This window comes from Taudactylus pleione, unplaced genomic scaffold, assembly GCF_031769625.1.
Source record: "Taudactylus pleione unplaced genomic scaffold, aTauple2 ptg000199l, whole genome shotgun sequence".
NCBI lineage: Eukaryota > Metazoa > Chordata > Amphibia > Anura > Myobatrachidae > Taudactylus > Taudactylus pleione.
In genome coordinates this window covers 7,063,790-7,352,147 of record NW_028284601.1, presented here as the reverse complement: position 1 = coordinate 7,352,147, position 288,358 = coordinate 7,063,790, and the positions used below count along the sequence as shown (strand labels likewise).

The 288,358-nt window shown below is 45.1% G+C and overlaps 1 protein-coding gene across 5 annotated transcripts; it reads left to right on the top strand.

Annotated features, from left to right (window-relative positions):
* The first annotated feature begins 67,960 nt into the window (after positions 1–67,960).
* Positions 67,961–216,315, top strand: MEIS3 (Meis homeobox 3). 5 transcript variants are annotated; one of them, XM_088477083.1, is made up of 13 exons: positions 67,961–68,063; positions 182,663–182,865; positions 184,849–184,996; positions 186,793–186,843; positions 187,167–187,217; positions 190,248–190,397; positions 197,404–197,515; positions 204,811–204,956; positions 208,734–208,810; positions 209,324–209,382; positions 209,853–209,942; positions 211,016–211,101; positions 215,409–215,496. In XM_088477083.1, exons 1-12 carry the CDS (start codon positions 68,013–68,015, stop codon positions 211,069–211,071), a joined length of 1,194 nt encoding a protein of 397 aa, XP_088333209.1. In that variant the 5' UTR covers positions 67,961–68,012; the 3' UTR covers positions 211,072–211,101; positions 215,409–215,496. The 5 variants fall into 5 exon arrangements, with proteins under 5 accessions (XP_088333209.1, XP_088333208.1, XP_088333206.1 ...); XM_088477082.1 differs by having other exon boundaries at positions 67,962–68,063; positions 211,013–211,101; XM_088477084.1 differs by lacking the exon at positions 67,961–68,063 and adding an exon at positions 177,697–178,089 and having other exon boundaries at positions 211,013–211,101.
* The last annotated feature ends 72,043 nt before the right edge of the window (positions 216,316–288,358 follow it).

Below are 288,358 nucleotides of genomic sequence, written 5' to 3'. Positions count from 1 at the left end.
TGTTGTCATTGAGTGAATTTCCACTCTCAAGAGTTGTTACTTGAATTTGCCTCTTGGATATTTTGGGGTTCACAGAATGTGATATTTGCAAATTCCTCATAAATATATTTTGGGTGGTTTTCAATTAATTGATTTTGCTAAAGTTATTTTCTGTGGTTGGATGTGCGCACTCGTAGTTTATTTTTCAAGCATGTCTCCAGCTGCAGACATATCCACATGCCACATATTTTGCCAGCTCCAATTCCAGCTTTGTTTTAAGTGGTACTGTTTCTTAGAATATAAGATGCCTTCTTTTGGAGTCCCAAAGTCTGTATCATTTGCTCTCCTGGCAGTATCCAATTATGATACATTTCACGGATTTGGGATCCAGATTATGTTTCTTCTCCTTGAGGATGTGTAGATATGCAATGAACCCAATGAACTCTAACAAGCACTTTGCATTACTATCAGTGCCTGATTTCCAACAAGTACTCTGCATTACCATCTGCAACTGTTCTCAGCCAATGTTCAGATTTCTGCATCACATTCCACAAGGATCTGGATCAGTGGCATCCCTACCTTTTGATGCACCCTGTGCGGGTAGCTTAGCAGTGTGCACGGCAACGCCACGCGCCGGGAAATAGGGATATGGCCCTGTGACAAGGGGGCGTGGCCTCGCGGGTGGGGGCAGTACAAAGCACCCGAACCCCAGTTTTAGTCTCTCCAAGGGGGTCCCAGAGGTGCAAGCTGCCCCCCGGGGATCAGTGTACTTGTAGTTCCGGCTCTCTTACTGTGACAGGTGCTGCACGTAATTCTACAGGGCCGCACCCGGCTCTTGTCACTGAGGGGGAGTCTGCACTTTGGTGTCACCCATTGGCGGATGACACCCGGGTGCGGCCCACATCCCCCTTGTGATGCCACTGATCTGGATCTCCTGCTAGCTTGCCATTGGTTGAAGGTGCCTGGTCTCTAGTTCTGGATATCAGGTTGCTGGGGCTTTTGCTTGAGTTCCTGATCCCAGTTTTAGCTTGCACCAGTTCTGAGTCTCCATTGGCCATATGCTCCTGAGTTCCCAGTAGTGGGTTCCACCTCCAAGTTCCTGGGATCAGGTTCTGGGGTTTAGCTCTCCATGATTAGTTCCAGGTTGTGTTCACTTTGGATTCCAGTTCTGTACTCCAGTCCTGTTCCTGGTCTAGGGACCTACCCTGTTGCCATTACTACTCCTGTCCTGGTGTTTCTTAAATTAGCAGAAGTCTTCTTAAAGTGTCCAGTTTCAGCTTCAAGCCAGCTTGAAATAGACCAAAGGGGCCCAATACGGATCTGCATAAACAGACATCCGTGACATTTAGGAAGGTTTCAAGATCTTTGTTTAGATATTCTTCTGCATTGTCAGACCTCAAGACCTTTAGTTTGTGACCAGTACAAGTATCTACTGATCTCTTGTAGTCTGCAATTTTGCTCATCAATTCATTATTTTCTTTAGTGAAATAAATGTTTGTCATTCTTGTGAATTCATTGATAAATGTTATGAAGTATCTATATCTACTTATCGATTTAGCTTCCATCGTACCACACACATCTGCGTGCACCAATTCCAGGGGTGCCTCAGCTTTGTTTGCCTGTTATACAGCTTTCACACACTGGCCTCTCAGTATTGTTCACTGATATACCTGTCACCACCCCATCTACAAATTTCATATCCCAGATGACCTAGCCTTTTGTGCCAGAGTTCTAGAATCTGTGAGTTAGAAGTCATCATCGCATAACACTCCTCTGTGTCAAGGACATATATTTGTCAGCACTGAGTAACTGTTGCTATTACAGGCCCTCTTTTGTTCAGCACAACGCACTTTCCTTCTGTGAACTGGACTTTAAATCCATTCAATCTCTAGGACACTTGGTTATAAGGTTTGTCTGGTACATTTAACACATCTTGGATTTTTGTGACTTTGATTTCTCCTCCTATTCTCAGACGATCCTGATTTTTGTAGCTGTTAGTACTTTATCTCCTCTTCCTCTGACTGTGATAGGGTCACACGTGTTTAATGTAGTGAACCACTTTTAATTGCAACTGAAATGTTGTATGACACCTGAGTCAATATGCTCTGAATCAGGGCGTGTTTATTTTAATTGCGAAGCGGCCTTTTGGACGCTCGCATAGCTGTGGGTTACCACCCACAGCTTATGCGAGCGTCCATGATGATGGTCGCGATGGTCAAGACCATTGCGACCATCAGGCTTGCAACGAGACCCTTGCAGTAGGGTCTCATTGCCGCAAGCCCTGGAGTGATTTTGGCTCTATCAGAGCCAAAATCACTCCCACTGACATCACTAGTGATGTCAGTGGGGCCGGACCCAGACGGTAGGCGTTCCCATGGGAACACCTCCGTCTGGGCAGCCACGCCCCCGGCACGCCCACCAATTGGGCGTGCTGTCACTCACCATCGACAGCACGCCCCCTTTGGTGCGAGACCTGGAGCGACGGCTTCCCCGTCGCTCGCCGGGTCTCGCGCATGCGCAACGACGGATGTCCCTCCGTCATGCGCACTTGGGCACCATCGACCCACTTGCGAGCGTACAGCGCTCGCGAGCGGGTCTGAATGAGACCCTTAATTCAATTGCCACACATTCTTGGAACTGTAGCAGTTTTGTCCTAAGGATCTCTGTAGATAGCCTGGCTGTATAAGTTTCTAGAGCTACCACTAGAAAATCAAATTAAGAGAAGTTCTGTAGCATCACCATGGCGATCTCCTCGTCATTGGTTTGGACATAAGCAGACATTTATTGCTGATGTGGACATCATCTTTTCAACGTAGTCACTCATACTTGTGCATTCAATTAACTTAGTATTATGCAGATTAATTTTTCTCGAGAACTTTATTCTCATATGCTGCCTGCAGTGCTGTCCACATATCACGTGCTGACATTTTCCCATGTACATATGATAGAATAAACATGTTGTTCAAAACTTAAGCCTATTGTTCCCATGGCTTTATCTATATCATCTGGGGGCCTGATTCACTACGGATCGCAATTCTGCTTATACGCACGCCCTGTAGTTGCTAATATCAGCGGGGATATGCAAATGTTTGAATTCACACTTTGATCGCAGCCTAATATAAGGACGGCCGCTTCCCCTTATTCACATCCGTGTACCTTGTCAAAATAGCAAAACAATCGGTAACATCGGACCCAGGAGCACACTTGCAGAAGCCCTGACCTTATTCAGGAATTGCTAACAGCCACACGCGCTATGAGATCTCAGACTGCATATGGTATCGCAGTGGATAATTTATATACGCCCCTGCACCCGGCCCCCCCCAATCACCACCCACAAACGGCACTTCCTGTTAATCACTCTGCCATGGGTCTGCGTACACACTGCGATCTCATTCCCGAATGCAGTGACTAGTACGCGCACTGCGATTCATGCGCAATCGGCCGATAGTGTGCGTCTTAGCACTTGCCATCCGTAATGACTCAGGCACTGGATTTGGACTTTCACCTGAGTTAATTGGAACTTTCCACAGCCTCTCATGCTTAAGTTACATTTCCATTGCAAACTTCCATGGGGCATACTGTAGTTCTCTGAGGGGCCTATTCATTAACACATAAAACTCTCTGTAGGTAATTGGGTTTAGAACTCGCATGGAGTTTTACCTAATTACTGGAGGAAATCATCATTCCTCCTCCCAACAAGTATCTATTCCGAAAAGCTGTCATTTTTGCGATGACAGCTTTTCGAAATATAGATACTTTTCCCTCTCTGCTCTACCTTACCGCAGCTGTAGTCAGTGCTGCACATGCGCTGTTACATCCGTAAAAGCAGCGCATGCGCAGCACTGCCTACAGCTGCGGTAATTCTGTGTGCCCCTCCACTTACCTCCCCCCTGTCCTCCACTTACCTGGCCAATGCAGCCGCCTCAGGCTCCGTCTGCTGTGCTGACACTGGGCCTGATTCAGAGCCGGACGCTCTGACCAGAGCGCTCGCTCTGAATCAGGGCCCTCCTACCTCAATTTGGAGCGGCCTCTTGGACGCTCGCATATCTGTGGGTTACCACCCACAGCTATAGCGAGCGTCCATGATGATGGTCGCGATGGTCAAGACCACCGCGACCATCGGGCTTGCGACGAGACCCTGCGGTAGGGTCTCGCTGCCGCAAGCCCTGGAGTGATTTTGGCTCTATCAGAGCCAAAATCACTCCCACTGACATCACTAGTGATGTCAGTGGGGCCGGACCAAGACGGTAGGCATTCCCACGGGAACACCTCTGTCTGGCAGCCACGCCCCCGGCACGCCCACCAAAGGGGGCGTGCTGTCACTCACCATCGACAGCACGCCCCCTTTGGTGCGAGACCCCGAGCGACGGATTCCCCATCGCTCGCCGGGTCTCGCGCATGCGCACGACGGAGCTCCCTCCATCGTGCGCATTCGTACTTCGGCACCATCGACCCGCTTGCGAGTGTACAGCGCTTGCGAGTGGGTCAGAATCAGGCCCACTGTGTTCTTCCGGCAGAGCACAGTAAAGTTTAGAAAAAAAAAAACAACTTTTTTTTTTCTAAACTTTACTGTGTTCTACCGGGAGAACATAGGGCCTGATTCAGAGCCGGACGCTATTTGCGGACCCTCGTTCAGAAAAAGGGGCTGGCTATTTAAATTGAGCGCTCGCTCTTTGCGGTCTGTTGACGCCTCTGTGTCTGAGCGAGCTTTCGAAACATGCGCTTGCTAATTTGTAAAGACGCCCCTTGGCCGCTCGCATCATACGTCATCTCCGCTATTTATTAGATTAATCGAGTACATCGAAAGGCGTATGAACTGCTCGCTATTCTTGTGGTAGCATTTTCCTACCGCAATCATGCGAGCAGTTCAGGCTAAAAGACAACCAAGTGACGTGGTGAATGACGCTGCTTAGTTAATTATGCACACCCTTAAAACGCCCGTTTTGACCGTTTGGCACGCCTGCGTTCGGATCTCCACTCCTCGTTTTCAAGCTCCTTCCCCTGTTGCCACCCACAAACGCCTCATCCTGTCACTCAAATTAGCAGGCATTCGCTATTTTGCGAGCACACGATTTCCGACCGCACTGACTGGTTGGCGCATGCGCATTACAACCCATACGCATGCGCAGATGTGCGAACATCGTTCGGAGCGAACGAACGTCCTCTTACGAGCGGCTCTGAATCAGGCCCATAGTGTCAGCACAGCAGCTCTGAGATGGTGAAATCTTTTTGCCAGTTTTTTGCCTATGGAGTTTTCGCACGTGCATTAATGCTGGGAATAGGATTGGACATTACGCATTCAGGTGCAAAAAATTTGTACATGTGAAAACATTGTGAAATCGTGGCTTTTATTGAATTCCCCCCATTATGCCTACAGGTGAGGTTTACTGGTACTGTACAGCTGCAGTTTAAAAAAAACAATAAAGACATTATCAGGGGCAAAACATCCACAAACACAGGGTTGTACGCTAAGTAATGCCACCGCAGCTCTGAATCTGCGAGAAAATATGCAAATGTCCGATGCCTAGATTTGTACTGAGAAGCCCACAGGCTCCTTCACAATTCCAAGCGTAGGGTCGCACAGAATGGCAGCGTGTACCCAGACGCCGGAGCTATTGCTATTGCATTCAGGGTTCGCCGAACGCAGGATGCGACACTCCCACGTTATCTCTCCCAAACGCACAATGACAGTGAATCACGCTGCAAGTAAATAGTTGCTGTGTACGACAACGGTATTGTACCTTGACACATGCGCAGTGTGGCGACTTAGACACATGTGCAGTTGCGTACATATCGGTTTTACGTCCATCTCTGAATCAGGCCCAAAGCTCAAATAATGGAAATAAGAGGCATCAGGCAACCATGTTAGTATGCTGTAATGGGGTGTAATAAAACATCAGGTACAGTACAAGCCAATAAAGGACAGGTAAGGGAACTTATTATTATATGGGCCACACGTTAGATTTGCTGTCAGCTGTAACAAACCAGTTGTTGTGTGTTTCCAAAACTTCCTGGGTATATTGAATATACTCCCTGTTGATCCCTTCCCTATGTATTCAGCGCTTGGATGTGATACCGCCCCCTCCTGGTGATCGGCGTGTATTGCAGCGTCTCTCTGCAAGAACTGAGTGACTACAGAAGGACTCTGCACGTGCTGCTCCTCATTACTTTTTCCCCGTGTGTGTGTGATCACTGAGCCCAGGTACAAGGTGAGGGCCACAGTACTATCACTGATACTGCTGCAGAGTATTGTGATTACTGGCCATAAAGGAAAGCAGGAGATGGCAGCATGGGTCATCACTCTGCTCTGTGTGCATGTAGTGGAGGAATGTGCACTGCTGACCATCTCAGCTGTAGGAATTGGAATATAATATTTATCCTTCAGTGCTATATAATAAGCTGTCTTGCCTATAAGCTATACTATAAGCTATACTGGTGCCTGCAGAGTGCCCTTAGAAATTGTAAAGTTAATGACCATCTAAGTGCCAACATTTTTGAGTTTACTGCTTTAAAATGCACCAATCAGAAGTCCTCCCACTGAAACTGCTACGCCACAGGCAGCATAGCCCCAGTTTTTGGACGAGGCTGTTGGGCCGGGGAGGGTAGGCAGGTAATTTATAGTTGGTCACGCAGGTGTCCTTAGTTTTTGAATATTAATCTTTGATACATAGGGCCGTATTCAATTAGAGGCGAAAAGTGGCGTTTGGCGTAAAGTTTCAGCGGATTCGGATTTTCTGTCTGTTTTCAAAGTATCTCCATATTCAATTCCAGGACAATTTGGCCTAAGTGGAAACTCAATGCATTGTAATAGGCGGAAAAGTATCTCCTATGAATAGCAGGAGAAAAAGAGTGCAAAATCGTTATTTTGGAGTGCAAACATGGGGAAACGACTCTGAACCCTTGGGACAGTTCCCCAAAGTACAAATCAACCTAAACATTTTAAAAAAAACTTACCTCAGAACACCCCCAAAAAAAGTATTTTCTTGTTGGGGGCGAAAAAGTAAAAAGTGGGGGGACAACTATAAAAATGAGCGAAATAGACTTCTTGGGGTGCTGTAAGGAGGGGCCAAGTGTTTTTGGGATTGCAGGTGCATGTATGAGGGTGTTTTTTTGCCGTTTTTTTTAAAGTTCACTTTACAGACAAAAAAATATGTTAGCACCCATCTTCAAGTACCCCAAATGTGACAGGACTACTTATTTTCACCAAAAAATACAGCTTTATGCCAATCTTCACCACTTGTGCAAAGACGCTAATAAGTAGCAATTTAAACTACTTAAGTACCCCAAACACTTTTATTAGGGCTATTAGTACATATCTACATTGATTCCCTATGTAAGTGCATCTTTTTTGGGGGAACAGACTGATTTCCCCACTTCTGACACTACTTTCCTCCTGTTCCGCATTTGCCGTTTTCTGTTTTCGCCTGCTTTGGAATTGAATAGGGCGAAAAGCGGGGATACGCACGGAAAGTTTTCGCCTCTGAAACAGGCGAAGGAGGCAGAAAGTCGGGCAGGCGAAACTTTTCCGACTTTTCGCCTCTAATTGAATACGGCCATAGGGCGGTATTCAATTGTTTTAGCGTGCCTTATCTCCTGTCTAAAGTGACAGGAGATCGCAGGGCGCTATTCAATTGATGCTGATTATCGCGCTGATCGCGCCCAGAGAGGTTGGGTTTAGCCAAATAAAACAGCTACACCCGACCAAAGTGTTGGGCACAATTGCGAAAAGTGTCGTTTGGGTGCCCAAACGGGTCACTTTTTGCACATTTGAGCTCGCACCTCCCTGGAGGTGTGATCTGAAATGCCGGCGCCGGCCGCTGATCGCACCTGACAGGAGCAACAATTAAATAGCTTCGTCAGGTGTGAAGGGGGGCTGAAACAATTGAATTCCGCCCATAACAGAGCAGCAGTGTATGGGCGCAGTGCGCAAGACCGCGAATGGGTGGTTGCAGAGTAGCATACAGACCATGCATGCACGGTGACCATTGCTGGGGAGGGTTCCGGAGTATAGCTCGTAGGCTACAGTAGCATAACGCTATCTTCAGCCTGAGCAGACAGCAGTTTCATTGATACCTTATCCTATCCTCTGGCCCAGGAAGGAAGTGAGCACCGGGCCAACAGAAGAGAAGTCAGGGGGCACGGCATGCGCACCGTACGTACTGTGCCACCACTTCCCCCCAGCACAGACAGTGTGGTGGCCACATATTGCTTCTCTATGGGAATAACTAGTATGTCCTTCCCCCGCCCACTCAGCGCAGTTCCAGCGGCCGGTGTTATCATCAGTACTTGCCAGCAGCGTTTGACAGGCGGGCCCCCTGGGACCACCGGGCCCTAGGAGGTCGCCTGTACGCCTTGTGGTAAATCCGCCCCTGGAATAGACAGGAGGGTGCTGGCAATTCTGGTAGCACATGAGTTATGGGGTATATTTACTAAAGTGCGTGGAGTTGTTGCCCATAGCAACCAATCAGATTCTACTTATATTTTATCTAGCATATTCTAGAAGATAATAGCTAGACTGGCTGCTGTGGGCAACATCTCCACTTCTAAAAACCCGCACTTTAGTAAATATACTCCCCAAAGTCTGAGCACTGGACTCTGCTGAAATTTAGGAAAGAACTATAGACACATTTATTGTTTCTACTTCAGGGTCCACAGGGTATCCACAGGATACCTTGGGGTATAGGCGATGGCGGCAGACATCGGGCACTTCAGAGTTATGTTTTCAGCCTCCCAGGACGCATCGGGGTCTCTCTCCTATACTCCGCCCCTGAGCCATGGCATCTCAGTTTCGTAGGTGCCCGACGTGGAGTCAGATCACCATTTCAGAGGGGGCCTACCGGCCCCTGAAGTTATTTCCAAGCAGCTTTGCTGCACAAGATGAGCTGGACAGCACAGACAGTCATCACAGACGTCTACGCTGTCGCTCCTTCACCCCGCCGGACCAGAACGCCGGTACTGATCCGGGGATCCTGGTGGGTGTCTGGGGTCCCAGCTAGCGGTGACCCCGGAATATCCATGACTGTGGCCGGATTCACGGGGGTTCAGGTAAGCGGCGGGGTCCTGCGGAGGGTACTCACCAATTCACAGTCATTATTGTCCTCAGGCAGGGACAGGCTGCACATGGAGCCAGGTACTGATCCTGCGCTTTCCACTAGGCCACCAGGGACAGCGGGCTGCAGTAGTATGGAAATGCTCCAGTATCGCATGGGTTAATAGCATGCCAGGAGAGCGCACCTTCCCTGTCTCTCCCACTGCACAGTGCCTTTCCACTACGGCCTGGCGGGCTGTGTCAGTGCTCCTCCCCGGGCCCTCCTCCTCTCAGCTCCTCGGCGGACATTTTTAAGAAATGGCAAACACTGCTGGAGTTTGATAAGGTCAGCGTATGCAGCTCTGTTTCCTACCAGGCTCTGTGTCTGCGTAGTCGATCATAGTGCTTGTAGTGCAGGTGATTTATTTCTGTATGTGACTTATTGCTAGCGCTGTCTGACTGTACTTTCACTTCTGACTGTCAGCCATTTTATTATCCTGTCTTTCTCTGCTAAAGCCCTTGCGGTGCGGTCTTGCAGGGTGTTCATTACCTCACAGTAAAAGTATTTTTCTGTGTGGGGAGTCACATACACTCAGTTTACACTCATCATGTCTGAGAGTGAACGTGACTTTCCTCTTCAGCTAAAATGTACCACATGCAATGTACAGTTAGCGGAGGGAGATGGGAACGCTGAGGGATTATGTAGGGCATGTTATACTTTATCACCCCCGTTTTTTGTCACTGCGCCGGTGCAGGAACCGTCCATGGCTTGTTTTGCTAAGGCACTTACAACCCTTGTGGGCCAGTTGGCAACGCCCCCTGCATTTCCCCAGATGGGGTTATCGCAGCTGGCGGTAGTCTCATCTCCCATGCAGGAGTTCCTCAGGCAGTTGATGGTACCCCAGTGTCTCCCTCTTTTGCCCTCCCAGGTCTTCCAGGAGCCTGTGTGGGTGAATTCATTGTCCAACACGGTACAGCACCTGACGGACGTTTTACAGGGGGAGTCTCCATTGAGGCCTTCTAAGCGGCCTGTATTGTTTCAGACGGCTCAGTATGGTGATGATGACATGGCGTCTGATGACGTTGAGATTATTGACTTTTCCGACCAAGAGCCCCGTGCAAAGGAGGTGAAGTCTAAAGTCTATAAACCTGGCCTTATACGGGCAGTCCGTGCGGCCTTGGTTATTGAGGGTGAGGATCTCCCCGTGGTTAAATCCAAATACGCCTTCTTTAAGGATATTAAGGGAGATGCCACTGTAGTTCCTCTATCTGGTCAGTTGGTGGATCATTTAGAGGAGACGTGGAAAATCCGGGTAAGCGATTCCAGCCTCAAAGACGCTTGGCCTTTGCATACCCCTTTGAGGATAATTATTTTTCCAAATGGGAAACCCCTCCACAGGTGGATTCTCATGTCACAGGCCTAGTGAGGAGTGCAACATTGCCCATGCCCTCCATGTCCTCTTTGAAGGATGTTACGGATCGCAAAGTGGAAATATGCCTAAAATCCATTTATTCCCTTGCTGGAGGGGCTTCCAGACCGGCTATGGTCGTGTGCTGGGTGGCCAGAGCCATGGAGCGCTGGGCAGATAACTTGGAGGCGTCTCTGGACACTGACTCTTCAACTGAGCAGGTGAAGTTAGTAGGCAATCTCAGAGACTCAGCCACGTACATTAATGAGGCAGCCTTAGATATAGGTCTCCTCACTTTCAGAATCTCCTCGGCAGCAGTAGCGGCTCGCCGCTCCCTGTGGTTGCGCTCTTGGAAAGCGGATGCAGATTCCAAGAAGGGATTGGAATGCTTGCCTTTTAATGGGCAGGTCCTGTTTGGCCCTGATCTGGACAAAATTGTAGCCACGCAGGCAGCAGCTAAATCTGCATGTCTGCCATTGGCTGCAGTCCCATCAGGGTCTGGCACTTCGTCCTTTCGCCCTATAGGCCCCAGGGTAAGTCCAAAATACAGTCCTTTCCAAGACAGTCAGGGGCCAAGAAATCTGCAAACCAAAGAAGCAGACTTGGAGTACAAGATCGTCCTACTCCCAAGTCGGACAATAAGCCTTCAGTTTGATAGGACGAGCCTCCCCTTGGAGGACCCCAGAGTGGGAGGCCGACTTCTTCAGTTCACCCAGTGCTGGTATCTGACTACCATGGACACTTGGGTAAGAGAAGTGGTCTCTCAGGGTTACGCCCTCTCCTTCCGGCGTAAGCCTCCCAGCCGTTTTTTCACCACAGGCCTTCAGTCAGATCAGGACAAGCCCCTGGAACTCCAGAAAGTGTTGCACTCTATGCTCCAGGCTGTAGTTATAGTACCTGTTCCGTTACCCCAGAGGAGAGTGGGATATTACTCCAATCTCTTTCTGGTACAGAAACCCAATGGGTCTTACCGGCCCATCCTCACCCTCAAGTCCCTCAACAAGTCCTTGAGGGTTCCTTGGTTCAGGATGGAGACTCTGCATTCCATTATATTGGCAATGGAGCCTGGGGATTTTATGGTGTCGTTGGACATTCAGGATGCCTACCTGCATGTCCCTATTATCTTAGCACACCAGCAATTCCTCAGGTTTGCAGTGGTCAATCAACATTTCCAGTTCCAGGCACTGCCCTTTGGTCTGGCCACAGAGCCTCGAGTGTTTACCAAAGTCATGGCAGTCATGGCGGCCCACCTGCAGATGCAGGGAGTCCGCTTGTTACCCTATCTGGACGACCTTCTGTTGTTAGCAGGGTCTCCAGAGATCCTTCAGTGCCATCTGCAACTGACAATATCTGTGTGGCAGAATCACGGATGGTTGATAAACTGGAAAAAGTCCTCCCTGGTTCCCTCACAGAGGATGCTCCATCTCGGAGCACTGTTGGACTCCCAACAACAGAGAATCTTTGTGACGGAGGAAAATATATCTGCATTACAGGCAAAGGTACGCAGTTGCCTTCAGAATCGCCGAGTGTCTGTTCACTCAGCGATGAGGTTACTGGGCTCCATGGTATCGATGTTCGACATGGTGGCATATACCCAGTTTCACTCCAGACTCCAGAAATTGATCATCTCCAAATGGAATGGGTTACCCCATCGTATAAAGACACAAACAATGGTGCTTTCTCCGGAGGTACGTCCGTCTCTGGCCTGGTGGCTACAGATGGCTCACCTAAACAAAAACCCCTTTTGGGTTGCAAACTGGTCTTCTGACAACGGACGCCAGTCTCTGAGGCTGGGGAGCAGTGACAGGTCCATACTTGTTCCAGGGAAGGGGGACGCCAGCAGAATCTGCGCTTCCAATAAACATCTTGGAACTTAGGGCAGTATTCAGAGCTCTCCAGCAGGCAAGACATTTTCTCCACGGAAAACCCGTGCAGGTACAGTCAGACAATGCCACCACGGTGGCTTACATAAACCGCCAAGGAGGAACCCGAAGTCAGGCGGCACTGACAGAGGTGTCCCGCATTCTGGCTTGGGCGGAGGGCAATCTCCCTGCCATCTCGGCAGTGTTCATACCAGGAGTCCTCAACTGGGAAGCAGACTTTCCCAGCCATTAAGGCGTGCATCGAGGAGAATGATCTCTTCACCAGGAGGTGTTTCAACTCCTAGTGGACAAGTGGAGCCTTCCAAAGATAGACATCATGGCCTCTCGACACAACAACAAGCTGCCTGTGTATGGGTCAAGAACAAGAGACACGGAGGCTCTTCTGGTAGACGCTCTGTCGGTCTGGTGGACCTTTCAGTTTGCGTACTTCTTCCCTCCGTTCTCCCTTCCTCAAGTGATTCAAAAATTCAAGCAAGAAGGAGGCACGCTCCTTTTGATAGCTCCAGCGTGGCCCAGACGTCACTGGTACTCAGATCTTTGGAGTCTCTCCATAGACACTCCGATGCTGTTGCCTCAACGTCCGGACCTGTTGTCTCAAGGTCCTTGCCATTACCTGGACCTGGGTCGTCTGTCTTTGATGGCGTGGCTGTTGAGACAGCCCTATTAAGGTCCAGGGGTTTTTCCAGCTCTGTAGTTAACACCATGCTCAGAGCTCGGAAGCCTGCTTCTGCAAGAATTTACCACAGAGTGTGGCATACTTTCTTTGAATGGTGTCGCCCTAGGGGCTATGATCCTCAGGTGTTTAGGATATCCAGGGTTTGGGCTTTCCTACAGGCGGGCTTAGATCACGGTCATCGCCTTGCTTCTCTGAAGGTGCAAGTTTCTGCCCTGCCAGTGTGGTTTCAGCGTAGGATTGCTACTCTTTCTGATGTCCGCACCTTTATGCAAGGTGTACTTCGCATACAGCCTCCCTTTGTTCCACCTGTGGCTCCTTGGGATTTGGCTGTGGTCCTGAGGGCTCTCCAAGGACCGCCATTTGAACCACTGTGCTCAGTGGATTTCAAATGGCTTACAGCTAAGACTGTGTTTCTTCTGGCCATTGCTTCGGCCAGAAGGGTGTCAGATTTGGGGGCTCTCTCATGTCGCCCTCCCTTTCTGATTTTTTCATATGGACAGGGCGGTGCTTCGCACTCACCCTGGTTTCCTACCTAAGGTGGTATCTAGTTTCCACATTAATGAGGAAATTGTAGTACTGGCCTTTAATTCCCCAGACCTCTCAGCTGGTGAGGCCTCCTTGGATGTGGTACGTGCTCTAAGGATTTATGTTGACCGTACCAATTCATTTCGGAACTCAGACTCTTTGTTTGTCCTCTATGGTTTCCGTAAGTAGGGTTGGACTGCCACTAAGCAAACTTTGGCAGGGTGGATTTGCATGGTGATTTCTGAGGCTTACATTCATGAGGGCCTTCCTGTACCATTCTCTGTTAAAGCTCATTCTACTCGGTCTGTGGGGCCTTCGTGGGCAGCTCGCCGTGGTGCCTCTGCTGTTCAGCTTTGCAAGGCGGCCATGTGGTCTTCTGTCCATGCCTTTGTGAGGTATTATGCTTTTGAAACCTTCGCCTCTCGGGATGCTTCCTTTGGGCGGTGGATTCGCCTTTCTGCACAGGAGCGTCCCCACCCTTAAAGGATACTGCTTTGGGACATCCCCAAGGTATCCTGTGGATACCCTATGGACCCTGAAGTAGAAAATATGAGATATGGTAAGAACTTACCCTTGTTATCTCTATTTCTATGAAGTCCATAGGGTTCCACAGGACTCCCGCCTTGTCGCACCTGTACTGCAGATGGGCTTTGTTCTGGTTACTGGTTTTCCGTCTCCTGGTGAGAATGCGATTCTTTTCTCTCTTTCTTCTCCTCCTCTGGCCTATGGCTTGTTACGTAACTGATTTGCCTTGGCTCGGGGGCAGGGTATAGGAGAGGGACCCGAGTGCATCCTGTGAGGCTGAAAACTTAACTCTGAGGTGCCCGATGTCTGCCGCCATCGCCTATACCGCAAGGGATCCTGTGGGACCCTATGGACTTCGTAGAAATAGAGATAACAAGGGTAAGTTCTTACCATATCTCATATTTTCTCATACCTAATCTAAAATCTTCCGGATACCACCAAGGTTTCATATGTTGTTGCTAGATAATCTGATATGTATAAAGAATTTTGAGGATGGGGGGGGGAACGCAATGTAATTATTATTATTACTATAAACGCAATATTTCCTTATTAAAAGGACACCACCTTTTTATGCTCCACACAAAGGTTCTTTTTTAACCCCAGTTTAAAGAGATAATGCAGAATCTACAACTAGATTGCTCTTCAAAGTGCACATTGTTTATACTTAGCCCTACTGAGCATTACATGACCTCACCAGCAGATGGCAGTGTGTGATCACTGTATCAGACAACCGTTCTCCTCATTTCTTACTGAGTCGTTTTATATTATTATTATTAATATCATTTATTTATATGGTGCCACAAGTGTTCCGCAGCGCCTTACAAAGTACATAAACAAGTTGTAGACAAGCGACTTACAGAACAATACAATACAGGACCAGGACATGGATAATATACATTGCTACATTAGCGACCATAACACCCAGATAAGCAACAGAGCGTAAGCAACCAAGTGTTAGGTGCCCTAGTGGTGAGTGTGAAATAGATGAAACTAAAGTAGGGAGAAGCACAAGAGGGTAGAGGGCCCTGCTCGTAAGAGCTTACATTCTACAGCTATTATGGATGGGACATACGACTCATGCGCAGCGGGACTTCTGGGTAATAAACCCGGTAGTTCTTCTATCGCAAAGGACAGCTCTAATCGGGGACCTGTCCTTTGCAAGTTGCAAACCTTCATACATACCGCAGTTATTAATGCCGGCATGCTTGCGGTGAGTGGCAGGATGGATCGCATGCACAATTGATGCATCCCATCCTTTATGAGAAAATAGCTCTGGTGTACAGCCTATCCATTCATTATTTGAGGCTTGTACCCACATATGCACTGGGAAAAGAAATGTAAATGAATACATGCTTTAGGTGGGTACATTTTCGCTTCCACGTGTCGCACTCTTATCCGTACACTATTCTACTAGTAGAGCCAGGAGAGGTTGTGCCACATTCTAATAGATTAAATGCAATTCAACTTTTTAGAACACGGGACAAATTCACGGGTACACAGGAAGAAGGGTTAAAGTCACAGCCTTTGCGGATGATCTCCTTTTATATGTGTCTCATCCGGACCCCTGTCTCTCTAGGATTATTGCTAAAATATGGCAATTTGGCCTGATATGGGGTGTTTCCATTAATGTGGAAAAGTCGGTGGCTTTGTTTTTGGCTGTAGGTGAGAGACCGGATTGGTGTGACTCTTTGGGTCTGCAATGGGCTTCTTCATATATTATTGGGTCTATTTACTAAGCTTTGTTAGGAGATAAAGTGAACGGTGATAAGGTACCAGCCAATCAGCTCCTAACTGCCATTTCTCAAACACAGCCTGTGACATGGCAGTTAGGAGCTGATTGGCTGGTACCTTTATCTCTTAACACTGCTTAGTAAAGAGACCCCTAAGTATTTGGAGGTGACAGAATAAAATGTCGGGACATGCCTTTATCGCATGGTTTGTCCCAGCAGGAGTTTTAAAAATGCGAGAACAGTCGATAATCATGAATCGGCTTCTACATATTTTGCTGAATAGAGCCTGATGTACCTAAAGCAAAGGACACTCTCTAAGATTTAGGACCTCATTCAGAGCCGGTCGCACAGAGCGTGCGGTCGGTATGAATGAAGGGAGGACGTCTTGAATTTTCAAGACGTCCTCCTTTGCGGTGGTAAGGCTGTGGGTTAACACCCACAGCCTTACGACCGCCTAAGGTGATGGTCGCGATGGTCAAGACCATCGCGACCATCGGGGCTTACGACGTGACCCTAGGGTAGGGTCTCCCTTGTCGTAAGCCCCGGAGAGCTTTCGGCTCTGTCTGAGCCGGAAGCTCTCCACTGACATCACTAGTGATGTCAGTGGGGCCGCCCCCAAACGGTAGGCGTTCCCATGAGAACGCCCCCGTTTGGGCTGCCACCCCCCCCCCCCCCGGCCCGCCTTCCAAATGGGGCGAGCTGTCAATCAACATCGACAGCTCGCCCCCTTTGGATCGAGACCCGCTACGACCGGCGCTGTCGATCATAGCGGGTCTCACGCATGCGTGCGCCGGCGCCGTCGTGCGCATGCTCTGTGGGGGGCCATCGACCCGGTCCGAGCGCATCGGCGCTAACGACCGGGTCTGAATGACCCCCTTAATGTGCAAGTATTAATTTTAAAGGCAATGGATGAACTACAGCAGTGATGTCGCCTTCCTTCATTTAACTTAATTTAAATGGATCCTGTATCCTTTACATACTCTTCCTATTTCACCACAGCCTATGGGGCTGTCCAGTGATCGAAAAATTCTGGCTCCAGATGAATACATTTGCCTTATGTGACCATGTAAATTGTGTCTCCTCGTCACCGGCATGGGCTGTTTTTGGTGTCACTTCTGATGGTGTAAAAAAAACTAGTGCAGAGGCTCCCAAACGCGGTCCCCAGGGCTCCCCAACAGTTCATGTTTTAGAGATATCCTTGGTTGTGCTTATATCTGCTTTTTTCGTGAGACATTGTTTTTCTTTTTAGGATGAATTGGAGCCTTTGTTCTTTTTAGTGTTTTAGTGCCAAATATTAGTCATGGCTATTTGTTGTCCCCTCTTGATTTTTGTATCCAAAATGTTGATGATTTTGATTTTTCTCAATAAAAAATGTTTAAAAAAAAAAAAACAATACGTTTAGCACACAATCATGGATAGGGATGTAGTCAGCATCCAACGTGCGGGATGCCGGTGGTCGAAATACTGGCTCCAGAATCCTGACCGCCAGCATCCCAAAGGTAAGTATTGGGGATAGGGGAGGTTTCGGGTTAGACACTAGGGGGGAGGGTTAGGTTTAGGGTGCGGGGAGGGGGAGGTTAGGTTTAGGCACTAGGGGGGAGGTTAGGTTTAGGCACCGGGGAGGGAGGATTAGGGTAGGGAGAGGGGAAGGGTACTTACCTTACGGAAGGATTCTCATTGGTGGGATGCTTCTGTCGGCATTCTGACCGGCAGTTTCCTGACCACCGGGATACCATACCCAACCCCATAGATAGCATCCTATGAAAAACCATTAATAATAATATTTTAATGCGTTCTTTAAGGTGGTAGTTAATGGAAGAAACCTCATTAACAGCGGAGAGTTATGAACCAGCCCTTAAAGTGCTCTCATCAAAGTATCAGAAGGTCAGAATACTTTAGAGACCTCCGTATAAAGTTAAGTACATTTTTTTTTAGCTCGCTAGGGGCCATAGTCAGGGCTGCGCGCTAACTGTACGCAATGTCAGTTGAGCGATTATTTGCTTCTGCAGATATGCAAAATATATAAAGAAAAACCACCTTACTGCGCATGTGTTACTCTGAGAGTACGCACAAATACGCTGTTACATACGGAGACGCTGATATCAGGAATGGCGAGGCAAAGCCACGAGCGTTCCTGGGCTGTGACTGGGAGGTGGCCTGAATAGGGCGTTGATAAGGCTGTCTCACTGGAGTATTATGGGAGTGTCGCGGGCGTGTTAATGAAAGTGATATCAGTGAAAGTGGCTGCGTTCTCAGACACGCAGCCACAGAGGCCACGTTCAGACGGCTAATCTGTACCTACCTTAGACTGGTGCAGGTGGCGATGATGCGCTGATGGTGGATTGTCCAGAACCACCTGCGGTGTTGCAGCGTGCACAGGCAGTGACAGTGGGCATCTCAGTACTTGCACATTCGGGCGCACGCTAGTACACAACAAGGGGGTGGCTGACACTAGTATTTGCATATTATCGCTGCCGCCACGACACTGCATACATACGCACCAGCGGCCATCACTGAATCAGGCCCTAAATCAGGAGGTTATCCAGAAGCACAGCTTCTCAAATTCTATAAAACACCCTCAGGCATACTGGGGCGGCCATGATGCTGTCTCAAAATGGGTGTACTGAGTTTTATACACAAAGGCAAATGTGGTGCCAAGAATTTTTTTTATATAATCACACAATATCAATAAATATAATATAACTAAAATGATAATAATAATAATAATATGAATTGGTAAAGTAGAAAAAAAACCTGCATTACTGTTTCATTGTTATGGAGCATACACACAATCAGATTTGTCAGATCTGTCAGATGAACGATTTTACCAAAGATTTGAACGATTTGAAGGACTTGAACAATTTTTGACTGCATTAAAATGAATGGAGTCGTCCAAGTCTGACTGCAAACACATCAGATGTCAGATATCGTTATCTGACCATCAGAAACGCGCATCATTCAAATCGTTCATCTGACAGATATGTCCGATATGTCAGATTTTCATTCAGATATGAACGATTGAACGATTTTTTAAATCGTTATCGTTCAGATATGAAGAAAAATCTGAACGTGTGTATGCTGCATTAGTTTGAGATGTGCAATTGACTTTTTCTCAGAATATGGCAGTATGCGGCAAGCAACTTCTGAATGCTTGCCTCATTAACCAGAGCTGACAGTTGAGGACTGCTATGACAATATAGTTCAACCTTCTTCACAACATATATCGAGAATTTTATTTTTAGTTTTAATAACGCTAATTCTTGTATTTGAAAATAAAAGGGAATGTGATTGTAATGCCGGCTGCTGTTTAGTCGGTTCAAATCCCGACGGGAGGAGATCCCGACAGCATGAGGTAAGTACCCTAACCCTCCCCTCCCCCCCCTATCCATAACCCTCCTTTAGGGGTGCCTACCCCCCCCCCCCCTCAGTGCCTAACCCTAACCTCCCCCCAGGGGTGCCTAAACCTAACCCCCCCTTCCCCTATCCTAAACCTAACCCTCCTGGGGGGGGGGGGCCTAACCCTAACCCCCCTTTACCCTAACCCTCCCAGGGGAGTGCCTAGCCCTAAGTTTCCCCTGGGGGTGCCCTAAACCTAACCTCCCCCCTCCCACGGCTAAGAGGATGGGCACACCGTACTTACCTCGTCCAGGCCCGCGTCATCCTGGATTCCAGCATCTGGATTATGACAGGCATCGGTATCTCGATGCCTGTCATAAATCCCTAGCCGCCATTCTGCCATCAGGATTGTGACCGGCAGCCGCAAACTACATACCAATAAAAGATGTCTGAGTGTTTCCTTTGCAACATGGCCTGTATAAAAGCACCCTCAGCCCCAGTGACGATGGCAGGCATGTAAAAGCAGTTGGGTTTTACTTCCTTTTAAATCTGTACTACCACCTAGTATAATATTTTTTGTGTTATGTCTCTTGCCCGAGCCAGAGCCCCATGGCTCCTCTATTCCTCTTACAACCCCAGCTGAACTTGTGATTGGATCTTCCGCTCAGCCCTATCACAAGCTGCAACTGAGACTCCCGTTTGTGATCAGTCCTCCTACTTACAGCCTCCTCGGCCGCTATTATAAAGTAATGAACAAAAGTGACTTATCCAGTTCTCTGTCACAAAGCTGGCCTAGCCCCAGGAAAATGACTGCATGTACAACCCACAGGGCTCTGACATGGGGGTGTTGGCATAGTGAATGAGATCATTATGGTTCCAAGCAATGCCAGGCCATTTTAAGAAGAGACCCCAGCTCTGCTCTTTTAAAAGCATAACATGAGCCCCAGGAGGCTAGAGTGGCACAGCCTGGTCCCTTCCCAAAATTTCCTATGGGACCTGTTTCGCCGAAGTTTAGGTATTAGTGCAACTTTAAATTAATAGGTTTTATTCGAATACTAAGGGAGGGATGTACTAAGGCCTGAAATGCAGTCAAAACTGAGTTTTGGCCGCATTCCCATATGTACCAAAATTCCGGAACGCGATACATTCCAGAGCTTGGACACGGTCAGCAACGCTATCTACAGATTGCATTGCCCAATATAAGCCTATGGGCTGCTTATCGCAGTGTGCTGTAAGAGGGACCAATCGAATCACTCCAAGCGCCCCTATGACCTTTGCACATGAGGGACTTCTGGGTCATGCACACGAAATTCCCTCTATCGCAAAGGACAGCTCTTATCGGGAGAGCGGTCCTATGTGATGTTAGAATTATAATCTTCCTGAGGGTAGAGAATGTTCAACGTAGTGGATTGTACTGCAGGTCTTCTTATAGGGAATCTTGCAAAAAATGGAGGAAACGAAAAGAAAAAAACAAAATGGTGTAGTAGATCATGACAAGGTCTTTCATAAACAACAATGGGGCGTGACTTCCTCCTCTTAATTCCGAAAGCGAAGGTGATCGTTCTGTACTCACGTTAAGGTGTTTACGGATTCCTCATATCAAGGTATCTTTAAATGGGAAGTTTGTCGCCAATGTGCAATTTATCCAGTAATGGTGCTCAGCCTCGTGAAATGTGAAATATGGTATGGAAAGATGGGCGTACCCCAACTCACACTTCAAGTTGGTTCATATGCTCATAAAGGTATCTTCCAAGTATGGCAGTCCCGTTCCTCTGTATTACCCGTATCTCTTCCTCATGTCCCAATGGGGTCGGGAGAGGGGCAGAATAAAGTGGAATGGAAACTTGTCACAAATCATCCAACAATTTTATTTCTCATTTAAAAACATAATAGAACTGGGTAACCAATGGACAAAAAGACATATATGAAATAATAACAATGACCTGGAGTGGATGATAGGTAACACCTTGAAAAAGTCTGATCGTCGAAACGCGTCGGTGGCAGCAGGGCACAAGGGTACCTTTTGGACTTAGACACCAGTGACCTGCGACGGACTAGTCCGGACCTATCATCCACTCCAGGTCATTCTTATTATTTCATCTGTGTCTTTTTGTCCATTAGTTACCCAGTTCCTTTATGTTTTTAAATGAGAAATAAAATTGTTGGATGATTTGTGACGGCAAGTTTCCATTCCACTTTATACTTCCCCTCTCCCGACCCCATTGGGACATGAGGAAGAGATACGGGTAATACAGAGGAACGGGACTGCCATACTTGGAAGATACCTTTATGAGCATATGAACCAACTTGAAGTGTGAGTTGGGGTACGCCCATCTTTCCATACCATATTTCACATTTCACGAGGCTGAGCACCATTACTGGATAAATTGCACATTGGCGACAAGACTTCCCATTTAAAGATACCTTGATATGAGGAATCCGTAACACCTTAACGTGAGTACAGTACGATCACCTTCACTTTCGGAATTAAGAGGGAATAAGTCACGCCCCATTGTTGTTTATGAAAGACCTTGTCATGATCTACTACACCATTTTGTTTTTTTCTTTTCTTTTTCTACATTTTTTGCAAGATTCCCTATAAGAAGAACTGCAATACAATCAACTACGTTGAACATTCTCTACTATCAGGAAGATTATAATTCTGAGTTTGGTACCATTGTATCATTTTTACTATTGTGTGTTATTTTCCTAGTGTACACCAATTACTTGCCTGGAGTGTGCAGAGGTTCGGTTTGTCTGCTCTTGTGTTTGGTTGGTACTTTATTTGGGGGTTGGTGATCTCCCTATTGACATTTCCCACTTTGCAGCCCCTGTTGCGCAGTTGTCCACTGTATTCATTTTGCATTTCTATGTGATTTTAATTGCATTTCTAGGTACATACCAGCGTTAACACTGGTATTTACCCGATAAGTGGCAGGATGTACTGCATTCAGAATGTAATGCTTAGTACACCCCGCCCTAAGTTACAAAAAGCAAGCACTATTTGTTCTAAATTACATTGTGTAATAGAGTATTCAAGGCAAAACCTGGTCTGGTCTTTGACTTGCTAACCCATACTTGCTGACTCTTTAATTGTCCAGGTGGGAGGTGCAAGGGGCGTGGTGCTGCTCATCACATCATTGTGGCTCCACCCCCTGCTGTACAATGCAATGATTCGAGACACTGTGCAGCTTGGTGGGACCACGATAATGCAAATTCTTTAGTGTAGTGGGCAGGATCCGGGAGGTTGGTCTACTCTTCTGGGAGTGCAGGAGGACTCCCCAATTGTTTTAGTTTCTCAAACATTTCAGACAAGTAGTAAAGTATGAACATATGTCTTTTTGATTAATATCATGGGTTCACTACTAGTAGCAATGTTTTGTTACAAGGAAGTAAAGCCCTGCAGGTCTTTGTTCTGCTTCGGTATGTCATGTTTGCAGCTGGGAGCAATTTGATCTTCTGCGGTTAATAAGTTAATAAAAAGTCATGATCACTTTCTTTGGTTAATCTCATGTTTAACCTCAAGAGGGCGCCCTTATACCTTCAGCCACCTGTGCTATAAGGAAATGTGACCCCAGCCTCTGAGAGCCCTGGTGGGGCCATTCCAGGCTGCCACTGTGTATCAGACGCTGCTGGCCCCTGCTTTACGACTTGTTTATGTTTAATAAATCCTTTGGAATGATAAAATTGCAGATCATAGGAGGATTAAATAAGCAGACTCGGCTCTGTTTTTTTTCTTACCAAAACCTGTTGACACCAAGCATCGGTGACAGAGGAGGAATTTTATCCAGTTGAATTTGCGCACAAGGCTGGTTAGCGCTAAGGAAAGTTTTGATGCTAACTTGGGAAAGTTGTTGCTAAATGTATTCCCACTTATTGGGGCGTATTTATGATTCTATATTTGCGGCATAGCCCCAAAGAAACTCGTTTTCGGGGGATACCTGCAAATAATAAAAATCAATGCAGAATCATGGTAAAAAATATTAGTTATACAAATCAGGACAGCATGGATGGCATAATGGTTAGCAAGTACTGCCTCACTACTCTGAGGTCCAGAGTTCACTTACTGACCAAGACACTATATGTGTGGAGTTTTAATGTTCTCACCATGTTTTCATGGGTTTCCCCCGGATGCTTTGGTTTCCTCTGACACCCCAAAAGCATACTAGTATGTTTTTTTTATTCTGCCAACATTAACATTAGTATGTATGTGTTTGTGGCTGCGCTTGTATATTAGGGACTTTAGGCTATAAGGCACGAGTTCCCAACCACGGTCCTCAAGGCGCACTAAAAGCTGGCCACACACTAGACCAACTTACATCCAACCAGCCAACTAGTTGATTGGTTGGAATGAAAATCTGGTAACGTATGAAAGCAAATGACAATCAGCAATTTGCTCCCAAACGCCGGAAAATGGACAAAAACTGTTGTTTGAACAAATTGTTTAGATCAAACAATTAACAAACTTGTCTGACGGCCATTTTCATCTGTTTTCTGGCATTTAGGAGCAAATTGCTGATCATCAGTTACTCCCATACGTTACCAGATTTTCATTCCAACCAATCAACTAGTTGGATGCAAGTTGGTCTAGTGTGTGGCCAGCTTAACAGTCCAGGTTTTGGGGATAGCCATACTTGAGTACAAGTGACTTAATTAGTACCTCAGTTATATTGATTTAACCATCTGTGCACAATCATGGATATCACTAAAACCAGGACTGTTAGTGTGCCTTGAGGACCGAGGTTGGGAATCACTGCTATAAGGGGTATATTTACTAAAGGTTGAGTTTAATCAATTGACTTCGATATTGTGTTTCTGGGGCTAGACCACACATTTACTAACGGACAATTTATTTTATTTTAAGTATTAGTAAATGTGTGATTTAGCCCCAGAAACACAACATCGATGTTGGTGGGAAATGAATGACATATATGCTTTGTACATCGCTGTATAGCTTAGTGGCACTATATAAATAAACAGTAATACTAATAAAATGTGTGATCTTGGGCGGGATGTACTAAATGGAAAATGCAATAAAAAACCCATATTCAGGGTTTTACAGCAATTTCCATATGCAGTATTGGGTGGCCGCCGGGCCTCCGATGCAGAGGGTAATGCCAGCTTTTGCTGGCATTACCCTATGGAAGCCTATCGCGCTGGCACCTCCCAACAAGCCCCGCGGCCACCGCGTCACTCTGTGTGCGTGCAGATGGACTCCCAGGGCGCAGCGCTGATCACAAAGGACAGCTCTTTTTGGAAGAGCTGTCCTTTTGCGGTACTGATTGCATATGTTAGTGCATATGCAGTCAGTACGAATGCGATGTCTGGCGATATGTACTCCGCAAGGTTAGTACATCCCGCCCAGAATCTTTTACATCCCCTACTGGCCTGTGATACTGTAATTCCACATTATTTATAAAAGTTTTTTTTTAAGAGGCGTGGCTTGTCCAACACAGACCACCGCCCACCAATCCCCCCGCCCAAACACACATATGCTAATATGCAAAATAAATGTAATTGCACAGTATTTGTCACAGATCGTACCTATAACAAATGGTTATAAAGCTCAGGTGACCAGTATCATGTTCCAGCGCCCATGATGTGCTCTGATTGCCAGGGGCATTTCCTATCACCATGGCGACCAGAACTTATTCAATCCACTTTAGGTTAATGTCACATGGAGAATTTTGTGCCTTCGTAATCCAGCATTTTGTTGTAGCTCTCCTAGTTGCCTGCACATATGATCTGCCCTATGAACTTTGCACAAACAGGAGGCAGTGCAGTACTGCAGCTTGGTAATGACATTGAATGGCATTTTTTTTTATTAACTGGTACAATTAAGATTTTTTTTAACGTGTTTTTTTTTTTTTACCTCAGAAATTACTTTTTTTTTGTTGTATTCCTTGAAAAGAGAGATTTTTGTGATAAAAATGTGTCACTTTTTCTGCAGATGCTCTTATATCGCCATCAGTGCTGGGGTAGAATGGATCGTACTGTAAAACTTGAGAAAACTGCCATTTTTGGAGGTTTACTCCTATGCATATGGTTCTATATATGTTTTTATAAGGGCCACAGCATGTATCGGAGATATCTGCTGCAGACCCGCGGTACAGCAAGCTGCATTGAACTCTATGGGTCTGCAATGTGCCAGTATGCAGCGTAACTTTCCGGAGCTTATGCCCAATAGACAACGTCATCTGTCAAGTTACTATCTACAATAAATAAATTCTTATTATGCTTTTGTGGCTTTCTGGCTCACTGCAAAGAGAGGTGATGCGTTTGCTTTTGGCCGGAGAAATCCAGTCTTAAGGTCCCCATACATCAGAGATTGATTGCAGCAATCGTGCAATTTGCAATCGATTGTGTATAAAAATCTTTCCCTTTTTCAATCGATTGCAGAATTGCCACAATCGATTGAAAAAGGGAAAGATTTTTATACACAATCGGCATTGAGGCTTACTCAGCTGGCCGGTGTGGTGCAACATCGCGACCTCGTTCGCAGAGCTGTTATCGCAAATGCAGCAGGAGGTGTCAGACACCACCTGCTGTATTTGCATTTTAGCAAGGATGAAATTGGAAAGCTGGTTGTGTGCGGCTTCGCAATTCCCTCCTCTGCTAAATCAGGACCTTAAAGTGTAAGCCGCCATTTTGTGGACTGAACCCAATTTTCGTTAACTAAGATTTAGAGATATTACTGAGGCTTGAAGCACAACAGGATCCTTTCCAAGAGGGACAAAGGACCTCATTCAGACCCGCTCACAAACGCTGAGCGCTCGCAAGCGGGTCGATGTTTAGGCCCTGTGCACGCGTAGTGGCTGCACTGCGCGTGCCTAAGCCCCGGAGCGAGAGAGAAATTCTCTCGCTCCGGAGCTTACTACAAAAGTGGCGGCTGTCGATGTTGATCGACAGCTTGCCCCGTTTTGTAGGCGTGGCGAGGGGGGGTGGTTTCACAAACGGAGGCGTTCCTTAAGGAACGCCTGCCGTTTTGTGGGCGGCCGCACTGACATCAGCAGTGATGTCAGTGGGGAGCTTCCTGCTCGATCAGAGCAGGAAGCTCCCTGGGGCTTGCGTTTGCCGAGACCCAACCTTAGGGTCTTGTCCCAACCCCCAATGGTCGCGATGGTCTTGACCATCGCGACCATTAACCTGGTCGGTCGCTAAAGCTGTGGGTGATAACCCACAGCTTAGCTAGCGACCAGGAGGCCGCACTTCAAAACCCAAGCGGCCGCCCACATTCAGAGTGACCGCTCGCATTTTGCGAGTGCCTCTGAATGAGGGCCATAATGCTCTGCTCCTGGACTTTCCTTTTAATTTATGATGTATGCCAGTCACCTGTGGTGAAACACCTTTCTTATAAATTAACTAGTTCACTACAGGTGACAGCAATCATAAATTAAGAGGGAAGTCCAGGAAGAGAGAATTTTGTCCCTCCTGGAAAGGATCATATTGGGAGGTATGTCAGTGATATATATATAATGCTTATACTGCTTTTACACCTAATGGGCCCCATACATCAGAGATGGATTGCCGCGATCCCGCGATGCTGCAACCCGGCATCGCAGAAATCTAACATTTTGGATTTCAGCGATTTGACGATCGCGATCAAAAAATAATCGCAATTGTCAAATCGGGGACATTTAACATGTCAAATGTCCGCGATCCGGCGACGGATCGCAGAACATCGATGGTGGGCGATCAGAAATATCTGATGGCGATCGGAAATTTCCGATCGCAGCCCTGCATCGCAACGATCCGTCGCAGATATATGTGCACCTTTAATCCTGGGTCTGATCCGAGATTTGGAACACTGGGCCTGATTCAGAGCCGGACGCTATTTGCGCTCGCTCGTTCAGAAAAAGGGCCCAGCTATTTAAATTGAGCGCTCGCTCTTTGCGGTCTGTTGACGCCTCTATGTCTGAGCGAGCGTACGGAACATGCGCTCGCTATTTTGTAAAGACGCCCCCTGGCCGCTCGCATCATACGTCATCTCCGCTATTTATTAGATTAATCGAGTACATCGAAAGGCGTCTGAACTGCTCGCAGTGCTTGTGGTTGGATTTTCCTACCGCAATCATGCGAACAGTTCAGGCTAAGAAACAACCAAGTGACGTAGTCGATGACGCTGCTTTGTTAATTATGCACACCCTTAAAACGCCCGTTTGGCACGCCTGCGTTCGGATCTCCACTCCCCGTTTTCAAGCACCTTCCCCTGTTATCACCCACAAACGCCTCATCCTGTCACTCAAATTAGCAGGCACTCGTAATTTTGCGAACACACGTTTTCCGACCGCACTGACTGGTTGGCGCATGCGCATTACGACCCATATGCATGCGCAGATGTGCGAACATCGCTCGGAGCGAACGAGCGGCCGCTTACGAGCGGCTCTGAATCAGGCCCACAGTTCCAAACAGGTCAGACACAGGACAGAAATTTTCTACTGTGGCGCCAATCGGGATTATTCCCAGATAAGCGTTGAGAAACCCAGAAGTCCCCATGCTGTAAACGGGACCCGGGTCGTATGACCTGGGGTACCCGTTTACACTGTAGGGTTTAGCGGGTTTTTCCCGTGCAAAACCCTGCAAGTTACCTGGGTTGGATTGCTGGGTCACTCGACCCGGGAATCCAACCCTTTCCCCTTTTACACCAAGGAGCTACTAGGGTTAACCCTGCAATAACATGGGTTTTAGCTCTGGAGTGAAAGGGGTATTAGTGAATAATAAACAACTGCCACCATTTGCTAGGAAATTGATATTCTGTATTGTCCAACACACGAAATGTCGGTACTTGTGTACTTTACTGACTCATTGCAGAGAGAACCCAATGAATGTTTTAAATGGTACTTGTGTACTTTACTTTACATACGCAAGTACCGAAAGTTGTCCCCACCTAAAGACCGTTTAGCTCACCACGCTTTGGGCTCGGTGGCTCGCTATGCTAACCACAAGGTTATATTCCCCTCTATGCCCACTTGGATGGTAGGGAATGACGCTGGACACTGGGAATGACACTGGACACTGGCTGATGACGTCAGGGTCCTGTCCGTGAAGGTGATTTAGACATCACCATGATTGATGATAATAATGAGTGTAGGACACTTGGTTTCTCTCTGCAATGAGTCCGTAAAGTACACAAGTATCAAAATGTCCCCTTTTCTTTGTACAGGCAGACTAAGGACAGCTTTTAAAATCCTGAGTTCCTCTTACAATCTGCAGTAAATAATCACTAATTCTCAAAGGGACGGGACATATAAAAGTTATTGCTTGGTAAAGACTGCAGGCATTCAACCAATTTCTATGATAATGTGGCCACTGGGTGGCACTGTTCCATCTCTGTATACAGACAATATTTATATTATCCTCCGCCCAAGTGAGCATCGTGGGAGCATGTTCTACGTTAATAACTGCAAATATGCCGTTTAATAAGGATATCTGTGTTAAAGCTATTGCCAGTACATTTTACAGTTGGTTTATAGAATATAAAAGTTATACTAAATGTTTTTGTAGAGTTAGTGAATAATAATAATTCATAATAATAATTATATATTTTCTTGTGCCTGATTTTTGTACTATACATTTGGAATAATACATGGATACTCCCATATCTGACAATTCAAAAATAGTTTTACCGAATAGATCTTCAGGGGCTATACTAAAATTTGTCCTTATAAACGTTACAGTACAAATGGATGATACCCTAAAGAAAATCAAATGAGAGAAAAAAATCCAATAGTAATATTGCATGGCTAAAAACTTCCAATTCCCACACTTTTTAAGCTATTTAGGGCTCGTACCAGAAGGGTTGGTCTACTATAGATAAAGTAGACAAAACAGCATAGATTAATAATCCGCTTGAGCTTTTCTCAACACGATTAATCTCCTCCTCAGAGTATGGTATTCATATCCCCCGGTACAATATAAAATGGAAAAAGACAGCTCCAAATAGTATAATTCTGTTTTAATTCAGATATAGATAATCCCATTAAAATGGTATACGGGGAAACAAATGGACTCTCACCAGGTAGTATTGTCTACACCACAGGTTCTCAAACTCGACCCCAAACAGTGCATGTTTTCCAGGTCTCCTCACAGATCACAAGTGAAATAATTAGCTCCACCTGTGGATCTTTTAAAATGTGTCAGTGAGTAATGAATGCACCTGTGCACCTGCTGGGTGACCTGCAAAACATGAACTGTGTGGGTTTCCTGAGGACCGAGTTTGAGAACCACTGGTCTACACAAATAAGTAGACAACCAAACAGGAGTTCAAAAGTACCAGGCGTTCCCGGGAGATGTTCCTAAACTCCCAGTAAGTCTCCAAAGGATCCCCGCAGCTCTCCTCCACCAACACGTTTCGATACAGGATTGTATATTTTTCAAGGTTCTTTTTAGAACAACTCTGATTGATATTTCAATTAAAAGATGTAGTTTGCCAAACCTAGCACGCAATCTTCTGTTCTACAGTATGGCAGCTCCTAATGATGTTATAAGTACAAGTGGGATTTTTTGTGCATTCAACAGTTAGAAAACAAAAATAATGAAAAGAAGGCCTTCCTGTCATTGGATAGCTCACAGGCTACCGCAATTAATTTATGATTGCCATCACTTGTGTTGAACTAGCTAATTGATAAGAAAGGTGTTTCAACACAGGTGACGGCAATCATAAATTAAGAGGGGAGTACAGGAACAGAGCATTTTGTCCCTCCTGGGTCATGTTGGGAGGTATGTGTCCATCAGGGGTCATGCGGCACTCCAGCTGCTGTGGAACTATACTCCCCAGAATTAGGGCATGCTAAAACTGTGGCAAGGCATAAACTCTATCGGCTGATGTCAGCCCGCAATCTACGCACAAACTACTTGTCTGAAATAAATAAATACACAACATGGTTTTTGCCAGGGAAAAGGGGCAGCTTTTATTCATTATAATTATTTATTATGTGGTGGCACATAATAAGAATGTTCAAACCAAAGTAAAGCATAATAAAATAAATAATAACTTATAAAAGTACAACCATCACCCCATGACAGAGGAGGGGCCCTCCTGGACCGATTGTGCCCATAACCCCAGCGGTGTAACTTCACCTACCTCTCCCACAGGCATGGCCAGCACCTCAGGGCCACAAATCAAGCTGTCTAACATACCCCATAAAGTTCTTACCCATCGCACAAGAGTCAACCTGACCTGCAGCAGCCACATCCGAGATGAACAGAGGCATGCCAGCATCATTGAAATGGACACCATCCATCCTAAATAGATGTCTGTCCATAAATGTAATTTCCTGATGCCTAACTACAAAACCTCTGAGAGGATAATGCCCAATCTACGACGACATTCACCATCATACGGGCTAGGTCAATCGCCATCGGATTCAGTGCACCACTCCACAGCAACTGCGGCACAATATCGGACCGACCTGTCCGGCAGAAAGGCCACAGTTCCACCAGCTCTAAAAGCTCCCGTCTGCTATCTGAACTCAAAGCTAACGAGTTAGGGGAGGTCAAATTCCCTTCTAGGTGTGTAATTAGGAACAGGGGAAAACAAAAACCCAGACAGATTCTTACAGCACTTCATGAAAAGAGGACCACCTCACGCCCACTGCACCCTATCCACCGAACAAATCGTAATTCGGCAAAGGTAACAATCAAAAGAGGCAGGGTATCTGGCTGCCCAATAGACATAGGCGTGCCCCAGCACCCATGCAAAGCCAACAACCACACGCATCCCTGTAAGGAAACAAACAAAACAATTCACAAACAACAACCACAGAGCTAGATACTCCAGAACTTTGCCTGGATAAAGCAGCAGGAAACCGCCGGTGTAATCGCCAGCGCTATCTGAGCCCCCGGCGCTCCTGGTTTCTAGGCCAATCTTGCCCTATGCATAGCACAGCCGGGCCTGGCGGTCAGAGTAGGAATCAAGGCAGAAACCAGGTACCCGCATAACGTTGAAACCGTTTGGACATCCTTACCTCCCCCAACAGCAACGCCATGCCCGGACAGCTGTGCTCCCCCACTTGGACCAGTAGCTCGTCCAGCAGGAGAATGCCTCACCACTTCTGCATAAGTTCTATCACCCCTCAAACTGACCGGGCATCCGCTCCTCCCAGCATTAACCGTACTAATAGAAGGGGCTGCACCCTGTAAGACAAAATTGCTGGTTGGGCATTCCCCAGTACTCCTCTGTCCAATGTCCAGAAGAAAGAGGGCTCCCTAAGGTAAATCACAAATCATAAGTCCCTCTGTAATAAGCTAGCCACCCACTGGTGCAAAATCTGACCAAGCCCAAACCATAACTAAATTGACCCCAATTGTGCCATGGCCCATGACTGCAGACTGACACTAGTCTGGAAGTTTATGACACTACTGGCATATAAAAAGCCCTCCATCTTCTTTCTGGGATGTTCTTTTGCATGTTGACAACCCCTGCTATTCATGGTACAGAAAATAATCAGCCCTCGCTTATGGCTCTCATATAGAGTTAGGAGCAGTGACGTATCATTATTCATTATCAGCTACTTATTGAACACATGAACATTTTTCTCAGTAAATATATTTGTAAAGGGGCTATTATAATGACATTTTCACCAAATGTCAGCAACAACCCATGCAATCCACACATGCAAAGAAATCAAACCATAGATGTCCATAAATTAAGTTACGTGTAATAATGTGAAATGACACAGGGAAAAAGTATTAAACACGCTTACTGAAATGTATTTAATACTTCGTACTGTTGGTAATGACAGCTTCAAGATGCCTCCTGTATGGAGAAACTAGTCGCATGCATTGCTCAGGTGTGATTTTGGCCCATTCTTCCACACAAACAGTCTTCAAATCTTGGAGGTTCCGTGGGCCTCTTCTATGAACTGGCCGCTCGCATAGCTGTGTGTGACCACCCACAGCATATGCGAGCTGCCAAAAAGATGGTCGCGATGGTCAAGACCATCGGGCTTGCGAAGAGACCCTGCGGTAGGGTCTCGGTGACCGCAAGCCCTGGAGTGATTTTGGCTCTATCAGAGCCAAAATCACTCCCACTCAGTGGGGCCGGACCCAGACGGTAGGCGTTCCCATGGGAACGCCTCCGTCTGGCAGCCACGCCCCCGGCACGCCCACCAAAGGGGGCGTGCTGTCAATCAACATCGACAGCACGCCCCCAATGGTGCGAGACACGGAGCGACGGCTTCCCCGTCGCTAACCGGGTCTCGAGCATGCGCACGACGGAGCAGCCTCCGTCGTGTGCATGCGCACTAGGGCACCATCGACCCGCTTGCGAGCGCTCAGCGCTCGCGAGCGGGTCTGAATCAGGGCCTCTGATCTGTAGTTCTTTCCATAGATTTTCAATTGGATTCAAGTCAGGTGATTGGCTGGGCCATTCTAACAGCTTTATTTCCTTTCTCTGAAACCAATTGAGAGTGTCCTTGGCTGTGTGTTTGGGATCATTGTCTTGCTGAAATGTCCACTCTCGTTTCATCTTCAGCATCCTGGTAGATGGCAGCAGATTTTTATCAAAATCGCGGTACATTTTTCCATTCATCCTTCCTTCAACCAAATGAAGTATGCCAGTACCGTATGCTGAAAAACAGCCCCACACCATGATGTTCCCACCTCCAAACTTCACTGTTGGTATGGTGTTTTTGGGATGATGTGCAGTGCCATTTCTCCTCCAAACATGGTGTGTATTATGGCATCCAAAGAGTTAAATTTTGGTCTCGTCTGACCAGACTATGGGGGTCATTCAGACCAGGTCGCAAGCATTGATAGCTCGCAACCGGGTCGATGTGCATGTCGGAGCCGGCTACGACGTGCGTATGCACGAGACCCGGCTAGCGACTGGCGCTCCGTCGCTAGGGTCTTGCACCAAAGGGGGCGAGCTGTTGATGGTGAGTGACAGCTCACCCTGTCTGGGAGGCGGGCAGGGGGCGTGGCCGGCCAAATGGAGGCGTTCCCGAAGGAACGCCTGCCGTTTTGGGGCGGCCCCACTGACATCAGCAGTGATGTCAGTGGGGAGCTTCCTGCTCGATCAGAGTAGGAAGCTCCCTGGGGCTTGCGAGTGCCGAGACCCAACCTTAGAGTCTCATCGCAAGCCCCAATGGTTGCGATGGTCTTGACCATCACCCTGGTCGGTCGCTAGAGCTGTGGGTGGTCACCCACAGCTTAGCGATTGACCAAGAGGCGGCACTACAAGATGCAAGCGGCCGCCCTCTTTCAGAGCGACCGCTTGCATCTAACGACCGCCTCTGAGTAAGGTCCTATATTCTCCCGGTATTTCACAGGCTTGTGCAAATATTGTGCAGTAAACTTTAAACGAGCTCAACATGCTATTTCTTCAGCAATAGAGTCTTGCGTGGTGAGCGTGCATACAGGCCATGGCGGTTGAGTTCATTACTTATTTTTTTCTTTGAAACAATTGTACCTGCTTATTCCAGGTTTTTCTGAAGCTCTCCACAAGTGGTCCTTGGCTCTTAAACAACTCTTCTGATAATTCTTTTCACTCTGTCAGAAATCTTGCGAGGAGCACCTGGTTGTGGCTGGTTTATGGTGAAATTATGTTCTTTCCACTTCCAGTTTATGGCCCCAACAGTGCTCACTGGAAAATTCAGAAGTTTAGAAATCCTTCTGTAACCAATGCCATCAATATGTTTTACAACAATAAGGTTGCAAAGGTCTTGAGATAGCTCTTTGCTTTTGCCCATCATGAGATGTCTGTTTGTGTGACACCTTGGTAATGAGACACCTTTTTATAGACCATCAGTTGGGACCGAACCAGTTTATATTAATTTGCACTGACAAGGGGCAGGATTGCTTTCTAATTACTGATAGATTTCAGCTGGTGTCTTGGCTTTCCATGCCTTTTTGCACCTCCCTTTTCTTCATGTGTTAAAAACTTTTTCCCTGTCATTTCACATTATTACATATAACTTAATTTATGGACATCTATGGTTTGACTTCTTCGCATGTGTGGAGTGCATGGGTTGTTGCTGACATTTGGTGAAAATTTCATTACAATAGCCCCTTTACAAATATATATACTGAGAAAAATGTTGATGTGTTTAATACTTATTTTACCAGTGTATATAGCGCCAACATATTCCGTTCCACTTTACAATTGGGAACAACCAGTAATAGAACAAGACTGGGTAATAACAGACAGACCTAGAGGTACGAGAGTCCTGCCCGCAAGCTTACAATCTATAGGGAAATAGGCATCGATACACAAGGGTAGGTGCTACATATTGCATATTGGTCCATCCATATTGCAGAGGTTCTTGGTGAGCTACATGAGCCAATCACACAGGAATGTTGACCTGGGGACAGCAGGATGTGAAAGTGAAGACAGAGAATATAGGTGAAGTTATGTGTGGACTGTGTAGTGGGGATATAATTTGGTAGGATAGCTTATGGAGGTTATGTGGGTGGTTCTGGGATATGATAAGCTGCCTGAAGAGATGAGTTCTCGGGAAACACTTGAAGGTTTGGAGACTAGAGGAAAGTCATTGTGCGTAGGAGGGTATTCCACAGAGTTTGGTGCAGCCCGAAAAAGTCTTGTATACGTGAATAGGAGCAGGTAGTGGGTGTGGATGAGAGGTGCAGATCTTGCACAGAGCGGAGGGGGTCGGGCTGGGAAATATTTTGTAATATACAAAGAGATGTATGTTGGTGTAGTTTGGTTAATACTAGCCTTATGTGTATTGAATTCGGTAGAATGCAGGTAACCAGAGACAGAGACTGACAGAGCGGAGTAGCAGATGATGAATGTTTAGCGAAGAAGATCAGCCTTGCAGCAAAAATGGATTGTAGTGGTGAGAGTCTGTTTTGGGGAAGGACTATTGCAGTAATCAATGTGGCAGATAATGAGAGCAAGAATTAGTAGTATTCACTCTAGGCTGTTTTAGCGGGGCGCCGCGCCCTGCCCGCTTTTTAAAGGGCAAATGCTTCCTGCCTTTTTAGCGGCGCCCTGCTAAAACAGCCTGGACACTGCCATTCTGCCGCCGTGTGAATAGACTCCGTGTGCATGTGCACGGCTTCTATTCACATTAAGGGAGAGCTTGGGGGAAGCCCAGCACTTCCATAGGTGCTGGGCACGCTCCCATCAGATATGCCACCGGCTGGGCACGCCCCCAATATTGACGTTGGCGAGGCTTCAGTGATGTTGGTGGGACTGCGCCCCTTCACAGGTTGGTCACACCCCTTCACAGGTTGGCCACACACCCTTTTCAGGTGCGTGTACCTACCCGTGCACCCTGCCCACCCCAAATCCTGACGGGAACACTAAATTAGAGTTGTAAGAAATAGATGTATTCTGGATATGTTTTTTTAGATGTATGTAACATGATTTGGAAATAGATTGACTGTCAGGAACAAAAGACAGTTCAGTGTCAAGAATGACACCTGTGCATGGAGCTTGTGGGGTGGGGTTGATTGTTGAGCTATCAACAGTGATAGAGATATCAGGTTGGTAAATAATCTTGGCCTGTGGAGATATTATTAATTCTGGTTTGGGAAGATTATTAGTTTGAGGTGGGGAGACGACATCCAAGATGAAATGGCAGAAAGACATTCAGTGACACGATGATGCTGAAATACAGAGGGTGATAAGTTGGCCAAGAGACCTGGTATAGATTGAAAAAAAGCAGAGGACCTCAGACTGAGCCTTGTGGTACTCCAACTGATAGAGCTAGCGAAGAGAAGGTGGAGTCAGAAACAAATACTGAAAGAGCGATTAGATAAGTAGGATGAGAACCAGGATAGGGCTGTGTCCTTAAGACCTAGGGATTATAATGTATGGTATGAGAAGAAAGTGATCTGTATGGTATGAGAAGAAAGTGATCTGTATGGTATGAGAAGAAAGTGATCTGTATGGTATGAGAAGAAAGTGATCAGCATGCAGCAGAGAGATCTAAAAGAATTAGTAGTGAGTAGTGGTCTTTAGCCTTAGCAGTGATCAGATCATTCACTACATTAGTCAGCGCCGTCTCTGTGGAGTGTGGGAATGATCGCCTGACTGAAGTGAGTCCAATAAGTTGTGCAAGTGAATAAAGTGTGTGAATAATGGGTGCAGGGTGTGCAGGCTAACACTGCACACCCTGCACACATGTTCTTTAATACTTACCCACCAAGGTCCCACAGTGGCAGCGCTGCATAAATCACTGGCTGCACAGGGGCCCCCTCCTCACTTAATACGCTCCTGGTTAGGAGTAAATCTAGTTCAATTGCGCTGCAGCAGTGGGGACAAATTTATAATGTTTGAACAGATTTAGGGTTGGGAGGGGATCGGTATGAAATACCATCGGACCTACGTCCAGCGGTTCAAATCCCGACGCCGGAAGACCGGCAGCAGTGAAGATCCCGACAGCTAAAAAGGTAAGTATAACTAACCCTACTCCTGCCCCCACCCCAACCCTCCTTTAGGGCTGCATAACCCTAACCTCCTCCCCCTAGTGCCTAACCCCCCCAAGTGCCTAAACCTAACACCCCGTCCCCGCAGCATAAACCTAAGTCTCCCGGGGGGGGGTGCCTAACCCTAACCTCCCCCCGGGGGTGCCTAAACCTAACCCCCCTTTCCTCTAGCCTAACCCTCTCGGGGGTGCCTAACCCGAAGTCCCCCCCCGGGAGCCCCTAACCTTACCCTCCCCCCGCGGCTGTCCACACCTGCCGCCCGGCTTACCTTCGTTCGGGATGTCGGGCACCTGGCGTAGGTACAATGACAGGCGTCGGGATTTCGACACTTGTCATTAGTACCCTGCCGGGATTTGACAGTCGGGAAGCCGGCGGTCGGCATTTCGACCGTCGGCTTCCTGACTGCATCCTGTTGGGAGATGGCGTTCCTCTTAGTTCAACTCCAAATTGCAGAGTTAAAGCCGTACAGTATTTGTGTGCTACGTGCAAAAGCAGTAACTATTTTGCCTGCTTGATAAAAAGATAGTGTTTGTATCCATTGTATCAGAAAATGGTTTGTCCAGCTGCACACACTTTGCACACAGTTTGCACGCTTTGGCTGACTCATGGGTGTGAGCTGCCCCTATATGAAAGTAGCTGTCATTACTCTCGCCGTGCATGTACACCTGCTCTATCCATGGTACAATCAGAAGGATCCCTACATACACTCACTCTTCATAGACGACAATTCCAACTACGCATCCTCTGAACACTTAGCCTATATAAAGAACACCCCTCGGCCGACCTATTAATCCCACTCAGCTGCAAGTGCAGATGCGGTGAGATGCATAAAGCCCTGAACTGATCGTAGTTACTAGAAGTTTGCACGGATGTGAACAATAGCAGCATCCATCTGCAAAATGCTACTGTTCACACTGCGCATGGCCCTATATCACTGTGAAGCCACACCTTCTGTAATATTCCCAGTGCACATTTAGCTAGGCATGCCAAGCTGGAAGCACCTCATGTCATACTTGTCTACTTTGTAACTCTCTTCTCCAAGAGAAGCCTGAAGGGGAAATACTGCTGACCACTTTTCGTCATTAGGCCCTAAAGCGATTTAAGACCTATTGGCCCCTTCCTATGGACCCCCAAATCCCGGTATTGTTTCGCCATCTTCAGTATGAAGTAAGCGGGATGCAGTATATCCACATGCGCGCAGCATCATCACAGTACGGGGTGAGCCAGGCGGCAGCCCAGCATCTTTACGTGCTGGGCACATCCCTAGGGTGAAGGAAACGGGCGTGCATTGAAGTCACGCCCCATTCCTGTGAGGCCATGCGGCCGTTTCAGCATTGGAAAGGGGTCCCACAATTTAGCTCTCGTATATTGGGAGGTCTGATTTAAAGCCTACCTGTCACCTGCACGCAGCAGTGGCTGCCATTTTGTGGGCTGAAAACATTTTCATGAGAATTCGGACTATAATTTCAGATTGGGCTTCATGCCTCAGTGAGGTCATTTACTGTGAATGGATTGGCTGTACATTCGGTAGAGCAAGAAAATGGTTGCCCGCGCAATGGGTCACATGGCTCACTGCAGTAAATGCTTCCTAGTGAATATATGGAGTGCAATCTCGAAAAATGTCACGTCAGCCCACAAAATGGCTGCCCCCCACTGTCTGCAGGTAACTGGTACACTTTATCGTAGCATAAATACTTCAAAGCAGTATTTCTTTTGTGAAAAACTCTCATTACGTACGTGCAATGTCTGCTTAAATTGAAACTTTTATATATAAAATATCATAATACCAATTTGCTTCTAAGTGTTTGAAAAATAGTACTATCTGGTAACAATATATTAGTGAAATTCTTCACAACCTAACCCCTGCATTCGGGTTTAATTGACATGCAGAAGCCTTATTTCAGGTCGGCCATTTTGCAGGAGGTCACATGGAGGTCGCAATGAGTGGAACCCCAGCATGGGCTCTACTGCAGCCTAATTCCTCTAAAGCAGCTGTTTGTTGTAAGGGCCCACAAATAAGCCCCACATGACTTGTGCTGCAAACTATTGTAATGGCAGCAGCTGGGCTCAAAGGGGGTTCTCAGATCAACCAAGTGGAACAAAGACCCCCCCCTCCCCTCCCTCTTATATCTTCCATCCGCATCCCTCTTTATACCGCCTGGATCTCTTACCTGGGCAGTTTCACTCTTATTCTTTCAATCCTCACGAAGATGTAACTTAAATAATGTGCAAAAGTCTTCGTGCACTACAATAGAATATTCTCAAATGTTAAGGATAAAAAAAAAAGGTGCAAAATAAATCAGAAACAAGAATAATACAATATTACCACAAGATTTTCCTCCACATTTATGATAATTTTAATCAGTGATGGTAAATTTTGGGCCCCAAATTATCCGACCATTCTGTGGCCCCTGGCTTATCTGTCTCTAAAAGTTGTATTGTTTGATATTAATTTTAAGTCAGTTTTGGCTCACAAGCATACACAGTAGAAACCCACGTTATATAAAGAGCGATGCTGTTTTCCGCCAGTTTTCATTTGATTTTTGTGGGATTTTTTGTGTTTTTTTTTTTTCCCTTGTATTTTACACCATTTTTCTCTGTCGTTAAATTCTGCGATTACAAACTAACATAAATGTGTCTCTTTTCATGTTTTTCTAGTGTTTTCCTGTATTTTCTCTAACACTCCCTGCTTTTTGAGGATATTGTGAAGTATATTTTTGTTCTTCAAATTGTGGGTTTAATAATTCTCTCATGTACTATTTTGACTCCTTTAAAAAGTGTATGAAAACCACAGAGAAAATATAGAACATCATTTCCTTCTTATAGTCTTCACCACTGTGTTGAAGACAATATGCAGTCATTATGGACTGTTTTTGTGAACATTAATATTTTCTATTTAACACACACACATATAATATGCGCACACACATACAGTAATTTTCCATAGAGAATTTTTATTTTACTTATGTATTTGACTCTCTCCCCAAAGCTTCAAAATGGGCTCTCAAAACCCACACATTTATTAAAGCCTTCCAGCTATATGAGAGACAGCGAGCATAGAGCGGTGGTTTAGCTGGAAGGCATCACCCCTCCTCTTTAGATTGTAAGCTCTCATGATCGTGGCTTTCTTCCCTCATATGCTTTTCTTTCCTTCACTAGAGATGTTCAGTTTTCCTGAAAAAACTAATATACCCGAACTTTGGTGTTCCGAGTCTTACCGAGTACTGGCTCTGGTCTGTTGTAAGTTCGGAACTTGTATTTAGAAATCAAATTTTGGGTTTTGGATTGCATGTAAACAGGTCCAAATTACATCTTTTAGAATGTAAGCTCTTACGAGCAGGGCCCTCTACCCTCTTGTGCTTCTCCCTACTTTAGTTTCATCTACTTCTTTCTCACCACTAGGGCACCTAACACTTGGTTGCTTACGCTCTGTTGCTTATCTGGGTGTTATGTTCGCTAATGTAGCAATGTATTTTATCCATGTCCTGGTCCTGTATTGTATTGTTCTGTAAGTCGCTTGCCTACAATTTGTTTATGTACTGTGTAAGGCGCTGCGGAACACTTGTGGCGCCATATAAATAAATTATAATAATAATAATCCGAACCACAACCCTTGAGGGTGGTTTTACCAAAACGGGAACCATCAGTGGTACCCGACCTTCAGGCAGCGCTATTTCTGTGTGTATTATGACTGCATGTGCAGCAATGGTTATACGAGGTGTGGCTATTAAATAATAAGGGCTCCATTTACTAATGAGTTTCAGCTGTTAAAACTCGTTAGTGATGGTAAATAACTGATCCTGATATTTATTAATGGCATGTTTAGGGTGTGTTTATGCAGCGCTATTTCTTAGCGTCTCACCATTGTTATCAGATGGTCACCTTTATTTAGGAACGAACGGTAATGATAACTTACCGTTCGTTTTCAGAAAAAAAAATCGCCAGGTTCAGGTGTCTGTTAAACAGCGCTCACATGCGCTGCAGTCCCGGCGGCCAATCAGAGGCTGGCAGATGGTCATGCTGGAAGTTCCTGTAGCGTGTACGGGAGGACACAGCCGCTCATTACCCCCTTGGTGCTCGGGTCACTGACACTGACACCATCAGGGGTTACCCATAACCCCCCTGTACAGCACCCGGCTGCCCCCTTCCCCAGTGCACATCAACCTCAAAACCCCCATTTTACCCCCACAGTATATTCCGCCCTCCGAGTCCCGCAGCAGCCCAGCAGGCCTAGTTCCTTGCTTGGCAGCAGCTGCAGCCTCCCTCCCCAGTCCAGCAAACAACACCGTATGGTGGCTGGGAGGGGAGGTTGCTGCCGCTGCCAAGCAGGGATCCTAGAGGTGAGCAAAACAACATATAATAGAAAAGCCGGCCGGGAACCATACAAGCCCTCCAAGCAACCCACCATAATGACGTTCGCCTGTCTCACCACACGGCACATGCGCATGTTACAGAAGATAATAAACCACAACTTCGTCAGCGCTGTTTGGACAGATAACACAGCGCTGACAGGGTTTTTAACACTGCCGCTCGCCGGGGAACAGGTGGTTGTTAAATACCAGCAGAATAGCGGAAAAAAGGGCAGAGAATGAAAAACTAAAATATCACTCGCCCTCAAACTCGTTTGTAAATGGAGCCCTAAGACTGATGCTATCATTTTTGTTTAATTACATTAAGTAAATTTTAACTTACGTTCCCCCTCTATGTATTCACGTTCTGATCCACACACCCTGTGTAAATATGAAAATGCGGTAAAAACCCCCAAAACTGGGTTTTTACCGCATATTTCCTTTAGTAAAACCCAGCCTTGATATCAAAGAAAACAATTAACACGGCTTTGGATTTACTGTGACGTGCTTTCTTCATTCTTGGTGATGATGGTGTTTTCCAGTGCATGAACTGGCGATTTGTCTCAGGATCGTACTGAAAGAACCACGTTTCATCACAAGTAACTTTATCTAAAAAGTGTGAATCCGCTTGAATTTGTTTCAAAATGTCTGTACAATTTGCTTTCGCTTTTCTTTGTGCTCGGCAGTGAAAAGCTTTGGAACCATTTTAGCACAAACTTTTGTCATGTCAAGATCTTATTGCAAAACTTGCCTAACCGTTTCTTAGTCGATGTTTAGAATTTCTGCTATCATTCAGATGCTGAGTCAAAGGTCAATTCAAAATTTTTTAAAATTTTTTCCACATTTTCATATGCAAGGTCTTCCGGGACGTTTGTCATCTTCGACATCCTCACGACCGTCAATAAATCTTTTGTGCCACTCAAACACACGTGCATGTGACATATAATCTACCGCGCAAGCCTCGGTTAGCATACGGAAAGATTTGATGGGTGTTTTGTTCAATTGAACTAAAAATTTGAAGTTAACACGTTGCTCTACTTTTAAGCTGAGGATTTTTACGACACGTGGGAAAAACACGACTTTTTTGAAATCTGTGAGACAGCAAACTATCTGTACGAGAGGGGTGAAATTTGCAAAACCGTTTTTGGAGAGTCCAAGGTCATTGTTCCCCCACTTTCTTTTAACTCACGCAGTACGGTTATTTTTTTTACAAATAGAGTCTCGTTATTTAATATCCGCACCTCTTATCGCTTGTTTCCCTTGTTCATTTATGTTTTGTACTATAAGTCTTTTAGATAATTTTGTCTTGTTTTGTTTGCATCTCATCTCTTTATGCATTATGTAAGGTGCTGCGGATCCCTTGTTTTGCCGTATAAAGTATAATAATAATATATACAGAGAGGGAGCTAGCCCTAGTCATAGTATAATGGACTGTTTTCCTGTCTACCTCTCATCACAGTGCTGGATGACACCAGCGACCACCTATGCCAGTGGAATTCAGGATAAATCTAGAGTTTCACTACTGCGTGCTCTCATGTTGTGGACAAGTGTTTTGATTTTGTTTTTTTTTCTGTACCCCTGAGGAAAACATATTGTACTTGTATCAGCTGCCCCCCACCACCTCTCATCAATCTTGGCCTGTCTTTACACATCAGTGTGATCCAGTTGCCGGGTCCTCTCTCCTCCCCGTTTGATGGATCTTTTATTCTGGGCCATCTAATTGAAGTCCTCAGGTCCTCATCAGGACAGCTCTGTGTGGCTGGCATGCCGGCTGTCACAGGGAGAGCTCTGGCCTCTGGAGGGCCGGGTGCTGAGAGGTCATCCCCTCCTGACACTGAAACCCAGCAAAGTGATCCATCATTTGCTGCCAGTCACTGGTCCAGAGGGGGACAGGGCTGCGCTTGTCTTTTGCCTTTTTTATTCTTTGTGTTGGTGGGCTTGGAGGAACCCACCATATGGAAGGCAGGGTCACGTCACAGCTGATGTACTGCTACACTAGAACACGCTTCACATATGTGGGGCCCATGGACCGTACATTGATGGTTATTAAACAATATTCTGTCATCACAATAGTGTGAACAGGACAAAGAGTATAAAGATGTGTCCTCATACACTACTGCTGTAGTCACACCAAACAGGCCGTCTTGGCACGCCAGGTACCGCTTGACTGCGCTGAGCATAATGCGTTTTAGTTGCAACGCGATGAAACTAAGCTGCACCAGGAGAGTGAATATGATATGCAACACTAGTATATCTGTGTGTGTGACTGAGTCTGAATAGTTATACGAAGAGCGGCAATGCAGCGGCCACTGCTATATTTCCACTCCGAGTTTTGTTGGGCTTCATTTACAGATGGCTTTTTGGGCAAAAAAAAGACCCTCTGCACAAGCAGAGTATGACGGGACCTGGCTGCTAACTCACGCCAGGCATTTTGCACCGCATGGCGTATGGAGGCTAGGTGTATGACACATCTGTATTTTTATGTAGGGAAAAATAATATAGGGAGATTCCTAAGAATCCCCTTACTTCACATAGCAGACATTTAGGTAGAATAGGGTAGTTATTATAGAGCAGTCGCATACTTTGCACTTTGCATTTGTATAAATAAATAAGCAGCCATGAGCTGGGCTGTCTCCACTGTGTGGCTACCGATAAATATAAGTATGTGGGGTCTATTTACTAAGCAGTGTTAGGAGACAGAGTGAAAAGTGATAAGTCTGTGATAAGGTGCCAGCCAATCAGCTCCCAACTGTCATCTCACAGGCTGTGTTTGAAAAATGACAGTTAGGAGCTGATTGGCTGGCACATTATCACTTTTCACTCTGTCTCCTAACACTGCTTAGTAACTAGACCCCTGTATGTCATAGTTGCCGACTTTCTGTCTGCCCTCTCCGGGAGGGGGCAGCCAGGTTGGTGCAGCAGGAGGCATGGTGGTTGTTATTTCTTAGTATCACTGGCTTGAAGTGGGCAGGCTGGGGAGATAATACTGGAAATTGCGAGTCTGAGGGGAGGGGGTGGGGCCAATATGACACGATTCAATGACAATCTTACCATTTTAGCCCAGCATAGACCCGCAATTTGCTGCATTTTTCTGTGACGTGGCGGGACTTAATGATGCAAAGAGCCTGGCTTCTCCTAGAGAGGACCAATTAAAAGTAGAGATGAGCGGTTCGGATTCCTTGGAATCTGAAACTGCCCAAACATCAGGAATCTGAGTCAATCCAAGCGGCAATTCGGGTCTTAACGCCTGACTCGGATTCCACTTTGAGGCAAAACGTCATCCTTGCGGAGTCGGATTCTCGTGGGTTTTGGATTCTATATAAGACGCAGTGGATGGGACTTGGGCGCCAGTTCCTTGTCAGGCATGCTGCTATATGCTGAGCTTTACTCTGCTGTATAGACTGTGCTGTGTCCAGACTCATAAGTGGCTGTGTTGTTTAGTGAATGTGTATACAGTCGTGCTGTACTCTGCTGTATAGGCCGTGCCCAGGTTCACAAGTGGCTGTGCTGCTTAGTCAGTGTGTATACACTGTATAGGAGTTGCACGCTGCTGTATGCTGTGCTGTACTCTGCTGTATAGGCTGTGTCCAGACTCACAAGTCACAAGTGGCTGTGCTGCACAGTCAATGTGTAAAGGGTGCACACTACCGTATGCTATGCTGTACTCTGCTATATACAGTAAGCTGTGTCCAGACTCACAAGTGGCTGTGCTGCTTAGTCAATTGTAAAGGGGGTGCACGCTTCTGTATGCTGTGCTGTACTCTGTATATAGGCTGTGCTGTGTCCATCAGTAAAGACATTTACGTGCATATATAAGCCCTGTGGCTCCAGTCCACGCAGGAATAGAGCTGTGACATAAAAAAAACATAATTGTACTGTTTGGTGTGCTTTGTTCACGTGCATATAAAAGGCAAGCACTATGGTTGTAGTCCACGCAGGAATAGAGCTGCAACATAAAAAAAATAAAAAATTTACTGTTTGGTGCGCTTTGTTCATGTGCATATACAAGTCCTGTGGCTCCAGTTCATGCAGGTATAGAGCTGTTACATTAAAAAGATATTAGATGTTTTGTTCTGGGTTGTTTGTGGACCCGGGGTGGTAGCAGGATCGATCACAGAAGCGGGTTTGAATATAAAACTAGGTTTTTTAATAGGTGCTTGAGTAGACATAAAATATGGCAGTAAATAAAAGTCCAGGTATATATAAACGTGCACTAGAGTTCTGTGGTGGGAGTAATGGGTTAATGTCCAAGTAGAAACAATTAGAACTGTCCAGGTGTGCAGGTAGTGAGACTGGAATAATCAACCAGGTATGCAGGTAGTGATGCAGGAAAATAATAGCCAGGTATGCAGGTAGTGAACTAAGACAAATGAGCAGGATGTCAGCAGGCTCAGGCACTCAGGTATGGGCAAGGGTGGTGGAGGAAGCGGGGTAGTCCAGTGGAAGCTAGGAGCTGACTGGCAGACTGCGAATTTCACAGGAACAGGATAAGCACAGAGAACTCCCTCTCTGCTAGGCTGAGATACACGTTGCACTGGCAAAGAAGAAAGTCAGTGAACCTTCCTAAATACCCCATGCCGTGCTGTTACTGGCTGGAGGGAACATGTGACTCATCAGGATTGGCCAGCCGCATCACATGGCCAGAAGGCAAAAACGGAACGGAGATACCGCCAGGCCTTACCAGCGCAGAGTGACAACAGGTCCGCACAACAACGCGCACAGCCAAAGCCCCCCGCCAGACACCAGCTCCGCCACCAGACAGCCCGCGCCACAACGACCTCACAGGTAACACCCGCCTAGCGCCATGCTGAAATACCCTGGCCGTGACATTAAATAATTGTACTGTTTGGTGCGCTTAGTTCACGTGCATTTATAAGCCACAGTGATCTGTGAATTGAAAAATCAATAACGTTCAGTTTAAAGAGGAGCAAACAAATACTGTCTCTGCAGCTGCTGCTACCAGTCATGATGACGACACTAGTCCTTCAACGTCATCTACTAAAGCCGATGCTCAAGGGCATAGAGAGTCTAAGTCAGGGCATCTAAAATAAAGAAAAAATTGAGGATGTCACTGAGGAAGTGCAAGAGGATGAGGGGGATATTTCTGTAGATGACGCCGGCGCTATTTAGGATGATGAGGATGTTGTTTGTGTAAGTCAGACACCAGTGGAAGCAGCTCTTGGCCATTATGAGAGTAAGGCCATTGTGATGCCTGGGCATAGGACCAACAAATGCACCTCTTATGCATGGAATTATTTTTACCCAAATCCTGGCAACAATGGTCAAGCCATCTGTAGCACTTGTAAAATCATGGTAAGTAGAGGTAGGGACGTTAACCATCTAGGAACCTCTTCCCTGTTACGTAATTTGCAGCAGACTCATGAAAAATGTTTGAAAAGCTCAGAAATTGGTGCTAAAAAATAGCAGAAAGCAGTCCAGCATCAGCTAGCTATCTTCTCTTAAGTTCAACTAGATCCCAGCACCTGCAAGTATGACAGCTTTCACCCAATCGCACAGCGGTTCACTGATGCCATCACGGCTATGCTAGTATAAAATCTGCGTCCAAATCCGCCATTAATGCAGTGGGTTTCACACAGTTATTTGAGGTCCTGTTTCTCCGATACCAATTTCCATCTTGGTTCCATTTGACCCGAAAAGCCATTCCACGGCTGTACCAGGATGGTAACAAAAATTATTGGCCTAGAAAATGGCAATGTACCCCAATGTCCACCTAACCACAGATATGTGGACAAGCGTTAGTGGGCAAACTAAAGATTACATGACTGTGACAGCCCACTGGGTGGGTGATTCGTGTTAAGTAGCAGCAGTATCTGACAAACAATGCCAGCTCTTTCAGAGGCAGGCTACTCTGTGTATCACCGGTTTCACTAAGAGGCTTAGAAAAACTAAGGTATGTCATAGCAAAATGGCTCACCCCACTTGGACTCTCCTCAGGGTTTGTAACTTCTGACAATGCCAAAAATACTGTGAGAGCATTACAGCTGCATGAATTCCAACATGTTTTGTTCACACAATCAACTTGGTTGTACAGGGTTTTTAGAAAATGACAGGGGCGTGCAGGAGATGCTGTCTGTGGCCCGAAAAATTTCGGGACATTTTCGCCATTCAGCCACAGCATGCAGGAAAGTGCAGCAGCTGCAAGAACAGTTGAATTTGCCCTGCCCCCAACTGAAGCAAGAGGACGTAACCAGGTAGAATTCCACCCTTTATATGCTGGATGAACAGAAAAAAGCCATCCACAGCTATGACATTGGGAGATGAGGGAGAGTGTTCCTTAGTCTAGTGCAGTGGAGAATGCTTTCCGTCTTGTTCAAACTCTTTGAAGTAGCCACCTGTGAAGTGAGTTCAGACACAGCTTGAGTCAGGTGATTCCCCTAATTAGGCTTTTGGAAAATCAGTTTGATAAATTGAAGGAGGAGATTAAACAAAGTGATTCGCTAAGTATGTCGTACTTGTAGATCAAGCCCTTTGTTCGCTTCACCAGGATCCAAGGGTTTCCAATATCTTGAAATCGGATCACTATGTTTTGGCGACTGTGCTTGATCTCAAGTTTAAATCATACGTCGTGTCTTTCTTTCCAACTGACCCAGATCTTAAGAGATGCAAAGAGCTCCTGGTGAGCAAGTTGGCAGCTCAAGTGGTACACAATACAATGACATCTCCTTCAGTTTCTTCGGCAGCTGCCAGGAAAAAAATCAGCTTTCCCAAAATACCCAGTGGTGATGCAGAGGAGTCAATTTGTGACATCTGGTCAGGTCTAAAAGAATTGCCGAAAATTACACAGCTACAGCGACTCCATCTGATGTGGTCACCATGCAAAGAATGGTGGAGGATTATTTTCATGAGACCCTACACATAGGCATGTCACAGAGTCCCGTTGACTACTGGGAAGACAACAAGGCAATTTGGAGGCCCTTGTACAGACTGGCTTTGCATTACCTAAGCTCCCTAACCTCCAGTGTATACAGCACAGCCGGGAACCTTATCAGCAATTGGCATCAAAATGAACTGGAAATTCCATGAGGAGGACCTTTACCGCCAATTACGTAAAAAAAATACAGAGGTACCTGTAATGGTGGATTCCAGCGGGGATAAATTAATATTGTGTGAGGATGATGTACACACTGATGAGGGAGAGGAATCAGATGAGGAGAATTACCTCTTCCAGTTCCAAATGTAGAGAGGATTTACTATGTGTGTGGTGCCACCGCTCAGGGCTCTGTGGGCAGAACCGTCACTGCCCCATTGCCCTTGCTTCTGGCTAGCAGGGTGTCTGGAATGGGTTGGGTACGGGATGCCAGCGCCCAGATTCCCAGCGGTTAGAATCCCAATGCCGGAATCCTGACAGGGTTAGGATACCAACACCTGCAGGTAATTATTTGAACCCTACCCCTAACCCCCCCTGCAGCCTAAACCTAACCCTCCCCCTTCAGCCTAACCCTCCCCCTTGCAGCCTTACCCTCTCCCTAGTGCCTAACCCTCCCCCCTAACCCCAATACTTACCATCGGGACGCCGGCATCCCAACTGCTGGGATATCGACTACATCCCATCTGGAACGGCACCCTGCAGCCCCTATCGGTGCAGCAGTGACGCCCAAAGCATCCTTTGGCACACAGCATGCCAATTGTGCAACTGCTCAGAGCATCCTCAGGAGGCAGACTTTCCTGGCAGTGCTGCACTTCCTGGTTCTGGCGGCCGTGTCCCCACTACGCAACATCATGCGCTCAGGGGGAGCGGGCGGTACAGGGCGCATTGCCGCCTTGTTACGGCACTGCATAACTATAATTATTACTTCAAAATATCCCTTAGCTCAGAGATGGGGAACCTCAGGCACGGAGGCTGTATAAGGCCCGTGGAATCATTTGGTGTGGCCCTCTGAGATTTTTTCTGCTAGCCTCACCTGGCTAGTAGGGTTCCTAGAATGGCACACTGCAGCCAGAATCTATGCAGCAGTGCCGCCTGGAGCGTCTTTAGGACGCTTCAGATGGTCACCCCGCTGCCCCTACAGCTTACTGGAGCATCCTCAGGCCCACAAAAATTTTTTATATATATCAAAATGGCACTCGGCAGAAAAAAGGTTCCCCACCCCTGCCTTAGCTGGTTACTTTGGACAAATTCTTTCATACTCATTCTTGCTACACATGGAAAGCGAATAAGTTTGGGTCTCGTCTGCCTTGGGAACTTCGACAATTAACCTGTTAAAAATATCAGTGAGCTAATTTGCTATTGTTCATGCTACTTTTCCTTAGAGGAAAATAAGAACACTTTTGTGACTTCCATAAAACTATAACCGAATTCACAAAGCGGGCTTTAGTGTACTGGAAGAATCAGCCCATCTGTTGAAGCACTTGGGCATCTTGCAGTATCTTTATTTTCTCTGCACTGTTAGCTCTCCCTTACAGGTCACTGGGGGGTTTCACGTTGGGGGAACCTTCATTTGCTAAATTTGAGAAAGTCAGGACTGAGTAAAAAAAAATATTTTTATCTAGATGGACAGCCCCTTTAATGTGACCGGCTTGTGGCTCTGTGGTCGCAAAGCGAATATCCAGATTTTATTTCTAAACTTACCTGCCCAATTAAAAAGATCTCTTTGCTTATGCACAGTGGAGGCAGCCATTTTGTATACTGTACCAATATTTCACTATTTCACTATCAATTCACTAGGATTTAGTGTCTGACATGTTTGTGCCTTGTTGATGTAATTTGTTCCCATCTAATTAACATGCTGAATATTGGATCAACCCACAAAACAGCTGCCTAAAGTAAGTAACAGGTATAGAACGATGGCAGGTTAACCATATCTCCCCATATTTACATATGCAAAATCAGCCCCAACACGATCGACCCAAGCCCTGCCCAGTTATGTGCAAAGCTCTGACACTTTGAGGTGTGCTAATCAGGACAGTGTGACTAAGGGGCCCATTTATCAAAGTGTATTTGAGGTAAAATCCCTGAAAACACACATTTTCGGGGGTTTACCTCAAATATTAAGTATCCCCCGTATGTATGAAAGCGGGACCGCAGCAGGTATCTCCGATACCTGCTTTGATCCCTGTATTGCCGCTGGCAGCCGCCTCCCTCATAGCTTTCTATGGGGGAAGCGATGCAGCCAAATATACCAAAATCCGGAATGCGATGCATTTCCGATATTGGCCCCCGCAACTAAAGCCATCTGAGGGTGGCGTTAGCCGCTGTAGCCTTTGGGCTACACCATGCACTATTAGCCGGCGGAGGGATCCGCTTTAACCCTCCCTGGCTATGGCGGATGTGCATGTGTAGTCCACGGGATCCTTGATAAATGGGCCCCAAATGAGGAGAGTTGGGTAATATTTAAACTTTTCATGTTATTTTGGTCCTACTGGTAGAGTAGGAAACCTGGGGAACTGTATAAGTTATCTGGGGTTTGGGGTACATTGAAAACAAATATGAAAGATATTGACTTTTGTTACTTGGATGAAGCAGTGGAACTACACATCCCAGCATGCAGTGCCACAGTTTTGCTATTAGGGCATGCTAAAACTGTGGCAGGGCATGCTGGGATATGTAGTCCCACAAATGCTGAAGGGCCCGAGTTTGACACCACTGCTCTAATGAGTTCATTACCATAAGATTTTTGCTGTTCTATCTGCTACGTGCTGCCTCCTTCTGTTAGAGTAGATGGTCTTGGCCTTAGGCTGTAGAACTCTTTAGCCACATGTGGATAGTAAAGGTGACGTGTCCTCGCACTGACCCTATGCTGGCCGCTCTACAAGTGAACTCACTTGGTGCGTGGCTGGGTACAGTCTTTGTCGCTGGCCACGTTTGATCACCGGAGCACGAGTAACTGCAGCTAAACGCTAAGCCGTTCCATGTGATGGCTTATTTTCTCCCCATTTTGTTTTAATTGGGAGACAAAGGGAGAAGGAGAGATCCAGAAGGCAAAATATGTGCAAGCAAGAGGAAGACAATACGATTACTTCCAACCATGACTAGGAGCTGATTAACCTCTGCATCGCTGGAACTTTCATTTGTGTATGGGTTTGGGACCAACATTCGCCTGTAACAGCTATCAGAGCATCAACAGATATTTTGTAACAACAATGAGGGAGATGTACTAAGCTTAAGAGAGAGACATAAAGTACCAACCAATCAGCTCCTGTCATGTTACAGGCTGTGTTTGAAAAGTGACAGGAGCTGATTGGTTGGTACTTTATCTCTCTTCAAGGCTTATTACATCTACCCCAATATACATTTGATTGCTAAGCCCATTTACTTACTGTATTAATTAGGAGCATGCTGCCTAAACTTCCACGGAAGCTGCCAGTGCATGCTGGGACTTGCAGTTCAGCAACCTTTGGAAATACACAGATTGGTTATTTCCTTCCTAGAGAGAGGGTTGAGGTGGGTTTTAAGTGTAGGGCACTTGTTAATACAAAAGTGGCATCACTATCGCCCCCCCTTGTCCTCATCATGCACGGTCTGTCATTCTATTGCCATGTGTTCCTATATTTGTAAACTTGCATTGTATTGTATTTATATATCACATTACACTGTTACTATGTATTTTCCTTGTACAGCACATTGGACTCTTGTAAAGGTTTTGAAGAAGATGGGGAATTCAAAAAAAATATGCTTTGAAGAATATGAAATGTCATTTCCTTCCGCCTGGCTCTGTCTTGTCCTTATATCTTCTTACATGCTGGAACATTGCAGCAGATATTGGATAATTAGACATGAACCTTCCATATATAGTCCCTGACCCTGTAGAGCTTCCATTCTAAATTGTTTGCCACATATACATTTACTCAGCAGAGCCAGATTAGTACCCCATGGGGACTCATTTATATGGTCCTGGTGTGGTGATCCCTGTGATCTCTGGGTTGTGCCTGATGCACACAGCAAAGAGTTAATAATAATATTAATAATAATAATGTTATTTATATAGCGCTTTTCTCCTAAAAGGACTCAAAGTGCTTTACATTTCCCTTTACAGCACAAAATACAAAACAAGCTTAACAATGGACATTAGTGAAATGCTTGGGTGAATAGGTGAGTTTGAGTCTAGTTTTGAAGGACTCTAGAATGGAGGCCTCTCGAACTGTGTGGGAAAGTGAGTTCTGTAGAGTCGAAGCCACAAAGCTGAAAGCTCGACCCCCAGACGAATTCCGGGAGATTCTAGGTACTGTTAATAGTCCTTCATCAACGGATCGCAGTAATCGAGTGGGACAGTAAGGAATCAGAAGCTGCTTCTGGTACCTTGGGCCCTGGTCATGTAGGGCTTTGAAAGTTAGTAATCCAATCTTGAAAACAATTCGCCATCTGACAGGCAGCCAGTGAAGGGAGTATAGAATTGGTGTTATGTGGCTGGAACGGGGCTGGTTGGTTAGTAGCCTGACAGCTGCAGTTTGTACCCTCTGCTCTATACACAGGGCCCGGGTACTGGAGGGCACAGAAAAACCACAAAAAATATTATGCGTGATGCCGCAACGCTGCATTGCCCGCTGCAAGGGGGGACACTTGTCCATTTCGGCAGCTGGTAATTAGCGTCCGTCCGTCCCCTCGGTGCTCCTGTCTATACAACAACTAAAAAGAAAAGGGGAGAGAAGACAGCTTTACCTGACCCCAGAAAGGGAATGGGATAATTCCTAAAGGTTTCAGCAGCAGAGTTCATGTACTACACCAAGGAAGAAGCACCATCCATGGCTGAATTAATCCTAATGTGATACCAGGCAGAAATCATCTGCATGCCGGTCTGTCTTTCGGAAGAAGAGGTTTCCATAGAAGTCTCTGGCTACTATTATGACCTCCTTCCATTTCTCAGATGGTACAGTTCAGACAGACAAGTAGCCACAGTGCAGTTTCCTGAAAGAGTTACACTTTTACCCTTCTACAGGTTCTCCACCTGGAACAGAAGATGATGCCTTCTCATTTCACCCCACCTTCCTTTGATGATCTACAGCTGATATCTCAGCTGCAGCGGTGGCGTTCTTAGGCCTTACTCATGTCTTCCTTTTGCCTGAAAGAAATTGACAAAGCTGCAAGGCGGTAGCGAAATTTATTAGATGTCTATTCTTTGGACACTGGGTTATTGCATTGGAAATTTCCCATCCATTTAGGACACTATCCAGATCGGAAACACCAGCATCTTCAATATCCGGAACAGAGGCCAAGGATTCAAGTATATGCGTAGGACTCCCAAGCAGGCTGGAACCAGTGCTAATTAGGATCCTCATCATCGTCGCCCAAAGCTTGTAATAATAATACTATTTGCTGGATAACCACTTTCCACTTGACTTAACCGTTATATCAGAACTCTATCAACTGATTAATACCCAAGTGTCCTCCTTGCATATTATTGCAATAATCTTAATTACGAACCTATGTATATTTATGTGCATTACTGCTAACTTGCACGAGTCAGCTGTTTTATCAATGTATATGTATTTTTTATGTACATATTTTTAGTGTGTTATTTGAAATGACATTAAACGTCTATTATTGATTTTATTATTAACATTGTTTCTATCGCTGTTTATTCCAGTCTGACTAACTCCTAATTATAGCAGCTTGGAGCACCAGCTTTTAAGCATCGCTCTATTTACTTCTTTATAGTAATCTTTTCATGTCCATGCGTCTGATGCCTGCTTGGATTCTGTAGCAATAGAGAAATTCATAGAGTTGCCTGAGGCGTACCAAGGATTTAGCATGGTCTATGACAAAACATGGGCAGAGACACTACCATCCCAAAGAAAATTGGACTCCTCAATAGACCTAGGCACCAGTCCACCATGCTTTTGGCACAAACATCTCTTCACCTCTGCGTCAATGCTGACCCCATTTGGACCTAGGCACTCTAAGTATACACACCCAAGAGGTTTGTTCTACCATACTAATAACAACAATGTCCTTTACTCCTGCACGCATCCCTCTCTGGGCCTCATTCAGACCCGGTTGCAAGCACTGTGCGCTCGCAAAAGGGTCGATGGTGGGCCAGTGAGCATGTGCACAACGGAGCCGGCTCCATCGTGCGCATGCGTGAGACCCGGATAGCGACGGGCACTCCGTCGCTCCGGGTTTCGCAACAAAGGGGGCAAGCTGTCGATGTTGAGTGACAGCTTGCCCCCTTTGGTGGGCGGGCTGGGGGAATGGCTGCCCAAACGGAGGCGTTCCCATGTGAACGCCTCCGTTTGGGGGCGGCCCCACTGACATCACGAATGATGTCAGTGGGAGAGATTTCGGCTCTGTTAGAGCCGAAATCTCTCTGGGACTTGCCGCAACGAGACCCTACCACAAGTGTCTCGTCGCAAGCCCGATGGTCTCGATGATCTTGACCATTGCGACCATCATCATGGCCGCTCGCGAGCGGCCAGGAGGCCGTTCTAAAAAAAAGAAAGACCAGCCCTGATTCAGAGCGAGCGCTTTGTCAGTACATTCAACGGTGAAGAGGTCGAACCAGGTTTGATTTTATCATAACATACCAACCTAGACCCAGCAACATTGATGAACTATCCTGCTAGTTATCTCCTGAACGAACCTTGATGGACGGAAAAGCCATTATACCGCCAAGATTGATACTGGGTGCGGCCATCTCTTTTGACAGGACATTATCCTTTTCGAGACACCAGCACCAAGGTGTCCAAAACAGTAGGTATGTTCCTCTTGTCTGGCAAACATAAAATGGAAGCTGCTCAAATCTATTTGGCAATACTCTTCAGGTACTTGAAGGGGAGGGGTCATACTAAACAGAAAAACAGAAATGGGAGTATCCCCTAGATATCCCCCAGCACACTAAATTGTACCTGCAACAATACTTGAAAACTATATGGTAATAGAAATTCAGAGATATTTGTTGCATGCATTTATAAGTACATGGTAAGCTGCCAGGCCACTTCACAGCTTCTCTGATACTGGCATGATAACAGTACCCACTCTGGGCCATGTAATTGGCTGTTGTAAGGCCTCATGATAAAGGCACATACAGAAATACATCCAAATTGAGAGCTAGCTTACCTGGGAGTCACCCCTGGGAACTCCAATTAGCACTACAAGAGCCAGCATGCCCTCCAAATGTTGGTTCATTCATGCCTCTCAAAACACCAAACATAAAATGGAAGCTGCTCAATCAACAGCTTAAACAGAAATGGGAGTATCCCTTAGATATCCCCCAGCACACTAAATTGTACCTGCAACAATACTTGAAAACTACCGTATATACTCGAGTATAAGCCGAGTTTTTCAGCACATTTTTTGTGCTGAAAAAGCACCCCCTCGGCTTATACTCGAGTCATGCCCGCATGGTACGCTGCACCGTGTGTGTAGCGCTGACCGGACGGAGTTCGGTCAGCACTACACACTGCTAAACACACAGCCGCCGGAGCCGGCAGCTATGTGTTTGGTGTAATCAGCAGCCGCTGAGAGTCTGTCAGACTCTCAGCGGCTACTGCTGCTCCCACTGCGGGAGCCATCTTCCGGCTACTGCTGCTCCCACTGCGGGAGCCATCTTCCGGCTCCCGCAGTGGGTAATGGGAGAGACGTCGTCATGACGACGTCTCTCCCATTATGCAAAGCGGCGGGGGAGCCTGTAGCAGCGTCGGGACCAGGAGCGGGGTTACAGGTAAGTGTTTTGAGTTTTTTTACATTTCTTTCTACTGGGGGGGCTACTACCGGGGGGTACTACCAGGGGGGGATATCGCTACTGGGGGCACTACCAGAGGGGGGGGATTAATAATGGGGGAACTACCAGGGGGGGATGTTGCTACTGGGGGCACTACCAGGGAGGGGGGGAATACTGGGGGCACTACCAGGGGGGATGTTGCTACTGGGGGCACTACCAGGGGGGGTTAATACTGGGGGCACTACCAGGGGGGGATATTGCTACTGGGGGCACTACCAGGGGGGGGATTAATACTGGGGGCACTACCAGGGGGGGATATTGCTACTGGGGGCACTACCAGGGGGGATATTACTACTGGGGGCACTACCAGGGGGGATATTACTACTGGGGGCACTACCAGGGGGGGATATTACTACTGGGGGCACTACCAGGGGGGGATTGCTACTGGGGGCACTACCAGGGGGGGATTACTACTGGGGACAGTACCAGAGGGGGGATTACTACCAGTAGCTGCTGCATTTCCCACCCTAGGCTTATACTCGAGTCAATAAGTTTTCCCAGTTTTTTGTGGTAAAATTAGGTACCTCGGCTTATATTCGGGTCGACTTATACTCGAGTATATACGGTATATGGTAATAGAAATTCAGAGATATTTGTTGTATGCATATTGTTGCAGGTACAATTTAGTGTGTTCGGGGATATCTAGGGGATACTCCCCTTTCTGTTTTTCATGTTCCTCTTGTCTGCCAGCTGGGGGTCCTGCAATGGGGGCATGACTTATGATTGGCAGGGTTTTCCGCCATTGGGAAAACAATTTATTTAGTCCCCTTGGAACTCTGCTGGAAGACTGTAGAACTGTACTTCTTTTGTCAGATCATGTTCAAGGTGCCATAGATCCTGTCATCTGGAGTTATGATGACCCTGCAAATTGCAAAGAGGCCATAGACCTATAATTCTGTGATTTCATCACCTACCTCCCCAGCTCACAAGATAACGCCACCATCCTAGTTGTAGTGGATTGCTTTTTTAAGTGAGTCCACTGCAAGGCCTTGATAAAACTGTCTTTGTCACTCTAAGGGTGGGTACACACCTAAACGACCGGCAATCGCACCAATGTTCAGGGCGATTTGCCTACAACCTGGACATTTGCATGATTGCCGGTACACACTTAAAAGATTTAATGAAAGACGAAACGATCACTGTTTCGTCCTTCATTAATATGTAGAGCCTCACATGCAATATTGTGTGATGGCGCTGCGGAACACTTGTGGCGCCATATAAATAAATGATAATAATAATAATTGGCCGTTCCTCTGAATACTCAAACTGGGAACTAAGGCCCTGTCAAAGTCAAATAATTGGCTATGATCGTTGTACAATTATTATCTGATGATCTAATCGTCTATGGTCTGATGATGTGTCTCCACAATGCTACTTTGCGTTGTGGAATCCGATGCGCTGAACTGTGTATTCAACCAGGCTCTCGAGATTGCACTTGAAAGTCCTGATCTTTTCCTTGTAAAGTCTTACTCTGTTTTGCCTCATGCTACATATGGAACTTCAACTATATATAGTTTCCCAGGGCTAACACAATTTTTTCTAGGATTTGTTACTTGTCAACTCGCGTTACTTCCTGCCATGCTGAAATGTACAGCATGTCTATCCGATGTGATATTTTAAAGTTACAAGTTGGCCACATCGGGCAGTGTATGCGTTGCCACAGCCGACCGACGGCCATATCCCCGGCTTCTTCACAGTGGAGGAACGGGGGAAATGTCTCCTCCAGAGGGGAGTAAGCCAGATATAATGTGGCCATGCACTGATTGGTTGGTACTTATCTATCTCCAAGCTTTGATACTTCTCCCCCTTTCTCTCTTTTCCTTAGATTGAAAGCACTGACACCTGTTTTTGTGTGTAATTTAAGTTTATTTTTAACCAATTTTGCAGCTTTGTGTAAAATGATGGTATTTTATAAATGTTGTACAAGAAATATGATCAAATCAGATAATGTGTGGGCTGTCACAGAATGTCCCAGGTGTGGTCCCATTATACCACTGGCGGTTGACACTGGCTAATCACACATTGTGGCTCCCCGGAAAGTCTCGATAAATGACTGTTGACAGATAAAAGGTGGATACAGCCAGAGGTCATGGCAAGCAGCTTAGATTCAAAATTAGAATCCAATCCGAGGTTGGGGGCAGTCAACACAGGTGCAGTATGGAATTGCACGGGAGAAGATCAGGGTCACAAGCAAGCATAGTCAAACAGACTTGGTTATCACACTGTGATTTATTAGAAGACTGAGAGGCTCAGAGAAGAAGAGCGGAATTGGAGTACATGCTTAGGTAAGTGTCGGGAACCACATTTTATGGTGGCCACCAGATGTCCCTTATTAGGCAGGTGAGGATAATTTGCACAAAACTTTTTGGTTAGAAGAGAGGTCTGAAGATTGGATGATTATATCGGTCACGTTCTGGGTTACAGCTGCTCTAGATACTGTAGAATAGTTGACTACTGGAATCTTTAGAGTGAAGGATGAAACTTATTTATCCAAGTTTTAAATTGTGGGGCTATGACAAATGTTAAATTGATATTTCTGTCCTACAAAAAAAATATTTGGCTGGTGGAATATCTAATGAAGAAATGGTCACGGAGGCAAGGATCAGAGGGGAGTTATTTACATGGGTTATTTACATGGGTTCAGAGCAGAGTTGTCTTAACAGCAGTGTGGGCCCTGGGCAAAGCAATGCACTGGGGCCCCTACCCACCGATTCATGGGAAAAAAATGTAAATGGTCAATAAAATTAAACCCTCCTGCATGCCCATCAGACCTCCCACACATGCAGAGAGACTATGTCTGACTGGTTTGAAGCCGGCGGATGAAGTGAAACTGGGACTGAGGTGAGTACTAATCACGGGGTGGGGGGTGGGGGGGAGTGATGGGGTGGAGGAGGTTAGATCAGAATAAAGTGCACCGGCGGCTGGCTTATAAAAATATCACAAATTTACCAACTGGCCACAGCTGCAGGGGGGCGGGTTGGAGGGCCCCTACAAGCTTTGGGCCCTTGGGCACCTGCCCAACAAGCCCAATGGAAGAGATGGCCCTGGTTCAGAGTCAAGAATATACTGTAGAATAACCAGTAGGAAGGATATCATAAAGTGAAATTGGGCAAAAGTCAAGTACTCAACGAGGATGACCGGGTCTTCGTTGTTAGACTTCTGATCATATAGTAATAGGTAAGAGTACTCTTTTCAGCAGATGCCTCCTTTCTAAAAGTGCTTCCTCTAGAACAGAAGTAGGCAATGTTCTTCTCTTTGGGTGCCAGACGCTCAACATTACAAGCCAAGAAAGTGCCACCATGATTACAACATGTAAACACTTTTACAAAATTAATAGATGGGTAATAAAATGTTAGTTGCTTCCCTGTCCTTCCTTTTTTGAAGTTAATCTGCACTGCCCAGTCATCTCATGTGTGCTGTAAACTGAGATGCTGGTTTAAAGCCCACATCAGATGACCGGGTCACAGAGCAGGAGCCTGGCGATCAGCTGACCAGAGTCACAGAGGAACTCACCATATCACAGGTCCCTGAGTAGGGTTTTGTTTTCCGTTTTTTTTTTTTACAGTGATCAGCCTTTGGTTTATTTACACACACAAGACTGATCACATACACTGGCTAAAACAAATGGGCTTGTAGGAGAAATTTGTGATTTCCCCAATTGCCCATTGATACTTTTAGGTGATACTAGAATAATGTGAAAAGGGTGTGAAAACACCTGTTTTCATGTTTGTTTAGTAAAAAAAAGAATTGGTAAATAGGCCCCCATGGGAGCAATATCTGAAGAGTATGTTCTGATGAATTGGTAATAATATCATGAGAAGTCAAGGAATCTAGGTTGGTGACCTGGAGGCTGTGGCCTATTCAGGATAGAAACTTTGGGGGTGCTAATTGCGAGTAGTGGGTTTGTTTCATGAAACTCAACGACTTTGCACGAATGCGCGCCCCAGAGAATTCTCCAATCCAATTAAAAACGCCTATTCACGGTACTCACAGCGGAGCTTTGCGAAATGACTGCAAAATGCATTGTGAGAGATGTGCAAGAGATAGTGGGGAGACCCTCCTGGACCCCCAAAATTGATAATTTCGTTAGCAGGACCGTATCGAAGGTTGTTTGTGGGCATTAGGAAGTTACTGAAGGTTTTTAAATGGTGTCAAATGGAAAATTTGTGCTTTTTTTTTTTTTAAATGAAAAAAAAATTATAAATAGCTAACTTTTTATCGTTTAATCTCAAATGAATTAAACGAAAAATGCAAAAAAAAGTAGCAAAAAATGTGATTTGAGGGCACTTTGAAAAATTGGAAACAAAAATGATAAAAACAATTATTTTGACCATCCTCCTGCCCTCCACTTGGAGATGGCGGCAGGGCCTTCTTCCATCATGTGCATATCCTTCCTTCACTTATACCATTATCTCCTCCCTGGGGCCTACAACAGTGCCTATACCTTGGGCTCTGCCGTCTTGCTGTGTATTTGGGTACTATGACTGCTGATGCAGCAATGTTTATACACCTTGTCCATGTTCTGTATTGTTTGTCACTTTTTTCTTTTGTTCATACTGTTTCTGTTTATGCACTTTGTAATGTGCTGCAGACCCCTTGTGGCACCATATACATAATCATTTTGGCAGGTAGGAGGTGGTGACGGCAACCTCAGCTCCTCATACTGGGAGTGTGGAATTTGGGTGTGATATTATATTAAATTGACACATTCCCAGCTCAATAGGGACATGGAGAAGCCGCAGTTGGCATAATTACTGGTGCCGTAGGTAAATGGCACCAGTGTGTGTGCGGCCAGCATTAGACCGTTTAAATTATTAAATAAACCCAACCTATTCATAATGTCTTGTTTATTATAAAATGCATCATTGTGTGTATTTTATACCGTATTATTCCTTGATCATTATTTTATTATTATTTTTAATGTTTTATTTAAAAACCATGAAAGTAACTTTTACAATATATATTACTTTTTTTTTTATTTTGTTTGCAAGTGATTGGACCCTATTTCAGTTTAGTTGTTGTGTGAACGTGTGTATTTGTATGATTAGTTTCTATAATTACATTAAAACACTTGACCTATGCGCTTGCATTCGGCACTGTGTATCGCCAGTGGCGTGTCTCTGCTTATCCCTTGTTTATGTATGTAACACACACTGGGGTCAGAACTGGCTGTATAAGACCATGTGCCACACTGGGGGAAGACGGAAATTGGAGAACGGAGGCCCCCAATTGTCACTTGGCCTGGGCCACTGGCTCTCAGCTAAAGTACCTCTCTGAAGAAGTGAGTGTAATCTGATCTCCATTGAAGAGCTAGTTCTTGGCCTGTGTTTGAAACCAGACTCTTTATGGTTAAACCGTGTGTAACATTAGTAGAATAAACCAATATGCTCTCTACTTTATTATACTGAGATACTGTAGCCTTGTGTATAGATGTAATGTGTCTGCTTATGACTATATATATTTGCTGCTCTGTCAACATGTAGTACAGTTTGTACTGTACTAGTATGCCCGTGGAGAACATTTTGCCAATTTGAACCCAGAACATGCGTACAGAAAATGCTTCGCTAGATAATGGCTAGATCATATGTTAATATGACGGAATCGGGTAATAAAAGATGTGTGTGAAACATAACCGGCTAAGCCACGTCCTTTTATGGGTTTTATTGTAACATTTTGCCAATTTGTACGTGCGCTGATATATTTGGCCATGTACTCTGAAGAAAAATGGACCATTTCCAGGGGGTATTGCAATCTGAGCTCCTATAGATGCAAATGATAATGCACTGTTACTCCGCCTCACCGTCTCCCAGCCTCCCGCCAATCAGCGCCTGCTGGCAGCTCTCATGGAAAGCGGAGAAAAGAGGCATTGCTTTCGAGGCACAGACCCGGTGCTGATTGGCTGGGAGTTGCGAGCCTGGAATCGACGTCTTGGAGAAAGTAGGTTAGGGAAGAGCGCCCCCTATGGCAGCAGCCTCACGTGTTGTGCCGCCCGCGTGCCCTCCCTCATTATGAAATAGCTATGTCACGCAGCCGTGCGGCCAATCAGGAGCTGAACTGGTCAGAACGTAAACAGTGCCCGCACATGGCTAGGGCTCCGGGTCCATGTGAGAGCACAGACCACCAGTAGTGCGTGAGAACAGCAGCCAGCGGCAGTCACCCCTATCCCGCTTCCTCCAGGTCACTGTGCTGGCTCTGTGTTCTGGTAGTTTTCTGGACAATTTCAGGTTAGCTATACCAAAGTATTTATTATGGTTTTTGTTAATTTAATTTTTTTTCCCATAAAATTTTATACATTTTTTTTTTTTAAATTCTTTAATTTATTGCAGATTGAAATCCGAATTTATTGCAGATTGAAATCCGTCACAAAAGAATCACATTAATATCTTAATTAGTCTTTGAGATATTCAAATTCAAAGAGCATTCCGGACACAGGGACTAAGCAAATTATATATATGAAATATTTCTGTCTTTGGATGATGGTGTGTTGCATAGAGCTGTAATTAAATTAAAAGAGGCTTAATAACGTTTTAAAAGTTTCACTTATATTATTCCATTGGAGACTGGGATTGTGACTGTGGCATGTAGTACATTTATATGATGTCATTAGGGGTGTGACTGCGGCATGTGGTACATTTATATGATGTCATTTGGGGCATTACTATGGCATGTGGTACATTTATATGATGTCATTAGGGGTGTGACAGTGGCATGTGGTACATTTATATGATGTAATTTGGGGCATTACTATGGCATGTGGTACATTTATATGATGTCATTAGGGGTGTGACAGTGGCATGTGGTACATTTATATGATGTAATTTGGGGCATTACTGTGGCATGTGGTACATTTATATGATGTAAGTTGAGGTGTTACTGTGGCATGTGGTACATTTATATGATGTAATTTGGGGCATTACTATGGCATGTGGTACATTTATATGATGTAAGTTGAGGTGTTACTGTGGCATGTGGTACATTTATATGATGTCATTGGGGACGTTACTGTGGCATGTGGTGCATTTATATGATGTCATTGGGGACGTGACTGTGGCATGTGGTACATTTATATGATGTCATTGGGGACGTGTCTGTGGCATGTAATACATTTATATGATGTCATTGGGGCGTGATTGTGGCATGTGGTACATTTATATGATGTCATTGGGGCGTGATTGTGGCATGTGGTGCATTTATATGATGTAATTGGGGACGTGACTGTGGCATGTGGTACATTTATATGATGTCATTGGGGACGTGACTGTGGCATGTGGTACATTTATATGATGTCATTAGGGGTGTGACAGTGGCATGTGGTTCATTTATATGATGTCATTAGTGGTGTGACAGTGGCATGTGGTACATTTATATGATGTCATTGGGGATGTGACTGTGGCATGTGGTACATTTATATGATGTATTTGGGGACGTGTCTGTGGCATGTAATACATTTATATGATGTCATTGGGGCGTGATTGTGGCATGTGGTACATTTATATGATGTCATTGGGGCGTGATTGTGGCATGTGGTACATTTATATGATGTCATTGGGGATGTGACTGGCATGTGGTACATTTATATGATGTCATTAGGGACGTGACTGTGGCATGTGGTACATTTATATGATGTATTTGGGGACGTTTCTGTGGCATGTAATACATTTATATGATGTCATTGGGTCGTGATTGTGGCATGTAATACATTTATATGATGTCATTAGGGTTGTGACTGTGGCATGTGGTACATTTATATGATGTCATTAGGGGTGTGACAGTGGCATGTGGTACATTTATATGATGTCATTGGGGACGTGGCTGTGGCATGTGGTACATTTATATGATGTCATTGGGGCGTGATTGTGGCATGTGGTACATTTATATGATGTCATTGGGGATGTGACTGGCATGTGGTACATTTATATGATGTCATTAGGGACGTGACTGTGGCATGTGGTACATTTATATGATGTATTTGGGGACGTTTCTGTGGCATGTAATACATTTATATGATGTCATTGGGTCGTGATTGTGGCATGTAATACATTTATATGATGTCATTAGGGTTGTGACTGTGGCATGTGGTACATTTATATGATGTCATTAGGGGTGTGACAGTGGCATGTGGTACATTTATATGATGTCATTGGGGACGTGGCTGTGGCATGTGGTACATTTATATGATGTCATCGGGGGCGTGTCTGACATGTGGCACTATATTAATATGATGTCCATGATGTAGCATTACATTTATGTGGTCATGATGGGGGAAGTAGTTATGACGGGAGACACTGAGAACACATAGGTGATATTGTGATATGTGGCTGGGGAAGCAATCGGGAAGCCGACTGCCTATATACCGGCAGCCGGCTTCCCGACTGTCTGATCCAGGCAAGGGTGAAATGCCGGGCATCTAGATGTAGACGCCCGCATTTCCCCGACGCCGGGAGACCTGCGCCCGGCATCACGATCGTAGTGATGCCGGGTGCCGCGAGCGGACAGCCGTGGGGGGGTGGGTTAGATTTAGGGCTCCCGGGGGGGACTTAGGGTTAGGCACCCCCCCGGGAGGGTTAGGGTTAGGCTAGGGGGAGGGAGGGTTAGGGTTAGGCACCCCCGGGGGGGACTTAGGGTTAGGCACCCCCACGGGGGACTTAGGTTTAGGTAGCAGGGAAGGGGGTGGTTAGGGTTAGGCACTTAGAGGGGGGATTAGGGTTAGGCACTAGGGGGGGAAGTTAGGGTTAGGCACCCCTAAGGAGGGTTAGGAGGGTTAGGTTAGGTTAGTGGATACTTACCTATCCACGATCGGGATTTCCAGCGCTGTCGGGCTTCCGCTGTGTCGCACTCTGCTCCTGTCGGGCTGCCGCTGACGGGAACCGGCGGTATTTCATACCCATTCCTGTGGCTGTAGCTCTACATTTACTCTTAAAAAGTAATGATGATTATGATCTGCTAATCAGTTGTTACACAATAATCAGGTTTATAAAAAAATCCAAGTTTTAAATGAAATACTACCAGTGCTGCCATTTCACTGTGTCTTGGCAAACTTCTAAGTGCATTTCAATGTAAATAAAAAATGTTTATTATTTTATGTTCACTTGAAAGTGTGTAATAAGCTCTGTGTTTGGTGTTTTGGTTTGTATATACTACATAAGCTAACATTGCATGCATGCGTGTAATATGATACGTGTGCGTGAACATATTGTATTGTGTATGTGGACTAGCACAAGTGTATAAATAACTGATCCTTGCATGCGTGTATGTGTAAGACATACTTGTAGTCTTTGGTGATTCTGAGTATTAGAGGAGGGGGCTGCTAGTTTGAGTGGGTCTCTGAGGTTACCACATTAACCTTTGACCTGCGCAGACCTGGGTTCAAATCCCAGCTGAGCTCCCAAAGTCGAATGAGTTTGGTAATTATCAGCTCCATCCCCAGAGGGCTTTTATCTCCAGCAGAAATCCAGTCCTCAATTAGCCCTGTGGAGGAGAAGGGCCCCGTGTTAGAATAGCAGAGGGTGCTACAGGACACTCGGAGGCAGTGTGTGTCTTTACACATTCCATTAAGTGCTGCTAGAGGGAGGTTGGCAGGGTGAGAAGTTCCAGGTGATGCCACGGCCGCTGTAATTGATATGATCAGGATGTAAACACTACAGTAACATTGGTGGATTTTTGGGAATTAACCTCAAGTGGAGATCATCAAAGTCGCCACCATTTATCACCTCTTCCCGATTTCCCGGGCTTATATCATTTTATGCTGCTGTTAACATGCAGATAATACCAGCAAAATACATTTTCTTTTGATGATGGCTGTATAGTAAAGCTCTTCATACTAGTTGTGGTTAGTCGTAACTAAAAATGTTAGCACACTTGGGGAAAGAAGGAACATTGGTGCCTGCTAGTCCTTAACTGTAACCTAATTAACCTAAAATATTCATAATCCTGCGGCGGATTTCAGCTTTGCGCCCGGCATTAGTTACGTCCTTGATTTAGACATTGTGGTTATGCTGGGGGCAGTTTGCATTTTAGCAGGACAAAATGTAGGCTAATATGTCAATTTTTTAAATTAGTGAAGTACAACTGACTTTACAAGAGTTATGGTGCATACACACGGTCAGATTTGTCAGATGAACTATTGAATGATCTGAAGGATTTGATGAACGATTTGACCAACGATTCGAACGATTTGAACTATGAACGATTTTTGACTGCATTAAAATGACTGAAATCGTCCAAAACTGAACTGCAAACACATCAGATGTCAGATATCATTATCTGACAAACAGGAACGCGCATCGTTCATCGTTCATCATTCAAACATGTCAGAAATATCAGATTTTCCTTCAGATATGAACGATTTTTAAAATCGTTATCGTTCAGATCTGAAGAAACATCTGACCGTGTATATGCACCAATAGGATGGAGGTGTTTGGAGAAGAAGACATGGAGAACTTAGGAAATACTTGATTTTGATAAAAAATACTGACTAAAAAAATTTACAATCGGGTCTCAAAATGACAGTGTATTAGATGTAGCCATGTTTGTTTGGTGATACAAACCCCTCGAGGTGGAACCTTGCAGCCCAGTATCATGGGGAGTCATTTCAGGATAAGATGAAACCCAGCAGCTCCAGATAGATATTATCATGGGAAAAAATAGTGTCAGTTGGTAACAAATGACTTTGGGTAGCACAGTGGCGCAATTGTTTGCGGTCTTACAGAACTGAGGTCTTGAATTTGATTTCCACCATGACCCTATCTGTGTGGAGTTTGTATGTACTTTCCATGTCTGCAATTGTTTTCTGCAGGTTCTCCGGTTTCATCCTACAATTCAATACATACTAGTTGGTTAATTATCTTTTGACAATAAAAAAGTAACCCTAGTGTAAATGTGTTTGTGTATACCGGTGGTAGGGAATGTTGGGGTCTATGTACCAAGCCTTGGAGAGATATAAAGTGGATGGGGATAAAGTACCAACCAATTAGCTCCTAACCGTCATTTTTCAAACACAGACGGTAACATGGCAGTTAGGAGCTGATTGGTTGATACTTTATCTCCATCCTCTTTATCTCTCTCCAATGCTTAGCACATAGACCCTATAGATCAGCGTTTTTCAACCACTGTGCTGTGGCGCACTAGTGGTTCCGCAACCGGTTGTCAGGTGTGCCGGGAGGTCAGTGCAGTCAGAGCTGACTTTACTTGTACTGCTGGTCCAGGCAGTGCTGGACTCTTCAGGGAGGCTCAGACGCTCCCAGACAGTGACCTATGGAGACGCGGCGATAGGTCACGCACGCCGTGTTGCACACCCGTGACTGACAAGCCCCAGCCAATGAGGGACAGGACTAGGACGACAGTGAGCCTTCTGAGCTGGTTATTTTCTTTTTTCTGTGGGGACAATGTGTTTTTCTTTTCTCTGTGGGGAGCAATGTGTGTTCTTGTTTTCTTTCTGAGGGGACCATTTTGATTTCTATTTTTTTTTCTATGGGGCCATTGTGTGTGTTTTTTTGTTCTGTGGGGACCATTGTATTTTATTTATTTGTTTCTGTGGGGGGCAATGTGTGTGTTTGTTTTTCTGTGGGGGAAAATGTCTGTTCTTTTTCCTGTGGAGGGCCAATTTGTGAGTGTTTTTTACCGTGGGGGCCAATGTGTGTGTTTTTTTTTCCCGTCAAGGACTGATGGTGTGCCTTAGCAATTTAAAAATTTTGATCGATGTGTCGCAAGTTGATAAAGGTTGAAAGTCACTGCTATAGATTGTAAGCTCCACTGAGACAGAGGTGAAATACTAAGGGCCCGTATCACCCTCATCATCTATAGATGGCGTAAGCAATACAGTGACAAGCAGCGGTAATCTTAGTTTACTGCTGTTTGTTAAATACTAAAAGGAGGACATAACCCCTTTAGCTTGTGCTAAAGGGTGTATTGTCCCATTGTTGAATGAAGCCCTAAATATTCTTTGTTATGTGGAATCAGGGCAGCCAAGAGCCGCGTTGGGCCCGGGTGACAGGGGGCGTGGCCTAATCAGGGGAGGCGTGGCCACATCCCCTTAGGAAAAAAACACAGAATAAAAAAAACATTTTAGCAGCGCCACTTCACTGGGAGGGGGACACTGTGAGCCCCTCAGCCTGGCGCACAGCAAATGGGGGTCACGATCAGCATGATCGCTCCCCCCATAGGCATAGGAGACTGCTCCAGCTGCTGCAAGCAGTCTCCCACTGCAGCCCAGCACACAGCAGCGCGTGCTGGGCTGCTGTGATGTAGGAGGGAGGGGAGGCGGTGCCTGACCAGGGCCCCTGCCGGGCCCCTCCAGCAAGCCTGGGCCCGGGTAATTTGTACCTGCTCCCCCCCCCCTCTCGGCGCCCCTGTGTGGAATATGTGTGTGCTATATAAGTAACTGTTTATAAACTAATGTTCTGTTGCAGGACATGATGTCGGTTTTTAAATCTCAAGATGATGTTGAGCAAGGCGTGGTTCTGAGACAAAGCATTGCAGAACAAGATGGAGTCCAGCAGTAAAAAATGGAGGTGGACCTTTGCAAAACAAGATGGAGTTCTCGTGAAAGCGCACAGGTGAACATTTATTGATAGGATAAATCTAAGGATACATATTTAGCAGGACATGGTGTATCAGAGCAGGACAATCTGAATGCCAAGAGAACCAAATTGAGATTGACATGGTAAGAAATGAATACGGTTAGGAGAAAATGGCAATGGACTTAATGTAGCCACAGTGGGGTCCACTAAACGAACATTGAGCCCGTGATGATCAGAATATGTAGAATCGGGGAGAATAGAGAGAAGGGTGGATCTGCAGGTATCCCCAGCTAGATGCATTGCTTTACCAGCAGAAAGGGGGGCCTGAAAATTGCTTCTCTAGCAGGACCTGTCAGAGGCCAGCGAAGAGTAATGAGTGCAGCGGTTCTCTTCATTAACATAAAGTCATTTACTTGATCAATGGTCCCCCAGCAGTAAACAACAATCTTTAATCCATAGACGAGCTGATTGGCTTTTGCCATCCCTGGGAGCTGAGAGCACAGCGATCCGCCTGACAATAAGGGAAGAAAAATGTTACTCCTGCCCCACATGCGAGCACAGCCTGGAAAATTAAAAGGGGGGGAGGCTAGAGAGGGAGAGGAGGGGAGATGGATGATAGAGAGAGGAAGACGGGGGAGTGAGGGAAACTGCATTTGGAGGATGAGACGGAGAGCAAAAACAATATATATATATATATATATATATATATAAAAAGTTGTAACGCAGTGAAAGCACTCTTATGCTACTGCTTCAGTGTAACTACTAAGTGCGTTTCCTGGGCCTCATTGCCATCATGTCAGCGTGTAAGACACTCATCAGGACTGATTGCCATTATTTTGACGTGTATCTCATCAGGATTCTCTTATGTACAGTTTTTCTGATAGACGAGCGGATTATCTCGCCCAACCCATGATGCCAGGAAGTAACATTACCGCATTTGTAAAAAAAAAAAAAGAAAAATATAGGGTACTAAGCTGGTTTGATTTAGCTGGGTTTGGCGTTATAAATGTGGCGTTCTCTCAGAATGCCTGCATAAATAATCGTCTTGGAAATGGAAGGTTAACCTAAATACAGCTTCTTACAGGATAGAAATGTGTCCTAATCACGCTGATAAAATGTCAAACGCTGAAACCCTTTACTTGCGCTATTACGTTACTTCATATATTCCTATTATCTAAAGCTAGCTGAACAATTTGGTGGAAAAGCACCAAAATGGCGCCGACTTTACCACATATGAGAGATGCTTCAGGCCCCAAAGGATCATTCTGAGTGATAAAAGTCTAATGGTGTGTGCACTCACCTGCCCGCTGTACGTATGGAGGTCCCCTTGATTTGGCAGTTTTCCCTGACCCACCAGTAACCTGATCTAATTTGGCGATCCACGTGTGGTGCTATATTGACCACAGAACAAGGCATTTCGCTGCATGTGGAATGACTGGATCAATTTGTTTGTGGGCATTATAGCATTCTTGCAAAGAAACACGTCGGGAGTAGAAATTATAATTCTCAAATACTAAGCACCAGTATAAGTCCAACTCATGGAATTTACTTTTGGCCAACAGTGAAAATGGTCTTTTCTGTGGTCGTCCAAGCTTTTTGGTGCCAGCAGCCATTTTATAATCTGTAGTGGTAGAATATTCTTCTTTGTACAGAGAATCTGGGCTATCACTTTTATTTAATGGTTACTGTGCTATGTATGGTAGTACTGCACCACCTTATATGTGAGAGCAGTTTAATGAACGCTATGTTATGCAGGTGGCAGGTGCGACAGTAGGAGATAGAGGAGAGTGGATATAAACAGCCTTTAGAAGCACAAAAAGTGATTAGGAGGGAGGCAGGATGGTGAAAAATGAATGTTGGTAGCAGAGTAATTTGCCAGCTATCCGAGGTGATAGATGGCACAGGCGAGTAATCAATGCTTGGAGTGCGTGCCGAAGGGAAATGGAGCAATATGTGGAGTACAGCTTTCTCCAGAGGCGGAGGGAGAGCAGTCGGGGGAATGGAGGGAAAGAAAAATGTTTTCTCCGTTGACCAGCCTTGTGCCTGCGCTGGCCGACAAGGGATTTCAATTATCGGACTGTTCCCAGCAAACCCTCATAGCTCACAGGAACAGAGTCGGGGAGAAGATGGATGAGTAAGACGGGCACTTCAATCTGCTGTATGAGACGTGTAAATCCTCTGTCTGTAATTCAAAGCAACCACTTCCCTGCTGGAGATCTCTCTACTGTGAATACAGCAGCGTACACCCAAAGTCTCCTGTTGTATAGAATACAGACCTTCCACCATGACCTCTTCCACCGGGTGCTACATGCTCTGATGCGACCCAACTTCTCGCTTCTTTTTACTATTGTAGTTACCTGGGCTGAATTAAATAATTCATGTTTTAGAAAACACCCATCACATCAAATAATGTGAGGGTGTGAGAATATTTTACATTGAGCTGTATAGCACCTATTGATAATTTAATGTAACTTCTCATAATTCCACTTCAGTATGTCTGTATAATGTATTTCTATTGCTCCTCCTGTTACACCCCTACAGTACCTCCTGCTAATTAATTATTCCATATATTATTATTAATATTATTATCCTTTATTTATATGGCGCCACAAGGGTTCCGCAGCACCTTACAAATACATAAACAAATGAGCACACAAAAGACAAGTACATAGACAAATGAGCACACAAGAAAAACAGTTATTAACAGTACAACCAACACAGGACAAATACACGATTTAATATATAATATCCTACTATAAAAGATTGTAAGCTCCACTGGGCAGGGACTGATGTGAATGGCCAAATATTATCTTTAAAGCGCTGCGGAATCATGTGTGCTATATAAATAACTGTTAATAAACAAAAAACTAGTTCAATTTGTTGCTCCATGTAATCCCATCCATATAAAACCTTTTAAATTTATTTAACATATTTGCTCCATGTAACTCCTTTTATTATTCACTATAATCTTCTTTACAATTCTAGCTTCTACTCCATAGAACATCTCTGATCATTGCTCACACTGTTCCATATGATATAACTTATCTCGTGATGTCCGATAACATAGTCCTATAATTCCTCCAGTTACATTGGATAACCTCTCCTGTAACTCCTGCCAATCATTGGATGAGAAGGATGGTTTTAGCCAAAGTAACAGCAATAATAAAATAAGTGGAAAGTTCAGGAGCACAGAGCATTTTGTATTCCTCAGATGGAGTGATGTTGGATGATCTGTAACGCCTTGTGTTGATATATTACCCTTCTTATGTACGTCTTATAATTCCGTTCAGTTCCTACCTATAACTTCCACTCCTCGTCACTACACCTCTTTATTCTAGTCTGTATAACTCCTCATACTCCCTATATCTCTTACTGTTACACTCTACAGTATAACTCCTAGCCTTACGCCATATACAGGCTCATACCAATGCGTGTTTATCATTTGTTTTTAACTAGTGTTTTTAAAACTAGTGAAACGCATGTAAATGTGTATGACAGTAGAAAGCCTTGTCCTTAGTGTCATTGTGCACTTACAGGTTTACAGAATGCATCATGTTATATTTTTCTTGCATCGTAAACGCATTGGTTAGGTCTGCAGTGGGTGCCAAATGGTTGGTACAAACACGTCAAACACAAACATATTTTTTTCTAGTATTAGTAAGTCAAATGCTAAGCCAGTGGGTATGTGACCTACGTCGTCCAATAACTATGCTTTTACTACATCTAATTCTTCCTATAATGCTTCCTATTACCCTCTATAACTTTTTCTGTATTCCCAATATCTCTTCCTGTTACTCTCTGTAACGCTTCCTGTATTCCCTATATCTCTTCCTGTTATTCTGTATAACTTTTCCTGTATTCCCTATATCTCTTCCTGTTACTCTCTGTAACGCTTCCTGTATTCCCTATATCTCTTCCTGTTACTCTCTATAAATCTTCCTGTATTCCCTATTTCTCTTCCTGTTACACTCTGTAACTCTTCCTGTATACCCTACATCTCTTCTTGTCACTCTCTATAACGCTTCCTGTTTTCCCTATATCTCCTCTTCTTACTCTCTATAACTCTTCCTGTATTCCCTATATCTCTTCCTGTTACTCTGTATAACACTTCCTGTATTCCCTACATTTCTTCCTGTTACTCTCTATAATACTTCCTATATCTCTTCCTGTTATTCTCTATAACGCTTCCTATATTCCCTATATCTCTTCCTGATGCGCTCTATAACTCCTCCTATATTCCCTATATCTCTTTCTGTTACTCTCTATAATGCTTCCTTTATTCCCTATATCTCTTCCTGTTACTCTTTATAAAGCTTCCTGTATTCCCTACATCTCTTCCTGTTACTCTCAATAACTCGTCCTGTAGTCCCTATATCTCTTCCTGTTACTGTCTATAATACTTCCTATATCCCCTATATCTCTTCCTGTTACTCTCTATAACGCTTCCTATATTCCCTATATCTCTTCCTGATGCTCTCTATAACTCTTCATGTTTTCCCTATATCTCTTCCTGTTACTCCCTATAACTCTTCCTGTATTCTCTACAGCTCTTCCTCGTATTCTCTCTAAAGCTTCCTGTATTCCCTACTTATCATCCTGATACTCTATATAAAACGCTTCCTGTATTCCCTATATCTCTTCCTGACTCTCTATAACACTTCCTGTATTCTCTACGTCTTTTCCTGTTACTCAATATAATGCTTCCCGTATTCTCTATATCTCTTCCTGTTATTCTCTATAACTCTTCCTGTATTCCCTATATCTCTTCCTGTTACTCTATATAACGCTTCCTGTATTCTCTATATCTCTTCCTGTTACTCTATATAACGCTTCCTGTATTCCCTATCTCTTCCCGTTACTCTCTATAACTCTTCCTGTATTCCCTACATCTCTTCATGTTACTCTCTGTAACGCTTCCTGTATTCCCTATATCTCTTTCTCTTGCTCTCTATAACTCTTTCTGTATTCCCTATATCTCTTCCTGTTACTCTTTATAATACTTCCTGTATTCCCTACATCTCTTCCTGTTACTCTATATAACTCTTCCTGTATTCCCTATATCTCTTCCTGTTACTCTCTGTAACACTTCCTGTATTCTCTATATCTCTTCCTGTTACTCTATATAACGCTTCCTGTATTCCCTATCTCTTCCCGTTACGCTCTATAACTCTTCCTGTATTCCCTACATCTCTTCATGTTACTCTCTGTAACGCTTCCTGTATTCCCTATATCTCTTTCTCTTGCTCTCTATAACTCTTTCTGTATTCCCTATATCTCTTCCTGTTACTCTTTATAATACTTCCTGTATTCCCTACATCTCTTCCTGTTACTCTATATAACTCTTCCTGTATTCCCTATATCTCTTCCTGTTACTCTCTGTAACACTTCCTGTATTCCCTATATCTCTTTCTCTTGCTCGCTATAACTCTTTCTGTATTCCCTATATATCTTCCTGTTACTCTTTATAATACTTCCTGTATTCCCTACATCTCTTCCTGTTACTCTATATAACGCTTCCTGTATTCCCTATATCTCTTCCTGTTACTCTCTATAACTATTCCTGTATTCCCTACATCTCTTCCTGTTACTCTCTGTAACGCTTCCTGTATTCCCTATATCTCTTTCTCTTGCTCTCTATAACTCTTTCTGTATTCCCTATATCTCTTCCTGTTACTCTTTATAATACTTCCTGTATTCCCTATATCTCTTCCTGTTACTCTCTATAACTATTCCTGTATTCCAGGGTTTCCCAACCATGGTCCTCAAGGCACACTGTCAGTCCTGGTTTTAAGTATAGCCATACTTGAGCACATGTGACTTAATTAGTACCTCAGTTGTTTTGATATAACCATCTGTGCATAAGCATGGATATCACTAAAACCAGGACTGTTAGTGTGCCTTGAGGACCGAGGTTGGGAATCACTGCTGTATTCCCTATATCTTTTCCTGTTACTCTCTATAACTCTTCCTGTATTCCCTACATCTCTTTCTGTTACTCTCTATAACGCTTCCTGTATTCCCTATATCTCTTTCTCTTACTCTCTATAACTCTTCCTGTATTCCCCATGGGCCATAATCAATATGGGACCAAAAAGTCAATGCAGGACTTTTCACTCCACACCGGAGGTTAGAGTGGGGATAAAGTATCAGGCGTGTGCCCGCTTATCCCTGTATTCAAATTAAAAGGAGCAAAGACGGGACCCGGCGAAATTGGATCTGCGAAAAAAAATGGGAATTTTCAGGAAGTGTGCCTGGGACCCCCCTCAAGATGTCCAGACATGGGGCATCACAATGGGTACCCCCATTTTTGCCTGCTGAAGGAAGCCGGGGTTTGTAATAGCCGCGGCAGGTGCATATTTGCGGCTATGAAGAAGGGGTGAAGAATAGCACTTGGCAATAGGTTTTTTTTTTTTTTTTTTAAATCTATCAAATTTGGGGTACATGAAAATGGGAGTAAGCATTTTTTTTAAGTCCCTAAAATTATTTTTAAAAATTCTGCAAAAATGCACCTGCCGCTACTCCCGCAATTAAAAAAAACACCTGCCGCATACTTGGGAACCCCTCTGAATTTAATTTGGCTATTTTAGAACTGTGTTCCCTATTCTTTTTTTTTTTTTTTTACCCCCAAAATTAAAGTTAATTTTTTTGGGGTGTCCCGATTTTTTTTTGGAACTTTTTTTGACACAGTTTTTTTTTTTTAAGCCTGCACCACTAAACCCCAATTCTGCACTTTTTTTCGCCACCTATTTCAGTGGTGAAAAGTTATCCCCGTTTATTTTCAAAGACTTTCGAACCTGCGAAAAGTCTTTGTAACTGAATACGGGGATAATTGAAAGAGACGAAAATTACGTCATTGGCGATAAATTATCGCCGATTCCGACATTTCGCTCCAAATTGAATATGACCTTATATCTCTTCCTGTTACTCTTTAGAATACTTCATATATCCCTATATCTCTTCCTGTTACTCTCTATAATGCTTCCTGTATTTAGTATATCTCTTACTTTCTATAACGCTTCCTATATTTCTTATATCACTTCCTGTTACTCTCTATAATGTCTTGGAAATGGCCAGACCTACATTCGTTATAATCAGACATATCGTGAGTACGTTTGAACACAGGCTAGGCTTCTCATGGACATTCCATTTACAAAGTTGTGTGGACATTCAGCATTCCTTGATTTACGGTGTCATGTGTGTACTAGGAATACCTCATGGAAGGACCATGGACAGTGGAGTGGCCACCGTGGACAGTGGAGTGGCCAACCACAGTTGCATAATGATCGTGACCAGAGGCACCTGGCCAGAATTGTTTTTGGTAACAGACAAGCAACACTGGCTAAAATCACATCCACATTCAATGCAGGAGGTACCAGACATATATCCAACAGGTCAGTGCAGCATTCTATAGCTTCCATGGGATATGAGAGCAGAAGACCCACCAGAGTGCACCTGTTAAAACTATGACACCAGACATAGCGTCTCACCTGGGAATTCTCTGTTTCTTCTTCATGGTCCATAGGCTCCACAGGGAGACCTTGGGGGTGTAGGTGATGGAACTGAATCCGGGCACCACGCAGTTAAAGCTCTCAGCTTCCAGGATGCGCTGAGTCCACTCTCCCTATACTTCTCCTCCCCCGAGCCAGAGGCAACTCAGTTTAGTTGGTGCCCGGCCGGAGTCGGTCACCATTAATGCAGGGGGCTGCTTAGGCAGCCCTAGGGCTTTTTATTTTATTTTATTTTTGCTGCTTAGCGCGAGCAGCAGCAGACTGTCCATAAGGACGTCTGCGCTGCCACTCCGGCGCCGTGACGCCAGTACAGATCTGGGAATCTCGGTGGGAATCCCGGTGTCAGTGCTAGCCAAGGCCCCGTAGGAGGACCCAGAATGCAGCCGGACGCTAAGGGGACAGGTAAGGTGGCGGTGACCCGCGCGGGTGGTCATACCTCCGGTCTCAGGGGACAGACTGGAGGTGCCGAGTGTGGATGCAGGCTCCAGCCACCACGATCCACTAGACCACCTGGGTACACATGGTGCGGATACCAGTGTCCCGGTGGGTAAAAAAACGGAAAGGGGAGGTCAGCTTCCCTGTTATAGCAGCCCCTCAGCTCAGGACGCCTTTCCACAGAAGTCTCGCTTCCCTAAGCTGCTCTCCTCCTCGGACGATGCCTTTTTTTTTAATCATCTGAGGAGGCAGTAGATGCTGATCTCTCTAACCCTGACTCCCCTCTGGAGGAGGATGAGAGTCGGTCAAAAATTTATATTCCTGCCTTGGTACGAGCTGTCATATCCATCTTATTAAAAGAAGATGAAGAGCCAGCCCCTAAATCTAAGCACCCTCTGTTTAAACGACAGAAAGTGGCTTCAGCTTAATTCCCTCTATTAGATCAACTAGCTGAACACAGGGCTGCAGAGGGGCTATCGCCTGGTAAGAGGTTTCAACCACAAAAATGTCTGACCTCATGTTACCCTTTTCCTGTGGCTCATTGTGCAAAATGGGAAAGACCCCCTGTGTTTGATTAAAAGTGCTAAGTTGCCTATTCCTACAGTTACTTCCTTGAAGGATCCTACGGATAGGAAAATGGAAGCTTGCCTGAAATCGATATACTCTCTTTCAGGGGATGTTGCCCGTCCAACCATGGCTATTGCATGGGTGACTAAAGCTATAGAGAGCTGGGCTGACGCCCTTGAAGACTCTTTTCCCTCAGATGCTTCTAGGGATCAGATGTCTTTTGTTGCTCACATTCAAGATGCAGCTTCCTATATCGGAGAAGCGACATTGGATGCCAGTCTCCTAGCCTCCAGAGTCTCGGCTGCAGCTGTGTCTGTCCACCGTACCCTGTGGCTACGCTCAAGGAAGGCAGATGCGGATTCCAAGAAAGGCCTAGAAGGGTTACCCTACAATGGGGATATCTTGTTTGGCTCAGACCTTGACAAGTGTGTAACCACGTTGGCAGCATCAGAAACTACATTTCTGCCTTCAGCAACTACTTCTATTAGGCCTCGGACCACATCATTTAAGTCCTTTCATCCTCAGGGAAAGCCTAAAGGTTAGTCCTTTCCTAGGCAGTCGGCTTCCACTAGGGCCGCCAAACCCAGGACCAAGCAGACCTGGAATACCAGGCTCCCTGCTTCAAAACCCGAGGTTAAACCCTCAGCCTGACAGGACGGGGCTCCCTCTGGGATATCCCAGAATGGGAGGCCGACTTCTTCAGTGCCCCCAGTGCTGGTGTCAAACCACCACGGATGCTTGGGTAAGAGAAGTGGTCTCTCACGGGTACGCCTTCTCATTTCTCAGACAGCCTCCCCACCAGTTTTTCTTCACAGGCCCTCCTTCAGACCTGAACTAGGCCTTACAATACAGTCCTTGCTGCAAGCAGGGGGAATTGTGCCAGTCCCACTATCTCAGCGAGGGACTGGTTATTATTCTACTCTCTTTCTAGTTCAGAAGCCGAATTGGTCTCATCTGCCTATCCTCAACCTGAAATCCTTGAACAAATTCCTCAGGGTACTCAGGTTCAGGATAGAAACCCTACGCTTCATCATCCTAGCTATGGAGCCTGGGGACTTCATGGTATCTCTGGATATTGAGGACGCATACCTACAGGTACCTATAGTGCCCTCACATCAGCGATATCTCCTATTTGCTATACAGCAGTAATCCAATTTTAGTCTCTGCCCTTTGGACTATCCACAGCTCCACAGGTTTTTACCAACATTATGGCTATCATGGCGGCCCACCTGCGTGGTCATGGTGTCCAACTGCTCCCGCATCTGGACGGCCTCCTGCTCTTAGCAGGATCACCAAGGTACGTTAAAGCCATTTCCAGTTAACCATTGCTTTCCTGCACAAGCACGGATGGTTAATGGAAAAAGTCCTCCCTGAATCCCCCGCAGACAATGATCCATCTGGGAGCATTGCTGGATTCTCAGAATCTTTCTTACATCAGATAAGATCTCCACACTTCAACGACGAGTGCTCAGATGTCTCCACAGTCGCAGAGTGTCGATCCACTCAGCAATGCAGGTTCTGGTGTCCACCTTCGACATGGTGGAATATGCTCAGTTCCATTCCAGGCCTTTGAAAAGGCCGATCCTCTCCAGGTGGAATGGGTTACCCCATCGGATCAAAACTCAGACGATGGTGCTCTCTCCAGAGGTGCATCTGTCTCTATCTTGGTGTCTACAGACATTTTATCTAACCAAGGGTCACCCCTTTTGGATCCCGGACTAAGTAATTCTAACAACAGATGCCAGTCTCTGGGGCTGGAACGCAGTGACCGGTCCACACTCCTTTTAGGACTGTTGGACATCGGTCGAATCAACCCTGCCAATCAACATATTGGAACTTCAAGCTGTCTACAGGGCCCTCAACCTGGCCCAGCACATACTTCACGGAAAACCTGTACAGCTTCAGTCCGACAATGCCATAACAGTGGCTTACATCAACCATCAAGGAGGTACTCGAAATCAGGCATCAATGACAGAGGTGACCAGCATTCTGACATGGGCCGAGGGTCAAATCACGGCCATTTAGGCAGTGTTCATTCCGGAAGTTCTCAGTTGGGAAGCAGACTTCCTCAGCTGTCACGACTTGCATTGCGGGGAATGGTCGTTTCACCAAGAGGTGTTTCAACTCCTAGTGAACAGATGGGGTCTTCCAGAAGTGGACCTCATGGCCTACCGACACAATCACAAACTGCCTGTGTACGGGTCCAGAACAGGAGATGCCGAGGCAACCTTTGTAGACGCATTGTCAGTGAAGTGGACCTTCCAGTTTACGTACCTCTTCCCTCCAGTCTCCCGTCTTCCTTGAGTTCTTCGGAAGTTCAAACAAGACAGAGGCACTGTCCTGCTGATGGCTCCAGCTTGGCCCAGACATCATTGATACTCAGATCTTCGGAGTCTCTCCATCGACACTCCGTTCCTGCTGCCTCAACGTCCAGACCTGTTGTCTCAGGGTCCTTGCCTTTACCCAGATCTGGATCGTCTGTCTTTGATGGTGTGGCTCTTGAAACATCCCTCCTAAGGTCCAAAGGATTCTCTAGCTCTGTCATCAACATGATGCTTAGAGCACGTAAGCCTGCTTCTGCCAGGATCTACCACAGGTGTGGCATACATATTTCCGGTGGTGTCGTACTAGAGATTACGACCCTCAGGTGTTTCGGATTTCCAGAGTCCTGGCATTCCTTCAAGCTGGATTGGACCTCGGCCTACGCCTGGCCTCGTTGAAAGTGCATATCGCTGCACTGTCAGTGTGGGTCCAATGTAGAATTGCTCTGCTCCCAGATATTCACACCTTCCTCCACGGTGTCCTCTGGATTCAACCTCCCTTTGTCTCCCCCAGTGGCTCCCTGGGATTTAGCAGTAGTTCTTCGGGCCCTCCATGGTCCTCCATTTGAACCACTAGATTTGGTGGAACTTAAGTGGTTAACAGCTAAGACCCTTTTTCTTCTTCCTATTGCAACTGCCAGGAGGGTTTCAGAATTGGGAGCGCTCTTCTGTCATTTTCCCTTTCTGATATTTCGCCAGGAAAGGGCTGTGCTTCACACTTTGCATGAGTTCCTTCTTAAAGTTGTTTCTAGTTTCCATATTAATCAGGAGAGTATAGTACTGGCCTTTCAATCACCAGACCTCTCGGCAGGTGAAGCCTCCTTGAATGTGGTCCGCGCCCTCAGGATTTATGTGGACTGTACCAGTTCCCTTCGGAAATCAGACTCCTTATTTGTGCTCTATGGATTTCACATGAAGGGATGGCCAGCTAACAAACAAACATTGGCTAGATGGCTTCATATGACTATCTCAGAAGCTTACATGCACGCGGACCTGCATGTTCCAACTTCTGTTAATGCTCATTCTACTCGGTCTACGGGCAGCTCACCGTGGCGCCTCGACTGTTCAGCTGTGTAAGGCGGCCACGTGGTCTACTGTCCAGACCTTTCTAAGGTTCTATGCCTTTGATACCTACGCTTCTCAGGATGCTTCCTTTGGGCGCCGGATTCTCCTCTCAGTGCAGGAGCGTCCCCACCCTTAAAAGGACTGCTTTGGGATATCCCCAAGGTCTCCCTGTGGAGCCTATGAACCCTGAAGAAAAAAATGAGAGTTATGGTAAGAACATAACTTTGTTAACTCTCTTTCTTCAAACTCCATAGCGTCAACAGGGCACCCACCCTGACGCACCTGGCTTCATATGGGCTATGTTGCTGGTCACCGGTTTTCCGTCTTCTTCTGTGTGAGAATGCGATTCTTGAGTGCACCAGTATTCCTTCTCTCTTATCCTCCTCCGGCCTTTGGCTTGTTACGAACTGAGGTGCCTCTGGCTCGGGGGCAGGGTATAGGGAGAGTGGACCCAGTGCCTCCTGGGAGCTGAAAGCTCTAACTGCGTGGTGCCCAGGTTCAGTTCCATCACCTACCCCCCAAGGTCACCCCGTAGGACCCTATTGACTTCGAAGAGAAAGAGAGTTAACAAAGGTAAGTTCTTACCATAACTCTAATTTTAGACCCTAGAGGACTGGCAACAAGTGGTGTGGTCAGATGAGTCAAGGGAGGGTTACAGTTAGGCTGCAGGAGCGGATGGTTAGTGTTAGGCACTAGGGGAGGGTTAGGGGATGACAGCCAGAAGTCATCACCTGACCACCGGGCACAGAAGACACAGCTAGAGGGAAAGTGAACGCTGCACCACCGAGACTTTTTAATTGGCATTCTATTCATGTCATCGTTTCATCAGTATTGATAGGCTGCACATTGACATTACGACCATGTTGACATTCTCAGGTTGACATTATGAATGTCAACAAAACCCGTTCATATGGCTAGTAAAGAAAGTCATGAAAATGTTGGTTTATTTTTACTTTAAATACATACTACAGAAGGGGAAATCAATGCTACACACGTAAGTTAACGTGTGTGTGGATGATTTGGAGTAGCAGACTTGTCTATCAGTCAGGCCTTACCGGGTTTCAGCCGCAGAGCAGCGGACAACATTGCCAGCAAAATACTGATATCACAGCTAGTCAAAATCTCCAAGACATTGAAGGGGATGTAGTTCACAATCCTGACTGCAGAATGCCGGCAAAGGATTTATGATAGACGTCGAAATACCGACGACTATCATAATCCCGACTCCGGAATCCAGGACGACGTGTGCCTGAACGAGGTAAGTCCGGCGTGCCCTTCCTGTTAGCCGAGGGGGGGGGAATTAGCGGGGTTATCGTGAGCTTTTTTTGGGGGAGGTTTGGCAACCTAGGGGGGAGGGTTAGGGTCAGGCATCACCCCTGGAGTTTAGGGTTGGGCACCCCTAAGGGAGGGTTAGGTTTAGGGAGCGGTAAGGGGTGGGTTTAGGGTTAGGCACCCTTGGGGGGAGGTTAGGGTTAGGCACCACCCCGGAGTTTAGGGTTAGGCACCCCTAAGGGAGGGTTGGGGGGGGGGGAGGGGAGGGTTAGATCATTTACCTGCCGCTGTCGGGCTCACACTGTCGGGATTTGAACTGGCGGCTAAACAGCCGCCGGCATTTGAATCTCATTCCCATTGAAGCATCTACCCCGATAGCCATTGCCCCTCTTTTAGGCACATTAATTGCAGTGATAAGTACTGGCAGGAGCAGTCTATTTGGCAACCATAATTTTAAAGAATTGCCATTGTTTAAATGTGTGTGTATATGGGCTTGACAAGCAGTACTGTACGCCAGAGTATGTTGGCGCAATGAAAATACATAGCTTCGGGTAACGACGGAATAATGGGCGAGCTTGATATTGCACGATGCAGAATCTGCTTTAGAAAGCCTTCTTTCACCCTGGCGAGAGTTGCATGCAGGTGAGGACTGGCTAGAGGGGCATTGACTAAATTTGGCATTGTGAATGGGGCCACTTTAGACATTTAGTTGGCCAATTCTGCATCACAATGTCGACTGCCAGCAAACTTAACACCCCCCCTCCAACTATTAGACTCCTCCAACGCTTGTTAATCCACAAGCTGAAATGATAGAGGAAAGAAACTGGTAATTATGTATTCAGGATAGACAGAGGACTTGAGAAGTGTTTCATGCTTGGGTTCACCCCAGCTGTTAATTGAGTGATCTTGTTAAGAGAGCCTTTCAGCCCCTGACAGTTTCTCTAGCTAATTCCTTAATGGCCCCAGTATTTAGCCGCCCTAGTTAGGTGAGGAAATGGAGGGGGGGGGAGAGTTTATGAATTTAATGGCTGCTTTCTGAGCTCTGACGCGGCCCCTATTGTGATACAGTTTATATTTAATCCTAATAGATTGGAGGCAGGAGGACTACACGGGATGGGGGGCTGGCAAGACCTATAAATATGCTTTATCCAGTACTAAATATTTTAACCCTTAGGTCTGGAAGGTTATTTTCAATGAAGAAGTTAGCCTTCGTAAACTCTTCTCTGCATGATTGGAGTTCATAGCCAGGTGGGTATTGGATGCAAAGAACTGGGGAACTGTTAGTTGGTGTCTCTCAGACTTTGTTTAATGTCCAGTGGCCTCTGTGATGGAGTCCTGCATCACTGGCAAAATCCCAAGCTGTGCCACTGAAGAAGCAGCTATCTTGTTAGGCTCCAGGTCAATGGCAGGTACACTGCCGGTGTTACATCCTGCCTTACTTGGTTTCACAGATATAGGTGTAATTGAGAAATGCTATGAGCTTATATTAGTTCAGGTGGGGAGGTCAAGAAGTTAAACTATAATACTGATAATTGATTACCTGTTTTGCTGCGTTTTACTCAATTTGCTAGATGCGCCCATATTTTCCATGGTCCAGAGACACTCTCCTTGCTTTTGCCACCTGCCAGTTTCATATAAGCAGCAGAGTTGTCAAAATCCCTCCCACTTGAGCTTCCCATGAATAGAGGAGGGGCACTGACAATATGCTTTTTGAAGGAAGCACTGCAACAGTAGAGCGCTGGAAATTGTAGTTGGACTCTTGGTAAATATCAGAAGAAACAAGGATCCTTAGTAATGTCATGTAATTATAAATATTACTGTTTAATTTATTAAAGTGAATTTTCAGTCTTCACTATTTTTTTTTCTCCTAAAACCTAACAGACATGTATTTTGGACTCCCATGTTTGCTGTTCCAGCTACGTTTTCCTTGTACTAGAAAACAAAAATTTTACTTCCGCTGTACACTATGGGGTTAGGGTAGAGTTGGGAGTAAAGCAAAAAAAAAAGCAAGTAATGGGCCCATAAATCAGCAACCAATGGGGGTAATTCTGTGTTTTTTGATGATGAATGTGTAAAACTTTCCAACCAAAAAGTGATTGGAATGTGTGAATCAGGTTGTCCAACATGTTGGATTTCACCGACCAATCTAAGCTGTAGATTGCTAGTGAATAGTAACAATCTGCCGTTTTGCAGACCATTACTAGTATTTTATTGGTAAAATGGGCACTTTCAGGATTCACAGATCTGATCTTTGGATGGAAAGGATCTGCAAATCACCGAAAAATATCGTCAATGTACTGGCGCATATTGGTGGATTGGAGAATTGATAAATCAGGGGGAAAAAAACAATCTGTGAATCTTGTTTGTGTGAGTGCTAATATATCAGCCTCATAACTTTTTATCTGAAAGAAACCATGTTGCAATAGAAGGAGTGCAAATACATTTCTAATTTCTGCGTGCAGGGTAAACACTGGCTGCTTTTGCATGTAGCCCACAACTACTGGACAGCTTTATTTTTACACTGCAATTTAGATTTGAGTTTGAGGAAAATTGTAGACATGTGGAGCTCTTTCTGCTTCAACCAAGTTTGGAAATATCCCCCTTTATGTTCTTCCTCTGAAGGTCAGTTATGAAAATACATTTTTGTTTGGTACCCGTGTGCCCAGCTGGTCCATCTCTATCAAGGCTCACTTTTACAGTTTACTATTCAAGAGAATGAGAAAAGGTGCATGGTGCTAAAATGTCATTTGCAATTTTAGTACTATAATCTGCTTTCATTAAGTAAAATGTTTTTTCTGCTAAAATAGCCCAGGTAAGGCTTATTTGTGGCTTCAATTAATCATGAGATTGAGCAAGTTCCGGAATCTCTTGTTTGCATTAATCACTTTAGGGGATATGTATCAAGCCTTGAAGCAGTTGCACAAAGAAATTCCAAATCAGCATCTGTCATTTCATATAATGTGCTAGATAAGTGACAGAAGTGTTGGAGAAGAGTGCGCTCCCGAGCTGCCTCCTTTCTCCTTCTGCAATATACACACTGGGCACTAGGACCCAGAGTCCGCAGGGAGGTGCAACCTCCGACCTGAGACTGTACTGAGCATGTGCAGCTGCAGCCATCTTCACTGTGTAGAAGTGCCACAGTACTGCATGCAAGGGCAGTACTTAGCTCCCTGAGGTGAGACCTGGTCCTGTATTACCTGCTGTTAGCCCCTGCTATGACCGCTGTATATATACTGTGCACAGCTGTTACCACTATATTAACTCCTGCATCACCCGCTGTTCCTCTTTTACCTGCTGGTTACCAATAAGACCCAGCCTCCTGGTTAAGGACTCTCTGGCCTAACAGTCACTTTCACTTCCACCTGGCACCCAATTGGGATTACTCCAAGGTACCACCCCAATAAGCTATGTCATTGAAGCTCCACTTTATACCTCTCCAAGGCTTGGTACATCTCCCCCTTTGCATGTTAGGAGCTTCGTTTCACAGTAAGCAGAGGGTACATAGAAATGATTTTATTTTTGGAGGAACAGCTGGAAGGTGCCAAAATCAAGTTATTTGCATAGTGAAAATGGCTGCACACCCCTCCACGGCCCAAGGAACTCCCAAGACATTTCCGATCTGCAACTTTTTATTTTTCTAAAACCTCGCTCTGCAAGATACATTTTTTTGTTTTGTTATTATGCCACAAAGCTATCTGTGCTGGCGTGGCTACTATGCCCTCACTCTACCCAGCACTTGCCATCAGCCAGTGCAAACTTCTGTTCCTCCGCAGACACCTCGCTCGGTAACCCAATACACATTGGCAAAGATCTATGTTGATGGCACTACCATAGGGGATGTTCCTTTGCGCCTCATTCATTTTGTTCCTAATAATTAGTATCTGTTATCCTGCATGTATGGGCATCTACTCAGTGTCACTGCCCTTTTTTCCTTGTGCTGGGACTAGATATTACACAGTGCTGTACAGAGTCATTGCCCCACTGGAACTTATAATCTATATCCTCTAACCAGGGCTTCATGTAAGGCCCTCCTAACACTCTGGGCCTGATTCAGGAGAAGGCGCAGTGACAATGCCGCATGCATTCGGCCTATGTTGTAAGTCTGTGCAGGGCCAGCTCCAGGTATGTTCCTGGCTGTGCAGTCGCACAGAGGCGCCGGGGTCCAGCACTAGGAAAGTCCCACCCTCCGCTCCGTCGGTTGCAGTGAATATGTAAGCACAGGGGGAGGGCGCAGTGAGAGTACCTCCCAACATGACCCTCTCCAGAAGGGACACAATGCTCTGGTCCTGGACTTCTCTGGTAATTTATGATTGGTGGCGGCTCCAGAGGTGGGGCTGCAGCACAGTCCAAAATTCAAATAGGGGAGTCACACCAACTGCCAGTGAGTCCCAGCCAGTTATGTTGGGCAGGGTGTGAAATGACAGTTGGTGTGACTCCCCTATTTGAATTTTGAACTGCGCTGCGGCCCCGCCTCTTACCAGGGAAGTCCAGGACCAGAGCATTGTGTCCCTCCTGGAGAGGGTCATGTTGGGAGGTATAATAAAGCGTAACCGACTTTGGCATGAAAAGTCTTAGGAGGTGTGTGTGGAGGAGGGTCCTGGTGGGCGGGGTGCGGGGGTGGAGCTGTGAAAGATGTCAACAAGGCCCCACGCCGGCTTGAGATTCCCAGTATTACGATGCATATCGTCTCCTCGTGCACCTGGCCCACATCGCTGGAGAAGTAACTGGCTGCAAGAAGATTGCTCCATCTTCCCCAAAATACAGGAGTCTCCCTGAAATTCTGTGGTGGGGGGAGGGGGGGAAAGCAAGTATGCAGTAAAGTACCTGCCTGTGGCAGATACAGTAAGTAAATGCCCAGGCTTGTTCATTCTGCTGAGGGGCAGTTGCTAAATAAATCCTTGAGCACACCCATATCAGGTGAATTAACTTCCACCTCACAGTGTGCCTCTGTTACCCACTGTGTTGTGTAAGCAGCAGCCATTTTTCTGGAGACCAAAAATGCACTGAGACATTTACAAATAACTCAGCCACTATGACTTCAGGATTGGAGACAAACTGATTGTACAATTGATCACCAAGTGGTGAGTGTCAGACAGGATCATCCGCGCTGGGCCAGTAGTGAGGATACTAGAGTAACAGGAGGAAATCCGTGCAAACATGAGGAGAACATACAAACTCCACAAAGATAAGTCCATGATCAAACAAATTAAACCCATGACCTCAGTGCCTTGAGAGACATCAATGCTTACCACTGTGCTACTCTTCAGTATGTATTAGCGCAGTGGTTCTCAAACTCTTGAGGTAGGATATATATTACATTTCATGATATGGGAATCACACTGTACTTGGGTCTATCATATCAACATGGTGATGCTGGCATAATTATTATTGATTTGTACAGAAATTCAGTGTGTGGATTCATTGATTTATGTAAAGTCATTGCAGTCCCAGTAACGGAAGTGTCTGAAGAATCCGCTTTATGACCTGCGCAATCCCTTCAGGGATATCCGGTCGACATTCCGAATATCGACAGGTTCTGAATGTTTGCTTGGGAATCAATATGTACACATGCATTTAGGTCAACATGGTGAAAATGTCGACACGTTCAGAATGTTGATATTTAACATGACAATTTTTTTTTTTTTGTTAAGGTTAGTCTAAAATAACCAAAAACCCATATATTGACATTTTAGTGTCGACATATTAAATGTCGACATTCTGAACGTATCAACAATTTAACCATGTTGACCTAAATAAATGTCTACATATTGGTTGTCAAGCTAATGACCATGTTGACTTTCTTACTGTCGACATTCAGAACCTGTCGGCGTGGAATGTTGACAAGTCCTACCACACCCCCTTCAGGACACTGAGATATGGCAGGAGCTGTTGGCAGTCTGTATTAGAGTGGACAGGCACTGCTTTAATGGAGCAGATGAGAACATTTAGGGTAACACTGAACAGTGGGCCTGATTAATAGACGGGCGCTAATGCGATCACAACTGTGATTTCACAGGCAACGCAGCACCAGAAATATGCTAATGTCTGCAAAGATCACCCGCCCAACGCTACCTTCTTACCTGCATGCGACGACGCATACCTGCATAAATATCGGTAACATCGCCGTCCATCTTCGTCTGATCTGCCGCAGCCTTAGGAGCACTTCAGACACGCAGAGCTGCGTATGCACTCGCAGTGGCTAATTTATGCCATCCCATGTACTTCCAGATGTGTGTGCCTCCCATTCCTCCCGCATCCCACCCACTTCCTAGTGAAATGGACGGGACAGGGGTGATGTCACCATAGTACTGCCTCCTCTGCCTGATGCTGTGATCTTTGTGTCATTGAGGACGGAGGGCAGAGCCAAATTATGCAATTTTCCCCCCCACAGTGCCACTTCCACCTCCTCTCGGGAATAAGCTTGGCAAGCTGGTATAAACATTCTGTTACACGTTACAGCCCATTATGTTGCCTAATTAAAAAATCAGAGCTCACAGCAGAGGGCCTAATTCAGACCCGCTCGCGAGCGTAGGACGCTCGCAAGCGGGTCGATGGTGCCCTAATGCGCATGCGCGAGACCCGCATAGCGACAGCCAAGCTGTCGTTATGGGTCTCGCACCAAAGGGGGCGTGCTGTCGATGGTGGCTGACAGCATGCCCCCTTTGGTGGGCGTGCTGGGGGCGTGGCTGCCAGATGGAGGCGTTCCTATGGGAACACCTACCGTCTGGGTCTGGCCCCACTGACATCACTAGTGATGTCAGTGGGAGTGATTTTGGCTCTGATAGAGCCAAAATCACTCCAGGGCTTGCGGCCACGAGACCCTACTGCAAGGGTCTCGTCGCAAGCCCGATGGTCGCGATGGTCTTGACCATCGCGACCATCATCATGGACGCTCGCTATAGCTGTGGGTGGTAACCCACAGCTATGCGAGCGTCCATGAGGCCGCTCCAAGTTGAGGTAGGAGGGCCCTGATTCAGAGCGAGCGCTCTGGTCAGAGCATCCGGCTCTGAATCAGGCCCAGAGTCCACTCTAATTATTAATAATCTGTATGCCCCGGACAAGGCAGAATAAAATGGACCGCTCTTAAGTCCCCAGTTCCAACCACCCCACATCACTCGGAAAGTGGTCGGCAGCTGGTGACCGCCGGCAGCCTCCAGGAGACTTGTCCACTTTTCGGGGGCATCCTCGACAGCCACCCGAGACATTCCAGGAGAGGTTTAGACTGTGGGAGGGGAGAGTTAGGGTTATTACCTACATGGGGTGGGAGTCTGACTGTCTGGATGCCACTGCCGGTATTCTGACCGCCCGCATCCCGACTGTTGGAGTTGTGTCCTGCTCATTCTTGTGCATGTGATAAGACAGAGATTCTGTTCAATAATAATAGATGGTTTCAGGGCAGTGGGGTAGGTGGCAGTTTAGAACTTCTCAAGCACAGAGCCTGCCCCCCTCTGACATGATGTTTTTTCACACCCCCGTAGGGTTGACTATCGATGATTTTGAAACATCGATTGTGGCCGACCGATGTTAACTAATTTTGGCATGAATGGCAAAGAACCACATGGTTTCTCTCTATCGATAATGGGCGAAAACCAATGGATTAAATTTTCAATGCTTGAACTGCAACGCAGAGCTACTAGGCTGTCAACCAGTAGCCGTGAGCCACAGCCGGCTTCTAATCTGGCAGCTCAAAGTAATTACATTACTGTTATACTAAGAGACAGGCTGAATACAGTAGTGTGTGCCGAAATGGGTGGGGCGGGGCCATGGGCTGCTGGCCCACATCACTGGCTTGACATGACAGACATTGGCTGAACTCAGCTGTCAATCAGCACCCTCAACAGGCCCCCTCTCTCTAGTCCAGGGATGGGGAACCTCAGGCTCGGGGGTCATATAAGGCCCCCGGAATCATTTGGTATGGCCCTTGGAGCTTTTTTCTGCTAGCCTCATCTAGCTAGCAGGGTGCCAGCAGCCAGAATCTATGCAGCAGTGCCACCTGGAGCATCCTTGGGATGCTTTAGATGGTCACACCGCTGCCCTTACAGCTCACTGGAGCATCCTCCGGATGTTCCAGGCATTGCTGTAGTCACCGGCGATTGTGGCCCAGCCCCATGTGATGTCACATGGAGTGTCGTGGCCTGCATCAGGCCCACAAATAATGTTATCTATATCAAAATGGCCCTTGGCAGAAAAAAGGTTCCCCACCCCTGCTCTAGTCTATATGTTTCTTTGGGAGTGTGGGCAGCCTCAGGGAGGAGGAGTCGCTGAGTCAGATTTCCTCCTCCTCCTCCTCCATCAGTCCTGTGTGTCTGCTCTGCCTTAGCTGTCTGTCATTATGTCACGTCAATGAATGGCTGCATTATAGTAATAAAAAAGCTCAGTATATTGTATTAAAGTTGTGCATGCAATTGCAACAAGCAGTGCAGCAGCTCCAGCCCACTTAGCCTAGCCTCAGTGAGAGAGGAGACAGAGGAGGTCAACTGAGCAGACAAGCGCATGTGCATACCATCGATGATTCAAACCATCAATATGTTACCACATATTTCCATGCCATCGATGATAGCCTTGCTTTTCCCCATCGATGGCAACAATTGATGGAGGCTGTACCGATGGCCATCCCTACAGCCCCATGTGAGGTGACAATACTGCTTTTTCAGCTGTGCAGCAACTTGTGCTAAGGGAGAATTCAATTCTCGGCAATAGTTGGAGAGTGCCGCCAGCATGGCATGTGCATAATCGCCTACGTCCCCAATTTTCCCTTGCACCCCATAGACCTGCACAGTAAAATGAGCGATTTTGGGCTATTGTAATTCTCACGGATGTGCGCAGTCAAACACCTTTACTACACATGGCCGAAAATGTAATGTTTCCCGGTTGGATTTCACAGCGAATCCTCTGGCTCATGCATACTCAGACAAGACCTTCAGTTAGTTATTTTGAAAGTAGAGTGGGAGTCACATGGGAAGACATTGTTTGGAAGAGTCCATTACTACCACCGAATACCGTACTGGCCACACCCCCTGCATCGGCAGTAGTTCTACCACCTTTAACAACTCTCTTGTGTGACACAAACCTTAGAGATATTTGTAACAAAGCTGCGATAGACTTTCTGTCATTAAGACTATTTAAATGACCTACAGAGAACATTGTAGTCCCTAAAAGTGCAGATAACAGTAGCTTTGCAGTAAGATTGATAGCAGGATTACATGCGATAGAAAATAGCTTCACACCGGAATCCTCATCCATAAAAACAGCATTGATTTAACTACTCATAAGGCTTGCTAAAGGGAAGGCAGCCATTGTTTAGGCCAGTGGTTCTCAAACTCGGTCCTCAGGACCCCACACAGTTTGTGTTTTCCAGGTCACCCAGCAGGTGCACAAGTGTATTCATTACTCACTGACACATTTTAAAAGATCCACAGATGGAGCAAATTATTTCACTTGCGATTCTGTGAGGAGACCTGGAAAACATGCACTGTTTGGGGTCCTGAGGACCGAGTTTGAGAACCTGTGGTTTAGGCTGAACCATATGTTATGACAATGTAGCCTATTCACTACTAAAAGCTAGTGACATCACTGAGGCATGTTTTCAGTCATGCCTCAGTGATGTCATGAGTTCCTGGTGAATTGATAGGCTGAACATTTACTGAGCCCACAAAATGGCCATCTCACTTATACCGCTTTTACACCTAAATTCCGGGTCTGACAGGATTGGAACAGGGTTCCAATCCAGATCAGACCCGGAATTTAGCCGGTGCCGACCCAGGATTTTCCCGTTCCGGCGCCGTTCACGCCGGAGTTGGGTCTGCATAGACCCGGCTTTTCTGGCGTTGAAGTGGACGCTTGGAGATGACATAATCTCCAAGCGCCACTGAGGCCGGCCTATCAGCAGGCATGTGGCACGATCCAGGTCACCGTGACCCGGATCGTGCAGTTTACACTGCAGGGTTTCACGGGTTATTCCTGTGTTAAACCCTGGCTGCTAGTTAACTGGGTTGGATTGCCGGGTCACTCGACCTGGCAATCCAACCCTCTCCCCTTTTATACCAAGGAGCTACCAGGGTTAACCCTGGAATAACACAGGTTTTAGCTCTGATATAAAAGAGGTATTTATGTAGATGACAGGTACACAACACTTTTTACAGTTTGTTGAAGCTATAAGTAAACAACAGTTTTGCTGTGAGGAATTTCACTTATTGGACAAATGTAATAATTGAAAACATCACTTCAGTCTAAAATGAGCTTATATATATACTGACCCACATGCAAATACTATTCATTTGTTGAGGGAGAATATTTTATGTGAACGGTCTCCCTAATTAATGATTTCCCATGCTACCCCCTCCCCCTTAGAAAATGTCCTAAGCATTTATTTATTTTGTGCATAATTCATGCACTACTGCAAAATTCTGACATCATTACAAAATATAATGTATGATGGTGGCAGTGCCCTCGCCCACTGTAGCCTGGGATGCCGAGCATTAGTCAGCCAGAACATGGTTATCTCACCATTAGTGCTGGTGTATACATAATTATAGCTGCATGGCATTAATTGTCGGAAGCACCAACCTATACAGCGGCGCTGTGCAATGTTCGATGCTCACAGTAAATGAAGATTTATGGCTTTGTCAGGTTCTTGCTATAGCTGCAGTCCTGGGTCCCAGGAGAAATCAGCCAAGTGACTAACACACCCTCCACTCACTAATACCAGCCTGGGGAATCATTTACAGCCTTTGATTAAAGCCCCTCATTAACCACTTCAATGCCGTCTAATATCCATTTACAGTATCTGCAGTATGCCTCCACTGTATAGATCTTGGGGTAACACCATCACTTTGGAGAACATATTTTTGTAACAAGCATATTCGTCTCACTCTGTTACATATACCATTCACACAAGTATAACTGCATATGATATAGTGTGGTATATAATATACGTTGATGTTACACACCGACATTGGTTTATTATAATACTCCTAATGGTTACGCTATTGTGACACAATGCTGCCTTTTTTCCATTCAGATTGCATTTTATTGTACTGTGTCAATAATTCCCATGCGTGCGTTCCCATGCAGACCATAAGAGATTCGCATACAAGGTTGGACTGGCCCACAGGGGTACAGGGGAAATCCCCGGTGGGCCCCAATGCCTGTCGGCCCAACCTCCTCCTATAGGTGTCAGGTTCCAGACCTCAAATTATAGACTGTTACTCATTAGATGGTCAGTTACCAGGAACATTGATCAGCATGGGGGCTTGGTTCCCTTCTATAGAAAGTACACCAAGATTTGCCCATTGGTTAGCCAAGCATCTATGGTGGCTCACCACACCCCCTCTAGTGGATCACCACAACCTTTAAGCATGGTCCCCTACCACTGCATTCCCCCATGGGCCCTTCAAGTCTCAGTCCGCCGCTGTTCGCATATGCGCCTGTCTGGAGGAGGGTCAGTTGGGGGTGCTCATTCTCTGGTGCAACATGTGATATTGGCGATTGGCATTGGCTTTTGATTGGCTGACTGCACTGAATTCTTCTCGCTTCTGCTGATACTATGGAGCTGATTCAGATTCGCTCGCTAGGATGCGAACGCTCGTAGCTGACCGATAGCTACAATCTGCGCATGCGTATGCATCGCAATGCGCGAGTGCTAACCACTGCGAAAGATCAGAATGCGTTCGCTCGTTGCGCATAGTCAGCCCAGCAGAATGAGTGACACAGGAGAAGCCGTTTGTGGGTGGTGACAGGGGCAGTCCACTGGAAACGGGGGAGTGGAGCTGCGAACGCAGTGTTTCAACGCCGTTTCAGAGGCGTGCATAATTAAAAGGCAGCATCATAGTACACGTCACTTGGTGGGATTTCACTCTGAAGTGATCGCAGTGCTTGCGGAAGGGTATAGTCAACTTCAAGCGCTGCGATCGCATCCGATGGTGCTCGATGTATCAATGTTTTCAAGCACTTCCAGGAGATGACGTGCGCAAGTGGGCGTCTTAAGAATGGCTGTTGGGGGGTGTCTGCATACGCTAAGTGATCGTACGCCAAGACATAGTGGGCATGCTAATGCCTTGCCGTTCGATCGCTTGCCTTGCTGGGCGTGCGCAGGAGGATTTGCATACGCAGGCTGCGAGTGAATGCATCTAGTAAGCGGGTCTGAATGAGCTCCTATATCCACTACTGCAGTCTATTGGCATTATTACGGTGATATTTGCAATAATTCAACAGCTATAAACATATTTACATTTGATCTCTTAGAGGGGAAGGCGAATGATATGTGCATTTGATCTTACTTAATTTATAGTCTAATTTTGTCGGTGCATCCTATTCTAATTTCCTTATACATGGAATAATGCAACTCAGTTAGATATTAATAACACTGTCCTATATGTACTTTGGGCCTGATTCAGACCCGCTCGCAAGCGGGTCGATGGCTGCGTGCGCACTGCGCGTGCGCAAGCCCCGGAGCGAGCGAGAAATCACTCGCTCCGGGGCTCGCAACAAAATGGGGTGGCTGTCGATGTTGATCGACAGCTCGCCCCATTTTGTTGGCGGGGAGTGGGGGTGGCTGGCCAAACGGAGGCGTTCCCGAAGGAACGCCTGCCGTTTGAGGGCGGCCCTACTGATATAACTCGTGATATCAGTAGTTGAGCTTCCTGCTGCTCTATTAGAGCAGGAAGCTCACTGGGGCTTACGGGAATGAGACCCTACCACAAGGGTCTCGTTGCAAGCCCGATGGTCGCGACCATCTCGACCATCACATGGCCGCTCGCAATCAGGGCCACTATTTTATATGATTGTGCACTATAATGTTTGCATTTACTACTAGCACTGTGGCCTCACAACTACCAGAGTAAACCAAGTACATGTACTAATCTTCTCTCCAGGAGTAAACCAGGGGATGTAGTCAGTTTACCAGCGGCCGGCATCCCGACACTGAAAGCCCGACATGGGACTAAAGAGAGGCGTCGAAATCCCGATGCCTATCATTAGCCCCATGACTAAACCCCGACGCCCGGCATACCGAACGAAGGTAAGGTGGGTGTCTTAAGTTGTAGCCCCGGGGGGGAAGGGGAGGGTTAGGTTTAGGAACCCCCGGGGGGACATAGGGTGAGGGTAGGGTTAGACACCCCCCGGGAGGGTTAGGTTTAGGGTGTGGGAAGGGGGGGTTAGGGTTAGGCACCAGCGAGGGGAGGTTAGGGTTAGGCACCACTAAGGGAGGGTTAGGGTAGGGAGAGGGAAGGGTTAGGGTGCTTACCAGCCCAAGTCGGGTTTTTTATCCGGCGGTCTTCCACTGTCGGTATTTGATACGGCGGCTATCCAGCCGCCGGGATTACATACCGATTCCTAAAACAGATGCATATACTATTCTTTTGTCCCTGAGTAGACCAAGAGCATATATTACTGTTCTCACCAGGAGTAAACCAGATAAATGCATTTACTACTGTTCTCTCCAGGGAGTATATTTACTAAAGTGCAGGTTTTTAGAAGTGAGGATGTTGCACTAGGCAAACAATCATATTCTAGCTATTATCTTCTAGAAGGTGCTAGATAAATGAGTAGAATCTTATTGGTTGCTATGGGCAACATCTCCACTTCTAAAAACCCGCACTTTAGTAAATATACCCCTAGGAGTAAGCCAGGTTCATCTACTACTGTGATCTCCAGGAATAAGCCAGATATATGCATATACTACTATTCTCTCCATGGTGTTTATTTACTAAAGTGAGAGTTTTTAGAAGTGGAGATGTTGCTCACAGCAACCAATCAGATTCTACTTAACTTTTAACTAGCACCTTCTAGACAATCATAGCTAGAATCTGATTGGTTGCTATGGGCAACATCTTTTTTTTTCTAAAACTCTCACTTTAGTAAATTTACCCCAGGCATATACTACTGTCCTCTCCAGGAGTCAGCCAGGTGCATATACTACTGTCCTCTCCAGGAGTCAGTCAGGTGCATATACTACTGTCCTCTCCAGGAGTCAGTCAGGTGCATATACTACTGTCCTCTCCAGGAGTCAGCCAGGTGCATATACTACTGTCCTCTCCAGGAGTCAGCCAGGTGCATATACTACTGTCCTCTCCAGAAGCCAGCCAGATGCATATACTACTGTCCTGTCCAGGAGCCAGCCAGATGCATATACTACTGTCCTGTCCAGGAGTAAGCCAGGTGCATATACTACTGTCCTCTCCAGGAGTCAGCCAGGTGCATATACTACTGTCCTCTCCAGAAGCCAGCCAGGTGCATATACTACTGTCCTGTCCAGGAGCCAGCCAGGTGCATATACTACTGTCCTGTCCAGGAGCCAGCCAGGTGCATATACTACTGTCCTTACCAGAATCCAGCCAGGTGCATATACTACTGTCCTCTCCAGGAGCCAGCCAGGTGCATATACTACTGTCCTCTCCAGGAGTAAGCCAGGTGCATATACTACTGTCCTCTCCAGGAGTAAGGCAGGGTACACACCTGAATGATTTGTAATCGTTCCGATTTCCTATCCAATTTCTCTTGAAGGCAGAACTTCCTAAATTGAGCGAACACACTGTCCAATTTCGCATAAAATTTGACGATTTGTTGAATCATCAAATCGAATGCGATTTATCGTTGCTACCATACACACTAGAACAACCGTCCATAGGATCCCTGGAAATTAGAATAATGGGCTGTACAGTGTACAATGGGCTGATCGTCCGGTTGTCCGTACACACTGTGCGATTGGCACCTTATCGTATGCAGTACACACAATCATAAGACGTCACATACGACCAGCGGGAGCGCGCAATTGTGCATACACACTATGCGATTTACACAATTCATCGTTCCAATTACCTTAATCGTGCCGATATCGTCCTGGTGTGTATGCACCCTAAGCCAGGTGCATATACTACTGTCCTGTCCAGGAGCAAGCCAGGTGCATATACTACTGTCCTGTCCAGGAGCCAGCCAGGTGCATATACTACTGTCCTTTCCAGGAGCCAGCCAGGTGCATATACTACTGTCCTCTCCAGGAGCCAGCCAGGTGCATATACTACTGTCCTCTCCAGGAGTAAGCCAGGTGCATATACTACTGTCCTCTCCAGGAGTAAGCCAGGTGCATATACTACTGTCCTGTCCAGGAGTCAGCCAGGTGCATATACTACTGTCCTCTCCAGGAGTAAGCCAGATGCATATACTACTGTCCTGTCCAGGAGTCAGCCAAGTGCATATACTACTGTCCTCTCCAGAAGCCAGCCAGATGCATATACTACTGTCCTGTCCAGGAGTAAGCCAGGTGCATATACTACTGTCCTGTCCAGGAGCCAGCCAGATGCATATACTACTGTCCTGTCCAGGAGTCAGCCAGGTGCATATACTACTGTCCTGTCCAGAAGCCAGCCAGATGCATATACTACTGTCCTTTCCAGGAGCCAGCCAGGTGCATATACTACTGTCCTCTCCAGGAGCCAGCCAGGTGCATATACTACTGTCCTCTCCAGGAGTAAGCCAGGTGCATATACTACTGTCCTCTCCAGGAGTAAGCCAGGTGCATATACTACTGTCCTGTCCAGGAGTCAGCCAGGTGCATATACTACTGTCCTCTCCAGGAGTAAGCCAGATGCATATACTACTGTCCTGTCCAGGAGTCAGCCAAGTGCATATACTACTGTCCTCTCCAGAAGCCAGCCAGATGCATATACTACTGTCCTGTCCAGGAGTAAGCCAGGTGCATATACTACTGTCCTGTCCAGGAGCCAGCCAGATGCATATACTACTGTCCTGTCCAGGAGTCAGCCAGGTGCATATACTACTGTCCTGTCCAGAAGCCAGCCAGATGCATATACTACTGTCCTGTCCAGGAGTAAGCCAGGTGCATATACTACTGTCCTCTCCAGGAGTCAGCCAGGTGCATATACTACTGTCCTCTCCAGAAGCCAGCCAGGTGCATATACTACTGTCCTGTCCAGGAGTAAGCCAGGTGCATATACTACTGTCCTGTCCAGGAGCCAGCCAGGTGCATATACTACTGTCCTTACCAGAATCCAGCCAGGTGCATATACTACTGTCCTCTCCAGGAGCCAGCCAGGTGCATATACTACTGTCCTCTCCAGGAGTAAGCCAGGTGCATATACTACTGTCCTCTCCAGGAGTAAGGCAGGGTACACACCTGAATGATTTGTAATCGTTCCGATTTCCTATCCAATTTCTCTTGAAGGCAGAACTTCCTAAATTGAGCGAACACACTGTCCAATTTCGCATAAAATTTGACGATTTGTTGAATCATCAAATCGAATGCGATTTATCGTTGCTACCATACACACTAGAACAACCGTCCATAGGATCCCTGGAAATTAGAATAATGGGCTGTACAGTGTACAATGGGCTGATCGTCCGGTTGTCCGTACACACTGTGCGATTGGCACCTTATCGTATGCAGTACACACAATCATAAGACGTCACATACGACCAGCGGGAGCGCGCAATTGTGCATACACACTATGCGATTTACACAATTCATCGTTCCAATTACCTTAATCGTGCCGATATCGTCCTGGTGTGTATGCACCCTAAGCCAGGTGCATATACTACTGTCCTGTCCAGGAGCAAGCCAGGTGCATATACTACTGTCCTGTCCAGGAGCCAGCCAGGTGCATATACTACTGTCCTTTCCAGGAGCCAGCCAGGTGCATATACTACTGTCCTCTCCAGGAGCCAGCCAGGTGCATATACTACTGTCCTCTCCAGGAGTAAGCCAGGTGCATATACTACTGTCCTCTCCAGGAGTAAGCCAGGTGCATATACTACTGTCCTGTCCAGGAGTCAGCCAGGTGCATATACTACTGTCCTCTCCAGGAGTAAGCCAGATGCATATACTACTGTCCTGTCCAGGAGTCAGCCAAGTGCATATACTACTGTCCTCTCCAGAAGCCAGCCAGATGCATATACTACTGTCCTGTCCAGGAGTAAGCCAGGTGCATATACTACTGTCCTGTCCAGGAGCCAGCCAGGTGCATATACTACTGTCCTGTCCAGGAGTCAGCCAGGTGCATATACTACTGTTCTCTCCAGAAGCCAGCCAGGTGCATATACTACTGTCCTGTCCAGGAGTAAGCCAGGTGCATATACTACTGTCCTGTCCAGGAGCCAGCCAGGTGCATATACTACTGTCCTTACCAGAAGCCAGCCAGGTGCATATACTACTGTCCTCTCCAGGAGCCAGCCAGGTGCATATACTACTGTCCTCTCCAGGAGTAAGCCAGGTGCATATACTACTGTCCTCTCCAGGAGTAAGCCATGTGCATATACTACTGTCCTCTCCAGGAGTAAGGCAGGGTACACACCTGAATGATTTGTAATCGTTCCGATTTCCTATCCAATTTCCCTTGAAGGCAGAACTTCCTAAATTGAGCGAACACACTGTCCAATTTAGCATAAGATTTGACGATTTGTTGAATCATCAAATCGAATGCGATTTATCGTTGCTACCATACACACTAGAACAACCGTCCATAGGTTCCCTGGAAATTAGAATAATGGGCTGTACAGTGTACAATGGGCTGATCGTCCGGTTGTCCGTACACACTGTGCGATTGGCACCTTATCGTATGCGTTATCTTATGATTGTCTGTGCAGCACAGACAATCATAAGACGTCACATACGACCAGCGGGAGCGCGCAATTATGCATACACACTATGCGTTTTACACAATTCATCGTTCCAATTACCTTAATCGTGCCGATATCGTCCTGGTGTGTATGCACCCTAAGCCAGGTGCATATACTACTGTCCTGTCCAGGAGTAAGCCAGGTGCATATACTACTGTCCTGTCCAGGAGTCAGCCAGGTGCATATACTACTGTCCTCTCCAGGAGCCAGCCAGGTGCATATACTACTGTCCTCTCCAGGAGTAAGCCAGGTGCATATACTACTGTCCTCTCCAGGAGTAAGCCAGGTGCATATACTACTGTCCTGTCCAGGAGACAGCCAGGTGCATATACTACTATCCTCTCCAGGAGTAAGCCAGGTGCATATACTACTGTCCTCTCCAGGAGTAAGCCAGGTGCATATACTACTGTCCTGTCCAGGAGTCAGCCAGGTGCATATACTACTGTCCTCTCCAGGAGTCAGCCAGGTGCATATACTACTGTCCTCTCCAGGAGTAAGCCAGGTGCATATACTACTGTCCTCTCCAGGAGTAAGCCAGGTGCATATACTACTGTCCTCTCCAGGAGTAAGCCAGGTGCATATACTACTGTCCTCTCCAGGAATAAGCCAGGTGCATATACTACTGTCCTCTCCAGGAATAAGCCAGGTGCATATACTACTGTCCTCTCCAGGAATAAGCCAGGTGCATATACTACTGTCCTCTCCAGGAGCATTTTTTTTCTTAGACTCCACATGCATCATTGGCATATAAGCTGTAGGGAATTGCACACCCGCTGTGTGCAGCGCCAGTGTAATACTGTACAGATAAATAGTATTGACTAATTTACAATAACAAGGAGCGCTCCTTGTTATTGTAAGTTAGTCAATACTATTTATTTGCTTGGAGTATAACAGAATCACTCAGTAGGAGCAGCTGATTTTTACAATTAGGTTGCATTACTCTCTTTTTACTTTTACTAATCTGCACATTACACACTATCTTGTACTATTCCTACCAGTAACGCTGCACATTACACACTGTCTTATACTATTCCTACCAGTAACGCTGCACATTACACACTATCTTGTACTATTCCTACCAGTAACGCTGCACATTACACACTGTCTTATACTATTCCTACCAGTAACGCTGCACATTACATACTATCTTGTACTATTCCTACCAGTAACGCTGCACATTACACACTATCTTATACTATTCCTACCAGTAACGCTGCACATTACACACTATCTTATACTATTCCTACAAGTAAAGCTGCACATTACACACTATCTTATACTGTTCCTACCAGTAACGCTGCACATTACACACTATCTTATACTATTCCTACCAGTAACGCTGCACCTTACACACTATCTTATACTATTCCTACCAGTAACGCTGCACATTACACACTATCTTGTACTATTCCTACCAGTAACGCTGCACATTACACACTATCTTGTACTATTCCTAGCAGTAACGCTGCACATTACACACTATCTTGTACGATTCCTACCGGTAACGCTGCACATTACACATTATCTTATACTATTCCTACCAGTACTGCTGCATATTACACACTATCTTGTACGATTCCTACCAGTAACGCTGCACATTACACACTATCTTATACTATTCCTACCAGTAACGCTGCACCTTACACACTCTTATACTATTCCTACCAGTAACGCTGCACATTACACACTGACTTATACTATTCCTACCAGTAACGCTGCACATTGCACACTATCTTATACTATTCCTACCAGTAACGCTGCACATTACACACTGACTTATACTATTCCTACCAGTAACGCTGCACATTACACACTATCTTATACTATTCCTACCAGTAACGCTGCACATTACACACTATGTTGTACTGCTCCTAGCAGTAATGCTGCACCTTACACACTATCTTATACTATTCCTACCAGTAACGCTCCACATTACACACTATCTTATACTATTCCTACCAGTAACGCTGCACTTTACACACTATCTTGTACTATTCCTACCAGTAACGCTGCACATTACACACTATCTTATACTATTCCTACCAGTAACGCTGCACATTACACACTATCTTGTACTGCTCCTAGCAGTAATGCTGCACCTTACACACTATCTTATACTATTCCTACCAGTAACGCTCCACATTACACACTATCTTATACTATTCCTACCAGTAACGCTGCACTTTACACACTATCTTGTCCTACCAGTAACGCTGCACATTACACACTATCTTATACTATTCCTACCAGTAACGCTGCACATTACACACTATCTTATACTATTCCTAGCAGTAACGCTGCACCTTACACACTCTTATACTATTCCTACCAGTAACGCTGCACATTACACACTGGGGGTCATTCAGACCCGCTCGCGAGCGGCAGGACGCTCGGAAGTGGGTCGATGTTCCCCACTGCGAATGCGCACGACGGAGGGAGCTCCGTCGTGCGCATGCGCGAGACTCGGCGAGCGACGGGCTCACCATCGCTCCGGGTCTCGCACCAAAGGGGGCGTGCTGTCGATGTTGATTGACAGCACGCCCCCTTTGGTGGACGTGCCTGCCAGATGGAGGCGTTCCCATAGGAGCGTCGCAAGCCCGATGGTCGCGATGGTCAAGACCTTCGCGACCATCATCAGGGACGATCGCTATAGCTGTGGGTGGTAACGTTCCAAAAAAAGGTAGGAGGGCCCTGATTCAGAGCGAACGCTCTGGTCAGAGTGTTCAGCTCTGAATCAGGCCCACTGTCTTATACTATTCCTACCAGTAACGCTGCACATTACACACTATCTTATACTATTCCTACCAGTAACGCTGCACATTACACACTATCTTGTACTATTCCTAGCAGTAACACTGCACATTACACACTATCTTGTGCTATTCCTACCAGTAACACTGCACATTACACACTATCTTGTACTATTCCTAGCAGTAACGCTGCACATTACACACTATCTTGTACTATTCCTACCAGTAACACTGCACATTACACACTATCTTGTACTATTCCTAGCAGTAACGCTGCACATTACACACTATCTTATACTATTCCTACCAGTAACGCTGCACATTACACACTATCTTCTACTATTCCTAGCAGTAACGCTGCACATTACACACTATCTTGTACTACTCCTAGCAGTAACGCTGCACATTACACACTGTCTTGTACTATTCCTAGCAGTAACACTGCACATTACACACTATCTTGTACTATTCCTAGCAGTAACGCTGCACATTACACACTGTCTTGTACTACTCCTAGCAGTAAAACTGCACATTACACACGATCTTGTACTATCCATAGCAGTAACACTGCACATTACACACTATCTTGTACTATTCCTAGCAGTAACGCTGCACATTACACACTATCTTGTACTATTCCTAGCCATAACGTTGCACATTACACACTATCTTGTACTATTCCTAGCAGTAACGCTGCACATTACACACTATCTTGTACTATTCCTAGCTGTAACGCTGCACATTACACACTATCTTGTACTATTCCTAGCAGTAACGCTGCACATTACACACTATCTTGTACTACTCCTAGCAGTAACGCTGCACATTACACACTATCTTGTACTACTCCTAGCAGTAACGCTGCACATTACACACCATCTTGTACTATTCCTAGCAGTAAAGCTGCACATTACACACTATCTTGTACTACTCCTAGCAGTAACGCTGCACATTACACACTATCTTGTACTACACCTAGCAGTAACGCTGCACATTACACACTATCTTGTACTATTCCTAGCAGTAAAGCTGCACGTTACACACTATCTTGTACTACTCCTAGCAGTAACGCTGCACATTACACACTATCTTGTACTACTCCTAGCAGTAGCGCTGAACATTACACACTATCTTGTACTACTCCTAGCAGTAACGCTGCACATTACACACTGTCTTGTACTACTCCTAGCAGAAACGCTGCACATTACACACTGTCTTGTACTACACCTAGCAGTAACACTGCACATTACACACTATCTTGTACTATTCCTAGCCGTAACGTTGCACATTACACACTATCTTGTACTATTCCTAGCAGTAACGCTGCACATTACACACTATCTTGTACTATTCCTAGCTGTAACGCTGCACATTACACACTATCTTGTACTATTCCTAGCAGTAACGCTGCACATTACACACTATCTTGCACTATTCCTAGCAGTAACGCTGCACCTTACACACTATCTTATACTATTCCTACCAGTAACGCTGCACATTACACACCTCCTTGTACTATTCCTAGCAGTAAAGCTGCACATTACACACTATCTTGTACTACTCCTAGCAGTAACGCTGCACATTACACACTATCTTGTACTACTCCTAGCAGTAACGCTGCACATTACACACTATCTTGTACTACTCCTAGCAGTAATGCTGCACATTACACACTGTCTTGTACTACTCCTAGCAGTAGCGCTGAACATTACACACTATCTTGTACTACTCCTAGCAGTAACGCTGCACATTACACACTGTCTTGTACTACTCCTAGCAGTAACGCTGCACATTACACACTATCTTATACTATTCCTAGCAGTAACGCTGCATATTACACACTATCTTATACTATTCCTAGCAGTAACGCTGCACATTACACACTATCTTGTACTATTCCTAGCAGTAACGCTGCACATTACACACTATCTTGTACTATTCCTAGCAGTAACGCTGCACCTTACACACTATCTTGTACTATTCCTAGCAGTAAAGCTGCACATTACACACTATCTTATACTATTCCTACCAGTAACGCTGCATATTACACACTATCTTATGCTATTCCTACCAGTAACGCTGCACATTACACGCTATCTTGTGCTACTCCTAGCAATAACGCTGCACATTACACACTGTCTTGTACTACTCCTAGCAGTAACGCTGCACATTACACACTGTCTTGTACTACTCCTAGCAGTAACGCTGCACATTACACACTATCTTGTACTTACCCTAGCAGTAACGCTGCACATTACACACTGTCTTGTACTACTCCTAGCAGTAACACTGCACATTACACACTATCTTGTACTATCCCTAGCAGTAACACTGCACATTACACACTATCTTGTACTATTCCTACCAGTAACGCTGCACATTACACACTATCTTGTACTATTCCTAGCAGTAACGCTGCACATTACACACTATCTTGTACGATTCCTACCAGTAACGCTGCACATTACACATTATCTTATACTATTCCTACCAGTACTGCTGCATATTACACACTATCTTGTACGATTCCTACCAGTAACGCTGCACATTACACACTATCTTATACTATTCCTACCAGTACCGCTGCATATTACACACTATCTTGTACTATTCCTAGCAGTAACACTGCACATTACACACTATCTTGTACTACTCCTAGCAGTAACGCTGCACATTACACACTGTCTTGTACTACTCCTAGCAGTAACACTGCACATTACACACTATCTTGTACTATTCCTAGCAGTAACGCTGCACATTACACACTGTCTTGTACTACTCCTAGCAGTAAAACTGCACATTACACACGATCTTGTACTATCCATAGCAGTAACACTGCACATTACACACTATCTTGTACTATTCTTAGCAGTAACACTGCACATTACACACTATCTTATACTATTCCTACCAGTAACACTGCACATTACACACTATCTTATACTATTCCTACCAGTAACACTGCACATTACACACTATCTTATACTATTCCTACCAGTAACACTGCACATTACACACTATCTTGTACTATTCCTAGCAGTAACACTGCACATTACACACTATCTGGTACTATTCCTACCAGTAACACTGCACATTACACACTATCTTGTACTATTCCTACCAGTAACACTGCACATTACTCACTATCTTGTACTATTCCTAGGAGTAACGCTGCACATTACACACTATCTTGTACTATTCCTAGCAGTAACGCTGCACATTACACACTATCTTGTACTATTCCTAGCAGTAACGCTGCACATTACACACTATCTTATACTATTCCTACCAGTAACGCTGCACATTACACACTATCTTGTACTATTCCTAGCAGTAACGCTGCACATTACACACTATCTTGTACTATTCCTAGCAGTAACGCTGCACATTACACACTATCTTATACTATTCCTAGCAGTAACGCTGCACATTACACACTATCTTGTACTATTCCTAGCAGTAACGCTGCATATTACACACTATCTTGTACTATTCCTAGCAGTAACGCTGCACATTACACACTATCTTGTACTATTCCTAGCAGTAACGCTGCACATTACACACTATCTTCTACTATTCCTAGCAGTAACGCTGCACATTACACACTATCTTGTACTATTCCTACCGGTAACACTGCACATTACACACTATCTTGTACTACTCCTAGCAGTAACGCTGCACATTACACACTGTCTTGTACTATTCCTAGCAGTAACGCTGCACATTACACACTATCTTGTACTATTCCTACCAGTAACACTGCACATTACACACTATCTTGTATTACTCCTAGCAGTAACGCTGCACATTACACACTATCTTGTACTATTCCTACCAGTAACACTGCACATTACACACTATCTTGTACTACTCCTAGCAGTAACGCTGCACATTACACACTAAACACACACACAGACAAAAAGTAGGCGCTGGACTATATCCACGTCAGTGGACCAGGAGATAAATAAGGAGTGTGTTGAGGACCAGGGGATTAGTTAGTATAAAGCAGTCGTCATAGAGGTGGAGGAATCTGGACCCTCCCAACAATTGCCAAGAAATCGAAAGTACAGACTGACAGGCGCTAAAAATACTAATATTTAATAATGATATAAGAAGACCACAGTAAAATAATTAAAATAAACTAGGGATGTGCAGGCTCGGATAGGTTCGAGTTTGCACGTGGAGTTCGGATTTTTCCCTCCAAAAAAACGGAACTCAGAACGAGGCAAAACGTCATCTTACATAGACGAACATCATCATTCCTGGTCTTTTGTCCAGGAATGATGATGTTCGTCCATGTAAGATGACGTTTTGCCTCGTTCTGAGTTCCGTTTTTTTGGAGGGAAAAATCCGAACTCCACGTGCAAACTCGAACCTATCCGAGCCTGCACATCCCTAAAATAAACACACAGAGAGGATGAAAATAAAATTGGACAGAAGATGCTAAAATGGCATTGTAAATAAATAATAGAGAAGAAAAAGAAATAAATCAAGCTAAGACAATTATAAAAACAATAAGAAAAATATAAGCAATACTTGATATAAATGCATACAGTCTGCACTAAGCAGAGAATACGGACCTGCAAGATAAGTTGTAAAATTGTAGCAACAGTGGCAGTGTATAGTGGCTTGCATATATACAATCACAGATAACATTAAAGATAATGACGTTTACGTAGCTCTTAGATGGTCCGTGTAGACATAGATATATATCAATGTCTCTCACACATCTGAGACTGTAGGAGAGTGTTAATTAGTACACCATAATAAAGGTATTCCAGCCTATATGGCACAATGGATTTTAGGGGGACTATCGATGTCCAGTGATATTCTGAAAAAAGTTAAAATATAGAATGAGCCCTTAGGAGCTGGGCTTATAGATTGTTCATCTTGGAGCGTATGGCTGTTTCTAACATTTGAAGCCACTCCTAATACGTGTAGACCGCAAAGCCACCTGTCTCCTGAAGAAGCCGCCGATGTTCCTAAGGCGGAGAAACGCGTAGAGAGAAGGACGGGACGTGAGACCGCAAGCCGGGCAAGTGAGTCACTGACCACTTTACACGGAGGACGAACAACAACGCTGCACGCTGCTCACCGACGTGTGATTGTACCGGAGCTGATCCCTCTCCTCCGTGGATTGCTGTGAGGCCACTGCATGTGAGAGCTCAGTGAGGATCACGGCGTGATATATGGTCACAACCGGATCGTTAGTGATAAACCCTATAAAGCATGCATGCTTAAATGTGCACTATTCTCAGTTTTTTACATTTTACTCTCTGATACATTAAACAGAGCTGTCTGCGGCTGTGCGGTCTACACGTATTAGGAGTGGCTTCAAATGTTAGAAACAGCCATACGCTCCAAGATGAACAATCTATAAGCCCAGCTCCTAAGGGCTCATTCTATATTTTAACTTTTTTCAGAATATCACTGGACATCGATAGTCCCCCTAAAATCCATTGTGCCATATAGGCTGGAATACCTTTATTATGGTGTACTAATTAACACTCTCCTACAGTCTCAGATGTGTGAGAGACATTGATATATATCTATGTCTACACGGACCATCTAAGAGCTACGTAAACGTCATTATCTTTAATGTTATCTGTGATTGTATATATGCAAGCCACTATACACTGACACTGTTGCTACAATTTTACAACTTATCTTGCAGGTCCGTATTCTCTGCTTAGTGCAGACTGTATGCATTTATATCAAGTATTGCTTATATTTTTCTTATTGTTTTTATAATTGTCTTAGCTTGATTTATTTCTTTTTTTTTTTTTTTTTTTTTTTTTCCTTTATTTATAATTATTTATTTACAATGCCATTTTAGCATCTTCTGTCCAATTTTATTTTCATCCTTTCTGTGTGTTTATTTTAATTATTTTACTGTGGTCTTCTTATATCATTATTAAATATTAGTATTTATAGCGCCTGCAGTCTGTACTTTCGATACCTTACACACTATCTTGTACTATTCCTAGCTGTAACGCTGCACCTTACACACTATCTTGTACTACTCCTAGCAGTAAAGCTGCACATTACACACTGTCTTGTACTATTCCTACCAGTAAAGCTGCACATTACACACTGTCTTGTACTATTCCTAGCTGTAACGCTGCACATTACACACTGTCTTGTACTATTCCTACCAGTAACGCTGCACATTACACACTGTCTTGTACTATTCACTGCAGTAACGCTGCACCTTACACACTATCTTATACTATTCCTAGAAGTAAAGCTGCACATTACACACTGTCTTGTACTATTCCTAGCTGTAACGCTGCACATTATACACTGTCTTGTACTATTCCTAGCTGTAACGCTGCACATTACACACTGTCTTGTACTATTCACTGCAGTAACGCTGCACCTTACACACTATCTTATACTATTCCTAGAAGTAAAGCTGCACATTACACACTATCTTGTACTATTCCTACCAGTAACACTGCACATTACACACTATCTTGTACTATTCCTAGCAGTAACGCTGCACATTACACACTATCTTATACTATTCCTACCAGTAATGCTGCACCTTACACACTGTCTTATACTATTCCTAGCAGTAACGCTGCACATTACACACTATCTTATACTATTCCTAGCAGTAACGCTGCACATTACACACTGTCTTGTACCATTCCTAGCAGTAACGCTGCACCTTACACACTATCTTGTACTATTCCTAGTAGTAACGCTGCACATTACACATTGTCTTATACTATTCCTAGCAGTAATGCTGCACCTTACACACTATCTTATACTATTCCTACCAGTAATGCTGCACCTTACACACTGTCTTATACTATTCCTAGCAGTAACGCTGCACATTACACACTATCTTATACTATTCCTAGCAGTAACGCTGCACATTACACACTGTCTTGTACCATTCCTAGCAGTAACGCTGCACCTTACACACTATCTTGTACTATTCCTAGTAGTAACGCTGCACATTACACATTGTCTTATACTATTCCTAGCAGTAATGCTGCACCTTACACACTATCTTATACTATTCCTAGCTCATACTATTCCTATATAGAGGTAACACTGTGATGTGGTATGCTGTATCATACTAGTCCTATATAGAGGTAACACTATGATGTGGTACGCTGTATCATACTATTCCTATATAGAGGTAACACTGTGATGTGGTACGCTGTATCATACTATTCCTATATAGAGGTAACACTGATGTGGTACGCTGTATCATACTATTCCTATATAGAGGTAACACTGTGATGTGGTACGCTGTATCATACTATTCATAGAGTAACAATATTATGCACAGTATATTATACTATTCCTATACGTATCGCCGCACCTGACACACTATATTATACTATTCCTATAGGTATCGCCGCACCTGACACACTATATCGTCCTACTCCTATAGGTATCACCGCACCTGACACACTATATCATACTATTCCTATAGGTATCACCGCACCTGACACACTATATCATACTATTCCTATAGGTATCACCGCACCTGACACACTATATCATACTACTCCTATAAGTATCGCGCACCTGACACACTATATCATACTACTCCTATAGGTATCACCGCACCTGACACACTATATCATACTACTCCTATGGGTATCACCGCACCTGACACTATATCATACTATTCCTATAGGTATCACCGCACCTGACACAGTATATCATACTACTCCTATAGGTATCACCGCACCTGACACACTATATCATACTACTCCTATAGGTATCACCACACCTGACACACTATATCATACTATTTCTATAGGTATCTGCACCTGACACACTATATCATACTATTCCTATAGGTATCACCGCACCTGACACACTATATCATACTATTCCTATAGGTATCACCGCACCTGACACACTATATCATACTACTCCTATAGGTGTCACTGCACCTATTACACTATATCATACTACTCCTATAGGTATCTGCACCTGACACACTATATCATACTATTCCTATAGGTATCACCGCACCTGACACACTATATCATACTATTCCTATAGGTATCACCGCACCTGACACACTATATCATACTACTCCTATAGGTGTCACCGCACCTATTACACTATCATACTACTCCTATAGGTATCTGCACCTGACACACTATATCATACTATTCCTATAGGTATCACCGCACCTGACACACTATATCATACTATTTCTATAGGTATCACCGCCCCTGATACACTATATCATACTATTCTTATAGGTATCACCGCACCTAACACACTATATCATACTATTCCTATAGGTATCACCGCACCAGAGTGTCTTTCGTGCAACTTTTTACCTTCAAATGCATCTTATTCAGATAGTGATGCGAACAGTGTAGCACAAGCAGCTTCTGCTGATTAAAATGATATGCAGCATGCCTATAGTATGTGTGCTAATGCAGGTGTATGTGCATGTGATATGCTACGTTACAGTGTCAGCGGCTGTAACACTGTAGCACAGCGTTTCGCATGCAGCTACACCTGCAGACGCACAGAGAACTTAGGCATGCTGCATATCATTTTAATCAGCAGAAGCTGCTTGTGCTAGCTATTCGCATCGCTGTGTGAATAAGATGCATTTGAAGGTAAAAAGTCACACAATAAAATGCAGGGCGCTACTGAGCCACACCACAGCATGGTGCAATTAGAAGGGCTGTTTAACACGCAAGGGGGCTAGATGTATATGGACTCATCTGTAGGCGCGAGAATGGCAAAAATCCCGCACCTGCGGGGTTTTTCCTGCAGATGCTGGATTTTTGCTATTTAATTAGGTGCAGGATTTTTCCCTCACACCTCCAGAGCAAGTCTGACTTTTCCTAATATTGTTAATTTTAGGAAATATCAGCAGGACTTGCTCTGGGACCCTGATGGCATCCCCCCTCCCCCCCCCCCCCCACCCCCCCCAATGACTAACTAAGCATTTGGAAGGTTCCATTTAGCTTAAGTAGTCCTTAATTACTCACCTTCCACAGCGCTGTCTTCTTCCTCCAGCGTCGGGAGCTGGGTCTTCTGCAGCGGTGAGTATGTAGTATTTGCGTGTGTGTGTATGAGTGTGTGTGACTGATCCCCGGTATGTGTGACCCCCCCCCTTGTGTATGTCCCCCTCCCTGTAACTGGCGCTGGGAGAACTATGGGGGTCATTCAGACCCGGTTGTTAGCGCTCGGACCGGGTCGATGGCCCCCCATAGAGCATGCGCATGACGGCGCCGTCGTGCGCATGCGTGAGACCCATTACGACCGACAGCGCCGGTCGTAGCGGGTCTCGATCCAAAGGGGGCGAGCTGTCGATGTTGATTGACAGCTCGCCCCGTTTGGAAGGCGGGCCGGGGTGTGGCAGCCCAAACGGAGGCGTTCCCATGGGAACGCCTGCTGTTTGGGGGAGGCCCCACTGACATCACAAGTGATGTCAGTAGAGAGCTTCCGGCTCAGACAGAGCCAGAAGCTCTCCGGGGCTTACGACAAGGGAGACCCTACCCTAGGGTCTCGTCGTAAGCCCCGATGGTCGCGCGATGGTCTCTGACCATCGCGACCATCACCGGAGCAGTCGTTAGAGCTGTGGGTGTTAACCCACAGCCTACCGACCGCAACAGAGGCGGGAGGTCAGGATGCAAGTGGCCGCCCAGTTTCTGAGCGACCGCTTGCATCCTCCGACCGCGTCTGAATGAGGCCCTATATCTCCAAGCACCCCTGGAGCCTACCAACAGCCCCCCAGACTCCCAGCAGCCCCCTCCCCAGTGACAAGATGGAGGGGAGGCTACCGGGAGCCTAATTGACATCTGGACATGTGAGTGTAATATTTTTTCTTTTTGTTTAGGCACCGCAGGTTGTTACAGCTCTGAAAACCCCACAACCTCTTTTTTTCATTGGATACCGCGGGTACCGGGAGCGCGTATACCCGCAGTAATCCAAAATTGGGCGCAAGGTTTTTTACCTCGCTAAACCTCGCACTCAATTGGATATGCCCCCATGCTGCACTGTAGGTGGGACATATGTAAAATGTGCAGAGAGCCTTAGATGTTAGGGAGCATGTCCTAAGTCTGAATTGCAGTGTAAAAATAAAGCTGTCTTGAGGTAAAATTCCAGTAAAGTTTTGGTGATTTTGGTTTATCTTTGGCAGTCAGTGGAGTAATAATACACATTGGGTTTACCTCAAATATTAAGTATCCCCCGTATGTATGAAGGAGGGACCGCAGCAGATATCTCCGATACCTGCTGTGATCCCTCCATTACCGCTGCCAGCCGCCTCCCCCATAGGTTTCTATGGGGGAAGCGATGCTGCCAAATGTACCAATAACTGGAATGCGAAGCATTCCAGATATCGGCCTCCACAGCTAACGGCATCTGAAGATGACGTTAGCCGCTGTAGCCTATGGGCTACACCTCGCACTATTTGCCGGCGGAGGGATTCGCTGGAACCCTCTCCGACTATGGCGGATATGCATGTGCAGTCCACGGAACTGCGCATTTGCACCACCCCCAGTAGTGACCGGCAGCTCTCCAGAGACATCGCAGGGATGGGCTCCTTTCGGAACCTGTGTCCCTGCATGTCCCGGATGGTACATCCGGCCAAAGAGATCGCTTTTTGCAGTGCGATCAGGGGTGGTACTAGCATGCCCTGATCGCATTGCAAAAGCGATCAATGATAAATGGGCCCCATCGAGAGAGTAGTCCTTTGTGATTTTGTTCATGCATACCGGTGTAATTAACGCCGGCCTGCATGCGAAGAGCGGCCTGATGGATCACATCCCAAATGTGATGCGAATTGGGCCAATAGTTCTCTGAATGCAATTGTATATTTTGTTAATTCACTGATACTGTGTCAGTGTTACTTCATCGACATTGAGATAATGGTACCACCTCTGCATTGTGGATGGAGATACCACACCTCGGACCAGACAACAGCCACCCACCATAGAGATACAGGCCTCTGATACAGAAAAAAAAACCCAGTATGGATGTTACATTTTTGGCAGCGACTTTTGCTCTTAACCCTCCGTGTGCTGCCGGTTCTCAGGTGGCTGAAAACACAGGTCCTGCTGTGTCACAATAAGGTGCCGGTTGCCTGCGTCCCTTTAATGTGTTTGATCCTATTGGTCCCTCTGGCTGCTGTGCACTTTGATCCCATTTAGTTTATTTTTTTGTCATCCCTCTTTATATTGTCTTGTTGCACCCCCCTCTCTCCACCTCTTGCACAGTTGGATTCTGGAGGCACAGATTAGATGCAGGGAAAACAATAGGGGCTGCAGATTCCTCCTGCTTTTTGCCAGATCTCCATGTGCTGGACTTCCAGAAGAGAGTGGGCTGTGGGGGATATTCAGTACACACAAAAGTGTTTCACCCCCTGTTTGTGTTGGTGTTTTTTCCCTGCCTTGATATGTGCATTCTGCCCCCAGCCCTGTGGAGAGGGATGAAAAGTCCCTTTGCTATTCCCACACATTGACCCCCACATGAGTGGAGGCAAGGAGAGGTCAGCGCCCAGGCAGGGGTGCAGTGCCACACTGGGGGGTGCTACACCATACAGCACTACAACCATTCGTTTTTTTTAGGATGAGCTCCAATAATCCTTTAATGGGCAGTGATTTTAGTTTGTACATAGTAATATTTAAACTCTTTATAAGTAGGCTTTGTAATTACTTGTATGTTTTGTAAATGTCTATTAAGGCACAAGTCATATTCTTATGCAGAGAGTGTCCCTGTGTGTGTATTTATAATTATGATTGGATATGGTCAAACTATCTGTCCAGTGTCCAAACTTTTTGAATAATATTAGAATTTTTTTTTTTAATTCATATTCATTATGCAGAGGTGGGAGTACCACTGTTTAACTCAACAGGAAACCTTGCAAAACACAACGAAGACAAAATAAGCCAATATTTTATTTATGTTGCCTATTTCCACAGTTACCAAAATTGCAATATGATTTCCAGGACCACTGTGTTGCTAGTCAGATTTAGGTATGGCGTTTGCATGTTCTTTCTGTGCTTGCGTGGATTTCCCCTTGGTGATCTGGCTTCCTCCCACAATCCATAAAAATATGCTGGTAGGTTAAGTAGCTCTCAACAAAAACTAACCCTAGAGTGTGTGTACGTGTGATAGGGAATATTGGCCCTGATTCAGAGCCGGACGCTCTGACCAGAGCGCTCGCTCTGAATCAGGGCCCACCTCCATTAATATGGAGCGTCCTCCTGGATGCTCGTATAGCTGTGGGTCACCACCCACAGCATATATGAGCGTGCAGGATGATGGTCGCGATGGTCTTGACCATCGCGACCATCGAAACTGCGAGCAAAAGCCTGCGGTTGGGTTTTCAACCGCAAGGCCAGGAGTGATTTTGGCTCTATCAGAGCCAAAATCACTCCCACTGACATCACTAGTGATGTCAGTGGGGCCAGCTTCAGACGGTAGGCGTTCCCTTGGGAACGCCTACGTCTGGCAGGCACGCCCCCGGCACGCCCACCAAAGGGGGCGTGCTGTCAGTCACCATCGACAGCACGCCCCCTTTGATGAGACACTCTGAGCGAAGGAAAGTCCTTCGCTCGTCGGGTCTCGCGCATGCGCACGACGGAGCTCCCTCCGTCGTGCACATGCGCAGTGGGGACCATCGACCCACTTGCGAGCGGACAGCCGCTCGCAAGTGGGTCTGAATGAGAGGGCCATAGATTGTAAGCTCCACTTGGATAGGGGCTGATGTGAATGGCCAAATATTCTTTATAAGCGCTGCGGTATATGTATGAGCTATATAAATAACTGATAATAAATAAAAGCAACCACATCATGACATGCTATCAGAAAAGAGTTTTATATCTTGTTACTGTATTTATAAGTACATCTCTAAGTTTAAAGAGACATCAGAATAGGTATTGGGCTTTGATATTCCAAATACAGAATAAGAGAATTTGTACCGTGCAGTTGGTGAAAACTGAAAAATAGGGACATTTTCCAGGACAAAAATACCCAAGGAAATATCTACTAGAAAGGCAGCCAGTGCTTTGTCAGCTGTAGTGAAATTGAAGTTCCCTATATACAGTCAGGTGCATAAATATTGGGACATTGACAGAATTTTCATATTTTGGCCTCTATTCACCACCACAATGGATTTGAAATGAACAAACAAGATGTGGTTTAACCGCAGACTTTCAGATTTAATTTGAAGGTAATTACATCCAAATCAGGTGAACTGTTTAGGAATTACAACGGTTTCTATATGTGCCTCCCACTTTTTAAGGGGCCAAAAGTAATGGGACAAACTAAACAATCCTAAATCTAACTTTCACTTTTTAATACTTTGTTGCAAATCCTTTGCAGGCAATTACAGCCTGTAGTTTGGAACGCATAGACATCACCAGACGCTGGGTTTCATACCTGGTGATGCTCTGCCAGGCCTCTACTGCAAATGTTTTCAGTTCCTGCATTTTCCCTTCAGTTTTGTCTTCATCAAGTGAAATGCATGCTCAAATCGGATTCAGGTCAGGGGATTGACTTGGCCATTGCATAACATTCCACTTCTTAACCTTAAAAAACTATTTGGTTGCTTTTGCAGTATGCTTCGGGTCATTGTCCATCTGCACTGTGAAGCGCCATCCAATGAGTTTTGAAGCATTTGACTGAATATGAGCATATAATATTGCCCGAAACACTTCAGAATGAATTCTGCTGCTTTTGTCAGCAGTCACATCATCAATAAATACAAGGGAACCAGTTCCATTGGCAGCCATACATGCCCACGCCATGACACTACCACCACCATGCTTCACTGATGAGGTGGTATGTTTTGGATCATGAGCAGTTCCTTTCCTTCTCCATACTCTTCTCTTCCCATCACTCTGGTACAAGTTGATCTTTGTCTCATCTGTCCATAGAATGTTGTTCCAGAACTGTAATGGCTTTTTTAGATTTTGTTTGGCAAACTGTAATCTGGTCTTCCTCACCAATGGTTTACATCTTGTGGTGAACCCTCTATATTCACTCTTGTGAAGTCTTCTCTTGATTGTTGACTTTGACACATATACACCTACCTCCTGGAGAGTGTTCTTGATTTGGCCAACTGTTGTGAAGGGGTTTTTCTTCACCAGGGAAATAATTCTTCTGTCATCCACCACAGTTGTTTTCTGTGGTCTTCCGGGTCTTTTGGTGTTGCTGAGCTCTCCAGTGCATTCTTTCATTTTAAGAATATTCCAAACAGTTGATTTGGCCACACCTAATGTTTTTGCTATATCTCTGATGGGTTTATTTTGATTTTTCAGCCTAATGATGGCTTGCTTCACTGATAGTGACAGCTCTTTGGATCTCATATTGAGAGTCGACAGCAACTGATTCCAAATGCAAATGTCACACCTAGAATCAACTCCAGACCTTTTACCTGCTTAATTGATAATGAAATAACAAGGGAATAGCCCACATCTGTCCATGAAATAGCTTTTGAGTTGATAGTCCCATTACTTTTGGCCCCTTAAAAAGTGGGAGGCACATATAGAATTCCTACACCATTCACCTAATTTGGATGTAATTACCCTCAAATTAAATCTGAAAGTCTGCAGTTAAAGCACATCTTGTTTGTTTCATTTCAAAGCCATTGTGGTGGTGAATAGAGGCCAATATATGAAAATCCTGTCAATGTCCCAATATTTATGCACCTGACTGTATATAAAGTGAAGCGTGGTCTCTAATGCTGGGTACACACTGTTAGATATATTGGCCGATCAATTGATCGGCCAATATGTCTTGTGTGCATTGGCCAGTGTGTACCAGCGATATGTCTCTGAGCGACGCCGTTCACAGACATATCGCCCAATATATGTGCAGATATTTTGGGGCATCGTGCTGTGTGTACGGTACACTAGCAGCAGAGGCAGTGGGGAGGGGGGCACATCACGCCTCCCGGCCAGTGGGACCCGTAGACAGATGATGGTTTTTCAGTGTGTATGAACAACCATCATCTGCAGATATATCTGTTAGGTGTGTACCTAGCTAAGTCTAAGCTGCTTCACATTCAGTGGCGTAACTAGGGCAGGGTGAGTGGGGCACGTGCCCTGGGCACCGGCGGCCACGGTACCGATCCTGTCCTAGTTACCCAGTGTAGTGCCGGCCGCAGTGAGTGCGGTCAGCACTACACATTTACACAGGACAGGCGCTAGGCTTCCCTGCGCCCAGCGCCGGTCCTGTGCTGCACAGCCAAGCCCCCTCCCTCCCCCAGAGCTGTTACCCAATAGCGCCAGGCGGCGGGTGGGAGGCGGGCTCAGGCTCTGCATTTTTACACACACATCGCCGCCAGCCCGGGAGGGCTGACGTGCGATGGCGGCGGGAGCTGTAACTGAAGCCGGAGCGTGGATTCAGGTAAGTTTATTTTTCTTCTCTTATTTACTGTTTTATTTTCGCTGTGTATTTGTATTTGTCAGGGGTGGACTACTACTGGGGGCACCATTGGGGGAGGCTACTACTAGGGGCACTGCATAGGGGGGTGGACTACTATGGGGGGGGCCTCTACTGGGGGCACTAATCGGGGGGACTACTACTGGGAGGACTACTGCGGGGTACCGATACTGGGGCACTCCATCAGGTAACACTACTGGGGGCACTATATAAAGGGCACTGCATAGGGGGGGACTACTACTGGGGGCACTATATAAAGGGCACTGCATAGGGGGGACTACTACTGGGGGCAATATATAAAGGGCACTGCATAGGGGGGACTACTACTGGGGGCAATATATAAAGGGCACTGTATAGGGGGGACTACTACTGGGGGCACTATATAAAGGGCACTGCATAGGGGGACCACTCCTGGGGGCACTGTATAAGTGGTACTGCATAGGGGGGGTCTACTACTGCGGGCACTATATAAGGGGCTTACTACTGGAGGCACAAGGGACACTGCACTGGGGGCACTGAATAGGGAGGACCACTACAATGGGCACTGGATAGTGAGGACCACTACTGGGGGGCTGCATAAGGGGGATTACTACTGGGGGCACTGTAAAAGAGGCACTACTGGGGGCCTGCATAAGGGGGACCACTACTGGGGGTACTGCACAAGGGGCACTACTGGGGCCTGCATAAGAGCCACCACTACTGGGGACATTGCATACTGGGGGTACTCTACAAGGGGCAACACTGGGGGCCTGCATAAGAGGGACCACTACTGGGGACATTGCATACTGGGGGTACTGTATAAGGGGCACTACTGGGGGCCTGCATAAGAGGGACCACTACTGGGGGCACTGCATAGGGGGGACTGTATAAGGGGCACTATTGGGGTTAAGGTGCATATGGAATGGAAAGGAATGTTCAGAGTGAAGAGAAAGGGGTATATGTGTAATGTTGACATGCCCCATTTTTCAGTGACCCCGCCCATTGTGTCCATGCCCATTTTTCAGTGCGCGCACATAGGGGGGGCTCCATTTTCAAATTTGCCCTGGATTCCAAATACCCTAGTTACGCCACTGTTCACATTACTACAAAATAGAGGAGCACCATCTGAGAAAGTGTCTCTTCTAAAGGATTATGCAACATACCCATGAATGATGCAATGGAAACCTATCTGCATGTGTTGTCCACACTAAGCGGCCATAGTGTAAGGCAGACTGCTCAGCCTTTGCACCTAATTACCAATTTGGCCAATTTGGAAGTAAACTGTGATAGCCGGGTTGAGTGGTAAGCAGTGGGGCAAATGAGTACTGTATGTACGGGCCGGTACGGCATATCATTTTGAAATTAGTAGCCGGTGCGCCGGACCTTTTCTTACCTTACCGCCGGCGCCATTAGCTGCACCGCCGAGCAAGTCACATCGCTCAGACGCGAGATGGACTTGGGCCTTGAGGCCTGAGTGACTGGGGGCAGCCCAGCAGTTCCTGGTGCACTAACCAAGCCTCAGAATGACGAGAAATGACTCGTGGCCATGATCTTGTTACTTGCGGCCACAGGCGTTATTCGTGAGCGTGCTCACAGTACCAGCATAAAATAATACCCAATTGCGCCACTGGCAGTAGGGTCTGTAGGTGTTTGGCCAGCAGCAAATGAAGGGTATACGTGAAGGATTATTTTTGCGGCTCTCTATATGTGGCAGAGCTATCCATATACAGCCTAACTTATTAGTATATCTGTACAAACGGGTGATTATGTACTTTGCTGTGTCTGCATGTTGTGCCCTGAAATTAATTTTTGAATGAGTGATGCTATCATTTACAGCGCCATGGAGAAACATTATATTAATCATATGAAATGTGTTTTTGTTTTTTTAATAACACTACCTAGAATTACAGTAATTTATCTCTGGTTTTAGTCCTCTGAGGCTCAAATGTTCAGTGTGGCAATGGTGTGGGTCGCACAGTGTGGCAATATTTTTAGTGAAATATAAAATCTAAATATAAAAGAGATTTGTTTTTATGTAACAGGTAAAACTTAACGAGAGATTTATCAAACCTTCTAAAGAGGACTAGTGGAGGTGTTGCCCGTAGCAACCAATGAAATAATAGCTATCATCTATCTAGTACATTCTAAAATGATAGCTATAATCTCATTGGTTCACACTGATTCAGAGGTGGACGCAGTGCAAGTAGAGTAATTATTTGCTACCGCACATGCACAAAAAGTTCTGGAAACCCCTATGGCGTATATATGTACCACTGAGTGTACGCAGAGACTGCTCTTGCATAAGGGATCGCTCCCATTTGAGCTAGCGGCGAATAGCCAAGGGCATTCCTGGGATGCGGCTTGAAGTGAACGCAAAAAAGGGACATCTCATGGGCTTGTTGCGGGAGTGTCAGTGAAACAATCACAGCGTTGCAGGCACAGAGGCCATGTTTAGAGAAAGTCCAGAAGAAGACGCTTCGCCAACCATCGGGCGTCGTAAGTGTTGATGGTGACCGTGAGCGTGCGCTGATGGAATCCACCAGCAGATTTGCACTGTCCACGAACATTGAAAGTGGGCGTCCCAAGGCTTTCACTGTCTGTGGCACGCTACTGCACAAGGGAAAGGCCAAAACCAGCATTCGTATATTATCGCAGATGCGAATCCAGAAAAAATGGCAGCCGCGCATGCATTAGCGTCAGCCTCTAAATCAAGGCCCACAATGATTTTGTGCAAGTTAAATCAATATGCATGTGAATACAGCACTAAATGGCTGCCTATAGGTTCTTAGGGCCTGATTCAGAGCCACTCACAAAAAGCGTGCGCTTGCTCTGAATCAGGGCGGCCGCTTTGTTTTAAAAAACCCGGCCTCCTGGCCGCTCGCTAAGCTGTGGGTGACCACCCACAGCTTTAGCGAGCGGCCAGGTGATGGTTGCGACCATCGCAACCATTGGGCTTGTGACGAGACCCTTGTGGTAGGGTCTCGTCTGCCGCAAGCCCCATCACTTTTTGATGTCAGTAGAGCCGCCCACAAACGGCAGGTGCCTCTGTTTGTCCACCCCCCCCCACCCCGCCTACAAATCGGGACGAGTTGTCGATCAACATCGACAGCCGCCCCGTTTGTAGCAACCCCCGGAGCGAGAGAATTTCTCTCTTGCTCCGGGGCTTGCACAATGCCCCACCATCGACGCGCTTGTGAGCAGGTCTGAATCAGGCCCTTAGTACATATCTACATTCTCAGCTAGTAGCCTTATCCTTACGTGATGGGTACACTTAATGAATACTTAACTTCAATTAACCAATAAGACATTTACTTTAATTCGTCAAGCTTACACTATTAGATCAAAGAGGAAGATTTCTTAATTTAAAATTAAGTCCTTACAATGTATTTATTGACAGCACATTTGTGCTATTGTGCTCATTGTATTAAATCACATTTTGTGTCTGGCCTTGTATATGTTTAAAATGAACTGACAGATAAAACAATGAAGGGTTATTTTTAGGCACAACGGCCAGGCCGGTATTTGCTGAGAAATGACAGGTTTTCCGTGATAGCTGCTTCGGACATTAAAGTCACATGACTGTTCCTGGGCTTTGGTTCTTTACACTAAAATTATTTATTATGCAAATTAAATCTTTTCTAATATGGAACAATGCATGTCTAGAGAACAACGTACTATAAATGTACTAATGTAGTAAATGAATGAAAAGTCTGCTCCATCTTAGATGTATATTTACTAAAATGCGGGTTCTTAGAAGTGGAGCTTCTAGAAACCAATCAGATTCTAGCTATTATCTTCTAGAAGGTTATAGATAAATAAAAAGTGGAATCCGATTGCTTGTTATGGGCAACAGCTCCACTTCTAAAATCCTGTACTTTAGTAAATATACGCCTTGCAGTACAATTATAGTTTATTCTATTCAGGTCTGTGACTTGAGGTTTGGGATGGGCTTTCCCAAAGATCTGGCATCATTCAGGGTGAGAGTTTGAACTACTAGTAATTAATAAGCAAACACGATTCTTCATATATAAGTATACACATTTGTTTGGGTCTAGTTCTACTGCTCATTACTGCTGTATTTGCTCATCTATTATTGATTGGCTACGTATTTGTTGCACCAAAATCCACACCGATAGGGAAAGGTTTTATGCGGGTTACAGTTGGGTGAGATCGTGGTCTTCTACCCGAATCCTGGAACAGTTTCTAAAAAGACGGCCACAGCTGGCAGCGTAGGAGGTCATAACCCAATTTGATTCATTCAGGTGTTCCAGTTAAAACAAAAATATGTTTGCTGTAAGGTCACTGGGGCTTCTAATCCGTAGCTTACATATGGAAACAGCTGTCATTCCCAGCTACCATTTTGCAGCCATTTGCCCGTAGCACACTTGTGACTTTTTTAGTGTTAGTTTATTCAGTACCTACAGGAGGTTATTTTGGAAATTAGAACTTTCTGGAATGGCCCCTTAGTTATTTTCATTTTCAATCAAGTTACATTTTGTTTTTCTTTCATTTTTTGGAAAAATTCATGCATTATAGGATTTGGAGGGGATTGGGCATTTAGTACATATCTATGGCTATGCTCGTGAAATGTCTGGGGCCTCTCTAGTTAATAGGAGACCTAGGGGGTATATTTACTAAAGTGCTGGTTTATAGAAGTGGAGATGTTGCCCATAGCAACCAATCAGATTCTACTTATTTATCTAGAATGGTGACCTAGCACCTTCTACAGGATAATACCTAGAATCTAATTGGGTGCTATGGGCAACACCTCCAATTCTATAAACCCGCACTTTAGTAAATATACCCATTAGGGACAGATGTACTACGCTCTGGAAAAGTGATAAACTATCAACCAATCAGCTCCTGTCATTTTTCAAATACAGCCTGTAACATGACAGTTAGGAGCTGAGTGGCTGGTAGTTTATCACTTTCCAATGTATCACTTGCCAGAGCATAGTACATCCTAAGACTCCATAAGAGCAGAGGGTTCTCCAACAAAGATGATTGGATGCCTTCATGATGGGCGGGGTTGTGCAGCTATGACAAGAAAATGTGACCACTATCAGGCTGATGCTGAGTGACTACAGCGCCATTTTACATAGCGTGCCTTGCTCTGTGTGTGCCTAGAAAACAAATGCATGTAATTGTGACTATGCATTTTTCATGTATTAAGCCTTATGACTGGAGAGGAGGAATAGGGGTTCTCACATAGGCAAAGTTCAGGGCAAGCGCAAATGCTGCTCAATTTAATAAAAAAAAGAAAGTGTAAAACTAACTAGTCATTTGGGCCCAGGAGTCCGCAATTAGACGTCCTGGCAATAAATCCTGGATAAATACTTTTAGATGAATGGGCCCAAAAAGAATTCAAATACTGTCTAACATCTTTTGGCGAACCATCAGATATTGGTCAAGGCGGACAGCAAACTTGGCTGGACCACAGTTGTGGCGTCGTGGCCTCACCAGTGTCTGTATTTGAAGGCTTAATTTTACTAAGGCCAGCCTCTTAGTACTTACCAACTTTCTGCGGCTTTCTAGCAGCCCCCTCCGGGAGGGTCAGACAGGTCCCCCTCCGGGAGGGGGCAGGTAGGTCAGTGCAGCAGGAGGCGTGAGGGCAGCTTAAAAGGGCATTGCGGGGGCGTCCCGGGCACGATTGCGGCCCGCCCCCACTTTACAATGCCGATATTACTTGACACATTTTTACTCCTCAATCTTCAACCTATGTAGTTTTTCTTGTGCTAATAGTTGATCTAGAGTCTTCATGTTTCCATTAACTGTATAGAATTTTGCTACTGAGCCATTTTTTCTCTGCCAAGCCATTTTTTATCATTTATGTGTGCTGCTCACTTTGTTTTGTAGATGTTGGTATTGCTTATTTTGTCTGCTTTTTATACTCTGCCACAAAAATTAAATAAAAAAAAACAATGTAAAAATTTAACTGTGCAAATATTTTTAAAATGTGTTTTGTTTTTCTTGCTTCTACGGCTTAAAAGAAAGTGTATACACTCTACATTTGGGATATAACTGTAAAACAGGCCTTGTGTTTTTTAGAGGGATAAGGGGAACCCATTAATAATGTGATATTTGACCTGGGCCTGCTAAAGTTTTAAAGCAAATGATTGCTATGGAGGACGTGTGCACCTCAGTATGTATTGGTAGAAACTACGTCAGTGATTTCTGACCACCAGTAGGGTCCACACTAGGTCCGTTTTAGGTCCTGATATTCCCATGACTGTACACAGACAGGCACGGGTCATAAATCTCTCCAACCTGTCGCCACATCAATCAGGGCCACCTTTTAGGCAAGCAGTCCAGAACCCTTTGGGGTATCCAGAATTATATGACTTGCTGTTAAGCTCTAATTATCGCCTCTCAGGGCTCATTCCTAGCTGGGATAGTTTTATGGACCCGGTGATTGGCTGACTCAATGGCAAAATGCTTTTGTTTTTTTTCGCCCCACACAATGGGACAAGGCAGAGTCGTTAAAAAGCTGTAGATCAAGCAGTGAGACAACGTAAGGTGCCAATGACCTGTCTGTCACGCCTGCCTGGGTGCCCTTATTTAACAGGCCATGTCAGATATTAATTGATGATTTCTGTGGGTATGGCAGGGCCCTCTAAACATTATCACACATGTCAGCCAATAATCTTCATTTACTGTTAAATGTGTGAAGAGCCCTGTGTACATCTAGCAATTAAAAAATATAAATATATAAAAAATAACAACGTAAACGAGAATGAGTTTATGTAGCCAGGAGAGAATTTAGAGATTTTTTGTATAGGAGAACAAAATCAGTGGTAAGCTCTGTAGGGTGTTTGTACTAAATCCTTAATAATCATGGTCCATGAAACAGGTTCTGACATTATTATTATTATAATTTATATGGCGCCACAAATGTTCCGCAGCGCCTTACAAAGTACATAAACAAATAAGTAACCAGCAACTTACAATACAATACAATACAAAGCAGGACACGGAAATGGATAATAAACATAGCTATATTAGCGACCTTTGCATCCACATAAGCAGCCAGGTGTTAGTTGCCCTAGTGGGGAGTGAGAGATAAATTAAAATACAGTAGGGAGAAGGACAAGAGGGTAGAGGGCCCTGCTCGAAAAAGCTTACATTCTAAAAGGGAGGGGCAGACAAACAGGAGTGACACAGATGGGGTAGGCAGGGAGGAAGGAAGACGTAGCAGCAAGTTAGGATAAGAGCTGGAAGGCTTTAATGGTTTAAGAGCTTTAAGGGTTAGAGTCCATAGCTTCTTACATGCACAACACACTTCAGTAGTCTATCTATGTGTACATATCTCCGGTAGTATGTTTGTCAAGGAGAAGCTTGGAAAGAACTTACTCCGCAGATCCTGCCATTTTTTGTTTTGCCATCTCTTCACTTGATGCAATCCTAGTCATTTGTGCCGGACTTTGCCTAATTATATAACTAAAGGTGGGTGCACACTGGACGATGTACTGACATGTCGTACCGCAGGTACACATCAGAACGAGTTAATGAACAATGGAATGATCCCTTGTTCCGTCCTTCATTAACATGAATGGGGCCGCATGCGATATCGTCAGGTTTGATGTGCAACACATCCATCCTGACGTCTTTGTATGCAACCGCAGGAGCGCGCATATCGTGCATACACACTGCACAATATGCAGGATTTGTTATTCCGATTTTTGCTGAATCAGAATGACAAAGTCCCAGTGTGTACCCGGCATAGGATGCAAGCTCCTAGGACGTGGGTTCACTCTCCTATTGTGCTTTTAGAGTGAAAAAACTCTTTTGGGTTAGTTCCATTTTTATGGCACTAAATTGTAAGTACTCGGAGCAAGGTCTCCTGCGGTTTCAGTAGCTCGAGGAACAACTTCTCAGAATGTATCACTAGATTGTCTGGCTTATGGGCCTGGTTCGCATGCAGATCCGAATGCAGCCGGATACGGAGAGTTATAGCAAACGGTGCATGCGCTGTACCAAACATACACGCCTTTGCTTATCTCCAAGGATCTTGGACGTTTTTCTCCGCCCATGAAATGGCCAGTTTGGCTGTTCAGGCAACCGTTTGCTGGGAGTGTCGTGGACGTGCAGCCAGTGATAGACCTGTGTATGCCAAGGGCATGCCTTTTCCAGACGAATCTCTTGCACCTATCATGATGTAGGCGTAAGTACGGCTACTAGTGATGGTGGCTGCGTTGGCTGTCAAAAAAATGGGGAGGTTCAATGTGTGTGCATTAAGACAAATGTTCAGTAATAATCTCCTTAGCATCCCATTGGCAGGCCATCCACATCCCGAAAGCAGTCGCATCATGAGGACCTGTCTGCCCCTCCGGATCAAGCCCTTATATGCTCTTGGGGCAAGATGGCGCATTATTCTCAGACTATACGTTTTTCGTGAAGGGTCTTCTGTCGCATGATTGGATGAGCTGTCACCTGTGCACTAGAGGCAGGTAATCCAATATTTATGAGCATGCTGCATAATTCATGAGGAACAAGTGACATCACTTCAGGTGACATCACTAGTTGCTGGTGAATTGGTAGGCTCAGGCGGGAGATTTAGCAAGCCTTCTGAAGCGAAAAAAAGGGTAGGTGTTACCCATAACAACCAGTCAGGTCCTAGCTATGATTTTATAGTACGTGTCACTTAGATTATAGCTATAATCTGATTGATGCAATCTCTGTTGTGTGCAGATGACTATGGCTCCACTTTACGGGTCTCAAAACAAGGTCTTCTTGTCAAGTGACTTTATAAACTCTTGAGGCGGTTGTGTGATTATTCTGTACAGTACGACATGGCGTGCTAATGATCTGTGGACATCACATGGATTTAATGAGGCTTATTGTTTGTTTGGTGTGTTAAACCCTGGGAAGGTGTTAGAAAGCTGCAGCCTGCTGATGGTAATCGCTGCTAAACATAAACCGTACAAGGACGGGTGACGTTCCTGAGCATCCCCAGAACTGTACAGAGGGAGATATATATCTTCTGGAAGATGTGATATAGCAAGGACCCCTCCCCACTTTTCAGCTATTCTCCCCCATGAAAGACATTGAGTACATGACTGTGTCAGTGAGAAATGAAGAAGAGGAGGGGGGGTGGGGAGGACTGAGGGGGGGTCAAAAAAAGTTCACTCTTTACAGAAAAATGCAGCTTCTTCTGTGTAAGAGGATCCTGCATGGGGAGGGGGATTAGAGAGGGTCTGACCACCACATGTCTGGATAGCATCTCTCTGCATGGACTGAGGAGGGAGGCGAAGGGTTAAATCATGAAATCTGACAAGGAAGGCTGAGGGCGGGCAGGGGGCATGGGGTACATGGTGCTCCCCCTATGGTTAGAGTGACATTACATGTGATTAAATGCTTACTTCAGCCCTGAGTGAGTAATGACAGTATTCAGGAGACAGATGTGACTTGCAGCGCAGCCTGTGTATATAAACGCACTATATAAGTGTGTGTATATCTATAGGACCTGATTCAGAGAATTGCAGAGGCGCACACAAGCGTCTGTGCGATTCCGTCCATCTCAAATGCAGCAGGAGGAGGTGTCTATAGGAAACAGACACCTCCTTGCTGCATCTGTGATCCCAGCGCTGCAACTGAGGTCGAAGGTTGGGATCACCATCACGACCGATGGTTGTTCCATCGGCCAAGCTGCGGTAGCTGAAGCTTACCGCAGCCTGGCCGTGTCTTGGCAGCTGCGAGGCCAAGAAATCTACGCTCACTGAGGCAGACCCTGGTCATGCCTCCATTTCCAGAAATGGTGGCCAGCCACGCCACTGCTCCACCCCCAAACTCCGCAGTATATCAGTCAGCCGCAGCTTGGTGGTGTCTATGAGCGAGGTCGCAGGACTCGTTCTGCACATGCGCAGACCCCCTATACCATTGGAGGTGTACGATAACCATCGGGTTAGCGTACAGATAGATATGGACTGATGCTTAGTTGAACATGTGTGTGTTTGCGGAGTGTATCTTGCTTGTTTTTGCACTGCGAATTCTCCGGATCTGAGAGTACTGCGCATTCTCCGGATCTGAGAGTACTGCGCATTCTCCGGATCTGAGAGTACTGCGCATTCTCCGGATCTGAGAGTACTGCGCATTCTCCGGATCTGAGAGTACTGCGCCTTCTCCGGATCTGAGGGTACTGCGCCTTCTCCGGATCTGAGAGTACTGCGCATTCTCCGGATCTGAGAGTACTGCGCATTCTCCGGATCTGAGAGTACTGCGCATTCTCCGGATCTGAGAGTACTGCGCATTCTCCGGATCTGAGAGTACTGCGCATTCTCCGGATCTGAGAGTACCGCGCATTCTCCGGATCTGAGAGTACTGCGCATTCTTCGGATCTGAGAGTACTGCGCATTCTCCGGATCTGAGAGTACTGCGCATTCTCCGGATCTGAGAGTACTGCGCATTCTCCGGATCTGAGAGTACTGCGCATTCTCCGGATCTGAGAGTTCTGCGCATTCTCCGGATCTGAGAGTACTGCGCATTCTCTGGATCTGAAAGTACTGCGCATTCTCCGGATCTGAGAGTACTGCGCATTCTCCGGATCTGAGAGTACTGCGCATTCTCCGGATCTGAGAGTACTGCGCATTCTCCGGATCTGAGAGTACTGCGCATTCTCCGGATCTGAGAGTACTGCGCATTCTCCGGATCTGAGAGTACTGCGCATTCTCCGGATCTGAAAGTACGCAAGCGCTGGCATTTTAATCATAGCTCCACCTTTGACCTAAAAGGTGTAGCAGGGCTGTAAGGGGGCATCCACACGTAGGATGAGTAAGTTCAGTGAGGGATATACAGACAATACACCTGTTTGGGGGTATATCTTTTACATCTAGTATAGGTTAGGTGCACCATGTGCCCTGATAATGATGGTGATAATTAACACACCGGGTGTATACACAGAGGACAGTCGCTTCAAGAGTCACACATCTCTGTATACAGGTACATATATACTTGTTTGGACATACACCTGACAGTCAATTCTGCAACAGGCCCATAATGTGTGTGTGTGTGTGTGTGTGTGTATATGTATATATATATAATTATATATATATATATATATATATATAAATATATACACACACATTATGAGCTGACATCTGCATTTCTTTCGTATCTTAAATTCAACCTAACCTACAATGTCAATATAGGTACAGTGTGTGTGTATGTGCAGAAGGTGCGGTGACGTTGTAATGCATTCATATATTCAGGGCCTATTTTAGTGCACGGCAGTTAGATTTTATTTTAATAGGCGATAGGTTTTTCTTTTTAACTGACAGCTAAATTGAGCTGTTTGGGGGTCCCAAATGTGTTTTCCACTGAGCTCTTTTATTATGAATCGTTCTACTTTAGCTATGGCGTCGAGCGACATAGGCCTGCACCCTTGTAGGACAGTTATTGCATACAGTGTTGTCCAGGCCTGAGGACACGGCAGGGTTAACGCTGCAACATGCAGACTGTGTACAAGATGCTCTCACTGTCTCCCGCTGCCATATAAATCATCTTTATGGCTTAAACTGAATTAATGATTCCAATTTCCAACCGGCAAAAAAAAAAAAAATGTTCTCTTCTGCTCAGACCTGGACAACAAACTGAGAATAACCGCTCTGTGTGATCTGGATTAATTACATTAAGCAACAAGTTTGTGAAAAACAGCGGAGATGTTACTGGTTTATTGTGCAGAGACCCTGGGCCCCTGGAACTGCAATCTGGGCTGTCCAAGGCAATGGTCGTGTGGAGACCTGTGATTTGTAATACAATCTTCACCTTTCTCGTTTGGTTGTGTGTGTAGTTGTGTACACAAACAGGCCCTCCTCCTCTTCCCCATTTCCTCAGCTTCTATACAGAGATAGGTTTCCTTTAAAAAAAAAAAAAAAAAGTTCACCTTGTGACTGACCCCAAGATAAAAGAGGTTAAAATCTTCACAGTAAACTCTTATCTGGCAAATCTCTGAGCATCTCTCTAACCACAATTCTCCAATGCATACTAATAGTGTGATACAGTGACCTATTCTCTCTTTAGTTTTTATATCAGATATTTATTTAATAATTAATAGGAGCAATAATAAAAAAAAATATTATTTTATGGTGGAAACTTTGTTTGTATTTGCTCCCATAGGAAACTTTTACCTTGGCATAGTGGACCATTCTTGTACACGTGGCATCATGCACTTACCACAAAACCGCCATAAGATGCAAACAAGTGGCACTGCATTAAGGGGCGATGATGTCCCAAGTGGCTCTTTTTAAACGTTCTGATCTCTTGGGACTATTAATGTTACCTATGGAGCTCCCATAGTGAGAGAGAAAAAAATAAAAACTGTTTTTCTAAAGGCTTACATGTAAAACGCAGATTACACTCCTATAAATGTCATGGAATAAAAGTGATTGGTGCCACATTTTATCCAGGCAGCCATGTAAATAAATAGAATCTCTGAAGTTTTGTGACCCATAAACGGTTTAGTGTTGTTGTGTCTTCTCAGTTTTAGAAGTACAAAGCCTTCCTATAGCAGGAACTAACTGCAGGCTGGATTAATTCTGCATTACGAACGATTACCGACAACCAGCCCTTAATAGAGAGGATATCGCACCTTAACCACTTAATTACCGGAATTTAGACAGAGCCTACGCTCTTCTGGTTAGGAAAATGAAAGCACAAGGTGGTGGATTAAAAGATTATTCGGGTGTATTAATGTGTAGGATTTGCACAAATCCCATGTTTGGGATGTAGATTTTCCTCCCTAGTCTCCCCTCTATCCATCTTCATAAGAGTTTATTTTTCCAAAGCAGCCTGACACTAATTGCCTTTGCAAATAAACTAATCAGTTAAATGTTTAACAGTTTGTTCTGAAAGAAGATCAGCTGAAAGGAGAGACAGAGAGAGGAAAATAAACTAAATCTTCGACACCCCCTCCCCAGCACATGGTGTGGAGATCACGTCCATATAAATAAGAGCTCTAGCCCATTAACCCGTTCACTGGGTAACCAGCCCACAGAATATTTATTGTCCTTTGCTACACAACACGCTGAGCATCTGCAAGCGAGATCTTATCTGTCCCTGGGAGCACAGCCTCTACCGCAGAAGGCAAAATATTATTGGGTTGTAATTTCAGCAATTTGTAAAAAAAAAAAACGATTTCATACCCTGCTTATAATTTTAAATTGCTTGTAATTTTTTTATTTCTTTTTTTACTTTTACAAGCACAAAAAAAATCCCTCCCCCACACAAAAAAACAAACTAACAAAATTTAAAGGAAAATTAAACATTGATTATAAAATAAGATATTTTTTGTTCCAAACTTTTTTTTTTTTGTAAATAAGTAAAAATATATTGACTAAAATATACATTTCACTTTCATTATGTTAATAAACAACGTGGTAGAAAAAAATAATGAATTTAAACTAAAAAAAAAACATGTACGGTAGACTTGAGCACAGAGAAAAATAGAACGCAATAAGGAATTGCAGACTCGTTTGCTTTCACCAACATGCTGTCAAATTCCACTTTTATGATCAATAAATCTCAACCCTCCATTATATTGTGCGTTTGTTTTCACAGAGGCTGGTTTTTAAGCACCCTGTGTTTTTACTACTAAATATATATCACACAGTTTGTGAGCATCTCTAATTATTATTTTTTATCAGGTATTACAAATATATATATATATATATATATATATATATAGTGTTTATTTCAAATGCCTCCAACATCACATAACTTTTTAGATTTTCAAAATATTTTGAATATTTACAAAAATTATCGCCTCTTTCTCGGTTGTGTTTTTGGAGGGGAAAAATATAAATTCAGAAACAAACCAAAAAAAAAGATAAACATTCTATTATATGACTCCCGGAGATCTGCCTTTTTTTATTTTGCATACATTATATCTGGGCTTCGCTTTAATTAAACACTTTTTTTACTTTTCCATTGTCTCCCTTAAAATAGTTTTGACACCTATTGGCACAAATGTTTTGCTTACGAAACCCTTTCGTCATCGAAAAACATCCTGCTGACTAGTGCGTTTAAAATTAGCAAGTGAATGTCTATTTATAGTGTGAAACGACAAAATTATATTTCAGAAGTGGCTTTATTCGGACTGAAAGTGTTTGTAAAAATAAATCAATTGTCTGTTAGATAGGATGGCAAAATAAATAAAAACAAGCCATCTGCAATTATTTTTTCCCCGGATCTCTGATGCATCTGGCTGTTTGTGTGGCTGGGAGGAGGGAATGCAACCAGCTTTATATTGTACGGTGCAATGAATGAGGAATAACAAAGGAGGTTCTAAGTGAAATATAGGCACAATGTATTATAAATTATAATTGTACTACCAACTTTTTGGAGGGTGCGGCTTAACATTTTCCAATTTTGTTTGCTGCTGTTACAAAAGTAAAGAAATATAATTAATTGGATAAAACTATGGAAAGCTGTATATGCTTCTAAATAGCTTGTTAACATGGTGTACATGTAGAAAGCATTGGAAATGTACATGTATGTATGTGTGTGTATATATATATATATATATATATATATTTTTTTTTTTTTATGCATTTGTCTTTAAAAGTAAAGCTGAATTAAAAATAGATATTATTTGGTGACATGTGTGAGGATAGGCATGCATATTCTACACTAGTGTGTTCTGGATTAAATTTCAGTGAACATGTACAATAAATGGTATTTCTGAGATGCAGTTGGTAAATCTATGCCTGGCAGGCACTGCATATACCCTTTTCGTGCAGGTGAGGTTGATTTGTTACCTTGATAATACCTTAGATTCTAGAGAACTACAGAGAACCGTACAATCATTATTTATCTGCAGCTTCTATGATGCAGTACAATATTGGGGGAGGGAGGTCACACAAACCAGAAGATGCAATAAAAAGGACTGGTGGCTTCTCTTGTGCCTTCAAATTTGTATTTGTACCATGCAAGTAATTCATGTTGTGTTTCTGTAGATACCATAGGGGAGTAAGTACTCTCTGCAAATAATACTAGTTACTTTTGTCTTAAATTACTTTTGTCTTATATTGTGTAAATCTGTTTGTCTATGAGCCGTAATAACTAGAAAACCCTGGATTTTTTTTTTTTTTTAACGGTGTCCTAATACAATAAAATTCCGCAACAAAGGTGGCTACGCAGGTCGCACCTCGCACCTCGCAGAAAGATATTTCCAAAGTGTACGTTCTCTTTTTACTCTGCAGCAGGCGAAGCGTTATTCAGTCCATGTCACTAACATGTAAGGAATTAATTGAGTGTTAATGTATTTTTATCTTTCAAGAACCAGGCCAAAACCTTGTGATGAATGGAGCGAGATCTAAGCTAATTGCTTTGTACTGGCAATTATGTGTGAGTTATCTGAGATTGTACAGAGCCGTGATAGGAGGAGCAAGGAAGGGCAGATAGAGAGGGTAAGCAGTGTGGGGGAGAGGTGGTGACAAATTCGGCAAAGAAAGGGGAAAAGTGGAATAAACTAGGGGGAGATAGGGGGAGATTAGGAAAGGAGTGGGGGAGGGGAGTCATTGGAAATTAATAAATAGAAAAAGCCACAATGGTTAGCGAGATTTATGTACACTGGGCTCTGTGGTTGGTTTGCATGTAGTCCGAAGGAAAACTTTTACATTTATAGAATAACCAACGGAAGCACTTTTCAACTTCACTAAGTCCAGTTCAGGTGCAAGAGATGGGAAATCTATTTTCAGCACCTTGTTAAACTGTTTCCCTATGTTGCTGCCACCAAAGATTGTAAGCTGTTCAGGCAAGACCATTGAGCCAATCATGCTCTCTGTACTCCGTCAATATAGTAACTATGTACAAAGTAGTCAATTAATAACCCTTCAGTAAGCAAGAGGTTAAATCAAATTAAATTTTAAAGCTGTTTCTGGCCACGGTATAGTTTTAACAGAACAGGGTTCTGCAGATCTCATCGTTAGTGCTATAATCTGCCAGTTATTAGTAAGAATAGTACAGGTGGTGCTCTGCAAAAGAAGATGGGATTGTGGATAGTACAAGTTTTGGATATAGTTTATTTTACCTGGAAGCTCAGATAAAATAATTCACAGAGATGGCAATTTGGTTGAAATGACCAAACTAGCCTGATATGTGTGGTTCCGACCGAACCCAAGCAATGGATCTGGACATTTAAAATTCTTCTCTGAGTCCTACTGCCCAGGCTGGGAAATGTGCTGACTGTTGAATTTATATGCATCATGTATCTGTCATCTGCTACCTGGATCCTGAGTATACTGTAATTGTTCTTATTATTTCAGCCTAATGGTTTCAGTGCGTCTACTCTAGCCTCAGCGTTTGTTGTTTGTATGCATGCACCAAGTGTGACTTACGGAAGTACTAAACGAAGACTGGCTATATTAGCCAAATTGTATAATAACCAAACATCAGCACATATGGACTGATCTTTAAAGTACCACTAAATCTAAATTACAAGTGGTCTTTTGTAAATGAGCTAGTAATAATCTGTAAATGTTTCCATACCTTGACAAAACGAGATGTTTTACATTTTATTGCCATTTTCACTGTAGCCTAGTGGAAGTTAGTTTTTGCAAAAGTGTCTGGCAATCGTGTTCTTCAATAGAATTGTAGACACAAAGCCTTGTACTTTTAGGTTTAATTGGCCCAGCATGGTAGTGCTGGGAGGGCACCGCATATTGGCACTCAGAGGGCACTACCTATAGGCACTCAGAGGGCACTAGTGTACTGAGAATATGAGAATAAAACATATGGGAAATAAATCCAATGATGGCAAATCTCCTTGTGCTTCTATGAATGATTTTCAGTTGTGGTCACAGTTGTACCTCTTTCAGACATAAGCATAAATCTAGGAACTTCCCGGAGCACAGCGAGTCGACCCGGGTCCTGCTTATGTCTGAAAGGGTCTCGCCCGGGTTGACAGTCCCAGGTCTGCGACCCTGCAATCGACCAGGGTTATTCCCGGGACCTGCAATCTGTGTCAGTGCCCCTGCTTATGTCTGAAAGGCATGAACCGGGTCTTGCCTAATTGGCAGGCACAGTAGCCACATCATCTCCAAGTGTCCACTGTTAGATGGAAGACCTGGGTCACTGGAAGACCCGGGTGCGGAGTGTAGGGTGACAACCCGGGAATAACCCAGGTGTGAAAGGTGGTAAGTACTGAAACCCCATGTTCAGTGTCCAGGGTCCGAGTTGGGTTAAAGCCAGGGTTTATGTCTGAAAGGGGTATAACAAGCATCTCTACCAGGTTGTGTGTTACCAGATATGTGTGGACATCCAGTATAGGGTGTGACTCTATGGTTCTTTTATGTCTGTTGTGTATGTTTGGGCATTATGCCGAAGCAGGGAACGTTCATTCTTTTTGGGTAGTATGGGCCTTGTTTTGGATGTGGATCCAGGCGGATGTATATTGTGATAACTATCCTATGCATTCCATGATTAGTTTGTTTGCTTTAAATGACTGATATAGATGGAACAAAAACACCCTAGTCCAGGCCTGGACAACCAGCTGTTGGGAAACTATAAGTCCCAGCATGCTTCACCAGCTGATCAGTGGGATGGTATGCTGGGACATCAGTAGTGCCACATGTTGGCCAGGCCTGCCCTAGTCATTTGATTGTTTGGAAGGCCCTCCAAATGTGGTCAGAGGCTGTCAAACAATCGGTTACACAACTTGGAGTCAGAAATGATCACTAATACCTTTTGCATGTTTGATGTCTGTATGTTAATGTGAACTCTCAAAGAGGGATCGGTAAAACATTTGTTTGAATTAATCTATTTGTGCCATTTGCCTGTATCAGTAACTGAAGATTTGGTGTACATTTTGTCCTGTGTGATAACACTTTTTCTACATACTCAGCATTTTCTAAGATAATGAGTAATAGTTTCTTATGTGTGATGAAGTTGCTGTCTGGTGTGATCAATAAATTGTGTGTGTGGCTAGCTTCAATTTTACCGGTCTGAAGACCCACTTTTCCATGCAGCTCTTCTGCCTGTATAGTACAATGAGGTAGATGTATTATAGCGGCACTTACCGTGCCGCTATAACGCTTCCCGCTTCGCCTCTTTACCGAGGCGAAGCAGGAAGCACTACCGATGAGATGTATAAACATCTCATCGGCCGGAGAGGGGGAGCGTTAACTCCCCCCTCCGGCACCACCCGCTAGAGACAGCAGTGCATCAGCCTAGTGCTGATGCGCTGTGTCTCTGTCGCGGCCGGCTCCACTGAGCATGCGCAGGAGGATCTCGCAAGTATCGTGAGATCCCCGCGTGGAGCCGGCAGCCGCCGCAGCAGGGACGGGGCTGTCCCTGCTGTGGGGATAGGCTAGCGCTAGGCTGTAGCTGTCGATAACGACAGCTACAGCCGGACGAACGGTCATGCGGTATGAGCGTTCGTACATGGCCCTGCCGTTCGGCGCTGCTATCTTGTAGATAGCAGTGCCGATAATGACAGGGGTGCACAGCGCCCCTGTCATTTACTGCCCAGACCCCCGATCATACATCGGGGAGAAGCGGTACCAGCGCACATAAAATGTGCGCTGATACTGCTTCTGGCCTTCGTACATCTCCCCCAATGTCATTTAGTATATTTATAACACATAATAGTGAAGTCTAGCTTTCAAATGTGCTACATGGTATAACACATTGGAGTCCTGAGGACCAAATTTGAGAACCTAATCAGTTCTTGTTTTCCAGGTCTCCTCACAGAATCAGAAGTGAAATAACTAGCTCCACCTGTGGATCTTTTAAAATGTGTCATTGAGTAATGACTGCAACTGTGCACCTGCTAGGTGACTTACTGGCCACACATCTAAAGATTATATGTCCAACCAGCCAACTAGTTGATTGGTTGGAATGAAAATCTGGTAACGTATGGGAGTAACTGATGATCAGCAATTTGCTCCCAAACGCCGGAAAATGGACAAAAACTGTTGTTTGAACAAATTGTATAGATCAAACATTTAACAAACTTGTCTGTTTTCTGGCATTTAGGAGCAAATTGCTGATCAACATTTACTCCCATACGTTACCAGATTCTTCATTTTCAATCAACTAGTTGGCTTGTTGGACAGATAATCTTTAGATGTGTGGCCAGATAGAAAACATTGACTGTTTGGGGTACAGACGACAGAGTTTGAGAACCACTGTTATTACACATTGCAGCATCTTAGGGAGGCAGCTTCATGGAAAAATAGTTCTACAGAGCCGTCCCTATTACCATGAAGGTTGTGACAGGAAACTTCAATCAGCTATGAAATTGAGGGGTAGGGTATCAGAAACCAGACGCTGGCATCCCAACAGAGTTAAGATATCGACAACCGTCAGTAAGTATCTCACCCCTTCCCCTAAACCTACCCCCCTCTCCCCCTAACCCCACTGCTTACCGTCGGGATGCCAGTTGGTGAACGGATTCCGGAGCCGGGATATAAACTATATACTGAAATTGAGGCAGAGTACAAATACAGAAAATCACGTTCACAGACAGGTCAGAATGGGTGATTACGTTTAATCATTTAACTCCAGATGTTCAGAGCTACAACTTAACGTTTTGAAAGCAATGTGTTGCACATCTTGTCATGTAGGCGTATAAATTCCCTTCTGTGTTTTAACAGTTAAGAACAAGGAAAATTTCTGACACTTTCCATGATATTTTGTCCACTAGGGGCACTGTGCACCTTTCAAGTTTATTGACGATATATAGGTTTCTCCTGATTCTTGTACATACAGCTACACAGCAACAGCAAAGACTGATCGCAGAGTTTCCACATTAAAAGCACGAGCACAATTTCTTTATATTATTGTCATTATTATTCACAGAGGGCAACAGTTACCATTGTGCAGTTATAGCATGCAGTCCAACTCTTTCGTGTCTAGCAGCCTAGTGACAAAATTGGAACGCCATGACAAGCTATTAGCGCTTTGCCTACATACCCCAAACCAAAAAACACACTTTGGTTAATTGCAATATTCTGGTCTCGATCTTGCAATGCTCTAGGGATCATTCATGAGGGCCTTATAGGTTAGTGGTCAACAAAAATTGCACTTAAAGGAATTTAGAGTGTCACAGAGTCAAAAGAACTCACAATCTGACTGTAGAAGCAGCCCACAATCAATAAATAAATAAAAAAACATGATTTATACTTTTATTCAATAGAACTTAAATATCTGCATATAAACGCTCAGTGGCCACTTTACTAGGTACACCTGTACATCTGCTCATTCATGCAAATATCTAGTCGGCCTTTCATGTAGTAGCAACTCAATGCATATAATGGCATGTAACCATGGTCAAGAGGTTCAGTTATTGTTCAGACTTTGGGGTAAATGTAATAGCCTGTGGACTGCAGGTATTTAAAAGGTAAAACTAGGTTGATCTTGGCTTTTAAATGGCTGCTACTTTAAACATTGGGCAGACTCCCCAATGCTTGCAGTCCGCAGGCTATAACATTTAACGCTTTGACTGTGGCATGAATGTTGGCACCAGATGCGGTGGTTTGGGTATGTCAGAAATTGTTGGTCTGTGATTTTCATATGTGTGGCGTCTGCATGCGACTCTGCATCAGGCTCTAGGCCCCTTAATACCAACTGAATATAGTTTAAATGAGATACAGTCAATATCTCGGCGGCTGCGATGCCGGCACTGTTATTACCGGCGCCGGAATCCTGACGCCTATCACAATCCCGGTGCCGACAACCCGACAGCCGGAATACCAAAAGTGAGTAGTGGGGTGCGGGGTTAGGGTTAAGCACTAGTGGGAGGGTTAAGGTTAGGCACTAAGGGGGGAGGGTTAGGTTTAGGGTAAGGGGAGGTTAGGTTCAGGCACTACGGGGGAGCTTGGGGTTAGGCACCAAAGAGGGAGAGTTAGGAGAGGGGGAGGGTTAGCATACCGAACAACAAGTGTCGGAATGCCGGTGTCGGGATTTCTGACAGCCGGGATCCCGACTGCCAGCATCACATAGCGATTCCGTTTACATGCCTACCAGAGTATCTGACCACGTGCATCCCTTTATGGCTACAGCCAACCCATCTCCTATTGGCTACTTCCAGCAGGATAACGCACCATGTCACACAGCACACGTCATCTCAAGCCGGTTCCCTGAGCGTGGCCGCAACCGCCGCCAGATGCCAATACGATAAAACACTAATCCAATAGAGCACTATTGGGATGTGGTGGAACCAGGGGCGTGTTAACAGAGAAAGGGGCCCTTGTTCACTCACCAGCCGGGGCCCCCTCCTCTCTCTGTGGCGGTCGCGGCGCACTGACAGGTTCAGTAGACTCTGGGCATTAGTTTGTGCCCGGAGTCTACTGCGCAGGTACGCGTGGCAGCCATTTTCCCGGCAATTTCCCTACTGCGCATGCACCCATTATCCAGGCATTTTGTATGGCGCATCTTCAGCCGACGTGGGACTCCTGAGACGCAAGTATTAGAAAGTATGGGAGCAGGGTGTGCTGTGTGGGCCCCCCTGGACCCAGGGGCCCGTGTGCGGTGTGGGCCCCCTTGGACTCAGGGACCCTGCCCCCATTATAGATCTGTCCCTGGGTGGAACTGGAGATTCACAGCATAAATGTGCAGCCTACAAATAATCTGCAGCAACGTTGTCATGCCATCGTGTCACCATGGGCCAAAATCTCTGATGAATATTTCCATCACCTTGTTGAATCCATGCCATAAAAATTCAGGGTGCTCCGGGAGGGGGATCCTCCCCATTACTATAAAGATGTATCTAATGAAGTGGCCATTGCGTTAAAGAGGGAGCACTGTCCCTGCCAAAAGAAGGTTGCAATCTAGGATAGGACCTGTTTCCCCAGGGAGGTTACACTAAAATACCAAAATCGTTATTTCAAAAGCATCAAAGTATATTACGCCATCCTGCACATTGTGGGGATCATCACGATACAAACAAATGACATAATGACATGAAACAGAGAGTAAAGATGTCTCTATCAAATGTGCTTACAATCTACAAGGTTTAGGCAGGGCCATGACTAGGGGTGTGCGGCCGGGACGCCGTGCAGGGCGCTGTGGGCGGCACCCTCTCTGCCCCACAGCCATTGCTTCTGACTTTCAGGGTACCTAGAACGGCAACCTGCAGCCTGGATCACTGCTGCGGTGTCCTTTAGATGCTCCAGTCAGGCACCCTGCAGTGTGTGCAGCTGATTTGGAGTGTCCTCAGGATGCTCCCAGTCACTTACCGGTGCTGAAAGCCCCACCCCCTCTGCATGACGTCAGACGCTAAGGGGGCAGAGGTGGCACAGGGCGCATTTAAGCCCTGTAGCGGCCCTAGGTTTAAGGATTGTTTAATATATAAGGCAGCGGAATCACTATTGCAGGTAAGTGTAAGTGGCTGCTGTAAAGCATAATAAGATTTAGAACATTGGTTATTGAGTAGATCAGGGGTCTTCAACCTTGGCCCTCCAGCTGCTGTGGAACTACACATCCCAGCATGCACTGCCACCTTTTTGGTATAACAGCATGCTAAAACTATGGCAGTGCATGCTGGGATGTGTAGTTCCACAGCAGCTGGAGGGCCAAGGTTGTAGACCCCTGGACTAGATGGATAAGGAATGGATTCTTTAAGGAAATGCGTCTTGAAGGATCAAAAATATTGAAAGCTGAGGAGAGTCTGATAAATCATAATGGCATAGCAGTATTAATGGGGGTGAGTGCTGCACCCCCCTATACTTTCTGAAGACTGCCATGTTGACAAGTGATATACTCTGAAAGATGGGGCATGTGCAGCAGATGGCAAAGTCTCTGCCACAGAGTCCTTCAAACTCCTGCACCAACGCTATTTTTCTGAATTACACTTGAAAGATAGCTGCCAGGTGAAGGTATAGGGGGTGGGCTTATTGCTCAGCACACAGTGGGGTCCATTCTGGGCGCAGGGCCTGTCTTGACACAGGGGCCCACGTGCACCGCTCACCCTGCGCCCATTATAGATGTGACACTGCATAAAGGGAGAAGCCTTGCGTGAGATGAAGTTATGAGAGAGGAAGAGGCAGAATGTCACTGAAGGAGCAGTAAGTGTAACTAGGAGAGTATTTATGGGTCGGGTTAGAAATCTAGGAGAGACAGAACTTATATGTAACATACCTCGGGACAACTCACTATCGCTTCACAAAACTTGACACCCCTGGACTATCCACCATGGGAGGGGATCTGAACTCCAGTACTAAGCTAAGCAAGCTCTCTCTCCACCTATGTGTGTATTTGTTTGATTTAATACGCCCAGGTCACGCTGCCAACTGTTTTTTTTTTGTATGTTTTTTTGCATCCATGCTTCGGCTGTTATCATCAGCATCTGGACTTGCACAAGCCGAATGCTGGGTACAAAGATCCACCTGCAACAGATGTCCGATCACCTAAATGAAGCACGAAAGTCGGGCTGTATGCCCATGCACACAGGGTCGGATTAAGGGCCACATGGGCATGGGGCTGTGAATGTTCAAGGACTTATACTGAGAAGGGGAGGAGCCTGTGACCATTGCTGTGTGGGTGTGGCCTGTGCTATGTGGGTGTGGCCTGTGCTGTGTGGGTGTGACCAGTGCCATGTGAGCGTGTCCATCAGGCCAACTGACTCCCTAAATACATTAAAATAGAAACACTTGTGTCATTTTGTGGGAAAACTAGAAATACAATTATAATACGTACGATTTATGGGCAAGTGTATGGCCAGCTGGGTGGCTGCTTATCGTCATGCTTCCATGATGATGGACCTATATTTATGTGGAGGCCTGGGGCTGTAGCTCCATTCACCCCATTGTTAATCTGGCCCTGCCATGACACTCCCATCAGAAACAGCCATACCTTAATACATCTTAATACTCACCGCTCAGAAAGCCGCAGCATTGCTCGCAGATCATTCCATGTTCGCAGTCCTGAGTAACTGTCTGGACGCGCAGAATGGCTGCGGGAACTAAGACGCCAGAGCCATGTTTATTGCGTATGGGATTGCAGGTGCAGGATGTGACACGCCTCTGAAATGTTCGTGACACGCCTGCGTTCTTACCCAACACTCCCCGTTACCTCCCCCAAACGCTCCCAGCTGTCAATCACACTGCGAGTAAATACTCTCTGTGAGTGACTATGGCAATGTACCTTGATGCATTCGTAGTGCGAGACGCATGCGCTGACGCCCGATAATCGCTCAACTACGAAAACATCGGTAGAGCATACAACTCTCAAATCATTGGCCCTCATTCAGAGCCGCTCGTTAGCGGCAGTACGCTCGTTCCGAGCGATGTTTGGACATCTGCGCATGCGTACGGTTTTTAGTACGCATGCGCGAACCAGTCAGTGCGGCTGAAAATCGTTGGTACGCAATATAGCGAGTGCCTGCTATTTTGAGTGACAGAATGAGGCGTATGTGGGTGGTAACAGGGGAAGGTGCTTGAAAATGGGGAGTGGAGATCCGAACGCAGGCGTGCTTAAAGGTCAAAACGGGCGTTTTATGGGTGTGCATATTTAAAACAGCAGCGTCATTGACCACGTCACTGGGTTATTTTATAGCCAGAACTGCTCGCAAATTTGTGGTAGCAAACACCAACCACAAGAATAGCGAGCAGTTCATACGCTGGTCGATGTACTCGATTAATCTAATAAATAGCGGACATGACGTAGGATGCGAGCGGCCAGGGGGCGTTTTTAACAAATAAACGAGCGTATGTTTTGCTCGCTCGTTCAGACTTAGAGGTGTGAACAGACTGCAATGTGCGTACGGATCATTTGAATAGCCACCCCTTGTTTTTAAACGAGCGACCACAAATAGCGAACGGCTCTGAATGAGGGCCATTATGTATATTATTTTTACCTGTGTTTTTGTCTTTCTTATTAAGTATCTCCTCAGAGTTTTTCATATTGCCCAATCAATGTTGACATTACATTTTGTATTGCTTGAACCTTTTAATAAAATTTGTCTGTAAAGAAAAATAGTTGGGGCAGGAGTTACTAGGGACTTGTAGGATTAGTACATTTGAATTCTTATTTTGTCATACTTGCCTACTTTTGAAAAAGCATTTCATGGACATTGTGAAAGCGGAACCTATGAGTGCGGCGCTAAAGTGGGCGTGTACTGCTACATCTGAGAGGCGTGTCATAAAATTTACTTGCATAGAAATTTAAATGGGCCTCAAAGCAGATAATAAGCTCTACTTAGGGGTATATTTACTAATGTGCGGCTTTATAGAAGTGGAGGTTTTGCCCATAGCAACCAATGAGATTTTAGCTATTATATTCTGTGCCCAACTCTTTGAGAAGACCCCCCGCCATGCCACAGATTGGATCTTTGTTGCTGATTCGATCCATAGCGATGCAGCCTGCACCGGCAGTCACTGACCGCTGTCATACTGACGGTGCCGCTGAGCGGTACTAGGCTGCCGCCGGGTGTACAATGACACACAGTGACTTCCGGGAGCAGTCTGCATATATATAATATATATATATATATGTGTGTGTGTGTGTGTGTGTATATATATATATATATATATATATATATATATATATATATAGTTATTATAAGGGCCCTTATATTAAGGCTGAATAAAAAAAACGTAATTCTCCCATAGAGAACTCCCGAGAGGGGGACAAGATGTTTGAGGGGCTACACCTCAAAATCTATTGGAGGAACTGAGCTGAAATTTGGCATGGCCGGGTAAATTTGTCGCTCTAGGCTGCATGCCAAATTTCAGGGCAAAAACCTAAAAAATTAGGATTTGGGAACAATCTAAAGTTCCAACTGTAATTTTTTTATGACATTCTATTACAGGGGTTCCCAACCATTGTCCTCAAGGCACACTAACAGTCCAGGTTTTGAGGATAGCCATACTGGAGCACAGGTGACTTAATTAGTACCTCAGTTATTTTGATTTAACCATCTGTGCTCAAGCATGGATCACTAAAACCAGGACTGTTAGTGTGCCTTGAGGACCGAGGTTGGGAATCACTGCTCTATTAGGACCACTTTTCTGCTGTTCTCTATGGGGGATATTTGGGAAGGAATTACTCAGGGTAGGGGGCGAATTTAGGTTTGGGGTTTTGTATTATTAGGTAGCTATTGTTCCAGGGTTAGGTGCTTTTGGGTTTCAGGTAATTGAGAAAGTTACAGTTTTTAAACTATTACCTCACAAATCCGCCATTATACCGATAGGAAGTTTCAACTTGTTGTGCAGCCTCAGTAGGTGCCTCCAGTAGGTGTACTCACTGTGGCTTCACTTGGGTGCACCAAGATGGCTGTCGTTTGCAGGCGTTAGCGGCACTGGGACCCGGCAATGGCAGCAGTGGCGGGGACCCGGCGGCACAGCAGCCAATTAAGCAGGTAAAAGGTCTGGAGTTGATTCTAGGTGTGACATTTGCATTTGGAATCAGTTGCTGTCGACTCTCAATATGAGATCCAAAGAGCTGTCACTATCAGTGAAGCAAGCCATCATTAGGCTGAATAATCAAAACAAACCCATCAGAGAGATAGCAAAAACATTAGGTGTGGCCAAATCAACTGTTTGGAACATTCTTAAAAAGAAAGAATGCACCGGAGAGCTCAGCAACACCAAAAGACCCGGAAGACCATGGAAATCAACTGTGGTGGATGACAGAAGAATTATTTCCCTGGTGAAGAAAAACCCCTTCACAACAGTTGGCCAAATTAAGAACACTCTCCAGGAGGTAGGTGTATATGTGCCTAAGTTAACAATCAAGAGAAGACTTCACAAGAGTGAATATAGGGCCTGATTCAGAGCCGGACGCTCTGACCAGAGCTCTCACCAAAAACATCTGGTGGTCAATTTATTGAACCAAAACCGTGCAACTGGGTAGATGCTTATGTGTAGCAGTTGGATTCAGAAGCATAAGCATCTACCCAGTTGCACGGTTTTGGTTCAATAAATTGACCACCAGATGGTCTGACATAAACTACGGGTACCGTTTTTTAGACATCAAGTATGAGGTCTTACAGTTTCTGATCCAAAGAATTGCCTAATTTTGGGTATACATTAAGTACATGTGTATACATCAATATTGAGTATATATAATATATATCATATATTTTAGATCTACCCCTGAAGAAGTCTCATAAAGAGACGAAACGCGTAGGGTTTTAATGAAAGGTGGACACTACATTTAAACATCTGCTGATCGAAAGGTGTATGATATCCCTTTCCTAAGATTGGAAGGCTGTGCATTACCAAATTGTGTAAGATTGTCCATCTAGCATACTGTTAAATTTTAATAAAGAATTATTTTACTTTCTATTTTTCTAATTCTTACTAACGTTGGCCTTGGGCCTGTGTTTGGGTGTCTTGGTACGAGGGTATCTTTTTTAGAACCTCGAGGAGGACTTAATGCGAACTCATAGTTTGGACTAATTGATCAAAATTGAGAACGAGTAGGAATAACGGTGAAGTTGTCTCTTCAAAAGAAAATGAAGACGTATAAGCCTTTGGAGAGATTGCATTGTGTTTTACAAATTTTAAAATAAATTGTGTTGCGATTTAGCGCCCGATCAGTAATCCATTTGTATATCTTTGAATTAGTCCTTCTAACAGGGGACTTACTGAAGGGTGCTGCTGTATGTGAATTGATCAGCGCAGTTTGGGATTTTTTGTGATATATATATATATATATAATATAATTGTTAGATCATAGGGCCCCAATGTCTTAAGTACCCTGGGCACCCTGATGGCTTAATCCGGCTCTGTGCACGATGTGTGCAGGTCGGCACCAGTAGCATATATGCCCGGGTCATGGCATTTATGCGTCAGGCACTTATACTACACTGCACTACGCCTACGGTTATAGCCATTTGTTTTGTTTGCAAAATAAAAATGCTGATACATTAGAAATAAAATAATAATTACAAAAATCTATTGCTTAAACATGCCTAGAAAAGCATAGTATTTCACTTACCAGGCTCTGGAGGTTAAACATGCTTAGAAGCATAGTATTTCACTTACCAGGGTCTGGGGGTAGTGGGATCCTTGTCATCCCTGAACGTTAGCAATGGCAGAATAGAGGAGTCGAGTCTAACAGACACTATGGTTTGGGCTTCTATGCAAAGACTATGCAGGTTGCAACCCTCAGATCTGTGCCATGGTTTGATGAGCTGGTGCTAGCAGGGTGGCTGGCAAAAGGGTCCTATCCACTACAAAATCAGTAATGGCCTGACAAGCTGAGGACTGAAACACAGGTGAGCACAGGAGGACTTTGGATGGAGCCTAATACTGTGCCACTGAGAGGTGCTCAGACTGATAAATACATGCACCTAATTGGAATTTGGTGCAGCAATTATGTCAGCGATCACTTTACTCAGAAAAGAGTGACAGAACCACACCCAGCCCCTATACTTCTTACTCTACTGTAATGTCCAGGAGACTCACAAATCTTAGGAAGTGCCAGTCGCCATCAGTGGTGCATTAGCAAGCTGCCAATCACAAGAGATTCGCTAGTGCCGGTGACCCTTCCCATTAGCTATTTGCTCTGGGCTTGATCACTACACAAATAATATGGCTTCCTCAGACATACAGTATATGCATCTGTGTCCTGGGGCCAAATGTCATAGGGTGAGAGTTTAGAAAATGTGAGAGTTTAGCAGTAAAACTCTCACACTATTACAGTGCTCGAGTTGTAACTTCAAAATGGAAAACATCTGGATGAGAGTCTAAATCGTGAGAGTCTGAAACACATGTGACTTTGCATTTTCTCGGACTCTATTACATTGGCCGAGTTTACTCTCACATTTTCTAAACTCTCACCCTCTCCCATTTGGTCCCTGGTCTGCATGTGTGCACAATTGCGCCAACACACCCTTAATGTACTTGGCCTATGGTATCCCGTCTCTCTGGGCAGAGGCTGGTGTAAGCGCCAGAATCACGCAATTCTGCATGGGTGTGCACATATACATGCGGCTACATTTGTGCATGTGCTGAGAATAATTCCACACAGATATTCTACACAAACTGTACATCAAGCCCTTATTGTCCAGTAACTTGAACAGGATTCCTTGGCCTGCGTATGTCTAAACACCACTAGAGTCTTTCATTGCTAATATGCACATCTATGGATCCTTGAAAGCTTGAGCAAATGTTTATTTATTATTTTATTTATTTATTAGGTTATTTATATAGTGTACAAATATTCCGCAGCACTTTATAGAGGATATATTGGTCGTTCACATCAATTCCTGCTCTGTGGATATTTCAATCTATATTCCCTATCACATGGACACACACACTAGGGTTATTTTATTTGTTAGCTAGTTACCCTACCAGTATGGGTTTTTTTTATAGTGTGGGAGGAAACCGGGGTACCCAGAGGAAATATGCACAGTAAAAAACACTTAACAAGTGAGCTCCAGGTATTTAAACCAGGTTTTTACCAAACACTCGCTTCTGAGGAAGCTGCAGGTGATACCTCAGCGAAACGCGTTAAGCGTACCACCAATTGCCAAGATGACAGTTTTGGACTACACACCGTCTCTCAATCAGGATCGGTATTCACTATTCACCTTCTGTTCCGGAGGAGGATCTCCAACAGCTCCGAATTTACTGAAAGGATATTTTGATGACATACACTATGGGATCGGTATGAATCACCGCCAGCCGACAGCGGCAGCCCAACAAGGGTGAAAATCCCGAACGGCGTCTTAGGTAAGTATCCCTCATCTATTCCCCCCCTAACCCTCCCTTAGGGGTGCCTAACTCTAACCTCCCCCCCCAGTGCCTAACCCTAATTCCCCCTCTAAGTGCCTAAACCTAACCCCCCATTTCCCACACCCTAAACCGAAGACTCCCGGGGAGGTGCCTAAGCCTAACCTCTCCACGGGGGTGCATAACCCCCCCTTCCCCTAGCCTAATCCCTAACCCTCCCGGGGGGGGTGCCTAACCCTAAATCGCCCCCCTGGGAGCCCCTAGCCTAACCCCCCCCCCCTGCGTGGCTGTCTGCGCCCGGCTTACCTTCGATCGGGAAGCCGGGCTTCCGGCATAGGTAAAATGACAGGCGTCGGGATTTCGACCCTGTCATTTAACCCTTGCCGGGATTAGACAGTCGGGAAGCCAGCGGTCGGGATTCCGTCCGTCGGCTTCCCGACTGCTTCCCTACTCTATGGACTTCCTATTCCTATGATGATAATAAGTAATCTTTTGCCTATTGGATATATCCGCATTGGTTGACTATTTATTTGTATTTTTATTAATAGTCCTACTACGGCCACTACTATTCCTAATCAGGTCATGTTTTCTATTACTCTGCAAACACAAAATTCCTATACTAAATAATACCTGAGCTATGGGCCTGATTCAGAGCCGCTCGTAAGCGGCCGCTCGTTCGTTCCGAGCAATGTTTGCCCAACTGCGCATGCGTACGGATCATAATACGCATGCGCGAACCAGTCAGTGCGGCCGAAAATCGTTTGTTCGCTAAATAGCGAATGCCTGCTATTTTGAGTGACAGGAGGAGGCGTATGTGGGTGGTAACGGGGGAAGGTGCTTGAAAACGGGGAGTGGAGATCCGAACGCAGGCGTGCTTAAAGGTCAAAACGGGCGTTTTAAGGGTGTGCATAATTAATACAGCAGCGTCATTGACCACGTCACTGGGTTATTTTATAGTCAGAACTGCTCGCAAGATTGCGGTAGGAAAAACCAACCACAAGAATAGCGAGCAGTTCATACGCTGGTCGATGTACTCGATTAATCTAATAAATTGCGGACATGACGTAGGATGCGAGCGGCCAGGGGGCGTAGTTTTCCATAAAACGACCGCATGTTTTGTTTGCTCGTTCAGACCTAGAGGCGTGAACAGACCGCAAAGAGCGAACGGTTCATTTGAATAGCCACCTCTTTTTCCTGAACGAGCGAGCGCAAATAGCGTCCGGCTCTGAATGAGGTCCTATGTCCTTTTTAAAAAAAAATAAAAAAATGTTTTAACATGTTGTGTTTTTAATATGCTTAATTAAATATATATTTTAATTTACTATGAAGTCATATCTTCCCGGATACGACAATCTGAGGGTCGCCGCCGTGACCTTACACCAATACCTCAGCGCGTGTGGTTATTAACTCCGGTATCTGCCACCAGCAGAAGACCAATTTAACGCTAAGGCGTAAGGCAAGCTTCTGCTCTCACCTGTACATACAACTTATCAATATTTAAACATAGGTAACATGCCAAACATGAGGCGTTTGGGTCATAAAAACACAGATTCCAAGAACTTAAATTAGTTTAGTTTAATTCAAGAATTTTCTTCAAAGCTTATGTACAAAAATTACAAGGGATATAAGGATGTTACCAAAAGTCAAAAACACTGTTAATCACAATTTCAAGTAAACCAAAGAAAATAATAAAATGGGAGAAAACCGACCATTCAGATCGCGACGGATAGAACAGCTTTGGGATGAGGCCTTCCCAATGACAAATTCAGGTGCCCTGTGTCTTGTCGATAGCCTCAAGCAGAGAATCACCCCTTCATGATCATATAGCTAAATACCATATTTAGTGGTGTTTTCTTATTAACCTGGAGGAAACTCATGCAAACACGGGAGGACGTGCAGACTCCACACAGAGGCGCTGTTTCAGAGCCGGACGCTCTGACAGAGCGCTCGCTCTGAATCAGGGCCGTCCCTCTTAGTGGTGCAGGAGCAAGTGTCCATGGTGCAGGAGCAAGTGTCAGTGGTGAGGGGCAATAGCGCAGGAGCAAGTGTCAGTGGTGCAGGAGCAAGTGTCGATGGTGCGCCGATGGTGGATTGTTACAGCGTACACGGGCACCGAAAGTGGGCATCTCAGGGCTTGCACATTCAGGTACATGCTAGTACATAAAAGATGGGCTAAAACCAGCATTTGCATATTATCGCACCCACAACTCCTGCAACAGATGCTAGAGCAGATGCAGCAGTGTCTATCTCTGAATCAGGCCCAAAATGTCTGTTAGACTGAAAAATATTGTATTTGACAAGGTAAAATCATCAGAGATCATGGCCATACACTGAGGGCCTGATTCAGTGCCGGAAGCTCTGACAGAGTGCTCGCTCTTCATCAGGGCCGTCCTTCTTGTTTTTCAGAGCGGCCTCCTGGCCGCTCGCATAGCTGTAAGTGACCACCCACAGCTATAGCGAGCGGCCAGGAAGATGGTCGCGATGGTCAAGACCATCGCGACCATCGGGCTTGCGACGAGACCCTTGTGGTAGGGTCTCGTTGCCGAGGGTCTCGTTGCCGCAAGCCCTGGAGTGCTTTCGGCTCTATCAGAGCCGAAAAGCACTCCCACTGACATCACTTGTGATGTCAGTGGGGCCGGCCCCAGACGGTAGGCGTTCCCATGGGAACGCCTCCGTCTGTGCAGCCACGCCCCCGGCACGTACCACAGCGTACATCTGGTATACCTCAAGTGTCGCCCCCGAATCAATGAAGCGCTTCCATATCTCAAAAAATCGCTGAGGGAATATCTCCTGCTGTAGAGAGGCCTCAAGCCAATCCATCCTGAAGACCTGGAAGAGCTTCTCCAAGAAGAGAGAGAACAATGGCTGAGTGGTTTGTGGGCCTGAGTCATTACGGATCGCAACTGTGATTGCGCACGCAGTCTCACTGCGATAGTATGCTAATCTCTGCGATCGCTATGCAGTCTTAGCAAAACATATGGGTGCCCACCTTACCTTACATACATCCGTAATGTTTAGCAAGACTGCCATACCATCGGTAACATCGAGCACCATCGCAGCCTCACGCACACATGCACAAGCCCTGACTTTACTCAGAAATTGCTAACTTCATCGCACGCTGTGAGTACACAAGCTGCATCGCACTGGCTAATTTATGCACGCCCCTGCAACTGCGTTTAAATGCACTGGCATGCCTGCGTTCCGCCAACCCCCCCTCCCCCCGTCACCACCCACAAATGGCACCTCCTGTCCCTCACTCTGCGATGGGTCTGTGTAGCCTCTGCAATCGCAGCTCCCCGATAGCAGTGGCTAGCACGCACACTGTGATGCATGCGCAGAACGCAAAAACAATCAGCCGATCGCGTGCGCAATCGCAGTTGCGATCGGTAGTGATCAGGCTCCGTGTCCACATATATAGCACACATTTCCTTGCAACAGAGGACACATTCACCATAGCCTAAAAATGGTTTATTCGGGGAGTAAATACAGATTTAATATCTGTAAGGCATTATCTGTTTTGTTATTCTTGGGGGGGGTTCACCACTTTTACTGTGTGCAGGAAATATCTGCGCAATCGCTGATCTCATTATCGATGAGAATGTTTTTGTCTGTAGGTAACAGGGATAATTTGATCCCTATGAATAGTGGAAGCACCTATAAATGCAGGCGATACGTAGGCCTATAAACAGGTTACAGATAAAAGAAAGATGGAGATAAAGAGTCATTGGAGAAGGGAAGAAAACATTTCTATCCAATGTGCCAGTAAGTGTCACCTATATGTGACTGAATTCATCTCATGCTGGGGAGTGTGAGACAAATGGAGAGTAATGTGACCATGTGTGGCCTTATCTGCTATCAGTGTTTGAGGCCAGTTTGTGCCTCCTGGGGAGACCTGTTATCCCAGCAGAGAGGTGAGTGGCTTTGTCCTAGCGCTTGCTCCTCAGGACAGATAAGATCTGGTTGCTCATTGAGAAAGGGATATGAGAGAAGGTCCAGGATCTTACTTGACCCTGTGCTGACCTCGGCTAATGCTTTGTACAAACAGGACCAATCGGGGAAACTGAAAAAATAAGCTAAAACAAAAACATTGATATTCCCCAGGAATTAACACTGAGGAAACAAGTGTGAGCCATCGGGCGCCCGGAGATAAGAGAAGTGTCACAGTCATTGGAATTCGCTGTGCAATGTCTACCCAGGGTCTCCAACCCCCTCATTCATCTATACAGCGCAGATATATAACGCAGCACTCTACAAGGCCAGCAGCGCATATCGAGGGCGATATTGGAGGCGGGGCCTCGGAAAACATTCCTCACACCATTACATTGACACATGGCAAGATGGATCCATGGCTTCATGTTGCTTATGGCAAATTCTGCCCCAACGTACTGCATGTTGCAGCGCAATCGGGATTCGTCAGGCCAAGTGACGTTTTCCAGAGTGCCCACTGTACCCTCAAGGTTATAGATTTTGTATCATCGTGTTACCCTGAAAGCTACCGGACAACCCACTTTTCTGGGAAGTCCAGGAGAGCTCCCCAAAATTCAGGAGTCTGCCGTGCTTCCCGAAGAGTAAGCAAGGTTCATTTACATTTGTTATTCTAGCATTAAGGATCCAAGTGAATTAATGTGGTTTATTGCTCGTAGGTATAAGCCTGGATATTTTAACATATCGAATGAAAATATCTGGCCAAAAAGTGTGAATATTTAATTTTGTACTAACATTGAACATTTTTATATTGAAATCATCTCAAATATATTCATACTGTATAATTGAAGTTGTCAGATTTTGCAGCTACGAACACCTACTGTACACCACAATTCAGGGACACGTTAAGGGCCAAGGCCTGTGCTAGGGATAGCCATCGGAAACCAAAGGTTAGCAACAATCGATGTTCACGTCCCAATGGAGATTCTTTTTCCATTCGATGCTGGGAATGTGTTGGCTGCCACCATTGAATTATTCTGTTTAATCCGTGTTCTCCCGATGTGTGGCGATGTATTACACCACAGGGAGAAATACACTGTCATGGCAGCAGTGCTCCTCTGCCCATGCGTAGGGCAGCTCCGCCTTCTGCGCATGCCCACAGCTACACCATTGATCATGGTTTAATCCATTAAATGGTTTAGCAGTGATCGTCGCCTGCCATCACAAGGTGGCAATGCAGTAACAATTACGATGGTCATCCCTTGCCTGTGCTGATAATGACCATAAACACGAGCGGCTCTGAATCAGGCCCTTAGTTAGTTAGTTCTGTCGCCCATTCTAAATAGCCATAGGGATTCTCAGTAGACCTATAATCTGCGGTCGATGCAGCGTCTTTATACGCAGATGCTGTGAAAATTGGACGCAGGCGCTTGGATCTGCAAAGTCGCAGGTGGGCGCCTCGATACATCTCTCAGCGGCTGCAACGTTTCCATATTTTCGCACGGTATACACAGACGCAGCACTGGCGGCATTAGCGTACAACTCCGATCCAGAGGTGGCGATGTTTGCGCAGTTATGCGTGTACGAAAAAGCTTTAAAACCCCTACAGTGCATGCGTACCGATGTATGCACCATTTAGTGTCTGACTGCGTCTGGGAGGTGGCCAGAAGTGTTCCCAAAAAAAGGGCGACTCAAGGGTATGTTATGGGAGTGTCAGTGCACGTGGCTGTACGCAGATCCGCAGCCACAGAGGCCATGTTTAGAGGAGTTTGAGAAGAAAAGACTTGAGCAGGACATAAGCTGTTGCAAGTGCCAATGGTGGACGCGATGGTGGAGTGTTCAGAGCCCCCGACGTAGTAGCACTGTCCACAGTCAGTGAAAGTGGGCGTCTCAGCGCGTGTACTCCCTGTCGCACACTGGTGAACAAGGGGAAGGCAGACATTAGCATTTGCATATTAATATAGCTGCAAATTAAAATGCAATGCCAAATGTCACCATATTCCACAGTGCTGGACAATGATTGAGGCAAATGGAACTTAACAAGGAAATGTGATAAATGAAATCATGACATACTCCCTGCTATAGACAGAATGGATATTCAAAGTCATTTGAGGTCTGATGAGTTTTAATATCCCTATAATTACAGTAGGGGGTCAGTTATCTCGGAGGCATTACACATTCATGAATCTCCCAGCAGCCATAGAGCAGATAAGAATCCAATTGTTTGTTGTTCCTCTTAGTATAGTCACTATGTTCTGTCTGGTGACCCTGTGTACAGATCCTTACACTGCAGTATGAATGGGTAGGGAGATAGCCATATCTATGTTATTATTGGACAGAGATTGGAGAAGTTACTCAGAGGAAGTGACTTTATCTTCTTACATTTACAAGGAGAATTGCTTTGTAATGGGAAGACCCAGCCTGGCATAAAAAGCTGGATGTTACCAGTCTGTCCAAGTCTGACACTTGGATTTAGAAGTAGCGAATCCCTGGAAGCATTGTATGGGATGTAGTTAATAGACCGGCGGACGAGGTGCTGCCGGTCTATTTCCCGACAACGAAAGCCCGATGGGGGTTTAAGATAGGTGTCGAAATACCAGGAGTTAGGTTTAGGAACTCCCGGGGGGACTTAGGGTTAGGCACCCCCCCCCAGGGTGGGTTAGGCTAGGGGATGGCCAGGTCTAGGCATCCCCCCGGGAGGGTTAGGTTTAGGGTGCGGGAAGGGAGGTTGAAGCACCCCCTGGAGGGGACTTAGGGTTAGTCACCACCCCGGGAGTCTTAGGGTTAGGCACCACTAAAAGAGGGTTAGGGGGGAGGGTCCTTACCAGCCTAGTCGGGATCTTGTCCTGTCCGGGCTTCTGAAGTCGGGATTTGAACTAGTGGCTAAACCGGTATTTAATAACCATTCCCATTGTACTACAGTTAGGGCCTGATTCAGAGGTGGACGCTATTGAAACCACAGTTGCTATTTTTTGTGGAGCCGCAGCAGCGATAATGTACGTGAATGCTAGTTTCAGCCTACAACTTGTATACTAGAGTGTATTGGATTGTGTAAGCCCTGAGATGCCCACTTTCAATGCCCCTGGACAATGCAAATCCACTGGTGGTTATGAACGCTCCATCGGCGCATCATGGCGTTTAACATCGACACACCAGCCTATAGCTGGCGCAGAGTCGCCTTCTGAACTCCAGCTAAACATGGCTGTGTATTTAGGAACGCCCGTGACACTCCGTGACAGGCCATTCCGAGTCATATGCATTTTAGTTGCAACCATGGGCGCCAGATGGGGAGCGGGTACTAATTACCCACTCCCCCCATCCCTCTTTCATTACTGCAGCCCAGCACACGCTGCTGTGTGCTGGGCTGCACTGGGAGACTGCTTGCTGCTGCTAAGCAGCAGCCACAACAGTCTCCTATGCCTGTGGGAGGAGTGATCACACTGATCGCGCCCCCCACTGGCTATGCACCGGGCTGAGGAGCTCACAGTGCCCCCTTCCCCAGCGTGCAGTGCCGAATTGTGACGCTGCAAGAAAAAAAAATCCTCCTAAGGGGGCGTGGTTACACCGACCACAATTAGGCCACACCCCCTTTACCCGGGTCCCGCCCGGCTATCTGCGTGCCTGGTTTCAAGTCCACTCGCGGCTCAATGAGTAAAACTGGGCGGCAATGGGGCATTTGCACGTAAGCTGAGTGAGGGCTATGCGGAGTTGTGCACTCAGACGGATCTCTTACACTAGCGATAGGGCTGATGCATATGTGCCCAGAGGCCATTACAATTTGATATTGATGAACTCCGGAGGCATCAACAAATGGATGCTGAGACCATCACCAAGACCGTAAACTCTTGAAAGAGGTGGTACAGCACATGGCAGAACTGTCTGAAAATTCTTCCACAGATGTCACAACTAGCTCCATCTCCTTATGGGCTAGAAATGTTTTGCAAAAGATGACGAAGAGGTATGTTGAAGCCTATCTACTTTCGAAAGAACAGTGGAGAGAGAAAGTTGGCCTAATAATCTTTGGGCAGGCCTTTTTGCACCCTTCCTGTCAAGGGAACCGCAATAGGCATATTTTGACTTACTGATGTCAAGGACTATGGTAAACTAAAAACTGAGATTTTGACTCGTTTGGGAGTCATGATGTCTGTTCGAGCACAACAAGTTCATCGCTGGGGATACCAAATGAATAAATCCCCACTTTCAAATGCATGACCTCATTCCACCTCACCTTGTAGTGACTACAACCAGAGATTCTAACAGCCACAGTTCGTGGAAAGAGTAGTTATGGACCAATACCTACAGTCACTGCTTGATGCTCTGAGCAAGTATGTGAGCCACGGGGACCCTTAAACAGCAGACCAGCTTGTGGAAATGGTGGAGAGGTATGTGGTGGCCGAGGAACTGTTTTATATCCCAATGGCCTCTAGTTCCACCACAGTGATCTCCAGTGAATTCTGGTAAGACTGTTCCAAGGGAAAAGGTGGTGGGTGTTGAAATGAACTTAAACATCCAGAGACTGTAGGCTTGCAATCTGGAGATTGGCCAGCTGTGCCAGGAAGGTTCCCGTCTCATATAAAATTTTATAAAAATATGATCAGATGTCTTCGATGTGGTGGCTTGGGCCATGTTGCAGCTAATTGTCCACATACTCTGAACCTATGCAATGTGATACTGCTTATGCGAGTCGTAGAGTATCTTTCTTTGCTCATCTAGCCTGCACTGCAGAGACAGACTGAGACAGATAAACAAATGTGTATAATTACTGTAGAAGGCAAACGGGTATAGGCTCTGTTAGATCCTGGTATCCTGGTTTCTCCTGTAAAAGTTGAGCTGGTGAACCCCTTAAAATATCAGGGAAAAATGGTTGGTATAACCTGTATAAATGGGGATACTCTGTATTATGTTACTGCTGAAGTGAACATAGAAAAAACAGTGTGGTCCAAGTGTATTAACTCTGGGATTAGTTCCTTCTCTGGTGTATGATGCTATATTGGGGAAATATTTTTCTCACTTCCTGAAGCTGTGGGAAACCCAATTAATTCCAGAACCATTTGATCATGTTACGGATACAGTGGCAGTGGGAATATTCTCACAGTCAGTGTTCCTTTTTCTCCAAGCATGATTGAGGATTTAGGGAATGACGAGAGAAGCAGTGGGGCACAGAATTATGTACCCCCTATTGAAGTAGAAAATGTTGTTGAACCAGTTGGCGGGAATGCCTGATCTTGAAGTGAGAAAATATATTTTTGCCCCAGAACAATTAAAAGACTCTACTGTGGTAAAGACTAGAGAAAATGCTAAAGTGGTTGATAGAAACCTAGTAGAGCCTGATAGTAGGTTGTCATACCCTCACATGGCAGTATGTCAGGATTTGTTATTTGAAATGTCCAAAATGGGAAAAGATATTGTGGAACAATTGATAGTTCCTAAGGCATATAGAAGAACAGTGTTAGACCTGTCTCATGGTCACATAACTGCAGGACATCTAGGGGTAGAGAAAGCCTCTGATAGAATTTTGCAGCGATTTTTCTAGCCAGGGGTCCATAAAGATGTATCTGACTACTGTGCATCTTACCCTTAGTGTCAGTACCATGCTCCCAGACCACATTATAGAAGTTTGAGAGAATAGCTATGGATTTGGTTGGGCCTCTAATAAAGTCTGCCCAGGGTCATCAGTATATTTTGGTGGTAATTGCGCAATACGTCATAGACAATTGCTAAGGGAAGTAGTACATGTCTTTAGCAGAGTGGAAATAACTAGGGAAGTCCTAACTAATCAGGGTACCCCATTTATGTAAAAAATCATGAAAGCGTTGTGCCGCCTGTTTAAGGTGACTTATTTAAGGACCTCCATGTATCACCTTCGGACTGGTGGTTTAGTGGAGAGGTTAAACAAAACTTTAAAGAATATGAAAGTGGTAGATAAATACGGGAAAGATTGGGTTAATTTGTTACCCTGGCCATTAGAAAGGTTCCACAATCTCTCAAGAGTGTAACAACTGCCAAAACCCTCTCAACTATTCAACAGCATGAGGCTAAAGTATTTCCCGCAAGAAATAGAGAGTTGTTTTCTGACATACCTGGTAAAACAACAGTCATTAAACATGATCTAATCACTGAACCAGGGGTTAGTGTTAATCTATAGCCTTATAGAAAAAAAGAAGCCCAATGGGAATCAGTGTCTTAAGAAATTTTTTAAAAATTGTAATTATATATAATTGAGAAGACGCATAGTGAGTGGTCAAGTCCCATTGTACTCAATCTGAAACCAGACGGGACTTGCGCTTCTGCAATGATTTTCGTAAACTGAATAGTGTGTCTAAGTTTGATGTCTACCTAATGCCTCGTGTGGAATTAATTTATTGAGGGGCTAGAAACAACATGGTACTTAACCACTCTAGACTTACCCAAAAGGTACTGGCAAGTGGCATGACAGACATGACCCAAAGAAAAAAAAAAAAGACAGATTTTTCTGTATTTGGGTCACATGGGGCACACCACCTTTCAGAGGACGACGGAAAAAAAAACTACGTCTTCATCAACAGTATGGTGCTGCTTATCTCAATGATGTAGTCCTCTATAGTACTGATTGGCAATCTCACTTACCCAGGGTACAAGCAGTGTTGGACTTCATCCGTGAGACAGAATTGACAGCCAACCCAAGAAAGTGGTTCTTCGGGATAGAAGAAATGAAGTATCTTGGATACACCATAGGCAGATGTTTGATAAAGCCCCAACTTAACAAAATTGAGGCAATACAAAATTGGCCACAATCCCTAAATAAAAAGGTGAGAGCTTTCTTAAGTGTCACGGGGTATTATAGAAGGTTTATATCCAATTTTGCCGCCATTGCTGTCCCTTCGACTGACCTTACCAAGAATAAACAGTCCATTATGGTTAAATGGAATCCTGAGTCAGAAAAGGCTTTTCAGGTGTTGAAGGTAGCATTGTTACCCAACCAGTTTTGATGACACAACTTTAAAAAAATAATTTGTCACGGAGACAGATGTATCAGATGTAGGGATCGGTGCTGTGTTGTCTCAAAGCTAAGATGGTGAAGAGCATCCTCTTATTTATTTACGTAGGAAATAGAATATACATGAGAGAAATTATGCCACTGTTGAAAAAGAAGCTTTGGGAATTAGAAACACTTAGTTACTATCTTTTGGGGCGAATATTTAGATTGATTACGGATCATTCTCTGTTGAAGTAGATAGTTGAGAATAAAGAGACCAATGGAGAAGAACTAGATGCTTCATGGAATTGCAATATTTTAGGTTTTCAGTAGACCATAGGCCAGGAAGCCATCTGGCCAACGGAGATTCTTTGTCACCTGCTTTTTGCTTTGAAGCTACTACATGTTTTGCCTCACAGGACGGTGGGGGGGATGTGACAAAATCACTGGAAAGGTTGTCAAGGGGTGATGTATTTGTCCCATGTTTTTTAGTTTCTGTCTGGTAAATAGAAGCTGATTAGCAGCATGGATTGCCAGACCCTTGTGAGAGGCTGTTAAAGAGTGTGTCAGTTTCTGTAGTCAGTCTCTTACTGTCTGGGGAACAGGTCAGAGGCCTGTTGAGAGACACTCTGATTATTTAATGTAACTGCTGTGCTAAAGACATATGTTTTGTGAGTAGGACATTTAGATCCTTCCACTGTGAGGGGCCCATTTATTAATGATCGCATTTTGCAATGCGATCAGGGCATGCAGTATCGCCCCTGATCGCATTGCAAAATGCGATCCTATCTGCCGGATGTATTATCCGGGACATGCAGGGAGACGGGCTCCGAAAGGAGCCCGTCCCTGCGATGTCTCCGGAGGGCAGTCGGGGCTTCTGCGCATGCGCAGTCCCGCGGACTGCACATGAGCGGCGCCCATTGCCGGCGGAGGGATCTGGCAGATCCCTCCGCCGGCTGATATGCGGTAAGTGCCCATAGGAAACAGCGGCTAACGCTATCTTTAGATAGCGTTAGCTGCTGGGGCCAATATCGGGAATGCTTCGCATTCCTGATATTGATACATTTGGCAGCATCGCATCCCCCATAGAAACCTATGGAGGAGGCGGCTGCCGGCGGCAATGGAGGGATCGCAGCAGGTATCGGAGATACCTGCTGCGGTCCCTCCTTTATACATTCGGGGGATACTAAGTATTTGAGGTAAACCCCCGAAAACAGGTGTTTTCGGGGAATTTACCTCAAATGCACTTTGATAAATGGGCCCCTGAGAGAGGGAACACTTTTGTTTAGTTAGAGTTGGACATGTCAGGATTTACTTTTATGTTTTGTTTATTTTGTTGCTGCTAATAAAACCAGCTCCTAGACTAGTGTACTACTACTGGGCTGCTGCACGACAAGTTCTACCGTTTACTGCAGGAGACAGCGCCCTTACCCTGATCTTGCCACACTGGCCATACAGGCAAATATCTGTATTTAGTTCCAGTGACAGTGTCATTTTGTCTGACTTGTGTACATCTCTGATCATGTAGCAGACCAAACTTCTGCTTTGAGCCCAATAGAATAGGACATAAGTAGGGTTGGATTAAGGTTTGTGAGGGCCCCAGGGAAACTAACTTGTGGGGTCCCCTACAAATAAAAATATCAAAATTATATATTGTTGTTAAAAAGTATACTATGTAAACCCCGCAAATGTGTTGAGCACACTTTAGTGCCCCCCAGTTCACCTTAAGCCACACAGAACCACCAGTTAACATTATGCCACAGTGCCGCTACACTGGTGATGTACAGTGTGTGTTTGGGGGGAGGGGGCAGAGTGTGGGGCCCCTGGGTGCCTGTCCCAGCTGCCCTGTTGTTAATCCAGCACTGGACACAAGACCTAAACCAAGAATAATGTGAGAATGTATTCACTGCTCATGCATCAAACATAGTGAGGCCAACGGGCTGCATTGTTTCTGGGGTAAGGTCTTGGGTTCTCATGGCTAAAATAAGTTGAGAGTCTACAGAACAGTCAAAAGTACTATGAGGATCACTGACTTATGTGGTGACTTCTCTTAGTCCACGTGTCCCAGACCTCAATTCTGCTTAAATATCAAACTTATTGCTGTACGTCTGTAGAGGAACTACAATTCCCAGCATGTTGGGGGCTTGTATGTCCAAGACAGTTGGGAGACGCACACCATTTTTTTTAAGACTACCTGAGAGTTCCAGGTACAGTGTATGCATAACAGCTCTTGACAACCAGGTAGGAAGTGGGCAGACCTCTCTCTCCATCCATGTACTATATTTAGGGGTAATAAATGTACAGTACAGAATACAGCAAGTTGTTTTTGTTAGGGAGACGGTTAAAGAGTTAAAAAAAAAATTTGCAGAGTGCACCGAGGGGTCATCCAGAGATTTTGAATTTACAGCTGCCCAGCCATAAATATATATTCTCTAGCTTAGACTTAAAAAAAAAAAAGACTTGGGTGTGAGGGGCTGGTGGAGAGGAATTCTTGCAATGTTCTCTTCCTTCTGACCCCAAATCTCTTGGTTTTACACCACAAAATAAACACTTGGCTCGGTAAAGTTTTATGGGGTCGAGTTTGGATAATTTATGGTGCTGGATCAGTGCAGCAGGGCAGGACCCCAAGACCCCGCTCCTCATTGGCAGAAGAGGCGTGGGGAAAGGGGGAGAGAGTAGTAGGATTTTGAAATGTGAAACAAGGGAAGGCTTGAAAGGAAAATTAATAGCTATCATAATGCTTTTTGACTTGTTGAACCTTGCCCAAGGTTTAGGGGGGGGGTAGTGGATGGTGCTGGATCCCACAGGTCCTATGTGCATGTTCACTGTTGGGTAAATCATGACGGAACCAGCACTGATATCAAATAATGAGCTCTAGTTCTGGTGATGCTTCAAATAAACCTTCAGACAATTCCAATCTAAGTGACAGAGGGAACTAAGAAAATGTGCAAATATATATATACAGTATAAAGTTGCCTAAACATACAGTGATTTCAATGCCATCAAATAAATGTCTGCTGGAAAATGTGTTTGGCCAGTGAGCGTGACCTGCCAGTAAGCGTGATCCCCATACCCTTCACCAAACAAATGGATCCACTCAGTTTGGTTATCTGGCTGAATGAAAGGGCTTTTTAAGTGTATGGGCAACCTAAGTTCCATGTGCCTATCAGAACTGAACTGGAGAGAGTGGTTTTATCATGGTACAATTATTTTTCCTGTGAACAGCAGGCTTCCTGTAATTAACCCCATTGATTGTAATGCCTAAAATGACTGATAGCAGTTAAATAAATTCCAATATTACCTGCAGTGCCTGGTACAGGTGTGTAAACGTGCACACGAGAATGGTGCAACGTTTGAGCACCCACAAGAGTCGTCTTTATGACCGGTGTTCTGGGGGGGATATTAGACCTGGCTAGCTTTGTGCGGACCTGTGACTGGTGCTGTGTAAAAGCAAAACCATTATGGTGGCTGTGGCCAACTGGTGCTGAAATAAGTAAAAATGGGAATGACTAGGCAAGTTGTGATGCATCCCCTTGCAGTGGTCATGGTCGCACATCTCGGATTGTCTAAATAATCGCGAATGTCTGTAGGAAGGCTCTATCTGCGTTAGATGAAGAGGAAAACTTTACTACAAAGTTAATGGTCATTCAGATGAGGGAGTGGCTATGTGAGGCATAGACACTGATTCAATGAGCCACTGTTCTGTTCATGAACATGATATCGGCCTGCACTGGCCTCAGCCAGATATATACACACTATAGGTGGGCCCAGAAGTTTGCATATGGGCAAAGTGGAAGCAGGTAGAAGGACACATTGCTCCTAGCTTTGTAAATGGCCTGCTTAAAAATATCACTTCAATACCACCCAACATCTTATAATGTCACATTGGAAGAATATAGGTCTATCCCCAAATCGGCTAAACCATGCTCCAATCCGGTGGTGTGACCGCACACAGAGTGGGCATCCATTTTGCATGCTGAAACAATATTCAAGAGAATGCAACCATTCAATTCAGTGGGAACAAAGTGCCTCATGCCTCACCTAGTAAATAGTCAGAATACTGGTACAGCCGTGAAATGCCTCCCTGCACTGTGCATAACTTCTACTGCCAACCTTTGTCCTTTAATTGCGGCCTACATGTAAATATTGGCATACTTCCTGTGCCGAGTTAGATTTTGCAGTCCTGAGTTAATGGGACTGTCCCGACATTCAGGACTTTTGCTCAGGTGGTAGGGACTGTAGCTAGGTGTGTCTACCTCATCGCTGCTCTGCACAAAAACAGCACCGGTGAGTGTGTACTGCTGCGGCCTAGTTCACCATTTCCTCTTCCATCCTATGTATTTCACTCTGTGGACAGGGGGCCTGATTCAGACCCGCTCACTACGAAGTGTTCGCATGCAGACAGACAATTTTTTGCAATCTGCATGCATATGCATCGCAGTGCGCGAGCCAGTCGGAGCGATCGGGAAGCGTTCGCTCGCCGCGCATAGACAGCACGGCTGAATGAGTGACAGGAGAAGCTGTTTGTGGGTGGTGACAGGGTCTGGCCATTAAAAACGGGGGAGTGGAGGTGCGAACGCAGGCGTGCCTGAGCGTCTCAACGACATTTCAGAGGGGTACATAATTAAGAGGCAGCGTCATAGTACACGTCACTTGGTTGAATATAACACTGAAGTGCTCGCAGTGCTTGCGGTAGGGTATGGTCAGCCACAAGTGCTGCGTATGGGTCCGATGGTTGCATACACTTCCTGGAGATGACGTGCGCAAGTGGGCATCTTCAGACAGGCTGGTGGGCGTCTGCATACACAAATGGATCACACGCCAAGACATAGTGGGCGTGCTAATGCCTTGCCGTGCGATCGCCTGCCTTGCTGGGAGTGTGCCGGATTTGCATACGCTGGGTGCGTGCAAACGCTTCTAGCGAGCGGGTCTGAATTGAGCCCAGAGCCCAAAACACAGCTTCGGGATCACTAGATCCTTTTTAGACAATGCAGCTACCTTTTAATTCTGCACGGAGTAAACCACTTGTGTAGACGAACTGTAATGGACATTTTTACTTGCAGTGGCATTCAGGCCTCTACCTACAGCGAGGTGTGCAAAGGAAAATGGCGTCTCCCTTCTCATGAAAGCACTGTAGACCTCATTCAGAGTCGGTCGAAGCGGCCGCACGGTCGTACGCCACCGATGTTCGCTATACTGCGCATGCGTACAGTTCGCAATTCGCGTGCGCAAACTAGCTGCTACGATCAGAAATTTCTCTCTCCTTGAACACAGCCAGGTCGGTAGTTTGAGTGACAGATTGAGGCGTTTGTGGGTGGTAACAGGGGAAGGTGCTTGAAAACGGGGGATTGGAGATCCGAACGCAGGCGTGCCTAATTATGCGAACGCCGTTTTATGGGACTGCATACGGTTCATGGGAGTGCATAATTAACAAAGTAGCGTCATGGCACATGTGACATGGGAGGTTTTTACACTGACATGATCGTAGAGCTTAAGAGAGGGTAGGGTCAACCTTAAGCTCTACGACCAGTTTCGATGGTTCCCGATGGTCTCGATTAATCCTTATATGCCCGGAGATGACGTGCAATGCGTACGAGAAGGGGGCGTATTTTTTATAATTCCGACCGCTTCCTCTCCTTGGTCGGCCAGCTACCGATCCGAACTTAGGGACGCAACTTGCTAGGGAATCATTTGCATATCCGGACCCTTTTCCCGTACGACCGTGCGGCCACTTCGACCGACTCTGAATGAGGTCCTGTATTCCTTGGTGTGTGTGTAACTTTGTGGATGGACATAACACGCGACAAGGGAGTGTTAATTGGTTTCTAATTTTTCCCAAAGTGGAATCTCACCTAATGGCTGCCACACATTCACTCAGATCTTCTGCAGATAAGCGCTGGGGTGGATCACTCAAACTTCAGGCACAAAAAGGTCTGCAATTTGCTTTGGAGAAATCTCAGGCCTCCCTTATCTGATGCCCCGTGCCTCACCTCTGCACAGAGGGCTGCCAGTGTCACAGGAGTCTCACCTCACCTTTTTAAATAACCTGATTGATGGTTAGTTATCCTGAACCCTCCACAGATTTCACAGTAGAAAGTGCTAAGTAGGAATTTTGAGCGTTGGTTGTTTTAATTGCTGAAGGGTGTGAGCCACACATAGTGTGTACTCCTGACACAGCCAGCTCATTACCACCTCATTACACCCCAAGCAGAGAGTCACTAGCTGAGCGCTCCCTCTGCCACCTCTGCTGGGAGGCTGCTCCATGTTTCCCGAACACAGACTAATCCCTCAGTAATACTTGTCTAAGCTATCAAACACGCTACGGCCCATTTCAGGCCAATAGATCAGTAGTAACAGTTGTCATTCAAAGAGGAGGGGGCTGCTCTTTGTGCCAGACATGGAAATTGGCAGCCATTGCTCTATACAGCTATTGCGGCCTCATTCTTCTGCTCAGTAATTGGATTCTTAGCCCTCAAAAGGCCCATTTTCACCTGTATCATTGATTAGCAAGTGCATAAGGGAACGCATTAGAGGACCGAGCATCTAGCGGAGCAGAGTTTAATGGCTGACACTGCTGACCCAGCTGGCAGAGAATGGCTTCCTCTGTATCGTACAGTAGCCTGTGCATAGAAAGCTTTGCATATCCTTCCAGGCCTCTTGCCTGCATCAAATCGCTGCTGCTGCTGTTGTAGTTATTATCCTTTTATTTATATAGTGCCAACATATTCTCCAGTACTGTACAGAGAGGAGCAGTCACAGTCCCACTGGAGCTTGCAATCTAATTTCCCTATAAACTACATAAATACACACCAGAGCCAGTTTGGTCCAAAGCGAATTAACCTGCCGGTATGTTTCTGGACCGTGTGAAGAAACAGTAATGCTGGCCATACACTAGTGAGATTTCCAGCCGATTGTACGATTTTAGACGCCTCGTACGAAGCATTGTGTGGAAATCGTGTAGTGTTTAGGTAGGAATACGATCCGATGTGCGCTCTCAATGCTCTTAGATCGTATCTTAGGATCAGACGTGCAGCCCATATTATCCGTTGTAATCACATGCAGATCGTGCCGTGTATTTGCACATGCGATGCATCGTGCATCCGACCGTCCAAACGGCGTCATTTGAGTGACATTTTCCTCTATTTAAATCTGTTGTGGTCGCGTGTTTTTAGTGAGGCACATGATCGATCGTATCACAACCCGTCGTATAGGTGAGATCGTATGTACATTGTGTGTCAAAATGCACCAAATCGTGCGGCTGGGACTGCCAGAAAGCTGCTGGGGAGTTCAACGCATACTTGCCGACTTCATATTCTCCTCCCCGGGAGAAGCCTGGGGAGGGGAAGCAGGTGTGTGGAGTTTGGTGCGGGGCCGACAGAAATTGCGTCATTAAGTCCCGCCCCATTGGAATTTCATGCGATTACGCATATTTTAATTAGGACGGGGCTAAATGACGCGATTCTCATAGAATCGCGCCATTAGGCCCCTCCCCCAACGTCCGGACCGGCCGATCACCGCTAATAGTCTCCCCATTCTGCCTACTTTACTAGGAAGTGGGCAGAATGCGGGAGACATGCCTACCCTTCCTGTGGTGCGGGGGGTTACCCGAAAAATCGTGAGCATCCTGCGAATTCCGGTAGGGTAGGCATGTATGGTTCAAGAGAAATCGTATGATGAATTGAATCTTATGCTTGTCGTACTAGTGTATAACCAGCATTACGCTGCAGACATGGAAATATCAGATGGGGCCTCCTTTAGATTTAGATACTAGGACGCGAGGCGCACAACCTTCACACCGACAGTACCCTGGACAAAGGTGCCAGGTACACACTAATATTCCATTCACTGCTTCCAGACAAATGCACAACTTTCATGAGGTTAGGAAAAATATCCATGTCCGTAGAATATAATTATTTATGTAGTTTTTTTATTTTAGGGGGGATTTGTATCAAGCCTTGGAGAGAGATAAAGTACTAACCAATCAGCTCCTAACTGTCATTTCTTAAACACAGCCGTTGCTCTTTATAATTTGAATCAACATTAACATTATACTGGGTTGTAAAGGACATACATACATATATAAAAGACATACATAAGGGTAAGAGGGCCCTGCTCGCAAGCTTACAATCTATAGGGAAATAGGTGTTGATACACTAATAGGTTAAGAAAAGTTGCCCTAGAGGTCACATGTGTAACCTCAAGGCCATATTTAACATAGGAGGGAGAATCAGGTGTTGTAGTCCCCCGGGGTAGGATTAAACGGGTTTAGAATCGTTATAATCCCAGTGTTACATCAATACACACCACTTACAAAGCCATAGAAAAGCTTTAAAGGAAAACCTCTAACATACGTTCTCAATAGGCCGAGACAGTCAAACTTACAGTCGTGTGGTCATAGTCATGGGTAATATATTGAGAATTAAGTTAAAAGCTCTGTAGGAATACTGCAAGTGTATCTGGTATAATTGTGGTAGAAAAGATTCAATGTTAAAATAAAAATATTTAGTAATAGTATTAAATCATTTCCCTTTCTAAAAAGTACACTGCTATTGTCAGAACAGTAAATGTTCACTCATCCTAAAATAAAAGCTGCCCAATATTAGAGAAAGCTGTGAGTAACATCCACAATCTACATACGAGTGGTTCCTGGAGATTATCTGACGTGGAGCTGTCCGATAGTAAGGGGCCCATCCATTAGGCGACCTGAAATACTGAACGACTAGCGTTCCGTCCTTCAGGTCGCCGGGTGCGGTGCCCACACTGAACGGCGTTCGCTGAACATCTTTCAGTGCAGGATCCCGACCTCCTATCTCGGATCATGTGGAACCTGACGTTCGTCGTCAGGTTGACCAGCATGTTCTGTAGATAGTCGGGGTCAGCAAGGCCCCAGGGTGCAGGCGCATCGCTGGTCCTTGCCGACTATCTATTACCCGACTTTGTGAACAATGCGACCAAAACCTCCTGGTATTGGTTGTATCGTTCAAGAAGTCGGGTAATGGATAGGCCCCTTTACTCATTCCATAGATTTGAGTGCTTTATGCTGACTCTGGGGCTCATACAGAGTTGAACACAAGCCGGCCGTAATTGCTGCCACATAATGCGCACGGACATAAATGCGTACAGTCATCTGTATACAGAGTTGAAGGCATCTCTGTGATGTATCCACTCCATATCTGCACGCTTAATTTGATAGTTGCCCATCATCAGTGCTGTCCTGCACCAACCCTGGTGCAAACGATACACCTGGAAACGGGCGTATTGACACTACCGTTCAAACATTTTTAAAGACCGGACTTCCATCGAGACGCCCTCATTAAAGATACATGAGATCACCCTTTTATACCCTCAGTCACGCCCCTGTAGTCACAAGTGGAAATAATTTGTAATGGGTATGACTTGCTGTCACCCGTACTTGGTCCTAGAGACTACACAGTGCAAATAGACAAACAAGCACACGTTCAACTCTACACCAAGCCCTCTGTGTGAGTCTATGGACAGACAAAAGCTGGACCTGAACTGCCTACCCAATCTAAATACAAGGCCAGTCAACTTGGGTTATGTCCTGAGCTAAAATGAAATAAGTAAAATGTAAAGCAGCAGTTTAACAGTCATTTCTTCCTTAACGGGAAAGTGATAAATTGATATTTACCACTACAATCTCAGCTTTTGTGGACGGATAGCTGCCAACACTAATATCTATCACAGTAGGCGGCACTGTCCTTTACAGACTAAGATAAACACCTAGATAATGCAGAGCTTCTCTATTATCTAATGAGAGCTGTAAACACGTTAAGAAGAAAAGCCTGCTGTATCATGCCCTGAAGCTGCTAGCAGGGAAATTTAAATACAACTACCCATCTGAATGTCCTCAGTGGACTTCCTCATTAATATTGCAGCATCCAGTGATATGGGGAGTCACAATTATATGATTTCAGGCATAAACAGAGCTGTTCGGACAACGCAGTAAAGGTACAATAAGACCGAGCAGGTTACTTTGTACTTCAACTTGTCAATATCTAATTTTTAGGCTTTGGTTCTGCTGTGACATAAAACATGTCTTACAGAGAACAGCAACAAAAGCATTAAACAAATACTAACATACTGGACATTATTGGGTTGATTCATACTTACCTACCCTCACGAAACCAGCTCCCAACGTACACACATCTTGGCTACAACTCCACACTGCAAAGATATATCTGCAGATCGAGTGATCTGCAGATATAGCTGTAGATGATGGTCGTTCATATACACTGAACGACCATCATCTTTCAGACAGCCGCGGGTCCCGCTAGCCGGGGGTCGCAACCTTTCCCCCTCACCGCGGCTGCTGCTGCATGTGTATCGCCCGTACACACTTGCCGATGGACAGATATATCTGCAGCTATATCTGTCCATCAGCTGTGCAGCACAACCGACACGATATGTCTGTAAACGCTGGTACACACTGGCCGACGGGCACCAGATATTTTGGCCGACCAATTGATCGGACAATGGCCCTGATTCAGACCCACTCGCGAGCGGCTGTCCGCTCGCAAGTGGGTCGATGTTATGCACTGAGCATGCGCACGACGGAGGGAGCTCCGTCGTGCGCATGCGCCAGACGCGACGAGCGAAGGAAAGTCCTTCGCTCGTTGTGTCCGATCAAAGGGGGCGTGCTGTCAATGTTGATTGACAGCACGCCCCCTTTGGTGGGCGTGCCGGGGGCGTGCCTCCCTGACGGGGGCGTTCCCACGGGAACGCCTCCCGTCAGAAGCCGGCCCACTGACATCACTAGTGATGTCAGTGGGAGTGATTTTGGCTCCGATAGAGCCAAAATCACTCCGGAGCTTGCGGTTGAAAACCTCAACCGCAGGCTTCGGCTCGCAATTTCGATGGTCGCGATGGTCTCGACCATCGCGGCCATCAAAAAGCACGCTCGTATAGCCTGTGGGTGGTGACCCACAGCTATACGAGCGTCCAGGAGGACGCTCCATGAAAATCCATCCCTCATTCAGAGCGTGCGCTCTGCTCAGAGCGTACGGCTCTGAATGAGGGCCAATATTTCTGTCAGTGTGTACCCAGCTTAATAAGTATAACTGGGAGGTCACATGTAAGATAAGTGTGCCGCAAGGGTGTAGACGGAATTGTAAGGCTATTCAGAGGTGAGAGATTTCAGATGGATCACTAGCAACAAGGATGCGGCCGGTGTAAGACCGCAACGATAGTGATGATGGCTACTTTTGCAAGCGGATGGATGGGGACGGCACGGTCGCATAGATGCAGGAGTGCAGAGATATGGGGGGGCAGGTACTACTTACCTCGGGCCGGGCCGACTGGGTGTGGTAACTTTTACGGGAGGGGGAGGTCGGCGATCACATTGGTGTTCACGCATGCGCACAAAGAACAGTCGAAAAGGGGCGGAGGGATCCCTCCTTGAAACCCAGACCTCCTTCCCATAGGAAGGAGCATGGGTTCGGGAACAAACGCCACCTGAAGATGGCAAAGGTTCACACTGTCAAGCTCTGGAAATGTATTTTCAGAGCTTGATGAGTTAAGGTCCCCATACTAGTGGACAGCAGGCCAAATCGGGAGTGAAAGGTAAGCATGAAATATCAGTGATATCTCCTGCGTTACCTATATAATGAATAGCCCTTCATTTCGACAAAATTTTTACTCACTTACTTTTGTAGAAATTAAGGGATAATTAATAGACCCCTTATGCCAGGCCATGACTAGACTAGACCTACATAGAGCGTTTATGATGGTGACTTCTGATGCCACATTACAGTATGACCCATCATAGTTAATTGTGGTTGATCTGAGGAGTTTACTCAAACACTTCCCACAGTTATAGGTAGTTATCCTTCCACTGGTTTCCCACTGTACACTGGCCAATTGGATTTCCAACTCTTTCCTCTCTTAAATGGGGAAAAACTAAATCAGCAGCTGGTGTGAATGTGGACACTTAGCAATGTTTTGGGATGGGGAGCTAATCTTAATAAGCGTACACTTGTATTTCATTTATACACCAATGTGTTTGATATTTAGTCTAAAAGGACCTTTTATTTGTCATTTACACCTAAAGCACCGCAGGATGTTACTGATGTCTTCATTTATTACCCAGGTTTAGCAAGTCACAAGCAGTGAGTATATATATTAGCATTGTACTGTGGCCACAACCTAACTGTGTGTGTCTGGGACACTTCATATCAGTGTGTGAGCTATTTGTGTATGCAGTCCTTAGTACTGTATGTGTGATATTAACATTTCATTATCTCCACACCTTCTGTTACAGTGTACCTACAAATCACTCTGAAATTGTACAATTCATTGCTTAGTTCAGATTTTCTAATTGCATCTTGAGGGGTCTATTTACTAAGCCTTGGATGGAGATAAAGTGAACAGATATAAAGTACCAGCCAATCAGCTCCTGTCATTTTTCAAACAGCCTGTGACATGGCAGTTAGGAGCTGATTGGCTGGTACTTTATATCTGTTCGCTTTATCCCATTCCAAGACTTATGCTGGGCATACACTATACAATGATCTGTCAGATATCTGTCCAATCTGGCTGGTTGGAATAAAAACCTGGTAATGTATGGGAGCAAATGACAATCGATTATATGGTTTTAAACCCTGGAAAACAGACAAAAACGATTGTTCAAATTGCTTAAATTTGTTTTATTTAACCAATTTCGTCCATTTTTGTCTGTTTTCCAGTGTTTGCGAGCAAATGTTCGATTGTCATTTGCTCCCATACATTACCAGGTTTTCATTCCAACCAGCCAGATTGGACAGATATCTGACAGATCATTGTATAGTGTATGCTCAGCATTAGTATATAGACCCCTTATTTCCTAGAAAGATTCCACCCTGCTTTCAGACACCAGTATTTGCTTAGAAGCTACTGGTATGCTGCATATACCCACAGCGGCATAGGTGTACAAAGATACTTTCCTCTTGCGTTCCCTGACAACTCACCTCTTTAAGCAAGCTTATCAAACTTCCCAAAGCAACATGACTGGATCATATAGCCCTAACAAAGCACTTTTCCATTGCACACTGGAATGGCCGGATTATAAGGTTTGTGGGGGCCTCTGGGCAACAAACTTGTGGCATACTTGCCAACTCTCCCTGATTGTCAGGGAGACTCACTGACATAGCAGCAATCTCCCTGTCTCCCTGAAGAGTCCAGCAATCTCCCTGATTGCACCTTACCTTCATTATCTAGCTGTTATATACAAAAAGAAACAGAGATATATACATACAAATGGGATCATCAGTATAATTTACCTACATTAGTTATCAGGCACAATGATCCCTATGGCTACATGCATTTTCTGAAAAGTATTAGTGTGTTTTCATCAACACGTAGCTCTTACTAACTGCTTTGGGGCTCATTTACATTTGGATGTAAGTCAGGTTTAGGACACGCCTCTCAGATGTAGCAGTACACGCCCACTTTACCGCCGCGCTCCTAGGTGCTGCTTTCACAATCTACCTGAAATGCTTTTTCAAAAGTAGGCAAGTATGACTTGTGGGGACCAGAAACGTGTAGTGTGTGTGTGTGTTTATAAAGTTGTGAGGCTTATCTGCCCAAGTCAGGTAACCACAATAACACGGAAACACCCACGTCGTTGTTGTCAAGTCGAGGAGCACAGTAATGGCACCTGGGCCATCTGGGTCTGGGATTTAGTTCTGTTCCCCTTGCAGTATCCCTCCTTCCTTCCACCAGCAGCACGGATCCATCCTTACTTCTGCCGCGGCTCGGGTCTGGAGGAACAGTCTTGCAAGATGATGATGCAACATCTCGTGAGACTGAACTGCAGTGAAGCTCCGCTGGCGGCTGCTGTATACAGAAAAGCTGAGTCGCGGGGAGGACCAGACCAGAAGGCAGTGTAATGCTGTACTTTGCAGACTGAGTACCAGTATGGGGATAGTGTGTGGGGGCCCTGGGGAATCCACCCCTGCCACCCCACTGGTAATCTGGCTCTGCAAACTGGCATTACCAGTATGCACTAAGTCACACTTAACTTCATATAGTGGGGCAAAAAAGTATTTGGACAGCCACCGATTGTGCAAGTTGTTGCACTTTAAAAGATGAGAGAGGTCTGTAATTTCCATCATAGGTACACTTCAACTGTTAGAGAGAATCTGAACAAAAAATTCCGGAAATCACATTGTATGATTGTTAAACAATTTATTTGTATATTCTTGTGGAAAATAAATATTTGGACACCTACCAACCAGCAGAATTCTGGCTTTCACAGACCTGTAACTTCTTCTTTAGGAAGCTCATCTATCCTCCACTCATTACCTGTATTAATGCACCTGTTTGAACTGGTTAACTGTATAAAAGACACCTGTCCACACCCTCAAACAGTCAGACTGCAACCTCTCCACCATGGCCAAGACCAGAGAGCTGTCTAAGGACACCATGGACAAAATTGTAGACCTGCACAAGGCTGGGATGAGCTACTCGACAATAGGCAAGCAGCTTGGTGAGAAGAGTTCAACTGTTGGCGCAATTATTAAAAAATGGAAGAAAATACAAGATCACTGACAATCTCCCTCGACCAGGGGCTCCATGCAAGATCTCACCTCGTGGGGTATCAATGATCTTGAGAATGGTGAGGGATCAGCCCAGAACTACACGGGGGGACATGGTCAATGACCTCAAGAGAGCTGGGACCACAATCACAAAGGTTTCCATTAGTAACACACTATGTCGTCATGGATTCAAATCCTGCAGCACCCGAAAGGTCCCCCTGCTTAAGCCAGCACATGTCCAGGCCCGTCTAAAGTTTGCACGTGACCATCTGGATGATCCAGAGGAGGATTGGGAGAATGTCATGTGGTTAGATGAGACCAAAATAGAACTTTTTGGTATAAACTCCACACGCCGTGTTTGGAGGGAGAAGAATGATGAGTGGCATCCCAAAATCACCATCCCCACTGTGAAGCATGGGGGTGGAAACATCATGCTTTGGGGATGCTTTTCTGCAAAAGGGACAAGACGACTGATCCGTATTACAGAGAGGATGAATGGGGACATGTATCGTGGCATTTTGGGGAAAAACCCCCTTCCCTCAGTAAGAGCATTGATGCAACGTGGCTGGGTCTTCCAGCATGACAATGACCCCAAACACACCACACGGGCAACTAAAGAGTGGCTCCGTAAGAAGCATTTCAAGGTCCTGGATTGGCCTAGCCAGTCTCCAGACCTCAACCCAATAGAAAAGCTGTGGAGGGAGCTGAAAGTCCGTCTTGCCCGGCGACAGCCCCAAAACATGACACATCTAGAGAAGATCTGCATTGAAGAGTGGGCCAAAATACCTGCTGCAGTGTGTGCAAACCTGGTCAAGAACTACAGGAAACATTTGACCTCTGTAATTGCCAACCGAGGTTACTTTACAAAGTATTGAGTTAAACTTTTTGATTGTCCAAATATTTTTTTACTGAAAGAATATACAAATAAATTGTTTAAAAATCATACAATGTGATTTCCGGATTTTTTTCCTCTGATTCTGTCTCTCACAGTTGAAGTGTACCTATGATGGAAATTACAGACCTCTCTCATCTTTTAAAGTGCAACAACTTGCACAATTGGTGGCTGTCCAAACACTTTTTTGCCCTACTGTATATCAAACTCCCATTTACCCATAGATTGTAAGCTTTTGAGCTGGGCACTCTACCCTCTGTGTTAGTCTAGTTTTATTACAGTGCATGCTGGTGCTATATAAATGTTAATGTAAGAAAACGAGGGTGCTGAGTGTCTCTCCTGACCATCCGCTATTGACATATAATACGTGGAGCTCCTTATAGGGAAAAACCTGTAGTTTTCGACATGCCTTCATGTAGATGTCTGTGTATTAGGATAAAGATGTAACTTTTGCCTGTGTATTAATAGGTGAGAGAGCTGATGCCGCCATCCCAATATCTGTGTATGGATGGGGTAAGAGGTCTGTTTTCTGATGTCCTGCTATTAGAAAATTTGGGGTCTGTGTTTTGATGTCTCAAAGCCTAAACATACACAGTGACTCTCCGAATGGAACTTTGCAGGGCATGCGCCAAAGGTGAGCAGGGGTGCGCCCAACATCCAGCCACTGGCTTTACTGATGTCTGTGTATCAGAAGGAGGTTAGAGGCCAATATCCTGATGTCTGTGTATTAGGAGGAGGTGAGAGGTCTGTATCCTGATGTCTGTGTATTAGGAGGAGGTGAGAGGTCTGTGGGGGTCATTCATACCCACTCAGGAGCGGCAGTACGCTCGCAAGTGGGTCGATGTTCCCCACTGCGCATGCGCACGACGGAGGGAGCTCCGTCGTGCGCATGCGCGAGACCCGGGGAGCGACGGGCTTCCCATCGCTCAGGGTCTCGCACCAATCGATGTTGATTGACAGCACGCCCCCTTTGGTGAGCATGCCGGGGGGCATGCCTACCGTCTGAAGCCGGCCCCACTGACATCACTAGTGATATCAGTGGGAGTGATTTTGGATCTGATAGAGCCAAAATCACTCCAGGGCTTGTGGCAGGGAGACCCTACCGCAGGGTCTCCGTCGCAAGTCCGATGGTCGCGATGGTCAAGACCATCGCGACCATCTTTTTGGCCGCTCGCATATGCTGTGGGTGGTCACCTACAGCTATGCGAGCGGCCAGGAGGCCGCTCCATTTTCATGGAGGAGGGCCCTGATTCAGAGCGAGCGCTCTGGTCAGAGCGTCCGGCTCTGAATCAGGCCCTGTATCCTGATGTCTGTGTATTAGGAGGAGGTGAGAGGTCAGTATCCTGATGTCTGTTTATAAGGAGGAGGTGAGAGGTCAGCATCCTGATGTCCGTATATTAGGAGGAGGTGAGAGGTCTGTATACTGATGTCTGTGTATTAGGAGGTGAGAGGTCAGTATCCTGATGTCTGTGTATTAGGAGGAGGTGAGAGGTCTGTATACTGATGTCTGTTTATAAGGAGAAGGTGAGAGGTCAGTATCCCGATGTCTGTGTATTAGGAGGTGAGAGGTCTGTATACTGATGTCTGTGTATTAGGAGGAGGTGAGAGGTCAGTATCCTGATGTCTGTGTATTAGGAGGAGATGAGAGGTCTGTATACTGATGTCTGTTTATAAGGAGGAGGTGAGAGTTCAGTATCCTGATGTCTGTGTATTAGGAGGAGGTGAGAGGTCAGTATACTGATGTCTGTGTATTAGGAGGAGGTGAGAGGTCAGTATCCTGATGTCTGTGTATTAGGAGGAGATGAGAGGTCTGTATACTGATGTCTGTTTATAAGGAGGAGGTGAGAGGTCAGTATCCTGATGTCTGTGTATTAGGAGGAGGTGAGAGGTCTGTATCCTGATGCCTGTGTATTAGGATGAAATGGGAGGTCTCTGTAGCCTGATGTCTTTGTATTAGGAGGAGGAGAACAGTCTGTGTCCTGATTACTTTGTATTAGGAGGAGGAGAGAGGTCTGTGTCCTGATGTCTGTATATGAGGTGAGAGGTCTGTATCCCTATGTCTGTGTATTAGGAGGTGAGAGGTCTGTATCCTGATGTATGTGTATTAGGAGGAGGTGAGTGGTATGTGTCCTGATCTCTGCGTATAAGGAGGAAGGGATATGTCTGTATCCTGATGTCTGTGTATTAGGAGGAGGTGAGAGGTCTGTGTCCTGATGTCTGTGTATTAGGAGGAGGTGAGAGGTCTCTGTAGCTTGATGTCTTTGTATTAGGAGGAGGAGAACGGTCTTTGTCCTGATTACTTTGTATTAGGAGGAGGAGAGAGGTCTTATCCCTATGTCTGTGTATTAGGAGGAGGTGAGAGGACTGTATCCTGATGTCTGTGTATTAGGAGGAGGTGAGAGGTCTGTATCCTGATGTATGTGTATTAGGAGGAGGTTAGAGGTCTGTATCCTGATGTCTGTGTGTTAGGAGGAGATGAGAGGTCTATGTCCTGATGTATGTGTATTAGGAGGAGGTGAGAGGTCTGTATCCTGATGTCTGTGTATTAAGATGAGGTGAAAGGTCTGTATTCTGATGTATGTGTATGAGGTGAGAGGTCTGTATCCCTATTAGGAGGAGGTGAGAGGTCTGTATCCTGATGTCTGTGTATTAGGAGGAGGTGAGAGGTCTGTATCCTGATGTCTGTGTATTAGGATGAGGTGGGAGGTCTCTGTCCTGATGTCTGTGTATTAGAAGGAAGAAAGAGGTCGGTATCCCTATGTCTGTGTATTAGGAGGAGAGGTCTGTATCCTGATATCTGTGTATTAGGAGGAGGGGAGAGGTCTGTTTCCTGATATCTGTGTATTAGGATGAGGTGAGAGGTCTGTGTCCTGATGTCTGTGTATTAGAAGGAAGAAAGAGGTCTGTATCCTGATGTCTGTGTATCAGGAGCAGGTGAGGTATTTTTCCTGATGTCTGTTTATTAGGAGGTGAGAGGTCTGTATCCTGATGTCTGTGTATTGGGAGGAGGGGAGAGGTCTGTTTCCTGATATCTGTGTATTAGGATGAGGTGGGAGGTCTCTGTGTCCTGATGTCTGTGTATTAGGAGGAGTATGGAGGTTTGTGTCCTGATATCTGTGTATTAGGATGAGGTGGGAGGTTTCTGGATCCTGATGCCTGTCTGGAAATTCAACTTGTTTTTGGGTTATATACGCAAATTTCAAGCTTCCCCAGAATGTACCTAGGGGATATCTGCTGCTGTCCTCCATTTTCGATTACAAAAGCAGTCCCCATCGGTTCATATAGCGGTAATGGGTTATGGGCTACAGCACCGCATTTATTATTGGCCGTCCCCACCGCTACGCACGAGCATTAGGCTGGTCGGGTCAGTACCCAGAACCAAAGTGATAGCATAAGCCATCACTTTTACTTCCTACTCTTCACCGGAATAGACTCTTGTCGTAGCCCATATACCTGCAGGAGATTTATGCTTAGACAGAACATTATCAAAATGCAGGATGTGATAAATAGGCCCCCAAGTCCTTTACTGAGGGGTGCACATCCGTAACCACTCTGCCACGGGAGGGGGCAACTACGAATATGCCTACTCTATATGTACTGCTAATAGCTGTGTGTGACCTGACGTGTGTGTTTTAGGAAGAGGGGAGATGTCTGTGCCCTGATGTTATATTAGGGGGAGGTGAGTGGTCCTTGACCTGATTGTGTATTAGGAAGAGGGGAGATGTCTGTCCCCTGATGTTATATTAGGGGGTGGTGAGTGGTCCTTGTCCTGATTGTGTATTAGGAAGCGGGAGAGGTGTGTGCCCTGATGTTATATTAGGGGGAGGTGAGTGGTCATTGTCCTGATTGTGTATTAGGAAGCAGGAGAGGTGTGTGCCCTAATTTTGTATTAGGAGGAGTTAAGTAGTCCTAGTTGTTTATTAGGAAGAGGGGAGATGTCTGTGCCCTGATGTTATATTAGGGGGAGGTGAGTGGTCCTTGTCCTGATTGTGTATTAGAAAGTGGGAGAGGTGTGTGCCCTGATATTATATTAGGGGGAGGTGAGTGGTCCTTGTCCTGATAGTTTATTAGGAAGAGGGGAGATGTCTGTCCCCTGATATTATATTAGGGGGAGGTGAGTGGTCCTTGTCCTGATTGTGTATTAGGAAGCAGGAGAGGTGTGTGCCCTAATTTTGTATTAGGAGAAGATAAGTAGTCCTAGTAGTTTATTAGGAAGAGGGGAGAGATACTCTTGTTCTAGAAGGAGGTGATAAATCGGATTTATGAGTAACGTGACGGTCTGCCTATTAGGGGACATACATATATGCACAAAAAAGTAACATTAATTAACATAACAATATAGAACATTATTAATAAGCCCCCATAATGGCAAATAAAATAATTTTGACAGCAGTGTCTAAACACAAGTGAAATATTATTTTAGCTACTAGTTTCTAATATATTTTCTTTCCATTTCAGTTGGTTCTTCAATTATAAATAATATATGCACCTTATAATCAGGAGCTGTATATGAGGTGAATGGCTGGCATATAAAGGGTTCATTCTCAGACTTCAGTGACAGACTGCAAGCTCTTGAGACACCCTGAACTTTGTAGTGTGACTTGCACTATATATCCCTGACTGGATGGTAATGCAAGATTCTGTAAAATCTCTCCATTTTTCTTGTTCTGGGACCAGGGTGTGCTGGGGTTAATTGGATTTACCTCTCGGCTTGCCCTGCACTTAGCTGGACTTGTGGCACAGAGTGGGGAGGGGGACTGGCCAGAGCAGGCAGTGCAGGAGTTAAAGGCCCTTGTATTTCCGGGTGTGCTCATTGCTCAGGGCTGGGAGAGGGAGGGAGAGAGAAGAGCATCCCCCATGTACTCCCTGTTACACACACAGCAAGGACTGAGCATCTTCCTGCAGGGAGCCAGGAGAGGAGACCCTGGCTGATACACCATCACACACCGGCTGGAGCAGCAGCAGCAGAGAGGGGGGGAGCACCAGTCCTAGTGCTGCTGTTTGGGGGTCTTGTCTGCACACCCCACCCACTGCTCCTCCAGATCATCACTCATTTGGAGTGTGACAGATCCTGCAGCCCTGATGGACAGGCAGAAGCTCTGAGCCAGGAGGGGGATCTCTCCATGCTCCAGCCCTGCGGACCCCGGCTCCAGCACTCTCACCTCCCATTGTCTCCAGCCGAGAGGACAGTCACGGGCTTATAGCACACGGAATGGCACAAAGGGTAGGTCTCTTCCATTGTGGTGGCAGCAGCCGGCTCCCCTGCGCTGTAGGCCGGCATCGTAGCTTCTGCTCAGCCGCTGGGCACCGGGAGCTCTGTCCTCTGTGTGTGTGCGCGGTGGTGATTTACCGGGGGCGGGGGGTACAGTACATGCATCTGTCTCAGAATATATATTGTGTATATATATATATATATAATCTGCAGCATTCTGCACTTTGTCTGCCCCGATACAGCTGCCCATAGGAGTTATATACAGTATATGCTCCTAATACAGCTGCCCATAGGAGTTATATACAGTGTATGTCCCTAATACAGCTGCCCATAGGAGTTACATACAGTATATGCCCCTAATACAGCTGCCCATAGGAGTTATATACAGTGTATGCCCCTAATACAGCTGCTCATAGGAGTTATATACAGTATATGCCCCTAATAAAGCTGCCCATAGGAGTTATATACAATATATGTCCCTGATACAGCTGCTCATAGGAGTTATATACAGTATATGCCCTTAATACAGCTGTCCTTAGGAGTTATATACAGTATATGCCCCTAATACAGCTGCCCATAGGAGTTATATACAGTATATGCCCTTAATACAGCTGCCCATAGGAGTTATATACAGTATATGCCCCTAATACAGCTTCCCATAGGAGCTATATACAGTATATGCCCCTAATATAGCTACCCATAGGAGTTATATACAGCATATGCCCCTGATACAGCTGTCCATAGGAGTTCTATACGGTATATGCCTATAGGAGATATATACAGTATATTAAAATAGGGTTTATCTACAGCTGCCCATAGGAGTTCTATAGAGTATCTGCACACAATAGTTTTTATACAGTATCTGCCCATAAGGGGTTATATACATCTGCAATTGGAAATTATATACAGATGCCCATAGCAGTTATATTTAATGTATGTGTATATTATACACACACATATATCCATACTAGTTCTATACAGTATCTGCTCATAGGGGTTGTATACATCTGCAATTAGGAAGTATAAACATCTGCCCATAGGAGTTCCATACAGTACCTGCCAATAGGAGTATAAATCTGCCCGTTGGGGTACAATGACCCAGTTCCCCAAGCCATGCCAATACTTCCACCCCATTTCTCGGATGCTGTGCTCAGATGACACCCCCTCTGCATTGTATCCATGAGGACATATAATAATATACATATCCCAGGGCTGGTTAGTACAGCGCTATACAACAACACCCCTTTATCTCTGTAATAGGTTCCGCAGCCAGTATCATATAATAGTCACAGCTGATACCAGGGGACCCCACAATGTGTCTCCCCAGCCAGTCCCCGGGGCCACCCACTGAGTGTCCACTCAACCCCGCACAGCCCCTCATATACATTATATATATATTATATACATATATACATCCTAACTCTCATATTCATCACAGCTCTATCTGTGCTAATAACCCAGCTGTACCCCCGAGTTCTCCTGCACACAGCCTCACTACATGTGCGACACTACACCGACACTTCCCCAGTGTAGCTGCCGGCTAGTGAGTCCCTCTGTCTGCTCAGCACTCAGGTAGGAGAACACGGGGAGAGATTCAGGGGATAACCCCACATTGTGCTGAGGGGCAGATTCAGCCTGGCAGCTAAGCAAATGTGTGACTTGTCTGCCTTTGCTTAGTGTTGTGTGCCTGGTGTTGTGTGTCTGTGTCTATGCTTGGTGTTGTGTGTCTGTGCCTATGCTTGGTGTTGTGTGTCTATAAATGGTGTTGTGTATTGTGCGTATGCTAGTGTTGTGTGTCTGTGTCTATGCTTGTTGTGTATCTGTGCCTATGCTTGGTGTTGTGTCTGTGCCTATGCTTGGTGTTGTGTGTCTGTGCCTATGCTTGGTGTTGTGTGTCTGTGCCTATGCTTAGTCTTGTGTATCTCTACCTATGCTTAGTGTTATGTATCTGTGCCTATGCTTAGTGTTGTGTATCTGTGCCTATGATTAGTATTGTGTGTCTGTGCCTATGCTTAGTGTTGTGTGTCTGTGCCTATGCTTAGTGTTGTGTATCTGTGCCTATGCTTATTGTGTGTCTGCGCCTATGCTTAGTGTTGTACTATTGCTACAAAAATGAACTTTTTAAAAAACACAACAGAAACCTGTCTTGTGTCTGTGTGTGTGTTTTAGTCTCTGCTATATATTTATATATATATAAATATATATATACATATATATATATATATATATATATATATATATTGTACACTAAAGTAGAGGCTCTCTAAATTACATTATAAATTCGATTATATTAGCAAAATAACAGTACTTTATTTCAGCACATAGTACAGTACACAAGTTTGTGCTGTATTTTTGTTTAAATTTCGGTCACAAACCTACCCAACAGAAGTTCACACGGTTTTTCAACCTCCTGTAACTCTCCAGGGCCAGGGCAGGAAAAATGTAAAAAGTCAGAGCTGGCGAGAGATTTGCATTTTAGAAAAGTTTCTTTACAGTTGACTGACTGCTGTCTGGGAGCTGGGGGAGTGGAATGTGGGAAGGAAAAATGAAATATAAATATATTAAAATACATCTATCAGAATAAACACAAGTTGTGTAGTAGGTTTGAAGGGGAAATATGGGGGCGAATAGAGCTTGGTTAAAGTACTGTGTGTAGGTTATTCTGCTGTAAATAAGGTTAGATATAAAAGTATAGTAAAAAAAAATCCTTACGTATGGGACATTAGTGCTTTATTTAGTATTTTTAGGAAACTAGTGTGCAAGTTTTATTTCAGTGGATTTTGTAGTGTTGGAACAGTTTAGAAGCCGTAAAACTTTTCTAGAAACTGCATTTTTTTTCGAGTAAACCAAATGAAACCTCTACATTTTAGGACTTCGGTTTTATTTGGGAAAACAGGTTTCATATGCTTGACTGCCACAAAACAAATAAAAATAAATTAATGCAAAAATGTACTCCTGAAAATGTAATTTAAAAAATGTGGTTCAGTTGTTTAATATTTTCAGCCAATCGTATGGAAGTTTGTTAAAAAGAAATATTTTTATTTTCACTCAAAAAGTAAGTACTTCAAATGACACTATATTCTAAGGTGGAGTTAATTCTTTTAAGAGGTCAACTGGAGATGATAAAAATTTTTGTAAGATTCTTTTACGGTTCTGTTACCAATTTTATACATACTTTTAAAACAAATTTTTAAAAGCCGAAAATTTAACATTTAAGGTAAAGTATTACCAATGCACTGATTAGGTCTGCTTCTACCTATATATCTGTGTGTGTGTGTGTGTGTGTGTGTGTGTATGTGTGTATATATATATATATATATATATGTATATATATATATATATATATATATATATATATATATATATAAAAATAAAAAAAATGTATAAGTGCTTGCAAATTATTTAGTAGTGCCGATTTGTTTTTGTATCAATTATATAATAAATTGCAGCAGGCATTGGTGTGTTTATATTATAATGGAATATATTGTATATTTGTGCCTATTTAACAAAGCAGTTTGAAATTGTATGTTTATATAATAGTACACATGTATCTGTATATGGCATAATAGTGCAGATTATTAATGTATAGGCATATTGTATTCTATATACAGTCTACATTTTTGTATGTATGTAATAGTACATATTATGCTATACTGTTCTGTAGTATAGGTTATATGTTTATGTATTGTGTATGGCTGTATAAAATATACAAACATCTAGAAAATGTATCATAGCACAGATTATACCTTTTTGTGTATCTTGCATTCTATTACAGGCTACACATTTTTGTGTATATAGTATTAAATCACATATTACATTTTTGTGTATGGTATTACAGTACATATTTTACATTTGTGTGCATATGGTATTATAGTACAGATTATACATTTTGTGAATATGATATTATTGTGCAGATTATACATATTTGTGTGTCTGGTACATAGTACAGAGTATACATTTTTGTGTATCTTGTGTTTTAGTACAGATTATACATTTTGTGTATATGGTATTTCAGTGCAGATTATACTGTTTTATGCACTGGTATAACAGTACAAAATTATATTTTGTATGTATATAGTATTCCAGTACAGACTATGCATTTATGTGGTATTACAGAACAGATTATATTTTTTGTATCTAGTATTATAGAATATAATAGAATATACTTTCTTGTGTAGATAGTACAGTACAGATGATATATTTTGTGCATATAGTATTACAGTACATATTATATATTTTGTGCATATAGTATTACAGTACAGATTATATATTTTGTGCATATAGTATTATAGTACAGATTATATATTTTGTGCATATAGTATTACAGTACAGATGATATATTTTGTGTAAGTGGTATTATAGTACAGATTATATATTTTGTGCATATAGTATTACAGTACAGATGATATATTTTGTGTAAGTGGTATTATAGTACAGATTATACATTTTTGTGTATATGCTATAACAGTACAGACTATACATGACTTTCTGTATGATGTACTGTTGATGTTGTAAATGAGAACAGGGACTCCTGTGCAGTGTATTTGTGATCGGTAAGTAACCTCTCTCCGCCCTGTGCTTGCAGTACGATGAAATGGTGCATTACCCAGGGTTAGATGGGATCCCCCTGGCTGGCTTTGGGGATGCTCATACAGGAAGAATCATGCAGCACCACTCCCTCAGCCAGAGCTCGCCCTATGGGTCTGCAGGGGCAGCTCATCGGCTCCCAATGCCTCCCGGGATGGGCAGCAATGACAGCCTGAAGAGGGAGAAGGATGAGATTTATGGGTAAGAGACTGGCACCCCCATAAGCTCAGGGCCAGCTGTACACCATGCATATCCATGTTATTATTCATGCATATACAGTAGTATGTAGTGCCGGCAAGTAGGAGAGAACCAAGGCTGGTTTTGTGTATTCCTATGTCTCCTAGCTGTATCTGTGAGGATTGTATATAAACACATTTTGTCCACTCTCTCTGTTTAGTGATGTTACCTGTGGGTTAGCATCCCTGAATATAGACACTTCTATACATTATAAGCCACCAGGTTGAGGTCAGCTCTCTTGCCCACTGGGCCTTACTGAGGAATGGGAATTGTGCTCATTAGAAAATTCAGTGGCGCTCGGTAATGCTGGGAAATTAGTCATAATGGTGTAACACCAAGCACCTCACGGTCCTATAATATTATTAATTTTTCTTTCTCTGACGTGTTGTGCTTGTATATTATATGTGACACATATGCGGGAGAGGGAAGTATGCAAACATGATTTACAAGTCATTCTAAAACATCCTTCAAACTTTCCAGTATATTGTATGAAGGTATTTTCATGTACAGAATTTTTTATCTGGGTTTTCACACTACATGCTCATGTATGTAGCGTGTGTTCTTATCCCCCCCCCCGAGGTATGATCATGTTTGGAGCTCTCTTCCTGGTAGTTCACGCAAGAGATAAGACAATTCAGTACTTCCTGTATTTACGGGATATGTACACTGTATATATACTGCCATATAGTGCTGTTTTTGGATAACCAAAAGTTCTACAGCTCTCTCTCTCTCTCTCTCTCTCTCTCTCTCTCTCTCTCTCTCTCTCTCTCTCTCTCTCTCTCTCTCTCTCTATGTATATATATATATATGTAGCTGTGTAGCAAAATGCTTGCTTAACCCTGTATAAGTGCCTACAATCATAGTTGTGTATTAAAATGGAGATGTGTGTTTATTAAAATATATGATTAGACTTATTCACAGTCCTTGGCATGGTTTTGTTCTTGTCTGATATTATACAATGCCCCAATTGGGTTCAAGCATTTAAGTATAACATAAACAGAGTCTCTGGTTGGAATTTGGGACGTAATGTTGTATTTCTTTAATCTATGTCTAGTTTCCTTATATTCCTATTATGGCATCTCTCCATTGTATAAATTCCATCCATTCAAACATTGCCACATGAATTGTGATCCGCAGAGCTTGCAATCTAGTTGTAGAGCTGAAACGAATTGTACGGTGTGACTGATAAGCAATAATTACATCATTTTTTTTATTTATTTTTTTCCTTCCTGTTTAAGAACCGGGGTCTGAAATTCTCTTGTTAAAGTAGTGTAAAAGAGACCATATGTAACACAATACCACCCACAGTACGTCTAAAAATATACAGACACGTGTGCAGGTCTAAAAATACATGTCTTTATAAACTGACGGTATATGCTATATATACAAACAAATGTATCTATACACGTTACCTATATACACTCATTTATCCATAAACAGAGTGATCTATAAATGTACACAGATACATGTATATGCTTTGTACACATACGTTTGCCTTGGAGCATATCTAAGAATTAGTGAAACTAATATTTATAATTGTATACATGCCTGTGGTGGTTTGTGAGGCAGAGTTCTCCCTGCTGTAGCAATTCAGTCGTGCATGTAAGTAACCAGTGCTCATGTTAGTTCTAATTTTAATACTGAATTTTACATAGGTTACAGCAATGTTTTTTTTGTTTTGTTTTTTTTATCAGTGGGAAAGTGCTTTCACTATATTTTAGTCTATAAGTAGAATATTCCCTTTGTAGTCAGCTTTACATTAACACAACAGTCCAGACAGAGGCAATGTTAAGAATTGAATTAGAGTGCAAGCTCTTGAAATCACAGCTGGATAATATTGCGCTCCAGCCATGTACATTATATGTGTGAAAGTGAGCGATTTCATTGCCCTCCACACACACGTGACATCTTGACGTGTAACTGTAACGCTGTCTCCCCCTCCTCCAGACACCCCCTCTTTCCCCTGCTGGCGCTGGTGTTCGAGAAGTGTGAGTTGGCTACTTGTTCTCCACGAGATAATTCCGGCTCCTTCCCAGGGGGGGATGTGTGCTCCTCCGACTCATTCAACGAAGACATTGCGGTATTCGCGAAGCAGGTCAGTTTGACCAACAGTAATAAGTAATAGTTTATGTGATGTGTTTCATCAAGACTCTGAAAAGGTGCATTTAATTAACAATAATAGAGGAAGGGTCGTTTAGAAGCCAAGAATGTTGATGGTAGAAAAAAGCCAGTTGGCTTGTCTTACGACTGCCAGTTCGTCATTAGCATATATTTTATATAACTGCCACCTAAGGGATTGCAGCTTTGTTTGGTTTTATTCAATGCCCCAAAACCATGTTATCTTTCTCTTGGCCTTCTGCCAGGAAATGCAGGTATCAATCTTGCAGCTCTTTAGGTGTTTGAACTACAAGTCCCAGCATTGTAATTCCCAAACAGCTGAAAACCTAACACCAACCAGGCCTGACCTAAAGCTTTTTTTGTTTTGTTTTTTAAATACAGCAGGGTACTCAGGCACTTGTAGTTCCAGGGCTGATGGAGTGTGTATAAAAACAAAAAGGCACTGCCATTTTTGAGAAATGTTGTGTTATTATTATGTTTTTTCATTTTCTATAATCCCCAGTGTACTGCGTGAGCCTATAAAAACTCTGGAGAGAGCATATGATACAGCGCGTGGCCAGTATGCTACTAGAGTGCCTTAGCTTGAGACCCTGCCCATATATTGTTCTATCATCATTCCCAGTGGCTGTTTTTTTTTTTTTTTTATTATTATTATTTTATTACTATTTTTGTTTTATTTTTTTGCAAAAGACAAAAAAAAAATTCAATTTTTTTTTCAAAAGTGAAACGTCCTTTTTCAGTGACCAAAAGCTGAGGTACAATTACTTTAAAAGTGCCATTGACAGGACATGCTGATACTTGGGGGGTATAGTTACTAAAGTGCGGGTTTTTAGAAGTGGAGTTGTTGCCCATAGCAACCAATCAGATTCTAGGTATTATCTTCTAGAAGGTGTTAGATAAATGATAAATGGAATCTGATTAGTTGCTATGGGCAACAACTCCACTTCTAAAAACTTGCACTTTAGTAAATATACCCCTTTGTAGTCTCATAATCGCTTTAAAGGCAACAAATTAAGAGGTTTCCAAATGCTGCTGGCATAAGAAAAATGCGGCATGCTGGTTTCCAAAAACGAATGGACTCTTAACTTAAATTTGTGCCCCCCCTCCATTCTCTTCTTTGAAAAACAAAACTACACTGTAAGTAAATGAATGCAATAAAATGATTTAATGTACTTGGACCACTCGTGGCTGTTGGCATATGTGCACTCGCAGTGTAATTAAAAGTGTGAGTTTAATGACTGATAATGAGCAGAAGTGTGGCTACAGCCTGAGAGGTTGTTAGAGGTGTGTATTTAGAGCCTTAGAAAAAAAAGACACTTCTGCTTTTCCCGAAAATATTATGGTTATTTTAAATCAAATTGCGCATGTGTATATTATATATTTATTTATTTTTATTTTTTAAGTAAATAAAACAAAGAAAATGGCAGAGAGAAAATAATCAATGAGACCCACAATCCTCTCTATCTGTAACACATGCTGCTGTTTGAAGTTGGGCTATAGTAAATAACTTGATATCTCCGTGTTGATGTTTTATGGATGGTGAAAGGGAAAGGGTTTAGGATATAAAAGCAGGGCTGCAGTCAGAAGGCCATAGTGCAAACTCCTCCAGGAATACACCAGGCAAGACGATCAACAGTTTAATGGATTATTGGAGAATAAAACTGCAAAGTTTTATATGGGATACAACTGGAGGGGGATAAAAGTACTGTCGATGGGACGGAGATGTCTCCTCTTTGATAGTAACGAGCTGCGCTCTCTGCTTTATGTCTCCAGGTCAGAACAGAAAAGCCTCTATTCTCTTCCAATCCAGAGCTTGACAATCTGGTAAGAATTGTGTGTGAACTTGATGTGGAATTATTCATTATTATCTGGTGTATTTTATAAGCTGATCACATTTCATGATCATTGTTATTGTGTCTGAAAACATACATTTAGAGTATACAATCTTAGCCCGGCAGACTGTAAGCTCTTGGGGCAAGGGAATTTTCCTACTCTGGGTAGCATAGGGAGTGTTTATTTTTGAAAAAAAAAATTTATACCACCTCTTTATGAACTCAAAATTGAGGCCTGGGATTTATTTCATGGCGTTTGTATTTTTGTGTATATGTATATTTTGTATTAATACATCTCTCTCTTCTTATCCATAGATGATTCAAGCAATCCAGGTTTTAAGATTTCACCTGTTAGAGCTAGAAAAAGTAAGTTGGTTGAAGCAATTTTTAGACTCCTAGGGGTAAATTTACTAAAGCGAGAGTTATTAGAAGTGGAGATGTTGCCCATAGCAACCAATCAGATTCTACTTAACATTTAGCTAGCACCTTCTAGAAGATAATAGCTAGAATCTGGTTGCTATGGGCAACATCTAAACTTCTAAAAACTCTCACTTGAGTAAATTTATTTACTGAAGGTCGTTCTTTAATCGATTAAAAATCTATATAAATCTATCAACATCGATTTTGTGTTTCAGGAGCAAAGTCACACATTTACTAACAGACGATTTCTTTATCAATTTTTATGTGTTAGCAATTTTTCGGTTTAATCCCTGAAACACAAGATCGATGTTGATCAATTTAGATTGTTTTTAATCGATTACAAACGACCTTTAGTGAGTTTACCCCTGGCGCTTTGTCTACAGTGTGCATCTTTATTTATTTTAGGAATCATTTTATATTTCAGTTTAGTTGATTGAAGTGAACTAAAGTTGTTTTGGGCGATTTGGTGATATACACCCCGATCTGCAATATACATATGCGGGGAAGTCAACCGATGAGCGGAGTGTACTAGGTGCAAGGAAAGGGTTAGGAAAAGCTGAATGTTGCAGACACCTGCACCCAGGATGGTCAGGGATAGGAGACTTGGGGGGGTAAATGTAATAGTCTGCGGACTTCAAGCATTGGCGAGTCCCGTGCGAGACTGCCCGATGTTTTAAAGTAGCAGTCATTTAAATGACAAAATCAGGTTGATTATGCCTTTTAAATAACGGCTACTTTAAAACATCAGGCAGTTTCGCACGGGACCCGCCAATGCTTGAAGTCCGCAGACTTACATATAACCCATGAACTACAAGTATATGTCCCCAATTTACAGGTATACAGTGTTTGCTATTTTTTTAAACCTTTTTGCTGACCAGCTGAGCTTACTATCAGATTTATAGTGGCAGGGGTCACAAAGGTCAGAATGGACTGAAACTGGGATTGAACCGGGGTCTTCCGCAAGAGTCTCAGTGCCAGTGTTATGCGCCTATAGGTGGATGTCATAAGTGGCATCATGGTTGATCATATTTACCACAGTGATTATACTGGCACACAATAAACATACAGTTGTCCTGGTAAGACTAGATTGCAAGCTCTCGTGGTCAGAGTATGTTTGCACCTGCTAGATCCTTACTTGTTCAGTGTATACTGTGAGGGTTGTACATAAATACATTAAGGTCCACTGGATATTTAGGTCAACTGCTGAACAGTGCATGTAGTTTTCTGTCTATTTTACACGGATGGATGCGAGGTGCAGTAATGAGCTGTGTATGTATAGAAGAGGAGACACACCAGGGCGTGCTGTGCTTGCCTGCAAGCAGGAAAAGGTTAATTGTATAGTCAAATATGACTCCCCCCTGCCTCCTCCCATATGGAGAATCCCAGCAGCCTCTGGATGAGCTCTGCTGGCACATACCACTTTGAAAACCAGGGGAGGGGGCGAGAGATGAAAGGCTGTACTTCAGAACTGCCCCTCTGGTTTGATAAGCTAATGAGCTCATTAAAGGATACAAGAGGCGCTGGTGGTTTGTAACCAGATAATCCTCTTGTTAATGTGGTAATTAACCCTTTGATTCCCTTTGCTGGCCTGCTGGGAATCGAGGAGGATTAAAGAACAGGCCTGGGGGTTGTAGAAGTGGGAGGTAGGGGCTGTGTTTTAAGAGAGAAAAAGATGGCCACTTGTAGGGTCACCTAACACTCGGGTTACCCGCTGGCAGCAGGCCAAGTCTTTCAGATATCACGCCCTGTATCTTCCAGTCAAGTAAATGGAGTTTATGGGCATGGTTAATGTTCAGCAGAGCAATTGTATAGACTTAGAGCAGAGCTGCGTAACCTCCAGACTGAGCAAGCCAGGTTTTATGGATAGCTCCTATTAATCGCATGTAAAGCATTTGATTGTTATGCCAACAATCTGGCCTGTTAGAGCCCTGACACTGAACCATGGCATGCTACATACTGTAAGGCTTACAATACTGTCTAATACCCTTCCTGAGGTAACACAGCCATAGCACGACTGTCAGTTTCTGTGACTACCATACACTGGTTACCACTTACCTGGTATCTATGGCTCATCTGAGAAAGGACTCGGTCTGACAGTATGTAACATACAGCTCTGTGCGCTGATTTGCTAACAGTAGAAGATCTTTGATCGAATCTTAAGGCGCACATCCACTAGCAGATATTAACGAGCGATTGCACAATTACGACATCGTAATCGTGCAATCGCTCATTCATCATGCACAAATCGTGCACTATAATGTCGGAAACAACCAGCGACGCGCGTTCCTGGTGGTTGTTTCCGACATCAATCATCGGCTGAACATGCCGGTCAATCTGCCGATAACGACACAGTGGCCATGTTCAGGGATGATGGAGGGTGCCTACGCCGAACAACTAACCGTTCAGTGTAGGCACTGCAGGGGATGGGGAACGACGGTACGATTACGATGTCGTAATCGTGCTGTCTTTCCATAGTCGCCTAGTGGATGTGCACCTTTAGGTGTCGCCAATTCTCGAGCAGGTAATTTCACCTCTCTGCGTCGCAGGCAACAAGTTGAAATGGTAAGCTCAGTTGAACAGGACAACAGTGCATGGATACACAATCTGTACTCTAGTGTGTAAAGCTGTTTGTTCTATATAACTGCAGGCAGCCTTAAGGTTACAGTAAGGTTGTATTCCACAATACATAGCTTTATCGTCTGCACGCCATAGACACGGGTAAAGGAACAGTGTAGAAAGTCGATATGACCTGATGACCCTGCAGGTCACTCTCTGCCATGAGATCGCTGGTAAGTGTTTCTAGAGTGGTAAAATGCCAGCAGCGTTATCCCATAAAAGTCTATTAAGTGGGGGATTAACTGATTAGGGGAAGAATGTGATCACGTCGTTTAACTCTGTCATGAAATCCTGCAAGTGCTCTATGTGAAGAGCCCCGTACTTGTGGCCGATTAACCATTTTTTTTTTCCCTCTCGCAGGTTCACGACCTGTGTGATAATTTCTGTCACCGATACATCACCTGTTTGAAAGGCAAGATGCCCATAGACCTGGTGATAGATGACCGCGACGGCTCCTCCAAATCAGACTTGGAAGATTTCACGGGATCCTGCACTAGTCTATCAGATCAGGTGAGAATCTGAGCTTCACCAAGGGCCCTAACCTGTTTCCGCTCTGCTCTTCCCACCATGCAATGTGCATCTGGGGACAATTACTAACCGTGCTCTCCTCTGTGTTGCTACCTCAACGTATGCATATTAACTTCAAGCGAATGTATTTGGGATGGTTTCAATATCCAAGAACTGCTGGTCTTACACTGACGCTAATATAAGCATAAGTACCTGCAGCATAACCAGGTAAGGATTTACAGAGCTGAACAGGAATGGTGCAGAGTCGTTCATTGTTGCTCGCTGCAGAAAAAAAAAAAAAAACAGTTTAAATCCAACTTTATTGATCTTGTTAAACCGTAAAACAGACATAGGGCCTAATACGGAGCCTGGACATACCATGTTGTCAGGGGTGAAATGCAATATATTTATCTGCATGCAGGGAAAATACTGGCTACATTTCCATTCAGCAGTGAGTTGAGCTAGGACACCACCCCTCCCAATATTATAACCGGCCACGGGGTAGATTCACTAAGGAGCGGTTTATAAAAGTCGCCGATCTTCGAGGGCTTTGACCGATAATTTTAAAAAACGGCAATAGGGCCAATACTAAAAAAGCCTGTTTTCGCATCTACTCCTATTGGCGTTTTAAAATTATCAGTCCAAGCTGCTTCGATAAATCTACCCCCACGTATTCTACATTTGCCATCCCCCTGTTGCAGTGCTACAAAGTTTTGTCAAGGTGCAAAATTGCACCTTACTGGATTTACTACTAACTATAACTAACCAATAATACGTATTAACTTCAAATGAGTGTATATGGTATATGTGTCCCGTAATTATCAACTATAGGCAAGAAGTGTTGATATTACCCTGGCAGCCCCTGCATAATTAGAGTAAAATAAATTTCTATGACCAGCAGCAGGGACATGTCTCCGTGTCCATTAGCAAATGTATTTCTGAGCGATGATAGACAAAAGATATCCCTTGAAAATTCCGGTGGCTGTGCTGAACGATATCTGTCATGTACATGACAGATTTTGGCAAACGATGAACGATATCGCATGACATCATTCAGGGAGCGGATTTTTTTCTCTGCAGCGCTCTGTAGCTGCTGCTAATATCTTTCGTCGTTCGTCGTTTACCGCATATAAACTGCCAGATATTTCTAATATCTGGCAGCGATATGCGATAATTGACCAACGTGTTGGAGAGATGAAAGATTCAATTTATCGGCCGCGGGAGTGCGCATCTGTCATCGTTCAGGGCCTATCCATAGCAGATAAATTGAACGATTGAACGATATATATTTCTATCGTTCAATTTGTCTGCTAATGGATAGGCCCCTTTAAGCACAGCCAATGCGATATGTCGGTGAACGATCACTTGATCGTCCATTATATCTGTCAGTGTGTACCCAGTATTACAGTTGCCAGTGGTGACAGTAAACTTGGGATAATGTATTTAAGCCTTACAACACGGACCCTCATCTGATCATGTTGCAAATTTCTTGGGCTGGAAATTAGTATCCATAGATTATTTATTTAGGACGGGCTAATATACAAATCACCCAGATAAGGTCACCCTTATTTATTTCTTTGGCATAATCCATAAGATGTATGTGTGTATACAGGTTGCCTATTGTAATGCTAGTCTTCTAGGGTACATTAATGGGGGAGATTTTGATAGAACCGGACCAAGCACACAGGAAGACTACACTGCATCTTTAATGAGGCACATCCTAGGATTGTTAATTGTTGGTTACACTCCCCTCTAGATAACGATGGTCTACCCGGCTTTCTCCCACCTCTCTCTTCTCAAAGTAATGCAGGCGATGCATTTGCCTATAGCTGGACTGATGCATTTTTAATATTCCTCGAGGCTACAGAGCGAGCAGGGTACAGAGCGAGGCCTCTTACTGAGTGCACTAATTCCAAATTCCGAGCAGCAGCCTATTGTGTGCTTGTCACCCTGTGCGCAACGTCGCTGCCTAACCCCTTCCTCACCAGAGGCTGCACACCCCGCATAACTAATGCTCATTACACCTCCAGCCTCTACTGAACAGCACCATTCCCTTTATCATCCTGTATAGCTAAAGCATGTGTGCATGGCATCGTCCAGCCTTTCTAACAAATCTTCCATGTAAAATTAATCTGGTTGTCTACAGAACAATGGAAATCTGACGCCAGTTTATTCCCTAAAAGGTGGGAGATATTTTAAGATGTCGCTGAAACCACAGGGAGAGGGGGCAATTTTTATTGTTTTTGCATGTCCACTGTTCTTGTATGTGGTCCCCGCTCCAACGTACAAAAGATAGGGTGGGGGGTTCAGCTGGTTGTTCCATTAAACCTTTTTGATATAAAGTTGATCTAACCTGGTTCACTGTGTTACCCCCTAGTGGCTGTTGTGGGTATTTACTTTGCAAATAACCATTGTGTAGCCACTCAGCAGTCTGTGCTGGTGTATTATATATGTATGGTATCTGGAAGTGTGTGGCCCTTAAAGGGACATACTGAAACATCTGCCACTTTATGCTAATGCCGCTACAAAACCCTTGCCTGGTGTACGTCCGAATACGCAAGGACTGAGGCGCCCACTGTCTGCGTCCATAGGCGCTAAAGTACTAATTGGTGCATCTGTAGATGCACCCCCGGTCACACCATCGAAACTTGCACCATCCCTATAGGCAGGTACGGTTTATCTGTCTGTGCATGGCCACCGATGTGAGCGGCCGAGGGCCTGGGGCCTGATTCAGAGCCGGTCGTAAGCGGCCGCTCGTTCACTCTGAGCGATGTTCGCACATCTGCGCATGCGTATGGGTCGTAATGCGCATGTGCCAACCAGTCATTGCGGTCGGAAATCGAGCGCTCGCAAAATAGCGAGTGCCTGCTAATTTGAGTGACAGGATGAGGCGTTTGTGGGTGGTAACAGGGGAAGGTGCTTGAAAACGGGGAATGGAGATCCGAACGCAGGCGTGCCAAACGGTCAAAACGGGCGTTTTAAGGGTGTGCATAATTAGCAAAGCAGCGTCATCGACCACGGCACTTGGTTGTTTCTTAGCCTGAACTGTTCGCATGACTGCGGTAGGAAAATCCAACCACAAGCACTGCGAGCAGTTCAGACGCCTTTCGATGTACTCGATTAATCAAATAAATAGCGGAGATGACGTAGGATGCGAGCGGCCAGGGGCGTCTTTACAAAATAGCGAGCGCATGTTTCGTTCGCTCGCTCAGACATAGAGGCGTCAACAGACCGCAAAGAGCGAGCGCTCAATTTAAATAGCCGGCCCCTTTTTCTGAACGAGCGAGCGCAAATAGCGTCCAGCTCTGAATCAGGCCCTGTGTACTAAGCCACATTCACCCCTGACACGCCCATAAGATGGATCATCTCCGTGCGGGCGATAAGCCTCCTGCCAATCACCACCCAGGAACACCCAGCACTTTTCAAAGACCTTTCTGATGTCGGGCATCTTGAGCGCCTTTGTGTGTGCACTCTGTGTAACGCCTGCGCCATATGTTTTTAGGGATTTTTGCACGCAGACACGTGAACATCGGCTCTGAATCACTTCCCATTGACATGCACAATACTAATCTGATCAAGCCACAGAAATGATTCTATGTCCGGACTTCCTCATGTAAATTACTAATAACTTCATAAATGGGTAGGGGATGATGTTACTGAGTTTTGGATGCCGTACCACATGCCTGCCATAACCACGTGACAAATGGAGACATGCAGAAACTGCACATCATTTAAAGATAATGGGGGAGATGTATGAACCGCCGAAGCGATATCAGCGCACGTTAAGTGCCGCTATAATACATCTCCCCCCATTGAAACTTACACTCCCGAAAATGTTTTTTTTTTTTTTTAAAGTTGATCAGGTTTGAGCGTTCCGTGCTGACACTGCAAAGCACAATTATTGCTCCAGTAAAGATGGCTTCTTAACTTCACAGCCCGGCGGTTGTACCTCCATGTTTGCATGATGTGGCCTGATCACTGGCAGCCATGTTCTGTCAGTGTTACCATGAGCATTTCCATTATGTTTTGGAGCCACTACTGGACGTGTTGTGAGTGACGCCACACAGGGAGAGCAATGCCAAAGACATCATGTGTGGTTAACTGGCTTCAGGAGGAATTGACCCAAATGTGTGTTCGTAGGGTAGGGAATATAGATTGTAAGCTCCACTGGGGCACGGACTGATGTGTAGGATTAGAGATTTTCGGTAATATATGGAGGCTATATAAATAAATTATAATATGTAATGCCATGGGCCAGCGGCATAACCAGGTATTTGAAGGCCCCATAGAAAAAGTTTGTAAGGGCCCCATGTACCACCCAATGGTGATAACTGTATATAACACATGTAACTTTGACAAGGGAGATGGGCCCCCTCAGCTCTGGTCCCCACAGCAGCTGCACCCCTTGCACCTATGGTACGTAGGACCATCCTATGGGCTATAAACTGCATACCTGAGCCTTGTTTCCATAGCCAAAAGTACATTCTAGGCAGCAGTACATTGTCATCCAAGCAAGGACCAGGGCTTGGAAAAATAGGCTCAGGAACTGGAGGTGGAGCTATACAAAACAAATAAATAAATATATATATATTCATATATATTCCAAGGAGTTGGTTAAAGGTATAAAGGCTTATCTATTCCTTACTGCAGAGTACAAGTCGTCACAGGACGACGTTTCGGTTAGTGAAGGTAGCCTTCTTCAGGACATGCTCCCCAAACCATGGGCCTTTCTTGGTTTGTTTCGGGAGTCTTATTTACTACTGTGAATATATATATATATATACATACATATATATATATAATATAGTGTTTAGAAATAAGGTACTCTAAAAAGCACCTTTGAAATAAAACTTATCTTATGGAAAATACATTTTGGCCCAGGACATTACGTCATAGTTAATGAGAGGTTCAGGAAGTGAGTTCCTGCTGAGAAATAACCCTGGCAAGGACTGACTCATTCAGCATGTTTCTGATATTGGTACACTCTGGTCTATGGAAGAACTGGCCCATTAAACATGTCAATGACATTTTAAGCACAATCTGGTCCTAGTAAGGACTAACCTTTCACACATGTCACTGGGATTAGTGCACTTTGTTCCATGGAATAACCCATCCATTAAACATGTCACTGACATAAGTACAGTCTGGTCCTAGAAAGGACTGAACTATTAATCATGTCACTGATGTTAGTACAGTCTGGTCCTAGGAACGCCTGACCTATTATGTCACTGATATTAGTACAGTCTGGTCCTATGAAGGAGTGACCTATTAATTATGTCACTGATATTAGTACAGTTTGGTCCTATGAAGGAGTGACCTATTAATTATGTCACTGATATTAGTACAGTTTGGTCCTATGAAGGAGTGACCTATTAATTATGTCACTGATATTAGTACAGTTTGGTCCTATGAAGGAGTGACCTATTAATCATGTCACTGATATTAGTGCACTCTGTTCCTTGGAATAACCGACCCATTAAAAATGTCGCTCTCAATACACTTTCGTCCTGACCCCTAGATCGTGTTTCTCTTCACATCTAAAAATATGGGAGCATTTTCCTCATTTTGCAGTTGAAGAGAAGGGGGAGAATTAGCATTTAAAGGCCCCACTGCCTGTATTTCATTTACATTTCATGTTTGAATCAATGCTCCCACCCCCCCTGCAGATTTTAAACAAAACTCTGGCAGCCCTGTCTTTCCTTGGGATCAGGTTGCCCGCCTGCTCCCTCTTTAACCCTTGTATCCCACTTCCAGCCTCCAGGTTAATCAGGACAGGGGTAAGGGGTCGTGGTTTTGGTGTATCCAAATATTCACAGCTGGAACCTAAAACTCTCTGATCACCTGGAAGTAGCAGCTAACCACACAGTGTAAGAGAAAGGGAGCTGGGCTGGAGCCTTAAGGCAGCAAGTCCTTTGAATGTGGGATTAAAGGGTCAATAAGGGTCACTTCAGCTCCCAGAGGGGGTGTATGTACAAATGAAAACGACCCCTCACATGCCAGCAGCAGATTTCCTTTCATCCTGCTCTTATCTCTCTGGTGTTGGGTTTTCTAAAAGCACTTACAAAAGGAACCATAGAAAATCAAGTTTTCCCTCTAACGCCTGCAAGTTCTTTCATGAAAGTGTCTGTCCCCCTCTGTTACCAGGTACAGATCAAACTTCTGCTAGCTGCACGAGTATATTGCCACGGGGTCACTAAAGCGGCCATGTATAACTGTTCAGGTACCAAGCACACAGGCCGCATTGGTTTGCTGCATAAGATCTACATGCATACTGCTCGCTGGATGTCAGCTCTGAAGCCCTGATATCTGATTGTAGAGCAGCTATGCAGCATGGATATTTTGTGGCCTTCAACGTCCGCTCTAGGACCCTGCCAAATGGATGCACATTACAGACACCATGGATGTATAACTATCTCCGGTTACTTAATGTGATCTGTGGTAGAAGTAACCTGATTAGAGTAATAAATAACATGCTTTCATTATTAGCCTTGCTTGCACTAGCCTGATCAATACTGGCTTGAGACTGGCTGCTATGTGTTACTGCACACTGGGCTTATTCAGAGATGGACGCAAATCCCGTAGCGGCTGCGATTCCGGATGCAGCGGGCTTACGAGCATATACTAATTACCCAAACATCACTCACTCTGCAAATACATCCTTTCTGCAGTGTCATCGCTAATACATTGACTCGTGTGCGCAGTGTGGCAACAAAAAAATAAATAAATCGTTCCACTGCGTGCAGGTATCTACATTACGTCTGTCTCTGAATCAGACCCACTGTTCAAAGTCTTTATAATTGGTAAGTGTGGTGTGAAGTTTCAAAACGTTCTCCGGAGGCCTGTGGGTGACGCTCCTTTTTGAAAAAAAGGGTGTAAAAAAAGTAATTTTGCAAATATTGCAGGAGATGTTATTTCCAGTTAGGTTCTGTTTTGTTCTTCCTACATAAGGTGGTGCAGTTTTGAATGTAATGTCCTGTTTGTTGATCATTTCCGTTGGTCTTTAACCCAGAATAACTCATGGATCCGTGATCACGATGAGACAGGCTCCACCCACTCAGGAACGCCGGGTCCGTCCAGTGGAGGGTTGGCTTCGCAGAGCGGGGATAACTCAAGTGAACAGGGTAAGGATGGCATGTATGTTTAAGCCGTGCCTGCTGTTAGTGGCGATTTGCACAGGTAAGAAAACTATAAAAGTTCCACCATGAGATAAATAGGGCCTTATACCATAGCTTGCGAGACGCAGACAGGGGGGCGATTCCAGCGAGTGTGCCTGTCTTTTTAAAGCGGCAATTATTTATAAACTTAAAATAACCTGCTCTTGCCATTTAAATAATTGGTGCTTTTAAAATATGGGCAAACTCGCCGGAATTGCGCTTCTGATTTCATATATCCATCTAGCTAATAAATATATATGTGTGTGAGTGTGTGTATGTATATATGTGTGTAGGTATATATTTATATGATATATATATATATATATATATGTGTGTATAATATATATATGTATCCACTAGGCCACAGAGGAATAATGAATTGTTCTTTTGCAAAGGCTGTGTTATTAGGGCAGCAGACTGTTCATTTTGCAGACTTGCATGAAGGGGTAGTGCCCAGATATTGAGTAGGGGGTTGGCACAGGACCTCACCAGGGACAATTGGGTAAGCCAGCTACATTTGGAGTTGGTCATGAAGGCATTTCAGTGTTTGCTTATAGATCAGGATGACTGATATGGTAATTAGGAGTGGGATTCCAGCACTCTGAGTAGAATGGGGAGTGCCTGAATGAGGGGCCGCAGAGAGGGCAGCCATACACACTGCCGGCTGACCCTGGGGGATCACCGTGGTGAACTGACAAATGCTCTCTCCACAAGTTTTGCTGACCATCCAGTCTTGGTAATGATCTGTGTAACATAAATGGTCCCGATGGGCATTGAGAGGTCTTTTCCCGAGGAATGACATTACTGGAAGAGTCTATGTGCCCCTGTAAGAGATTTAGCACTCAAATCACAGCTTGCTATTTTCCTTGTGCCAAATCCAGGCCCCCTCTCTGATTGCACTACCCCCACCCCCTGTGCTCTCAAACTTCAAGGTCATCAGATAAATGTGCAGAGCCAGTTCTGTGCTGTAACTGGTCTGCTGAAGAAGTTTTTTTTTTTTTCTTTTTCCATCTGTGTGCGACCTCTCATTCATAAATCTCAGCACCCCCCCCTCTGCCCGTCACTACCCCCCCCCATCCCCCCCCCCTTCTCCACTCCTCTTTCTCCCTGCTGCTTCACTGTGTGTCTGCTTCATTGACTCACAGCAAGGGTTGCTATAAAGCCACAGGGAGTGTTGGTTAATCACAGAATAATCCTAAGGGGGGGCTCTCTATAAAGCCCCCAGATCTGGCGGCGCTCTCTCCCCTCTGCCACAGCAGCACCACCTCCCTCTTCCAGTCGCTCCTTGCAGTATGTAAACTGGATTAGTGTAAAATAAACAACTCCAGCAGACGTGTGCTGGCTGTTCCGCAAGCAGCCGTTCTCGTTTAGTCCTACAGTGTATCTGTATAGGTCTGTGCTTCGGAGACTGCATATAATAGCTTGCTGAATGCAGGCCACGCCAGTGCTGGCACTTATAGCACCTATCATTGTGTCTTATCTGATGCCAGAAATGATGGCAAAGGTTCCAATGATCTGGTGATCAGGAATATTAGATCATTGAAGGACAGCGACGATTCTAGTGATCACAGCACAGGGGAGCATCCTGTGTTCGCTACAGAATTTTCTTGGATCAGTTGCTATTCAATCATAGCGTAATAGTGGTACCAGTTATCTGGCAATCCAGACACATTTGAGGTATTTGGGGTTCTATGGTCACTTTGATCTAATAAAGGGAGCAGCCGTAATAGGCTTCTTTGATACGTGGATTGGAGCAGATAAGATTACATTTAATTCTGACAGATGTCATTTTGGAGGCAGGGATTTGTATAATGCTCTGTTAATCTATACTCAAGTTAATATTACATGTGGGGGTGAAATATCAGGTATGAACTTAAATTGTAGAATTTTGGGTGCATACAACCAGCTTGAGCTCTTTAGGAGCCAGGGAATAGTTGTGCCCATTTAGGGGTGTTGAGATGACCCCTACAATTTAGGCTCCATGGTTCCTGGTATTTGTCTGCCAGCAGGCTGAGGGATGTCAGGAGTTTATAAGAAGTCTTAGGACCTGTGTATAGATGTAATATATTATACGCTAGCCTGAGCTACATGTCATGCCATGTTTCTGAAAAGTGAAACTTTTAGGAAGTACAAATGGACTTAAGAGCTCGCGATCTCTACTCCCTCCAATATTTCCTCCCTATCTGGATGTAGGAAAAAGCTTTCTAAGCTTTAAATCTTCACTAATAAGGTTTGGGGCCCGGAAGTCCTTGCTCGCTCCTGACCACCAGGCCTTTTGTCCATGAGACAATAAAATGCCCTCACTGTACCTCATTACCTAGTGTGACCCCAACATATATTGGTCTGTGCCCATGTGTGAGAAGCCTTTGTTCTCTGTCTTTAATACACTATGAAGACTCATCAGCCAGGGATGATTTTGCATATGGAAGCAGAAGGGATAACTGGATATTGTAGAGGTGAGGGGATGGTAGCAGTACTGTGTAACACAGGGCATACGCAGGCTCTGATGCATAATTTACTTCCCCTCCAGGCAAGCTTTTAAGCCTCTCTTTTGCCGCAGGTTATAGGAGCTGAGCAGCTGTTATATGGTCTCTCTTGTCCTCCTCCTTTCTGATTTATGTTTAGAAAAAAAACCTAGAGATTGTGTGCTTGCAGGGTTAGGCCAAGGGAGATCTCACAGACCTAGATAAGGAGATCCGCTCGCAGATAAATTAGGCCACTCCCGATAGGATGGAAGATTGTACTGGACCTGATTTTCCTCAGCACAGTCCCATGTCTGCCACCGGGAAACCCCCTCCTGCATATGTCATGTTTGATTCAGGCCCTTAGTGTTCTGGAGTTAATGGCGTTATTGGGAATGGCACTCTATGGCAGTTTATCCACATCTGTCACACACAGTGGGGTGGCTTTTGAGCAAGCTTTATGAAAGGGCTTTCTCATGTATTCTCTTAGATCAAGTAAAAGACTCCCTGTATTGCAAGGGCTTCCAGCCTTGTACACGGTGGGTAGAAGAGTGCCCTTATACTCCAGGTGTTTTCCAGCATGGAGGAAGCAGCTACGAGGCCTGTTGTTGTAGAGAGCCTTCATCTCCACAGTAAACATATATTTACCATACTCGCTAAAGAACTGGAAACTCAGAAAATAGTACACGTTGCGTTTCAGTTGCATCCTCCTCTAAATGAAGATCAGTTTATTTGCTCTGCAGTGCAAACGCAGCTTCATACCCGTTCTGCCGAGGTACTTTGAATGAGTTGGTTACGTGATGCCTGTGCTCGGATCCCGGCGGTCAGAATCCTGGCTCCGGCATCCCGACAGGGTTAGGATACCTCCCCAATGCCTAAACCTAACCTCCCCCCCTAGTGCCTATACCTAACCCCTGCCACACCCTAAACCTAACCCTCCCCCAAGTGCCTAACCCAGGATTCTGGCACCCACATTCTAGCCGCTGGTATTCCCGACTGTCGGGATTATAACTTCCTCCCTGAACTACAGAGCGTCTTGAAGGAGTCAGGTGGAATGAGAGCTTTCCTTGCATAGTACAGAGTGGGTGCTCCGGTGCGCCTAGTTATGAAACGAATTGCTGAAACAAGATTCTATTTTGAAGCGCAAGATAAATCCATTAGATAAAAAGATGGAGAGGGCAGCGTTCTTTGGAGGGTTACACGTTTACACCTTTGCTCAGTGTACCTCCGCACATTTTTCAACTTCTATGCTGACCTAATCGTACATTAGTTTGATAGACTAGTACAGCACAGCTCAGTCTGGTATTTCAGTAAAATACACCTGTGTTGTTAACCAAGACTGGGAAAAGACTGTCTTGAGATTATACTTGCTCAATATCCCCATAGTTGTTGGTGAGTGATCACCCCACCAAGGGGACCCCTGATGAGGATCTAAGGCAGGGGTGGGCAATAAGTGGCCCTCCAGCTGTTGTTGAACTACAAATCCCAGCATGCCTTGCAACAGTGTTAGTATGGCCAAACAGCAAAACTGTTGCAAGGCATGCTGGGATGTGTAGTTCTACAACTGCTGAGGGGGGGCACTAATTGCCCACCCCTAATCTAAGGAATGGGGATTGGGTCCCGGTAGCCGTAAGGGCGTGCCTCCATCACACAGGCCTATTCGGCTGCTGATATGTGACCCTAATGTGATGATACCAGAAAAAAAGGGGTGGGGGGGAAGTACTGTTCCAGGATTCTACTTAGGGAATTTCCCCTTGGTTTTTGCTGAGTTACCACCAAACCAATTTGTGCCCCTAATGGGGATCTAGGACCATGAAACTCATAACACGAAGTGGGCAGGAAAACACAATCGGTCAGTTACTGTAACCAAACGTTTATTCAGGCAGTAAGCTGTCCACCATGGAGTGGTACTTCAGTAATGGTCGTTTTCCGAGCATCATTATAGTAGTGGTGCTTCACTGGAAGTAGTCGTCTGGGTATCATTGCACAGCTCTAGGCTGATGAAACTGGGCACTCCTTCTGTGACCGCCTCACCACCTGTAAGTATCAGTCATGGCTGAAATCTTTCTGCAGGTCCACCACAGCGATCAGTTTGGCTGTATTTTACCTGAGCTATTGGCCGTGAGTGACCAATCGGCTTTACCAGAGGAAAGAGGTCCTCCGAGTCATGGCTTCCTGATATCTTTCCAGTAGGGCTGCAAGAGATCAGAACTGCATGTTCTTGGTAACGCCTGTCTCACATTGGGTTACTGTAGAGTCTATGGACCTGATTAAGAGCTGGACAGAATGCCGATGTTCACGTGGTCCACACTACTGCGCGTGCCCGAAAATCCTACGGCACAACGGTTACAAAGAGTGTAGGCACAAAGGTTCTTATTGTTGAGAAGCACAATATCATAAACTTCTTAGAAAAGTGTACCAGGCGGTGTTTCAGCACTTACAGACGCTCATGGTGGGCGTCTCAATCCTTGCACATACATTCACAGTGTTCTCCCCAGAAATTTTTTCCAGCCGGGTGGCATCCAAAAGTAGCCGGGTGGGGGCCTTCGCAATTATGCACTCGCCGGGAAAAGGGGTATCTCCCAGACCAATCCAACCCGACAGGTCTCAGGCTGCTTCCCCACTGGCTCTCAGTCAAAAGTGCCCATTATACAGTGCCCCCTGTAGTTTTCCCCTTTATGCATTGCCCCCTGTAGTTTAACTTTGCCCTTATGCATTGCCCCCCTGGCTGAAGTAGTGCCCCTATGTAGTGCCCCCAGACTGGTCCCTTATGTAGTGCCCACAGGCTTAAATAGTGCCCCCAGACTGTCCCCTTATGCAGTGCCCCCAGGCTGGCCCCTTCTGCAGTGCCCCCAGGTTTAATAGTGTCCTTTATGCAGTGCCCCCAGGCTGGCCCCTTATGCAGTGCCCCCAGGTTTAATAGTGTCCCTTATGCAGTGCCCCCAGACTTAAATAGTGCCCCCAGACTGGTCCTGGCCCCAGCCCACCACTTACCTTTACTTGCTGGCCGCTCCCGCTGCCTCGCGCTGACTGGATCTAACTAGATCCAGCAGGCGCGCGGGGCAGGCTCCTCACGTCGCAGGTGACGTCATCCGCGCAGTGCATCACTGGGAAGGCTGGCCTCTGAAGCGATTGGAGGCTTCTTTAGCCTCCGGTCACATCAGAGGCCAGCGTTCCACAGAGGGGACGGGGATAAGTGCCCGGCGGCAGGCTGTTTCTGCCGGGTAATGCGCCCACAGAAAACAGCCTGGGGAGAACACTGATTCACACTGATGTACACAAGGGAAGGGCTTTGTTGCGGCATTTTCAGAAAGTCTAGGGATGGGTAAAGATCAGACAGACGGACAATTGTGCAGATGGTCTAGGCGATTTCCCTTTGCCCTGGACCATCACAGATTGGCCGTAAACACTACATGATTTAATGAACGACGGAACGATACCTCGTTCCGTCCTTCGTTAAAATGCACAGTCCCACATACAATATCGTCTGATTGGCCGTGCAGCAAGGCCAACCAGAAGATCTGGTATGCGCCCGTGGGAGCACGCCCTATGTTGGTGCCTTGTCTATCTAGGTCTGCAGCGGCACAGGTGCACTTAAAGTGGCCTCAGAATACACAGACACACACACAGGCGTTTATTACTCACATCTGTCCGGTATTACTTATTACTTGTGTATGTTGATCAAAGAATCCTCATATCTCATTGAACGCCCTTGGTTCAGTAGGGACTGCAGTCATCAGCCAACCTCTTCAGATTCCCACATCATGGCCCCCTGTATCCCAGGCTAGGCTTTTCCAGAAATTTATTCATATTGGATGGTTTTATCATGAGACCGCATTATTATCCACCCACTCCCCATATTCCCTGCTGATTGGCTCCTCTGAGCGGGGCTGTGTTGTCGGAGTACAAAATACCTAATTAAACAGAGGGTACAATGGCCAGATAAGGCCCGTAAATGGTTTGTGACTTGAACACCTGAGTGTAAAATGTCCCTTTTATTCTCACATGGGTCCCCAACTTTCCTTGCCACGTGTGCAACGTTTAAACCAACTCCTAAAGTCCTACAAACAGGGAATAACCATTTTAATCATGAGGCCTAAATATAATCCACATAACAATTAAGAACCCACTGGGTCAATAGACCTTTTATTGTGGGTGAAATGGGGCGCTGGGCAGGAATAACCTTAATTTGCAAAGCCCTGGCCCCTACCTTTAACAGCAACTCCTAAAAATGGTTGTGTGATGCGTATTATATGAATGGAACAATAATGGGCGCACAGACATACTTCATGGTCTAAGGCATCGGAGGAATGGGCTGTGTCCCATCTCACATTCCAGGGAACCCCTCTATAATTACACAGTCTTTACCCATTTATCTTGTTGCTACACTTCATCGCAAAAGTAGACAGGCTCATACAATTAGTCCGTATTTAACAAGGAACCATTGGCTGTTTGCATTGAGTGAGATGAATCCACCTTGATTCATGCTTGTACTAATTTTGGGAAATAAATCGGCAAAACAACATTTGTGATTTCATGGTCTATAGACGACCCTTAATGTTCTCAGCAGTTTACAGTGAATTATTATGTGAATGTCTTGCTAACTTGGTCCCAAGTTAAACCTGGTGGTTTTTCTTGCTTCTAAATAAAATAATAATGTTCCATGTGTATATCTGTAATAAAGAAATTATATTGTACGTTCCACTGGGGCAGGACTGTTATATCAATAACATTGTGACTGTACAGCACTACATGAATACAGTATAATAATAACCAGTGTCTTGGTTTCTTGCCCTGCAGGTGACTGTCTAGACAACAGTGTGGCCTCACCCAGCACGGGGGACGACGATGAGTTAGACAGGGACAAAAAGAGGAACAAGAAAAGGGGGATCTTTCCTAAAGTGGCCACAAACATAATGAGGGCGTGGCTCTTCCAGCACCTTTCGGTAAGAACACCGGTACACCGTTATAATCCACATATAGGGATCACGTGTTTGTGGTGGCGTGGGAGGAATCATCCACTGCGTGATGAATTACAAAACTCATTCGTTGGCTTATCTGCGTCGTAAAACATTTAAACTGTGGCTGGAAGGTTAACGCCAGCAGACCTATAAAGTCTGAGCATTTGATAATGGTTTATTCTGAGGCCATGCCTCTGTGTTTACATCAAGGAAGTTTAAATTAATTTCACGTACTCACCGGGCATGTTTATCGCTCCCCAGCCCCCCTTCATATGTTGCATTACTGGAAATTTTATGGTGAAACCATAAACTTAACAAGTTGCGTCCTTGTTCTGTAAGATGTTTTTGTTTGTATAGAAACAGAAACATTTGACAGATGACAAGCACTCGTATCTCAATAGTGTTTTGGATCCTGAAAGGGGCATGGTATATCAGAAAGTGGGTGTGGCTTCACCTAAATGTGAGATTTGAGTGGATGGGGGGGACAGATCAGGTGCAGGGTTGGACGGCGCTTATACTGACTTGATTTTGACTATTAAATGCTTCTGAAATGTTACTTGATAGCAGCTAGGAAATTACAGGTGATCAGTCACCTCTGATGTACAGTGTTAAAGCTATTGATTGGTAATGATGAGACAATATTTTAAGTCGTAGCGTCCATCAGTCCTCTCTTATATTCAGCAGGGAGATTTATAATTCTTGCAGTAAGCATATGTGCTTAGTATCTTGATAGTGGAACTCAGGCATTTTACATGTGTCTGCTAGTTTGAGCCCTTTAAATATTAACCCTTTCTGGAGGGAGCACACGTCTTTAGACCGGGAAGTCAGCCCTGCCTCGCCGAGACAATATTCCCAATGCAGACCCAATTAAAAATTACTAAAGCACAGCATAAACCTCAGAATCTCTTCTGCTACTAGCCATGGAGTAAGCCGCAGGCAACATCTCAGCTAGCAGAGTGCACTGAAACAATTAGTCAGAACAGAGCCTGTCCCTGCCTAGTTAAACAAAGCAAAGTTAATGAACGCTGACCAATTAGTTACTAATTGACGAAGCTATAAACCTATTAGAAGCTGGTAAACGGGTAATCAATTCTAGGTAATTACCCTGAATCTGCTTAGCGGCAGGCATCGGGGAGGGAGGACTGGTTGGTGAGAATCTCTGGCTGGCAGACGTGCAGGAGAAGGCAAACCGCGTCACACAACCCAATACACAGGATTACTTGCTCTGTTCGTGGCTGCTTCATCTAGAATTCTCTTGTCAAGATGCAGACAATGCAGATCATCTATTTGAGCTGACATTTCCCATGTAAGCTTGGAGGCCTGTGATAAATGCAGACAGCACTGCTTAAACACAGAACACATGCAAACTAACTTACGTCGCCATGTAATGCTCCATGCGTGCAGAAAACAAACGTTTGGACAGTTGCCTACGTCAGAGTAGGATCCAATACACAGAGCAAAGTGCATCTGTGATCATTGTATTTATGTTGTGTTTTTCATTACAAGAGGCTGAATCCTATTTGGACGCCCCTTTCATTTTATATTGCGTTACAAGTTTTATCGCTTGAACTATTTAAACAGAGAAATTTAGAAGTACAACTGTAACTTGTGAGACTGATTTGCATCTGCGATCTCTAGTAGGATTAGGCCTGTCAAGGCCTCCTATGATCCAAAGCATATGTTCTCCTTTGAGACTTGTGATATTACCTTCTCGGGCTTTGTACAGGATAAAACATTCATATTGCTTCAAATTAACAACTAGGGTAAATTTACTGGAATTTAAACAAAAAAAAAAAAAAAAAGTGAGGAGGGGAGGTGTCACCCTTAGTAACCAATCGAATTATAGCTATCATATATATACTACTTGTTAGGAAATGGAAGCAACAGTCTGATTGGTTGCTATAGGCGATTCCTTTCTAGATGTTTTATTCAATTGTCTAACCAATGTTTATTTGCGTTTGCTTAAACATTGCTTTAAGGATGAGAATCGTTGCGTTTTCCATAAATAACATTTAGCAGAAAATTGGATATTTCTATTCATTTATTGTAAAAAATATATATATATATATATAAAAAACATCCTTTAAGATGTAGCTCTACCCCTCAGCCTCAGTGACTTGCTACTGTTTACTGTGCTGCAATAGTTATTTCTCTGATCACTAGTTATCAGATAATGCTGGCAGAGGTCAAGCGACTAGAGTAACAGATATGCCAAGAGTGATGCGACCGCTCTGCTAGGCTCTTACGTAGGCACCGCAGGGGGGGGGGGATTTCAGTTCTGTGACATGTCCACAAAGTGTCTCCGGAACAGTCTGGTGAGGGCACTTTGCCACCAGTAGTTTTGATAATTTTTCCTCACATCCATAGAGGAGTGCAGATGATCAAAGATTGTTTACCGTAATTGGCGGGAAAGTAGGACTTCACAGTGATACCTGGCAGCACATCGTAAAGAATTGAATTTCTCCCAGTGAATTGACACACACAGAGATTCCAAATTATCTGGTGAGATAAAGCAGAAATTGGGAGAGTGAAGTTGATTACAGAAAATGGCACCAATAAATGTTAATCGCTGTATAATACATTTGCAAAGGGAGTTTTTTGCCTAAAACGATCACGATGGGAAAAATAATAATATTAAATGATCTATCTCGCATCTGGGCTGCTATGGATAATGGAAAAAAAATAAAAATAAAATGCAATGAAAATGAGATCTTTTGTGAGGTAAATTCTCCGTGTCTGAGAACTAGTCAAACTCTAATGGTTTTGAGGAAACAATGGGGGTAAATGTGATTTGCACACAAGCATCTTTCTTGGATGTAAATAAATAGGGCCTGAATTGATGATTCAAATTGAAAGACTTTGATATAATCCACAAATATTTGTTGTGCAACAAAGTGTTGGCCTGGTAACCCTTAACGACCATTTAAGCCTCTGTGTGTTCCCACCTCCCTCTCTTTTCGGCCAGCTTTTTCGGCCTAGAGTCTGACTAGGCCTGTACTCCAGCTCTTCATCTGTCACTAATCTGTCAAGCGAAGGTCTCTGCTTGACTGCAACCTAAGACCCCAAACCTCATCCATCATTGCCGACCTTGACAAGTCCATGCCGTTTTTTTGTCATTTTAGGGCCTCCTAATCAAGTAAAGGGCCAGTTGCACATTTCCTGGGTCCCTGAAAAAGAAAGCAGTGTTTGTGCTGGCCCCATCTGTCCTAGATCTAGGAAGGATACCATAAAAAAAAAAAAGAAAACAGCCCAAATTCTCCCCCCTTAACAAACCAGATGGTTCCACGTTTTATTGAAGAATCTTTGGATAATCTTCAATTCATCAGTCTAGGGTCTAATGGACAAGTGGTGCTTTAATAAACTCGTTTAATTTTCTATTCACGCACACAATACAATACATATGGTATGGAAGCCTCCATAATGCATGGTGATGCCGCCACTGGTCCCTTTTATTAATATGGGGGATTAGAACACGCAGGAGTTTTACCATACCATTTCGCGTCTGACCTATTTAGGGGTGGTAGCAGAGAGACGAAATATAAGGCACCACCGTATATATGATGGCGCTCTATAAATGGTTTTATTTATTTTTGTGACCCTTACGACATTTAAAAAAAAAAATCTGTATAATTGAATTTTTTTTAAATATATTTATTATTATTATTATTATTATTTTATTTTTATTATGTTTCTGCCGTAACTGAACTACCTCAAAATAATATAATCTGAGGTAATTTAATGTCGTTTTGTCCCCCTTTAAAGCACCCGTACCCTTCAGAAGAACAAAAGAAGCAGCTAGCTCAGGACACTGGTCTCACGATACTACAGGTCAATAACTGGTAAGAATGTCACAATAGCCCAATTAAAGTCTGTTCATCAGCCATATTGTGGCCTGTGGGAGGTAACCTGAACACCAGGAAAAAAAACCCACACAGATAAGGCACTGGTCAGAAACAAAACCATAACCCCAGGGCTGTGGGGGCACACCTGATGACCACAGCGCCACCATGCTGCTCTTATTAAGTTAGAACTGGTGAGGCATGTGGCACTATGTGGCTCAGTATAGTCTCGCTTGTTCCCAGTGAATTGATAGGCTACATTTAGGCACAACCCACAAAATGGCTTCCTCCACTGTGTGAAAGCAGCATGTACACTTCATGAGCACCAGACAACAAGTTGAGCTCGTGCTGTGCGCATAGCGGCCAGTTATGGCCGCTGAATTCTCATTGCACCGCCATAAACTCAGACTCCTATCCCATATTTAGCATGAATTTCTCTCCAGATTGACCCCCAATAACCAATCTCTTTCTTGCTCATCTTTTTTTTTTTTTTCCTCTCATTGCCCTGTGCAGGTTTATTAATGCAAGAAGGCGGATCGTTCAGCCAATGATTGACCAATCAAATCGCACAGGTAATGTGTAAGGGGCGTGGACAATCAATAGGTTACAGTAAAGAAATGCACATATATTAATATGTATTAAAATCCAGTGAATAAGAGACCTAATTAGAAGTGAACGGATTAAACTCTTTAATACAAAAGTTGTTTTTTTGTGTCTGGTGGGGTAGATTTATCAAAGCTTCTAAAATGAAAGTGGGGGTGTTGCCTATAGCAACCAATCAGATTATATCTATCATTTCTCTATCGCATTCTAGGAAATGACAGACATAATCTGATTGGTTGCTATTGGCTTGTCTGTTTTTAGAAGCTTTAGTAAATCTACCCCCTGATCTCTAAGAGAAGAGACAAATGACTATTTGGTATAAATCTGAGGATGGCTGTGACACAATACAGATCATTGTGGATATGCGGGGGAGGGGGGCATACAAACAAGATAATGGGCATTAGATGAGCTTTATATGATTGTTTTCACCTCTCCGCAGGTCAAGGTGGAGCCCCATACAGCCCAGATGGCCAGAACATGGGGGGATACGTCATGGAAGGCCAGCAGCACATGGGAATCCGCCCACCAGGTGAGAGACACTGCAGTGGCATTGGGAATAGATAAGGGGTCCCTTCCAAGTAGCAGGGAGCACGCAGCCAGTGTCAGGATAACATGGGGCTGGATGCACTGATCTCATTGGACAGACTGGCCTGTAGAATATGCTTTTGTTTCTTAGAATTACTTCTCACCTCTAGAAATGTTTCTGTATATAAAGAACATAAATCTAACAATAATCCATATGAGCCACAGTAAACATTAATGCCTGCCGGTGCGATCCAAAACTACAATACAGTAAATATGTGGCATACACCAGCCAGAACACTCACCGGGCCTGTACATAATGGGGCAGTGATAATCTGATACCGCTGGCAATTCATAGATTGTCACGATTATAGATTGCACTGTAAAAGCTATAATATCTCTCTCCCACTTAGGCCGGTATCCAATTGGCAGCGAAAAATGTTCGGACGCAAAAAACAGGTTTTTTTGGACGATTTTTATTTTCGTGCTATCCAATTAAACCCATTTTTTTTTACGTCTGAAAATTCCTGTTTTTCTCACAAAAACATATAAGATCTGCGAAAAGTCGCGGACCTTTGTATTTTCACTGCCATGAACGGGAGAAAATTGGCTTCTTACCATGGAGCCTGAAGCAGGTGAAACCAAATCCCCGATAAGTGGCGGCATCGGGGCTAATTGGATACCGGCCTATATTCTCTACTTTTCAGACAATAATGGATTTATGGTCCAGTTTATTTGGCATAAAGTAGTCCAATGTTACCAAATGCTTGAGATTGGTATAGTAAAAAAAAAAAATCCAGCAGTACATAAGAGGTTATAGGGGTCTATGTACTAAGCCTTGGAGAGAGATGAAGTGGATGGAGGTAAAGTACCAACCAATCAGCTCCTGTCACTTTACAGGCTGTGTTTGAAAAATGGCAGTAAGAAGCTGATTGGTTGGTACTTTTTTTCCATCCGCTTTTTCTCTCTCCAAGGCTTAGTACATAGACCCCCTATATTGGGTAGGCCGGGTGGCACACTGCATGTGGGCGGAGGCACGGTGCTCTTGTTGTGGTCTTAGTTGCCTGTCTTCCCTAGGAGCGATGGGAGGATTAGGCATGGCCGTAGGTATGGAAGGGCAGTGGCACTACATGTAACCCCCCTGCCACCTTTCTGGTACTAGGGATGTAAGTAAATATTTATATACATATATTTGTCTTTTGACCTAATAGGGGGAGGGGTGGCTCATCATTCACAACCTCCATACCCACTCTGTCATTCTGTAAGCACCCGTCACCCCTGCGTCTCTTCCTCATGCTGTCTTACCCTATGCCATGCGTGTATCACAAGTGTTGCATGCACATCACTGCATGCCTGGTATCTGGGATGTGACGGAAACAATGGCACAATTCGAAAAAAACCATCTGATATTATATAGTGGAGGCGGCTGGATCATTATGACAATACAGCCTATCAGTTCACTAGGTGATAACGACGGTGCTGTCTCCAGCTTGCAGTGAATGCTTAGGCTAATTACTGGTTCAGCAAGCAGAGCAACGGCCACCACTGTTTGACAGTGACCAGTTCACTGTAAGGGCATGGCGGGCAGAGGAAAGGGGTGAGCAGGGGGAAACTGCGGAGAAGCGGGCACAGGACTTGATTCTAGACACTTACAAGGGAATTCAATGGTGCACAATATGCGGGTGCTGTGTACAAGATGAATATTTACAGCAGAGTAACATAATTTATTTTACTGCACACCCTTATGGGGATGTGAGGAATGAGTGCCTGCGATGTGCTGCATTCACTAGCAATTCCACACCGTTCAGACAGCATATTGCGGCAATTGTTTGCAATTGGATTGCTCCTTTGGCGGCAAGTGCAGAGATTACCGTATGGCTGCTTGCGGTGTAACTTGCAGGGATTTTTGGTGTGGAACTAAGCGTATGCCAGTATGGATGATGTCAGCGGTTCCGTCACATGTCCACTTGTGACTGAGTAGGTGGAACTGGGCGTTCTCGCGTAGGCTAAGTCCTGCAATGGTGTGTCGGTGGAATTGCAGAGTAATTACACCTGTTCGGGGACGGATCTTTTGCACCAGGGCTGAGGATGGCGCGAGTGTACGCTGATAATGACGGCTATGAAACTCCGCGGGAAATGTATCGAGCCTTGTAAAGACCGGAGATTTTGCCTGTAACAACCAGTCGGCTTCTGCAGATGTGTGAACGGGTTTTTCGCGATTGCATGGTGCGAACGCAGCGAGTAGCATGGCGAACGCAGCAGGTTCTAATCGCATGGCACGATGCGTGCGCACATTTGCAGCGCGATCGGCAAAGATGCAAGAGGACGCATCGGACACATCTTATCATTTTCTAAAATGTACTTGATAAATGTTACCTCGCAGCTGATTGGTTGCTATGGGCAACTTCTCCACTCCCCGAGTGTACGATTAGGGGCGGCCTACCACAGAGCCGCCTACAGGCAAATATACACGTTTAGTTCCATACTCTCCATACAGGACAGATCTGCACCAGCCACAACTGACAAAAATATCCTGCAAAACAAATCTGGCCTGGAGTTGCGGAATTACAAATAACTGGTCTGACTCCGAGATGGAAGATGTAGCTGCGTCTTTGTACGCAGCGTCCGTACTAACAATAGGCAAAAGCCACAGAAGGCATCTCAAGTAATAAGACGCCCGCTACTGCTGCTTTGAAGTGATGCTCCGGACGCAGTCATCGGATCAGCCGCGTGACCATCTGACGTCTGAGTGACCCTTCGGTTACTCAGGATGACCAGTAAATCACTCTGCCGGGGCCAGTGATGCTGCGTCCAAGGACACAGCCTCTGGCTTTGGCACACCCAGAATATGGGTCCGACAGCCCCCTTTTCTGGGATGCTCCTTGTCGCCACCTCTTCTCCGTTCCTAAATGGTTGTGGCTTAGGGGCGCTGTGGCTTAGGGGCACTGCCATCGTCACAGATCCTGCACATGCGCAGATCACCAAACATCTGTGTTGTATGTAAACCATCGCGCTTGCGCACAGCTCGGAATCAGGCCCAATGTGCAGAGTCTATGGGGAATCTATGTTTAATTTGTGGATTTTCTTTGAAAATAAAAAATAAAAAAAAGAAATGTGGAAATATATGCCGGGAGGACATTAAATATGATATAAACATTAAATACTATGGCAACAAAATAAGTGCGGTAACTGCGTTCCAGCACAGAACAAGCCTTATGGGGAATATCTCACGAGCAGAGAGGAAATCTTTTCTTATGATAAGACTCTCCTTATTAGCCAGATGATAGAGAATATGGAGTACTAATTAGTTAACGCCGCAATAAATGTTATATGTAAAAATACTCAGGTAATATAGGTGTAATTTAAATAACAAGTCAATGCTCCACATCAATGTTGGAGAAAAAATAAAGAATGTCATTAAAATGTTATTTTCCCCACAATACATGGGCATAATAATGGCATTTTACATTCCGAATAAAGACTTAATAGAGCATGGTGTAAAAAGCTAGTTACACTTTTTTAAAAACCTTTTCAGATTTGTCTTTTTTTCTTCCTTTTTTTTAAAGAATGCCCCCACCCCCTTTTATGTTAGGTTAATGACCCCCCAGTACATTTGGGATGGCGATGTATTCTCTACATACATCACAGCTGTGAGGTCACTATTTATAGCTATTAGGTGCTGAGGAAAGGAAGCGACTGGAATATAAGACACATGAAACACGTTAACCTAAACCTGTATTCATGGAGGTGACTGGGAGGGGGGGATCCTTGGTGGAAGCAGCCACTAGCTGTTGAGATCAGCGAAGGGGAGGAACGAGAGAGGGGAGGGGGTCTGTGTGTCCTCCTAGTGTCTCAGTGAAGCAAGGGGATGGGGGAGGGGCTGCGAGGGAGAATTAGCCACAGAAGATGAGGACACAAGACCCCAGCAGGAGCTAATTGATAGGCAGCAAACTAAATACTCCGTCTGTGCTGGCATGTCGAATCGCAGTGACTGCGCAGGTATGTAGATTTCCCTGCTTCCGAGCGGCGCTTTATCACGGGTCAGTGGAGGGCGCACTACGCTGCAGCGGGAAGTATTTCATTTTATAAATGAGGGATATTATTAACCCTCTCTGACAGCTGCAGGGAAGGCTGACGTGGTGCCGGGTTCATCTCTCATCCTCCACTTGAGCAATCTGTAAATGTGGCAGAGAGAGGAATCCGCCAGCACTGAGCCAAGAAGGAAAATCGCTTCCATGTCTAATGTAACATATATTTTAGCGCTGACACCTAAGAGAACATATAAGATAAATCGCCCTAGATGATCGCCTCGTTATAGGGCTGCTCCATTTATCTACGCTCCGGCTAGTGTCAGATGCTGGGTTTGAGGGGCTTAGGAAGGGGATTTTTCGGGGTCAATCCAATTGTACGTCATGTACTCGCGGGTGCGAGTCATCGCAACAACGACTGCGCTTGACAGCAGCCTGGACTCACCTAAAGTGCTCGCAGACCCGTAGGGCTCCGAGCAAAATTCAAGCTCGGATCGGGCCGCGAAGGGTGCGAGGTACTGTGCCTTTGCCGCCGTTTTAACGCCATTGCAACGGCAACTTGCAGCCTTGGTATGGAATAGGATTGACCCCTTAGAATGTAGGGAGACAGTTTTTCAAGCTAGGGAGTTGAAAATCCCCCTCCGGTATGTTGTGATGGGGCACAGTGTAACTGCATGAACTGGGAGCCGATTGGTGGGATTGCATGATATGAATGGGAACGCACAATACTCTGTTACGATTTTTGCATCGCTCACAAGTCCCATCTTTTCTACAGGGTTTTTTCTAAGTTGATTTAAAAAAAATAAAAAAAGTATTCTATTTACTTATTGATTGCATGGTTACCGTATTTACAAGCAATAAAACAAGTATAATTTGATAAGTAATATTGTACTTTGCCTAGTAGCCTAAATAACAGCACACATTGCACTGACCACTAATTGTAGGAGTAGGTGGGTGGTGATGATTTGATTTTGAATACCTCATTTAGGGGCTGCTTCTGAGTTGGGCAAGTAACTTTGTATCTGGAACCGACCATGGTGCAATACAAGGGGTGCAAATACATTTATTATTTTGCATGCAGGGTACATACTGGCTGCCTTTGCATGTAGCCCACAAATGCTGGACAGCTTTATCCTTACACTGCAATTTAGATGTCAGTTTGGACACACCCCACTCAAATCTAAATCTCTCTGCACCTTTTACATCTACCCCCACCTGCAGTGGGACAGAATTAAACATGGTTTTGCCCAGGTACAAAGTTACTTGCTCTTTTTTGCTTTGCTCCCAATTCAGAATCGGACCCTTAAACTGAAAATAAATTTACAAAGAGTTTCCTGTGAATAAATCATTCCCCCATTTACAATGCACACACGCTTGCGGTGTTACACAGTACAGCGATGCATTCAAATATATCCGAAGAGCTGACAATTCAATTTTCTTTCCAGGCTTCCAAGGAATCCCGGGGGATTACACTGCAGCCCCCAGCTCTATGGCCATGGGATTTCCACCGGCCGGTTACACGCCCGCAATGGCCCCGCACCCTGCCGGCCTCCGTCACGGACCGTCTTTACACTCCTACCTCCCAGGGCACCCCCACCACGCCTCCATGATACTGCCCGCAGGCGCCTCCCCTCACCACCTGGTGTCAGCGCAGAGCCCAGCAGACGCACTTCTGAACGGTCAAAACATAGACATTCATGCTCACTAACATTCAGCCAAACCAGGTGTCAGATTCATTTCGTTCTTATCTATTCTTCCAGCTTCCAAATAAACTATGTCTTTAAAATTGGGGATTTGTTCAGTCGGATTTGCTGACCCTTCGGAGGATAATTTTGACAATTGCCCTCTGGCTAAGGAGGAAACAAATGAAAAAAGCAGGGATAGACAATGAAGTATACAAACCCCACAGCTGTCTTCCTGGATTTGTCGCAATGTGAAATGAAGAGCTGACACTTGGAGCGAGGACACCTATCCGATTTTTTTTTTTTTTTTTCAGGGTTTCCATTTTTCACGCACACCCTCCTTTCCCACAATTCCCTTCCTTTGAAAGGACCAATATGGGACTCGAATATACAGACATGTGAACTGAAGCTCAAGAGCATTGAAACGTGTTTCATTTTGTTTGTTTTTATTTTATTTTTTAATTTTCATGCCATCACTCGCAGCAGGGACTAAGTTAACTTGTATATTATTATTTTTTTTTAATTAATATTATAATTATTTGGGTTGAGAAGTGTATTGTTTTACTTTGTTTTTTATGATAAAGCAAAAGAACTTGAAAAAAAAATTCCACTGTGGATGTATATATATAATTGTATAAATATTTATAGCACCCATAAACTGCAGGGTTTGTAGAGGAATTTTTTTCAGTTTGATTTTATTTTTATTTTTTTTAATTTATTTCACAGTCTACAATCTACACGGCACAATTCAGTTTTCCTTATGAGTTTAGGAGAGTAATTGTACGTTCTGCAGCAAGCAAACATTTGCTGCCATTATTTCGGTCGCCTATAGAGGTTTTAGTTGCATGACGTCCTCAGACATAGCTTGTCATATATCCAATGCACAAATAAGGGTCTTTATGGATAAATAAGCTGTATTATTGCCGTTTCACTCACTCACTGCCTGTTGTCACTTTTATCCTTATGTTGTATGGGTCTGATTCAGCAGCGATCGCAACTGCCATTACGCACGTAATCAGCCGATTGATGCGTTTTGCGTATGTAGGGCAAGTGCGCAAACACTCCACTGCGATCGCAGTGACTACGCAGACCCATCGCAGAGTGATTGACAGGAAGTACTGTTTGCAGGTGGTGGTGGGGGGGTGGTCGTCGAAACGCAGACGTGTCAGTGCATTTGAACGCCGTTGCAGGGGCATGCATAAATTAGCCACTGCGATGCCATACGCAGCTCGAGCTTTCACTGCGTGCGATGAGGTTAGCAATTCCTGAGTAAGGTCAGACCTTGTGCAAGTGTGCGTGATGCTCCGATGGTACTCGATGTTACCGATGATTTTGCAGTCTTGCTAAGTATTACGGACGTGTGTAAGGTAAAGTTGGCGTCCTTATTTTAGGCTGCGTATGGCATAGCGATTGCAATCATTAGCAAATCTTCGCAGTGAGACTGCGTGCGTAATCGCTATTGCCATCGCAGTTGCGATCTGTACTAAATCAGGCCCTATGTCTCTCTCTCCCTGCTGTTATTTTTCACATTAGCACAATATCATAACTAAAAAGGGCCCCATACATCAGCTATTAATTGGGCAATTCTTCAAATAATAAAAAAATCGTATGGGGTTCATCGATCGCTGATTCCAACCAAAAAGTGATAGTAATCTGTGATTCAGATTGGTCGGCAAAATCCAACATGTTGGGCAACCGGGGCTGTAGATTGCTAGTGTATGGTACCTATCGGCCGTCTTGATACTAGTAAAAGGATGAGCCTTTCACGATTGGCAGATCCGTTCTTTAGTGAAAATGATTTGCCAATCGCTGGTGTATGTATCGGCAATGTATAGGAGCATATTGGTGTATTGGAGAATTGTTAAATGGTGAACGAAGGGGGAGCACAGACTTTGACGTATGGGCTCCATAAGTCGGAGGCAGTTATTTAGGTGTAAAACTAGATACAGTAATTCCATATTTTTTATAAGCTACCTAAAACACTAATAATAAAATAGTGGCTACTAACATAGGAAGAACGTTCCCATAACAGAGTTTTCATACATTACTGTAAATTTGTTAGCTCATTGTCAATACATGCATCTCCCCATTCAACCAGAAAGCAATGTTCTGATCACATGTAGACAATCGGTTTTCCAATTGAATTAGGCTCAAATTTAATAAATGTAAAAAACAAACAAAAATGTAATAACAAAATTGACTAATTCAGTCCCTATTAATTCAATTAGAGAAGGAATTGGATAAACAGGGGACAGGTAATTATATCCCAAGTAGGCAGGTAACCAATTGCTTTAATATCAGCCAATAAAAACAGAGAGATGCCCATTTAACGGTGCAGACGGTTGTGTAGCCAGACAGATATCTGTCAAACTAAGACTGCAGGCTGGCCCCAAACCAAACACCGATTTATGTCTCTTGCCTGCATCTCCTTGTCCATCTGTTTCATCTACTCACATTCTTTATTGGTGCCTTTCTCGCCCTTTGCAAATAACGTCAAGCATTTCACCCCTTAATCTGGCATCCCCTCTTTTCTGTCTCCCGGCCCTCTTGTTGCACCTGCCGATGACAGAGCCATCTTAGAGTCTGTTTCTGCCCGTAGGGACACTGATGGTGACAGGACGTCTATTTCCTCCTACTCTGATGACCCAGAGGTCAGTCTGCAGTCACTAATTATGGGTGGCCTTACCCTTCAGTATGTTGATGAATTAATCTCCTGTTTTGTCTGGAAGGACTTGTATCTCACTTGTCTTCCAGCGAGATGGGTGACAAATTTGTGGGTTTTTGGTACCAAGATTTCTAATTACAAAAATTTTTGTTGAAAAAAAAAAAAAATACTAGTAAACGTTGGGAAGGGTTTGGGGTGTCCAGCACGACTTATTGCCTTAAAATGGATGGGTAGCTAGCCCTTATTTAAAGTTCAGTCCCAGGTTTTGTTTTTAAAAGATGGAGTTACACCTGCAGGGTTGTCAACCGTTTGTTGTCCGCACAGTAACATCGCAATTAGATTTTGGCTCTCGTGCATCATCCTGCACCTCGCATTCTGGCCCAAGTAGTTCTGTGAACTTTTTAATGCCTGAGTGTTACTAAGCTTATTTTTACAAACATTTTGCATTCCATAAACAATATGTTTGTATATAACATTGGTCTTTGATATGTTCTTTATAACATCAGCCAGAAACTAGTATTATTCATAGATCCGCAACCTTTGTAAGGGAGAGACCAGGTACAATTCTATATTTTAAAGAGAAAATCACTGCCCTTACCATCGTATAATAATAGAGCACTGAGGAAAATATCACAGCTATATAATGTAGAGGTTTTTTTGGTTTATTTTATTGGAACCATATTCAGCGTTTAGTGACCATAAAAGTACAGGATTTTACAGTACGCACCTCGTATTAGGGTGCCCCGAATGTGGCTGAGGAAATGAGAGCTCTACCACGTAATCTGATTCTAAAGCTGGGTGCACACTAAACGACGTGTGTACCCAGCGATTCGAAGAGCGACCTCCGCCAACGGGCCGACGTATATGCATGAAAAATCTGTTTTTTAAATAAACAGTGTATCATGAATCTGAATTATAATTCAAATGTAAAGCTGATTATTCAATAACTGTTTTTGAAAACGTAACCAGTCGTCCAGGCGTTGGCATTCTCTTATGTTTCATTGATGACCATTAGCGTAAAAAAAAACAATGATTTAGGAAATAAAAAAACTAGACCTGTCTAACTCACTCGTTTAGGTCACCCTGGGCCCAGTCCGAGAATGGAGCTCACCACACACAGTCACGTGTGCATATTATATCTTCAGTTTCTGCTCGAATCTTGTAGCAGTTTACAGGTATCAAAAACATTCCTATAAATCAATTAAAAATAGGAAGACATGAACCAGACTCTGTGCTTGAGACTCGGGCCCTGGGCCCCTCATTGGGGTTCTAACAGCTCCCTGGCTCTGTGACTCATCATGGGACGTTGTGTACTGCAATCTGGTCTGTAAGCACTTATGTGTAGTACTTACATGTAAAAAAAAGAAAAATGCATCTGGGATGTCACAGTCTGGGCATGAGCCAATCTGCAGGTTTTTAGCTACTTGCAACTCACCCACGTGTGTCGGTCTTTATATAGGTCCCTGCTTGTGTATATTTTGGTGATATTTGTACACATAGCGTTGTATCTCTTATAATGAACTGATAATTCTGGGACAGATGCCAGACAGAAAGCCAAGGAGGAGGAAAAAAAAAAAAGAGGTTTCAAAGACCCGGCAAAGCAGAACCTGAGTCTAAATATAACTGAGAGAAAGAACAGAGCAGATGTGCTGGGTCAGCCACGCAGGGGAAACAAAAAAAGATGTGAGAGGGGATTGGATCCCAACACTATTGGAATCCAGTTTCTCTTAAGTTTTAACAGACAAAATTCCTCACAACGTTCAACTATATTGTGTGGTGAACCCTTATTTAGTCAATCGCTGCATTCCCATCAATGTTGGTTCACCCCACAAAATGGCCGCCACTAACATGAGGAGGTGATGAGTGTACTTCCAAAAACAAAATGGCCTTCTCATTCCATTTTGCCAACGTATCAATACAGGAGACCATTTTAGCTACGTGCATCAAAAAAAAGAGTTTCCACCCTAACGTTCATCTCTGCTGGGTAATGTTGATTATATCCAAGCTTACATCTCCATCTTTGACAGGTACAAGATCAGCTGTAGGACCAGCACGATGGATTTGTGATGAGTTTTCTGGGTTTTGAAATGGGGGGGGGGGGGGGGTAGGGTCACTTCAGCCAGCAGGATATGGTCAGTATAAACACTGCCAGGCGCCTGTATGGCAGAAGTGTTTGCAGCCGGTAATTACCCCGAGACGGCCAGGGGAGAAGGGTGCTTTGTTATGACTAGAAATAGTGAGTGATTACTGGGGAGGATGAGAAAGTGAGCAGGGGAAAATAATGCCCTCATCTAGAGAGGTATTGGGATTAGCAATATAGCGCCACGTCAGAGCGATGACTATCTGTCATGAATATCATCCTGTATGTTACAGGCTAGGATGTACTATATAGGGATATAACAAACTTTCTATTCGTGAATTCCTCAAGTTACATTAGCAACGTACGGAGTCCACTTTGTGCTACAGTATTTTTTTATTTGTCATTTTTGGCTTCTATATCCTAAGGGACACAAGTGACACGACAGTCTGAGTTATATATCTATAAATCTATTACATGGGAATGGCAGAAAATGTACTAAAATTCTATCAAATGAATCCCACATTCTATTAAAATAACACATTTGTTTAAAGAGCAACAGAATAATAAGTTTTAGAACCACAAACTCCAAATTTTATTTAAAATAGCACAGTTTCAAGTTATACTAATTTCATTTAGATGTCTTTTAAAACACATACCAACGGATGATCAAATAATGTTGTCGAAAAGGCAGAAGGAAAGTAAATGCGCATTATAAATGACTTTCTAGCCTCAAACAACTTTTTAAACATTTTACTGTCCCTCCAAAAAAAAAAAAAAAATTACATCAAATATAACATTTTAGAAGGCTTTTTTAAATGAAAGAAAAAAAAAAAAGAAAAACAGATTTGAAACCACTTCATACTTCAAAAAAAAAAAAAGATGAATTTTTAAAGAACACGACTTCAAAAATTACTTTTTAACTATCTCATTAAGGGCTTTTTAAGACCACTCTTTAGATTAGGGACTAATTTAACGACATGTTCAAGCATCATAAAAAGACGGACTATTAACCCATAAGTAGCGTTCTACAGTGCTGTGGTATTTAACTATATTTTTCTGCCCTTCCAAATGACTCTAATGTTATAGAGCCAGCACATATTATGCAGTGCCGCACACTGAGGGTGCCGCCATGTTATAAATTAATAACATACCATTGCGTTATTGTCATAGATTTGTAAGGCGCCATTGCGCTCCACAGCGCCAGACAGTGGAGAAAATAGGACATACAGGTAAAAACAGGTAAAGGCAAACAAAATAAATGCAGGCATTAAAACAATGTATAGGGAGGGCTTTACTAACAGGCATAGCGTGGAGCCACGGTGCCCGGAGCAAGTGCAAGTTACGGCACCCCCCCAGTTCTACAAAATATATTAAAATAAAAAAGATTACCTTAGGTTCATACCAACAGCTAAAAAAAAATATAACACAATGTCCCCCAACTGAACAAAAATAACAGGGGTTGGGTACGGGATGCCGGTGGTCAGAATCCCGACGCCGGCATCACAGCCAGGTTACAAATGAACGCCTAAAGGTAAGTACTGTTAACCTAACCCTCCCCAGTGCCTAAACCTAACTTCCCCCCCCTCAGCCTAGCCCTCCCCCTAACCCCAGTACTTACCTTTGGGAATCTGGCGGTCAGGATTCCGGCAGGCATGACTGATGGTATGGGACACTATTAGCGGTATATAGTACTACAGACGGGATGTGGTCAGAATACCGACGCCCGGGAAGCCGTCTGATGCGATTCCATGCCCATAAATTCCACCTAGAGAAGAAACTTGTCCCCTCGCGGGCTCACTACACACTCCACAAGATTATATTCCCCCTCTACGTCCATGTGGATGGTAGGGAATGACGTTGGACAGTAGCTGATGATGTCAGGGGCCTCTCCGCGAAGGACATCTAGACACTACCTTTACAGCAGAGGGGGACTGGTGCCTGGAGTGGGAATCCCACCAGCTACGCCCCTGCCTGCTAATAAGGGAACTTTTATTTATTACTATTTATTTATACAATGCACACATTCTGCAGCATGTTACAGAGAATATTTCCCTCATTCACATCAGTCCCTGCCAGGGGAGTAGCGAGGGTGGCTCAAGTGGGGCACCTGCTCCAGGTGCCTGCTCTGGCCAGGGCACTGGAGATCAGCCTTCTGATGAAGGGCATGGACATTACTGTGGCATAATATGAAATGTGGGGACTACTGTGTAGCATAATGTGAAAAATTAGCCCAAACTGTGGCATAACGCAAATTAATGGCACTAATGTGTGGCATAACGTGCATTGTGGCCATTATTTTGTAACATAATGTTAATAAGGGGCACTACTGTGGCATAACATGAATAAAATATACTGTTGTGAGACGTAATGTTAATAATGGGCACTACTGTGTGGCATAACATGAAATGTGGGCACTACTGTATGGTTTATTTTTAATTGTGGAATTACTATAGTGGGTTGGAATTCATCTAGCTCTCCATGTCCCAGTTTGATACTGCCCCTAATGTTTATTTTTATTTCCCTTCAATTTGCCCCTACATGCTGGACACGCCCCCTAACTGGCACACATGCTCCGGGCACCATGGCTAAATGCTACACGTACCTGCCCCAGTGGAGCTTACCTCTATGGGGTCTATGTACTAAGGGGGGCACTTACCGAAGTTCAAAAGTTGCTCGTGCTTTGCCTGCATGCAGTTGCGAAGGAGCTGGCCACCGCGATTGTTACCAATAACAGACCCGCCGAGGAAGGTGGACGTTAAGTCACCTCCTTGGCAGTGTAGGCAGTAAAGCAGAGACGGGACTCACCGGATCTCCGGAGTCCAGTGACCCCGTCCTATGCAGAGGAAGCAGAAAGGTTTTGGGTTTTTTTCAACAAACTTTGTTTACACATGGCCTTTTGGCAAATGCAGGATTTCTAGAGGGGGGTTTCCAGACGCTTTCTTTTAAAGTGGCCAGTCCATGAATAGGGCATAATTAGCACTTATCCAGCTTTAATATGCATTATACAACGTGTATTGTGTGTCATGTTTCCAGCATATACAGGACCAGCGATCTCAGTAAGCCATTAGATGTGGCAGTAAGTCCATCCTGCCCGCGCTGAGTGTTTTTATATCAGATGTGGGCACCATTCCAGAGCATGGGAGCAAGTCCAGGAGTCTGGGGGAGCAGCAGAAGAACCTAGCACTGCCCTGGACATATATGTATATATCGGTCTCCTTATGCACTGGATAGTGTATTATACAGTATTAACAATTAACCCTATTGATGGTCTAGAGCAGTGCATGTTTTCCAGATCTCCAAGTTGGTGAATAGGTGTCTTTATTACAGGCCGACACATGTTAAAAGATCCACAGGTCATGTTAATTATTTAATTTGTGATACTGAGAAGAACATACAGCATTAGTAAAATTATATTATATTACTATTTCTAATGTGGTCATGGTGTGGGCTGGGGGAGGGTGGTTTCCAGCCAACCGAAAAACCCCCTCCTTCCTCGTTTGCCTATGTGGCCAAAGTTGCAGAGCTCACTCCTTGCTTCTCCAGTGAGGAGAAGCAAATACAGGAGGCAATATCAGCCCTGGAGAAGACACCCAACAGTAACTGACCTCTCCTCTTAGTAACAGCCGGGACACTTAGCGCTGCCGCAGTTGTCTATGCGATATTGTAGCATGCACTTAGTGCTGGCAGGCTGCAGAAACAGAAAATCCCGTTGGTACATACTGAGAAGCGGTATGTACAGGGATATTCTCTGCCTTTAGCGTTTTTCTCTCCTTATTACATATAGACCCCTGTATTCCCTACCACATGGGTACACACATAACAAGGATTCATTTTTTTATTTATTTTTTGCCAGGCACCAATTAACCTACCGGTATGTATTTGGGGTGGGGGAGGAAACCAAAGCACCTGTAGGAAACCCACGCAAACACAGGGAGCACATACAAACTACACACGAAGAGGGCCTTGGCCAGGAATTGAACTGGGAGGCAGCGTTGTTATCTATTGGAGCTTACATTCTAATGGGAAGAGGGAACCGTGTAAAGGCGCGTACACACTATACGATAAATTGGACGATATGAACAATATTGTTATCGTTCATCGCGTTCCATATTGTCGACATATTAACGACATTGAGCCGGCAGTGCAGGGGAGACACTTAACAATATCGCTCATGGAGCATATCGTTAAGTGTGTATGCGACTTAACTCAGAGTGGAGATTGGGACAGTAGTGACGGACATTAGTGTGGCGTAATATAGGTGGAAGTAGGGTAAGCGCTAATAACGAGATGGATTTTCAGAGATCATTTCATGATTCTGAGTTGGGCGTAGTAGGGTTTTCCATAAGTGTGTAGCGGCACAGGAGAAGTCTACTAGGTGGCATAAACATGGATATCAGAGGCGAGGAGCAGGTCACAGCTATATCTAAGCGGGGGCAACAGGGAGTGGATTTAGAGATGTTATTGAGGGTTCTGTAGAGAAGGTTGAATACACTGAATTGGATTATGTAGGACACTGGGAGCCAGTGTAGGGATTTGCACAGTGTGGAAGATTGGTCTTGCTATTACATTTAAGATGTAGCATAGAGAGATGGTAGAGGGGAATGCCTGATAGGAAGAGGTTGCAGTAGTCAATGTGGGAGAAGATGAGGCTTTGGACAAGAGTTTTAAGGCAGAATTTACGAAGCAGTGCCATTTTAAATATGTTCCTGCAACCCGCCGGGAAGCAGCGGCTTACAGAAGCCACTGCTTTGTAAATTTGGCCCTTAGTATCATATTGGTTAAGAAAAAGGTGTATTCTGGCAATATTTATAAGGTGTATTGGCAAAGCCAGTGCAGGAAGATTTTATGCCCTGTGCAGGCCCCACCTCCAAACATGACACGTGACTGCATGACGAGGGGGTGGGGCTGCCAGCACCAGGCAGTACAGCACACTAGAGAGTCCTTAGGACACTCCATGGGGACTGTAGGGACTGCCAGCTGTCTGTTCTTTCCAGGCACCCTGCAAGCTAAATTCAGGTGCCCTGGGGCAACAACGGCTGCCCCCAGTGCCAACTGCACCCTGGGCGATGGCACCACTCGCATTCCTTTTTATGACTCTGTGCAATGGTGTTAGGTTACTATAACTACATATGTACCCGTTTTTGACCTGCCAGATACATTTTCAGTGTAATAAGAAGAATATCCTGAAGTTTTTTCTCTGAAGCTATAGCTAATCTAAACCTACATTCAAGAGAAGATGATTGGCCGCCTGATTTTAAATTTCAGATATAGGGATCTATTTACTAAGCAGTGTTAGGAGACAAAGTGAAAAGTGATAAGAAAGTGATAAGGTGCCAGCCAATCATCTCCCAACTGTCATTTTTCAAACACAGCCTGTGAGATGACAGTTGGAAGCTGATTGGCTGGCACCTTATCACTTTCTAATCACTTTTCACTCTGTCTCCTAACACTGCTTAGTAAATAGACCCCATAAAAACTTAAATGATCATTTTTGTCAATATTTTGTCCAGTCAATGTGTATATATCTCACTATAAAAGATGACATTCAGAAGTAATTTCTTTATATCCAAACAGAATGAGCCTTTGTTAAAAACAAACATAAAAAACAACAAATGGATCAAACAGAACTATACCAATATAATGGACATTCATGCCAAATCAAATAATGTAAAGAAATTGGTGCTAATGTCTGCTAATAGCTACCAATATAATTCTGTAAGTAGATCAGCTGTAAAAAGTTACTTCCTATGCCAATATGCAAATTATATTGAATTATATGTTGGCAACTACGCAAAACAATACTAGTTAATCAATTGGTCATGCACCTTGAAAGGTGAGATAAACTCACAATAATAGCACATAAAGCCGGTCATATAAATAGATAAGCGTAGTACATCTGATGCAGAACATGTGTGGTGCAAAGTGTTACTGCAAATGTCATTTGTGAACGTTTGTCACTCACTATTGTAATAATATCCCTTAAAAATAATAAGCTGCACAGATAATCTGACCAGACAAAAATTTTACAAATAAACACAAGCTGTCAGGTAACCTAACGGATGGCATAAATAATGTATTTGTACCATAGGGCTCCCATATGTGCCTGTTTTCTCAAAACAGACCCCCTTTTTCCATTCAAAATTTGTAACTTACATTGCCTATTTTCCTATATCGAATGCTGGGGTATATTTACTAAGCAGTGATATTTACTAAGCAGTGACAACCCCTTTTTCAGCAGAAAATTAGGTTATTATCATCACTGTTTTAAGTAATTTAATAAAAGGGTTACCTATAAGAATTCATAGATTTCTAATACGGTCCTGTCATTATCGATGGTTACCGCATCCCCATAAAATGTTATGGGAAACGCAGTCTTTTTTTTTCCATAATATCTTTATTATAGAACTGCAAGTGTAATACATACATTAATCAGTAAAACAGTATTCAAAGGACATGATATCAAGTAAATATAAAATAAAATTATTCAGTTTCATTGAAAAAGAACAGATAATAATGTGGGCTAGAGTGGGGAACGCAGTCTTAAGGCAATTTACAAACTGCTTCAAAAACTGCAATAAGACTAACTTAAATCGCAAAGGTGAAGCTGGTTACACACTTGGTCGACTTATGGCCGTTGCGCCGACCGAGCTGCCTATTTGGGTAAGTATATACACTTACCGCTCAACAAGGTGTCCTGATGTCACAGCTGGGTGGGCATTTGAATTTGTCCACCTAGCTATGACGTCAGTCCGGTGGCGTCACTACACTTGGTGGCACAAGGTGCGATGAGTAGTGTAGTGCCGTAATAAAGGGGGCATGGCCATGCGGTCCAAACTCCCGTGCCAGTCTCTCCGGGAGGGGGTCCCGGAGGTGCAGACTGCCCCCCCGTGGACCAGTGTATTTGCAGTGTGTCAGGAGCTGAGTGCTGTGCGTAATGCTATAGTGCAGCACCTGGCTCCTGTCACTGAGGGGGAGTCGGCACTTTGGTGTCACCCCTCGGCGGGTGACACCCAGGTGCAGCCCGTACCCCCCTTGTGATGCCACTGCGTGAGTCAATGCAGCAAGTGTACGGACTGTCAGCGGATCACCCGTACGCACATCCAGATGCACCGATATACTGTATCTGCAAATATATCGGCTGTGCTGCACAGCCAACGCAATATGTCTGTGAACAACGTCATTCACTATGGAGATTGACATATTGACAGTTACCACTGCATGTTAGGAAATAATATACCTCACCGTGGGTAGGTTCCTTTATCTGTCGTACACTATTTGGTGCCAACAAAAAAGGCATGACATGTCACATGACTTTCATGGCCTGTGCAAACTACAGGTCGCATTGGTGTTCAGTATTATGATTAGAAAAAAAGGGTTGCTCTAATGTTGAGGGCTGAATGACACTTGAGCATCTACAAACAATGGGCTCACATTATCACAGAGGCGTTAATTAATCCTGTATTTCCTCTATTCTGTTCCTGACAGCTGAATAGAGGAGAGTACTGAGTCTCACATGGAGATAACCGATCTCCATTAGAGGCTGTGCACACTGGCGTCTTCCAAGGAGGATGGGGAAAGGTAGAAGGTGCTCTGCTTTCTCGCAGCCCTGCCCTGTAATCTGCTCTGCAAAAACGACCGCCTGCGCTGCATCAGCGTACCCACGCAGATCAATGCGAGCTTCCGCCTCCGCTCAGCTGTGAAAAATGAAACCAAGGAGAAGCACAATTCGTTAATGCCTGCGTGCACATAGTCTTAATATTGTCTAACTGTACATTCCTTTTGTTCACATGGTTATTGCATACAGGTAGAGAAGGATGAAAGTAAATCCTAGAGTATAGTCAAGTAATAAAGCAGGGTAACAGTAGCACCATATTCTATCATGAAAAAGCTTCAAATTCTGTCATTTTTTTAAATTTAATCTTTGTTCAAAAAGTTGTTAAATTAGACATCATTCTAAAAGGTGACGTCAAAATGTCCTTGCTGAAATCATTGTTTAAAAAAAAAATACAAAAAAAAATATTTTAAGTCGGTTCGAAATTTGTTTGCAACTTAATTAATTTTAGTTTATAAAGTTGGTTTAAAAAAAAAAAAAAAAGATCATCAAAATGGCGCTTGTGCTAATTTACGTCCAATTTGGAGGTTTTGGTATTAAACTTTTTGACCATAATGTGGAGAGTTCTTTAAAAATCATTTTATAGGCAGTTTGAAGTGACTTAAACCTATACATTTGTTTATTTTCACTTTTTTCCCCTTTGTGTAATGTAAAGATTAAGGGATGTATAATTACATTTTTCTTATTCTTATTCTATTTCCTTTCAATGACGGTGCTAGAAATTCTGCTTACATAGATCACCATTTAATACAGTTGATATTTTGTAATTTCTATTCCCCATAATCCATTTATCTCCTCATGGAGCTTTCCTGTCCATCTGTCTATGTCCATGTCCATCCAAAACTGACCAAATACAGAACACAAAAGGCTCATTTGCCAACAACCACAAATGCTGACCTTCATTGCTTGTGTGCAAGTATGACTACTTGTGTGATCCTTCAAGGAAGACCGACCTAGAAACGCGTTGGTTCATTCCAAGGACTCTTATGCCAGGAATTCCGCACACAGGGCCCCATTTCTGCATTAGTCAGCTTCTGCATCATATATATATGTGTGTATATATATATATATATATATATATATATACACACACAACACAAGTGCCTACAATGCGCTAAAAATTATAGTTACATTATACAAATTAATTAAATAAAATTCTATATATTTAGTATAAGTTGCTACCCCAAGTTAAGTCCTATGCCAGGTCAGGAACAAAAAATTCTATGGATTGGGGGGTCTTATATGTAATTTGCTTTGTCCGGAACGCTCTTTGAATTTTAATAGCTCAAAGACTAATTAAGATATTAATGTGATTCTTCAGAATTTGGAATACAACTGTATACATTTTGATAAAAAATATTTTGATGACTGCCGCCGGCTGCTGTTTTAATGCACTACTGGTGGTCTGTGCTTTAACAAGGACCCGGCGGCCTAGCCATGTGCGCCCACTGTTTACGTTCTGCCCAGTTCGGCTCCTGATCGGCTACGTGACATAGCTGTTACATAATGAGGGAGGGCGCGTGGGCCGCACAACACGTGAGGTGGCTGCCATAGGGGGCGCTCTTCCCTAACCTACTTTATCCAGGCTCGCAAACTCCCAGCCAATCAGCATTGGGCCTCAAAGGTAGTGCCTCTTTTCTTTGCTCTCTACGAGAGCTGCCGGCAGCCGCTGATTGGCGGGAGGCTTGGAGATGGTGAGGCAGAGTAACAGTGCATTATCATTTGCATCTATAGGGGCTTAGCTTGCAATACCCCCTGGAAACGGTCCATTTTGCTTCAGATCCCATGGCCAAATATATCTACACGTCAATTCCAGGCTCGCAACTCCCAGCCAATCAGCACTGGGTTTGAGCCTCGAAAGCAACACCTCTTTTCTCTGCTTTCCATGAGAGCTGCCGGCAGCCACTGATTGGCGGGAGGCTGGGAGACGGTGAGGCGGAGTAACAGTGCATTATCATTTGCATCTATAGGGGCTCATCTTGCAATACCCCCTGGAAATGGTCCATTTTGCTACAGAGTCCATGGCCAAATATATCAGCGCACATACAAATTGGCGAAATGTTACAATAAAAAAAATCCCCAAAACCCATAAAAGGACGTGGCTTAGCCAGTTATGTTTCACACACATCTTTTATTACCCGATTCCGTCATATTAACATATGATCTAGCCATTATCTAGCAAAGCATTTTCTGTATGTATGTTCTGGGTTCAAATTGGCAAAATGTTCGCCCCGGGCATACTAGTTGGTTAATAAAAGGAATTGAGCAAGAAAATTGAGCCTTTAGGACTTCTGGTTCCACGTTGGCTTCCTAATACATTATAACACCGCTGAGGTTACCCGCTGATCCTTTTCATGTATCAGTGGTTGCTTGATTATTACCAGGATATATAATCAGAATGGGTTTCACCTGGGACTATCCAACACATATTTATATGGGTTTCACCTGGGACTATCCAACACATATTTATAAGTGTGCACTGTGTAATGTTTTTCTGCATGCTTGTTGGTCCTCACCACTAAGTCATTTTATAGCATCTCCAATGTATTACATTGCACCTCATTGATGAAAATATTAATTGGAAATATGGGGACACAGATTTACATTGATGAGCCATGGTAGACTCCCAACATCCAATACGACCCCAGTTTTATGAGCGTATGGATTCATGGTATTCAAAATTTAGCCCACAATCATTGTAGGATCACCTTCTTCATTATAAACTTCTACTATAAACTATTTACAGCACAACAAGCTGTGACGGGTGATTGCTCGCCAAATATTAGGAGGAAGAACAACGTCCCACGTCCCATTCCTAATTTTAAGTGGTCTTACATTCTGCTTCCATCTATCACTTTACAAAAAGGGGATGTATGAAAGTATGATAACCAGGCATAGGCAATTTAGGATCCTCCTGACTGACCTCCCCAGTCACCACATACCCTATAATCCCCCTTACCAACCTGTATTCACAATAACGGGAAGTGGAGACCGGTTTCAAGGGAAAGGAGAGCATATTCTTTACTTCTTTGCATGATTCACACAAGGATCAATTGTCTGGTTTGGGCTAAACAGCTGTAAGGGATTCAGTCAAACACTTACGTAGAGATCCCGCTTTAAGGTCCGCATTGTACATAGCCAACAGCAGGGCTGTATTGGTGGGCTCAGGGCAACTAGCTTGGGGCCTCTGCCAATAAAATTGCCTGAAATCATGTCAGAGACACCCACCGTGGCCTGCCAGCCTGTCACAGCGGGTGATGGCCAGAGGGTGACTGATTATATCACTTTAGATTAGTATAAACTGCAGCAAATCAAGTACAACTTTTTCTTGGATCAACAATAACTTGTATTTGTCGTACCATGATTGGAGCAGATTATGGGCCTGATTCTGATATATATATGCTATTGCACAGAGAAGTGGGTGTGCAATCTGTACAACTAAAATACAATTGCAGCAGGAGGCACCTGTAGGAAATAGACACCTCCTGACTGCATCGGGTCGATGATCGCAGCCCTCGGCCAGCCTGCGTAATGCGAAGCTTGCTCAGAATTCCCGTCGGAATTGGTCAACAAGGTTCCAGGAAGTCTACATCCGACAATGCAGACCCTCGGCTCGGCAGGTCCACAAAACGGGGGTGAGGCACCCACGTTTTGTAGAACGGTCTCAGTCTCCATCCCTGCTCCCCCCAAACACTGCAGCAGGGGGGACTGCGAGCGATCAGACAGGACCCATTCTAGGCATGCGAAGATCCCCAAACACCAGATATTTGCGTAAACCATCTATTTATTTGTGTTACAATTCTCACCAATAGTCGCTGAGGATTATTTACCAAGCCGGGTTCTAAAACGCAACGCTTCCAATCGTGTTTATGCCTGATACTTAAAAAAGCGATGCTTTAACTAGCCATGTTTCACTAGAAAAAAAAAACACAGTGCCCTTATCAATTTAGATCATGATGCTTATTAAATAAACTCCTCCATCTCTAGTGTCCCCTATCCCTGGTATCATCACGAAGGTAGGATTCAACCTCCATATTTGTTTTCCCTTGGAATGGCCAATGGTTAGATTAATAACAAAGAAGTAGTTGTCATAGATGATCCACAGAGTGTATTGCGTAGCCAAAGCCTTGGAGAGCAAACTGGTAATACCAAGGATTTATCAATCCGTGAAAGAGAATTAGGAGTAGTGGAAAACCGGAGACAGCAGTTATAAGGGAATGCTTATATATAACAGCATGGAGTAATACCCTTCAGGTAACAATAACTAGGAAGGCAAAGTGACCCAGGGGAGTTGGTGCCTCTGATCTTAATCTGGCAAGGGAGTTACAGAGAACATTATGAACATCTCTAATGAGTAATATCCGGACACCTGGAAAATCTGTCACTTTAGTAAATATGTTTAGTAGCACTTCATTATGAAATGTAAGTGGAATATATACATTAATCAATAGTGTCTGTAGTCTCCCTGGGGAACAGTGGATAAGGATAGAGCTGCCTCTATAGTCGGTATAACAAGCATGCATTACCATCGGCACATTTAGAATAGAGACTCTCTCCTGCATAAGATGAATGTGGACATTATAACACTTCCCAACCTATCTATGCACTAAAAGCTGCTTGTCCGCCAGGTGTGTCGCCTGCCATAATGCACTATCGGGGGAATGTCTTTGAAGATAGTTAAATACTAACCTCCTCTTTATTTTTATCGTTAAGGCCCCTGGAATTCCAGGAGATTATTGTAAGATGAGAGGCCACATCCAGGGGAAAGGTGGAATTTATGTACAGCAAATATAGAGTTTATTATCCTGCCTGTGAGCAACGGAATGGGTATGAAATAATTCTCAACTATATGTGCATGAAAGAAGGGGTTTGTGGAGGGGCAGGGTACAAAGGGGCAATACTAACGATTTAAAAGGGAGAAACACTCAGGGAAAATAGACAAGTAAGGTGAGAACATTTCTTCATCTTGTCCATCTTGCATCCTCTACCCCAACGCAATAAGGCTTTACTCCAATCAAGCTATTAGCAAAAGCCCTTAAGGGTCTTTAAATACAAAGACAATTACCATAATCCACAAATCTCTGCATGAAGACAACTACTATAGCCCTGTTCTCCTGTATCAAAGATTAACAACATATTCACAATTCCAACAAGATGGAGAAATCTACACCCGATCTGGTACAATGGAACTCGGTAGGAAAGGTTACTGCGATCTAACCACTTGCGGGCATAATTATAGGTGACCTATCAGGACATTTGGTTGAATTATCTATTCGTACTAAACCCATTTCACGTCACAGAACCACCGCCTCACCTCAGCAATGCATCTCCTGACATTGTGAGGAGAGAATACATTGTGTAGATGGCAATAGTGGGATTATTTGTAAATTAATCTTTAACACTAGCTAGATTATTTCTTCTTAATTCAGGGAGCTTTCCATTAGTGGCTGAGAGGGAGAACCAGGCACTGAGGACTTGATAGTGATCCTGCCCGATCACAAAATATGGAGAAAAGGCCAAGCTAGGTAAGCAGCCATTTGCCCAGGAATGGATCCACCACTACTCCCTCCGTCTTCTTTGTAAAGCCCATACAACTGAGGTTATGGAGGTACAGTCTATTTTCTGTTCCATCTGCTATAGCTGCAAGACTTTGGATGACTGTTGCATAAAGGATAGACCTCACACCATAGTCCATCAATTTGAATTGATGCCTCAGAAGTACGGGTTTTGGGGCTTGCCAAGATCATCGTGTAAGATTAAATTGAATCTTAAATTTTGTTTTACCAGCGAGTTTAGTTTGGCACAAAAACCCTGTCCCCCTCCGGTATGCAGTCATGAAGCCGGTGGACGTAATCCTGACAGCCAGCTTCCTGACTGCTTTATCCCGGCGAGGGTTAAATGACAGGCATCCAAATCTAGACGCCTGTCATTGTACCGATGCCGGGAGACTGGCGCCGGCATCCCGATCGAAGGGATGCTGGGCGCCGAGCGTGGATAGCCGCGGGGGGGAGGGTTAGATTTAGGGCTCCCGGGAGGGATTTAGGGTTAGGCACCCCCCGGGAGGTTAGGGTTAGGCTAGGGGGAGGGAGGGTTAGGCACTGGGGGAAGGTTAGGGTTAGGCACCCCTAAGGAGGGTTAGGACGGGGAGGTTAGGTTAGTTAATACTTACCTTGGGACGATCAGGATTTTCAGCCGTGTCGGCCAGCTGCTGTCGGGATTTGAACTGGCGGTAGTACATACCGATTCCCCCCCTCCCACCTGCTAGTTATATGCCAGGCTCTGGGCTGCTCTAAAGCCCAAAGGGAAGGCCTGCTTTCCCCAATTGGCAGGATCTTTATCAAAACCTAGTGATCTGCGCCACTTGTTTGGCAGTACCACACTGTCTCACTAGAGTGACCGGAGGGTCCCAAACATAAGTAGGAGGTTGGAGAAACAGCTTGTGATGTGTGCAAAGGATTATTGTTGCATGTGTAAATAAACGTGGACCAGCAGTCAGGAATATCTATGTCCACCCTTCATGTAACCCATAACAGGTACATCAGAAATAGCTGCAGCAATAAATACATATTACCATTGTGTGTACCTTATATACTCTTCATCAATAGATGATAACCTACATCCAGAAATAAGCATCAAACAGTTATGGCACCTATTCATACCATGTGTCATAATGGTCCCCAGTAATAGGTGGGAAACTCCAGTCACATGACCACCAAGGTTTGCCATAGGAAAGGGGTATCCTATACCACAAAGAGGTTACTACAAATATCTTACCCCACCAATATATAATAACACATGTTTTACTCCAGTCACATGACCACCAAGGTTTGCCATAGGAAAGGGGTATCCTATACCACAAAGCAGTTACTACAAATATCTTACCCCACCAATATATAATAACACATTTACATAAAAATAACAAGTGACCCCCCCCACACACACACATACTCACCAACTAGCAATATCAATCATTCGATAATACAGCATATCAACATTACAACCATCCAATCAGATGCCTTCATACTGACCTGCTCACTTCCTGACGGATTATGTATTTCCCACCCACCTAACACCTTGAAAATGAATGCTCCCCTTTAATAGAAACCTATGTCTGAGACCCACACAGTAGCTGTAACAGGTAACAGTCACTTCTCCTTTACAGGAAGCTGGGAGATGTTTGAAAGTAAACTGCAAGCATTGGGTACCAGAGAGAGCTGATTGGATGTCCATGGCAGCTGTCCAATCAGCTTCTTCCAGTTCACATGTTCTCTTATAGAGGTCAGACAGGAAAAAAGTAACTGCGATAGTTTTCTGGTAAGGACAAGTATTTGCTAAAATGCCGCAGTCTGGCAATGTACCCTCCAAATTCTAGTGCTGAAGAGAAGGCATGGTTATTTGGAAATATGGCTCTTAGCCATAGCTGTCATCAATTTATCTGATGTATTTAATGCTCAAATTTGATGTCAGGGTCAGAATCAGTGGGAAAAATATTCATGAGAGCAGGTTTTAATTCCAGCTTTACCTGGTTAGCCTCAAACATTATCTTCCTGTGCAAAAAATGGGTTAATCTCCTCCAATCTCCCAGTAGTCTCACACTGGAGCAGGACTGGGATGCCTGGCTAGATGGAATGCTGTGGGATGTGCAGGCTCCTCATTCCTGGTGTCAGATCAGAGGCAGCAGGGCTGTGATGAATGCCTCTCCAGAAGGGGTCAGGGTTACATTATGGGGAGACAGGATAAATGGGATCACTCCCACTCTCCTGAAGCAGTGTACGAAGTTTCTGCAACAAATGGCTGACAAATGTGCCCAGTACAGAAGTCTGTCTCTCGGTCTAGTATGCATATGCAGGTCTAGCTATTATCCTGATGTTTTGTGTCCCTACATCCAGCAACCTGCCTGCTCTCTGCGCCTGATAATCTGTAAATCTTGATAACTCCAGGAAGGAGCATGGAGACTATTCATCCATCCCATATCCTGTCTACAGAAATCTCATTCATTGGAGATCAATGACATAGTTATACTAACCATTTAAGCTACCAATGGATTTGCTAGAGAGCCCACTTGGCATTTTTAACAAGGAAATATTATAAACATTCCTCTGATGTAAATGAATTCCCCCGAAATCTGCACTCAGTGGCCTCTTTATTAGACACACTTGCTCTTGCTAAGTAATGGACGCTTATTCAGTGACCACATCATAATGGTATTTAATGGGTATAAGCACATGGCTTGGGTATGAAGTCTAATGGGCAAGACAAGACATAAGAGTGAAGTGATTATAAAACCGGCAAGGACAGTGGCAGCCCGGCAAGGGTGAAAATCCTGATTGTAAATTAAGGTAAGTATCGCTAACCTTTCTAACCCCTCTAACCCTCCCTTAGGGGTGCCTAACCCTAACCTCCCCCCAAGTGCCTAAACCTAACCCCCCTCTAAGTGCCTAAACCTAACCCCCCCTTCCTCGCAGCCTAACCCTAAGTCTCCCAGGGGGGTACCTAACCCCCCCTTCCCCTAGCCTAACCCTCCTGGGGGGGTGCCTAACCCTAAGTCCCCCCTGGGAGCCCCTAACCTAACCCTGCATACTGTACCAGGTACCAGATATCACTATTTAGGGAATAGCAACACTACTAGTGTTTTCATACACAACAGTGTCTTACAGTAGATGTATTGAAAATGGGCCACCGCCCAACTAACATCCAGTGAATGTGAATCCTGTCAGTGGATCCTTAAAGAGTGTGAATGTGACACCAGTTATTATAACTTTGTACAGTTGTACAGATGAGTCCACTAAATTTGCAACTAAGCCTCACCATGAGCATCGCCACAGACTTTTTTCACAAACCACTCATCACTAATACAGCATTGCAATGCACAGGTATCCTGGACACTGGTGCTGGCATCGCATGCAGCTGGCGTGTGCCATTCAGCAGCTAACCTATGATAAAAGAGACTGAGGACCAATACGAATGAGCCGCGCCAATGCTCCATGCCACGTATCGTGGAGCTTAATCTGCGACTTCATACCAATTCCTTTGCGACACAAATACTAATCTTAAATACCTAGTTCACTTTAAGCGACTTTGTATACGGCTACCATGCAGCTAAGACGCTAAATTTAGGAACAGTGCACCAAAGTCTAAGAATTGCTACCCGTGGCGGAGCGTATAAGTCATGGCATGCCTCTCACTTTATATGGATCAGAAAGGATAGGTGTGTGAGGATCTGTACTTGCAGTGGGATAAGGTTGGCAGACATTTGAAACTTGGATTAAAAAAACAAAAACAAGTTTCACACTGATGGGAGAGTTGTGATGTAGGGCTACAAGGCAGGACTCCATGGGTACCCACTGTAGATTATATTTTTATTTAGTGGGGAAAACTGAGCACACATGCACCAGGGACGGTAGGCAAATTAAGGGTCTGATTCAGCAAGGATCGCTATTCTGCTTATACGCACACAATGCAGGGCTGGCAACAGAAATCTCGGGGCCCGGTACACTGATGTCTTTTTGGGGGCCCCACCTTCTCACCACGACCCCCGATCCCACACATCCCTCCCCTGCATGTGTGATATGTGAAGCATGAGAATGATAACTGAAAGATATCCCAGCCTTTACATAAAGTAATAATACACTATGACCTACCACACTGTCCCTCTGTCACTGATGATGCCGGCTGTAGTTCTTGTCTGTCGTCTCTTGCAAGGTCTTCTTAATAACAGTGCTGTGGCTGCCTCAGGGGTAGGAGGGATGGTGCCTGCAGCCAGCCATCCTCAGTCCTTAGCCCCTCATCATCTTCCTCAAATTCAGCCTCTCATCACCATCCTCAGCCCAGAAGCCCCCATCACCTTCCTCTGCCCCATCACCTTCCTCTGTCCCCAGCCGCCATCACCTTCCTCTGCCCCAGCCCCCATCACCTTCCTCTGCCCCAGCCCATGTCACCTTCTGCCCCCAGCTCCCTTCACCTTCCTCTGCCCCCAGCCCATGCCATGTCACTCTTTGCCCCATCACCTTCCTCTGCCCCCAGCCCGTGTCACCTTCTACCTCCAGCCCCATCACCTTCCTCTACCCTCAGCCCCTATCAGCTTTCTATGCCCTCTTCACCTTCTTCCGTATCCAGGACCCACTCCCGTCATTTACCCCTTCTGCAGCCCCTATTCCTCTACCATCCCCTCCACACCACAGCTTTTGCCTGACGTGCGGCGACATGACCTGGTGACGTAACGCTGCCGCCTTGCTTAAAGGTCAAGCCTGGACCGCAGCAGAGCCACCTGTAAGAGCCCAGTGCTGCCTGGGCCAGGTTTCAAGGGTCTTGGAGCTGGAGCTGAGTGGCTGCTATGGAGCCCAACAGCTGGAACAGCATCCGCCATCCGTGGCCCCGTTTTGTGCCCACCCGGTCCTCAGAGGCCCCTCTGGACCTCGGGGCCCAATACGGGTGTCCCCTTAGTCCCCCCCTGTCGCCGGGCCTGACGTAATGAGTTGCTAAAATCAGCGGGGATATGCAAATGTTTGCATTCGCAATGCGATCTCAGCCTAAGATAAGGACGCCCACTTCCCCTTACTCACATTCGTACACTTGGGCAACATAGCGAAACAATCGCGGTAACATCGGACCCATACGCACAGTTAAGGCAAGTCAGACCTCACTCAGGAATTGCTAACTTCAGTGTACGCTATGAGACCTGGCACGCCTTTCGTTCGCCCACCGCCCCCCATCACCACCCACAAAGGGTACTTCCTGTCAATCACTCTGCAATGGGTCTGCAAACATATTGCATTCTCATTCCGATCACAGGGGCTGGCTCGCACAAGCGCACTCAGATGCATACTCATGCGCAGATCGCGGAAATCGACTGACTGTGTCTTAGCATTTGCGATCCTTGCTGAATCAGGCGCTAAGGGCAAACATGAAAATAATGGGTAGGGAAGAAAACCTACTGGGCTGTCACAATGTAAGTTGCTGTCATGGTGTTTTCGTGGCTCATATTGCAAGCGGTGCCGCGTTTGAATGCCACAGGATATCTCTACAATATATAGAGCCGTATTCAATTTCAGCGGACCCCCGATACTTTTCCACCTCCTGAACTTGTCGCCTACTTCACGTGTTTTGTAGGTGGAAAAGTATCGCGCACGTGCCCGCGTATCCCCGTATTCAATTTGAAAGTAGGCGAAAACGGGACCCGGGGAAACTTGAATAGTTGGAAAGTATCAGATTTGGGGAAATCAGCCTGACACCCCCAAAAGATGCTCTGACATGGGGGTTAGCTATGGTACCCCCCGATTTGGCTTGCTGAAGGTATTTGGTGTTTTTAAACGGGCTCAATAGCTGCTAAATAGCGTTTTGCTATACGTGGTGCAGAATAGTATTCAGGAGTATTTTTTGCAGAAAATAACTGATCCCAGCCTACTTGGGGTACTTGTAAATGGGGGTCAGCATATTTTAAAGTTGCTAAAGTTAAGTTGAAAAAAAAGTGAAAAATCCACCTGCCGCAAGCCCCTGCGATGTAACAAACACCTGGGGCATACTTGGGGACCCCCCCAGAGTCAAGTTAGCTAGTTTTTATCTTTGTCCCCCAACATTTTTTTTTTCGCCCCCAAATTCAAAGTGATTTTTTTGGGGCGTTCTTAAGTGTTTTTTCTTTATTTTTTGACACAGATTACCTTTGGGGAACTGTCTGAAGGCTGCACGGGGGTTACTGCAACGTTGCACCCCTAAACCCCAATTCTGCACTTTTTTCCGCCTGCTATTCATAGGCGAAACTTTTCCTCCTATTACATTGCACTGACTTTCTGACTATGCGGAAAGTCTTTCAAATTTAATACGGCGATACTTTTCCACCTGGCGAAATGACGTCATCGGCGAAACTATTCCACGGATTCCGGCTTTTCACCTCAAATTGAATACGGGCCATAGTTGTGGATTTCTTGCAGTCTAACAACGTAGCAAATAGTATTTATTTATTTTTTTAATTAAGATAATGCTTCATGTCACAAAAACAAACCACAGAGGAAGCCCTCAAATGCTTTGAGGAATATGACCATTCATTTAGCTGGGTGCATTGGTGTCCTTAGTCAGTAGATCTCAATGCAAACTGAGCATCTGTGGGACGTGATAGAACAAGATATGCAGATTAGCTATTGACCACCAGCTAATCAGTAAAATCTATGGGGCAAACTGGAACGGACGTGGTGCATACAGTGCCAGATTAAGGCCCACATGGGCCTGGAGCTGAAATTTATAAAGGGCCTATTGTGTGCACCGCACGTGGTGTGTCCAGTGCTTGGGGGGTTGACTAGTGATGTGGGGGTGTTGTCTGCACGGAATTGGATTGAAATGCCAGCGGCATCAGCCCAACGGAGGAGATCCCAACATCGCCAGGTAAGTAAACCCTCCCCCCCCCTAAACCTCCCTTAGGGGTGCCTAACCTCCCCCCGTTAGTGCCTAAAGCTAACCCCCCGCCCCCTAATCCTTACCCACCCGGAGGGGTGCCTAACCCTAACCCCCCCTAAAGGTGCCTAACCCTAACCCCCTTCCCCTACCCTAACCCTCCCGGGGAGGTGCCTAACATTAAGTCCCCCCGGGAGCCCTAAACCTAACCCTCCCCCCACCCACGTCTATCCGCTGCTGACGCCCGGCTTACCTACTATCGGTAAGCCGGGTGTTGGGATTCTGTAGTGGGGCTAAAGATAGGCTAAAGATATCTTTAGTCCCATTTCGGGATGTCGGTGTCGGGATATTGGCGAGCGGGATAGCGCCAGCAGGTATCCTGACTACATCCCGTCTGCACAGCAGTTGTGGCCTGTGTTGTGTGATGTGACTAGTCCCTACCTTTAAAAGCCTAAGGGGTCTATTTACTAAGCAGTGTTATGAGACAGAGTGAAAAGTGATAAATACTGAGAAGTTGTTAGATCTAGACACCATAGTGAGATCCAAAACAAAGTCACATAGGGTCTGATACCGCATGCAGTTGGCTAATGTTTTTAATTCTGTGCATCAGTCCCAGTGGCACAGTGCATGCGTTCCCATTGTTAGCGCTTAGAGATGCAGAACAGTATCGGATGCATCCATTGGTGCACAGATGGTCTAAAGACGCACAGAGATCGCACTGCAACGCCGCAAGACGCTGCAAGTGGGCGTCTCACTATTAATAAAATTGGCCGCAGCATTAGCATAAGGATGCAGCTGATCAAAAGACTCTAAAATACACAGATATATATCAAAACCAACACGATGCGCCCCAATGGTGTAGTATTTTCTGATTCCACTTCTGTGTACTCAAACTTAATAATATGATGTACAATAAGGCGTCATACCAGAGATAAAATAAATGGGCTTATGCCTTACATCATATTATTAATTTTGAGCACACAGGTGGAATCAGAAAATACTGCACCATTGGGGTGCGTCTTGTTGTTTTTTTTAACACTCTGGACAAGTAGAGCCTCAGTCCTGTGCAACGCTATCTTTGAATTTTGAGTTATTTATTTCACTGGTATTGTTATTTTTAAGTGCCTGCGCCTTCGTTCTTTGGAGCTCATTCAGAACCGATCGATAAGCTGCGCTCACTCATTCTTGCCGATAATCGCACATATGCGCATGCGTATGGTTTGCAATGCGCGTGTGCAAGCCAGTCTTAGCGATCGGGAAACGAGTACTCATTCTACACAGCCTGGCCGCTACTTTGAGTGACAGATTGCGCCGTTTGTGGGTGGTAACAGGGGAAGGCGCTTGTGAACGGGGGTGTGGATGTGCGAACGCAGGCGTGTCTGGGTGCCAAAACGGAGTTTAATGGGTGTGCATCAGTGGCGTAAGTTCATCCCAGATGCCCGGAGGCAAGTTATAATTTGGTGCCCCCTGTCACAGCTGCTGACACTGTAATGTAGCATTTTGCATGCCTATACAGCCGCCAGGGAGGAGTGAGACAGGGAGTGGTGGGTGAGGAGGGTACCGGATGTGTCGCACTGATAAAAGGAACTGATGAGGAGTGGCGACACTAATGAGTGGGCACAGGTTATAGACAGACGGAGGTGGCAGCTGATGGTCTGACATGGAGCTCTCCACTAGTGTATGGTGGCTTCTCAGGTGCTGGGAAGAGGTGCCATGTATTGGGCAGCCATGATGGTACACTCCGGGTACATAGCTACAGCCTTAAGTGGGGTGAATATGTTGTGGACAATGAAGGAGATGCCCCTTCAGTGCTGGAGCCCGGCGGCAGGCGCCTCCATTGTCTCCCATAGTTCTGCCCCTGGTGTGCATAATTAGCAAAGTAGCGTCATTGAACACGTCACTTGGTTGTTTGTATCCTGAACTGCTCGCAGTGCTTGCGGGATGGTATGGTCTACCTCAAGCGCTGCGAGCAGCTCCGATGGCCCTCGATGTTCCCAATTAAACACACACTTCCTGGAGATGACGTGTGCAGCGAGTGACAGGTGGGAGGTTTTATAGTCCTGCGTACGCTCACTCCCGTCACTCACTAAGATACAGAGGCATCCTTACACCGCAAAGAGCGATCACTTGATTTGCATACCCGGCCCCTTTTGCGAGCGTCCGCAGCTGTGATCGGGTCTGAATCAGGGTCCTTTGTTTGATATATATATATAAAATGAAAATCTTGTCAGTGCCTGCATACCAGTGCAGTGATCATTGTTAGCAGAAGCCAGGCAGCCAGCAAGGGAGTATCAGTCACCCAGCCGGGCCACCTTCACAGATCAGTGGCTGTGCTCACTGGTCGGGCACAGCTGCTTCAGAGAGTGGTGGTACCTACAGTATGTGACGTCACATACAGAGGCCTATCAACAGTTAATGGTGCACAAGGCAAAGAAAAATTATGGTGCACCTCCAATTAGGAACAATATTCTATTATCTTTAATATCTAAAATCAGTGAAATAAAATACATATTGGTGCACAAACAAAATAAAATCAGAATAAAAAATATTTTTACTTTCCTGCACTATACATAATTGTGATGGAAAAGCTTGTGTGTTTGGGGTTACCTGTCTCAATGATTTAAATGTTTTTTTTTGTTTTTGTTTTTTTTTGGCATTGCAGGTTTTATTTCTCACAGGACTCTTTGCAGGACATTCTACTGTATGGGGGAGTGTAAGGAGGGAGCTGTCAGCAGGGGTCATACTTGTGTTGTGGCAACACTCACACACACATATATACAGATGCCAGCATTACACCCACCTCTGGTTAGTGCCCGGCTGCAGTACTGATGGAGGGGTGAGTGGGTGGAACTTTAGAAGACCCGGGTGCTCAGTTTCAGTCATCCCAGAAATAGCGCTTTGGGGGCGGAACCTAGCGCGAATTAGGGGCGGGGCTTAGCGCTAATCAGGACGGTCCGAAGGCAGAGTCTTGGACAGTCTGGGGGAGGAGTTTTGAGCAGAGTTGACTCAGTAGGCGCGGCTTCGGGCGGCAGGAGGGTATAATGAACAATGATTCTGGTGGCCGTTAGGTTAGATAGGAAGGACAGGGCTTCGGAATGTTGGGGTGGTGACAGGAAATTTTTTTTCCTGTCACCACTACCTGCACTGCAGTTGGTCCAGTGGGCCTATTTTCATGGGGTGGCCTGGAGCTGTAGCTCCACCCGCCCCATTGTTAATCCGGCCCTGGGTGCATAACCCACGTGCTGACCTTTCACAAGCTTGGTGAGTCCATAGTCCGACACAAGGGAGGCTCGCTAACTCTATTTCTTCATGAGCTTCTCATGCACCTCCATGATAAGACAATAAGGGTTAGTGAGAGTTTTTAGAAGTGGCTATTCTAGTTATCATCTTCTAGAAAGTGCTAGATAAATGTTAAGTAGAATCTGATTGGTTGCTATGGGCAATATCTCCATTTCTAAAAACTCTCACTTTAACAAATATACACCTAAGACTCCCCTGCTTCATTGTGGGATATTATATCAGATATACAGATATTAAAACATATTCCTCCAGCCACACATAAATAGGACGAGAGCAGTTAAAGATGATCGGCCTCCACTCTTCCATCATCTGTGTTATAAGAAATATAGCAAAAGATGACCCAGGCCCTTGTCTGGGAGTGTTTGCTAAAGTTCTTCCACTAGTCTGTTCTTTATAGTAAAAAAATAAACCTACCAAACGTACCTCTTTTGGAATCAAATCCTGTTAATCTCTTATTCAGAACATTGCAGATTTCATGGCGAGATTACAAGTGTGTCAAAATATTCTTCTAAAGATGTTAAGAAAAAAAAAAGAAAATAAACGCTGCAGTCCTAAAAAAGACCACCAGGCGGTGATTCAGAACATTCAGTTTATTTATTGTTACAATGTAGTTTTTAAACTTTATTAAGTCAGGAACTATTTCCTATACAGGGCTCTATTAACTGTAAAGAGCCCAATTGCCAACTAGAATAGGTGGTCTCACTATCCCTGCCTCTATACCCCAGCCTATTCATCAAGTAATACTTTCCACTAGTTTCCAAACATTCAAGCGTTCTCTGAAAACTCACCTCTTCAGACAAGCTTATCAGATTCCAGGACCGCTAACCTTTTATAGCTTCCCTATCTAACTCCCTTCTTATAGTAAACACCTATCACATCTTCTCTTTCTTCAATTTAACATCCTCCTAACCCTAGGCCAACTTTCCAGTGTGATTGGATTATACAGCCCACCAAGAATATCTGCAATTGGGCTGGACCAATTTGCAATATGTAGCACCTCTCCTTGTGTATCAACCAGTGCCAGATTAAGGCCCACATGGGCCTGGAGCTGAAATTTATAAAGGGCCTATTGTGTGCACCGCACGTGGTGTGTCCCGTGCTTGGGGGGTTGACTAGTGATGTGGGGGTGTTGTCTGCACAGAATTGGATTGAAATGCCAGCGGCATCAGCCCAACGGAGGAGATCCCAACATCGCCAGGTAAGTAAACCCTCCCCCCCCCCTAAACCTCCCTTAGGGGTGCCTAACCTCCCCCCGTTAGTGCCTAAAGCTAACCCCCCGCCCCCTAATCCTTACCCACCCGGAGGGGTGCCTAACCCTAACCCCCCCTAAAGGTGCCTAACCCTAACCCCCTTCCCCTACCCTAACCCTCCCGGGGAGGTGCCTAACATTAAGTCCCCCCGGGAGCCCTAAACCTAACCCTCCCCCCACCCACGTCTATCCGCTGCTGACGCCCGGCTTACCTACTATCGGTAAGCCGGGTGTTGGGATTCTGTAGTGGGGCTAAAGATAGGCTAAAGATATCTTTAGTCCCATTTCGGGATGTCGGTGTCGGGATATTGGCGAGCGGGATAGCGCCAGCAGGTATCCTGACTACATCCCGTCTGCACAGCAGTTGTGGCCTGTGTTGTGTGATGTGACTAGTCCCTACCTTTAAAAGCCTAAGGGGTCTATTTACAAAGCAGTGTTATGAGACAGAGTGAAAAGTGATAAGTATGTGGTAAGGTGCCAGCCAATCAGCTCCCAACTGTCATTTTTCAAACACAGCCTGTGAGATGACAGTTGGGAGCTGATTGGCTGGCACCTTATCACTTTTCACTCTGTCTCCTATCACTGCTTAGTGAATAGACCCCAGAATCTCTCTTCCCTTTTTGCTTATATCAGTAGTGTAATGCTTGAGTCTACAAAGAAGAACACTCCTTGTTAAAATGGCACATAGTGATGACATACTGTAAATCTGAAAATGTCTCTATTAAAGAGCACACAGGTCACTTAGTGATGTAATGAATGTGACATCTTTCTCTATAAAGATACCTTATCCTATTAATAGTTATACTGAGAAGTTGTTAGATCTAGACACCATAGTGAGATCCAAAACAAAGTCACATAGGGTCTGATACCGCATGCAGTTGGCCAATGTTTTTAATTCTGTGCATGAGTCCCAGTGGCACAGTGCATGCGTTCCCATTGTTAGCGCTTAGAGATGCAGAACAGTATCGGATGCATCCATTGGTGCACAGATGGTCTAAAGACGCACAGAGATCGCACTGCAACGCCGCAAGACGCTGCAAGTGGGCGTCTCACTATTAATAAAATTGGCCGCAGCATTAGCATAAGGATGCAGCTGATCAAAAGACTCTAAAATACACAGATATATATCAAAACCAACACGATGCGCCCCAATGGTGTAGTATTTTCTGATTCCACTTCTGTGTACTCAAACTTAATAATATGATGTACAATAAGGCGTCATACCAGAGATAAAATAAATGGGCTTATGCCTTACATCATATTATTAATTTTGAGCACACAGGTGGAATCAGAAAATACTGCACCATTGGGGTGCGTCTTGTTGGTTTTTTTAACACTCTGGACAAGTAGAGCCTCAGTCCTGTGCAACGCTATCTTTGAATTTTGAGTTATTTATTTCACTGGTATTGTTATTTTTAAGTGCCTGCGCCTTCGTTCTTTGGAGCTCATTCAGAACCGATCGATAAGCTGCGCTCACTCGTTCTTGCCAATAATCGCACATATGCGCATGCGTATGGTTTGCAATGCGCGTGTGCAAGCCAGTCTTAGCGATCGGGAAACGAGCGCTCATTCTACACAGCCTGGCCGCTACTTTGAGTGACAGATTGCGCCGTTTGTGGGTGGTAACAGGGGAAGGCGCTTGTGAACGGGGGTGTGGATGTGCGAACGCAGGCGTGTCTGGGTGCCAAAACGGAGTTTAATGGGTGTGCATCAGTGGCGTAAGTTCATCCCAGATGCCCGGAGGCAAGTTATAATTTGGTGCCCCCTGTCACAGCCGCTGACACTGTAATGTAGCATTTTGCATGCCTATACAGCCGCCAGGGAGGAGTGAGACAGGGAGTGGTGGGTGAGGAGGGTACCGGATGTGTCGCACTGATAAAAGGAACTGATGAGGAGTGGCGACACTAATGAGTGGGCACAGGTTATAGACAGACGGAGGTGGCAGCTGATGGTCTGACATGGAGCTCTCCACTAGTGTATGGTGGCTTCTCAGGTGCTGGGAAGAGGTGCCATGTATTGGGCAGCCATGATGGTACACTCCGGGTACATAGCTACAGCCCTAAGTGGGGTGAATATGTTGTGGACAATGAAGGAGATGCCCCTTCAGTGCTGGAGCCCGGCGGCAGGCGCCTCCATTGTCTCCCATAGTTCTGCCCCTGGTGTGCATAATTAGCAAAGTAGCGTCATTGAACACGTCACTTGGTTGTTTGTATCCTGAACTGCTCGCAGTGCTTGCGGGATGGTATGGTCTACCTCAAGCGCTGCGAGCAGCTCCGATGGCCCTCGATGTTCCCAATTAAACACACACTTCCTGGAGATGACGTGTGCAGCGAGTGACAGGTGGGAGGTTTTATAGTCCTGCGTACGCTCACTCCCGTCACTCACTAAGATACAGAGGCATCCTTACACCGCAAAGAGCGATCACTTGATTTGCATACCCGGCCCCTTTTGCGAGCGTCCGCAGCTGTGATCGGGTCTGAATCAGGGTCCTTTGTTTGATATATATATATAAAATGAAAATCTTGTCAGTGCCTGCATACCAGTGCAGTGATCATTGTTAGCAGAAGCCAGGCAGCCAGCAAGGGAGTATCAGTCACCCAGCCGGGCCACCTTCACAGATCAGTGGCTGTGCTCACTGGTCGGGCACAGCTGCTTCAGAGAGTGGTGGTACCTACAGTATGTGACGTCACATACAGAGGCCTATCAACAGTTAATGGTGCACAAGGCAAAGAAAAATTATGGTGCACCTCCAATTAGGAACAATATTCTATTATCTTTAATATCTAAAATCAGTGAAATAAAATACATATTGGTGCACAAACAAAATAAAATCAGAATAAAAAATATTTTTACTTTCCTGCACTATACATAATTGTGATGGAAAAGCTTGTGTGTTTGGGGTTACCTGTCTCAATGATTTAAATGTTTTTTTTTGTTTTTGTTTTTTTTTGGCATTGCAGGTTTTATTTCTCACAGGACTCTTTGCAGGACATTCTACTGTATGGGGGAGTGTAAGGAGGGAGCTGTCAGCAGGGGTCATACTTGTGTTGTGGCAACACTCACACACACATATATACAGATGCCAGCATTACACCCACCTCTGGTTAGTGCCCGGCTGCAGTACTGATGGAGGGGTGAGTGGGTGGAACTTTAGAAGACCCGGGTGCTCAGTTTCAGTCATCCCAGAAATAGCGCTTTGGGGGCGGAGCCTAGTGCGAATTAGGGGTGGGGCTTAGCGCTAATCAGGACGGTCCGAAGGCAGAGTCTTGGACAGTCTGGGGGAGGAGTTTTGAGCAGAGTTGACTCAGTAGGCGCGGCTTCGGGCGGCAGGAGGGTATAATGAACAATGATTCTGGTGGCCGTTAGGTTAGATAGGAAGGACAGGGCTTCGGAATGTTGGGGTGGTGACAGGAAATTTTTTTTCCTGTCACCACTACCTGCACTGCAGTTGGTCCCGTGGGCCTATTTTCATGGGGTGGCCTAGAGCTGTAGCTCCACCCGCCCCATTGTTAATCCGGCCCTGGTATCAACACCTATTTCCCTATAGATTGTAAGCTTGCGAGCAGGGCCCTCTTACCTTTATGTATGTATTTTACGTATGTCTTTTATGTATGTATGTATGTATGTCTTTTACAACCCAGTATAATGTTAATTCAAATTGTAAAGTGCGACGGAATTTGTTGCGCTATATAAGAAACTGTTAATAAATAAAATACATAAATAATAAGTATCATGGCAGTATTGGTACTCTAGCATTACCAGGACAAAAGGATCAAAAATATTGGGTCTATTCACGAAACAGAGAAGAGCCCTGTTTAGCTGAAATCAGGGCTCATCTCTGCTTCGTGCTATTCATGGAGCTAGTATACTGTGGAGAGGTGTATTACTTCTCCAGCGGCCCCCCTGCTCCATGCCTGCATCGCATCACCACCATAATATTGTATGGTGAGTCGTGAGTGCGATTCATGAAGGAACGGAAAGCTCCTGCAGTACAGATTTGCCATCTGAGGACGGCGTTATTTGTGCAGCTGCATACTTCCCTGCTCTCTGTCATCCATTGCAGCTAGTCTGCCGTGACCTGCTGCACTCGGACACCGGGGCATGCGCAGTAACAATACAGGCATATCGGGCTCACTGCGTCAAGGAATCGCGGATGGGGCCGGACAGAGCCCGAAGACGTCGGACAAGTAAGTCTACATGACTGGTTACTAAACTTCACTATATATCGCATCGATTTGATGCAATATATATAGCGATATCTTTTAGTAGCCACTTCATGTTCTACCTGAAAAGACCCCTATATATATAATAATAATACAGTATTGTCTAGTACGAGCACACAATGAAGGGGACCGTTTTATATTCCTCTGATTATATTAATTATGATGTAACGCATCAGGATTTGAAAGAGCTACCTGTATTTGTGGATACTCCAGCACTAAGCTAATAATTCTGACATAGGATACTTTCTTTTTTGAATCATGCCAATCAGTTGTGGCTCCAGAGGTGAGGCTGCAGGGCAGTTCCAAATTCAAATAGGGGAGCCACACCATCTGCCAGTGAGTCCCAGCTGGCGATGTTTGGCAGCGTTTGGGGTGGCAGTTGGTGTGGTTCCCCTATTTGATTTTTTTTACTGCGCTGCATTCCCACCTCTGGAGCTGCCACTGATGTCAATGCTTCCCCTCTGCTGCAACTGTAGTGACCTGTTATGAACAATCGGTGAGCGCAATATACCAAGGCCAGCTCCCGGAGGAGCCACGCCCTGTGCAGAACGAGACTGAGGTGACCAAAAATGGGGTGTTGCCTAATTACCATAGGCCACCCCCCTAAATGATGTTATTTGTTTAACGTCAGGCTGGGGACAAGCCCAACACTTCGTCGACTGTCCCCAGCCCTCTTCCTGAACTGAATGGATGCTGCCGCATGCGGACGGCATCCATTCTCTTCTCTGGGGTCCGGCACCGCTGCACAGCTGCGGCGTTGGAGGTGCTCAACCTCCCGACCGCCCGCGGGACACTTCGGCCCGGGGTTGGAACAGCGGGGCAGTGCCCAAAAATTGGGAGTGTCCAGCTGAAATCGGGAATGGTTGGGAGGGGTCCGCCCTCTATGGGGTGGCGCCTCTGTTTGACCACACTGGTCAAACGTGCCTCAAGCCGGCCCTGCAGTATACCATCTGGAGCTCTCTCCTAATTATTGTGGGTGCTGTCCTGCTGCTTGGACACCTGTCTCTCAAGTCCACTTAGAGTGGAGATTGCTCAGATCTACTTTGTCCATTGCTATGACAAACAATGAGAAATACTGTTGGAATTAGAATCCTGTGAGGCTGACCAGCTGCAGGTAGGTCTTCTCACTGTTTTACTGTCTGGACTATGAGATAATACAGGTAATATGTGTTCTGCCATTTATATGTTGATTTAAACTTTGGCCATACAGCTGCTGAAATTGTTTATATTTGTTAAATCTTTTTATTGGAATAATAGTTTTGTTGTTACTATTCTCTTATTAAATGGTACCACGAGGGTTTTGCCAGACCCAGCAACAGATATCACTGGGCTGGGTAAACCCATTGTTTTAGGGGAACGCCCATCCCCGCATCCCTGGCAGGTACAAGCCAGTTATTTGAGAGTCTGTCTTACCTATATGTGGTTTCTCTGCAATGGGGAACCTCTGAAGAAATTGTTCCTCCCTGGGCAGATGGTGACTTCTGTCGGTATTAACTATTCACATAGGAGAACACATGGTCTGGAAGATGCCTTGTTGTGTAGGAATAAAACCAATGTCATTGTTGTGTAGCAGAGGATCGACCAAATAATACATAGTAACAGAAGTAATGGTTCAGGACATAATTGTCTACTTTTCAGCTCTCTCCTACGGGAGAAGCCTATAGGAAAAATGCCACTGACTGGAGGTGGGGACGGGGCCCTGCAATACTTGTCATGTGGCCCCATTCCCTTGCAGGTAATGTTGTGTTTTGTGGGTAAATTGCGAGGGGACCAATACGACGTGATTTGCATAGAAACAAGTCAAATTGGCCAGCTTCTTCCCTGCTTACCCACAATTCACTGCATTATCCTCCCAATAATACCCACTTCGTTAGGAAGTGGGCAGGATGCAGGACTAGCTCCTACTCTTCCGGCAGTGCGGGGGACTGCCCGCAACTTCGGGTGTCTCCAGTAACTTCCAAAAGTAGACAAGTATGGTGCAGGGCAGAGTGAGAACTTCCCTGATCAAACAATTTTATATTATTAAACTGTGGGCCTGATTGAGAGCCGCTCGTAAGCGGCTGCTCGTTCGCACAACTGCGCATGCGTATGGGTTGTAATGCGAATGCGCAAAACAGTCATTGCGGTCGGAAATCGTGCGCTCGTAAAACAGCGAGGTGCTGCTAATTTGATTGACAGAATGTACCGTTTGTGGGTGGTAACAGGGGAAGGTGCTTGAAAACGGGGGAGTGGGGAGTTTTTTAGAACGAGCGTCCGCAAATAGAGTCCGGCTCTGAATCAGGTGCTGAATTTGCTAATTTGGTACCATTTGTATCAGTAATGTTTCTTTGTATTGAAGATTGCTGTTCCCATCCATTGTTCTTCTAATTCTGCCAGTTGTGGGTAATCTCCAGCCACTTCCTACCGATTCTATTCAGCCTCATCCCCCCTTGTGTCTCTCTTTACACCCGAATGTCTCTCCAGTCTCATTCCCATTGGCTCTCCAGCTTCCTTCTGTCTCTCCAGCCTTAGCCCCCTTCTGTTTCCATCCTCAGCCCCCTTCTGTCTCTCCAGCTTACAGTGTCTCTCCAGCTCCGACAGTGTCCTTCCAGCCCCCACAGTGTTCCTTCAGGCGTTACCTTTATGACGAATGGCCCCAATACTTAATTTCTAAAACAGTAGGTGAAAATTTAGATTTTCACCGACTTTTGAAGAAATTAAATGATGATGAATATGGCCTGTACTCCCATACGGCTCTCTTAATTTAACTATTTCACTTCCATGAGCCACTAGAGCCTAAGTTTTCAAACTCGGTCCTCAGGACCTCAAGCAGTGCATGTTTTCCAGGTCTCCTCACAGAATCACAAATGAATCACCTGTGGATCTTTAAAATGTGTTAGTGAGTAATGAATACACCTGTGCACCTGCTGGTGACCTGGAAAATGTGACCTGTGTGTGGTCCTGAGGACCGAGTTTGAGAACCACTGCACTAGAGTAATCCCTTATTCGCACACTGCCTATCCTCCTACAGTAGGTTCTATTTCTTACTGTAAGATCTTTAGAGGACTTGTATGATTGATTACACCTGCTCTGAGAATTTACACACAACCTGCCTTGACCTGCAGCTCTTCTCACATGACTTCATGTATTACTGTTCCTCTATCTGGCTCCAGCCACAGCTTGCTCTGTCCCTCTCATGCTCTTATTCTGCCAGGCTAATTTTTTTTAGACAATCTACATATGTATGGGTCTGTGTACAGGGGGTCATAAAGGAGTTTATGCACACTTGCATCAGGGGTTAAAGTGGGCAGGAACAGGGCGGAACTGCATTCCGTCAGTTCTATTTGAAAGCGGCCAGTTCCTCCTCCTCCAGCCCACCTTACCAGGCCAGTCAGCCCTGCGTAGCAGGGAGTTGCCGGGCGCCCGCTGAGATTTTGTTACCAGCAGGCGCCCGACCTCTTCCCTACAGAGGCAGCCAGAGTCTGGAGTTCACTCCTGAGCTCTGGCTCTCGCAGTGGGCACTATGGGAGAGACGTCATGACGCCTCTCCCATAGTTCCGAGGAGCAGCCAGTCGGACGGCAGCGGACACAGGAGCAGGGCTTAAGGTAAGTAATGTGCGTTACTGTTTCTTTTTGTGTAAGGGGCACTACTACTGGGGGCATTACTACAGGTTGCATTACTACTGGGGGCACTACCACTGGAAGCATTACTTCATAGGCATTATTACTGGGGGCACTAGGGGGCATTACTACAGGGGGCATTACTACTGGGGACACTACTACTGGGGGCATTACTACTAGGGGCACTACTACAGGGGGCATTACTACTGGGGGGCACTACTACTGGAGGCATTACCACTGAGGGCACTACTAATGGGGGCATTACATAGGGGCACTGCATAAGGGGCACCACTCCTGTTGGCACCACTAGTGGGGACACTGCATAAGGGGCACCATTACTGTGGGCTCTGCATAAGGGGCACTACCACTGTGGGCACTGCATAAGGGGCACCACTACTGGGGGCACTTCATAAGGGGCACCACTTCTGGGGGAGCAACCAGCCACTGCAACACTCCTTCTCCCCCGGCCGCTGCAGGCAGGCTCCATTTTGCCGGGCGCCTGCTGAGATTTTACCAGCAGGTGCCCGGCTCCCCGCACAGCAGCAGCCGGAGCTCACTCCTGACCTCTGGCTTACGCCTCCCCCCACGGGCACTATGGGAGAGACGTCATGACGTCTCTCCCATAGTTCAGAGTAGCGGAGGATGGCAGCGGAAGCAGGATCGGGGCTTAAGGTAAGTATTCTGTTTGTGTGTGTGTGCGCGGCTATTACAGGGGGCTTACTACTGGGGGCACTTTTACAGGGGGCACTTTTACAGGGGCACTACTACTGGGGGCACTATTACAGGGGCCTTATTACTGGGGGCACTTTTGCAGGGTGTATTACTGCTGGGGGCAATTTTACAGAGGCACTACTACTGGGGGCATTACTATTGGGGACACTACTACTGGGGGCTAACTACTTGGGGCATTATTACAGGGGCATTACTACTGGGGAGACTCTTACAGTGGGCACTATTACAGGGGCTTACTGCTAGGGGCACTTTTACAGGGGGCTTTACTACTGGGGCAATTTTACAGGGGCACTATTACAGGGGCCTTACTACTGGGGGCAATTTTACAGGGGCATTACTACTGGGGGCACTTTTACAGGGGGGACATTTTACAGGGGCACTACTATTGGGGGCATCATTACAGGGGCACTATTGGGTGCACTACTACTGGGGGCTAACTACTTTTACAGGGGGCATTACTACTGGGGGCACTATTACAGGTGCATTACTATTGGGGGCTTACTACCAGGGTACAATTTTACAGGGCACTACTACTGGGAGCACTATTACAGGTGCCTTACTACTGGGGGCACTTTTACAGGGGGCATTACTACTGGGGGAAATTTTGCAGGGGCATTATTACAGGGGCACTACTACTGGGGGCATTATTACAGGGGCACTACTACTGGGGGCTAACTACTTGGGGCATTATTACAGTGGCATTACTACTAGGGCACTATTACAGGGACATTACTATTGGGGGCTTACTACAGGGGGCTACGGAATATGTGTGCGCTATATAAATAACTGGTAATAAATAAATAAATAGGGGGCACTAATACAGCGAGCATTACTTTTGGGGGCACTACTGCAGAGGGCACTACAACTTGGGGCACTACTACAGGGGGCATTACTACTAGGGCCACTACTAATGAGGGCATTGCAGAAGGGGCGCCACTGCTGTGGGCATTATGTGTAAGTGCCACTACTGCTGTAGGCATTGTACAAGGGTCACTACTACTGTGGGCATTGTATTAGGGGCACTACTACTGTGGGCATTGTGTATAAGGGGCACTAATGTGGGCATTGTGTAAAAGGGGCACTACTGTGTGTCAGAACATAAATAAGGGACACTACTATGTGGTACAATGTGAATCAAGGGCACTATGGGCCTGATTCAGAACCGCTCGCAAGCGCTATGCGCTCGCTAGCAGGTCGATGTTTGGCCACTGCGCATGCGCACACCGGAGCTCCATCGCTCTGGGTCTCGCACCAAAAGGGGGCGGCTGACGATTTTGATCGACAGCTCGCACCGTTTTGGAGGCGGGCAGGGGGGGTGGCTGGCCAAACAGAGGCGTTCCCGACAGAATGCCTGCCGTTTGGGTGCGGCCCCACTGACATCACGAGTGATGTCAGTGGTGAGCCTCCGGCTCTATTAAGAGCCAGAAGCTCACTGGGGCTTGCGGGAACGAGACCCTACCGCAAGGGTCTCGTCGCAAGCCCCGATGGTCGCGACCATCACCTGTCCGCTCGCAATAGCTGTGGGTGGTCACCCACAGCTATGCGAGCAGCCAGAAGGCCGCACACAAAAAAACGCCCTGATTCAGAGCGAGCGCTCTTTCAGAGCGTCCGGCTCTGAATCAGGCCCTATGTGCGGTGTAATGTGAATTAGTGATGAGCGGTTCGGATTCTGAGGAATCCGAACCTCTCCGAACAGGTGGAATCCGAGTCCACCCGAACGCAAGTTCGGGTGTTCCCGCCTGACTCGGATTCCACCTCGAGGCCGAACGTCACCCGTCCGGCGTCGGATTCTCGCGAGAGCCGAGTGACGTTCGGCCTCAATAAAAAGGCGCGGCGCCCGGCAGTCGGCGCCATTTCTCGCGTGACGCGTAGTTAGGTAGTTAGCTAGTGCGCTGTCTGTTCTAGTGTTAGATAGATTAGAGTAGGCAGTGCTCTGTGACTTTACTGGGCATAAGCCCTTGTGTGTGCTCCGTGACTGGGCATAATAAGCCCACTGTGTGTATGTGTACTCTACTACTCACTGTATTATACAAGCTCCATGACAACTGACAGGGCATAGCCCACTGAGTGTATTATACAAGCTCCGTGACAGGGCATAGCCCACTGAGTATTATACAAGCTCCTTTACAGGGCATAGCCCACTGTGTCTATTATACAAGCTCTGTGACAGGGCATAGCCCACTGTGTCTATTATACAAGCTCCGTGACAGGGCATAAGCCCACTGAGTGTATTATACAAGCTCCGTGACAGGGCATAAGCCCACTGAGTATTATACAAGCTCCGTGACAGGGCATAGCCCACTCAGTGTATTATACAAGCTCCGTGACAGGGCATAGCCCACTGAGTATTATACAAGCTTCTTGACAGGGCATAGCCCACTGTGTCTATTATACAAGCTCTGTGACAGGGCATAGCCCACTGTGTCTATTATACAAGCTCCGTGACAGGGCATAGCCCACTGAGTGTATTATACAAGCTCCGTGACAGGGCATATGCCCACTGAGTATTATACAAGCTCCGTGACAGGGCATAGCCCACTGAGTGTATTATACAAGCTCCGTGACAGGGCATAGCCCACTGTGTCTATTATACAAGCTCCGTGACAGGGCATAGCCCACTGTGTCTATTATACAAGCTCCGTGACAGGGCATAGCCCACTGGGTCTATTATACAAGCTCCGTGACAGGGCATAGCCCACTGAGTGTATTATACAAGCTCCGTGACAGGGCATAGCCCACTGTGTCTATTATACAAGCTCCGTGACAGGGCATAGCCCACTGAGTGTATTATACAAGCTCCGTGACAGGGCATAGCCCACTGCGTCTATTATACAAGCTCCGTGACAGGGCATAAACCCACTGAGTATTATACAAGCTCCGTGACAGGGCATAGCCTACTGTGTCTATTATACAAGCTCCGTGACAGGGCATAGCCCACTGAGTGTATTATACAAGCTCCGTGACAGGGCATAGCCCACTGTGTCTATTATACAAGCTCCGTGACAGGGCATAAGCCCACTGAGTATTATACAAGCTCCGTGACAGGGCATAGCCCACTGTGTCTATTATACAAGCTCCGTGACAGGGCATAGCCCACTGAGTGTATTATACAAGCTCCGTGACAGGGCATAGCCCACTGGGTCTATTATACAAGCTCCGTGACAGGGCATAGCCCACTGTGTCTATTATACAAGCTCCGTGACAGGGCATAGCCCACTGAGTGTATTATACAAGCTCCGTGACAGGGCATAGCCCACTGTGTCTATTATACAAGCTCCGTGACAGGGCATAAACCCACTGAGTATTATACAAGCTCCGTGACAGGGCATAGCCTACTGTGTCTATTATACAAGCTCCGTGACAGGGCATAGCCCACTGAGTGTATTATACAAGCTCCGTGACAGGGCATAAGCCCACTGAGTATTATACAAGCTCCGTGACAGGGCATAAGCCCACTGAGTATTATACAAGCTCCGTGACAGGGCATAGCCCACTGTGTCTATTATACAAGCTCCGTGACAGGGCATAGCCCACTGAGTGTATTATACAAGCTCCGTGACAGGGCATAAGCCCACTGAGTATTATACAAGCTCCGTGACAGGGCATAAGCCCACTGTGTCTATTATACAAGCTCTGTGACAGGGCATAAGCCCACTGTGTCTATTATACAAGCTTCGTGACAGGGCATAGCCCACTGAGTCTATTATACAAGCTCCGTGACAGGGCATAAGCCCACTGAGTATTATACAAGCTTCGTGACAGGGCATAGCCCACTGAGTGTATTATACAAGCTCCGTGACAGGGCATAGCCCACTGTGTCTATTATACAAGCTCCGTGACAGGGCATAAGCCCACTGAGTATTATACAAGCTCCGTGACAGGGCATAAGCCCACTGTGTCTATTATACAAGCTCTGTGACAGGGCATAAGCCCACTGTGTCTATTATACAAGCTTCGTGACAGGGCATAGCCCACTGAGTCTATTATACAAGCTCCGTGACAGGGCATAAGCCCACTGAGTATTATACAAGCTTCGTGACAGGGCATAGCCCACTGAGTGTATTATACAAGCTCCGTGACAGGGCATAGCCCACTGTGTCTATTATACAAGCTCTGTGACAGGGCATAAGCCCACTGAGTATTATACAAGCTCCGTGACAGGGCATAAGCCCACTGTGTCTATTATACAAGCTCTGTGACAGGGCATAAGCCCACTGTGTCTATTATACAAGCTCCGTGACAGGGCATAGCCCACTGAGTCTATTATACAAGCTCCGTGACAGGGCATAAGCCCACTGAGTATTATACAAGCTTCGTGACAGGGCATAGCCCACTGAGTGTATTATACAAGCTCCGTGACAGGGCATAGCCCACTGTGTCTATTATACAAGCTCCGTGACAGGGCATAGCCCACTGTGTCTATTATACAAGCTCTGTGACAGGGCATAGCCCACTGAGTGTATTATACAAGCTCCGTGACAGGGCATAGCCCACTGTGTCTATTATACAAGCTCCGTGAAAGGGCATAGCCCACTGTGTGTATACAAGCTCTGTGACTCCAGTTCATAGTGATAAAGTAATATGGATCACGAGAATGAACTGAGAGGAGAGCAGAAACAACATGTAAATGCTAGCATTGCAGCGGCTGGAAGTCCATCACTTTTATCTAAAGCTGATGCTCAAGGGCGTAGAGGCTTTAAAACCTTAGGGAACCTGAAATCAAAAAATTTAGATTTTACAGGGGTAAAGACAAAAAAAAAACCTCTAAAGACTACTACTTTTGCAGAGAAACAGAAAATTGGCAACATACCATTCACCACACGTAGCGGCAAGGAAAGACTCAGGCTTTGCCCTTTATTTCTGAGTGGTGGTTCTGCAGCTGTCAGTGAGGCATCTTGTGCCTCTCGTGATGATAAAAGACCTTTTCAATCAGACTATAGAAGTGTGAAAAAATGTAAAACCAATAAGGCAGTCGAACAAACTGTGTGTTTTGAAACACAAATGTCAGAAATCCCTGAGGAGAGTCTAAGTGGGTCCACAAGTGGCATTTCTATGTGTAAGCCTGACCTTTCAGAGAAGCCGCCCTCCACAGTTTCTTTTCCATCTGTAGTTGTGGGGATGAGCAGTATTGCCGAGGACATAGAAATTGAGGATGCCACCGTGGAATTGCAAGAGGATGAGAGGAATATATGTGCAGCTGATGCTGGCACTAATGAGGATGTTGAGGATGAGGATATTATTTGTATAAGTCAGGCACCAGTGGAAGCAGCTCTTGGCCAAGATAAGAAGGCCATTGCCATGCCTGGGCATAGAACCAAGAAATCCACATCTTTTGTGTGGAATTACTTTTACCCAAACCCTGACAACGTTTGTCAAGCCATTTGTAGCCTCTGTGAGACCACAGTTAGTAGAGGTAGGGACGTTAAACATCTAGGAACCTCTACGCTATTACGTCATCTGCAGCGAGCTCATGACAGGTGTTTGATAACAGAAACTACTGCAAAAAAAATAACAACAAGCAGTCCAGCATTAGCTAGATGCCTTCTCTCTACTAAATCCCAGCACCTGCAATCTCCACCGACAACACCTTCCTCCTCAATATCCTCAGGAATGATCAGTGGTAGTACAACATCCAATTTATTAGTGCTAAGTCACGGTGACTCCTCCAATTTCCAGGACACCTCAGAAGAAACTGAATCTTTGAGCGCTAGGCCTGCTGCTGCTGCTGCTGCTGGTGGATCTTCATCCCAGAAGTGGACAAAGAAGACTACTAGTAGTATACCAAAAAAACAATTGACTGTTAAAGAATCTCTTGCAAGGGGAAGCAAGTATGACAGCTCTCACCCTGTCGCACAGCGGATCACTGACGCCATGACAGCTATGCTAATATTAGATCTGCGTCCAATATCCTCAATTAATGCAGTGGGATTTACACAGCTAGTTGAGGTCATGTGTCCCCGGTACCAAATTCCATCTCGGTTTCATTTTACCCGAAAAGCCATTCCTCGGCTGTACCAGGACGTTAAACAGAACCTAATTATTGGTCTGCAAAATGCTATTGTACCCACTGTCCACTTAACCACAGATATGTGGACAAGCGGTAGTGGACAAACTAAAGATTACATGACTGTGACAGCCCACTGGGTGGGTGAATCGCCTTCAGCAGCAGCAGTATCTAACAAACAACACCAGCTCATTCAGAGGCAGGCAACTCTGTGCATCACCGGATTCAATAAGAGGCATACCGCTGACAACCTCTTAGAAAAACTAAGAGATGTCATAGAAACATGGCTTACCCCACTTGGACTCTCCTCAGGATTTGTGATTTCTGACAATGCTACAAATATAGTGAAAGCATTACAGCTGGGTGAATTCCAACACATCCCCTGTTTTGCTCACACAATAAACTTAGTGGTGCAGGGTTTTTTAAAAAACGACAGGGGCGTTCAGGAGATGCTGTCTGTGGCCCGAAAAATTTCGGGACATTTTCGGCATTCAGCAACAGCGTGCAGGAGATTGCAGCACCTGCAAGAGCAGTTTAATTTGCCCTGCCATCAACTGAAGCAAGAAGTGGTAACGAGGTGGAACTCAACCCTGTATATGCTTCAGCGGATGGAGGAGCAGCAAAAAGCCATCCATAGCTATACGACAAGCCATGACATTGGGAGAGGAGGGGGAATGTACCTTACCCCAGCACAGTGGAGAGTACTTTCTGTCTTGTGCAAGGTGCTCAAACCATTTGAAGTTGCCACTTGTGAAGTGAGTGCTGACACTGCTAGCTTGAGTAAGGTGATTCCCCTGATTTCGCTTTTGGAAAAGCAGCTGGAGAAATTGAAGGATGATATTAAACAAAGTGATTCCGCAAAGTATGCTGGACTGATAGATCAAGTCCTTTGTTCGCTTCGCCAGGATCCACGGGTGGCCAAGATCTTGAAATCTGATCATTATATTTTAGCAACCATTCTTGATCCTAGGTTCAAGTCATATGCTGTGTCTTTCTTTACAACTGACCCAGATCTTAAAAGAACCAAAGCGCTCCTGGTGAGCAAGTTGGCAGCTGAAGTGACACATGGCACTACGATGACGTCTCCTCCTTCGGTTTCTGCAGCAGCAGCCAGAAAAAAATGCACCTTTTCCAAAAGACCCAGTGGTGATGCAGATAAGTCAAGTCAACATTTTGACATCTGGTCGGGTCTAAAAGATTTGCCCAACACCAGTGACACCTCTACCGCAACTCCATCTAATACGATTACCATCCAAAGAATGGTGGAGGATTATTTTCAGGACACCATACACGTAGACATGTCACAGAGTCCCTTCGAATATTGGAAGAAAAAAAAGGCAATTTGGAGACCCTTGTATAAACTGGCTTTGCATTATTTAAGCTGCCCACCCTCCAGTGTGTACTCGGAGAGAGTTTTCAGTACAGCCGGGAACCTTGTGAGTGAACGACGAAGGAGGCTACTTCCACAAAATGTAGAAAAAATGATGTTCATTAAAATGAACTGGAAATTTCACGAGGAAAACCTTTCCCACCAATCACGTCACAGTACAGATACTTCTGTAATGGTAGATTCCAGCGGGGATGAACTGATATTGTGTGAGGAATCGGATGATGTACACACTGATGAGGGTGAGGATGGCAATGATGGTGACATCATGCCACTGTAGACCTGTTGCCTTTAGTAGATTGGAAGATTTTTTTGTGGGGGCCCAAACAAACCAAGCACTTCAGCCACAAAGTGGCAGTACCTGTCGCTGAAATGCTTTGTTTGTTAAAGTGTGCATGTCCTTTTTAAGATCCAACATAAAGGGTGGGTGGGAGGGCCCAAGGACAATTCCATCTAGCACTACCTTTCATTTCTGCCACTGCTGTGTGGCATAGTTTCATAGATGTGCTTTAAACTGTGGTGTCTGTGCCACTGCGCCGCTGCTCTGACGCTTGGTCACCAGTCAGCTCACTGCAACCTTTGGCCAATAATGGTGAAACGAATAATTTAAGCTGTGAGGTGGTCTAAATTGACTGTAAATGACTGGAAATTAATGTTATTGAGGTAAATAACACTCTAGGAAGAAAAAAAAGCCCAATTTATGTAATTTTAGCTTTTTTTGCCAATTTTGGCAAAAAATCCAAATCCAAATCCAAATCCAAATCCAAAGCCAGTCACCGCAGTTTGGCAAATCCAAATCCAAATCCAAAGCCGGATGACGAATTAGAACCAAATCCAAATCCAAATCCGCCAAAAATGGTCCGGCGCACATCCCTAATGTGAATACGATTGTGCTACTGTGTGGTGTAGTTTGAATTGGGGATACTATTGTGTGATCACGTCCCTTTCTTTGCATACCTCCCAACCATCCCTATTTTGGTGACAAAGTGTCCCAGATGGGGGGGGGGGGGAATGGTGAATAGATGCCATGCGGCATCTATTGACTGGAGAAAGGGACAGGGAGCATGCCCAGCAGCTCCAAGTGCACTGGGCATGTACCCAGCATGATTGGAATTACGGGGCGGCGCTCGTGATTATGGCTTTTCCCATGAGACCACACCCATTTCCTTTGTCAGGTGCAAGCACCTTCGGCGTGTGCAAATTCCGCCAGGGGGCGCCAAAATGTATCTTTGCTTACCAAAAATATTAGGCTCGGGCCGGCCCTGGACAGGGTAGGGGGGGACGGGGGGAGTTCCACAACGTCTCTAGGACCACTTTAAGTACTGACTTGAATATTACCTGACCAAGGAGCACAGCACGTACAATATTCTCCAGAAAGAAATAGTAGACAGTCGCGAGCCATGGGCCAATGAGCAACCTTTATTAGATCACAGATACATCTCTTCTCCAAGTGTAATCATCTTAGCAAATGTCCTGCAGGGACGCAGCAGGTGGGGAGGAGGACATGGGCTGTACACAGGACCTATACAGCAACTGGCAGTGTGTAGGACAAGAGCTGAGCGAAGGAGCCTGGAAATGTCACGCTGATCAGATTTCGCTGTGGATCAGGCTCTTTCCCAGAGATCCACCGATATTTGGTTTAAGTTCTGCTTTTGTTTTGCCAATCCGCAATGTATTTATACATTCATATCCCTGGATTTATAGTCTGTACAGCTGCGATGATGGCGGAGGTTGGAGTAGGATTGGGAAAGTGTAAGGCGCTTAATGGACTTTGATGCATGCGCAGTGTGACTCAGACCCATGATGCTCAGATAGCCGATAATAGCTCAACTGCAAAAACATTGTCATAGCTCACCTAGATGGAGTCTCAATCCCTTCCTTTAAGCCACATCCATCTATGGCCATGGTGTCTGCACAGGTCCCAGCTTGCAGCAGAGTTCACTCTAGATCAGGCATGTCAGACTCAAAATACTAACCGGGCCGAATATTCAAGGTCTTAAGAGTGAGTGGGCCGCAACAACAAAAAAATAGTCTAATATGCAATTTTGAAAGGTTTATTATGAATAAAAACTAATGCAGTGCCCCCTGTAGTAGTGCCCCTTATGCAATGCCTCATGAATTTGTGCCCATTATGCAATGTCCCTTATGCAGTGCCCCAGTAATGCCCCTTATGCAGTGCCCCCAGTAATGCCCCTTATGCAGTAACCCAGTAATGCCCCTAGTAGTGCCCCTTATGCAGAGCCCCCAATAATGCCCCTTATGCAGAGCCCCCAGTAATGTCCCTAATAGTGCCCCCAGTAATGCCCCTTATGCAGAGCCCCCAGTAATGTCCTTAGAAGTGCCCCTTATGCAGAGCCCCCAGTAATTCCCCTTATGCAGAGCCCCCAGTAATGTCCCTTGTAGTGCCCACCAGTAATTCCCCTAATACAGAGCCCCCAGTAATACCCCTTTTGCAGAGCCCCCAGTAATGTCCCTAGTAGTGCCCCCAGAAATGCCCCTTATGCAGAGCCCGCAGTAATGTCCCTAGTAGCGCCCCCAGTAATTCCCCTTATGCAGAGCCCCAGTAATGTCCTTAGAAGTGCCCCTTATGCAGTGTCCCCAGTAAAGCCCCTTATGCAGAGCCCCCAGTAATGCCCCTAATGCAGAGCCCCCAGTAATGTCCCTAGTAGTGTCCCCAGTAATGCCCCTAATGCAGAGCCCCCAGTAATGCCCATTATGCACAGCCCCCAATAACGTCCCTAGTAGTGCCCCCAGTAATGCCCCTTATGCAGAGCCCCCCAGTAATGTTCTTAGTAGTGCCTCTTATGCAGAGCCCCCAGTAATGCCCCTCATGTTGTGTCCCCAGTAATGCCCCTCATGTTGTGCCCCCTCCCAGGATAGAATGGGCCTCACTCACCTGTGCAGTACTTACCGTTCTACACGATGGCAGCTGGGCACCGCTCCAGTCCACGCCATCTTCACTTCCACCGGCCCGCGTAGACGCTGCCGCTGCCTGGATCTAATTAGATCCAGAGCGGCAGGCGCAGGCTCCTCTCGTCGCAGGAGACGTGGGTGACGTTGTGACATCACCCGCATGCTGCATCACTGGGAACGCTGGCCTCTGAAGCGATCAGAGGCTTCTGATCGCTTCAGAGGCCAGCGTTGCCAGCTTTAAATAAAGTAGACACTGCCTGATCGGAGCTGAGCTCTGATCGTGGCAGGGGAGTGGGCCGCATATTATATATATGTGGGCCCACACTGTCAGGCCTCATAAAATGTTTATTTGGCCCGCATGTTTGACATGCCTGCTCTAGGCATTTATAGGCCCTTCATCTCCACTGCACTCTATTGGCTTTCTTCTGACATATGATAGGTGATTGCACAATACAGCGGGGCAATTGAAGGCAGGCTGAGCATGCTGCTGCGAGCTGGGAACTGTGACCCTGCAGACAATCTGGAAAATGTTGGTGAGCGGGGGCCGGACCACATGACCCTGGGCCAGACCCTTATATTTTGCCTTGGGACGATAGAAGGTGGCAGACTATGTGGCCGTGTCCTTCACTATTAATTCACTGTTCCTACTACAGGAGTCCCATATTGTAAGTGGAAGAAGCAGCACAGTGCTGATGATCTACAATGGCGCCCATGTAGTTGAAACTGGTAATGAATAGCGTAAGGCAATACTCGAAGACTGCTGGTCACTAAACGCCTCCTTCTCCAGTCACTGTGAGGAGCACTGCTACATGTAGTAATGATGAGTGTAAGACAATGGTCACCGGGCATCTCTGCACTGCTACACAGCAATAAAGGAGGGGGAGGCAATAGACAAAGACATGATCACTGGGTGCCTTCTCCTATTCATTTGAGGAAAGGTCATATAGGAAGATGACCAGGGCAACAGGACTGAAGCACAGCAGGATATTTTTTCACATTTCTGTCAATCATCATAAACAAACTGATCACTTTTAATTACTGGAAGTATACGCGTATTTCATTTATATAGATGAGGACACGGTGGTGGAGTTCTACATCAGTAAACATACAGTAATGTAATTACCAGGGTCAATTGATCCGATGAATGTAAGTACTGTATGCTTTGCATGCATTGCAATATCTGGCATCATGATATATTTACTGACAAATTATTTAGCTGCAACTGGAACAGTTAGGAGGTATGCCACTAGGAGGAGCCAGCGAGGCAAGATAATGAGAAGGGGAACGTCATACACACAGACATGCTCATTGGGCGATGCAACGTGGTGATGGCGTTTGAATGCCGGTAACAGCACCCTACATCTCCCCTAATCCACCCGTACATCGCCCCCACCATTGTGCGTTTTTCTCCGCAGCCCTATAGGGGTGCATATTCAAATGCACAAATTCAGCCTACTGTATGTATTATACTATATGTACTAGATTTGTACGCACAGCATATCTCCTGCACATGGCACTGCAGCAGAGCAATTTTGCATCTTTCCTAATTAAATTCATCCCGTAGTGTTATAATATAAGGCAACATAAAGGGAGTAAATAAAACACAAAGGTAATCTATTGACTCGTACGAGTTACTGAAGTGAGAGTCACTGGAAAAAGTGATGTGTGTGCGTGGGCATGTGATAGGGAATACACAGTAAGGGGCCAATGTATCAAGCTGCATTTCGCATAAAATTTGTGCTTAAATTCATTATCGCACAATAAACGCAATAATGTAGTATCAGTCATATGTATTAAGAAATTAAAGGTTTTTCGTGAAAGTTGTTTGCAATAATTTTCTATTTCTTAAAATGGCATAACCTCTGGCTTGTAATTGAAAAACATAGTAGAAATGCATGGGTTTTTTTTTTTTTCAAATGTATCATTCAAATTTTGCAAATATTTATCGGATATGTTGCTCCGGCTTATCGCTTGCCTCAGATGGCGTAGAAATAGCTTTTTCATAAGAAGACGGTTTAGGAGAGGGGGATCTGGGAGCCCACTCATGTATGAGAAGACCTCCCATCCCTTCTCTGTGTATATCAGTGTTCTCTGGTGCTGATTCAGACCCGCTCGCAAGTGGGTCGATGTTTGCCCCCTGTGCATGCGCCGCCTCAGTGATGTCAGTGGGGAGCTTCCTGCTCTATTTAGAGCAGGAAGCTCACTGGGGCTTGCGGGATGAGACCCTACCACAAGGGTCTCGTCGCAAGCCATGATGGTCGCGACCATCGCAACCATCACCTGGCCGCTCGCAAAAGCTGTGGGTGACCAACTTAGCGAGCGGCCAGGAGGCCGGATCCATAAAAATAAAAAACTACCCTGATTCAGGGCCTCTGTGTAGCTCAGTGTTCTAGGCTTCCTCTGGTGCACCCTCTCTGTGTATCTCAGCATTCTAGGCTTCCTCTGGTGCACCCTCTCTGTGTATCTCAGCATATTAGGATTCCTCTGGTGCACCCTCTCTGTGTATCTCAGCATTCTAGGCTTCCTCTGGTGCACCCTCTCTGTGTATCTCAGCATTCTAGGCTTCCTCTGGCGCACCCTCTCTGTGTATCTCAGCATATTAGGATTCCTCTGGTGCACCCTCTCTGTGTATCTCAGCATTCTAGGCTTCCTCTGGCGCACCCTATCTGTGTATATCAGCATTCTAGGCTTCCTCTGGTGCACATTCTCTGTATATCTCAGCGTTCTAGGCTGGCGCATGCTCTCTGTGTATCTCAGTGTGCTAGGCTTCATTTGGTGCACCCTCTCTGTGTATCTCAGCATTCTAGGCTTCCTCTGATATACATCCTATCTGTGTATATTAGCGATCTAGGCTTCCTCTGGCTCACCCTCTCTGTGTGTCTTAGAGTTCTAGGCTTCCTCTAGTGCACCCTATCTGTGTATCTCAAAGTTCTATGCTTCTGGTGCACCCTCTTTGTGTATGGATCTTAGGGCCTGATTCAAAGCTGAACGCTCTGACCAGAGCGCTCGCTCTGAATCAGGGCCCTCCTACCTGTTTTTGGAGCGTCCTCATGGACGCTCGCATAGCTGTGGGTTACCACCCACAGCTTATGCGAGCGTCCATGGTGATGGTCGCGTTGGTCAAAGACCATCGCAACCATCGGGCTTGCGACGAGACCCTGCGGAAGGGTCTCGCTGCCGCAAGCCCAGGAGTGATTTTGGCTCTATCAGAGCCAAAGTCACTCCCACTGACATCATTACTGATGTCAGCGGGGCCGGACTCAGACGGTAGGCGTTCCCATGGGTACGCCTCCGTCTGGCTGCCACACCCCTGACACGCCCACCAAAGGGGGCATGCTGTCAGTCACCATCGACAGCACGCCCCCTTTGGTGCGAGACCCCGAGCGACGTATTTCTCGTCGCTCGCCGGGTCTCGCGCATGCGCACGACGGAGCTCCCTCCGTCGTGTGCATGCGCATTCGCCAAACATCTACTCGCTTGCGAGCGAACTTCCCTCGCGAGCGGGTCTGAATGACCCCCTTAGTGTTCTAGGCTTCATCTAGCGCACCCTCTCTGTTTATCTCAGTGTTCTAGGCTTCCTCTAGCACAGCTTCTCTGTGTATAGATCTCAGGGTTTTGGACATCCTCTGGCGCACCCTCTCTGTGTATCTCAGCGTTCTAGACTTCTGGTGCACCCTCTCTGTGCCTGTTTTTCAGTGTTCTAGACTTCCGCTGGCGCACACTCTCTGTGTATGGATCTCAATACTCCAGATCCCTGTAAAGTCTGAAACAGCTGAAGCACACTGTGTGTTGCTGATTACGAAGAGGTTAAAGAGGAATATTACCGATTCTATTAAGGAGGTATAGAAGGACCTGGTGAATAAACAGCCGCTGTGTGTTCTTTTTTTTTTTCTTTAACGGGATTGGATTAACTGGGAAAACCACATCTGTTTCAGTACATTAACTGTATTATACGTAATGTGCAAGGAGACAGATAAGGGCGAATTGTGGAGTTAATTCAATACAGACTGCGCTGCTAGCCGCACTGTACCGCTAGGACAGGTTGTACTATAATTGCCAAGGAAACCAGTCTTGCTCTATGTTTGCAGTACTTCTAGAGCAGTGTTTTGCCTCTAGGAATGCTAGAATATACTGTAGTTTGCAGGAATCTATGATTTGCAAACTTTATTTATTCTAGGGAATAGAATTTCCACCTAGCAACTGCAGGTAGATATAGGCAGCAAGTGTACCGACCATTCGCTTCTGACAGGGAAACTGAACGTTTTCCCTCTCCTTCCGACATAAAGGGGCCGTTTCATCATCGGGGGCCAGAGGAGTTTGCTGAAGGCAAGGTGGCCCTAACGGGCCCCTAGAAATGAATGGGCCTGTTACAAAAAACATGTAGAAACTAGCATTTCCGCATGTGTACAGGCAGCACAGACGGTGTAATGGTTAGCATTACTGCCTCACAGCACTGAGGTCATGGGTTCGATTCCCACCACGGCCCTACCTGTGCGGAGTTTGTATATTCTCCCTGTGCTCGCGTGGGTTTCCTCCGGGTGCTCCGGTTTCCTCCCACACTCCAAAAATATACGGGTAGGTTAACTGGCTCCCAACAAAATTAACCCTAGTGTGTATATGTGTGTGCATGTGATAGGGAATATAGATTGTAAGCTCCACTGGGGCAGGGACTGATGTGAATGGCCAAATATTCTCTGTAAAGCGCTGCGGAATATGTGTGCGCTATATAAGTAACTGGTAATAATAATAATAATGTGTAACAGGCCCATAAGTGATAATAAATAGGTCCCTAACAGTGATGCTGCACCTGCCCAGCAGGCTAGGATGTGCACAGATCACATGCAAACTAGCAGCTGACGGGGCTACTGCTCGCTGAATCAGATTCTCATAAGCTTACTGCTGGCAATCGTGACCCCATTCATAACCACTGTAACCACTATATCCAGACTGGATAAAGGCAAATAAGAGGTATCCAAAGATTGCAGAAGATTAACAAATTTATTGACGAAGAGGACACAGGGCCCTATTCAAAGATGTACGCTAATAAAACCGCAGCTACGAGGCCGCTGTATGCGAATTTTGCAGCCGCCAGGATATGTATTGAGACGCCCACCAGCAGCTTTGCAAATCCAAGCGACTGTGTACAAAGACAAAGCTCGGTCGCAGATCAGTAAATCATCAGACTCTGAGCAACCCTATAGTCACGTAGAATGGCCGAAGAAACTTCGGCCTACGGGATCGCAGTGGCAAGCAGAGACCTGCCCCGAAAATGGTAGTCACACCTCCCCCATTGCTGCCCACAAACGGACTCTGCCTGTCACTCACTTTGCAAATAATTCTTTACTGCAAGCGACATCGGTGATGTAACTTGATGAATGCGCAGTGCAACTGATACGCATGCACAGATTACCGATAATCGCTCAAACCGTGGAAACATCGGCATTGCATCTATTTCTGAATTAGGCCCACAGTCGCCAATAATGCATCAAATAGACGAAACGCGAATAAAATAAACTGGGAAGATGGTGCAATATGTAGAAGGTATAGCCCAGAGTCTTGAATGTAAAATAAATGAGCAGTGCAATAGTATAAAGTTGTAGCATGAATCCATTCTGTGTCAAGGCAGAACTCTGATGGATGGATATGAGTCAATTCTTCAATCCTTCTGGATCGGTTTCTGCACCTTCCTCTGATCTTTTAGACGGTCTAAAAGAAAAGGCAATAACAAAGGAAGTACTATAACCAAAGTTCCATAGCAAAGACAGCCAACAGCAATAGCAACAGGGTGGGAAGGGATGGGTGCTGTTACTAGGTGGCACTCCTATTCCCTAGAACCAATAAAGTTTTCAGATCATAGATTACTGCAAACTCCAGTTGTCAGAAGACTTGCCACCTAGTAACAGCAGGTGGGCAGATTACCCCATACCTGGTGCTTGTGCAGGGGAACTTGATTTTTTCTAAATCAGAAGGCCTCCAACAGAATTTGGCAAAGGTTCTGGCAGATGGCCAATGGGCTGCGTGTATAATGGTCGGGAGAGACAAGACTTCTGAGACAGCTTTACTAGCCGCAGCTCCCCGAAAGGGAATGACCTTTAAAATGAGATTTGTCGATCCTGCCCCTCTCATAGTTGAGACAACCCAACCTCGGATAGTAGAGAGCCTAACGGGTGTGAATGGTTTTTTGCAGATGATGAACAACTGTCTAATATCTTGTCTGTAAGAAGCCGTGAGAGACAGGTACACAGAAAGACGAGACTATACAAACATTATGATCTGAGTCATCTCTGATGACATCAAAGTCCACAAAGGAATTATAAGATAAAGAAGTTTCCACTAAATTATCCACTAAAGAAGTTTTTGTGTGGCCATTAAGAATTATGTGAAATCCTTGTGGTGTCTAAGTAAGCCATAGGTTGTATCAATTAATTAAAGTGAGTTCTACCCCCAAGATGCAAAGACTAGGGACAATAAGGAGGCGAGTTTCTGAGAGTTGGAAAGCAAGCTCGTTGAATTATCCAAAACAGCTAGATGTGACAAGAATGGATCAAAATCTCAAGTTTCAGAATATCTGATATCTGGTCTAGAAAGAAGAATATCCCATAGCAAGGGTAGGACATTTTTATTATCTTTGAAGCCTGAGACATATGACTTAGGGATGCCATCCCTAATTCAAATTTGTGGGCCAAGAAATCCAGACCTAGTTGAAGAATAGACACCATGTGAGAATCAGAGATCTGAGAACGCCAAGAAATAAACTCCTTAATCATTGTAGAATGTCTAGCCTTCATCCTTGGTTTCAAGGAAGCATTAATGAGAGCTGTTATGTCTATAGATAGCAGTAGGTCTGTCAACAGCCTGGCAATGTTGGCATCTACATGGAACAATGGAGATTCTGCAGAATATCTGGGATGCCTAGGAAGCATGAGAAACCCCCAGCAGAACTTTGGGACCAATTGTAAAATGTGCAATGAGGGGAAACCAAGGTTTGGACCACCAAACTTGGTAGACCAGAATGATTTAAGGAACCTAATCAATTTTGATTTTGTGCAATACTCTTAACGGAAGAGTCAGTGGGGGAAATGCAAAAGGATACTGAAATTGGAGAAGACAGCACATCCATCTTCCACGCACCCTTTGTTCAAACTCTGAAAACAAATAGAAGAGTATGGTCATTCAGAGGAGAGGTAGAGACCTACCACTGTGATACCGAGAGCAACTGTAAGACAATTTTCTGAAAGATGTTCAAGGATAGGCTCCTTCTGCACAGTGAATCTGCCAGTTTGTTTATTTCTCCAGGAATGTGGATGAGAGTACAGTGTTCTTCTGCATAGCCCAATGCCACACTTCTAACTCCTCCTTGCACAATGACAAGGAGTAGGTACAGGGCCGGCGCTTCCACTAGGCAAGCTTAGGCAGCATGCAGAAGTTTTGCCTAGGGTGCCTAGAAGCTAGCACCGGCCCTGAGTGGGTATTACCCATGCTGTTTATATAGGACACTGCCATGGTATTGTCCAGACAAAAAAGAGCTAGGGACCATTCTCCCTTGATTGCTGTGTCCTGAGAAATAGCTTACCAACTCTGATGTAATAGAGAGAACTAGGTAAGGTAGAATGAGGGGCCTTTGTGCTGGGATAGGTAAAGTTATCCAGCTCCATATGTCTTGAGCTACTTGATAGGTCAGTGGATATATCTGACCAGCCGCAATGATTGTAAAGTATTGCTTTGAGGAATCTCTGAAGTCCTCTGCAAAGTAGAGGCACATGAAAATACCCTGGGGAAAGGGGCTGCCATTCTTCCTAGCACTGCAGCCAGGTCCTGCAGATTTAGGCCAACCTGAATAGTTTTCAACAACCATGTGTCTAAAGGTAATCTGGGCCTATTTGTGAAAGCAATGTGATATAGATTTATGGGGAGAAGGAGTACTCACTAGTCATCGTTCCTCTGCCTGAATTGGACCAAGATGTGGAGGGGTTTGTCCCGTGTTCTCAGGACTTGGATGTGAAACCTCCTTTCTAAGATCTGCTGAGGATGCAGAGGTTTTGAGTTGGGTTTGGTTGCTCAACTTCCCTGGAGAAAGGGCTTCTTTCTGAATTCAAGCATTTTTTGGCTGAGGGCAGCAAAGGACTTTAACTTTATAATGGGAGTGGACCTCATAGAAAAACTCAGGTCCAAATAAATTTTAATCACATTTATTTTGGAAAATCAATGGCTTTGGTAACAAGACCTGAGAGCCTGGCAGAGTTGGACTGGCCCACAGGGGTACAGGGGAATCCCCTGGTGTGCCCCACTGCCTGTGGGCCCACCCCCTCCTCTAGGGATCAGGTTCAAGACTGTGCACTTAAACTATACATTATACATATGTTACATTATAGTTTATACTGCACAGGACTATGGTGTATTTTCTAAAATGCATTGCTGTTATTAATCTGGTACATTATCATTCATTCACTAGAAGTATTTACTATATATACATTTTTAAGGAGCCCAGTCCATGCACTCTCTGTGGAGGTGGCCACACCCCCTTTAGAGGCTGACCACACCTCTAAATATGGACCCCTATCACTGCATTTTTCCGGTGGGCCCTTCATGCCCCAGTCCGACACTGGAGCCTGGTTTTAGTAAGCCAACGTAAATTAGTAATGTAATTCAAGATCTAATCTATAATGAGGTTTGCTCTACTGACTGCCTTGAGCAAAGCTAATGTAGAAACTATTAGTGACTAAACGGATGAGATGTACTTGCCTTCTCTTTCAGGGGTCTAATCATAATACGATAGATGGTCCATTAACCATGCGGAAACGCTAGTTTCCGCATATATAGGTTAACAGGCAATTCATCATCAGGGGTCCAAATAGGATCACATGAGATTCAGCATACTCTGAAAACTGAAAGTTTTCGGAGTTTGCCTGCAAGAAGAAGCGCCATCTGCAGCCCCGAGAAGCCCTGTATGGCTGCTCGAAAGGCAGAGCAGCGGCTTCCACTGGAACCTGCTCTCTGCTGATCACAGCTCGGACTGGCAGTCCCAGGGGGAGGAGACACCTCCCCCTGGCTGCCTGTCTTCAACGTGACTGGCAGGTGGCGCTTCCAATAGGAAGCCACCTCCAGTCACAGTGAAGCCAGTGCAGTCACAGACTGCACACTGGCTCACTGAGGTGGCTGATTTTACTGGGGGGGGGGGTGGCAGCCTCGCAGCCCCTAGGTAAGATCCGCCACAGGTCTGGAGTTACCTTATCACCCAGCAAGGCATTCAGGGAAGGATCTATATCTGGAGCAAATAAAGCAGGTATACAGTATCCGGTAAACTTGCATGACTGTGGAGAACCCACTCATCCTCATTAATTAGAGAAGAACAAGAGGCCAGCTCAGTGAACTTCTGACAAGGCCCAGTATGTGGAGTAGCTGGAGATGTTCTACCTGCTAGGGCTACTCTAGCCACCTGATTGTCGCTCCATTCTCCCCTTTTCGAAGAGGAAGCTGAACGGACTATCTCCTCGGACTCCCAGTTCACTACCTGCGGATGTCTGTCAAGGGAAGCCAACCTCATATGGGATGGTCCCTGTAAAACATGCTTGGAGGACCCTTATTCTGGGAAAGGCATCTGAAAAATGCCAGCTACAGGCCAGAGAGTTCTGCCAGCTACGGGCAGGCGAATTTGGGTTGCTCAAAGTCTACCTGCTCTGGCCAATACCAGGGAAATTTTGTGTTCTGCCTGAACAGGATTCCCTGTGAGAGACAGCATGAATGTGAAGGAATTTATTACTTTTGGATCTAAATTCACAAGAAGAAATCCAAAAACGTAACCTCCCTACATGAGACACTGAGTCAAAATTATCTCAGTCATGTTCCACCTCATAACCTGAGGTAAAAATCTGCTTGAAATTTTTGAGGATTTTTTCCCTTTTAATCATTAATTCATGGGAGAGATACTTCCACTCTCCTTTTTAGAGGGTTTTTAGGATCCATTGTCACCTTAACAGGAGAGCGGTGCACGGAGTCAGTCACAGCAACTGACAGAGCGACCTCCATCGCCTGCGCTGAAGAGAAATTTGTTGAGAGCTACTGAGCAGTCTTCAAATTGGCTCCTATAGGGGAGGGGCTTCATTCCCTAATCAAGATGTCTGTACTTCTGCTCATGTTAGATGGGTTGTATATTTACAACAGGACATGGTCACACACCCTCATTCTTGGCCAGGGCCACCTAAGCACCGGGTTCCAAAATTTCTCATGGCGACCCTGCTAACACCTATTCAGTGTTGCTGGCAACTTCGATATTGACACACTGCAAACCCTCGACAGAAAATGTCCATTAGCACTCACTATTTCTTGGACCATCAAAGTCCTAGCTTGTCTAATAGGCTTTGAAAATAAGTGTTAAACACTTTGAAATAACACTCATCAGTTCTAGGCTTAATGCTGTGCAAATATTTCCTGCACAAGTACATGTATGTGGGCACATTATTTATCCCCCCTCTGGACCTGTAGGCAAAGATGGATTGCACACCAAAAGGTCAGAGTTTAATTTTCTTTATCGAAACGTGTAATAAATAAAAAATGTTTTACTGTCTGTTCCTTTATAGCAGAAGGGTCATCATGGAAGCACTGATGCTTTGAAATACCTGAAAAGAACAAGTGTGCCTCTGTTTATCATAGGATCAAAGTGAGATGCTCAAATCAGGCAAACTCTAGGCACCTCCGCAACCCAATCTTCCCTGGTCCTCCTTCCTGCCTGGCTTCCTAAAACCTGTTTCTATGGGGCCTATTCATCATACCTAAACTTTCTTAATTGGGTTTAGAACTCGCATGGAGTTCTACCTACTTACCGGGGGAATTCATCATTCCTCCTTCCCATAACTATCTATTCCGAAAAGCTGTAATTTTTGTGATGACAGCTTTTCAGGAAATGGATAGTTATCCCTCTCTACACTAACTTACCACAGCTGTAATCTGCACTGCGCATGCGCTGTTACATCTGTAAAACCAGCGCATGCGCAGCACTACCTACAGCTGCGATAATTTTGTGTCCCCCTCAACCCCCCTCCCCCCTCCGCTCACCTCCCCCATGTCCCGCACTTACCTGCCCGCGCAGCAGCCTCTGGCTCCATCTGCTATGGTGACACTGTGTTCTCCCGGCAGCACACTGTACAGTTTAGAAAAAAAATAAATATTTTTTTTTCTAAACTTTATTGTGTTCTGTCGGGAGGACACAGTGTCAGAGCAGCCACAGGAGCCAGAGGAGGGAACAGAGCGATGGAGGAAGATGCCGGAGGACCTGCCCAGCTGAAAGCAGGAGTTACCTACTATACACCACCTCACAGTGGCGTGTGGTAACACCATCAAATTCCGAAAATACATAATTTTCGGAATTTGATGAATACCATAATTTCCATATCCCCATACTAATGTATGGGGAGTGTGGAAATTAATGCAGGGGGACTTAACCAGGAGATATCAGTGATATCTCCTGCATTAATACTTCATGAATACTAAAATAAAGTTAATTAAGGAAAATGTCCTTAAAAACGTTATTTTAGTGTTGATGAATAGGCCCCTTAGGCATTGTTCTGATGCATACTACATTTTATTTAGGGATGTACTAGATCCTGGATTTTTTGAAGTGCTCTGGCAGAATCCAGGTTCCTTTTTATTTTTTTTTATAAATTCTTTATTTTCAAAGTTATTTTTGTATGTTTTTCAATAAACATATACGATAGCAGAACAGAGAAAAAGAAATATTGAACAATGTCATTCAATATAATAAACAAGATACACAAAAAGACACCAGTGTGACATCCAATTTGTATATATCCATAAAACTGCAAAAAATAATAATAATACAATCAAAAACATAAACATGGACAACAGGGATAAACAAGGGAAAAGAGGAGGGAGGAGGGGGGGCATAAGGAATAATTTAGAGCAGTATCTAATATATAATAAAAATAAAAGTATGTGGCCATTCAAGATCTAGTTGGCAAATATATAACCAAAGCTACATATTATAGCCCAGGAAAACAGTTACTTATACTTGATCTCGGGGTATCAAATCCTTATAGGAAGAAAAATATTTGAAGTCCATCCAACCAAACCACAGTGTCACATAATCAGAATGCTTTTCAGGAGTCGAATAAAAAATGTCATCCATTGACATAAAGAAATCTATGCGTTGAAAGTGAAACCATTCCCAGGGTGAGGGAGGTACAGAAGAACGCCTACGGACTGGTATCACCGCTCTGGCTGCATTATACAGATGTTTGAGTAAAGATTTTTTATATTTAGAAATGGGTATATCTGAGTGTGATAAGAGCCAAAAATCAGGCCCAGTCAGGACAGGTGAACCCAGAATCTCTGATGCCAAGGCTATAATCTTTCTCCAAAAAACGGGACGATCAATGGGCAGTCCTACCATATATGGAATAACGAACCCCTGTCCTCATGACATCGCCAGCAGAGCGGAGACACTCCTGGAGAAAAGACTTGAAGAACAGGTACTAGCAGTCTGTTACACCTTCTCACAATTAATCTGTATACCCCTAGAATGAAATTCCCGTTCCCACACATCTTGGAATGCCAGACTATCAGGTAAATGGGATGTCAGAAGTATTTGATATATGCCGTAAATTACATGATGAGAACACAATAAGCCGTAAATTACATTATGATGAGAACACAATGAGCCGTATTCAATTTGAGCCGAGCAGCGATACTTTTTCGCGGCCTGGACTTTTCGCCTACTTCGCCTGTTTTGTAGGCGGAAAAGTATCGCGCACGTGCCCGCTTTACCCCGTATTCAATTTGAAAGTACGCAAAAACGGGACCCGGCGAAACTTGAACAGGCGGAAAGTACTGTAGATTTGGGGAAATCAGCCTGACACTCCCCAAAAGATGCTCTGACATGGGGGTTCACTATGGTACCCCCTGATTTGGCTTGCTGAAGGTATTTGGTGCTTTTAAACGGGCTCAATAGCTGCTAAATAGCGTTTTTCTATACCTGATGCAGAATAGTATTCAGGAATATTTTTTGCAGACAATAAGTTATCCCAGCAAATTTGGGGTACTTGAAAATGGGGGTCAGCATATTTAAAAGTTGCTAAAGGTAAGTTGAAAAAATCGTGAAAAATCCACCTGCCGTAAGCACCTGCAATCAAAAAAATACTTGAGGCATACTTGGGGACCCCCCCAGAGTCAAGTTCGCTAGTTTTTAACTTTGTACCCCAACTTTTTTTTTTCACCCCCTTTTTCAAAGTCATTTTTGGGTGTTCTTAAGTGTGTTTTTTACATTTTTGTACACAGTTTAACTTTGGGGGACTGTCTGAAGGCTGCTGGGGGGTTCCCGCAACGTTGCACCCCAAAACCCCAATTCTGCACTTTTTTCCACCTGCTATTCATAGGCGAAACTTTTTCGCCTAGTACATTGCATTGACTTTCTGCCTAAGCAAAAAGTCTTTCAAATTGAATACGGGGTAAAAGCAAAACAGGCGAAACTGACATCATCGGCGAAAAAGTATCGCGGATCCGGACTTTTCGCCTCAAATTGAATACGGGCCATAGTCTCAAAAGGAGTCATGTCTCTATTGAATTTGGTAAGACCTCCCAGAGAAGAAGCAAAGTAGCAGATCTGTAGGTAGAACCAGTAGTCGTGAGTGCATAAATTTGATTCAGCCGACAAATCTCTAAAAGACTTAAACGCTTCACCCGAAATCAAGTGTCCCATTCTAGTAATACCTGCCTTTGACCAGGAGGACATAGAACGTCCGGAAATCCCAGGAGTAAAAAGAGGGTTATGTACAATGGGTTTAAGTGGAGACATCACCGAGGAAACCTTCTCCACAGTGATAGAGTAGGACCCATTGTTGGGTGGTCCGAGTGAGACACCTTAGAACACCATGGAAGAAATTGTGCAAGTCCACCCACTGCTTCTCCCCAGGACTCCTGGTCCAATCCAGAATCCTACTTAACATTGTCGCTTGAAGGTAAGCAGAAATCATAGGAAGCTGTCTACCACCCTGGGATTTACGTTGAAAAAGAATCTGGTGTTTAAACCTAGGTCGTCTGCCACCCCATACAAACTCACGAATAATATTATGTACATTGGACAGAAAGTGAGGTGGGAGCCCTATAGGAATTGTTGTAAACAGATATAGAAGTTTAGGGAGCACATTCATTTTAATTATGTTCATCCGACCTAACCATGAAAATTTCTGAGGGAGCCAATGGGTCAATACCTTGCGAAGCTTGCTAAGCATGGGGGCATGGTTTAAAACAAACAGCTGATTAAGTCTATTTGGTATCTGTACACCTAAATACTGTGTATGGGATGGGCACCATTTGAAAGGAAAAGAGGAGCTAAGAGCTGAAACAGTCTCCGTAGAGGCTGTGACATTAAGAGCCATTGATTTTGAATAATTTATTTAAAATTAGACAGCTGACTAAATCGATTAAATTCTTGCAGAAGATTTGGAATTGATATAACCGGATTCGTTAGTATAGACAAAAAATCATCAGCAAAAAGGGCAAGACGATATTCTCGTGTCCCCACACATAAACCAGAAATATTCGGATTAGCCCTAATCGCCCTCGCCAAGGCCTCCATGCAGAGCACAAAGACCAATGACGAGAGGGGGCACCCCTGTCATGTACCATTTGCAATATGAATCTGGTCAGACAGAATTCCGTTAACCCAAACCTGCGCCGAGGGAGCTTGATATAGAGAGAGTATCTTCTGGATAAACGCATCATTCAAACCCAACCGTCCCAATACCGCCGCCATGAAGCCCCAATCCACCCGATCAAAGGCCTTTTCTGCATCTATAGAGAGAAGCATCATTGGAGTGTTAGTTGTAGTTGCATAAGATATCAAATCAATAACTTTTGTAGTATTGTCCCTAGCTTCTCTACCAGGGACAAAGGCCCTCATTCAGAGCCGCTCGTTAGCGGCAGTACGCTCGTTCCCCGACGAGCGAGAAAATGTTAATTCCTGTGCTCGCTCGAAAGTTCGCTCGTAGCTATTCTTCCGCCCCAAAGTCTCCCAACCCCTCCTCTAGCTAACGAGCGAGCAAAATTGCGACCGGCCATCTCCCAATTTGGTTGCAGGGAGCGCTCGCACAAGTACAAACCGGAAGTGGGCCTGTCAGATTTCGATTACCTGCTCGTTCATCCTGCATACATACTTTAATCGTATCATGCCAATCAATATATTAATTAGCTTAATTGCTCTTCACATGTTTGCAATCTTTTTTTTTTTCATTTTTCAATAAACTTTATTGTTGTCCGTGTGTGTCATTTTACCCACAGAATACGTACGGTTTCCCCAATGGTTTACTTTTTCATAAAAACATGTTGTAACCAATTATCCTTTTGTTTTCGTGTGTTTAGGATATTCCTATTTTCAGATATAAATTTCTTTATTTAAATTAGCTTACGCATGTCACTGCATGAAGCCTATCATAATTCACATTAGATTTGGGAGCCTGAAGGACACATGACTCATACAAGAACCAATACAATGGTTCCTGTTAATTTACAAAGTACATTAGCCAATCAAAAGTTTTCTCTGCCCTTTATTAAAACTGTTTGTTGTTAAAAAAAATCATTGCCATCATGAGAGCCTCCGCATTTACAAGACGGGAGCTGTTGGTCCTCACAGAGGTTATGGACCGGAGGATCACCAGCCAGCCTCCCCCCATCACTAACCGGGCCAAGCGATCGGCCTATGCGGAGGTTCGCCACCACCTGTGCTCCTTCGGCTCACGCCGTAATATAGGCCAATTAGAGCGCAGGTGGTCTGATCTGCGGTGCCGCACCCCCCGCTTGCTGGCATGTTTTTGGCAGCGGATCACTGCAAGTAAGTTTTTTTGGGGGTTTGGCGGATTTGTTTTATGCCCTATCTGCGTGTGCTTGTTTACAGTATAGCCCTGTTTGTTTGTTGCGGCCCTATCTGCGTGTGCTTGTTTACAGTATAGCCCTGTTTGTTTGTTGCGGCCCTATCTGCGTGTGCTTGTTTACATTATAGCCCTGTTTGTTTGTTGCGGCCCTATCTGCGTGTGCATGTTTGTTTTCAGTATAGCCCTGTTTTTTGTTTTTTGACATGTCTGTGTGTGCATGTTTGTTTTCAGTATAGCCCTGTTTTTTGTTTTTTGACATGTCTGTGTGTGCATGTTTGTTTTCAGTATAGCCCTGTTTTTTGACATGTCTGTGTGTGCATGTTTTCCTGTTTTAGAATGTTTGTTATTTTTGGGGTGTTGAAAATTTGGCTTCCACCCCCCCCCCTTCCCATAAGAAAAATTAAAAAAATGTCATTAATCATTTAGGGGCTGAACGCAGAATCCTGGCTTGCCGCAGAGTTCGGTGCCGGGCTCGGCCCCTGCCGCCGCCGACCAGCCCGAGCCCATCTCCCCAACCTTCCCCCAATTCCCTCTCCACCCCTGCCAGGCCAATAGGTGAGGCCCCTCCCTCTCCCAATTTGCCCCACCCCCAAAATTCATCCTCCCCTCCAACCCCCCCTCTTTTATTCACCCTCCCCTCCACCACCCCCTCGATTTTCCGGACCCTCCCCAATTTCAGCCCTCTCCCCTCCCTCAACCCACCAGCACTGGCCCACCTCCGAGGAGGAGGAGGATGGAGTTCAACCCAGACCATCCAGCCCAATGACCGGTATGTTTACCTTTCTTTTGTTGTAATAAATCATTTTGAATTGGATATAAAATGTCTGGGATATTTTCCACTGATACATCTCACACATGTGAAAACACTCATTCTTTGTGTTTTGTGCTTTACCCTAAGAAGGCTACTGTGTCCTTTTTGGTTTGCCTTTTTGTGTGTTAATTTCTAAATTATTATTGATACCATCTTAGCATTTGCCTGGCCTTTTTTTTTATCACCAAACTGGATCTTGTTTGCAGCTAGATTTATTTGTTTATTTTATTTTTTACACTTATAATGTAAGGTGGCATTTCATTAAGGATCCCTTTTTTTTTTATACCAACAGCGGACCAGAGGCGGATGCATGCTATGCAGGAGGGCTTGGCCGCCTTGCGAGGCCACGTTATTTAGATGCTCGTGGTCCTCGACCACATGTCGGCGCTCCTTCGGAGCTGATGTTTTTTTTTTATTTTTTTGGTTTGTGTTTGTTTCTCAAAATGACCTCCGACCAACCTCGGGGGGGCCATCCTCAGGTAAGGCATCCTCTGGCTGCATTGGGACACCACTCCTTATGGCGATGTTGTGAAAGATCCCACACAGGACCACAATTTTCAAAACCATAGCCGGCAAATACATGAGTTCGCCACCAGAGCGGTGGAGGCATCTGAATCGGCCTTTTAAAAGGCTGATACAGCGCTCCACCACCTGCCTGGTGGCTGTAAGTGCGGAATTATATTCACTTTGTGGCCCTTGTGTGGGAGCCAAATAAGGAGTGAGCAGCCAGGGCGTGCAAGGGTAGCCACTGTCTCCTGTGAAAAAAAAAAAAAAACAGCCAGGATCACTGTGTATCAAGCTTGGCAATGGTTACAACTAAAGGTCTCCACTTACCCAGAAGCCACGCATCACCAGCTTGTAGGTTGTTTAATTTATGCCAAATCCCTGATTACCAGATGACGAATGAGTCATGTGCACTCCCGGGTAATTTTGCATTCAGGGACAGGATCTGGAGGGAGGCATCACATACCACCATTACATTAAGGGAGTGATAGTGCTTTCGGTTCTGAAAAATGGCCTCCAGCCGTGCTGGAGGCTGCAGTGGTATGTGAGTACCATCCACAACCCCTATGATGTGTGGGAAGCCAGCTATTTGGTAAAAATTGGCCTTCACCACACTAAGGGAACCCATATCCAATGGCATGATAATAAAATGATGGAGGTGCTTGAAAAGGGCCTCCATCACTGCCCTCAGGATCCTTGAAAATGAGGATTGCGAGATTCCAGCCACTATTCCCACCGTGGTTTGAAAGGATCCTGAGGCACAGAAATGTAACACCGCCATTAATTGCGTAAGTGGTGGTATTGCTGTAGGACTGTCAATTTGCCGCTCAAGATCACTCTCTATTAATGAGAGAGTGTCTATGATGATTTTTGGAGGAAGACGGTATCGTCGTAAAACCTCATCATCGGGCATTCCAAAAAGGGTGACACGTGTTCTAAATATCTTGGGCCTTGCACGCCTATGATGCCTACGCCTGGGACGAGATTGAGGTTGGTCGGGTTCTGGAAGCATGGCCAAAACAATACGACCAACATCAACCTGAAATGGGAAGCCAGGTAGTTAGTTTTTGATAAAAAGGTAAAAACAAAAATATACTTATCTTAGGTTAAAAATCCAAAGATGCTTACATGCCGGGGTATGGTCATGAGTGCAACAACCTACATTTCCAAAAATGAAATTCCGGTTAGTATTTTTGGGGGACATATTTGATTCTTTAACCAAAAACAAAATGCGTTAAAAGATAGGGGGAGAACACATTATTTCGAAAAATAAACCTACATTGAGAGGCCAAAAAAGAATGGGCAAATTTCTACCCAAAAAAACATTAGTGCGCTAAATAGTTCGCATTTGGCGAAGGAGAATAAGGAAACATTAGTGCACTAAATAGTTCGCATTTGGCGAAGGAGAATAAGGAAACATTAGTGTGCTAAATAGTTCGCATTTGGCGAAGGAGAATAAGGAAACATTAGTGCGCTAAATAGTTCGCATTTGGCGAAGGAGAATAAGGAAACATTAGTGCGCTAAATAGTTCGCCTTTTGGCGAAGGAGAATAAGGAAACATTAGTGCGCTAAATAGTTCGCATTTGGCCCTTGAAAAATCAAGGCAAAAAATTAGCAAATAACTGACGCTATATTTAGTGTTAATACATGATAGGAATAAAAAAAAAGAAGACATGAATGTTCCAAATATATGCGAAGACCCACACATCAAATTCGTCAAATAATGATAAAAACAAACTTACCAAAAGTCGAACAATAAGTCACAGTCCAAAAACTTCTCTGGGGCCAAGCCAAAATAACTGGCAAAAAAAAATAAAAAAAATTAAAATGCAGAAATTCGGATTGTAGAACCCTTATTTTTTAAAGGACATGAAAAAAATACTTACTCACAAAAAAACCAACAACGAAAATATCCGCACTAAAAAAAAAAGAACGCAAAATATCCCAAAAAAATAAAGCACCAACTACACCTCCCAAAAAACGCCTCACAACCACTAATCCCGCCAACAATCCACGACTACACACGATACCTTCAACAATCAACATCCGCCACCTCGACTTGAGTCGCCCATATCCATAGTTTTTTTTTTCCCGCTCAAATTAAGGACGGATCATAGGAGCGCACAATCAATGATGCGAACCAAAAATAAGGACGCATGTATAAATACGTCACGGAAAAGCCAAAACGGTCTGGTGTAGTTCAAGTGGTTTTGAACAAAATGTCTACAGACCAGCAAAACGATGGCCAAGAGACGCCCGGTAAGTACTTCTCTCTTTCTGTTTAATGGATTTGTTAGCCCCCAAATGTTGTTATGTTACCAACTCAGAAATGTATTTGTGACAATATGTAGATTGTAATGTTCCTCTTTTCTCATTTTTCTCACAGAGACACAGGCGGATGAGTCTGCTCCAGAGGGGAGCCTTGGCCGCAGAATTTCTGCTGGCTCTGCAGGGGAGGAAGCAGTAGATCCGGCTGGGGACCCTGCAGAAGCCAGTCCAGGGCAATCCCCCTCGCAGGCAGTAGCCCTCCTCACGGATCTCAATTTTAAATCGGATCACCACACGGAGATTCTGCTGAGGATGAACGCCAGTCTGCTACGGGGGGCGGAGGCCATGGAGCAAAATGCTGCGGCCAACGTGACCATTGGTCGGGCCCTGGCAGAAAATACCGGGGCCAACATCCGAATTGCCAATGCCCTGGAGCAGCTCGTTCGCCAGCACATGGTGGAGCCGGCCTCCCTTCCTGCCGGAACATCAAGATCCTCCACCTCTGGCACAACAACAGCCATCCCTCCAAATGTGCCTAGCCCTCTGCCTAGTCCAGAGGCCACAACATCTGCCTCTGGAGAGGCCAGCCAAAGGACATCCCGGATCCGGTCAGGCTCCCACCCTACCCCAGCCAAACGGGGCAAAAAGCGATGACAGCACTGGCTAATTTTCCCACAATCCTTCTGTGCTTGACCCATATTCCTTAAGGGCCAAAACTTCCCTCTCCTTTCTTGTGAATTGTTTTTAATGTGTGTTCTTTTATTTTGGCCAAATGCCATTCTTGTTTTTTATTTCATTATGTCATTTTTTGTGACGTTATCCAGACCTGCAAAGTGGCCAATGGCCTGGAAAAACAAAAAATGTGTTTTCCAAAAATAAAACAATCAAATTCTTCACCATTGTATTGTGACATTATTCCAAAAATGTTTTTTATAATCCCGGCACCCAAAAATGTAAGTTTTAAAAAAGAATTAAAAAAAAGGGTTAAAAACCATTTGGGAGTTTAAAGGCACACTTTTCCAAATAAAAATGTTGGTGAAATTTCTGTGAACATTAAAAATGTAGCAAAAACACAAACATGATGACAATATTGTTGCAATAACATAAACCCCCAAACAAAAATAATGCAACATTTTTGACACCAAAAATGGTACGCTAATTGATTGTCTAATCCTGAAATTAGCAGCTGAGTATTTCACCTGCATACGGTTTTGGGCTTCCACCCAAAAAATAGTTGCTAAACACATTACAAGCAAGTTTTGTAATCAAAGTTGATTGCTTGTCTGTTTAACTAAAAAACATCGATTAAACATCAAGGAGGCTCGGGGAGGGGGACGAGACCATCGCCATTGTGGTAGAGTATACCAGACCCCAAGCTGTGCGAGCAGTTTGAACGGAAAGTGGATCAGACAGTGACTATGACTCGTTCCGATCACATTTGCCGTTCGCATGAGATAATTTAAGGACGCCCACAAAATGCCTCGACACGCCTGCGTTTTCCCATCTCCACCCCCGTCACCGCCCAAAAACGGCCTGTTCTGTCAATCACATTTGACAGGTCACTTCCTGTTCGCTATTCGACGAACGACTAAAAAAAAGATTGCAATCAGCCGTACGCACATGCGCTGCGTAACACCGGCGCATGCGTGGTTTCACAACATGGGGACGCTACGAGCGTACTGCCGCTAACGAGCGGCTCTAAATCAGGCCCCAAGACCACTTAATCGGAGTGGATAACACCCGGGAGCAGCGGCTTGAGGCGACTGGCCACAAGCGTCGCGGACAATTTAACATCCACATTCAAAAGGGAAATTGGCCTATAACTGGTGGGAAAACACGGATCCTTCCTCTCTTTTGGAATCACTGTTATATGTGCATTAAGGGATTGGTCAGAAAATGGAGTTTGCTGCGATACAGCATTACAAGCTCAGAGGAGAAGGGGAAAAAGTTTATCTTTAAAAGCCTTATAGTAAGAGATGGGGAAACCATCTGGTCCCGGGCTATTTCCATTTGGAGATGTCTGTAGGGCATCTAACAATTCCAGTTCTGTAAAGGGTAAATCTAATGCCTGAGTCACCGCCACGGGGAGAGTCGGGAAGTCAATCTCTTCTAAGTAATCCTTTATCTCCGATTCGTGCTCCAATTGAGCAGAATGTGAGCGAGTCTGCGTTCAATTATATAAATCAGAGTAATAGTCTTGAAATATTTGTGCAATTCCTGTATCAGTGGCATGTATGGTCCCTGCAGGATCCTTAAGTTTTTGAATGTAAGTCAGAGACCGCTGTGTCCTAAGTGCCTTTGCCAGCATCTTACCAGGCTTATTGCCCCACTGAAAGTATCTATGTCGGCAGCGCTCGGAATGCTCTCTTCATTGAGCAAAGCATTGAGGGATGTTCTAGCTGTTTGCAATTCAACCAGAGTGTTATTTTATTATTTTAAGATACTCGTTTGTCCAAATCCTGTTCCAACACTGAGCCAAGTGGATGCCAAATGGATGCACACACTGGCCATTGTCTCTTGACAGCAGCGCAAGCTATCTCTGTTACGGAGAGCACTCCCCATAGTTACAAAGGTATGCAACTTTGCATGCGCAACCTCAAACGAAATTCGCTAATGTGCATGCACTGCATTACTGCTCGTCTTTCTCTCCATCCTCTGCACAGTAGGGACGTGTCTGTGAGCGCCTCCTAAAAGAAACTGTGTCATAGAGATGTGGCGGTACCAATACAACCACGGTGCCACCACCACTAGCGGGATTGTGTATTCCGCTGCCACCACTGCATGTACCTGCAGGCAATAGTGTAGCTATAGTAAGGGTTCAGCTGCTATGGGGCCTGGGCTGCCTCTGGGGTCTGGCCTTTCCCGTGCACCCAGTTATACTGCCAGTAGGCTGGCACCTGCTTCCTGAACCCCGTGGTTGGCTTTTTATTTCTTAGCAGTATGCTGCTGCTGTCCCGGCCAGCTCCGTCTCCCCTCACTGGTGCTGGGAGTAGGTGTGTCTGTGCTGAGCCTGCTGGGACATCCCTGACCATGGCCATGCCTCCTGCCAGCATCAGTGATGGTATATAAGGTCTCAGAATGCAGAGCAAAGAAACCAAGTGGTACTTCATCATGCAAGTGTGACAGAAAGAATGATTCAGCACTAAATGTAGCCGACAGTCAACGCAAAGAGTGCTTGTACATGGACTCAGGAGCCACAAGGCACTTCAGCTATAATTAGAGTTTGTTCAAGTCAATAAAGTTGTGTGATTCTATAAATAACAAGAGGATTCAGAGATAAAGTCCTAAATGCTACGAAAGTTGGGACAATTACTGTGTGCATGAGTATAATGAGCGAAACAGTTGTCACAGACATAGATGTATTGTTTGTACCAGATTTAGGAACTAATCTGATTGCCATCACCAAGCAAGGACTTTTTCACAGAGGGTGAGTGTGTTGTATACAATATAAAAGGGACTGTAATTGCAAAGGCAAACAAATGTTTGTACCTTGACAATATATTGATCCAGTGTACAAGGTTGTGACAATCAATATTTCTGTCATATGCTGGTGATATTACTGATTTATTGAGATTAATATGGGGAATTCAATAATTTGGTGCGCTACGCTAATTAATGGGCGTCCTATGGAGCAATTTAGTTGTTGCTCCGATTGCGCGCGAGTGCTGCTGGCAGACACATTTCTGCTAACAGCCTCCTGAGATGGTGAGCAGAAATGTGCAAAATGCCCAATTGGGCGCCATAACCAGGACTTTTGTGATAACCTGCTGTTCATATTATAAGTCAAGGAGCTGCTGCTCTACTTTCATCCACACTGCCTTACTATTGTATTGTTCACACCAAGGGCGTAGTTATAGTGGGTGCAGGGGGTGGCATTGCTATGGGACCCAGAAGCTTAGGGGTCCCCGGAACTAGCTTATATAGTTGTCTACCAAGTTCACGAAATTGCCTGTGAAGAAAATTGGTCCAGCCCATTGCCCGGGGATTCTTCAGTGGCAATCTCTGTCTCTCCCTCTCAGTACTCCACACTGATATGATCCATCTCCCACACTCCTGCTTCACACTCACAGACACAACTGAGTTAGTCAGTAAGACCAGAACTGTCACAGAGTAGTAGGCAGACTTGCCTACCTTTAGGCTGTCCCTTCCGGGAGGGGACAGCCTGGACAACACTCTGTACACAGCAGGTGGGCGGAGCGGGGGGTGTGGCAGCTCAACACGTCATCGTGGCCCCGCCCCCCGCTGTGCAGAGCCCGTAATACAGGCACTGTACTGCGGGGGGCGGGCTTCGATGACGCGATTTAACGCGAATCGCATCATCTGATCCCCCGGGCTGCATACTAAGTGGCCGGCAATGGGGGATGCGGGATGGCTGCGGCTGGTCCGGGAGACTTGCCTTGCCTTCCGGGTGGTCGGGAGCGGCACCTGATTTTCGTGAGGCTCCCGACCAAATCGGGAGGGCAGGCAAGTATGGTAGTAGGCTTCTCCTTGTTTACAGCCTTTGTAAAGCTGGAGGGTGGGAATTGAGCCCCAAGTTAGACTGTCCCAGAAAGAGATTATGTGGCTTATTCATCAACACTAAAATAAAATTTTTAAGGACATTTTCCTTAATTACTGTTATTTTAGTATTCATGAAGACACTTAACACAGGAGATATCACTGATATCTCCTGGTTAAGTCCGCCTGTGTTTATTTCCACACTCCCCATACATTAGTACATTAGTATGGGGGATATGGAAATTATGCTATTCATCAAATTCCGAAAACTATGTATTTTCGGAATTTAATGATTTTATTATATGCCACTCTCAGGTGGCGTACAGCGGGATTTACTTACCTGCTTTCAGTTGGGCAGGTCCTCCTCGGCTCCCTCCATTGCTCCCTGGTCCCTCCTCTGGCTCCAGCTGCTGCTCTGACACTGTGTTCTCCCGGCAGAACTCAGTAAAGTTTAGAAAAAAAAAATGTTTTTTTTTTCTCTAAACTTTACTGTGTTCTGCCGGGAGAACACGTGTCAGAGCAGCAGACAGAGACGGAGGTGGCTGCAGTGGGCAGGTAAGTGGGGGACAGGGAGGAGATCGGATGGGTGGAGGGGGGACACA

Bases quoted from the DNA above. Each gene is read 5' to 3' on its own strand.
- MEIS3 (XM_088477080.1), top strand. From the start codon at position 68,013: ATGGAGGTGGACCTTTGCAAAACAAGATGGAGTTCTCGTGAAAGCGCA. The intron at 184,997-186,792 runs GTCAGTTTGACC...TTATGTCTCCAG, and splicing joins TTGCGGTATTCGCGAAGCAG to GTCAGAACAGAAAAGCCTCT. The intron at 187,218-190,247 runs GTAAGTTGGTTG...TCCCTCTCGCAG, and splicing joins ACCTGTTAGAGCTAGAAAAA to GTTCACGACCTGTGTGATAA.